This window comes from Schistocerca americana, chromosome 2, assembly GCF_021461395.2.
Source record: "Schistocerca americana isolate TAMUIC-IGC-003095 chromosome 2, iqSchAmer2.1, whole genome shotgun sequence".
NCBI lineage: Eukaryota > Metazoa > Arthropoda > Insecta > Orthoptera > Acrididae > Schistocerca > Schistocerca americana.
The window spans coordinates 710,872,863-711,161,220 of NC_060120.1; the positions used below are offsets into that span (position 1 = coordinate 710,872,863).

A 288,358-nucleotide genomic window follows, 5' to 3' on the forward strand; every position below is an offset into this window, starting at 1 on the left:
CTGACCTCTTTGAGATGTCCACACTGAAATTCATATCAGTGATCACGACGTTGTTGTGGCGACGATGATTAGCAAGTACAAAGGACAACTAAAATTAACAGAAAGATTTACATGTTCAGTAAACTACATAAAAAAAGTCAGTACTTAATGAGGAACTTGAAACTTTCAGCACAGGTCAGGAGCATGGAGAGAAATTCTGACTCAGGTTTAAAAGAATAGTTGACCACACACTGGATAGATATGTATCCAGTAGAGCAGTTCATAATCGGAGGGAAACTCCATGGTATACAGTCAGCGTAAAGAAACTTCTAAAGAAATAGAGATTACTGCATAATAGATGTAAAACAAAGCGTAGGGCTATTGATAGATGGATGCCAAATGAAACGTGTTTGGCAGTCGAGAGAGCAATGTGTGATGCCTTTAATGACTACTGTAGCAGAATATTGTCAAATGACATTCCACAAAATCCAAACAAATACTGGTCATATGTAAAGGCTGCTAGTGACACCAAAGTTAGTGTCCAGTCCCTAGCAAATGAGACAGGAACTGAAATTGAGGGGAGCAAAGCAAAAATTGAAATGCTTAACTCCATTTTCAAATGTTTCTTTAGGAAGGAAAATCCAGGAGAATTGCCCCAATTTAATCCTCGTACCACTCACAAGATGAATGAAACAAGTGTCAGTGGTGTTGAGAAACGGCTGAAATTGTTAAAATTGGACAAAGCTCCAGTGTCTGATGTAATCCCTGTCAGATTCTATGCTGAATTTGTGGCTGAGCTAGCCCCTCTTAAAACTATAATCTATTGTACAGGGTGTTCCAAAAACTACTTTACAACTTTAAAAAGTCATGTATATTAAAAGAAGATACAGAGCTGGGTTTTGTTTTATTTTGTAGGGAAACATAATTTTTTTTTTAATCTTAAACTAAAGATGGTATATGTGGTTTCAGTTGGTTATCCTGCACACATCTCATTGGAAGTCAATTTCCTCCCAAACTCGCTGTAACACTGCAGGTGAAACTTGCTCAGTGGCGGCATAAATTCTTGCTTGTAGTTCAAGTAGAGAAGCTAGCTGGCACAGGAGGTACAAACACAATATCCTTGATGAATCCCCATTAAAAAAAATAAAAAAATTTGAGTGGTGTCAGGGCCGGACAATGTTGGGGGCCACGCAATTGGCACATCGCGGCCAGTCCATGAAGTAAACATTTCGTACTCAGTCATCCTCATCGATCTGTGGTATCAAAATTTTTTGTATCATATCCAGGTACATTATCCCATTGATGGTTCTCTTATGGGGAAAAAAGGGGCCATACGCCTTTTCTCGCTCAATGCACAAAAAACGTTCAGTTTAGGGCTATCACGAACATGTTGCAATGTCTGATGTGGATTTTCACTGCCCCAAATCCTACAGTTATGTGTGTTAACCTTGCCACTTGAGCGAAAAGTCGACTAATCAGGAAAGATGATTTTGTCCAAGAAATGTTCGTCTTCATGTAATCGATATAACATATCCACACAGAAGTTCTTGCGAGCAATTTTATCAGTTTCTTTTATTGCTTGTACAATTGTCAATCTATGGTTTCAAATGCAAACGGTTTCTCAACACACACCATACAGTCATATGTGGTATTTGCAGCTCACCAAGTCAATTTTGTAGGGCTGTTGACAAAACATTGTCTCACTCACTCAACGATTTTATTGATGTGCTTGGATGACCGCATGATTTCCCATGTCTTACTGAGCACCCTGTTTCAACAAAACATTTATGCCACTCATAAATTGTAGGCCTACTAGGAGGATCTTTAGCATACTTGGTATGGAAATTATGCTGAACTGTTGTCGCCGACTTCGATTGTTCAAAGCAAAATACACAGCCAGTGAAGGCATCCATCTTTAACACAACTGCTGTTAGCAGTCCTAACAGTGCGATTCAGCACTAGCGAACTACACAAGACAAAACTTGATATATTTCCCTACAAATTGACACTAAGGTCACTTTTGTAGGTACCTATGAATTAATTTATACGAATTTCCAAAGTTGTAAAGTCCTTTTTGAAACATCTTGTAGATCCCTCAAACAAAAAACTGTGCCCAATTCTTGGAAAAAGGCACAGGTCACACCTGCCTACAAGAAGAGTAGTAGAAGTGATCCACAAAACCACCATCCAATATCCTTGACATTGGTTTATTGTAGAATCTTACAACATATTCTGAGCTCGAACATAATGAGGTCTCTTGAACAGAATGAACTCCTCAATGCCAACCAGCATGGATTTCGAAAACATCGATCACGTGAAACCCAACTCGCACTTTTTTCACATGATGTACTGAAAGCTTTGGATGAAGGCAGCCCGGTAGATGCACTATTTCTTGATTTCCACAAAGCATTTGGCTTAGTACTGCTCGTAGACTTCTTGTCAAAAGTATGATCATATGGGTATCAAGTGAAATTCGTGATTGGGTTGAGGACTTTTTGGTAGGGAGAACACAGCATGTTATCTTGGATGCAGAGTCATCATCAAAAGTAGAAGTAACTTTGGTGTGCCCCAGGGAAATGTGTTGGAACCTTTGCTGTATATTAATGACCTTGCACATGCAGTGTTTCTTGATGTCTGAAAAGCATTTGACTCAGTACCACACCTACATTTATCATCAAAAGTACGACCATAAGGGGTATCAAGTGAAATTCATAACTGGACTGAGGACTTTTTGACAGGGGGGGACAGCATGTTATCTTGGATAGAGAGTCATCTGATGTAGAAGTAACTTTGATTTGCCCTAGGGAAATGTGTTGGGACTCTTGCTGCTCATGTTGTATATTAACGACCTTGCAGAAAATAATAATAATAAAATCAGGCCTTTTGCAGATGATGCAGTTATCTATAATGAAGTACCATCTGAAAGAAGCTGCATAAATATTCAGTTAGACCTTGATAAGATTTCAACATTGTGCAGAGATTGGCAAATTGCCCTAAACATTCAGAAATGTAAAATTTTGCACTTCACAAAACGAAACAATGTAGTATCCTATGACTGTAATGTCAATGAGTCATTGTTGGAATCGGCCAACTCATACAAATACTTGGGTGTAACACTTTGTAGGGATGTGAAACGGTATGATCACGTTTGTTCAGTCGTGGTTAAAGCAGGTGGTAGACTTCGGATTATTGGTAGATTACTGGAGAAGTGCTATCAGTCTACAAAAAGAGATTGCTTACAAATCAGTTGTGCGACCAGTTCTAGAATACTGCTCAAGTGTATAGAGTCCGTACCACATAGGACTGACGAGATATTGAACGTATACAGAGAAGGGCAGCATGAATGGTCACAGGTTTGTTTAATCTGGAAAGTGTCACAGAGCTACTGAAGGAACTGAACTGGCAGACTCTTGAAGAAAGACATAAACTATCCTGAGAAAGTCTACTAACAAAGTTTCAGGAACCAGCTTTTAATTATTACTCTAGGGATATATTACAACCTCCTATGTGTTACTCACATAAGAGAATAATTACTGCATGCAGAAAGGCATACAGACAACCATTCTTCCTGCGCTCCATACGTGAATGGAACAGGACGAAACCCTAATAACTGGTACAATGAGATGTACCCTCTGCCACGCACCTCATTGTGGTTTGGAGAGTATGGATGTAGATGCAGGAAAAAAAAACATACCTTGTCTAAATTGTAGCACAAATATAGTGTTATAAATGTCAGCTTGCTTTGTACTCTTTCAACACTGTTATGCTTTTCATAACATAATATTTCTGTGTATTCAATATATTTCGATGTATATACAATCAAGGTTCATGTGAAGTTCTCTCTTTCTTGGGCCACTTTACATTTATTAATTGACTGAACAAGCTGACCATCTGTTCATGTTTTGTGATTCTCCAAGCACTCAGGAAAAAAATTACAAAATCACTCATTACCAAGTGCACATGATGTTGCTGCAGTGGTCTTTAAAGACAGCTCTTCATGCTAGTCTATTCTGGGCAAAAAGCTGCATCTCTGAGTAACTACTGCAACCTACATCCATATGGACCTGTTAACTGTAGTCAGCCCAGGGTCTCCCCTCCAACTACCAAATTGATAGTTTACTGATGCCTCTTGTTGTATCATGTCACTTCTTTTAGCCAAATTGTGCCATACATTTCTTTTCTCCCAAATTCAATTCAGTATATCTTATATCAACTCAGCATATCTTATTTACCCATTTAGTATCTGAGATTCTTCTGTTCTCTATTCTCTTCTTCTCTGCACTGTTTAGACCCATGTTCCACTTAAGTACACTCAAACAAATACTTTTAAAATTTAAATCTAAAATCTTCTTACTCAGAAATTATTTTTTCACTGTTGCCAGATAGCATTTTATATCCTTCTTGCTTCTGCCATCATCAGTTTTGCCGCCCCAATAACAAACAACATTTACATCTACAGCTACATGGATACTCTGCAAATCACACCTAAGTGCCTGGCAGAGGGCTCATCAAACCACCTTCATAATATTTCTCTGTTGTTCCACTCCTGAACAGCATGCAGAAAAAACAAACACCTATATCTTTCCATGTGAAATCTAATTTACCTTATATTATTGTGATGATTGTTTCTCGCTATGTAGGTTACCGTCAACAAAATATTTTTTCATTTGAAGGAAAATGATGTCCATCCCAAATCCTGTATCATGTCCATGCTACACTCTCCCCTATTTCTCAATAATACAAAATGTGCTGCCCTTCTTGGAACTTTCTTGATATACTCCGTGAATCCTAACTGGTAAGGATCCCACACCATGTAGCAGTACTCCAAAAGAGGATGGACAAGTGTAGTGAAAGCAGTCTTTTAGCAGATCTGTTGCATCTCCTAAGTGTCATGCCAATAAACTGCTGTCTTCGGTTTGCCTTCCCCGCAACATTTTCTGTGTGTTCTTTAAAATTTAAGTTCTTCATAATTGTAATTCCTAGGTATTTAGTTGAATTTACGGCCTTTAGATTTGACTGATTTACCGTGTAACCGAAGTTTAACAGATTCCCTGTAGCACTCATGTGTATGATCTCACACTTTTCATAATTTAGGGTCGACCGCCAATTTTAGCACCATACAGATATCTTCTCTAAATCATTTTGTAATTAGTTTTGATCTTCTGATGACTTTACTAGATGATAAACAACAGCATCATCTGCAAATGACCAAAGACGGCTGCTTTAATTGTCTCCTAAATCGTTTATGTAGGTCAGGAACAACAGAGTGCCTACAACACTACATTGTGGAACACCAGCAATAACTTCTTGTTTACTCGACGACGTTCCGTCAATTACTACGAACTGTGACCTCTATAACAGGAAATCACAAATCCAGTTGTATAGCTGACAAGGTATTCCATAAGCATGCAATTTGATTACAAGCTGATTGTGAGGTACAGTGTCAAAAGCCTTCTGGAAATATGGAATCAATTCGAAATCCCTTATCGACAGCACTGAACACTTCATACGAGTAAAGAGCTAGTTGTGTTTCACAAGAACGATGTTTTCTAAATCCGTGTTGACTGTGTGTCAACAGACTGTTCTCTTCTAAGTAATTCATAATGTTCTAACATTTATGTTCCAAAATCCTGCTGCATACTTATGTTAATGATATTTAGTGGAGTGACAAATGTAAGGATGTAGAGGCCTATCTCACTAGGGGTAAGATAGATACTGCCTACAGGAAAATTAAAGAGACCTTTGGAGATACGAGAACGACTTGTATGAATATCAAGAGCTCAGATGGAAACCCAGTTCTAAGCAAAAAAGGGAGAGCAGAAAGGTGGAAGGAGTATATAGAGGATCTATACAAGGGCGATGTACTTGAGGACAATATTATGGAAATGGAAGAGGATGTAGATGAAGATGAAATGGGAGATATGATGCTGCGTGAAGAGTTTGACAGTGCACTGAAAGACCGAGTCGAAACAAGGCCCCCGGAGAAGACAACATTCCATTGGAACTACTGACGGCCTTGGGAGAGCCAGTCCTGACAAAACTCTACCATCTGGTGAGCAAGATGTATGAAACAGGCGAAATACCCTCAGACTTCAAGAAGAATATAATAATTCCAATCCCAAAGAAAGCAGGCGTTGACAGATGTGAAAATTACCGAACTATCAGTTTAATAAGTCACAGCTGCAAAATACTAACACGAATTCTTTACAGACGAATGGAAAAACTAGTAGAAGCCAACCTCGGGGAAGATCAGTTTGGATTCCGTAGAAACACTGGAACACGTGAGGCAATACTGACCTTACGACTTATCTTAGAAGAAAGATTAAGGAAAGGCAAACCTACATTTCTAGCATTTGTAGACTTAGAGAAAGCTTTTGACAATGTTGACTGGAATACTCTCTTTCAAATTCTAAAGGTGGCAGGGGTAAAATACAGGGAGCGAAAGGCTATTTACAATTTGTACAGAAACCAGATGGCAGTTATAAGAGTCGAGGGACATGACAGGGAAGCAGTGGTTGGGAAGGGAGTAAGACAGGGTTGTAGCCTCTCCCAGATGTTGTTCAATCTGTATATTGAGCAAGCAGTAAAGGAAACAAAAGAAAAATTCGGAGTAGGTATTAAAATTCATGGAGAAGAAATAAAAACTTTGAGGTTCACCGATGACATTGTAATTCTGTCAGAGACAGCAAAGGACTTGGAAGAGCAGTTGAATGGAATTGACAGTGTCTTGAAAGGAGGATATAAGATGAACATCAACAAAAGCAAAACAAGGATAATCGAAAGTAGTCTAATTAAGTCGGGTGATGCTGAGGGAATTAGATTAGGAAATGAGACACTTAAAGTAGTAAAGGAGTTTTGCTATTTGGGGAGCAAAATAACTGATGATGGTCGAAGTAGAGAGGATATAAAATGTAGACTGGCAATGGCAAGGAAATCGTTTCTGAAGAAGAGAAATTTGTTAACATCGAGTATAGATTTAAGTGTCAGGAAGTCATTTCTGAAAGTATTTGTATGGAGTGTAGCCATGTATGGAAGTGAAACATGGACGATAAATAGTTTGGACAAGAAGAGAATAGAAGCTTTCGAAATGTGGGGCTACAGAAGAATGCTGAATATTAGATGGGTAGATCACATAACTAATGAGGAAGTATTGAATAGGATTGGGGAGAAGAGAAGTTTGTGGCGCAACTTGACCAAAAGAAGGGATCGGTTGGTAGGACATGTTTTGAGGCATCAAGGGATCACCAATTTAGTATTGGAGGGCAGAGCGGAGGGTAAAAATCGTAGAGGGAGACCAAGAGAAGAATACACTAAGCAGATTCAGAAGGATGTAGGTTGCAGTAGGTACTGGGAGATGAAAAAGCTTGCACAGAATAGAGTAGCATGGAGAGCTGCATCAAACCAGTCTCAGGACTGAAGACCACAACAACAACAACATTTAGTGGGGTACTCCTATTGCCTTTCTTGTATATTGGTGTGACCTGTGCAACTTTCCAAACTTTGGGTACGGATCTTTCATCAAGCAAGTTGTTGCATTTAATTGTTAAGTATGGAGTTACCGTATCAGCATACTCTTAAAGGAAGCTACGTGGCATACTGTCTGAGCAGGAAGACTTGCTTCACTACTACTAGGATATCCACTCCCAAGTTACTCAAGTTAGCAGCCGTTTTCGATTTTAATTTTGGAATACCTACTTTGGTGAAGTGTGTTTACTAACTATGCTTTAGAAGCACTGTCATCAATAGGATTTTGATTGCTATTGCGCAGAGAAAGCATTGATTGTATCTTGCATCTAGCATATTTTACGTATGACCAGAATCTCTTTGGACATTCTGGCAGGTTTCGAGACATTCGTTGTCTAAACTGTTGTAAGCATCTCACATTTGAAATCCGCACTAAATTTCGAGCTCCTGTAAAATATCGCCTATATTGGAGATTTTGCATTCGTTAAATTTGGCATGCTTTTCTCATTGTTTCTGCAGCAGTGTTCTGACCTGTTTTGTGTACCACAGGGGATCAGCTTCATCGTTTGTCGATTTATTTAGTATCACTCTCTCAATTGCTGTTTTGTGCTACTTCTTTTTTCAAGCTGCATCTGGTCCACACTTACATTGTTAATTTAGAAAGAGTGGAGATTGTTTCTCAGGCAAGTGTCAAGTGAATTTTATGTGCTTTTTTGAGTAGCTGGTTTTTTGTTTAATTTTGAAGGACAACCCTGTTCTCACTAATCACTGTAACCATTTTGATGCTCATTATTAGCTCAGGATTATTTGTTGCCAAGAGGTAAAGTATGCTTTCACAACTGTTTACTATTCGAGTGGGCTCATGGACTAACTGCTCGAAATAATTTTCAGAGAATGCGTTTAGCACAATTTTGGATGATTTACCCTACGACAGCATTTAAACACTTTTCACCAAGATATCAAGAATGAATTGAAGCTATCACCAACTATAATTGTAGGAGTCTCATACATGTCTGAAATTAAGAGTCAGGTTTTCTTTGAACCTTCCAGCAACTGATTCATCTGAGTTGGAAAGTTGGTAAAAGGATTCAATTATTATCACCCATACTAACTCTCAGGAACTATCTACTTCAATTTCACAACAAGATAAACTACTACTAACAGTAACAAACATTCAGCATCACCCAATTTGATTCAACTACACACCATTATTATTGTTTCACTTTGATTAATATTAATCTCACTATTTCTTTTCGAGTCATCATCCGTTCTGTTCAGCTAATTGTCCAGGTCTTTTGCCGTCTCATAGTTACTAAGCGTGGAAAGTAAATAATCTGACTGGTGCTACAAAACATTTTCTTGGCCATCAGTTAGATTACACAGTTTATTACCATCAATGTACAGTCCTTGTAAATCCCTACAACACTCGACATGAATTTTACACTGTTCAAAGCAGTGCTGAAGTTCACTTCTAGTAGCATGTTGAGAACATTAGTCACTTTCCCTTTCACCTGTTCCACACACAAATCGTGTCCCTTTGATCTTAGGAAATATAAAAGGTCACAAGGGGCCAGACTGGGTGAATATAGTGGGAGGTCCAACACAGTGATGCCGTGTTTTGTGAACACCTTTACAAACTACGCAGAATGAGCTGATGTTCCATACATCGGATCTTTGTCTCCTCACTCTTTCATTAGCAACGATTGGAGCCTCGACGTAATAATGTTTATGTGATCTTAGAAAATTCCTCACTTCTGAGACGGAAACCATAAGAGCTTTGAATTTTGGTTTGCTCCTTTTCACTCTTTTTTTTCCATGGTGAGGTTCAGCAGCTGTTCCAGAGCATCAACCAGTGCTTTATTTTCAGAATTGTAGGTAAAAAAAATTCATCACAAGAAATCACCATCTAAAAACTCTGCACCATTACAAATTTCATTTAAAATGACAGGAAAAATGTTCATTCTCAATTCCTTCTGCTCTGGAGTGAAGTTTTAGCACCATTTTTGTATAAACCTTGTGCACCTTGAAAGATCCATCCAAAATATGATGTACACTTTGTACGTTTAGCAAGGGTTCCGACAATCAGATGACAATTTTCACTTATCAGCTTACCAATTTTCTCAATGCTGTCGTCTGTTATTAATGTCACGGGTTAGAATTCTCACAGTAATTTCATGTCCCTCCCTAAACATCCAGAACCACTCACTCACAAACTTGCGTTTGCAATAAACATTCACTTCCGCACACTTCCTTTAACTTGGCATGAACTTCCGTAACAACTTTCCCCAGTTTAACACAAAACCTGAACTTGACTCTCTGCTCCATCTTATTGGCAGACAGGCTGTTTGCTGGTAGCAGTACCAGTCAAGTTAATGGTTTGTTGACTGGCCGCTTCTTTGAAGAATATTGAGCATAGGAAACCAGCCATTTATGTCGTTATTCAAAACTTTACTGGGATGTATGTAATTGATGTATCTTAAGGAGCAATACGTAGTAAAAAAGGACCAAATTCCAAGACTTATTTTTCACATTTACTTTAGTTCTTCAATAGATCACAATTTTTAAAATAATGTCAACGAAGTGTAATAATTACCCTCCCAAGAAAAAAGTGCGATGTGAGTTACTGAGCAATTTCTTCCTCTCCAGCTTCCAAAATTTCTAGCTCACTCAGTGTCACATATTTGTAGCATAATTACAGGAAAATACAAAAGCTAATGAGTACACACACGAAGTTACATCGATATGATCACATTAGCTCAGCCACTCAAGAGAGCAGCTGTTACATTTGCTGATCTTTCTTTCTACATGATTCTAGAAATTGAACGGAAGACAGCACCAGTCAAGGGGCAGGTCACAAGAAATCCATACATTCTTCTCATATGAAATAAGTCCATTCTTCCTGCGATAGGTGGCTCATGCATCAAGAAAATCACAACTCAGGTGCTGTCTTTTTAACACAAAGTTGCAGGCTACATCAAGTGTTAATACTCACACCTCATACAATGTTACTGGCAAACCTCAAGGGTTGTTTTTTTTATGTCTGCTCCCTTTCCTGTTTGAATTTCTACTTTGTTTCCTTTACTGCTTGCTCACTCAATGTAAAGATTGTAAACGTCTGGAACCCGTTCTCAAATATTGCTCACTTTCAACATGTCCAATTTTTATAACAGGAGTCTGGTTTTTAACTTTTCTGCTCCTGGATAGAATTTTAGCCCAGCTACCAACGATGCTATATCGGTTAACACTATTAAATGCTTTTACAATTGCTTTAAATGTGAGTCTACCTTTCTCTGTCTGTCTTCTAGAAATAGTTTTAAGTGTCAGTATTGCCTTGTGTTTTCCAACATTTCTCCAGGACCCAGGCTGATCTCAAAGATCATCATCTACGTCTTTCCATTCTTCTATAAATAATTGGACTCTGCATTTCACGAACTGAAGGTTCAGTATTTCTTACACCTCTGATTTTGCATGAGCATTATTACATTTTTCTTTAGGTCTGAGATCATTTCACCTGTATCTTGCATAACAGGTAGAATAGTGATAATACATTCTCCCAAGGATCTCATCAATCCTAGGGGTACTCCCATATCATCATCTTCTTACTCTTTCCTTTCTGTAATAACTTTTAAGTTTGTCTTCATTGTACAGCCCTTCTTCACATTTCTTACACCTTTCAGCATTCCCTTCCTTGCTTAGTACTAGCATCAGAGCTCTTTAACATTCATACACGTACTTCTTTGTTCACCCAAGGGTTCTTAATTTTTCTACTGTCATGCATGCTTTAATAGCTTTGCATTTGCCCTCTACCTACACCTACTTTGCCAGCTGTCAAATTCAGTATCTCATTTGTTACGCAAAGACTTCTCCAGGGCGTTGTCTTTTGCCTATTCGTCTTCTGTTGCTTTCACCTCTCAAAGCTATCCAATCATCAATCATCATCTACTGTATTCATTCCCCCGTTTCAGTCAATTGTTGCTTCATGTTCCCTTTGAAACTCTCAACTTCTGATTCTTTGAATTTATGCAAGTCCTGTCTCCTTAATTTTCTGCCTTTCTTCAGTTTTAATCTCCAGTTCATAATCAATAAATTATAGTCGAAGTCCACCTCTCTTCGTGGACATTTGATACTAAAAATCTCCGTTTTACTATCATAAACTTTAATACATCTCCATTTCTCTTCCACAAATACATTCTTCATGACTCTTAAATAAAGAGATAGCACTGATTAAATTGTGTTCTGATTGAAGTTCCATATGCCTACCAAACCCATAGATGATGCATTTGAAATAATGTATGATGTGGTGAAGCAAATTATTCAGACTGTTAAGAGAAACAAAAGTTTAGTCATTACTGGTAACTCAAATTCAACAGTAGGAAGAGAGAATGAGAAACAGTTGGGAGTATATGGTCTGATGGAAAGGTATGAAATGACTATGGGTAGCATGCTCCTCATTTCGAGCCCTAAACCCTCCTCCCTCCTACTGTAGTATTCCGCCACCCACTCAGTCTATTCAGTTTCCTAGTCTATTCCACACCCACTCAACCCCTTCTCAAATGGGTCATAACCCTTAGAAGACATAAGGTTCGTATGAGCAGTTGCCAGCGGGCTCGTGCGCATGCGCAGAGCTGAATTCGCGTATGAGCAGTGCCTTCCTCCCACTTCTGGCTACTTGGAGAGTGGCTGTTTGGTGTACGAGCAGTAGCAGCAAGTAGCCAGAAGCTACCCGGAAAAATTTTCCTGGCGCGCCCAAGCTGTCAGATTCGCGCATGCGCAGAGCAAGCTGAGTTACAGTGGGGGGTCCTTCCTCACGTGACCCGTGGCCGTGTCTTTGTTTACAGCTCCCACGTCAAATGAAAACAAAACAGATTTCTGTGGCCGGGAGCCATCAAGTGAATTAATATACATTCTCATAACCATGAAAGACCAAAATAAGTTAGTAGTTTCAATTTTCTGATTTTATATTATTTCCAGGTTATTAGTAATCAACCATTAATGTCTTAATGAAGCTATTTCTGTCTGTGTTATAGAGAAATTTGCTTCAGTTAATTTTTTTTTTTACGCTGAGGCAGTTAGTGTATTTGAAACGAAACAAAGTGTTTCATTCCGCGCTATTGGCTACTTTCAACCTCGTTCAATTTAAAGTGCAAATTTTCATTTTCTGGGACGAATGATGTTATACCATAACAAAGAACCAAATATGAAAATACAGATTTTCTTGGAGGTCCAGTACTGTATCACGAGAACCACATGAAAAGCTGAATATCAGGAACTTCAGAGTCCATCTGGACATAGAAATGTGCAATTAGAGCGGAATGAAGCATTTAGTATGGTTTATGGAATTCCGATGCTGCTGGAGTAGTCTCTGATGTCCTGTTCCTTGTATGACACTGTAAGATCTCTTAATGCTATATACGTACAAACATATGTAAACATTGACTTGAAGCTAAGTAGGCAAATTTGGTCAATGGCTTTGAACTAAATATTTTGTTTCAAATATGATGACAGCTGTAGCAGAATTTTATAGATCTGCCTTCTGTGAAAGTGTTTTTCAATCACAATCCACTTGTCTCGTACTTCCTCTGGGCCTGAAGTGATTTCTTAATTCGTGTTTACGTCTTAAATTTATAGAATGCCATTCTATGCTAAATTTTAGACTGGCAGCATACCATGTTTTATCGTTTTAACTCCCCACATGGCTTCATATTTATTCCTAGAGTAGAATATAAACTGTCAGTTGTACAGTTTCTTTGCCTCATAGACAACCATGTTAATTTTTTCACATTTTGAAATAGTCATGAAATTTATTGTCCTTTATTCCGGTGTAAGCTACACAAGAAACTTTCTCTTTTTTTTGTTGGAAGTAATTTGTATTCCATCCTAGTAGCTTTTTGCAGTGATGTGTAGATGTAAACGTGTTGGAAATGCTACACAACAACATTGCAGAGCACGAATTAAAAAAAAAAAAAAAAAAAAAAAAAATCTGTCAAAAATTTTATGGTACTTCGAGCTGGGGAGTCTAATTTTGAAATGACTCAAAAGCCAAGAACTGCTTCCTTATTTGCATCCTTTATCTGTGTGGGATATGATAAAACAATTGCTCTAAGTACAATTCAGTATGTCCTCTCAACAACATGCCTCACGGGTGGCACGGCTACACACAGTCACGTGATGCCCCACCAGAAATACGACGAAAAGCGTATGAGCAGAGCAAGCACCAAGCAGGGGCTGCCTACGTCATCGTAGCTGCACATGCGCAGTACAGCCTGTTGTCTGGCGCATTCTGGTAACTGCTCAAACGAACCTATAGGTGCAAGGCCTGTCTGATAAATCCACACAGTGCACATTACTACACTACCATCACAGCTCATCTGATCTTACCGGACACCAGGGCCACCTGAGAAAGCAACAGTGTCATATACCAGGTCTGCTGTAACAGGTGCACATCATTTTCTGTGAGGTTGACCACCACCAAGTTGTCCACTCAGATGAATAGCCACTACCAAACTTTGGCCAGATGCAGAGTTGATCACTCTCTATGGCCGAACATCCTGGTGAGATGATACGCTCTATTTCAATGTGCACTTAAAAACCAGAGCCATATGTATGGTTCCCACCAATAGCAGTTTCCCTGAATTATGCAGATGCAAATTGTCATGCAACCTGCCTTTTGATCACATTGTCCACCTGATCTTGTCTCACTAGCCCCTGCCTCCAACCCACCTCCACATCTGCCCCCACGACTCCAGCCTCCTAATGTCTTGCAGTCACACCTAGCTCTCTAGTGTCCCCCCTCCACCTTTCACTATCTCCTCCATGCCATGGCACAGCTCTTTATGCTAGCAGCCAGAATAAGCTCAGCAGAGCCAAATTTCCGTCTCCTTTGCCCACTGCCTCCCCGTCCCACCCATCAATGAGATTCCACCACCCCTTGTTTTCTGCACCTTGCCTGCCTATTCTCCCTCAATCCATCCCAGATGTCACAACCCCTCACCCAGGTCAAGCTGCAGTGTTGGAAGATGTAATAAGCTGGGACAGTGTAGTAGTAAAGGTTACATGTATCTTCTAGCTCTGAAGGATTCGTCTGAAATACAGGAAGTCTCGGTCTTATTTATGAGCCTATTGAAAACTCACTGCCTAAACTATTTGATGACTTGTTTGCCTTACTTCTTAAGTGATTTAATAATTCTTTTTAGATAACCAGACAACACTGGGAAATAAATTCACAATAAAGTGTGTGATTATTTGTGAGTTGGCTGTCAAGAATATTCCTCAAGCACACTTTGTAGAAACAACAAAATATGCTGAAATTATTTCTAGGTAATACTTACATTTGAAGGAAATAAATCACAATTGAGACTATGAAATAAAAACTTGCTTTTCATACAACTGTTTTATTGTGACATGTAAGAATTCATTACATCAGGTCAATTCACAGAAATCTGATTATTTCCTGGCCCAAAAAAATAACTATCAACAGTTCTTACAATTTTTAAATCTACAGCTTACTAAATAATTTGCAGGCAGTCAAATATTGTGACAAAAATAAAAAAATAGCTGAAAATTTGAAATCAAGCAAAGCATATCATCTGTAATAAAAAATAGACAACATAATTTCAAAACAGATGTACTGTTAGTTTGGTAGGAGCAGCAAACTCCACACAAAAGAAAACGAAGGGACATCTGTGTCTCCTACCAATTAACTGCTAAAATAATTACATTTTGTAGCAGTAGTAATACAATATATATTCATATATATTAAAAAAATTGTCCTGAACCGAGAGTAACATACCCTCGACTCAGGCACGTAAAGACACAATCTCTTCATACGAACATGAACAAACTCCACGCGATCACTTAGTGAGGTCTCGAAGGTATAGCACTGACAACAGCACCCTAACAAACAAGCCAACAGCCTGTAGAGTTCATCACAGTTTGTAACAACTATAGATCTTTTAATTAACTACAAAACTGTGCCATACCTTCAAAACACAGGCACAGCAAAACGCAGTCATACGCGCAGAGATCGAGAGATTTCAGGCGTTCTCTCTAATCAAAAAACCCACTCATCATCCGTCATTATGTTGTCATAAATACTCATTTTAAAATAGCTTTCTCTTTTTTCACACTGTCCAACTTTGCTCACACATTCTGAGAAAGATGTTCAATTTATTGGTCATAACATTCTACAGTAGTACATAATTTTCAACTGACATTTAAAAGTAATAAAACAAACTAAAAATTAATTACAGGTTCCTTGAAATTTTAGAAGAAACCCAAGTCTAGACCACAAACCAAAATTTTTAACGTTTATCCCAAGAGTCCATCAACCACGCCTTGCTCGTTCCAAAATGACAAAAGCCGGGTCAAAAACGAAGACGAGGGCCCACACGGAGTGGGGTTCTGTAGCAGCGGATTTAGAAGCCCCCCTCGGTGATGTAATGTCTCCAGAACTAGGGGGTGGGGCACTGACGGGGGTCAAAATCTTATGTCAATGGAGAAATATGACGCATATAATGCCAAATTTTGTAGTGTTCTCTACTTTACACAGTTAAGACAAATCGAATTGCAAGGTGTTAGGTAATGGAATTTGGCTATGGAGTACTAACCAAAAATTCTTAAACACTATTAAACAAATGTAGAAATAGTTTAAAATAAAGGGGGGCAAAATTACCAAAACAGTAAAGGGAGACCACTTTTATCTTCTGCGTGTAAGTGGGTTTTCGCAATTGTATCTGAGCAACAAATCAATTCCACACCACTTCTCTTCTTCGCTTCCTGATTGCAATAAATCAGCTCGCTGCCGCCTCAGCCGCCCCTCAGGGCGGCAGGCACTTAGCTCCAAGTCGGATAGGTGTCTTGGTACCACTGTTGATCCGCAGCTGGACCATAGCCGCCACCATTCATGCCCGCCATGCCCCCATACGCATTGCCCAGTGGTTGCTGGGCAAGGGGCTGGTTGCCCCAGCTGCTCTGGTAGCGCCGCTTCGACTCCCCCTGGTTCTGGTGACCCCCGTCAAATTTGCGCTTACCTGCATACAAGAATTTATAATCAGCCAGTATACTACATAAAGAATTGAAAGACAGGGAAAAACAGATGCTTTAATGGAGAATTCTTGGCACTAAGATATTGACTTCAAAACTGTATTACTTTTTACTCTTGCAGTAACTGTAGAAAGAGGAAGTAAGTTAATTAAGCAACTTGATTATTTTGTAATGGTCCAAACTCTTTGGCACACCAGTTGCCTTCTCCCAAATTGACCTCATTATCAGCATTACAGGTTGAACTCAAAATTATCTTCCATCCAATATTTATTTCCCTTGTGAACCAAGATTCTAAGCAACTTGCCCTTTCCCTTATATTACCCAATTAATACCAGTCACTTTCTCAGAATCAACTCCAAAAACAAGATTATTATGGGTCTATTAATTTTTTCCATTTTATTTCCTGAATACTACTACACCATATGACACTCACTTCCTTCTCATTGACTAACAGGATACACTGCATTTCCAATTTTCTCGATTTTCATTATATTTCACAATAAAGTTCAAATATTTTCAAGCAAGGTATCAGAGTCAGGGCCAGTTTAAGCCCCAAGCAACCGAAGTGGCCACTTGAGGCACAGAACTGATAGGTGCCACCAGGGGCACCCAACTACAAGATTTGTATACTGGGTTCAAAATATTAGTAGCAAAAGCCGATGTGGATACTTGACGCAAGAAAGTTGCAGTAAATGTGAGACTGCAAACAAGTTGTTTGCAAGACAGCTTCAAATGTGTGGTTATGCTACCACTTACTTCAAAACTACTTCCAGCTGTCTCTGAATAGATAAATACAGGTCCCACACGGTGTTCAAGGGAATCTCCTACCATTTTTTCAGAAAATAGTTACAAGTACAGGTAACAAAGATAAAAGTGGACAGCGATCACTCACCCTTCTCTAGACCACCTCTTACTCCCAAAACCAGTCCTGGATTATTGAGCTGTATGAAATCCTTGGGTAACAGAAGAAATATTGAATTTAATTGATGAAAGGAGAAAATATAAAAATGCAGTAAATGAAGCAGGCAAAAAGGAATACAAACGTCTCAAAAATGAGATCGACAGGAAGTGCAAAATGGCTAAGCAGGGATGGCTAGAGGACAAATGTAAGGATGTAGAGGCTTATCTCACTAGGGGTAAGATAGATACTGCCTACAGGAAAATTAAAGAGACCTTTGGAGATAAGAGAACCACATGTATGAACATCAAGAGCTCAGATGGAAACCCAGTTCTAAGCAAAGAAGGGATAGCAGAAAGGTGGAAGGAGTATATAGAGGAGTATATAGAGGGTCTATACAAGGGCGATGCACTTGAGGACAATATTATGGAAATGGAAGAGGATGTAGATGAAGATGAAATGGGAGATACGATACTGCGTGAAGAGTTTGACAGAGCACTGAAGGACCTGAGTCGAAACAAGGCCCCCGGAGTAGACAAAATTCCATTGGAACTACTGACGGCCTTGGGAAAGCCAGTCCTGACAAAACTCTACCATCTGGTGAGCAAGATGTATGAAACAGGCGAAATACCCTCAGACTTCAAGAAGAATATAATAATTCCAATCCCAAAGAAAGCAGGTGTTGACAGATGTGAAAATTACCGAACAATCAGTTTAATAAGTCACAGCTGCAAAATACTAACACGAATTCTTTACAGACGAATGGAAAAACTAGTAGAAGCCGACCTCGGGGAAGATCAGTTTGGATTCCGTAGAAATACTGGAACACGTGAGGCAATACTGACCTTACGACTTATCTTAGAAGAAAGATTAAGGAAAGGCAAACCTACGTTTCTAGCATTTGTAGACTTAGAGAAAGCTTTTGACAATGTTGACTGGAATACTCTCTTTCAAATTCTAAAGGTGGCAGGGGTAAAATACAGGGAGCGAAAGGCTATTTACAACTTGTACAGAAACCAGATGGCAGTTATAAGAGTTGAGGGACATGAAAGGGAAGCAGTGGTTGGGAAGGGAGTAAGACAGGGTTGTAGCCTCTCCCCGATGTTATTCAATCTCTATATTGAGCAAGCAGTAAAGGAAACAAAAGAAAAATTTGGAGTAGGTATTAAAATCCATGGAGAAGAAATAAAAACTTTGAGGTTCGCCGATGACATTGTAATTCTGGCAGAGACAGCAAAGGATTTGGAAGAGCAGTTGAACGGAATGGATGGTGTCTTGAAGGGAGGATATAACATGAACATCAACAAAAGCAAAACGAGGATAATGGAATGTAGTCGAGTTAAGTCGGGTGATGCTGAGGGTATTAGATTAGGAAATGAGACACTTAAAGTAGTAAAGGAGTTTTGCTATTTGGGGAGCAAAATAACTGATGATGGACGAAGTAGAGAGGATATAAAATGTAGACTGGCAATGGCAAGGAAAGCGTTTCTGAAGAAGAGAAATTTGTTAACATCGAGTATAGATTTAAGTGTCAGGAAGTTATTTCTGAAAGTATTTGTATGGAGTGTAGCCATGTATGGAAGTGAAACATGGACGGTAAACAGTTTGGACAAGAAGAGAATAGAAGCTTTTGAAATGTGGTGCTACAGAAGAATGCTGAAGATTAGATGGGTAGATCACATAACTAATGAGGAGGTATTGAATAGGACTGGGGAGAAGAGAACTTTGTGGCACAACTTGACCAGAAGAAGGGATCGGTTGGTAGGACATGTTCTGAGGCATCAAGGGATCACCAATTTAGTATTGGAGGGCAGCGTGGAGGGTAAAAATCATAGGGGGAGACCAAGAGATGAATACACTAAGCAGATTCAGAAGGATGTAGGTTGCAGTAGGTACTGGGAGATGAAGCAGCTTGCACAGGATAGAGTAGCATGGAGAGCTGCATCAAACCAGTCTCAGGACTGAAGACCACAACAACAACAATGAAATGGAATCTTGTCTTTGAACACAGCATCATCACTGGGGTACAAACGTACCATGGGATGAAACTGATCAGCCAAAATGGTCCCATAATAACAATGAACCTGTGGTCTAGGGATAGCGTCTTTGATTAGTAGTCGAAATGTCCTTGGTCCTGGGTTCAAATCCTGCCACCGCTTAAATTTTGAATAAAAAATCATCAGCTGAAGTCTTCCGGCATAAGAAGTCACCACTTACTCAGCCAACGGCCTTATCAAAGAGGGCAGAGGAGCAGTTTCACAGCATTCTCTTGTCTTTCGGGTGGGAAATTGCCCCTACGGGAGTAAGAATCTGCAATGATCAACGGGATGAGGATGCAGAAAGCAATGGAAACCATACATTAAAGACACAATTTGTGTCCACAGGATATGTGGCCTGTAATTGAAAAGAGTCATGACGATATCTCCGTTGGCACAAGATTCCAGATTAGTACTCCATTCAGATGTCTGGAGGGCACGGCTAAGGGTGTGGTAACTATGGGAAAAAGACTGAATCACCAATGAAACGATAACATTCTACGAGTCATTGCACGGAATGCCAAAAGTGGTAGGGAAGTTAGAAATGCTAAGGCTCATTCTAGTTATAGTAGGGGTCAGTGATATGAAATGGAAAATAGAGAAAGATTTCTGGTCAGATGAGTACAGATTAATATCCAGCGGCAGAAAATGGTGTAATGGGAGTAGGATTTGTTATGAATAGGATGGTCGGGCAGAGGGCAAGTTACTGTGAACAGTTCAGTGACAGGGTGGTTCCAATTAGAATCCTCAGCGAACCAACACGACAATGATAGTGCAAGTATACATGCGACGTCACAAGCCAAAGATAACGAGACAGAGAAAGTACTGGGAATTGAAAATGTAAGTCATGGGGGACTGGAATGTGGTTGTAGGGGAAAGAGCAGAAGAAAGTTACGGGAGAATATGGGCCTGCTACTAGGAATGAGAGAGGAGAAAGAATAATTGAGTTCTGCAATGAATTTCAGCTATTAATAGTGAATACGCTATTAAAAAATCACACGAGGAGGAGATGTACTTGGATTTTAGTTAATTACATTGTGATCAGGCAGAGATTCCGAAATCATATTCTGCATTGTAACGTGTATCCAGGAGCAGATATAGACTTAGATCACAATTTAGTAGTGACAAAAAGTAGGCTGAAATTTTAAGAGACTAGTCAAGAGGAAACAATGTGCAAAGAAGTGGGATACGGAAATTCTAAGGAAACTTGGGGAGTTCGTTGAGGCTCTAAATATTGTGACAAGGAATAGCTCATTAGGCAGTTCAGCTAAAGAGGAATGGGCACCCCCTAAGAAAAACCATCACAGAAGTTGGGAAGAAAACAGTTGGTGCAAAGAAGATTACTGCGAAGAAATCACTCTTAACAGAAGAAATACTTCAGTCAATCGATGAAAGTAGGCAGTACAAAAACGTTCGGGGAAATTGAGGAATACAGAAATACAAGTGACTGAGGAATGCAATAAATAGGAAATGCATGGAAGCTAAGGTGAAATGGCTACCTGAAAAATGTGAAGAAATCGATGAAGAAATGACTGTCAGAAGGATTGACTCAGCACATAGAAAAGTCGAAACAAACTTCGTTGAAACTAAAAATAAGGGCACAAACATTGCGATGCAATGGGAAATACCAATGTTAAATGCAGAGCAGAGAGTGCATAGATGGGAAGAATACACTGAAGGTCTCTGTGAGGGGGAGGACTTGTCTGATGACATGTTAGAAGAAAAAAACAGTCGATATAGAAGAGACAGGTGATCCAGAATTAGAATAAGAATTTGAAATAGCTCTGGAAGGCTTAAAATCAATTATGAAAGAAGGGATAGATAACATTCCATAAGAATTTCTAAAATCATTGGGGGAAGTGGCAACAACGATTATTCACATTGCTGTGTAAAATGTATGAGTCTGGCGATAAACCACCCGACTTGTAAAAATATCATCCACATAATTCCAAAGATTGAAAGAGCCCACAAGTGTGAGAATTATTGCACAATGAGCTTAACAACCCATGCTTCCAAGTTGCTGACAAAAATGATATACAGAAGAATGGCAAAGAGAACTGAGGATTTTTAGATGATGATCAGTTTGGCTTAGAAAAGGTAAAGGGGCCATAGAGGCAGCTCTGATGCTGCAGCTGTTAATGGAAGCAAGACTAAAGAAAAATTAGGACAGATTCATAGGATTTGTCGACAGAGAAAAAGCGTTTGAAAGTGTCAAATGGTGCAAGATGTTTGAAATTCTGAGGAAAATAGGTGTAAACTATAGGGAGGGGCAGGTAATATACGATATGTACCAAGAGACAAGAGGGAATAATATGAGTGGACAACCAAGTACGAAACGCTGGGGTTAAAAAGGGTATAAACCAGGGATGTAGTCTTTGGCCCCTACTGTTAAATCTATACATTGAAGAAGCAATGACGGAAATAAAAGTAAGGTTCATGAGTGGAATTAAAATTCAAGGTGGAAGAACATCAATGATAAGATTCACTGATGACACTGCTATCATCAGTAGAAGAGTAACAATTATAGGATTTTCTGAATGGAATGGACAGTCTAATGTGCAAAAATGCATTGAGAATAAATGAAAAGTAATTAGAAGCAGCATAAATGAGAACAGTAAGAAACTAAACATTGGGATTGATTATCATGAAGTAGATGAAGTTATTCTGCTACCTAGGCAGCAAAATAACCCATGATGGATGGAGCAAGGACAACATAAAAAGCAGACTAGCACTGGCAAAAAGGGCTCTCTGGACCAAGAGATGCCTACTAGTGTCAAACACACACACCTTAATCTGATGAAGGAATTTCTGAGAATGTACGTTTAAAGCACAGTATTGTATGGTAGTAACACATGGGCTCTGGGAAAACTGGAAAAGAAGAGAGGCTTAAGCATTTCAGATGTGGTGCTACAGAAGGATATTGCAAATTAGGTGGACTGATATGGTAAGGAATGAGGAGGTTCTCTGCATAATATGGAAAACACTGATAAGAAGGAACAGGATGGTAGGACATCCATTACGACAACAGGGAGTAACTTCCATTACAGGGTATTACAGGGTAACAGATGTAAAATTGAAGAGGAAGACAGATACAGGAATACATCCAGCACACAATTGGAGATGTGGGTTGCAAGTGTGACTTAAAAAATTTCATCATCATTATTATTATTATTATTAATCCTTGACAGTAACGTGACCTTGCAGGGTAACCATGGAGGCCCATGGACCACCACTATATGGCTGCCAAATCACTGTCAAAACCCCACCATCGTTCTCTCTTGACAGCAAGCAGTCTGCATCACAGGTTTGGGACAGCATAAGCCAGACGTGAAGTCACCCAGAGATGGAAGCAGAGTGAGACAGGACTCATCTGACCAGATGAGTTTCTCCCATTGCTCTTTAGCCCAGGGTTCATGACTTCAGCACCATGTTTTAGCATAGTTTAGGAATTTTAGCTCATCCTGGAATTCCCAGCTTATAGAGCTCCTTTCATGTTGTTCAGGTGCAGACAAAGTTCATAAGTGACACTCAGTTCTGTAGTGACTTCGGCAACCGTTTTCCTGTCCTCTTCTCTTGTATCTCAATGACCGCCTATCACAATTATTCAATATACACTTTTGTCCATGTTGTTACTTGGTAGATTATCTTTTCCTCTTTCTGTGTAAGCAGTATTTATCTTTGATATGTCAGCGCTTGAAACACGAAACATTTCAGCTACCTTGTTTAGGGAACCACTCACCATATGAGCACCAACAATTTGTCCACATTTGTATTCACTTAGCTCTAAAATTATGCACTCTGAACTACACAGAACACTGTTCTGAAAACAGAACACTGTTCTGAAAACAGAACACTGTTCTGAAAACAGAACACTGTTCTGAAAACAGAACACTGTTCTGAAAACAGAACACTGTTCTGAAAACAGAACACTGTTCTGAAAACAGAACACTGTTCTGAAAACAGAACACTGTTCTGAAAACAGAACACTGTTCTGAAAACAGAACACTGTTCTGAAAACGAACACTGTTCTGAAAACGAACACTGTTCTGAAAACGAACACTGTTCTGAAAACGAACACTGTTCTGAAAACGAACACTGTTCTGAAAATGACTGACACTTGCAACTTGTTGACAGCATTGCACACACGCCATCTGTGGTCAAATAACAGCACCACTTGCGAAGGCGGCTAGCATCTGTATTTTTGTTCAAGCATGCATTTCTTCTGGTGTTTCCATATTTTTGTCCATCCCCGGTAGTTTGTACAATCACATTCAGGATATAAACTCTGATTAAGCCTACATCTATATGGGCTAACCGCTGCTCGTGGTCTCGCGGTAGCGTTCTCGTTTCCCGAGCACGGGGTTCCGGGTTCGATTCCCGGCGGGATCAAGGATTTTTGTCTCGAGATTACTGGGTGTTGTTGTGTCGTCATCATCATCATCATCATCATCATCATCATCATCATCATCATCATTCATCCCCATTATGGTCGGAGGAAGGCAATGGCAAACCACCTCCGCTAGGACCTTGCCTAGTACGGCGGTGCTGGTCTCCTGCATCGTTCCCCTACGCTCCGTCACGGAGTATGGGACTTCATCATCATCATCATCATCACTTCAATGCAGTTGATCAAAATACAACTTAGGGCCTTGGGATGTATGCAGAACAAGAAGCACTAGCAGTAAGAAATATGTTATTTCTGATAACACGAGTGTAGCATGTGCAATTATATTTCCTTGATATTAATAACATTTTGGAACCAAGTGTACCTGCAGTGCTCCTCCTATCTTTGGCTATGGCACAACTTCCATGTCAACACCAGCACCTTTGATGCCCAGTAAGTTGCATCAGACAAGTGATACATGGTCTTTCTTTTTCAATCCATTCCTTGTGAAAAATTTAACAAATGTCAGTGCATATATGCTGATTATAGACTGAAGCATGCAACATTTCTAGTTCGCATAAAAAATTATCTACAGCATAATCCAATGTTCTTATAGCACCTCAACCACTAGTTACTCAAAAAGGGAGTACATCGGAGCAATTGATTCCAAATTCTCAAATGATTAAATGAAACTAACTGTAATTAAATCAAGTTTATAATGTCACTCTTAATACTGTCTGCTCTAGATGTGTAAGACGTGATGTAGCCACCAATCCCTAGTATTCTTAACATGTTTATGCAAGCCATTATTCCTCCTATCAGGCACTCCAGTGTGGTGACGCATGTCGCCTAGGCGGCCCCTGTGTGCTCTCGACATATGTCCTGCCACTTGGTTACCCACATGCTCCAGACGCGTAACGTGCAAGGCACTTCGTTGCCAGGTAGCCAAATTGCGGTTCCGAGTCCTTAGTGGCTATCCCACGTCCAACCTGTGTATGTGTGCCGCTGTGATCTTATTAATGTTGTTGTTATGATCTTCATTTTAGACTGAGAAAATGGCATGCCATTGTGATTGTACACAGGAAAAAAATAATGCAGATCCAACAAGAAGCAACAGCGAGAATGAACTCTCTGATGGGGATGATAGTGGTGTGTCTGACAGAATCTCTAAGTGTGTCTAAGTGTATCTAAGAAAGAGTCCTGAACCATGTAGAGAATCTGGAGAACATGTCCGGCTGTCTAGTTCAGAAGCTAAAATTTGTGACAGTGAGAGTGAAATCTTTGAAAAAAGAATATGCTTCAGTGACACGTTTGACTGAAAGGAAAATTATTTTTTGTGTCTTGTTTGAAGATTCAACTTTGGGACACGAGTGTGGATTGAGACAAAACTCCAGTGTTCTGTTACTTTTCCTGTTTAACAGGAGATGCAATGAGATCTATTGCAGATAAAACCAGATGTAATGAATCACAGATGAAACCAGCAGATTTTATTTATACACCACTACAAATACACCAGAACCAGTGCATTCTAGGTCGTCAAGATTACAAAAAAAGGGATCTGAGGAATTTACTCTTTCACTGCTGTTTACCTGTTTATGGCTCTCGTGAAGAAGCTGAAAAATGACTCACTACTTCTCCAGGGACATATTCTTTAATACACCGGTGCCCTGAGCCATACTTTATGTCTCCCACCATCATGACAGCAGGAGTACCACCACTGTGGCTCTCCGAAACACTGGAAGAATGGGACTCCTACCTAGGTTGGCAATACTCACCAACAATGGCCATCCAGGGCAGTGAAGAACTGTGACACTCTGTCATTCACAATCATGTCCATGCTTCCTGATCATGGCACCACTCGAACCATTGTGGTGTCTTATTTAAACACAGCCTACGGGTGGGACAATAATTCATAAGTCCAGCTGTTGCTGCTGCTGGTGCCCGTCTTCGATCAATAGTGCGTGGTGACAAAATGTTATATGTAGTCCATATTTGTCCTCTGACAGCAGGCGCTGATTTGTAGGGATTAGGTTGTGCTTGGTGCACAATATAGTAATCTGCCCTTGTCGTGGCCAGATGTAGTTGTCATATCTGAATTCCCCGCAAACCTGGACACTGCACGACTCACCAGCCAGCCACATGGATACTCATAATGAAACCACTTACCAACACTGTCAGGTGCTGGTAATGCTAATGCACTTCAATAGGCCTGGTATCAACACTAAACACAATCTACACTAATGCACTCTGGTGGCTGTTCTGCCTGTCAAAGAGAATTGCAAGTATCAATTACACACCTACTGCTTGAATGTATCTGTACAAGGTTACATTGTTATCTGACCAAGTCTTGTGGCTACGTCTTTTTTTTTTTCTTTTTTGTCATGTAATGTATATTTTTGCCTATTCCCGACACATAATTACTATTCGGACACCATCACAAATTATTCGAAAAACCTCGGTTTCAGAGGTTGCCTAGAGAACTTATTGCATTCATACTCTTGAAGTACAATCAGCAACTTTCAAAGAGTTCTCCAGTTCACTGATATCTTTCCCTGAAAGTAGTTTACAGGAGCTCTATCGTACTAGCACACAAAACAACCAGGAAAGGTTCAAATTTTCCACTTCTATAACATTTATTTCAAAACTTCCATTCAAAAACCTAAGACTTAACATATCATTGCATCAAAGCTCAATTGCAGTCATCCATTTTCGATGCCCAAGAAGTAAATAGAATTTTAAAAAAAATTGACTTGCTGTTAAACTGGACAGTGGTACAAGTGCCAAAGTCCACGCTCTTTATGTAGCATATGTACTAAAAACAGTCAATTCTGTCATGTGACAAATCACTTAGTTTCCTATCACATACAAAACAAGTCCATCGTGAAATTATGTAAGACGTCTCATGAAATGAAATGAAGAAATGTGTAGCGATGGTTCCCAATGATTATCGATGTATTAGAATGATATCAGATAGATTCATTATTTCCTAGAGATATTACAGTGACAAATATATGGAGGACGGCAAGTACTATGAGAGTAACTACGAAAGAACACTAAGTTACTGAGGTGAATTCAAAGTGACAAGTCACTTTTGTCATAGGCTGCTAAAATCCTACTAATATGCCAAATTCTGTCATGCCAAATATAAGATTGTGTACCAAACTTTTAAAGAAATAGCTGTGAAAGTGTTGATACTTACCGTCCTCACCTGGTAAACTTCCCTTGGCGCGCGCCGCCCCACGTACGGCTGCCCGTGACCCCCCACGTGTTGCCACCCCGGATACCGCGTTGCGAGAAGCCCCACGGGTTCCCCCACGTCCCGGGGGCCCACCTGCCCGGCCACGCGCCACGACTCCACGCCCACGACCAGCCTGCTGAAACACCATACGTCAGATTCCGAAACCAAGAGGTCATGCCAGCCACCTGAAATCAATATAATGTTCGAATAATTGAATTTCATACTGCGAATATAGAAACAAAGTACTTACACAATAAAACCAGTACTAAAACCAACATAATCTAAAGAAATCTTTCTTAAATGTGTTGCTCCTAAAAATATCGAGATGGATAAGCAAGTTTTGCTGTTATGAAAAGTGCTGCCAATAATAAAAACTGATCTATAAAGAAAAGTACACCGTGCACAGATTCCCGCTCAACAACTTTGTAACTCACCTTAATGGCAGCTATGGAACTTGAGAAATTTTTATAGACATATAAATATCTCTACTCAAATTATGAACTGTTGAATATCATCAACTGGTGAAAACTAACAATCACTGAGCAGTTCAGAGCAGTACTCAAAATAAATATTCTCGTGTTTTCTAATAATAAATGTTAATTCATGAGTAAGTGAAACACTGTGATATGTGGGCGCACCCGTGTGCGCACACACACGCATGCACGCGGAGAGGGACGGAGAAATTTAGTGACAGTTGCAGCTGTGATTTGGTAAAAGAGGTACAGAAAAGAATGTAAGGCAACAGTGAATTATTTATAATGGATCTCTCTATGTTGCAACACAGAATTATTTACTCATTGTTAATTAATAGTCATCCAGGAATTGATCAAGTGTAATAATCTAACACAATGGAATATGGAGGAAAGAGATTTTCAATAAACGTATTTTTAAAGTAAGATTTTTCAATAAACACATTTTTGAAGTAAGACAATCATCATTAGCAAGAGTCTGGAAGCTTCAAGACTAAGAGCATTGACAACAATGTTCCAGGTTTCTGCAGCACAGAAATGAAAATGCTTTAACAGAAGGCCACATTCTAACTGAAAATTCTGACAAGTAAAACATCCATTGAAATGTTACTGGATAATGTACTTTAAATGTTGGAAATACATGAAAGTCGTAAATAAAAACCAAAATCTGAGCCAAATCTAAGTGAATAGTTAATATCATCCACAACAGGAACAATTGTGTTAAAACATGCAAATTGAGAAACACAAAAGGCCCTTTAATGGGAGAAATTAAAAGATGGAACTTGTATTAGCTTATGTACATCACATCCTTTGTTATTCAGCAAATTTATTTATTTGTGAGTTGCTACTAAATGGCCCTTCCTTTACTGTCCAAAATACTTTTAATTTATAATTCAAACACACCCAGGGTTATCTCACTTCAATTCAACTGATGAACTTAAAAATTCGCACCATAGAAGTAACTGATGTTCACTATCAGATTGTGATAACCACATAAGTGGAAGCTTGGGGACACACTTGGATGAACAGGAGTGGTGACATGAAATAGTATAGTGAGAGGGTAGGAAGGACTAGGAAAAAATGGTTTAAATTAGGGAAGTTGCAGACTAAAGATTACTCACCAATGAATTAGCACAGAAGAATACTGGCTACCAGCACAAGATGGAAGCAAATGACATGAAACAGCTGGGTACAGTAGAGGATCAGGTTCAGTGACAGTGGGGCAGCAGTTTGCTGGAACTGACAAAGGAGGGAGGGGGCAGCCCATGTTGGCAGTAAGGGTTGGGGTTCAGGTGGCAAGCAGCGAGGCTCACTGACAGCAAGAGGAGCAGGGCTAGAGGGCTTGCTGGCAGCAAAACGAGGATTACTGGCAGTAAGGGGCAGGTGGAAAAATAATATTGACTGTTAATGAAGGCAAGATTGAAAGAGGAAAAAGGGGGGGGGGGGAGGGAGAAACAGAAATTTTAGTTAGTATTATAAGGAAAGCTTTTCTCATAAAAAACCAATCTTAAAGAAATCACTGTTAATAAATACAGGAACTTACTGGGTAAAAAATTTGAACTTAGATACAGCTGTTTAATAAGAATTTCTAGGATATAAATTTTCTGCCCCTTCCCCTTCCCTCTTGAGCTACACAATGCAAAGACTGACACTAATTGAAAAGCACGTATGGAATGTCAGTCAGTGCCAATCATTTAATCTGCAATATTTAGAAACAATGAACTGGTCATTTTAATACTGTACATTTGACGTTAAAGGGGTTTTTCAATTGAGTAATGTCCCCACTATTCTAAAGGAACTGTGCACGTAACTTCCAGATATTATAAACTGACATGTTCATCCGTAATTCACACTCTTCAAATCACCATCTGTCAACATTTTCAACACACACCAACCATACGTTTACAAATTACTGTTACAATTGAGTCCAAGGCATTTAAATTTCACTGTTCCAGTAAGTTGTACACTAGTTCAATACAATTGCTTAAGTGGTATGTGCTGCCAGTATTTGGCTGATAAATTTTACGATATGTGAAATATCTTAATTTATGAGCAAATAGCAGGGTTATCCAAAATGAGAGACTTAGAAGTTTAGGGAATAGGAAGGGAAGCCAAAGCATCTACTGCCACTTAACTAAATGCTGAAGCATCTAAAAGCAGCAAAAAGCAGAAAGCACATCAACTAAAGCTGAAAGCCAGAGAAATGTATGGAACTTTGTCAACATTATGCATTTTGTGTATGTGCACAAGGTAAGTAGCTACAAATCTGCAAAAAGTAATCTAACCTTTCCTCAACAGCCCAAATAAGCAACAATAATATACTTTTCATTAAGAATCTGCGTAATTTTCTTGTTTATGAACCAGAGAGGGAATATGGAGACAATGTAATATCTGCAGACAATTCAGCCTGCAACTAAGTTAATCGTTGACTTATCCTGAAAAAATTACCACGAATTTCAGTACCTTTTCACAGAACAGAAACAAAGTGCGTAATTAAGTGAGGAAAAGTTAGTTGTCCATTTACAGCTGTCATGTGCCCCGGAACCCATCCCTTGACCTTTTGGATAACCCTGCAACTAAACAGCAAGAAAATGAGATTACCATATCTGAGCCAATACAGGCACACACATACCGCTCTTCATAACTACAATACGTATTTCCCTACAAAGCCTCAGGTATCAAGAGCATCCTTTTCCCGGCTAAATTTAAATATTGGAAAGAAATTTTTGAAGCCTATATCAGTGGCTCAGATATGATAAGCTACTTGAAAGTGATACTGTGTCTTTGGTAGGGAAGTCAGCTTTTTATCTGAGACTGTACTCATCGTAAATAGCGAAAAAGGACATGGTTCTGGACTCAAATTATGGACTCGGTTTTCAGGGAGGAGGGAAAAAAATGAAACAACAGACAAAAGACACAGTGCCACAGTCAGAGCTAGCTAGCAACGTTAACGAATCAAACGGTTCGACCCACCGGCTGAGGCGGTCTGCCCCTCCCTCTGGCAGGTGGTGGCGGCGGCGGGTAATCGAAATAGTAATCCTCATAACGATAATAGTCATCGTAATACGGATCACTGTAGCCGCCTCGATAATCCGAATAACCGTAATACTCGTAATCGTAATCTATAAACACACAACAAAGACCCAATTTCAGCCACGACGAGCTACCTTTCCTTCCGAAAATTGCAGTAATTTAACAAAAAGGCATGCCGGGAAAAGAGAAAAGTAAATTAAAATTTTCAGGCCAAAATCAAGAGCTAACTACATAAAACATCTTTTCTGAACTTCTAATCTTCAACTGAGGTGCTAACTGATCACAACATTGCTACAACAATAGTCAAATAAATACAGATAACGAAGTAAAACTACCACCACACACACTACACCAGATAAACTCATAATTCACACTTACCTCTCTACCATAGGTAACTTCAACCTGGTACCAAACAAAAATAAGTCAGCTTATACCAGGTGAAAGTTCCTTTAATACAAGTTTAACCATATGAAACACAATTTTATACGAAACAGAACAATTAAATACCTCAAAGTAAGGTTACCATATCATGCAATTCTGGCAACCATACTCGTCTATAAGACAACACTCGTGCAGTAATTATCAGTTCCTAAGGGAAAGCACAATGTCTGTCAAATCCTACTGAGTGCCTTGAATGTAGAAAAAAATTGAAAATATTTGATAGTTTTGGCTTATATTCTACAAATAGTTTAAAACTGGGTGAAACTGCAAGCACTCAGGATTCAATGACAATATAATATTCATACATGCACAAGGAATAATAATGAACTCTCCACTTCACCACGTAGCCACCAATAATAGTGATAAATTGCTGAATAGCGCGCCACACAATTACCCAAAGCAAACACACATATTTACTATTCTGCCAAAAAGGCATCGTTTTCACTGAGTGACTCCCTTTGTTTGGCAGAAAAGACATTGACACATACTTTCTGAAGAGCACTTCAGTTTTCAATCTAATGATGTGCCTAAAATCATATTTTTAGCAAACTTGCTACCATTAAAGGCTTTCGTACAGGTAGATACCTTTTTAATACCACATTATTTTTTCACTTCAACTTCGTCTTATTCACAATACATCACAAACTGAACATATCCTAGAGAGTGTAATCCTTGAACTGAACCCCAAGCAAACAAGTTATGAATACTATTTTATAAAAAAATAAAATAAAAAAAATGGTGTATTATTCAGAAGCTGTAATGCAACTGCTTTAAGTAGATTACAGCACTGTCACAGGCTCAGTATCCATGACAATGGAGTCAAGTGCACTTCCAAAGAGTCTTCCACTCACTCAAGTTCAAAGAACAAAAACTTTCTTAAAGTATCCGTCTGAAGTCGATGCCAATAACTGAACAAATCTCCTAACTAAACCAGTCTCATTCTCATTCTCATTACTCAAGACAATTCAGGAAGTAGTACCTTCCACCATACTACCATCTGACAAGCGTGTGAAACTACTAATTCACTAACCTGTGACCACGTATGTTACTTATAATTTATTAATTTTACATTTTTCATTGAAATTATATAGGAACTGCACTATTTCCCTTGGACGTTTCTCTAAAATATTGTTCTTACCGTTCATACACCAGATTTTGATCAACAGTAGGAAAACAGTTTATAAACTAAAACATTAGTCAATCCTCCCCAATTGAAACTATTATTTCTCTTCAATACTATTGTGCCGTTTTCCATTATCTTCATTTCTAGGTTGACTAAATGTATGATTAGTGCACCATCCTCGAACCCTTTCTTTCATTTTGGCAGATTAAAGAGTCTGGTACCAAAAGTTTATGATTACATAACTGTATGTGTGAGTGGTGAAGGAGAAGTTGGAGGGGATAGAGGTGGGGGCATGCTTTGTCATATAGTCAAAACCAGTTTTTCTCGAGTTGTTCGACTACAGAGCCTGACAATTTGCATAATGCTACATTTTAGAGTCCTTTTTCTTACTCAGTCTTTTCCTAATTTATCTAAAAGACGCAGCTTCTGGGAAACAGCAAAGAAGATAAAATCAATGTGGGTACGAAGCAAAAAACTACAGCTGACAGTAAAACTTCTTCAGGAGAAGGTTTTGAATACCAGCTCATTAATTTCAATTTTCTATGGTTTCTTTAGATTGTTTCAGACAGACTGTTTCCAATGACAAGGCCACCACAGATTTCCTTCTCATTGACCTCCTTTTGCTTTGAAAAAAATCATTGAACACCTCCTAGCCCCTCTTCACACTTTAAAAAGATATCTAGACAGCACTTGCCAGAATTCAGAATTTTAATAGTCCAGCTATTTAACTCTGCCCCCAAAGTTCAATTACAGGCAACATTTAATGGTGTGACAAGATGACAGGAAGAACCTCTTTGGCAACCCATTTCTTCTCAGGAATCGATTTCTTTAGTACTTCATATTACTTTGGAATATTGCATTCTTACTTTGTATAGAAAAATATTCTTACTAAGTTTGACAAGACCTCAAATTTTAAGTACAAAAATTTCAGAAACAACTATTACTAGTAAGCAAAGTATATTAGCCTTTGCAGCATTTTACCAGACATACAAAACGTGCGTTTTGATACGATTAATGTCATTTACTCAATTTTGTAGTTTTCAAAATAAAGTGATAAAATGTTCTCTCTCTCTCTCTCTCTCTCTCTCTCTCTCTCTCTCTCTCTCTCTCTCTAAATAGTACTGGTTGCAGAGCAACACGTGATGCATGATGCACCTTCTGAAGTGCTTCCAACATGAAGAATTCTAGAAATACACTCGAAAGTCAAAGAAGCTGGTACACCTGCCTATCATGTAAGGCCCCTGCAAGCATGAAGAAGTGCTGCAACACGACATGGCATGGCATGGACTCAACGGGGGAGGGGGGGGGGGTTATCCGTAAATCCATAAGACAACAAAGGGGTGGACATATCTTCTGAAAAGCACGTTGCAAGGCATCCCAGATATGCTCAATGATGATCATGATTGGGAATTTGGTGGCCAGCAGAAGTGTTTAAACTCAGAAGAGTGTTCCAGGAGCCACCATGTAGCAATTCTGGACGAGTGGGGTGTCCCATTGTCCCGCCGAAATTGTCCTGTCCCATTGTCCCGCCAAAATTGTCCAAGTCCTTCAGAATGCACAATGGACATGAATGGATGCAGGTGATCAGACAGGATGCTTACATAAATGTCACCAGTCAGACTTGTACCTAGGTGTATCAGAGGTCCCATATCTCTCTAACTCCACACACCCCACACCATTACAGGGCATCCACCAGCTCGAACAATCCCCTGCAGACAGGCAGGGCCCATGGATTCATGATGATGTCTCCATACCCATACACGTCCATCCACTCGATACAATTTGACACAAGACTCGTTCGACCAGTAACATGTTTCCAGTCATCGACAGTCCAATGTTGGAGCCAATGGACCCAGGCAAGGCAGCCATCAAATGTACAGAGTGGGTCTTCAGCACCAAAGCCCATACTGAGGCCGTTTTGTTGAATGGTTTGCATGCTGACACTTGATGGCCCAGCATTGAAATCTGCAGCAGTTTGCAGAAGGGTTGCACTTCTGTCACATTGAACTATTCTCTTTAGTTGTCGTTGGTCCCATTCTTGCATGATCCTTTTCCAGCTGCAGCGATGTTAGTGTGTTTACGTTTTACCAGATTCTCGATATTCACAATACACTCGTGAAATGGTCATAAGGGAAAATCACTACCTCGGGGATGCTGTGTCCCATCACTCATGCACCAACTACAACACCACATTCAAACTCACTCAAATCTTGACAACCTGCCTTTGTAGAAGCAGCAATCGATCGCAGAACTGCGCCAGACACGTGTTGTCTGATAAAGGCGTTGCCGTCAGCAGTGCCGTATTCTGCTTGTTTACATGTATCTGTACTTCGATAAGCATGCCTGTACCAGTTTCTTTGGCGCATCAAGGTAGTTATGACACTGAAGACTCATCTGGAAGTCTACCACATAATTTTAACACAGAACCAATTCATGATGAAAGTGCAACGGTACTCAGCCCCTGATGTTTATGGAAGATCAGCAACAAACATATTTTAAGATAGTAAACTACCAGCGAGATACCAACAAATGAGTCCTAACTTTGTGAGATTTTAGATCGTGGGCATGTCCCACAAACGTTTATGGACACAATTTCAAAACAAAAACAGTTGCCATCACGGCAGCATTCCATTTCCTAAGACTAAAGGAAAATAAAAAACAATCTATCAACTTCCATTTAACAATTAAATCACTGCTTTCTCCCAATCACCTCTAAAGGACATATGACATACAAAGGGACACTATCAACAGTACTGTATCAGTTTCCATGATGTCATGTAAACATCAGACCTGTTGACAACTACATTAAAAAATAGGCACAATTATTTTGTGAATGAGACAAAGATCTTAATTAAAACTACATTCTGTGTTGCCACAATCCTTAGTTGCTAAATCAGAGTTGTGTTGTTTCTTAAAAATGGAAACTTCTTTCCATACAAATGTTACCGAACTACATGCCACTCTTAAATTGAACTTCTGATACAGCTTTAACCACTGCAAGAACCACTGATTATGTGCAACTGAAGCTGTAAGTGTCCCGATTTAAAGGCTATGGCCAAGTCAAACTGCACAACTTAAGTGAGGCCCTATTTTTAACTATTCTGTGAATTGTTTCCCCTACTGGTACAGGTAACATTTTATTACTTTTCTAGAGTTGTCTACTATTTTCAATGTATTTCTTACTTAACAATCCACATTTAAGTAATGGTCCATTCCTAATTTTTATCCTTTGCAACCCATCACATTTCTATTTAAGATACAGTAACACAAACTGCCAAAAAATAGGGGAAAAGACAGTATTATTTACTTACAATGAAAATAGGAACAGTGTTTTTCAAAGGTTTGGCAAGAGCTCACCCTTTTCACTTACCTCTCACAGATCTCACTGAACGAATTTCTGCAGTTCAGTTCTCTCATAGATCACATTAAGATGTCCAGTAACCCCCAAGAGAAATTAAGCTGCATGAAATTAGTAAAAAGAGACTAAATTCAAACCCAATATAATATCAGATACTTATCTTGATCAAAAATTTCCTTCACTTCACCCCAGTTATATCAAACCACGACTGTAGTATCATGTCTCATTTGTTACAATTGTGTGTTTATTTACCTCTTACATGTTTAAAAATGGCAAGACTGGTAGCGATGTCAATAGAATATGAATTCATATACACTATAACCTCGTTAGCACAAAATCTTTTGACTGTATCATAGGGCTTTTTAAAGATATGTTAGGTGCACGCATGTGGTTGAATCATTCTAGCAATAACATAATGATTTCTTCGTACTTAAGCCCTATGAAGTTGTTCTGCTGGTTGGCTGTATCAGCTGCAAAAAAGGCATTCAATTTCATCTGGACAAATTTGTGGATAAAGTTGATGAAGAAATTGTGAACAGCTGTTTGCATGAATTAGCCCGAGAGAGGGAAAAGTATGCATCGTGTGATGTGTTCAACACAGATGAAACTACTTCTCTACATTTTTTTTTCCTTCCTAGCTGCAAGCTGGAGACGAAAGGTGGTAAGTGTCATACTTGAGCATGAAGCAAACAATGGGTAACTGTTGCCCTGCTATGTAATGCTGACGGCAGTGAAATGTTTTGTTGCCGGGTTATATGAGAGAAACCACATCGTTTTAAAAACATAAATATATTTAACCAACATAAAGGTTGCACTTTTTCCAAACAACGTGACAAGCCACTTTCAGCTCTTGAGTCAAGGCATCACTTCTCTCATGGAGAGAGCTTATTGCAAGTAACTTCTTCTTGTTGTTGTGGTCTTCAGTCCTGAGACTGGTTTGATGCAGCTCTCCATGCTACTCTATCCTGTGCAAGCTTCATCATCTCCCAGTACCTACTGCAACCAACATCCTTCTGAATCTGCTTAGTGTATTCATCTCTTGGTCTCCCTCTACCATTTTTACCCTCCACGCTGCCCTCCAATGCTAAATTTGGGATCCCTTGATGCCTCAAAACATGTCCTACCAACCGATCCCTTCTTCTAGTCAAGTTGTGCCACAAACTTCTCTTCTCCCCAATCCTATTCAATACCTCCTCATTAGTTACGTGATCTATCCACCTTATCTTCAGCGTTCTTCTGTAGCACCACATTTCGAAAGCTTCTATTCTCTTCTTGTCCAAACTATTTATCGTCCATGTTTCACTTCCATACATGGCTACACTCCATACAAATACTTTCAGAAATGACTTCCTGACACTTAAATCTATACTCGATGTTAACAAATTTCTCTTCTTCAGAAACGATTTCCTTGCCATTGCCAGTCTACATTTTATATCCTCTCTACTTCGACCATCATCAGTTATTTTGCTCCCCAAATAGCAAAACTCCTTTACTACTTTAAGTGTCTCATTTCCTAATCTAATTCCCTCAGCATCACCCGACTTAATTAGACTACTTTCGATTATCCTTGTTTTGCTTTTGTTGATGTTCATCTTATATCCTCCTTTCAAGACACTGTCCATTCCATTCAACTGCTCTTCCAAGTCCTTTGCTGTCTCTGACAGAATTACAATGTCATCGGTGAACCTCAAAGTTTTTATTTCTTCTCCATGAATTTTAATACCTACTCCGAATTTTTCTTTTGTTTCCTTTACTGCTTGCTCAATATACAGATTGAACAACATCTGGGAGAGGCTACAACCCTGTCTTACTCCCTTCCCAACCACTGCTTCCCTGTCATGTCCCTCGACTCTTATAACTGCCATCTGGTTTCTGTACAAATTGTAAATAGCCTTTCGCTCCCTGTATTTTACCCCTGCCACCTTCAGAATTTGAAAGAGAGTATTCCAGTTAACGTTGTCAAAAGCTTTCTCTAAGTCTACAAATGCTAGAAATGTAGGTTTGCCTTTTCTTAATCTTTCTTCTAAGATAAGTCGTAAGGTTAGTATTGCCTCACGTGTTCCAACATTTCTACGGAATCCAAACTGATCTTCCCCGAAGTCCGCTTGTAAGAGCTGCAATTCGTGCTGCTGGAAACAACACTGCAACCCCAAATTGGAGTCTGCACGACATAATAAAAGCCATCACAGCAGCCTGGAACTCCATGTCGCCACATTATATACAGAAGTTCTTTAACAGAGCCTGGAGATATAACACTACTAAAAGTGGCCACGAGCTAGATGATGCCACTTCAGTTAATGAATGGGTAGTTCTGCAAGACGTTGTGAATCCTGGGGTTAGTTTTGAGGAATTCATTAACATAAACAGTGTTGTTGTATGTGCTTTGTAGAATCTGATGTGCCAAAAGCTGTGACTGAGGTGCAAGAAGAGTAATCAGAAGAAACTGATGAGATGGAGAATACAAATACCATTCCACCTACCCATCAGGAGATATTTACAGTCCTTGACAAATAGGTTCCACACACAGGTCTCGCTACTGAGTTTGCAAACACAATAGTTACAACAACTGGTTGTGAAATTACAAGATATTTTCCTTCCTGTTAACGTCAGTGAACTTTAATTCAATTTTTTTCCAAGAAAATAGTGTAATTTGTAAGTAGTTGCACTTTTGCAGTCACATTATAGTGTTTTAACTCTACAGTAATGTAAAGTGACTGATACTGTAGTGTATTACTGCATTTCCGTATACATACACGTAATAACATCGGTTTTTCACTTAACACAAAGTTTTCTTAACATGAACACTCTATTTTTTGGTCCCTTCAGATTTAGATTTGTGTTAACGAAGTTAGAGTGTATACAATATCGAGCCTGGTGGTGCAGTGTACTACGTTCCCTATTAAAGAAAGCAACACGTGTTAATAGACGCTCAGTGGCGTACGAAGAGGCATAACACTGTCCTACGCCATTACATTTTCTGAACATAAATATTGGCAAAGATGAAGTTTGTCAAGGTATGTATAATTTTTAAAACTAAGCCTGACAGTTGAAATCGCTCTTAACACGTTCTCACAATGAACTGGTTACATTCATCAGTGGATGGCAGGCATTAGACTATGACACTAACACTCCCACAGTTTTCTTCCTCCTACACTAAATATGCAAACATGCAGCAACATCTATCCACAATAATAAAAATGTGTGCTTTCCCTTATTAGAAGAGAGAAAATATCGACTTTATGTAGCCTATGTGAATTGTTTTATCAATGGTGCTGAAGGTCAACAATAGCTTCATGCAATTTGTTAGTGCACTCTGCATCTACATTCCATCCATCTCAAAACATTTTCATCATTAACACTGCAGACACGTTACCCCCAAAAAAGTGTAGTTCGAATACTAGCTAAGAAAAATTACATTCTTCCCGACAGTGCCAACAGACAATATTAGAAGCTGTCAGTGAGTATGTAACAGGATTTTGGGGCAATATACTTAGCAGATAGTAAATGAATTCTATTCCAAAGTCCACAAAGGCTCTTCTGCTATGCATCTTGGAATTGTCTATCAGAACAGCACAAGAGCCATTATGGAGTTAGGGAGCAACAAGCTGAAACTTTGGGTCACGCTGCAAGTTGTACTTTCAAAGTGCAATTCATAGCATACTGCAAGAGAACAACTGTGACATGTTACGCTACACAGTGTTAACTTATCACAAACATTCAACTTAACTTTTCACTATCTCTTATATGGCAAGTCTTTGTCAGCATCCACAAATTTCACAAGCTCCAACAACAATGTCACTCAACAAATTACAATCTCTTAAGCTTCCAATGTCACATGTGATTCAAAACCAGGAATGCTTGCATACTTAGTGAAGTGTATGTACGATGTGCTGACGCTAAAGTAGTATATGTTCATTAATTCCAATGTATTTTTACTCTGACTATGCAGTGAAAGTGGTTTTTGTTCGAAGTGAGAAAAAACAAACACATAACTAGTTGCATAACAAAAGAGTAACACACACACACACACACTAGCAAATATACTCTACGGCAGAACAATGTAATTCCACATTAAAAATAAAGGACATCAAAAACAAAAATACCATAATACAGCAAAATAACACCTCTGCAGCAGCCAAGCTGAATTACCTTCAAGCCCCCATGTGTGAAGTGTTATTAAAATGGAGGCTTCCTTCCAGAACTAGACATCCGTGCCCAGATTGCTACAGCAAATACTTCTTAACCATTTGAAACAGAAGCCCAAGCACATACTCATGTAGTTTAGGCATTAGACAGGAGTCTAGTAACAATGATAAAATCTCAACAAAATGTTTGCCACACCTGTTGAACATTAAAGATCCTACACCCTTGGGTGTGAGGGGATAAATTCACTCATAAATGAGTGAATTTCTATCAGCAGCACCTCGAATCAAAAATAAACTTGTTCTCTCTCTCTCTCTCTCTCTCTCTCTCTCTCTCTCTCTCACTGGGGCACAGCACATAGCAGTCATTATACAACTTCACATTGGAGCAAATTACTCCGGTTTTCAACAAACTTGACCACAAAATTACTCAAGTATTTGAAAGTTGCAGTGAACAAGATAACAATGACCAAATAGCAAAGAAATAACAGCAAGAGACAGTGGAAGTGGACTTATTTTCTTACTAGAAAACTTGCAAAAACAAATAGGATGTGAGAAGAAACCCATTTTATTTTATCACGTGTATTTTACATTTAACATTTCCTATAATTAAAAAAAATAAAAAAAAATTGTTGAATTTGCTTCAATGACTCCAGCAGAAGAGCAATATGGAAACAGTTCTGCTTTCCTAAAACAAGTAGCTATTTAAATTAAAAATGAACACGTTTCAAACAATTAAAAAGTAACTCAGATGATGAGCTCAATGTAGTGGTTAGCTTTAGTAATAACATTTGAGAGCCCACACATAACTAGCAACTTGTTTATGAGTCAGGGCAGTTCCTATGTCAAACTAAAAATGTAGACAATACAGAGTAAATATTATGGATGTAATAGAGGTGGTTTGATAAGAATCAGTCACGCAGAGGCAGCACAATTGATTTGCTGGTTTTTCTTAACCCATTTGCCACTACGATGTGCTCTCCGCATTTAATGCTGACTGCAGCTTTGTTGTGGCTTTACTACTCACCAAATGCTGTGCTGAGACTGTGTTCCGCCCAAAATGAAATACTTGTAAACTGACTTTAAGGAAACAGGTGGAAACAAACTGATTTTCACACATGTTACAGCCCGAGATCTCCGTTCAATAAATAACTAATTTTCTTTTCATTATTCATCATGGTTGTCTCGCTGCATCAAATTACATAAAACATTGCATGAAATTTTAGAGAGATTGCAAAGGTAAAAACACACTGCAGAAACTTTGCATATGGTTGATTTTAGCTCATACATTGCTGTGGATGAAATATAGATACAACATCCAAATTTTCTTTAAAACGACAAGCAGAATGATCTCTTATTTTGTACTTGAGTTATTGGTTTTTTTATATCTGGCAAAAGTTTGCACACATTGCATCCAGTCAATTTCTGCACATCAGGAATCATTGGTCATAACAATCTTTATATTTCAAACACGGCTCATGATATCGAAACGAGGCCCCCCCCCCCCTCCCCCCCAAATGATAAAATGTAAAAAGGCATATACGTTGTGTGATAAATATTATAAACTTTTTTTATTTGTCGAGACACCGAAGTTAAACCCAATTTCTTGAAGTGCTATCATTCCACAAATCAACTTTTCAGCTTCTTTTGATTTAGGGTTCAACATATGAAATCTTAAAATTTCAAGTTGCCTGCTTCTTGGTTTCCAGCAGCATGGCTTACGTGGAGAGTGGGGAAGTAACTCTTGTTATGCCTGAGAGTTCTACATTTTACATATTTAACAGTAAATGTTTTTTTTGGTTTTGTTTTTTTTTCTTTTTTTAAGATTTTAATGTCCTTTTAAAATAGTTGTTTTGACATCTTTTCTTGAGTAGCTGTTCTCAAAAATTTTAAGTTCTGGAGTAATTGTGTAGACATCACTTAAGTAAATACTTGTCATGATTTCTTTTCAGCATCGTAATCAGTTGATAAATGTGGCTTGCTTAGCGCACTGAGTAACTGAACATTACGTGAAAGATTCAGTTTAAAGATTGTCCAAACCTCCAACAATTACTTGAAAAGTAGTTCTGGGATGTTTCCAGCTGCCACATCCTGAATACTCTTCGCTGTTACACAGTGTTCCTAGGAAACTGCACTAACCCTCCTCACAGAAGACATACCTCATACAATTCCTTCACAGTAAGCAGAGAAAGTGCCTGAGGCAACAAATACTCTTGACTGTCTGGCTAACATTGTCACTTCTATTCAACATCTTGGTTTTTGAATTTTCTACTTCAAACTTACGCCTTTTGTAAAATTCCCATTTCAAAACTATTGCAGCCAGGCATGCAATGTCAACTGGAAGTTCTGACTTCTGGAGTCGAGGGGAAGCTTGGGCACATCCCTTGCAGAAGCAATCATTATGGTGAAGATTTGCATTTTTTATTCTACCAAAATCATTTCTTTGATAACTGAAGACATGCAACTACTGCAAACAAAGTAATTTTGCTTTTGAGAGCACTGTACCTTGAAGAAACAAGACTATGTATTTCAACTGTTCAGGTCACCTATAAGCCATCTCATTGGTATTTAGAAATCTGTATTTTATTTTTCATTTTAATATTCTCCTGTGATGTTGGAGTACAATTTATTGTGCCCTATATTATCAGAAGGAAAGGTTGTTTGTTCATGTGGAACATGATCTGCTGAGAACATGTCCACCATGCACACATTCTTGGTAGCCAACAAGGAACATTGGAGCGAAATCATGTGGTAAATGCTGACTACCACCTGAAGTGTCAGTTTCAGGCCAGACACTCACTCCAACAGATTTACAGCCAGCAATGACATAATTCCTTTCCTAGTCTTTCTTTCTTGAACTTTGTTTCAATACGGAAATTAACATCTTCTTACGAGTGCCATAACTGGATAAGACTTCACAAACCAATGTTTATCCTGAACAAGGAATACACTTCTTTTTCGTTCAAAAAATCTGTGCCTTTCCTTTTTGTTCATAAAAATGTAAGCCTTATCATTCAATGGCCCGTAAATGATGCCAACACAATGCCTATACCGACCAGTTCCCTCAAGCATCTGTACAAACTGGTGAAACAGAAAAGCACATTAGATTGAGAAAATGTCACAGTTGCATCATCATCTTAGGGTCAAGCCGTATGAAGTGGTCCAGTGATGGTTGCTTATTTTATTTTATTTTTTTTAAATATGTGAATGCCCTATATTAGACAAGTTCAAAACAGGTTTAAAAATAATAATTTATCTTGCACCTTTACTGGATGGCGGCCATTTTTATTGTAGGCGCGTGACAATTTTTCAGTCTGGAGACATTAGCAAAAGTTTAAATATCTCTGCAATGGGTTAAGTTACAACATTGCAATTGGCATGATTGTTTTTAGAAAAGTGTCCTCTAGAATATTGTGTATTACACAAAATACCCTAAATTCAAAAATAACCAATCAAAATGACCTCCAAAGTTTGGTATCCAAATTTTCAAAAATCCATTTTTAGGCCCAAAAATAACAGACAAGGAGTGATTGATGAGTGTCTATTTTTTCCTATAGTTAGATATCATACACTACTAGCCACATATAGAGCAAGAACACTTACAAACGTTTCCTTAATTTGTAAAAATTTCAACATTGATATTTAACTGAACAAAGATATAAATTTTTGAAAATGAGGAAATAGTTCACATTATTCTACAACTCATCTTATGGCTGTTGCCTAATTAAATGGTTTATTGTAATAAAATTTAATTGTGACATATTACCAATAGGAGCTTTCACTTTTGTTCTATGGTAATAAAAATGCCCATTTATGTTTAGGTTTATTGTCAATAAAGATGGACATTATTCCTGTGTGTGGCATTGTCGTCGTCAGTCTGTTCTGAAACCTCTAATAGAGTGGATGTACATACTTCGAGAGTCTAGAATGTGTTATGTGCTTCGTTCTGTGTGTAATTTGTAATTAATTCTGAGAGATTAACTGGAATGCAATAACATGGATGAACAGTGCTCTGTTGGACAGATAGCACGTGAAGTGTGTCACAAAACAATACGGTTGAGTTCCAAAAAACTTGAAAAATGTCAATGACTTTGATCTAGTTAGACAAACTTTGTTTAAATTTCAAGTAATTTCTTCTTTAACATCAGTGTGAGAGTATCATGAGAAGAATTTTTGGAAGAAAGTGCTGTGATCCACTTAAAGCTCATAAATAGCCTATTACTAAGGGTTTGAGGGAACTGAACTTAACATTTGTCCTTGTTATGTGAGAGTGAAACACCTTCTCAAGTGAAACGTAATGTGATTCCTGGAAATTCCCTGTGCCCAAATGGTTACTCCAAAATATTTGTTGTGAATCCAGAACCAGAGTCATGTAACCTTGTTAATGACATTTATATTCCTAATGAGGAAACTGTTAGCATATTGGATTTTGCTTGTTCTAAGTTAGATGTACCTCCTGCTTCAAAAATAATAAAATTAAGTAGCAGAAAAAGAAAAGCAGCTATTGAAAATAAGGTACAACAAATTTCAGACAAAATTAGAAAAGACTTGGAATCATGCTATAATAATACAGATAGGCTACCAACATTATTTCTAAAAAAGAAGAAAACGTACCACCAGCGTCATCTGACACTGAAAATTTGAGCTTAATAGAAAAATTAAATGTTTATTGACATCTAAGGAAGATAAAAGTTAAAATTTTAAGTTTGTTCCCTGATTCATGGGCAAAAGAAAAACATAGTTCATGAATTCAACGTTTCTCATTGTTTGGTTAAACTAACCCAAAAATTAGTGGAAGAGCAAGGCATTCTTAGAGTTTTAGGAAAGAAGAAAGGAGTAGGTATAAGTGAAGAAACAACTAAAAAGATCCAGCAGTTTTTTGAAGATTATGAAAACAGTAGAACGTGCTCAGGTTGCAAAGATAGGAAAAGAATTGTTATAAATAAAGTTAAAGCAACAAAGCAGAAACAACTAGAGCTGTCAAATTTAAATGAACTTTATGTAGCTTTCAAAAACTCTCATCCTGAATGCAAATTTGGAAGGTCAAAATTTTGTGACCTCCACCCTAAGTAGTCTATTTTGGCTGGATCTTCAGGGACACACTCCAAATGTGTTTGTTTATACAGGGTGTTTCAAAAATGACCGGTATATTTGAAACGGCAATAAAAACTAAACGAGCAGCGATAGAAATACACCGTTTGTTGCAATATGCTTGGGACAACAGTACATTTTCAGACGGACAAACTTTCGAAATTACAGTAGTTACAATTTTCAACAACAGATGGAGCTGCAAGTGATGTGAAAGATCGCAGTCTGTGGGTGCGCCATTCTGAACGTCGTCTTTCTGCTGTCAGCGTGTGCTGTTCACAACGTGCAAGTGTGCTGTGGACAACATGGTTTATTCCTTAGAACAGAGGATTTTTCTGGTGTTGGAATTCCACCGCCTAGAACACAGTGTTGTTGCAACAAGACGAAGTTTTCAACGGAGTTTTAATGTAACCAAAGGACCGAAAAGCGATACAATAAAGGATCTGTTTGAAAAATTTCAACGGACTGGGAACGTGACGGATGAACGTGCTGGAAAGGTAGGGCGACCGCGTACGGCAACCACAGAGGGCAACGCGCAGCTAGTGCAGCAGGTGATCCAACAGCGGCCTCGGGTTTCCGTTCGCCGTGTTGCAGCTGCGGTCCAAATGACGCCAACGTCCACGTATCGTCTCATGCGCCGGAGTTTACACCTCTATCCATACAAAATTCAAACGCGGCAACCCCTCAGCGCCGCTACCATTGCTGCACGAGAGACATTCGCTAACGATATAGTGCACAGGATTGATGACGGCGATATGCATGTGGGCAGCATTTGGTTTACTGACGAAGCTTATTTTTACCTGGACGGCTTTGTCAATAAACAGAACTGGTGCATATGGGGAACCGAAAAGCCCCATGTTGCAGTCCTATCGTCCCTGCATCCTCAAAAAGTACTGGTCTGGGGCGCCATTTCTTCCAAAGGAATCATTGGCCCATTTTTCAGATCCGAAGCGATTACTGCATCTCGCTATCTGGACATTCTTCGTGAATTTGTGGCAGTACAAACTGCCTTAGACGACACTGCGAACACCTCGTGGTTTATGCAAGATGGTGCCCGGCCACATCGCACGGCCGACGTCTTTAATTTCCTGAATGAATATTTCGATGATCGTGTGATTGCTTTGGGCTATCCGAAACATACAGGAGGCGGCGTGGATTGGCCTCCCTATTTGCCACACATAAACCCCTGTGACTTCTTTCTGTGGGGACACTTGAAAGACCAGGTGTACCGCCAGAATCCAGAAACAATTGAACAGCTGAAGCAGTACATCTCATGTGCATGTGAAGCCATTCCGCCAGACACGTTGTCGAAGGTTTCGGGTAATTTCATTCAGAGACTACGCCATATTATTGCTACGCATGGTGGATATGTGGAAAATATCGTACTATAGAGTTTCCCAGACCGCAGTGCCATCTGTTGTTGAAAATTGTAACTACTGTAATTTCGAAAGTTTGTCTGCCTGAAAATGTACTGTTGTCCCAAGCATATTGCAACAAACGGTGTATTTCTATCGCTGCTCATTTAGTTTGTATTGCCGTTTCAAATATACCGGTCATTTTTGAAACACCCTGTATCATCAAAACGTCAAACTGATGATTGCGGGTGAAAAACTCAGTGACCTTAACTACAAGGAGTTACTACATTTCATGGTCTGTAACACTAACAGTTATGACTGCATGATGAGTTTGTGTAATAAATGCCCTGGTAAGGAAACCGTTATTGAATTGTTTCACGAATATGATGAAGAAATGCCAGACAGTATTACCTTCAAACGGTGGGTCACAACTGACAGGGCAAAAATGATAACAATGGTTAAATCTCAGGAAGAGTAATTGGAATCTTTAATCGATAACTTACAAAAACTGGAAAGTCACCACTATGTTTCTAAAATCCAAAGTAAGTTTCTGAAGGACAAAAAAAAACACAACTTCATGAAACTGAATACATAGTGCTAGCTGATTTACTCTCTACTTTAAAGATGCGAAATATGAAGTTTGCAGTTCTTCAATTTGCATTATTAGCGACTACTTGGAGTACAACACTTTGGCTGTACACGTGTTTCCAAAGTATGTAATAAATTACATAAAAGAAAATTTTCCCAAGGTTCAGAAGCCGATATATTATTCAGATGGAAGTGGTAGTCAGTATAAGAAGTACAGGACATTTATGTCTTTTGCAAGGATAATATTAACGGGATTACCCAATTTCTGATCAAGAAAGAAGAAGTGGTTCTGCATATGAAAAGAACACTTCAAATCAGATTTGAAAACTGTATAGCAATAAAAGGAACCAGGCATTTCCACAAATTCCTTGGCAGTGCAGAAAACTTGGTTCAATGTTATGTAACATCAGAAACTGAAATTTATGAGGATCATTGTGTCAGTAAAACTACATCTCTGTCTTTAATGTTGAATGACATAGTGGCATGTATGAATGATGGACAGTGGTGGCTTACAGAGGTTGGAAGAATAAGTTTGGAAAACAATGGTGTTTTTGTGCATTTTTAGCACCCTGTGGCCCAAGAACATCATTCAAGAAATCTGCTAGTGACAAAGTTCGGATATCAATGAAAATTGTTTTAAGCAAACTTTCAGTTCTTGAACTTAACCACAACAACTGGGAGGTCTTATTCTATACTGCAGAATCTGTCTGAAGAAATAAGTGTACTTAACATTCACCACCAGATTTAGGAACAGACGCATCTCTAAGGATGTTAATTGAAAATATTTATTTTAAGTATGTCAAAATAATATAAATGTTAATTTCAGTGATGTTACCACTTTTTGTGTAAAATTCATTACCTTACTTCAATAATAATTGATTATATTACACCAATATCACACATGGATAGGCTACAGCCATAAGATCAGTTGTAGAGTAATGTGAATTATCTCATTTTCAAAAATTCATACCTTTGTTCACAGTCAGATATCAATGTTGAAATTTTTACAATACAATGCTATTATATAGGTGTACAAACTGTGCAAAAATCAGATTTTTATTTTCAGTCCCACCTGAGATAATTAACCCCAAACTTGACAAAAAATTAAAATTTTCTAATTTCAAAAATTCATAAAAAATTAAGGAAACATTTGTAAATGTTCTTGCTCTATATGAGGCTAGCAGTGTATGATATCTAACTATAATTTTTTGTTTTTACATCTGCTTCAACTTTCGGATTGGTGACCATTTCCCATCTTGTGTCTATTTGTAATGTACGTAACAATTTAAGATTTCCTGCGAATGTGCTCAAATTAATATGCACTCACTCACGGCCTGGTTGTTTAAATGGTGTAATTTATATGAAATCTAAGTCACAGTAATCCTCTGGCACACACCGCCCCGAAGGTAGTTTCATATATTTTATATCTGAGACTAAAGAACAATGTCACAGAGAAAATGGAGAATCAGTTCAGTTCTCTCCGAGTCATCTGCCAAAATGAGATGCAAAGAATTTGAGCACCTGCCAGTAAAACTCCACAACCAAAATGTGGGGGTGGCTCATTATACAAAATAAAACTATGGAGCAGTCTAGTATGACCAATGCGGAGGCGAAATACAACAATGGATTGCCACACAGCACTTGTCTTGATAGAGCGGTGTTTATTTGAGGGACAGCAGCCCACCATACATTCTACTTCCAAGTGAGCAGAGACCTTGGTTGCAGGTGCACCTGGAATCGCCAAAGCGAATGGGGAGGAAGGGGGGGGGGGTAATCACTTCTCTATCCAATTAATTGGGCAGTTCATTTCTTGGGATAACCCACATGCCCTGCGACCCAGAGAAAAACAAGCAGGCAGAATGATTATGTTCATCAAGAGGGTCATGAATAGCACGTATCCCTGGGTGACAACAGTAACATCCATAAAAGCATGGCGATAGCCCACTGTGTCACTATACACTGTTCAGCCAGAGCATTATGACCACCTATCTAATAGCCAATATGTCCATGATTGGCATGAATAACAGTGGCAACACTTCATGGCATGGAAGAAATGAGGCCTTGGCAGGTTGCTGGAGGGAGTTAGCAACACACCTGCACACACCAAGTCACCTAATCCCCATAAATTCAGATAGTGTGTGTGTGTCCGGGGGGAGGGGGGGGAGGGGGGGGGGGCAATGAGCTCTGACACTGCATTCAATCACATCCCAGCTGGCAAGCTGCAGAGCCAGCACACCAATTGGAACTCGCCACTGTGCTTCTCGAACCACTCTATCACAATCCTGGCCCTGCAACATGGCGCATTATGTTGTTGAACTATGTCACTCCCAGACAGAAATGCAAGTGTGATAAATTGGTGTACAAAGTCTGCAACCATTGTACGATACTCCTTGGCCGCCATGGTGCCGTGTATGAGCTCCACTGGACCCATGGGTGGTCACGTGAATCTTCCCCAGAGTACAATGGCGCCGCCGACAGCTCGCCTCCATTCCGCAGTACATGTGTCAATGAGAACTGTTCTACTGGAAGGCGACAAGATTCGCTCCCAGCCATCAGTATGATGAAGAAGCTATCAAGATTCATCAGATAATGCAATGCTCTGCCACTGCACCAACGTCTAGTACCAATGGTCGTGTGCCCATTTCACTCGTAGTAGTCAATGTCATGGTGTTGACATTGGCACAAGCTGTGGAGGCCTATCGTTACAAGTGTTCAGTGCACTGTGTTTTCAGACATGCTTGAACTCTGCTCAACATTAAACTCTAATGTTAGTTCTGCCGCAGTTCACCACTTGTCCTGTCTTATCAGTCTCCTCGCCTATGTGGCCGATACGTGTAATGAGCCAGTGGCCCCACAACATCTGGACATGGCTTCACCTTGGTTTTGCCATCTGTTGAAGACACTCACCACAGTACTCCTTGAACACCTGACAAGCCGTGCAGTTTCCAAAATGCTGGTGCCGAGCTTCTGGGCCATCACTATCTGCCCCCAGTCAAACTCAGATAATTTGTGTGCCCTGCCCATTCTACATACGGACAGCACGCTCAATGATACTAAATGCACCATGCGTGTGTCTGACTAGCAGTCATTCCGGGCCAGGTGATCCTTCTATCGCCTGGAATGGTTCGTATCTATAGCAGGTTGGTGGTCATAATGTACTTTTTAATCATGGTATGTTGGTTGGTCAGTTGACGTGGGGTAGGGACCAAACAGCAATGTCATCGGTCCCATCAGATTTGGGGGAGGAAGCCAGCCGTGCCCTTACAAAGGATCCATCCCAGCATTTGCCTGAAGCGATTAAGGGAAATCACAAAAAACCTATATCAAGATGGCCAGACACGAGTTTGAACTGCCGTCGTCCTAAATGCGAGTCCAGTATGCTAATCACTGCACCACCTCGCTCGGTTGTTATATATTAAAACCCAGTCAAGGTATGTCTGTTAATGGCCATCAGCTACACCATAAAAACACTGCATGTTCCTGGCTGACAGGAGATGTAAAAGCTAAATCCATCCTATCCATGATTTTAGAGCCACTGAGGTAAATGATGGTAGCATCCTGACACTCCTGAAAAACTGAAACGAACAGATGGTGAACTGTCATGGGGACAACTGAGACTTTAAATTCAACAAAGATGAGGAGTGGTGTTGCAAGGAAACACGAGTAGTACTCAGTGATGAGGCACTGTGGAGGTCATGGCAAAGGGCTGCGAGGCACATATCAACTGGTTATCCCATCCAGAGGTTGTCGTCAAGGGGTTCATGCCCCTAGTATGCAAAACGAATAGGATATAATGGAATATTAAGGAACTGTCGAAAGGTGATCACACAGGTGTGCAAGGGTTGGCACTGTTGTAACTAAAGACAAAAGATCGCACTTTGACAAGGAGACTAAAGAATTAATCCAGAAGACACCAATGGCTAGTCCAACTCCATGATGATTGACTGGGTCTAATAATAGCAAAGCTGAGGTGCCACTGAGTAATAAACCTGGTAACCACAGTCCAAGTAAGGGTGGACCACAGCCCAGTAGATGCGAATGACGAGCAGCATAACAACACCCTAAGAGATGTGGGCAAGAAAGAAGAAATCTTGTAAGTTTTTGCATGCACTGGTCTTTAGTTGTTGAATATGGATCAGCTTCTTGTCAAAGAGGAGTCCCAAAAATGGGATTGTGTAACAATGTCCAAGTGCTCAGACCCAAGCAGAGATCTGGACCAGGATGGACTGTGGTACAATGATCTGCATTTTTCCAGGAGAGAAGCAGAAACCTTGGGAAGGGTTCCAAGCAGAAGCCCATTGGATAGTAACTTGGAGATGGTGTTCAGCCAAGGCTAGAGAGTGGGAGCTATATCAAATGCAGAAGTCATCAACATAGCTCTGCGGAGGTGATCAGTGGCAAGAAAAAAGTCACTAACCCATTGATAGCAATGAGGAAAAGTGTGACACTCGGCACAGAGTCTTGCATGGCATCGTTCTCTTGGACCTATAAAGTACCATCTTGGACCTGGAACAACCAGTGGAATAAAAAGTGACAAAAACTGGTATGAAGCCTGAAAGGTCCCAGTCATGGAGGGTAACTAAAATATGATAGTGCCTGGCAGTGTCATATGCCTCATGTAGGTCAAAAAAGACTGCAATGAGGTGCTGGCATTTGGAGAAAGCATACCACAATCTATTTCCATACTAATCCCAGTCATGGAGGGTAACTAAAATATGATAGTGCCTGGCAGTGTCATATGCCTCATGTAGGTCAAAAAAGACTGCAATGAGGTGCTGGCATTTGGAGAAAGCATACCACAATCTATTTCCATACTAATCACATGGTCAGCTGTGACTAATCGGCCCAAACTGTTGGTGGATGTTGAGGTTTTGCCTGAAGTGTTGGAACTATGATACTGTCTCACCATTGTGAAGGGAAGATCCTGGGTAGATGGAGCCAATGGTGAAAGTAAGATGATAATATATCTGAATATGAATTTAATAAGGGCTCAAGACCATGAGACTAGAAAAGAGACTGAATCCATCCCCAGTCACTGAAAGGTTCATTATATGATCCAAGAGGGGGAAGGGGGGGGGGGGATGTCTTCAACTCGTCACTTGTGCATCCAGAAGGCAGCCGCACAAGACTCCACCAATGCCTTTGCAACGTGGGTTGCCAGCTAGTCAGCAAGAGCCGACACATATTTCCAGAGAGAAGACATTATCATTCCCAGCATTCCTTCCTAATGTGTTAAATCAGATAGCGAGCCTTAGTATGAAGCCACTTAAAAGTGATGAGGTTGGTCTGCAAAGGATGTTGCTTAAAACATTGCAAGGCTCTTCAGCTGTCTGTAAGATCTATGCAGTGTCTTTGGTCCACCATGGCACAATCCAGTGATGGAGAGGGACCTGTAGAAAGGGGAAACTGCACTGGAGACATCTTGCACACTTTCAACAATGCAATCTGACAGTGGGGGATGAAGGTAACAGCCGAAGCATACAAATGCCATCCGACTCTTCAAAGCACACAATGTGGTAGACAGCCCATCTGACAATGGCGATGAAGCTACAGGATTACCGGAATGGGGTCTGCTCACTGTTACAAAGATTGTTATGTGGTGACCAATGTAGGAAAGCCGTGATACTGGGAGAATAGACTGTTAATCAGTAGCTGGAAAGGTGGGTAGGAGTACAATCATTGAGGAGAGACAAATCATGGCCAGTAAGAAGTTGGTCAAGTAGAAAACCCAACAAGACAAAGTGGTATTCCACTACTGGGGGTTGGGAGGAGTTATTGGATGAAGATGGTCCACTCTATGTAAGAGACCTGACTGGAGGTACATAAATGTTGCAAATGCTGATCACTGAGGTCATTTGCGTCCACACCATTATTGCTTCCGATGTGGCACGAAGGGAAAACCACTCACTGAAAACACCTTTGGGAACCAATGTGCAGATCACTCCAGATTCCCTCTGGGGTCAGCACAGTTCCAACAGAATGCCCACAACCAAGGAGCATTGTGGAACAATCAGTGGAGTGTGTTCCTTGTACAGCAATGCCAGTTGCAGAGGGATGAGGAAATAAGGTGGTGGTGTTCTGGCAGAAAACAGTAATATCCATTAGAATTTGACTGAATAATTACCTGTTCCTTGCCTGTTGTCAATATGTGGCTATTCTCGACAAGTGCTGTTAGAGATGTCTGGCAGTTCTTGGACATATGCAGCAAATTCTCATACTGTGATATGCCACATAAGAAAATACATTTTTAATTTTTTAATACCGGTTGGAAAATGATACATTCTTCTCTTTCTTCTATATGATATGATTTCTGCTGTAGCTATAGCTAAACTTTGGAACTCTTTCCTTGGTGTGTAAGCCAACTTCAGGTGATTGAACATCTGCTTCATTTTACATTTGTCTCTTAACACTTACATTATATTTACATTAATCTGTTTTTCTCTATGATAGAGTTAAAGAGTTAATTCCTTTAGACTTTTAATTTTATCATAGCATGAATTTAAGTGTGCAGCCTCCAGGGAGCAAGTTTCCAATACTACCACGAGCAAGGCAATCACACCTACAATTTAAGACTTGAAACAAAAAAAGGCTCCAAGTACCTTAATAGTAAGAGTTTTGAATTTTTGTGTGAAATGAGATCTCCCTGCAAAATTCAAAAAGGCTCAAACTGTCACAAATACAATGTAGTACCCAATCCAATGAACAGATGGCATGTTGTTTAACATGCCACTGCTGTTAACATATTTAAGGCTCTACGTTCCGCATGATTACTCTTCTATGTTAGATAAAATAGCAGAGGCGACAGATGTTTTTAACAGTTTGAGCAAAAAGGGGGGTGGGGGGAACAACAACAACAATGAATTAAAGGAGAAGGTGTTGTGGCAGAAACGAGGAAAAAACTGAAAATAGAGGGAATAAATATGGAAGTTCAAGTAATAAATGTATTCCTGCAAGAGCTCATCCAGCACAGGAGGTTAGTCTCATTACTGATTGCTAACTTACACCATAATTGGACAGACTACTTATTCTTCAGTTACCAAATGTGTCGTTCCAGAACATGTGGAGGATGTGATACAGCAATCAAGACAAATAAAGCCATTTACTGTCAAAATCAAACAATGGAAACTCCCGGTAGGAGCATCAACAATGTAGGAAGAAGACGGATTCTTACTCATCACACATTAAGTTGCAGACATGCACTATTAAAAGATACTTATATAAAGTTTTCGGCCACCGCCTTCATCAGCAAAAGAGAAACATACAAGCAAGCACAACTCATGCACAAATCACGGCGTAAGTTAGCGATCAGTAAAGCGATTTACCTCCTTTGCTGGATGAGCTTTCGCAGGAAAGATATTACTTGAATTTACGTATTCATTCCCTCATTTACTGTCAGTAACATGAATGCATCTGACTACTTACATTTCAAGACATCATCAGATTCTAATATAGGCACAGCAAATCTAAACATATCTAGAGCACAGTGGCTATAGTTCGACAAACGTAAGCCTCATGTAGTTAAGACCAGGAGATGCTTAAATGAAATTGAGGCCTGGGAAGGTATCCCTGTTTAGAGAAAAGGCTGTGCAAGTACAGGGCATAAAGAAGAGAAAGTACCTGCCCTGAATGTTATAAGCCACTTTTGTGAAGAAGAGAAGAAAGATTTGATTGAAATGATGCAATAGCTTATGAATAATGACCACAAACACTTTTACAACAGCAGAATGAACTTTTACTATCTTCTTCCTCAGTATTGAACTATGGCACTTAGAGCTTTTCATCACATTTCCACTTTCAGTACATTTTCACGAATATTACAACAGATCTACACTATGCTTAACTTTCAAATAAAATACATTAATAGTGCAATTTTGACCATTAATATCTAGCATAATTAAAACTCATTTTCCTCATATCCATGTTTTGTCGCTTAGAACCTTTCCTATCTCAAGTCTTCAATTGTCAATAGTTATACAATATTTTGCACATTTTGGTTATCTGGCAACCCCTTGAATGTAACTAGTAGTTAAGGCAACATTGTAACTTGCTGCTGCTATAATTAAGTCTAATATTTTATCAGGAACACAATTATTATACTACATTGTATGTATTACATATATTTTTGTATTTACAATTTCTTTTAATCTTCATTGGTTCATGAATGGTTTTTCTTTTATTTGTCAGCTTTAAAATAATGCCGGTACAATCCAATGATGAATATTACACTGCATTTTTTTGTATTTTATATCTTGTTCAACTTTTAATGACTCAGGGTAACTGAGTGGTTTAGCTTCAAGGAAAGTTTAATTTTGACTTTGAATAACTGCCCGACACTGCACGAACTGTAACACCTATACTAGTTGATATTCAGTCTAGAAATATCTCTAGGACTTAATGATGAGGTTTCCAGGTTATTTTATAAATAATTTTGTTGATTTACACTTACTATGAGTGATTAGGGAACTTACATGTTGCTTTTATGGGACCTGTGACTTCATTTTATTAGTATTTAACAGGTTCAGTTAGCTATGAGCTTTTAAATATTCTGTTCATTGGCACTTACCAAGTTTGCTTATTAAAGCTGGATATCGGGGCATCGTTAGTAGAAAATGGTGTATGGGGAGCTGTTACCCATTCTAGCTGACCATCTCGCACCCGCAGCAGTGCCATCCACAGCAGAACTGTCACAGTGCCTACAGCAACTCCAAGACCAAATGGCAAGATCTGTCAACTGGCTGCTTTGTGGCAAGGCGAACACCCTATTTTGATCCACAAAGTTTTTGAGAACTGTACTCACATCATATTCCGCATAAATCTCATCAAATCAGCGCTCCAACCACCTTACTCTAGACCCTTCTGGCATTGTGACGATGTCACATGATCAAGAAACTCAAAACAGCAACACCACAAAGGTCTCTATTGAGCAGGTCAAGCCAATGTGGGCCCTACCTTCACTCCCTACAAGAAAACACTGACATCACAAGTCTCACTACATTTGGAGACATCCATGCAGGCATCACCTGAAGTTACCACCCCCTCCCCAACCAACAGCCATACCATCATCTTGTCCAGCAGCTGAACCAACACAGTGGACAGCAGCCCACCTACCCCCCACATTCTGGTGCTCTGTGTTATTGGGTGAAGTGGGGAGATTAAGGGACCAACTGTAGTGTATGTTACTCAGGTAGAAGGAGTAACTTTGAAGTTACTCTCAGTATCAAGTTGTGTGCATTAATATACATATGTATTTGCATTTTTAGAAACAATAAGTAAGTCTATAGGCTTCAGTTGTATGTACGTTAGTTTATGTGGTGTATAAGCCTTACCTATGAGTATGTCCAATAATGTATTAATCGTTCCAACATTTTTACTGTTTTAGTAAATGAATATAAAAGAAAGCTAACAGCAAAATAATCCAATCAAAACTGGACCTCCAAAAAGAACAAGTGCTACCTGTCATTAAAGTGAACACTAATGACTCAACAGCCTATTTTAGAAGCAAGAACAATTATTTGAGAGGGAAACTGCGAAGACTTGTCTGCCAGAAGGTACAATAATACAAACTCCATTTTCAACTGGATGCTACAATTTTCTGAAAGCTTCAGACACAAAAGAAGGCCCAAATGTTATCAGCAGGTATAGAGAAAATGCCTTCCACTTCCAAAAAATGTGTGCTTTAGTCATAACATTCTTAAACTTGTCACATGGTCTCCTTCTTACCTTTCAAGTGAAGATGGATTATCCAAACAGTACCCTCCTTCCCTCAAAAATTAAATGGAAATGATTTTTTTTTTTTTTTGGGGGGGGGGGGGGGGGGGGGGGGGGATGATGTTGATGGCATTGTGAATGCAAATTTACTCGGTTAAGTGTTGAAATCTTGTTTGTCACTGGTGAAACCTTTATCGAAACCAGCAATACCTAAAAGCAAAATGCTTCACAATGACTTGTTCTATCCAAAATTGAACAACCCAACAGCATTGAAGAAATTAGTACCTAGTCTGTTAAAGTGCTTGAACTTCGAAGACTGAGTCATATTATGCACTTTAGAAGCTTTTCAACCGTACTTAAATATATTATACAACAGATCACAAGGTCCTGTTGTGTGTTCTCCAACACATGTGGCGAGGTATGTGACCACTAAACCTCTGACCTAAAATGATATTTTAAATATGAAGTAACAGCCTGTTAATTATTCGCCCACTGCTGCAAAGGCATGATCTAGCTGCAGGAACAGAAACAAAATGACAAGGTATGTGTGCTAACTTACCGTAATCCCCACGGCCCATAGGACCACGCAAGGATGCAGCTGCTGCCCCCCCTTGCCCTCTCGGTCCTCCAGGGCCCCTCATGGGCATCACACCTGGAGGTAACATGGACGGGTGTGATGGTGAGCATCCACCACGGACTTGCATCATCTGCATCATGCGACGTTCTCTGGCCCGTAGAATTTCTTCTTTCTTTTTCTTATCCGATGGGGGTTTGGCCAATGAAACTTCAATTGCAGAACCCCCCATTTCTTTTCCATTCAGTTCCTCCATGGCCTTAAAAATGTATAAAAAGATAACACTCAAAAGTGAACAGAAGAACCACACAACAAGATCTAAAAATGTGTAAAATGAAATATACTCTCGAAAATACATGTCATTTGTGTTCTCTGCAAAGAGTTATGAAAGTGCTTATTTTTAAACTAACAGAACTTCTATACAAAAAATGGGGGGGGGGGGGGTAAAAACCACACATCACAAGACAATTTCAGCACTCCAAGAAAGGCAAACATTTTTTCGAATATTAATGTCGATTTTACTGAGACATCCAAATTACAGTTTCAATCAAGCTGACTACAGCTTACTAAATGGAAGCTTAATTAGTAAGGGAGCCACAATATAAATCAACAAAGACACAGAAGCTTCATTATAATGAGTTGTCATATGAACTTTCCATTTGGTTACGATGCGTTACAGTGAGAACTTCCCACAAGCACTACAGCTCAGATTCAGATTTTAGTTGGAATTCTTAAAGTGTCATAATTTGCTTGCTTTAATTGTTAGTAACTGAATTCTGGCATATGCAGCCAGAGATAGCAGTCAAATATGTGTGTGTGTGTGTGTGTGTGTGTGTGTGTGTGTGTGTGTGTTTTTTTCATGTCTGAAAAAGGCTTTGGCTGAAAGCTAAATGAGTAACAGTACTTTGTTGTGCCCCATCAGCTACTCAACATGTCATCTTTAAGGTGGGTAGCAATCAGTCCTTTTCAATATTTATGATATTCCAACATGGACTTTCCAGTGTTTGACAATGTTATCTGGCAAAGAGGCTCAGATGATTTTCTTCCCCCCTCCATAAGAAAACTGTGTATGAATACACAGACTGATTAAAACAAGAAAGATATACATAAAGCAGATACAGAGGCAAATGGTATAAATACTTTCTATTCTGATTCCCCGTAGAAATGAAAAAAATATTGCTCAATGGTAACTTTATCCATCACATTTATCCGTAACACAACAAATTAGTTATGAAGTATAAATGTACAAATCAGTTGTTGGACAGAGCAAATATTTTGCGGCTTTTTCCACAACTGAAGTTTCAGGTTCCATTGTTACAGTAGCAAATTTGCTAGGACCGACACAAACATGCACGAAATTAACTGGATGAGAGATTGATTTTTATTGGACAGTTTAATGCATCAGTGGATCAATGGACACCGTCATAAATAATACAGAGTTAGTACCAAATGGTATGATAAGAGCAGATCATCTCTAGGGAAATGGCCAATACATACATATTTACACAAGGATTTCAAAAGCGTTCCTTCAGTTTACCTGGGTCAACTGCAGTGGTACCTCAATCTCTCAAAACTTTTTGAAAATATCCCTTACTGTATCATGATTTTAGCACATAAGTAACACATTTTCTACATACGCAAACACTCTACACACAGTAATTTGAGGACTACAGGGTTACCGCAAGTTTCCCCATGTGAAATACCCTGCTTTCCAGACTAGTAATAGGATTTTTCCCTGACCAATTCTGAGATAAGGGCAAGTTAAGACATAAGTTGACAATCTGTCTTTTCAGCTATGGTACAAGAAAGATCAGTGCAAATGAGGGGAAAAAAGAAAGAAAAAAGAAACTTGCAAGCAGACGATGTTTTTTGATATGAGCAAAATATTTTAAGTATTAACATCAACATCTTTTGTAATGAACTGTTTTTAGATGGAGAAAGCAAGCCAAATGGCCTATGTATTTCATTAAGACCACTGACGTTATTTTATTTCAATAAAACAACATATTTGGCGACAAAAATACAAATTTCCTTGGAGTCACAGGACAGGTTTAAAATACCTTCACTGATTTCAGAAATAACCTCAAAAAAGTAGGCCTCTTGAAGTAAGTGTATAAGCCAGGAAAGAATTGTGTAAACCAACACTGTAGGTGACCGCCAATAAAATGTTGGTTCTATTATCAACACTACTGTCGGTTATTGCCCACTGTGTAATATTTATATCTTACAGGTATTGTGTGATTTTTCTTTTGAGAAATGTGTGAGTACATAATGTACAAACCACTAGCAAATGACAAAATTTTCTTCTTATCGTCCATGCATTCTAACATAGAAACTACTTTTGAAGTGCCTAAAGTTGCTAGAACAAATAAAATGCCTTTAAAAACACCACACTGCACAATGTACTTGCAATGAGATAGTCGCAATTCCTGAAATCCATCACCCCTGGCCTCTGGCCTATTGAGTTCTGGGTCCATGGATAAACCATAAAAATCTGCTGCAATAAGTCATGCACAAGCAGACCCAGCCCGTAACGAGATTGGTGAGACTAGATACAACGGGCAGGGCCTGCACGTTAGTGGGAATCGAATGGCTTCAGATTGGCAGGCCCAATCCATTACAGATACCAGCAAAAACAGCCTGCAGTTTTGGCCCATCGCAGAAAGCACTTCTGTGGCTAGCTATTCATGAGCCACAGACAGCATGTCAATGAAATGAACTGTGGTGATCAATCCATGCAACAGATAACTTGTTCAAATACTCTGAGAATCAATAATAATGAGGATAGGTAGCAACTCACCATAAAGACGATTGCTGAGCCACAGACAGAAACGTAGAAAAGACCATTTTCGGCCACAGCTTTTGCTCTACAGTCTCTGAGAAACAGATCTACACTAACCATTCATCATGCATCTCATTGGCAGCTGCTAGACTAGCGACAAGAAGTGGTGGCAATACTGCCTGCCCGCTGAGGGGAGTGGTAGGAAGGGGGCTAAGCAGCAGTAATGAGGGAGTAGGGAAGCCGCACACATACTCAGCTGCACCCAGCCAGCGACAGTGCACGACACCTCAGTAAACAAGTCATTTCATTTACTGAGACAAAAATGTGATTTTCCAGTGTTTTTTTTTTCCTTCAAATTTTCTTGAAGTTTCCCTCATATTTCCCTGATATTCCCTGTTACCAGAATATGCGGCAACCCCGAACTAGATATTTTAGATTCTAGATTCAGAAACATACAAAACTTGCTGTTTATAGAGAGCACAGATCAAGGAAACTGGAAAGATAGGACTGAACTTTTGCAAAATAGCATCCGTTACTGGCATGAAGTAATTTAACACAGGCACTAACTATGTCTCAAACAATGCTGCATACCGCAAATGTGAAGTACTGATCAACTGAAAGGTTGTTCAATTATTACTGCTCATATATATTTATGGCACTCACCTTTATTGCATTTTCCCGGTCTTCAAAATGGATAAAAGCGTAGTCTTTTATTTTCTTCACTCTTTCCACTTTTCCATAAGCTTCAAATGATTCTTTCAGTTTTTCTTCAGAACAGTCTTGCGTGAGATTCCTTACATACAGCACCTTTACCTACAACAGAAGAAAATTGATGAAAAATCATCTAGTAGATAGCTACCAGATTAATTTCAGATGCACTAGTCAATTTGGTACCTGCGTCTCAGTTCACCATAACAATTCCTATGCTGGTACTCGAAGAGTATACTATCAACTTAACTACACAACCATCCCATCCCCCCCCCCCCCCCCTGAACAAAACATATCTCATAAATCAGTCAACGAGTACAGCTTTTAACATACCTATACATCCCACAATACGACCTTACAGTAAGTACCATTTTCATTTACTGGGGTTCGGTAAGTTATAACTGTGTTGAAAATAAACATAACAGGACAAATAGTTCATCGTTGCATATCAAATATGTCAACTGGTTTACGAAGTTTTCTAAATTTTTACTTGTACAAGGTCTGTTCAAAAAAATTCCGGAACAATTGTCATTTCACGTCACTGGTGTGTTGGAGCGGAATGTGACTGACATCCTTCACACACACCTGTATTTAATGTGCAACTGCAGGAAGACCTATTGCTGTATATCTGTTAGTTACCATTCAGTGCTGTATTGAGTAGAATGTTGTGTCACGCTGTTCAGGAATTTTGAGATGGCAGGGTTCGAGGAGCAACACGTCTGCATTAAAATTTTCGTGAAACTCAAGAAAACCTTTGCAGAGACACACACCAAATGATGCAGGTGATAATGGTGATACGAACTTAAACCATACTTGGTGTTACAAAAGGCTCACGTGGTTTAAAAATGATCAATTGAAAGTTAAGATGACCCTCATTCAGGGCGTCCTTAACATTTACTGACAATGTTCACGTCAGGAATGTCAACGAATTGTGTGTGCCAATCAAAAATTGACTGTCCAAGAGAAGAATGTAACATTTCAGTTGGATCATGTCATGAAATCCTGACACAGTATCTTGGAAAGCTTTGAGTAGCCACCAAGTTCGTCCTACAGCTCTTGAGTCAAGACCACAATGACCTTAGCCTTGCAATCTGTGAAGAGCTTATCAATTGCGCACATGAGAAGGAAATGTTGCATTTGACACGGTGTCCCATTGCAGGCTGTTAACAAAAGTAAGAGCATACAGAATAATTTCATAGATATGCAAGTGGCTGGAAAACTTCTTAAATAATAGAACCCAATATGTTGTCCTAATGGCAAGCATTTATCAGCGACAAGGGTATCGTCAGGAGTGCCCCAGGGAAGTGTGATACAACCCCTGTTGTTCTCTGACAGGGTGGGGAGCAATCTGTGGTTGTTTACTGATGACGTCTCGGTGTACAGTAAGGTGTCGAAGTTGAGTGACTGTAGGAAGATACAGCACAACTTCGACAAAATTTCCAGTTGGTGTGATGACTGGCAGCTAGCCTTAAATGTGGAAAAATGTAAGTTAATGGGGACAAGTAGGAAGAACAAATCTGTAATGTTTGAATACAGTATCACTATTGTTCCACTTGACACAGTCATCATCGAGATATCTGGGGATAACACTGCAAAGTGATACGAGGTGAGAACAGCGTGTGAGAACTGCGGTAGGAAAGGCGAATGGTCGTCTTTGATTTATTGGGAGAATTTTCGGAAAGAGTGGTTCACCTGTAAGGGAGACTGCACATAGAACACTGGCGCGACCTATTCTTGAGTACTGCTGAGTGTTTGGGATCCATAACTGGTCGGATCGAAGGAAAACATTGATGCAATTCAAAGGCGGGGTGCTAGATTGGTTACCGGTAGGTTCGAACAAAAGTAAGTGTTAGAGAGATGTTGTAGAACATCAAATGGGAATCCCTGGATGGAACATGACATTCTTTTTGAATAACACCATTGAGAAAATTTAGAGCGCCGGCATTAGGAGCTGACTGCCGAACGATTCTACTGCCGCCAACATACATTGCGCGCAAGGACCACGAAGATAATATAAGAGAAATCAGGGCTCATACGGAGGCATGCAGACAGTCTGTTTTCCCTCACTCTTATTTGCTAGTGGAACAGAAAAGGAAATAACGAGTAGTGCAGTGTACCCTCCACCTCACACCATACTATGGCTTGCGGAGTATCTGTGTAAATGTAGATATCCCTTAAGAGAATCATAACTGGTGATAAGATGGTCTATGGTCATGATGTTGACGCTAAGTTCAATCTTTGCAATAGGTCAAGAAAGCTTTTATATATATATATATATATATATATATATATATATATATATATATATATATATATATATATCAAATAGATCAAATGTCAATGCCATACTGATAGTTCATCACGAATTTATCCCACAGGGACAAACTGTTAACTAATGGAACTACCAGAATGTGTTGCGATGTCTGGGAGAAAATGTGACAAGGATATGGCATGAAACGCGGCGAGACCATCCATGGCTCTTGCATTATGATAGAGCACCCACATATTCATCTTTGTTGGTGCATGACTACTGCACAAAGAACAACACTGCTGCTTCATTCTCCGTACTGTCCAGAAATGACCACTCCATTCCAAAGTTAAAAAGCTAGTTGATAAGACAAAGATTTGCAATGACAGACAAGATAAAAGAAAATTCACACATGGCAAGTGGCCTGCCACGACTGCTTCCAGGAGTGGAAATGGTGTTGGGAGTGACGTGACGTACCAATTGTGGAGGAGATTATTTCAATAGAGGCCATGCATAGTAAGTAAAAGGCAAGTACATAAAAATTTTGTGGACAAAGTTCTGGAATTTTTTAAACAGACCTCATATACTCTATTTGTCTCACAAAAATAAAATAAACAACTTTTCATTACTGCAAAAACAAAGGAGCCACCTCAGATAAGAGGTAAATGTTTATTACAATGGTTATTGCCACTTCAGCAAACTGAACACTTCACTTCATTATAATACACATGTGGTGGAAAACTATCACTGCAGAGCAATAACACTAAATCACAGCACTGTTATTTTCCTAATTAATTTCCATACATATGTCCAACTAGTATGAAGCAACTAATATGATCACGCCTCCTGCACCAAACATACCTTTGACATTGTAGCCTCATCAGGCTCTTCTTGGGGATCTGCCCAATCAACAATGATATCACATCCCCACACCTTTATACGGCCAGTACCTAGCCGTCTCTTAGCCAAGGATGCTGCTTTGTGGGATTCATATTCCAAAAAACAAAAGCCACGATTCTTCTTCTTGTCATCAGGTGAGCTGTATATAATCACTTCTGTCAGACCAGCTGGAGGAAGAATCAATCATGGCAGCACATTAGCATAAGAATCAAGGCATTCCTATGTAAATTCAATTCTTAAACCTATATCCATTGCTCTTTTTACCATTTAAAAGTTCCTCAGCAGCAAGAGTTGCGGACTGAGCACGCCTGCTTACAACACATGACTATATATAAAAACTAAAAATCATGCAACTTGATACAATTCACATTAATAATTACGAAAATTAAGTCAATTATGATTTACATGGAAAAAAGTCGTGTATGTATCAAAGATAATTCTTTTACACCATCCATCATTCCCACCCACCGTGCTCAAATCAGTGAATGGAGCACAACTTAGAAAGGCAAATGTTAGCATAATGCAGTTCTCTATCCAGCCAATCTTTTAGTTCAAGCCAATCAAACTTTCAAACAAAATGACTTATCGGCTTAAGCGATAATCTCAACTTACGTGCGTGTTTTGAAAATTCTTCAAACAACTCGTCACGATCTCGATTCTTGGGTATATTCCCAACGAATAAGCGATGATTGTTATATGATACTGTAACACCAATCTTTTTGCCTTTCCGAATTTCGTAATCGTTCAGCTGTAAGAACAATGGGGAAGGAAGTGCGCCAATTAAGCTTGCCTCGCCTGTGGGGTGCTCTTATGCCTGCTTTATTGGCTGGTCTGCTTTGACAGTGAGGGTGGGAATGGGACAGAGCCTCAGGAAGCTCTGCCCGTCTGAATGTTAGCAAGCCGCACCCATCCTCACAAATTAAATTGTGCAAGGCAGGTACCTCAGTAGGTAATTTCTCTGCCACCTGGCTTGAATATTTGGCAATTTCATACATTCATCAAATGGATGGGGCAACTAACTAACAAGCTGAGAGGCACAGCTGTGATGTGGGCCCAATCCAACCCCTGCTGTCTCTAAACTACATCAATTTTTGTCTCTTTCTTTACACATTACCTGTTAATTTACCAAACTCGTCCAGAATCTCCTCTTTGCCTTTAGACTTTGGAATGTTGCCCACAAAAAGTCGCAGATTTGGAACACTAATGTTAACTTTCAGACTCTTGCCAGGTTTGATTTCATGATTATCAAGCTGTGGGATGAAGAGAAACACACACATGCCAAATTTTGGTGAGTGAGCAACAACAAGTTCAAAAAAGACGATCAGTAAATTTAGGGACTAATAAGAGCTAACTTCACAATTCTGTACCAATATTCTACTGAAACAGGCATGCTCTCTCCTTAAAATTTTAATGGATTCAAATTTTGAATGAGAGAAGTACAACCAGTAACAAATCTTACACTTTTTTATTATTTATTTTCAGAACTACTGAACTTCAACAAACTACCATGTAAGATATTATAGTAGCTACTGCACGGAAACTATAACTCAGAAAGAAGGAGTGACTTCTCCAGCCATCACCTAAGAGCACTACTGTATGAGTTTGAATTTGGGAACACTGATCAACTGTTTGTCCAGTCCCAATTTTGCCCACAGAGCAAAGAGGAGATCTGGAAGCAAAACTTATTCTACTACTGACAGACATCCAATATAGCAAGTACAACAAGCGAACATTGTATGTTCTCAGAGTATTCAAACTCACTCAGTTTTTGAGCCAAACTTCAATACTGATTCACAAGTACAAATATATGCCAAATCAAATGGTCAAGGATAATTTTCCAATGTTTAAACTAACAAGTGAGTTTGTTACCAGAGATAATTATTTGTAGACATATTAAAAAAAATTAATTATGTAACTCAAACAATACATAACTTTATAGACAAGTATTGACACCTACAAACAGTTCAGTCTCACAATTACCTCCTTGACTGCTTGCTGTGCTGCCTCCCTAGCGGTGAAAGTAATAAAAGCATATCCCCTATTAAGGCCTGTCATGGGATCCATCATTAACCTTAGATCCCAAATAGTGCCACATTTTTCAAACAGAGGAATGAGCTCATCTTCATACATGTCTTTTGGTATCTTGCCACAAAAAACCTGAAACAGCAACGAACAGCATTGTATCCAAATATACAAAACAAGTAAAAGAATTTTCATAAACAATTACCTAGAAATTATCTATTTATTACACACCTCACAGCCATTACCAGGAGCTGGTCCCTCCCAGTCAGGTGGAGGTCCACCATACTTCCGCTGCCCTGTAGTTACGTCCAATGTATATCCAGTGCGTTCCAAAATTGATTTAATTTTGTCCTCATCTGGTGCTTTTGCAACAGTACCAGAGCCTGAACCCTGGCCTGCACGGCTTTTCTGGCGATAAGTTTTCATTACACCACACAAATATGCTGACTTATTTGAAACATGTTCCAAATTTGAATCAAGAAACTGTGTCAGAACGTTCAGTGCACCATCTACCGGAAATTCTTTCAGAGCATCCAAAGCACGTTCATCCAAATCAACGTGAGCAAGTTTACCTACGAAAATAATGACAACAAATCAATTTTATTTCAACATTAAAAGAATGCAGTGGTCCACGTTTAGAAACTTTTACAGATTACAAACTGACAATTTTATACTGCATCCAAATAAATTATTTAACAGACTCAGTAAACTCTTATTCTCACTTTGCACCTACTGCTCACGTCCCCCTTCAATAAAAGTATACTTTTTTTTAGTAGACCTACATAAAAAGTGAAGCTAACAACCCAAAGGTTGGTTTGAACAAGACAGCACTATTTAGCAAGGTCCTAGTGGTGATGGCATACTCTTGCCATGGAACTGGCATATCCTGCCGTGGGACTGGCTTATCCATGGGGTATATCATGGACACCATGGTGAAACTTGGCATTTTGCTAACAAATCATTCCCACATGTGAGAGCCACACTTACCTGAAAACAGGGTCACTTAATTGAAGCTCAAAGATCATTACACTGTTAATAGCCGTGTTGTAAAACGTATAAAAGCCACGAGAAAACACTACCCTTTAATCACTTCAAGCAATAAAAATGATTAAGCACGATCAGGCCTATGTTGTAAATAAACTTTGCAGCACTTAAAGAGGCACTCCTTCAGCAACACAAAGTGTATTATTCTAATGGAAAATTCAATTATCTTTCACAAATTTCCAAGTCATGGTAGACTCAAAAGTTCAGCAGCAGACACAGCATCAATGAGGACAGACTCTGCAGATTTGAGGTATAACAGTTTTGAGACATTAGATCTCTTCAATCACAACATAATATGCTTTTAACATCAAGCCACCTCTAGCTAACAGAAAATCTACAATCTAAGATCTTGACACAAATCCATTTTCAAAATATTAGGTACATTGCACAACACTGAAAAAGCTTTTCATACAAGCCCACAACCTATCAGTTGAACAATCAAAAAATTAATGATACACAGTTGCATCTTCAATTGTATTCAGCTCTGCAAATACCAGTTGCAACCAGAACCCAGATCACAATTCAATTTAAATAATGTATTTTCACCACGATGTGTGGTGAACATACAAAGCGAGAACCATGTCAATAATCCCCAGAGTTGCCACAGACACTCCTTCACACATTTGCTATTACATAATACTCAATGCGGTAAAACTACTACTAACTCAGGAAAACAATAATTATGAATACAACTTTAAATATGCCTGTTTAGCATGTTTAAAAATTAAAATACTAATTGATGGAACACACTGCTGTCAACTGTTTTGGATGTAATTTTTACTCTTGTTTCCAAGAAATAATCTGACGTACTTCAAGTAATGAAACAATTAGCAAGTCACTCTACTGCAACAAAAAGGATTTTGGCAGCTGATTGCTCCACTTCTCAATAAATCTGACGTAGACAATAACATCTAGCACATGTAGCCTAGCTGCAGTAATTCAAATAATTGTCTACATGTTGCTTTGTGCTTAAAAGTAACCTAAGAAGCATTTAAATGAAAACGTGTTAAGTGCACAGATTTAGCATACAAAATTGGTAAAACTGCTGTCTAATACTGATGGTACTTATTAATTATTCTCTTTAAGAAGAGCCTGAATGGTGACTGCCAAGAGCAAGTCTATCGATAGAAGTCGAATGCTGTGTTTTATTACCAACAGCTCTCTGTTAAACCCAACCTAGACAATCTTAGTTGTCAGACAACCATGTTCTCAACGAGTCTATGTACCCGTAAATTAAGATACAATACATGAAATTAAAAATCACAGAACTGTTGTGTGTAAATTGAGTTTGAAACAGTTAAATTTACTTATAAGTTCAACAAAGACACTTTGCACCTGGTATTGAAAGCAACATAGGTAGCAACTGGAAACAAACGAATATGGGTCTGAAGCCATATACTGACTTCTACCTTAGTAGCTTCTCCTGTCAACCATCATGCTGAGAGTCTTCTCAGAGTGAACAATAAGTAAGTGCATGTAAATAATACAGTAACAGTAGCTTGCATATGCTCATCTGTTAAGTGATCTTTAAGTCTATCCAGCTGGCTTATAGCATTTAAAGAGGGATACCAGAAACCATGACCAAACCATCTTCACAAACTTTACCATGACTGCTATTCTGAGTCAAAGACTGAACGGTAAATTCATCAACAGAAAAAGCCGGATTCTTCAATACCGATGAGGTCTACACACGCATTAGAAACACACTGCTTCATAAATTCTTTTGCACAGAATCAACATACAAAGGATGATTAGCTACGAAAGTTATTGAGAACATGAGCACCAGAAGCCTATAAAGTATTAGGAACGGACAATAATTTCATTTCGTTGCCAACATTCACACCATCCAATCTTACTGTGTTTACACTGACTGAGAATGAAATTCCACTTCAATTCTCTGCTGTGTTAGTTTCTAGAGATTAAGGGCAATAGCTATTTGCTTTACAAATCAGCGAACTACCAGTAATAAGAATTAACAAGTTCGAGAAAGGAGGATTGGGTGAATCATGTAAATTAGCAATGCTTGCGAAGGAGAGGCACCTCTTTTTGGGAAGATGCAATACGTCTTTAATTATACACATATTATTCCTAAGGAGCTATATGCCGCCCTTGTAGCAACATATCTGATTCAAGGTAGTAAATCATTCCATCTACAAGCTCTGAAAGGTCAGGAGTCCACTATAAATCTATTTGTGGCTGCAAATTACTGCTGTGGTAATCAGAAGGTACAAATTTTGATGATATCATTTGACTTGCTGAAAATTACTCTTCCATTTACTTTCACATCTAACCAGTTGTTTTATTTAATTCTTTCACTACAAAATCTCTTATAACTGGTTCCACGACTTCATAACTGGAAAAAATTTCTATTTGGTGTGTTTATTATTTTAGTCTTAATGTAATTGATTTACAGTCCTGCACTGAGCAAGGGGGTGCAGCGGTTAGCACAATGAACTCTCATTCGGGAGGGTGACGGTTGAAATCTGCGATTGGACATCCATATTTGGGTTTTCCGTTATTTCCCTAAATCACTACAGGCAAATGTCTGGCTGATTTCCTTCCCCATCCTCGACAAAATCTGAGCTCATGCTCCCTTCTCAATGTCGACAGGATGTTAAACACAATCTTCCTCCGTTCCTTCCTTCTTTCACAGTCCTGCTTTCAAACTTGTTCTATTAATTTCTTCCACTTGTTGCTTAAATTAATCAAAGCTAGAGGCAAACATCACAAAGCTACCTGTAATATGTATGTTGTTCAGCCACAAAATGTACCTGGTTCCCAGTTTGGAGATTCCGGAATGTCCTTTAAGAGATGCCAAGATATTACAAGTGCAAACAAAGTTGACACCCAGCGCACTGGCTGATGGAAGCGGCTGTATGAGAAATGCCTTCGCAGTCGCTCGCATCAGCCACTGCGCCCAGTGTCAACTTCTGGTGATGGCACATCTCCCAATGTACTGACTGGGCTTGATAATGAGTGTACTAAGTATCTTCTACATTACAGTTACGAGACACCTAAGTCTTCCTGTCTCTTTCCTTCTTAGTGTTGTGCAATTGCAGCAGAGTCCCAGTTTTGGGGGATTGTCCTCCTTCCAGACATTTTGCAGCTCAGTTTAATGCTACATTTCCCCTAGTTTTACTTATTCATACTGAAATGCCATCAAATCCCGGTACATTCCTCTAGTTTCTTCAAATTACTTTATCACAATATCTAGCTTTAATTACCAAAAAATCATTGTTTACATTATAACTACCTGCCTTTCCTTTCCAGCTCATCTCTGGAACTACAGACACTTAAAAGTGTCCCTATATAGCCCTCTCTTTGTTATTAGTTACTGTACCTTGCGCAACTTTAAATGTTATGTCTACCAAACATTCTCTTTTCACTATACATACTGTTTTTGGTTTTTTCCTTTGCCATTTGCCATTTTTTCTTGAGGGCATTTCTAAAGAGCTTTGCTTGATTCAGTATACACAATCAATTTCCTATCATCACATCTCTAAACACTTTTATTGTTGCCTTGCTATAGTTTAGACTTTCTGTTGTTTAATTTAATGATACCTCCTGCAATATCTTTTCAAGTTTGTATAGAACCTAAGTTAGATAATCATAATTTTTTTCTTTTTCAATATATTCTTCATTTTCTAAGACGTCGAACTTCTTGCTTCAATTTAATTTGTTACATACCATGATTTTGAACTACATTCTCATATTCCTACATTTTTGATTTCCTGCTTGTTGAGTACTTTTTCTGACTGCTGTATTTTTAGGCTATATCCTACAAGCCTATGGAACACTCAAAATTTTGTAGTGGTTGTCACATTCTGCACATTTTCCTTATCACTAGTTAAAAATATAGTGATAAACATAATGTTCATCATAACAAATCCTAACAAAGAAACACCATTATCATTTCTAGTATTTTACCCATTTTCCCACTGAAATCCCAAATATGAGATCAACAGGAAGTGCAAAATGGCTAAGCAGGAATGACTAGTGAACAAATGTAAGGATGTAGAGGCATATAGCACTAGGGGCAAGATAGATACTGCCTACAGGAAAATTAGAGAGACCTTTGGAGAGAAGAGAACCACCCCTATGAATATCAAGATCTCGGATGGAAAACCAGTTCTAAGCAAAGAAGGGAAAGCAGAAAGGTGGAAGAGTATGTAGAGGGTCTATACAAGGGCAATGTACTTAAGGGCAATAATATGGCAATGGTAGAGGACATAGATGAAGTGGGAGATATGATACTGTGTGAAGAATTTGACAGAGCACTGAAAGACCCAAGTCGAAACAATGCCCCTGGAGAACTACTGATAGCCTTGGGAGAGCCAGCCCTGACAAAACTCTACCATTTGGTGAGCAAGATGTATGAGACAGGTGAAATCCCTTCAACTTCAAGAAGAATAAAATAATCCCAAAGTGTTGACATGTGTGAAAATTACTGAACTATGAGTTTAATAAGTCCCAGCTACAAAATACTAAGACTCATTATTTACAAACAAATGGAAAAAGCTGGTAGAAGCCGACCTTGAGGAAGAGCTGACTGGATTCCGTAGAAATGCTGGAACACATGAGGCAATTCTGACCCTACAAATTCTCTTAGAAGATAGGTTAAGGAAAGACAAACCTTATGTTTCCAGCATTTCTACACTTAGAGAAAGCTTTTGATAATATTGACTGGAATACTCTTTCAATTTCTGAAGGTGGCAGGGGTAAAACACAGGGAGGGAAAGGCTATTTACAATTTGAACAGAAATCAGATTGCAGTTATAAGAGTTGAGGGGCATGAAAAGGAAGCAGTGGTTGGGAAGGGAGTGAGACAGGGTTGTAGCCTATCTCCGAGATGTTACTCAATCTGTATATTGAGCAACCAGTAAGGGAAACAAAAGAAAAATTTGGAGTAGGAATTAAAATCCACGAAGAAGAAATATAAACTTTGAGGTTTGCCGATGACATTGTAATTCTGTCGGAGACAGCAAAGGAGCTGGAAGAGCAGTTGAGTGGAATGGACAGTGTCTTGACAGGAGGATATAAGATGAACATCAACAGAAGCAAAACGAGGATAATGGAATGTAGTCACATTAAATCAGGTGATGCTGAGGGAGTTAGATTAGGAAATGAGACACTTAAAGTAGTAAAGGAGTTTTGCTATTTGGGGAGCAAAATAACTGATGATGGTCGAAGTAGAGAGGACATAAAATGTAGACTGGCAATGGCAAGGAAAGTGTTTCTAAAGAAGAGAAATTAGTTAACACCGAGTATAGATTTAAGTGTCAGGAAGCTTTTTCTGGAAGTATTAGCATGGAGTGTAGCCATGTATGGAAGTGAAACACGGACGATAAATTGTTTGGACAAGAAGAGAATAGAACTTTCGAAATGTGGAGCTACAGAAGGATGCTGAAGATTAGATGGGTAGGTCATGTAACTAATGAGGAGGTACTGAACAGAATTGGTGAAAAGAGGAATTTGTGGCACAACTTGACTAGAAGAAGGGATCAGTTGGTAGGACATGTTCTGAGGCATCAAGGGATCACCAATTTAGTATTGGAGGGCAGCGTGGAGGGTAAAAATCATAGAGGGAGACTAAGAGAGGAAAACACTAAGCAGATTCAGTAGGATGTAGGGTGCAGTAGTTACTTGGAGATGAAGAAGCTTGCACAGGATAGAGTAGCATGGAGAGCTGCATCAAACAAGTCTCTGGACTGGAGACAACAACAACATGGTAAGTAATTTAAAGAGAACTTTCTTGAACACCGGGAACAGGAAACATTTGTATTAGCAGTTTCTATTGGAAACGAACAGATATGAAAGGTCTTCCTCTTTCACTCTTAAAATTCTTGAACTCATGGTCCTCCAAAGCCACTTATGATGAAGAATATTTTGAATAAAAGATTGAATTCTTCCACAATGATGACATGTGGAAGTTGTCTAATGCAAGCATTGGGTGTCAATTAACTGTAAAGAACATGCCATAGACTTAATATGACTGTCTTCTTGGACGCATCTCACTTCACACGAATGACCTGGAATGACGTCTCTGTAGTGCTGATGCTCTGAAGCTGTGTAAGAATCTTTAGAATATTTCTGCAAAGCTAATGTCCACAGAATTGGAAAATGTTAACATAATCAAATGTCTGCAACCAACAAGGGTTGATGATCAGCAGTTTGCAGCCGTGGTACAGAATGCTATTTGGATTCTGAGTTCCAACTTAGTGACAGTGAGAAGTTATTTTCCAACATTTTCTAACAACAGTGAAGTGCTGACATGTGGCACAATCTCTCAGAAGGTAACCTAAAAATCATGACACTGCTGTCATTTAAAAAAACTTCTCTGCAGTGTGTCTGAAGCTTACCTGCCTTGAAGTGCTATAAAATAAATGTTTTTAATTTTTCTTTGCAAGTCAGTGCAACATAAATGTGATGTGTCTGATGTAGGGACCTGAAAATGTAGCAGCTATTTTTTGCAAAGTTAGATTTTTTGGCATAAATGTTAGACATTTAAATTTAAGAGTTTCGCAAGCCACTTGCCTGAAGATGAAGTTTGTTTCCCAAGAAAGAAAAAAGAACAAAACAGATACAAAAACTAAAATAATAATAATAATAATAATAATAATAATAATAATAATAATAATAATAACAACAGGGGTAATTAAGATAGTAAGCAATTTTTATTCTCATTACTAAAAACTTTTGAGATGAATATTTGCTTCTGCAAAAATTTAAAGTTTTTTTCCAAAACTGCCTTGGCTTGTATTCTCCTCTTGGCTCTATTGAAACTTCCAACAAATAATTGTTTCTGTTCAGAAGGGGCTCTCACTGGTGAACAAACTGTTTCTCTGATTTAAGGAGTTTTTCGACGTTCTCTCTTTTTCCACACAGTTCAATAACAACAAAATCCGCAGTACACAGAGTTCAAATCTAAAGCATACAAGCCCTGATCTGTATACAGCAGAGCCTTTTCGTGCACCTTGAGACCCATGGCCAACAACACCACAAACAGGACAGACAAGGTGCTTAAAGAGTGGACAGAGAACTGAACATAGCTCTATCCATAATTTACAGGAAGACTATCTGCATCGTCGCGCTGCGACTATCTACATCGTTGCACTACAGCAGCCACCACAACTTAGTAAGCAGCCCGAAGTGTGAACAAACGAGAACTTCGAATGCTCAAAAGCTGAGGAGCAGTCCGGGAGAACAAGCCCTGCCATCTACATCTACATTGATACTCCGCAAGCCACCCAACGGTGTGTGGCGGAGGGCACTTTACGTGCCACTGTCATTACCTCCCTTTCCTGTTCCAGTCGCGTATGGTTCGCGGGAAGAACGACTGTCTGAAAGCCTCCGTGCGCGCTCTAATCTCTCTAATTTTACATTCGTGATCTCCTCGGGAAGTATAAGTAGGGGGAAGCAATATATTCGATACCTCATCCAGAAACGCACCCTCTCGAAACCTGGCGAGCAAGCTACACCGCGATGCAGAGCGCCTCTCTTGCAGAGTCTGCCACTTGAGTTTATTAAACATCTCCGTAACGCTATCACGGTTACCAAATAACCCAGTGACGAAACGCGCCGCTCTTCTTTGGATCTTCTCTATCTCCTCCGTCAACCCGACCTGGTACGGATCCCACACTGATGAGCAATACTCAAGTATAGGTCGAACGAGTGTTTTGTAAGCCACCTCCTTTGTTGATGGACTACATTTTCTAAGCACTCTCCCAATGAATCTCAACCTGGTACCCGCCTTACCAACAATTAGTTTTATATGATCATTCCACTTCAAATCGTTCCGTACGCATACTCCCAGATATTTTACAGAAGTAACTGCTACCAGTGTTTGTTCCGCTATCATATAATCATACAATAAAGGATCCTTCTTTCTATGTATTCGCAATACATTACATTTGTCTATGTTAAGGGTCAGTTGCCACTCCCTGCACCAAGTGCCTATCCGCTGCAGATCTTCCTGCATTTCGCTACAATTTTCTAATGCTGCAACTTCTCTGTATACTACAGCATCATCCGCGAAAAGCCGCATGGAACTTCCGACACTATCTACTAGGTCATTTATATATATTGTGAAAAGCAATGGTCCCATAACACTCCCCTGTGGCACGCCAGAGGTTACTTTAACGACTTCCTGTCACAAGTCTCCCTGCCTATGCCCGTGTTCTTTTTTTCTGTGAAACCAGGATCACAAATCCTTCTGGTGCCACAAGAGTTGTACTTAAACCCTATGACAAACAGGATTAGACTCTTCACTCATTTCAAAATAAGAAAAGAAAATAATGAGCTAAATGGCTAACTTAGATTAAAATACATAACCTAAAGGAGAGAAAAGCCATCAAATTACCAAAATGTGTAAAAAGTAATACCAAAATTGACCACAAAATGTAACAATATTTTCTGTCCCTAATTATGACTTTTCCATTGCTTTTCAAAATGAATTCCGGTATTTACATTAACATGCTGAGCTATAAACCTGGAGTAACTTACACTTTGTAGGAGTGTTTTGATGCCTGTAATACTTATAAAGTTGTTAACATTCACTGCAAAATTGGTGCTGCACACATATCTAGGATGACGGAAGTGACTGTCCACTGTAGTCAGTAATGAACAGATAACTTTCTGCATATTACTCAAAGTGTCAGAACTGTTTCTGTGCTTGGTGGATTTCATTCCTGAAAACCATACAACTCAACAACAACTTACTTTCCCATTACAATGTGGAGGGAGAAAGTCTACTACATAGAATCACGACTGGAGATTCAACATGACTCTTCTATGCTCTCACAGAGACAAACAGCAGTCAATGGTGTGAAGTCATACTGCCTTATGGAAGAACTGCAAAGAAGCACACCAAAATCTCTCAGGCAGAAACGCTGTGGCTGCAATACTTAAAACTGTTGTGAGAACTTGAGAAAATTGGCACAGGCCATTTATCACAGATGACGCCATGTTTTGTATCAAGTATGCTCTGCCAGGTAAACAAGAATTATTGGATCATTTCAAATTGGTTATTTCTGAACATCCATCTTATGTCCTAGACTTGTGTCAAATTAATTTCCACCTGTTCATGGGCATGAAAGTGTCATTGGATTACAAACACTGACACCAACACATGCTGTGGCAGGCTGACTGCAGCCTCAGCAGCAGATCCCCCCCCCCCTCACCCCCCAGTAATAAGTCAACTCATTAAGAGGTATGAAAACTGCTTGAGCTGGAATGATGATTGTGTAGAGTTAGTGTACAAAGGTGTCATTAAGATTTTCTAATATATTTTCTTTGTGTACATTACTTGTAGCCTAACAAATTTGTTTCCAAAGGCACAAGGTGTCTTCAGTGTGCAATGTCACAGTGATTTTTCAGCATACTTTCTACCTTGTCTCCAACTTAGCAGTCGCAGTTACATTCAAACTGATACCACTTGTGGTTAAACAATGAGCTCATTTTGGTCGTTATATGTAACAGTCATCAACTCGCGGTTCAAATACAATGCCCTTGCAGCCACCATCTAATTAGATCATACTTTTTTTCAGACAAACCAGGGTATTTTCAAAGCATATGCACATACTGACATGCTTATTTGATGGTCGTCATCATCAATTCTTGTACACACCACTCCAAGCCAAAAAATATATTGCATTCATGGTAAAATACCTTTCATTAATCAAGCAGTTACTAATAGCCTGAAATCTGGGAACATACTGGGTCATCTTCTGCTAAAGAAATCAGGATAATAATCTTCATATCCACTCAAGAAGTTTACTACTCCAACAAAATGAGGCTTCATGGTCAAAAGTCCCTACATCACACCCATATGTCAATCAATCTTTAAGGAGTTCCTAGCTAATTCGGAAAATAGGTAGCTTACTTTAGATATCACTCAATTAGTTCTTCTAGAACCAAATTCACGTCAGAAAAAAATTTATAAAATCTGTACACCAAGAATTAAGAATGAATCTAACAGGACAATTAGCAATTGTGATTAGCTTCCTTTGTGTGCTTAGTGTGTGTGTTTAGGGTTCCTTTCACACAACACAACCAACTGTCACTAACACTGATGTAATGTCTACATGGTGTATCTGCATACCAACAATATTGCCACCTCCCATGTTCAGCTGTATTTTACTATCTCCCTGTTATTCAGATCCAGTGCCCCACTAAAGTGCATTGGCTGTCATTTCTCTGGTGTTTCTGAAGCCTTTTCAACTGTTTCTGTGATGAGTTTGTACTGCCAGACCAACTAAAACTGCCTTTTTTTTTTTATCCAACATTTAGTGTCAAAGGCAAAAGCAACAAAATATTGCTTAAATTATAATTTTACATGCTCAGTTGATAGAATAACCTAATAGTGACAGAAAACATGGAGGGGGAAAAGTCCGAATCTGCTTGTGCCTCAAAACTGCTATGCCAAGCCACACAGACTTCATGTTTCTCTCACGCAGCAGCACAACCATACTTAAATCCCTACACTCAGCATCAAACATTCTGGAAGTGAATATTAATTACAGTTGCTCTACTGATTGTGTACATAAAATTAAATTAATTGGTTGTTTTATTTATAATGAGAACAGAATAAATTTTTCCACCGACACTACAAAAACACCCTATGAGTAATTTCTGTCTGTGTGAGTGCGTGCAGTGGGATGGGGGAGCACACACATAGGGGAGTGCACACACATGTTCACTCATATTTTACACAAGAAGACTCCTCAGGAGGGGGAACCTATTCAACAAAAATTCTGAGTATGTTTTTATAGCACTCTCCAGTACGTAGCACACACATTGAGGATAGATAGGAAAATTAACGAGAAATGTGAAAGAGCCCGGGATATCAAATTGTGAGAGAATCAATGCACCTATGTGCCTTATGGGTGTAGCAGTGTATCTCAACAACAAAAGTCTACGATTCACGTGTACTATATTTTGCTTATACTGAATATTTGAATTTCTGACAAGTTCATGGGGACACAACTTGCAACCCCATAAAATAAAACAGTTGCCAAGGTACAATTCGATGAAGCACTGGCCCTCTGTTAACACAGCACAAGGCTTCCTTCCTGCCAACAGACAGCTGCTGACTCAACGATAATCTTTCTGAATGGATTTGTTGAGTTCAAGGCAACAATGAACACTAACTAAGAAAAACAAATTACCATGTCATTCCTCATTCTAAAAGAATGACATTTCTTTCCTGATCTTAGCAATCTAAGACAGCAAAAATTTTAAACATTTGTATGGACTGGAGTTTACTGCAACTTATAGGGTGAGTCAAAAAGGACTTTCCAGGAAGCTTACTGGCAGATTAAAACTGTGTACCAGACCGATACTTTAACTCAGGACCTTTGCTTTTTGCAGGCAAATGCTCTACCAACTGAGCAACCCAAGCAGGACTCATGACCCTTCCTCACAGCTTTTCTTCCAACAGTACTTCATCTCCTTCCTTCCAAACTTCACTGAAGCATGCCTCCACAATACCCTTTCTTTCAGAGTGTTGGTTCTGCAAGTTCCGCAGAAGAGCTTCTGTGAAGTTTGGAAGGTAGGAGCCTAAGTACTGGCAGAAGTAAAGCTGTGAGGACGGGTCATGAGTCATGCTTGGGTAGCTCAGTTGGTAGAGAACTTGCCCACAAAAGGCAAAGGTCCTGAGTTCGAGTCTCAGTCCAATACACAGTTTTAATCTGCCAGGAAGTTTCAGGACTTTCCAACTTTGAAATGTTACACACATTTAGTGAGGTAAGTTACAGAATCGATAAAAGTGCCATTTTATAGCAAACAACCTCAAGTTGTATTCACATATTGGAGCAGTACACCATTCTGCTATCAGAAGTGTCAGCATGTAAAACAGCTACTTTCACTAGTGTACATAATACTTGCTGTGTGTTTTGATTTCATGAAATAAAGTCTGCAACAACTGCTCAGCGGAAACTGGCACCAAACATGCTAAAGAACCTGCAAGCCTACAATTTAATCCCGGCACAAGAACTTTATCGAGACAGGTCGTTCACTGCAACATTATGAAACACCAGCTCACCCACGTGTTGTTGATTACGTTGAACAGGTTAGAGAGAGCTTTACCAGGGTGTATAAATGGAGAAGGAAAAAAAATTCCCGGTTGAAAATACACTTTCTCCCGGGTGAAAATATATTTTTTCCGCGCTAAGTGACAATATACTTTTCCTCGGCACTGTAAAACTTATCAGTCCTTTGATGGTTTATGGTTTTATACACCGGCACTTTAGAAAATGAAACTCAGGGGAAAAAAACACATTTTGGAAGGATCTTTAATGTGCAGCAACATGTACACTACATATTTTCATGTTATGAAGGTATAAATTCGAATTCCACCAAACACCGCATGTTACTTTCCGAAGCACTGAATTTGAGATTGCGGCGTCCTTTTGTAAACCAGGCACAACTCATGTCACGTGATCTCGCCAGCTTATGACAGCATAACACACATGATGTACTCAGCCAACAGCAAGATCACTCTTAAGTAGCGCGAACACAAATAAGAAAAGTTAATGCTTTAAATTAATATACATATTGTTGCTACAAGAAAAGCAAAGCTTTCACAGATAATATTGGTCTCTAACATTAATAAGCTGCAACAGAAGGTAAGCTTCCACATATAATGTTGACCTTTTTTGCGCGTGTAACACTTTAAGATACATCACATAACTGTGACAGTAAAATTTTTAATAATGACATAAATGTCTGATACCGGTTCGAAATTCTTCTACATGGTCGTTCCCAAAGAGTTGATTTTTAAATGAGAGTCATACGCTTTGTGATTTAAGAAATTCATCGTACATTCTCGCACATATTTCATCTTGCATAAAAGGAAATTTACTTTGTTAGAAGTAAGTTCATTTCAGCAGTTGCCGAGAGCGCCAGATAACAGGCGTCACTGTGCTTGCTCAGCTACGATGACGCAGGAAGCCCGTATTTTCGTACGTGTAAAACATCAAAAGATCTTGCATTAAAACGAATCTAATATAAACATCTGTCTCATCATTCTCGTCGGAGGCAATTTGCTGTTAAGAAACACTGCATAGTCTTCCTAAAGCCTTTGACATACTTTACTGTTGGCAGACGCCTGTATGAGCACTGTGTTTTGTTGTCGTACATGGCATATTTCCTTCGGGACTTAAGTTTTATTTCTTTTTTTTCCGTTCATGTTTTGTTGCTGCAGTATTATTCTGCAGAAGCAGGATACAGTAATATTCTTTGTTAGAGTATTGGTTCTTACCAGTCAAAAATCATAAAAATTTAACTGAAAACTAAAACAATGAAAAATTTCCGGAATTCTAAAAAATTCCCGGGTTTTTCCCGGATCTCCCGGGTCATATACACCCTGTTTACCAGAAATCCACAAACATCAATGCTATGTGCATCTTGCGAGACTGGCATTCCATAAAAGACTGTTTGCAAGTACTGCGTAAACATTTACACTTGAAACCACACAGATTCACAATGGCATAGTAGATGAGTGATAAGGTTGCTCATAGGGAATACTGTGTGGAAATGTTGTCCTGGATGGAGGGCAACGAGATATTCATGAACACAATAATCTTCAGTGATGAGCCAACATTTCATGTCGGATGCATGGTGAATACCAACTACTGCAGAATACGAGGCAGTGAAAATCAGCATGCAACCATGGAACACATTCATGACATGCCCAAACTTAATTTGCATTGTGTCCTTAGCAAACAAAGTGTATGGCCCTTTCTTCTTCATGGAGATAACTGCCACTGGTACAGCGTACCTGGACACGCTTGAAAACTTTTTCAATTACACAAATCATTGAACGTAACAGAGATGGGACAGCTTACTACAAGCAAGATGGTGCACCACCTCTTTTCACACACAGTTCAAGGTTTCCTCGATAATCGCTTCCCAGGTCAGTGCAATGGCCATGAAAGGCCAATTGCATGGTCACCCTATTCCCCAGACTAGACAACAATGCAATTCTTTCTCTGGAGTTTCATTAAAGGCCATGTCTATGTTCCTCACCTACCATACAATTTAGCTGATCTGAAAAATCTAATCTAAGCTGCCGTTGCACAAGTTATGCATGATTTGCTGCAATGAGTGTGGGAAGAAATTGATTATCTGTGGGATGTTTGCCGCATCACAAATGGTAGTCACTTCGAACCAAAATGACACACCTACAGATTCTATAAGTTATCTCAATAAATTTCTGCAACATACCACTGTTTTAAAATCCTTTTTGGACTCACCCTGTATCAGCATTTATACAAGGTTAATTCTCTTTGTAAGCTAAAGTTTGAGAGGTCACACAGTCAGATAGTTATTCAGGATTTTAATTACATTACTCATGTTCAAATCACATCACTAGTTCAGAATTCTGAGTTAGTGTGCCTTTATTGTAACATTTTCTATCTCAAGAGTGGATCTCCCAAAGACTTAGAGGTTGGATTTCTAAATTTCCTTGAACCAATTTTTGTAGTACATGAGCGAGATTTACTTACAAGTTTTTAAGGCCAAAAATGGATTCTTTTTTACTGTAACATCAGTTAACGCCAATTATTACACAAGTTTAGCTAGGATTTACAGTATTCTAAACAATTCCCATGTTACTGTTGTCCATCACCATTCTGTGTCACTGTGCAACGACCTTAAATAAATGACAACTTCACAGGAACACACTTATGTCACTGGAATGTAATATCAGTAGCAACACCTCTAGTTTCAAACTGCCTGCTCTTCACATTAGGGGTCATTGTTACTTGAAGTATGACAACACGAAAAAACTAGGAAGGTACAGCTTTGTAATGAAATTGGTAAAAAGGAACTGAAGCCAGAATATTCAATGGTGATCTACAAATCATGTTCAAAATATGGAACTATATTTATATTTTCTTACAATATTATGAAACCCAATTTTACATTTATGCTTAAGACGAACCAACAGCCACGTGAAGAATTCAAATGTACACAATACACTGCATAGGAGTTGCAATTGTGCAATGGGAAGTGGACCTGGAGCCCAAGAACCCATGGACAATAAACAAACTCCCTGAGGTCCTCAAGTGTGCAGGATGAAACCACAATCAAGCAATGAACATTAAAATAATTCAATGCGCTTCTTCATCATTCATTATGTGACCTCGCAATTTGTTGTTTCTGAAGCACACTCTCTAGAGCCAATGGCAGTACATTGCTTCCATCAACAAACATTTCAACTCACCTCACAATCTTCTTCCAAAATTCCCTTCCAAAGCCCTCAAAAACTCCCCGTCCTCTCCCACACACCACCTGAATTTTGCAGATGGCACCCCACCCCACTAAATATTTCAGAATTACCCATTGAGAGTCTCTTAATTCCCTCAAACTTCTGCTCCCATTTTTTGCAATTCCATCCCCATTCCCCACAACCTCAAAGTTTTTCAGAATCCCCCCCCTTCCCCCTAACCTCTCAGGATTATTACCTAACATTTGATTTTTCCAGGTTCCTCACTCCAATCACTGCCCTCATCAAATACTGCATTCAATATACAATAATATATAGTGTTGTTCATCAAGGAACTTTTTTATATTCCCTACAGCACAAAATCTAAGCACAAAATTCAGTCATACCTGTCTAAATAGACTGAATGCTTTTAAGAAGATTGAGTTTTATTAATTTACAGTTCCATCAAGAATATTTTTAAATAATGACATCATCTGCACACAAAGTGCAAAGCCACTCCCCTCCTCCTTAAGACTGCTTAACTATAAAAATGTAAGGATTGTGCTAGTTAAATTACTCTCTAATGAGCATCTCAATAAGATAAAATGAAAATGTCATGGCAACATCTACTGCGCCACGGCATAGATCTTAGAAAGTTTAACGAAGTGCACTTTAACCTCAACTAGAAAGCGTATCAATACAACTCAGCATAAGCCAAAACATTAAAGTGAACTGTTAGCAATGTGTATGAAAAACAGGAATGAAAAACAAAAAACCTCATATAATTATTTCACATTGAATGATACAAGCAAACATTCAAATAAATGCAATTATGTAGATTTAACAGAACCATTCAGAGAGAGAGAGAGAGAGAGAGAGAGAGAGAGAGAGAGAAATAAAGGTTTTGGAAATATCTTTGACGTGCAGCAACATGTATGTCAGATATTTTCATATTATGATATGCTGCATAATCTCATATTCCAAAAGTATAATTTTGAATTTGACCAAACACAGCACATTAGTTTCCGAAGTATTAAATTCGAAATTGCGACGCCTTTGGTAAGCCAATCCAAAGGATTAAAATCGAAATCGCGATGCCTTTTGTATGGCAATCACAGCTCATGTCGCGTGACCTCACCAGCCGATGACAGCAGATATTCAGAGCTTAGGACACATTATGTAGTCAGGCTTTCCTGTACAACATTGGTCTCTCAAGATTAATGAGCTACAAGAGAAGCTAAGTTTTTACACATAATACTGTCATTTTTTTCCTTTTTTTGTGTATGCTGTACTTTAAGGTACATCACACAAATGTGCCAGTAAAATTTAAAATAGTGACGTAAATGTATGGATTTCTGGCTGGAGATTCTTCTAAGTGGCTGGTCCTCAAAGTGATAAGTTTTAAACGAGAGTCAAATGCTCTGTGATTCAAGGAATTAATCACACATTCTGACAAGTAACATAACTCATCTTGTGTGACAGGACATTTACTATTGAAGGTAACGCTTTTCAAACCATCATTCACAATATTTTCCTGAGACCTGTTACAAATAGGTTCGTTTCAGCAGTTTCCAGAGAGCACCAGAAAACAACCGTTACTGCGCAAGCGCAGCTATGACGACAAAGGAGGCGCGTTTGTTCATACATATAAGGCATTAAAAGATCTTACATGTCATATAAAAACAGGACACCACAGGATATTCCAAAAGCATCAGAATTTAGTAAACCATACTAAAATGCTTAATTCGGCTTGAAATGCACATTCGGGTATGTCCAGATTCACAATGAATTAGGCCCCAACCTGATTTTAAGCTTTTCAGTGTGGTTTTCAGGATGTAAATTCTCTTGGAGTACCAATACTGTACTAGCTCACGTTTGGATCTTTATTGAGGCATAATGCCATCCCACTAGATGAAAACATTTACTTCAAATTCAGCGAACAGTTGGAATTAGCCAGTACTTTGGAATGCAACACTTCATTTCAAATAAATTGACAGCCTGAGCAGAAAAAATTAATAAAAGCCAAATTTCTGTAGCAAACAGTCCAAAATAACTTTATTGGTCTGCAACACAATTAATGCTTGACTGCCAAAAACACGAAAACAAAATAAATCTGGCAGCTTTGGCACGCCAGATAATTTTTTTCTGGTTAGCATCTGGCTGCATGCTGATACACCTAACAGCTAGTAAACAGAAGCCGTTGCGGGTACTGCTCATACGCTACTCAACTGTGCAAGTGCATATGCCCTCTGGCAATTGCTAAAACGAACCTAATGTAAACAGTTGTGACGTCACGTCACGCTCATCGGTAGCAGTTTGTTGTTACAAAGTATTGCATAGTCTTAGTCCTGAAGCCTTTGAAATATTTTCCTGTTGGCAGAAGCTTGTGTGCAGTGTTTTGTTGTTGCATTTCCTTTGCAACTGAAGATTATTTTTGTTTTTTCTCTTGGTTATGTTTCATTGCTGCAATATTATTCTGCAGTGGCACGATACACCAATATTCTTTGTTAGAGCATCAGTTCTTGCGAATCAAAACTATAGAAATTTAACTGAAAACTAAAACAATGAAAATTTCCTGGAATTCCAAAAAATTTCCGGCTATTTCCCCGTTTTCTCATGGATGAAAAAATTCCCAGGTTTTCCCTGGTTGTTCCAGGGCGTATACATACTGCTGGTGCAAGTTTTCAGATCTGATAGCACTTCGGTGGCGAGTGTGTATCAATTCCTCTGCTCTTTTATTCACGTAGCTCACATTTAACATCACACAACTAATTGCAACTTTGTTCCAAAGCCTTGGTTGGTTGGTTGGTTGGTTTGGGGGATTAAAGGGACCAGACTGCTACGGTCATCGGTCCCTTGTTCCAAACACAAAGAACACCCACAGAGAATAAAAACGAGGAACAGAAGAGATCACAGATGATACAGAACAAGAGATATGAGACAAAGACAAGACAAAACGAACTAAAACCACACACAGTGTGACGGTGGTTGGCCGACCATAGAAATAAAAAAAGGAAAAGCCAACCACTTAGAAACACATTAAAAAATCAGTGTAAAATCTTAGGCCAAAGGCCAGAATCAACACAAAACAATAAAATAAAACAGAAACACTCAGAGTAAATGATAAAATCCCCCTGCCCGAATAAAACGTAAAACCAAGTCAGCCATAGTGGAGTCGTCTGTTGAAAGGGCAGGGAGCGTAGCAGGCAGCGCAAATGTCTGCCTGACCACAGCTAAAAGGGGGCAGGCCAGCAAAATGTGGGCCACTGTCAAAGCTGCCCCATAGCGACATGGAGGAGGGTCCTCCCGGCGCAGTAAATAACTGTGTGTCAGCCGGGAGTGGCCAACGCGGAGCCGGCAAAGAACTACTGAGTCCCTGCGAGTGGCTCGCAGGGATGACCGCCACACAGCCGTCGTCTCCTTGACAGCACGGAGTTTATTGCGCATTGTCAGTTCGCGCCATTCATCGTCCCATAGCGCCAAGATTTTGCGGCGGAAGACTGCCCGCAAATCACTCTCTGGGAGGCCAACGTCCAGAGATGGCTCACTGGTGGCCTCTTTCGCCAGGCGGTCAACATGTTCGTTACCCGGGATACCGACATGACCGGGGGTCCACACAAAGACCACAGAGCAGCCGCAACAGGCAGGAGTATGCAGAGACTCGTGGATAGCCATCACCAGACGAGAAAGAGGGAAACACTGGTCGAGAGCTCGTAAACCGCTCAGGGAATCGCTACAGATAACGAAGGACTCACCTGAGCAGGAGCGGATATACTCTAGGGCACGAAAGATGGCGACCAGTTCAGCAGTGTAAACACTGCAGCCATCCTGCAAGGAACGTTGTTCGGAACGGTCCCCTAGAGTGAGCGCATACCCGACACGACCAGCAACCATCGAACCGTCAGTGTAAACAATACCAGAGCCCTGATACGTGGCCAAGATAGAATAAAAGCGGCGGCGGAAGGCCTCTGGAGGGACGGAGTCCTTCGGGCCCTGTGCCAAGTCGAGCCGAAGGCAAGGGCGACGAACACACCATGGGGGTGTATGCAAAGTAGCCCGGAAAGGAGGTGGAACAGTGGAAACCTGAAGCCCAGAGAGAAGCTCTTTGACGCGGACCGCTATTGTACAACCAGACCGGGGCCGACGTTCTGGCAGACGGACGACCGATGCGGGAACAGGAGACGATAGTTTGGATGCCCGGACGAGCTTAGAACATAGGCAGCATAAGCGGCCAGCAAACGTTGGCGTCGGAACCGCAGTGGAGGTACACCTGCCTCCACTAGGACGCTGTCCACAGGGCTGGTGCGGAAAGCACCAGTGGCAAGGCGTATCCCGCTGTGGAGAATTGGGTCCAGCACCCGTAACGCAGATGGGGATGCTGAGCCATAAGCCAGGCTCCCATAATCCAGACGGGACTGGATTAACGCCTGGTAGAGCCGCAACAGGGTAGAGCGGTCGGCGCCCCAGCAGGTGTGGCTCACGCATCTCAGAGCGTTTAGATGCCGCCAACACGTCTGTTTAAGCTGCCGGATATGAGGCAGCCAAGTCAACCGGGCATCGAAAACCACCCCCAAAAACCTGTGGGTCTCCACCACAGCAAGGAGTTCGTCGGCAAGATAAAGCCGCGGCTCAGGATGGACTGTTCGGCGCCGGCAGAAATGCATAACGCGGGTCTTGGCTGCCGAAAACTGAAACCCATGCGCTACAGCCCAAGACTGCGCCTTACGGATAGCGCCCTGTAGCTGACGTTCAACAGCTGCAACGCCAGTAGAGCTGTAGTAAAGGCAGAAGTCGTCAGCATACAGGGATGCGGAGACAGAATTACCCACGGCCGCAGCAAGCCCGTTAATGGCTATTAAAAACAGACAGACACTTAAAACAGAGCCCTGTGGCACACCGTTCTCCTGGACGTGGGAGGAACTATACGAGGCCGCAACTTGCACGCGGAAGGTACGACACGACAGAAAATTGCGGATAAAAATCGACAGAGGACCCCGAAGACCCCATCCATGAAGTGTTGAAAGGATGTGATGACGCCATGTCGTATCGTACGCCTTCCGCATGTCGAAAAAGACAGCGACCAGGTGCTGACGGCGGGCAAAGGCAGTACGGATGGCCGACTCCAGGCTCACCAGATTGTCGGTGGCGGAGAGGCCTTTACGGAACCCACCCTGAGACGGAGCCAGAAGGCCCCGAGACTCCAGTACCCAATGCAAGCGCTGGCTCACCATCCGTTCGAGAAGCTTGCAAAGAACGTTGGTGAGGCTAATGGGACGGTAGCTGTCCACCTCCAGGGGGGTCTTTCCAGGTTTCAAAACGGGGATGACAATGCCTTCCCGCCATTGCGACGGAAACTCCCCCTCGACCCAAAGACGGTTGTAAAGATCGAGAAGGCGCCGCTGGCAGTCCACTGAAAGGTGTTTCAGCATCTGACAGTGGATGCCATCTGGCCCAGGAGCGGTATCAGAGCAAGCAACTAGGGCACTGCGAAATTCCCACTCACTGAATGGAGCATTGTAGGATTCTGGGTGGGTGGTGCGAAACGAAAGGCTCCGACGTTCCATCCGCTCTTTAATGGAGCGGAAGGCCTGGGGGTAATTCGCAGAAGCGGAACTCATAGCAAAATGCTCTGCTAAGCGATTTGCAATGACGTCTGAGTCAGTACAAACTGCTCCATTCAGTGAGAGCGCAGCGACGCTGGCAGGGGTCCGATAGCCATAGACGTGTCGAATCTTGGCCCAGACCTGCGATGGAGGGACATGGAGGCCAATGGTGGACACATACCGCTCCCAGCACTCCTTCTTGCCTTGGCGGATAAGGAGGCGGGCCCGCGCACGCAGCCGTCTGAAGGCGATAAGGTGGTCTACGGAGGGATGTCGCTTGTGACGCTGGAGCGCCCGCCGGCGATCTTTAATCGCTTCAGCGATCTCAGGCGACCACGAAGGCACAGCCTTCTGCCGAGGGGACCCAGAAGACCGGGGAATGGCAGATTCGGCGGCAGTAACGATGCCGGTGGTGACCGATTGAACCACCGCATCAATGTCATCAGTAGAGAGAGGCTCAAAAGCGGCAGTGGAGGAGAACAAATCCCAGTCAGCCTTATTCATAGCCCATCTGCTAGGGCGCCCAGAAGAGTGACGCTGTGGTAGTGACAAAAAGAGCGGAAAGTGGTCACTACCACACAGGTCGTCATGCACACTCCATTGGACAGACGGTAAGAGGCTATGGCTACAGATGGAAAGGTCAATGGCGGAGTAGGTGCCATGCGCCACACTGAAGTGTGTGTGAAGGCACCATCATTTAACAGCGAGAGATCGAGCTGCGACAATAAATGCTCAACGATGGCGCCTCGACCTGTGGCCACTGACCCACCCCACAGAGGGTTATGGGCGTTGAAGTCGCCCAATAGCAAGAAAGGTGGCAGCAATTGGGCGACCAGTGCAGCCAGGACATGCTGCGAGACATCACCATCCGGTGGAATGTAAAGACTGCAGACGGTAACAGCCTGTGGCGTCCACACGCGTACAGCGACAGCCTCTAAAGGCGTCTGGAGAGGGACAGACTCGCTGTGCAGAGTGTGAAGGACATATATGCAGACGCCACCAGACACCCTTTCATAAGCTGCTCGGTTCTTATAATAACCCCGATAGCCACGGAGGGCGGGGGTTCGCATTGCCGGAAACCAAGTTTCCTGCAAAGCAATGCAAAGGAAAGGATGAAGGCTGATAAGCTGGCGGAGCTCAGCTAGATGGTGGAAGAAACCGCTGCAGTTCCACTGGAGGATGGTATTGTCCATGGCAGAGAAAGGCGTGACGGGACTGGGAAGGCAGATTACGCCGCTGGGTCACCTGCTGCCTCCAATTGAGCACCCGTGCTAGTGCTATCCATGGCGTCTGATGGACCGGCGAGATCGAGGTCCTCAGCGGACGCCAGGATCTCCACCTCGTCCTCAGACGCAGAGCTGGAAGGTGGCGGTGGGGCGGCTGCCACCGCGAGTTCCTTGGGCTTAGAGCCCTTCTTCTTTGATTTCTCACGCTGCTCCTTGGGTTTAACTGGCTGGGAGGGCTTCACCGATTCAGTCTCCGGGACTGAGGAGGATCGTGAAGCCCGTCGACCAGCTGATTGCGGGCACTTACGCCACTGTCGGTCGTCAGCCTTCCCACTGGTGGAAACCTGGGAAGGGAGGGACCCGAGGGACCCCTTGCGAGCGTGAGAAGCCGAAGAAGTTGGACACTTCTCCGGCTTAGAAGCAGGGACAGATGTCCCTGATGGGGGGATGGTGTTGCCCCTGAGGTAGGTGGCGCAGGAGCAACCCGGTGGGTAGAGCCCCCCACTGGCAAGGGGGCAGGAGGAGTTGTACCACTCAGCGATCCGGCCGGAAGTCGCGAAACTGATGGGGCGAGCACAGGTTTTGTAGCAGCGGCGTAGGATGATGTCATTCTCACGGGATGTAATCCCCAGAGAGGGGAACGTTTTCGGATTGTACTTTTCAGCATTAAATTGAGCCCGAGAACACTTAGAGACTGCTGGCGGCTGGCCGCCAGCGAGGGATGATGTACCACGCTTCATTGCGGGTCATCCGGCCTGATGCCACCTACTCTGACCAAGGGCCCTCCCCACGGGCACCACCCAGCCGCAGCAATAGCCACCTGGCAGGACGGCCATTGCCGGGAGTCCTGATGCCCCAAGGAGATGGGCATCTACTCCTTGGCATACATGGGGAGTTAACGGCGCAGGCATCAGTAGAGCAATCCCTGTGTTGTCAGGGGGCTACAACCAAGAGGGTACATGGCGGCCCCACCACAACGGGCTGGCTACCGTGCTGGATCTTAGGTGCAAAACTGGCCAAGGTCGTCGTCGCAGTTAAAAGAAACACTGCAGATTGCAGCGTGGGAATCGCACCCAGGGACGGATCCTCGCCCAAGAGATGGAAAACGAGCGGGACCCCAGTGCAACGACGAAAAAGCCGGCTAAAGGTCTCAACGCACGACGGATACAGTGCACCATGTAAGGCGCCCTTCCCCAATTGGCTCGTTCTTCGGAATAATTTAGAAAGATGGAGGTCAAACCCGAGAGGGGACCATCACATGAGGCCGAAACATTTGAGACTCCTTTTAGTCGCCTCGTAAGACAGGCAGGAATACCGTGGGCCTATTCTTATCCCCGAACCCGCAGGGGGGTCCAAAGCCTTCCATCACATTAAAAATCTGTGTGTGTCAGTAAACAAACCATGACCTCTAGTCACTAGCCAATAATGATGACCACTATACTACAGAGGCAGCTATTCTAAAAAGTTTGTGTGTGTGTGTGTGTGTGTGTGTGTGTGTGTGTGTGTGTGTGTGTGTGTGAGAGAGAGAGAGAGAGAGAGAGAGAGAGAGAGAGAGAGAGAGAGAGAGAGAGAATTTATATACTGGGTCAGAAACAGTCCGAATATCTTTTAAGTGTGTTGCAGGGCAGGATGTATTTAAATATAATTGTTAAGAAAAAGTACAATATGCTGTGCAGTTATTCAGTTAATTACCACTGAAGTTAGCCAATCAGGCATTTGCACATGCAAATTGGAGCAGCCCGTCAGATACATTTGGTGTCAATTGTTCTCTCAGCATAAAGGTTAGCACCTTTGGTTTCAGTTCAATCCTTACTACAGTTCTGAATCCAGTTTTTTTATCACACACTTAATGGTTTTAGGAAACCGAATGAAGAACACAATGGCCTGACTGGATAACTTCATTGCTAATTAACTTGTAAATGGAGCAGAGTATCAAGAATTTTCATAACAATTATTTCTCAGCACAAACTACCCTGCAACACTCTTACAAGCTTTTCAGACTGTTTCTGACCACCATGTGTATGTTCACAACTTTGTGTAATTTCTTCACAATTCTCCATGAAATGATTCGAGTTTTAAGAATTTTTTGGGGTAAAAACATTCACAATACACATAACTTATTGAACAGTATATATTTGTGCTGCAAATTATTCTAAACACAATTTTATATTAAGATATATCAAAAATCAGTCTTTTCTTTAACACCTGTTCATTAATTAATCAATACAGTACAATACAATGGCTCAATAAAAAACTGATCATCACATATTGGCATTAAAATTGCGCGCGCACACGCACACACACACACACACACACACACACACACACAGTACTAAACAACAATGCTCACAAATATGTATCATCCAGCTTGTTAATAAAATAAGATTAAAATATGGAAGACACTGACATGTTTAAAATAATAATAATAATAATTACTTGCTTGTTTTAAAACTAAGAAACCTCATGTAAATTCCCACTCAACCCTAAGTCCTTTGAATCCCTTTATCTACATCTCCCCCCCCCCCCCCCAAAAACACACACACACACACACACACACACACACACACACACACACAAACAACAACAACAACAACAAAAATTCTTTGTTAGGTCCCAAATATTGCCTCAATCATTTCAAGCACTTTGTATGCCCATCACAACTATTTTTGTTTAACTAACCAGTACCCATCATTTTCAGGCTTCTCAATTTTTCTACATTCCCTATCACCATATTTCTTACTACTGATTCACCATTCTGTAAGGGTACAAAATTTATTGTATGTCTTACACCTCCTCACTTATTCCATCAGATGACAATTTTACACTATTTTAAACAGATTTTTGTTGGTTCATAAACATTTTTTGTTGGTTTTTACAAAGTGCACACTACTGCAATTCACTTTTCCCACTTTTCAACAGGAACTCTTTTTCTTCTAACTGTAATTTCCTCCTACACCAACCAAAGCACTTTTTTTTTACTTATAACATTATTTGCTGGAAGACTATCTTGCCTTATTACCCTGTTAGCCACATAGCATCATTCTCAAATAAGGAATTGGGTGCCAATTATTAAAGCCCAAAACTCTGCAACCATTAACGAAACCACTACACAAGAGAATGAAGACAAATACAACAATATAACTAACGCATTAAATCATAAACAACATCAGTGATAACTCCAGTAACTTAATCAAAAACACAACAATCGTATCACAAACAAATGAGAGACACTGGAATTATATCCAACAAGAAGACTTGTAACAAACAATGAACAAACACTATCCTTCTCATTTGTAAACTACGACACTATATCATATTCACTATTTTTTATGCACTGAGAAAAGTCTTCCACATACTGCTACAACAAAAAAGAAATATTTACTATTTACCACCACCAAGAAAACTGTAAGGCACATTTCAGAGTAAGAGTCAACTGGTTATAAAAGTGATGATCATCAACCTTTCAAATCAAATTTGAACAAATGTTACACTGTCAAGTTCACTATCTGATTTGAACGCGAAAAAATAGATTTTGAGGCAAATACTGTGTAATCATGCTATCATTATGCAACAGTTATTCATTGGCAAATCTAGGGCCAGTGATGTGAGAAAGGAGAAAACATTGTTGAATTGTAAATGATGGAATATAAATTGAATGAATATTACACAACTGCACACAAAAAATATTGCTTTCAGTTACAGGAAATAACTGCTTCAAATTAGTGACTGGGCTACAGCAACTAAATATGAGATGTGATGCAGAAAAAGAAACTGAGAAGCTACAGTAGGTGCATTTCCACATAAAAGTAATAAATAAATTTCTCTCTCAGTATTTGGTGACTTGCTTCCAAGTTCAAATCAATATGAAACTCAAGGCATACATTTCAGCACTAACTTCAGGCAAACACAATATGCCTTACAGGGCTCTTTTCAACCACTGAGAGAAAATTCTCATTAACAAGGCTACATAAAAGTGTGAAATGTTATTTACAATTCATGCTACAAAAAATGAAAATGATATTATTCAAAGATTCACACATGAGAAAATTTAATAGAACAGCTACAACTGAGAGTTCAACTTGTTACACGAGACTTGACAGAAGGAAATACTTGCAGTGGATTTTGAGGAAGTTCTGAACGTTTCACAAGGCAGGTTGTACAAGGAACATTCGAAAGTGCCACAAGCAAAAGCAAGGTGGAGGACCTGTGGGGGTGGAAACAACAGTGTTAGATTAACTTCGCTAATGAAATGTCATATGCAGATTAAGAAATACTAGTTTCATATTGATGCTGGAACCATGGGAAAACATTGTTGTCACAGTGATAAAATGTGTGTGGCACATGCATGAGTATATCCTTTTGAAACATTTTGCTGTGTTATAAACAGTGTGTCTTACTTCTGAAAAGCACCCTATATCAAACGAACCATCACTGACACCCAAGACACACCTGTTTTGTATATTTCATCCAGCTTTGCTGCAACCTTTTCGTCAAGACCATAAGCAACAAGTTTTTGATAGTCTTCAGTCACTTCAGTTTTTACTTCTTCTTTGACAGACTTTTCTTCCATTGTCACTTCGCCGTTCCCCTCCGCCATAACTAAAAGAAAATAATTAGATATTAAATATGTGACACAACATTAACTGAAATTTTCACATCGCCAATTTATTGAACTACATAACTATGAAGTACTCAAACATATTGAACAACAATACGATCATATGTGGTACGAAATTAAATTTGTGACTGGATTGAGGACTTTTTGGTAGTTAAGATATTGCCTTGGATGGAGAGCCTCGGCGCGTGGTCTAAAGAAGTGTGTTGAAGCCCAAACTGTTGATCTGTATTAATGAGCTGGCAGAAAATATTAATAGTATCTGTTTTAGCCTATAGTCACTCTTTTTCTTATTTTGCTTGCTGGCTACCAACTTTGGTATGCAGTACAATCCTCAGGCCAACTCACAATCAAAAATCTCATAGTACATAGTTGAAATAATAACATATAATACAGTTCTCACATTACTACTTTAAATACATACTGTAATTTTTTGATCATAGGTGACCTGAAGAGGCTCCTGTGCACTGAAAGGGGTAGCCAATAGCCAAAATATAGAAAAAATGCGACTATAGACTAAAACAGAATTTCATCGGTTGCTGTTCCAACCGGCAGTCTGTCGGGAATATGTAATATGAATACTAATCTGAGACATTCTGTGGATGAATCTATTATATATAATTAAGTTATGTCTGAAAAATGCTGCAAAAATACTAAGTCAGATCTTGATAAGATTTCAAAGTGGCACAAAGAGTGGCTACTTGCTTTAAATATTCAGAAATTTTAAATTCTGCACCTCTTAAACATGAATTCTCAGCACCCCATGCCTGAAATTTCACTATGTCACAACTGGAAACAGTCAATTCCTATGAACATCTGGTGTAACAATTTTTAAGGATATGAAAATAGCATGATCACATGCAGTTTACAATGGAGACTGTGTACAAGCTACAGGTGACCATTTGAGAACACTGATCAAGTCTGAACAACCATATCAAATAGGACTAACATGGGATAGTAATGTTTAAAAACAGGGGCAACAGGAATTGTCACAGTATGTTGACCTGATCATGACAGTAACACTAAGGTGCTGAAAAACCTGATCTGCTTGCAGCCACAATGTCAACTATCCTTCAGAAATGGGCTTTCAAGATTTAAGAAACCTGTTAAATGAGGGCTCTAGAAATATGCTTAGCCGCCGCCCCCCCTCCCCTCCCCAAATGGACCGCTCTCATAGGGACTGTGATGACAATTAGGATATTCCCTTTCTCACACACTTCACAATGGTTTTCAGAGTATAGATACAAAATATTTTCAGTATAGCAAAGTTAATAAAATTACAGCTCTGTGCTGGCCAGTGACGTCATCAGCACTAATTTCTTTTTTAATTAATGGGAGGCAACAGATTAACCGCAACTGTAGACTAAAGTCCATATGTGGAGCAGAATACAGTGAATCACAGCTACATATTTAAACAGCTACCACACCTAATCACAGAAGGATATTATCGAACAAAACTTTAGGCCAATAATGTAACAGCGCAAGTCATTTTTGTGTTCTCCAAGAGGTGTGTATTTCATGTGAAAGAATGTGAAACTACATGCAAGAGTGTGCAGAAAATTGATAAGACAGTTATCATACCGCTAAGCAAACCCAATACGGCTAGCTGACGGGGAGTGTGTGAATGTATCCACTAGTGCAGAGCACATTTGTTGCTGGTGCAGCTATATTGAGCCGATTGCCCACGAATTGCCATGGTAGACTGTCAATCACTTTGTTATTTTGATGAAGGGGTAGTCATGTTGGAAGTCACATTTCAATTGTGAATTGGCAAAACAATTGCCATGTCCCTGTCCATACGTCCTTCGCTTTTTGGGCATTTTGTAGTTAATACTTACGTCCCCACTCAGAACCTAAACTTTCCTGAATGTTTCTGATAGTTGAAAGGTGTTTCTGATAGTTGAAAGGTGTTTCTGATAGTTGAAAGGTGTTGATAACAAGAACATCTACAGCTGAAATGGCCTTAATCTTATATTGGGGGCCAATACTACACTAGTTAAAATATGTGAATGCAAAATGTCTTGTTGCCAAACTTGTCCCAAGTACTGACTAATAGTAGCTTGTTGGTAGCATCACTGGTCAAAGCTGATAATGTACCAAAATCTCTTCTCTTTCCAATATTTAAATCCACAGTAACTCTTATCATTAAGAAATGTGGCATGGCTTCCAAGTGGAAGAGTAGCAAGTAACTCAACACTTTTTTTAAAGTACAATGAAAGTTCAAAGCTGGATCTTAAGTGTATAAGCTACTCTGCCGAAGTGTAAAAACATATAATTGCTTTTAAAAAAAAAAGAGCCTGTAATTCTCTAACAATCATCACTTGGAAAGGCAAAACACAGTTTGCTATCATCACGAAGACTGTCATTGGCATGTAACATAAATCTTTAAATACTAGTTCTAGGAACAAAGACTAGTCCACATTCTTGGACAGTTCTACAAAACTATCAGGAAGTCTAAGCACACTCCTGAGAAAAATGTTTGTGGGACATCTAGATACAGTAAAGGACAATGTCACTTATCTATGACCAATTCCTTTTCGCTACGCGCCACTAACTGGAAAGCATAACATCTCTTCAAGGTCAATGGGGACTAACACTGAATTTCAAGTGGAAGAGTGAAACAAATGGCCATGATTTTTCAATATGAAGTGAGTCAGAAATCATTTTAAATGAGCTGGGTAAGCCACCAACAACCTAACACTAAAACTGGATGAACACAAATTTCACTCATAAATGATTTCTGCTTCTCTGTACCAATGTTCCATCTGGTTCTTAGTATTTCTACTTGCTTCACATATAGTAAACACAGATTATTTTCATAGTGGCAGCATAATATTACCTGAATGTGGCTTATTTAAAAACGAATTTTCATTTTATCCCAAGATTATCATTTCTTCTCAATGTAGATAGCGTATGCCCTACTATATTATGTTCTCTAACAGCTAATTCCTTACCAAAAATATGAGAAAATCTTAAACTTACTTAAAAAGAACAATTATTTGCTATCAAAATAAGGAGGGGGAAGGATAAAGAATCACTGCACTTCATATATCCATGCACTATGATTTGTTGTAAAACAAAAAGAGTTGTCAGTGCCAAAGAGTTAACATTTCATTGTAACTAACAACCTATACCATATGTCCTACACACGACAGAAAAGAAGTTGTGTATCAAAGTGTAACTGGTAATTCAACCTAGTTTAAGTAATTATCAGCATAGCATAAACCACACAGTATAAAAATATACTGTAATAAATAATTTGCACTTCTAAGCAAAATGTAAATGTCATTACTCCTTTACCATTAAATATTACAACCAGAATAAACATGAGATATGATGCACACATTTTCCACCTAAGCTATTCGGCATGGTGAACTAACATAATTCATTCGAATCAAAATTTCTGGATAGGTAATTTACTATATGGTTTGCTATTATCTCATTACAAAACCCTATGCACTATTAACCAGAATAACTTCAAGCATTTCCGATTGAATCGCAATACATACTGTCATGTACTTTCAGGAAGTGTGGACGTAACTGGAAAGGAATGATATCACGAATACTAAATACGCAAACAAAACTTGTGGTGGTGATCACAGTGGCGATTCAGTGGATTTCATATTAACATACAGTACTCATATCACAACCTACATTCTGAACTCAATGTTTTACACAACAGCTATAAATGCTTAAGTACTCTAAAAGCACAAAAAGTGATGGCTTGCATAAATAAATCTAAATTCCCTCTTGGCTAATGCGTCCCCTTCACTCTCCACAAACACTGAGGGAACTCCATGTTCTCAGCTTTCTTTTGTGAAAGGGAGCATTTGACCAAATGCAGGTGCTTAATTGACTATTTTTGTAACTTCGAAATATCTCAACACTCCCTTTGTTTTCAGTTTCGATGGTTTATTTCCTGATTCTGATAAACAGAGGCACCTGTACAAGACACTGCAGCACACGGAAGTCCTACTTCCAAGTAAACCATTTTCTCCAGTATAAGCGCACCCACGTGTTGATATCACCACAGTAAACACAATTTCATCATTCCATCTTTACTATTAACTGGTGGAGCCACTAAAATTATTGTATAAAAATGCACTCCCAAAACGTGCTTTTTGTTTTGTTTCAGTTATTCACGTGCTACACAACTGGCCATGTGTTTTTAGAACGTGTTGTCTTTTTGTCTTTACCATCAAACACACTTAATAATTTTGACTAATTTAAACGATTAACAACACGATCAGCATGTTTCCAATTCTTAGGCACATTAGGTAAACAAATAGTTCAACGCGCCAAGGCCTCACCACCATTTGTTTTGAAGACCTACAAAACAAAGTATTTCAGATATCGCAATGCCCTACATAATATCACAACACACAATAATTTAAATATCTATTACGTCACGCTTACTAAAAATATTTATTACTTGCGCTTCATGACTGCCGCATCTCACGAACGTTTTGAAACACTCGTTCACTTCATACCGGCCGGCTATACGGTGCTATGGTTCTGTGTAACCGTTTACAAAAATATCCAGCGTTGTTTGCAGTTTAGAAGTATGACGCCATAAAGTAAACACGACTACATTTCACTAAAATTGCGAATTTTATATACTGATTCCTGTTACGTACAACGTTCGTCTCAAACAAAACCTGCACTGCATTACCTCCAAAATACAGTAAACGAATTCCTCCGAGAGGGAAATGGCGGCAGACAACGTCAACGTGATCGCGTACAAACGGGGTCTACACGACGACGCGCAAGGATAATCTCAAACCCAGCGCCATTCACACAGGGCTTGCCTTCAAATCATTGTACTGCTTTTCTCATTGGTCGAAGAAAATAGTGGCGGTAATAAGAAACACCAACATGCTAAACGTTAGCGGTCAGTCAAGACAAAAACTGATGCATTTTATTTGCGCCTCTTTAGGACGCCCTTAGTCGATGGAATGTAAAAATGTCTATAATCTGAATAAGTTGCGCTAAATATTGTACAAATGTTTTACGTAACAGACTGTTTACACAAGTGCCTCCCTAATGCGTGCGTTTCAGCGTTCCTTGGGACTTGGAAATATTTTACGGAGAGCTGAACTTGTACAGCGTAATTATGAAAACTGCGTTTTCAAAGTAGTGTATGGCTCACAAACATCATTAGTGGTTTACGTTGGTGCATATAATGTAGCTCCTTGTGCTACAGCGCCAGTGGTGGTTATTTTCTTGTTGTCAGACACTCCAAACTGAAGAATGTCGTAAAACAAGCACTGAAACGCTTCTCGACACTGCACTCTTTGTATGTTGCTCCTACTGTCTCCCACCAATATTGCAATACTAATCCAACAAATGTCAAAACTCTGTTTATTGATAGTTATTTCAAATCTGCCTTTTGCTCTCAGAAACTGATAGCAGTTTCCTCCATCTCACCTAAATATGCATTCCGGCACTGTGACGCCCATACTCGTGGGTAAGGGGGAGGAGGAGGTGTCACTCCCCCGCCTCAACGGCTCTCAAGGAAAGGAAAAACGTGTTATTCGGTGTTGTTCTTTAAAAGAAATTATTTAGAAGTCGGTATTACGCACATTTTTAACAGGGTCGGAACTTTTTATTCAAGTCGACATTCATCTCCCAAACTATTAAAAGTACTTCATACCTCAGTCTCCCCCCCCCCCCCCCCAAACAATCTAATGTATATGCGACCTTGTATCGGTAAAATTTTGGCATATGCCAAGAGGAACCTCAAGGAAACCAACTGAACGTTACACAGCGTAGTAAACGTACGTTAACAAAAACATAGTTGCAGTAGTGATAAATAAAAGTACAGTAAATCACAATTACGTGTTATACGTAAAGTAACTTTCATCGTGCTTCATTTGATATTTTAAGGTTTCGTTTTCCGTCATCAGCTATCAATCTGTTTAAATAAAATGTACGTATGGTCCCTGCATACTTGTAATAGCAAGTTGCATTTTTTTCAGTGTCTGATTCTGAGTGAGATCATTAACTGCAATAATCAAAATCTAGCAACTGCCTATATAATCGTTTTGCGTGTATGTCTTGCTGTACTATAAACAGTTTGTACCGTCAACGTGCTGAGAAAAACTGACTAGAACGCTGCACAGCTAAACACTTGCGCTCCTGAAGACAATGCTATCCCGAAACGCTTCAATATAACACCGTACATGGTTTCTCCACATGTTAATCTAACTTACTTCATTTATGTAGTGACTCGAAGTCTACGGCAGACTTCGGTTGAACATGTATTGAAATCGGCCTTTGTAATAAATGGGCAAGACCATCATGTGACAAAGGTGTGTCGACTCCAATGAGCTCAATGGTCGACTCCCGATCGTCGCGTAGTCGTAGAGCATATCTCTGAATGTAATGGTGGAGTGAGTCTGTTGTTGTGTATGCAGGGGAGGTCAGCAAATGTTACAAAACACTAGTGATGAGTTTGATTTATGATATACCTTGACAAATTTAACACTACCAAACGATCTTCAAAGTAGCGAAATTATTTTAATTGGGCGGTGAAAATGCATACATTCCTTGTACTTTGGGTTCTCACTGTTTTGGGCGTGAACGGGCAGTATGAATGGCAAACGCGCGATGCTTTCGACGAGATACGTCAAAAAATGGACAAAGTTACGTCTGATAATTGCCCAATCCAGCGTGTGGAGGACTTACGACTACCAGAAGATTCAGTGTCACATATTCCAGACATAAAGGACATAAATATTAATCCAGTGTTCCCGAATAGAACTGCGTTGTTACATCTTCATAATATGGCAATGAGCAGGTCTTTCTTTTGGAGTTACATATTGCAGTCACGTTTCATTAGACCAGCAATAAATGATACATACGATCCTGGAATGATGTATTATTTCCTTTCAACGGTCGCAGATGTCTCGGCAAACCGATACATCAACGCTAGTGCCATATATTTTGCTCCGAATTCTTCATACACTCCGTCGTATAGAGGATTCTTCAACAAGACCATGCCACTTTTTGCACCCAGAACTTTCAGGTAGGTAATGCGTACACAAGTGTTGATTAGTCGGACTAGCCACAAAACATAAAGAAATACAGAGTGCTGCTTTACGCTTCAAAGAGCATAAATTGTAGTTCAGGTGGTCCACAATTTCTTGACAGTTCGATCAAAACTGCCTTAGTCTGAATAGACTCAACACTATATGATTAATACCTGGTAAAAAAATAAAAAGGAGTTAGTACCATATCATCTGTGCACATCAATAAACTGGATCTTAGTGGTCATTTTCCAGAGTGCCTAAAAAGAAATGGTTTTCCCTTCAAACAAAAAGTGACAAGTCCTCTACTGATAGTTGTCACTTTCCTCTGGTTCATATACGTTTCAAAATAATTTATTGTTGCAAACAACAGCAAAAATGTTTGCATTGGCCAAATATTAATATCTTCACAGTGTCGGTATGGTTTCCTGTCCAAATTCAGTCAAAGCTGTTCAAATCGGTACTTCTTTTGTGCAAGCTTGTTTCAGATCAAAACACTGTGCTGAAGATACACTAATTGATTTTCCTGTAGACTTAAAGCAATTAATGAAGAAACTACAGTATTATGGCACCCTGGGCTTGGAATTGTTCCTCATTAAAGAAAACTAATTGTAAAATACAAAAGTGAAAAGTTTCAGTTTGCTCAGTGCTACTAAGGGAGTTCTTGAAGAATCATTGCTAATAACAATGCTGTTTACAACTTATCGAATATTTGGTTTAAAGCTAATACGTATTTATTAATTATGAAGAGATTATTAGGCCTAATATTATTTTCAGTTGATCCGATGTTGCCATTGACTGCACATCTGTTAAACTTGACAATATACATCTGGATTTGAAATCAGCTTGGAACAGTCAAGACCACAGTTGGGCCTTAGCCTAGAGATGGCAGTAGGCAGCATGTGTGGGAGAGTGTGTGTGTTTTTTATTATTGAGTAAACTGCACATGTTTTTATGAAAAACTTACATAGTTCGTGTTATGATTTCTTTCACTTTCATGTGGGATATGGCATTCTTTTCTGAGAAATTCTTATACAAAAAACACATTATCTGTCCAGGGTACCATAATACTGTAGTTTCTTCATTAATACTGAATTAATTGCCTTACAGGAAAATCAAGGCCATAAGGTGCTTGTCTGAAATTTTCATAACCAAAATATCTTGTAGCCCTTATTACTAACTTAAATACACTATCAGTCCCATTTCTCTCTTTCATTGTCTTTCCCTTCTATTTTTCACCGACCCCTCCAACCTCTGTTATGTACAATGCACTTAGCTTCTTACTCTTATTAACTCGTGCATGATGTTTCAGTAGTAATCTTGTGTCTTGCATGTGACCCTCTCTTCCACCTTCAAGTTCTCAGGTTTTCAAATCTAAATCTCGTCCAATGCTGTCCTAACAGTCTTTCCTTCTCATCCCATACGGCAAGTCTCCCTTGACCTGTGGTTCCGGTGACTTTCTCAAAATCTACCCCTTTTCCTAGACCTGTCCAGTCCTTTTCCTTCATACTTCATTCCCCTTCAGCCCTTCTACATGAAGAAGGGGTCATTGGCTCTGAAAGCTTGCCAATCACAACTGAATTTATATGTGGTAAGACAAGTACTGAAGAAGCATACTCCAGCTATCCAGTTGAGGTCACAACACGGAAACCGTTTTAAATACCACAATATGGTAATGCAGGATTCCCGAAAAAAAATTTGTGAGATTGCTGAGACTGTGGACATCTCAGCTGAGCAAGTGCATAATATCCTGCACAGAGAATTGGCTATGAAGAAGCTGTGTGCAAAGTGGGTGCCATGATTGGTCACTGTTGACCAAACGCGCATTGGACGCAACATTTATGGTGGTGTTTAATAGCAGTCCACAAGATTTTTTGCAGTGATTTGTGACGGCTGATGAACCCATGCTTCACCTTTACACCCATTTGTCAAAATGGCAGTAGAATAATGGACAAAGGCTGGTGAAAGTGTACAAAAGAAGTCGAAGGCCATTTTGTCACCTGGTAAGGTAATGGCTACTGCTTTTTAGTTTTTCCAAGCGATAATACTCATAGATTACTTGGAAAAAGGCAGAACCATAACTGGACCGTATTATGCTTCAGTATTGGATCATTAGAAACTTGCGTTGGCTGAAAACGTACCAGGTTTGGCACGCAAAAACGTGCTCTGTCATCAGCATAATGCACCATTCCACACATCAGCGATAACAATAGCAAAAGTGCATGAAATGGACTTTGAATTAGTTCCCCATCCAGCCTATTCACCAGACTGAGCCCCAGTGGTTTCTTTCTGTTCCATAATTTTAAACTTTGGCTTACTGGGAAGAAATTTTCACAAATGAAGAAATGATAGTTACAGTCAACAAGTATTTTGGAGAAAAAAATATTTTTTTTTGTGGGATGAAAAGGCTAGAATGTATATCCCTTAAAGGAGATAATGTTGAGAAATAAGGTGAATTGTTTATGAAACACAGAATTTCTTGCTTTTTTACAAGATTTATCAGATCACCATCTTATGTTCACCATTACATCAACTAATTTTACCAAAAATTCCAATGACGTGGTTACAGTCTAACCTAAGAGAACAAAAGACCAGGTAGCTTTATTTATAAACCATATGAAATTAAGGATGAGAAGTCAGATTGGCTACTGACAACTGAATTGTGATTCATTGTACTCGGTTCCTGTCATTAATCGTGTGAGCTGTTACCAACATCAGAATGTGACCCCACAGTCAAGGACACAATAAGTGCATTCTGCTCATCATTCTAATTAAGTTGCTGATCCTTGAAATTATTGGTATCTATTATTATGCTATATTAACCTCCATTTGGTTTAATTTCTTAAGACATGAAACATTCAATGAGTTGATAGTATTCCTATACAAATTTTTTTAGGGTTAACAGTGGAATGCATTTACTGTTGCTTTCTCAAACCACACCCCACAGGAAGAAATTAGTTCCTTGGATACCAACAGTTTTACAGCTTGCAATACATGAATTTCTAGTAGGAAAGCATTTTTCTATTGGGCAATGAAGTGGAACATTATGATGACCAAGGTAGATACCAGTTAAATTTTACATGCCACAACTGTGACACCACCTCCCATGAACCATGGATATTGCTAGGGTATGGTGTCTTCCGTGCCTCCCTATACCACAGATACGACGACAACAACTACTACTATGGAGGGGTATCTGTGGAGAGGCCAGACTAAGCTGTAGCTCCTGAATAGGGGTAGCAACCTTTTCAGCAGTTGCAGGAGCAACAATCTGGATAATTGCCCGATCTGGCTGTGTAACATTATCCAGCATGGCCTTGCAGTGCTTGTACCACCAAAAGATAATTTAAAGGTGAAACTACTACCACCATATATTTCCAAGGGCATACAGCTCTGCTGTTTGGCTTAATAATGATGGCACCCTCTGGGGTACAATATTCCCGAGGTACTCTGCTCCCCCATTCAGATCTGTAGGTGGGTTAGAAAATTTAACTGGGGAAATGTGTGGGTTTAAGTTTGATATAGTGTGAATTAGTGAACTACAGTGGTAGGAAGAAGAGGACTTTCGGGCAGATCAGCAGCTATCAACACAAGTCATATAGGGGGAATGGAAGAGTAGGCTTAATAATGAATAGGAAAAAAGGAATTTGGATAAGTTACTATGAACAGCACAGCGAATGTATTATCGTAGCCAAGATAGGCAGGAATTTAAATGCCACAGTAGTACAAGATTGAGTGTCAGCTAGCTCTGCAGATGATGAAGAGATTGAAGGAAAGCATGATGAGATAAAAGAAAACAATTGAGATAGTTACAGCAGATGAAAATTATTATGGTTTACTGGAATTTGATATTGGGAAAAGGTAGAGAAGGAAAAATAGCAGGAAACATGGCCTGAGGGAGGGAAAGAAATGCAGGAGCAAGACACCTGGTAGACTTTCGCACAGAGCATTATTTAATCACTGCTAACACTAAGATTAAGAATGATGAAAGAAAGTGTACACATGGAATTGGCCTGAGGACACTGAAAGATTCTTTATTGATTGATACCTGTAAGACGGAGGTTTCGAAATCAGATTTTAAACTTTAAGAAATTTATATGGCCAGATGTGGAGACTGACAAATTTTGTGGACTAAAACTGAAGAAATTGCAGAAAGATAGGAAATTAAGGAGGTGGGACCTGAGATTGAGGGTTTCAGAGGGAACATCAGACAACATTAAACTGAAATGGGACGGGTCTATAATAGAAGACGAATGGGTAAATTTTGGAGACTGAAATACAGAATGCAGCAGAGGATTACATAGGTGCAAAGACAAGGCCTAGTAGAAATCCCTGAATACGGAAAGGAGAAAACATAAAAATGCAACAAGTGAAGCAGGTGAAAGGGAATACAGACATCCAAAAAATGACACTGACAGTATTTTCTGTATGTGGTACCCCCTGTAAACTTGTCAGTACTGCAATACAACCATACTGCCGCTGACTCAGCCACCACAGCTGGCTCCATCACTGCCCATTGACACATTCACACCGTAGGCCTCTCCGACAGCTTCTCTTCTTCAGTTGCTCCGGCAGTTTCGCTTCTTCAGTTGCTGTCTTTCTGCCTTCTGCTTTGCTCTTTTCCAGCACCACATCTCTGAGTCCACTTCTTCATCTATTTACTCAAAGGGTTAGAACTCTGATCATCATATCCGCTCATTTGAAGGCCCACCGGTCTGCCTCCTGTGCTTTGCATCCGTTTCTCGGGGTTCATTCGTTTCCTAATCAGTCACTGCTGACGTTCAGAAACCCTGTGCGGCACCTGCCATTGGTCAGTCCCTGTTCCCATCAGCCTCCAATGCCCAACATACTGTAGGTACTGTACTTCACGAGGTCATGTCACTTTGCCAGTGGGCCTGCGCTTGTCTACGTCCCACAGCCTCGTGCCTGCTTCTGGCCTTGAACCTACAGGTAGTGCAGCATGGCCATACACTAATGTCTCAAGTACTTGCAGTGTTTTCAGGGAGAATGCCCTGCACGACAGACAACTATCTGTTGGTCCCTGCCCAGTGACACCTCTTCATGACACCCTCTCATGTAACTCCTGCAGCCATCCCTGCATTGCCCAGCACACCCTGTCCATATTGTTGCATCTGAGGTGGCTGCGGTTGATTCAGCTGTCTCTCCCAGCGGCCACTAGTGCCACCGTTGGTGGTCACTGGCTTCTCCACACTAGAGCCACATTGCCTCACCTTCGAGACACGCCTCCTCCCCTCTGATCTTTAGGGTCTCAAGATGGCTCCAAGTATTGTATCTGTATACCTGTATGTTGTATATCCCAGAAACTAAGCTGTACCGAAATACTATCAGATTGCTGGCAGTGGTAACAAACACCAAATCAGCGGAAGATTACTTTCACTGCTGATAAACAAAAATTTTTACCAGCAGTCTTACAGGAAGCTCCGCACAACAACTAGGTGCTAGGCAGCACCACAATTATAGAATTATTTTCCTACACCAGTCACGTGGCACGTAGAAAAGACCATGTAAGCTTTCACTGGGTGTATATACAACTAGTTGCCCAACACACAGCCAGCCTGTTCCAACAGAGCTCCAGTCCTGCCCAACACACAGCCAGCCTGTTCCAACAGAGCTCCAGTCCTAGACATTAGCTGTCACTCTGAGCAGTTAGTCTGCAACTGCATACAACCACAGCGTTGCCGACCATAGCGTTGTGGGACTCTACCTGCAGCACACTTCCCAAAGCACCTCACTGTCACCTTGTGCAGTTGCCACTTGCCACCATAGCCTCATTCAATTTAGCTTCACTGTATGCTCCACGAGCCACTACGCTGCCACTGTGTGCAGGTGTTGTCGGCCATAGCCTTTTTGGATGCCACCTGCCATACACTCTTCGAGCCACCTAGCTGTCACCAAGTGCAGCTACTGCTCATCACTGACCGCTGCCTTGTTGAGACTCGTCCTTTATAAACACTGTGAGAAACTTCCTTTTTATGTGATTAAACTTAGCTGTGAGAACTTCTTATGGGTGAGATGCAGTGTTACCCTTACAGCAGTTATTCTCATTTTCTTGTTCTCAAGCAGTGACTTATTTTGTTGTGAAGAAAGGTTTCCATTTTACATGTTGGTAGTGTTTGATTTTCAATAGCATAATAAAAACCTGGTTCATTGCTACTGGTTGAATTGTAATTAAAGTGTGTTGTATCATTGCACCACAAGTACAAAAGACAGGAAGTGTAAATGGCTAAACAGGAATAGCTAGAGTACAGATGCAAGACTGTAGAAGCATGCAAACTAAGGGAAAGATAATGTCACAAAGAACAAAATTAAATACACCTCTGGAGAAAAGAGAAGCAACTATATGAATATAGAGATCTCAGCTGTCAAGCCAGTACTAAGCAAAGAAGAGAAAGTTGAAAGGTGGGGGGAATATGGGATAGACAAAAAGGAATCAGTCAAACTTTAGGTATATGATAAATCAATCAAATCTAAAGGCCATACATTCAATTAAATACATAGAAATTACAATTACAAACAACTTAAGTTGGAAAGAACAAGCAGAAAATGTTGTGAGGAAGGTGAACCAGACTTTTGTTTTATTGGCAGAATACTTCAAAGATGCAACAGATCTGCTAAAGAGACTGCCTACACTACACTTGTCGATCCTCTTTTGGAGTACTGCTATGTGGTGTGGGATCCTTACCAGATAAGAATTAATAGAATACATTGAAAAAGTTCAAAGAAGAGCAGCGCATTTTGTATTATCGACAAATAGGGGAGAGAGTGCCATGGATGTGATACAAGATTTGGGATAAATATCATTAAAACAAATGATTTTGTGTTACGGGCAATCTTCTCAGAAATTTCAATCACCAAGTTTCTCCTCCGAAGTGTAAATATTTTGTCGGCGCTGACCTACTTAAGGAGATACAATCATCATCATAAAATAAAGTAAATTAGAGCTTGCACGGAAACAAAAGGTGTTCATTTTTTCCACACTCTGTTCGAGATTGGAATAATAGAGAATTAGTCTGAAGCTGATTCAATAAACCCTCTGCCAGGCACTTAAGTGTGATTTGTAGAGCAGCCATGTAGATGTCGATACAGATAGAAACACAGCAACCATAACGCATACCTTGCTTAATATGGTGCAGGTAAACCAATGGCACTCGAAACAGCTTCCATTCATCTTCGAATGGTTAAATACAGGTCCGGTATGGTTTTCAAGGCAATATCACATCATTCATCCTGCAAAATAGTAATAAGTTCAGGTAATGCTGGGGAAGGTGGATAGCGATCATGCACCCTTCTCTCCAAAGTAGATTACAAAGTCTCAATAATATTAAGATCTGGTGACTGGTGGTCAGGATAGATGTCAGATTTCATCCCCATGCTTACAAAATCAGTCCTGGATGATGCAAACTGAGTGAACACTGGCCCTGTCATCATGCAGCACAGAATCACCACTGAGAACAAACATTGTTCCATGTGATGGACAAATGATCTCACAATTCATGGCAGTATTGCGATCTTCCAGAGTAACCATGTGACCCATGGAATACCAATGTTGCTGCCCAAGTAATCACCGAACCCAGCTATGTTTCACTCTGAATGTAAACTCGGCTGGAAGTTTGAAACAGTGTAGAACAAGACTCATTCGACCAAATTACTTTCTTCCAGTGCTCCTCAGTCCAGTTTTTGTAGCTTTGGTGCCATGTTTTGCTGTTAGGGGAATTTGCATCACTGGTGGGTGGTTCTGGTGTTCCTGCTAGCCCTGCAATTCCCTACTCGTGAAGCTCTCTTCCTATTATTTGGTGCCGACAGGGTTCACGAGTATAACATCCAGTTCTGCAGTGACTATTGTAGCTTTTGTGCTCTTAATGTTCCATAACAAAGCTCTTCAATGACTGTCACAGTTGCTCAACACAAACTTTTGTCCACATTATGACTTAGCAGATGATGTCTTTCTGGTTTCCGTGTATGCGGTATATATCTTCAATGTGGTACCTCTTGAAACACCTAACACTTGTCCTACCTTGGTTATGGAAGCACACACTATATAAGCATCAACCATTTGCTCATGTTCAAATTTACTTAGCTCCAACATAATGCCCTCACAACTAAATACAAAACTTTTCTGACTACTACTGACACTTGCAACATACTGATGGCATTGTGTCAGAGTTACTGAAAAACCTTGGTTGAGCTAGACATGACAAAATTATTCCATCTTCTGTGCAAGATGTATCAGACAGGCAAAATACCCTCAGACTTCGGGAAGAATGTAATAATTCCAATTTCAAAGAAGCCAAGTGCTGACAAATGTTAATACTACCCAACCATCAGTTTATTAATTCATGTTTGCAAAATATTGACACAAATTATTTACAGAAGAATGAAAAAACTGGGTGGAGGATAACCTTGGGGTTACACAGAAATGTAGGAATGACACAAATTATTTACAGAATGAAAAAAACTGAGTATAGGGTAACCTTGAGGTTGCAGAGAAATGTAAGAATACACAAGACCCTACAACTTAGAAAACTGGTTGAAGACGGGCAAACCAATGGTTACAGGCTTTATAAAGTTACAGAAATTCTTGACACAGTGGACTGGATGTCACTTTTTGAAATTTTGAAGGTTGCAGAAATAAAATACAGCAATCAAAAGGTTTTAGAAACTTAAACAGTGACCAGACTGCAGTGATAAATAGTCAGAGGTGTGAAAGAAAAGCCATAGTTGAAAAATGAATGAGACGGTGTTGTAGCCCAAATCCAGTGTTCAGTATGTATATTGAGCAAGCTGTGGAGGAAACCAAGGACAATTCTGGAAGGGGAATTAAAGTTCAGGGGTGACGTAATTCCCTCTGAAATGTTTAAGAACTTGGAAGAGCAGTGGAACAAACTGAGTAGTGTCCTGAAAAGAGATTATAAGGAGAACATTAATAAAAGTAAAACATTGTAATATAGTTGAATTAAATCAGCTGTCCTCAGGAAATTAGATTAGGAAATGAGACACTAAGAGTAGTAGATACTTTTTGTGTTTGGGCAGCAAAATAACAGGATGCTTCAAGTAGGGAAGATACAAAATGCAGATTGGCCCAAAAAAAAAAAAAAAAAAAAAAAAGGAACTTGTTAATTTCTAATTCAAATATTAGTGATAGGCAAAAACATCCAGAAAAGACTTCCTATCATTTAGCCTTGTATAGAACTGAAATGGATGATAAGCAGTTCAGACAAGAAGAAATAGAAACTTTTGAAATGTGGTGCTGTAGAAGAAGGCTGAAGACATGTGGATCCATCAAATAACAAATTAGGAGATACTGAATCGAATTGGGGAAAAAAGAAATTTATGTCACAAGTTGATTAAAATAAGAAATTTCTTAATAGAACACATCCTGAGGCATCAAGGAATTGTCAGTTTGGTAATAGAAACTGGGAAGAAGTATAAAATTTTAGAGGGAACCCAAGGCTTAAATATAGTAAGCAGTTTGAAATTGGTGTAGATGGTGGTAGTTATTCAAGATGATGAGAACTAGATAAACTAGCAAGGAGAGCTGCAGCAAACCAGTTTCTGGACTGAAGACCACATCAACAATTACTATGTAAAACATTAAGGTCTGATGAATATATCAGCTTAAGCAACAATTGTAATTGCCTTCACTCAGTGATAGTGAAGCATATATGCATGTGATCTCAGACCCATTTCCTGTTGAACTATGAATGTGTACCTAAAACATACTTCCATCGCCTTCAATTTGATGCACATGCAGAAATTGCCTTTGCCATTATAGCACATTTGTCAATACCTACTGTGAGACTAGTGGTGCTAGTGATAAGTATATCATATTGTTACTAGACCCATTAAAAGAACTCAGGAGAGTAAAGAGATAGTGGTTTTAGTCGTCTGTTTAGCATACTTACGAAATGAAAAAGAAAACCTGATTGCATATTATATGTGTAAGGAGAAGTCAGTAAAATTAATCTGCAAAGGAAAGCTGTCAGTTTAGATCGTCTGATTTAATATGCACCAGAGGCACTCTTATAAAGTATTTCCTGATGTAATTGTGATAAAAAGCTCTGCTTTTGAGAGTTGTATCCGTGTTGGTTTCTTTGTGGGATCGGCAAAATTTAATTTGTAGGAGTGGGTGGTCCTTTTGATAATTGGAGGAAGATTTTGCTGCAGGAAATTTAGGTCAACTAAATGTACAGGCTCAAATACAAAGGGAACAGAACACTTTTTTTTCTGTATTGGTTTTTGGAATGTAAGGTGTGGTGACAGACTGATCTGTAGTGTGGTCGAGGCATGGATTAAGTTGGATAGTGTCAGTTTGGGTATGAGTCAGTGAAAGCAATTATTGTGAATATAAAATCTTAGGTGTGGTAACATGCTGATCTGTAAGATAGCCCAAGGTCTAGTTTAGATTGAGACGTTGAAGGTTGGTGTAGCAGTGTCAAACACTTCAAATAATTTGAAAATTTTTCCTTAATATTTAGGCAGTTGTGGACACTCTTAGCTCAGAAGGGCTACCTCTAATACAGATCTCTCAATATTTGCTAGAAGTGGCACACTCCTCTCCACAAGACACCTTAATTTTGTTTTTGTATGTTTTCAGATATGCACAAAATTATCCAAAATTTATTCATACAAAATTTCATAAATGAAATGCTCAATTGTTTCATATGAGCTCTTGCTCAAAACTATAGTAAAACTGTGCATTTTAAGTTGCACTGAAAAAAATTCAGTTTCTAACATTGGTGCCAAACAGTCCACCAGAAAGACAAGTGTAGCATTAGGCATTTCTAAAATAATGGCAAGAAAAGCCAGAAAATTGAAAACTGGTGATAGTATTTTGGTTATGACGGGGGCAAATGCATCAGATGCTGTAAATTGTCATTGTGGTGGTATTTTTGTAAAGAATGAGGAATTTGGCAGACTTTGTCCAGGGATAAAAGACTACGTGATTGTTCTAATTGATGGGGGTAAAAGTTTAAAAGCAACAGTTGCTAAGTATTTTGAAAAAAAAAGTATTTGTTATTTATTGGAATAAGTTTGGTCCTGTAATTATCATTTCCAAATTCTGTGCATTCAGACCTAAGTGGTGTATAGCTGTGGGTCATCGGGAATGCACTCTGAGTTTGTACCATTCATCAGAATTTAAAACTAATGCATTTTACAAAATAATTAAACAAGTTTTAACTGACACAACAATATGCAGTGCATAGTCACCAGGTTGCATACTTCATCAGTGTGACCTTTGTCAAGATAAAATGACATTGGACTCATATCTTCCTTAACATGATAAAATTAAACACCTGCAGCTATTGTTTATATGACTACCAGTTTCAGTGACTTAGTACACCATCTTCAGGCCTTAGCTGACACTAGGGTGTGAACTCTGATTGTATATGCAATCCCATCAGTGACCAACGTCTATCATTTGGCTTCGATGGAGTGATGTAACAATGCCATCAACTAGTTGATGGTTGCAGACACAACTTTGCTGTTACAGTATTCTACTGAAGCCAGTTCAGAGATATTGACCACTGATGGAATTGTGTATGGGATCAGAGTTCACCCCATTAAGCATCAGCTATGGTCTAAATATGGTGTATTGAGTCATTGAAACTGGTTTCCATAAAATTAAATAACTTCTAAATGATGGCTGTAGGTGTTTCATTTCATAATGTAAGTGAACAGCCTAAGACCCACGGGCCATCAACACAAGAATGGATGTACAGCAATCATATTTTCCTGGCTTCTACAAAGATGTTGACCCAGAAGACGATGATGATGAGTGGTTCCTTCCCCATCTACAGTCTGTGGCTTCAGACAGATCATGCATCATAAGATCTTCCAGGTATCATTATAGTGAAATAATCCAAAAGAATTTTATTGAGATGGTTTATCACTTGATAACAAGCTCCTTCTTGTTGGAGCTTTCATGCTGAAGGTTTCATATATAACTTTACGAGCCACCACTTCCAGACATGATATCTTAAAACTGTGAAAGAGAACTTGAAGTGCGGTAAACTGATAGCTCTGCTATTCAGTTGCTCAGAATTCTGTGAAATGAAATGTTTTCGTTGAGAAAACTGTCAAACTATTATGCGTTGAGAAAACTGCCAAACTATTATGCATCCCATCATGATTGTTTTGTTCTAAGTGAAACACTCTAATGTAATACTATACCAGTTCATGTTTTTAAGACAGAAATGGTCACCTTCATGAAACAGTTACTAAACTGCAGAAAATTATGTACATCAGCAATGGATGTGCTCAAAGGACAGCAAAAATTGCCACCCTCATGGAGATTTCATTTGCTACCAGGTTCTTTAAAGCTGTGTGTGATGGGGTTGGAGGACCTTTCAAATGACTAATTACAAGTGTTAACTTACAGTGCCCAAAAGAATATCAGATCTAACGCCATTTGATTTTCGCAAAGTTGTCACAAAAACATAACAAAAATGGAATTACTTTTTGTTGACAAGGGTTAGTTAGAATTGTCTAGGACAGGCCAAGAATATACTACTTCTGCATTCACTGTTGTCAAAACAAGAGAAAACCACCAGTTTGACACAACTTACTTGCAAAAAGTTCAAGTGAATCAAGTTTTTGGAATCAACCAGAATTCTGAGTTTCAATTTTGCAGCCATGGCTTTATGTTTTCTTCATTTATGGCTACAGGATATGAGTTGCCAGAATTTGTGAGAGTAATTCAAGGAACACAATGCTCTGATTATTTACATGCACCTTTGTGACCCTTAAGATTGTTTTACTGACTACCCAGGAGGGATACTAACTGGATCCTTGATCGGCATATTCTTGAGAAGCTGGCAGTTCCTGAGGAATTATGTTTAGGCAGACATTAGTATTCCCCAGGTAGGAACATTCAGAAAACTGGTGCAAAATTTAAACATTGCACCATTGACAAATAGATGATTTTATTTTATAGAATTCCAACTTAGGATCCATTAGGCAGCTGACTTGAGGTTTGGGAATATTAGCTCAGCAGCCCACTCTGAGGCATGGGAACCTCAGAAAAATAACCACTCATGGTTTGACTTCACTGGCTGTCAAGCATAGCACATTGGTGATAGGGATACTATTTCTTTCAGAGGGGTAGTGTCAAAAACCACTGTGGATCAACACCAGTTAGTGTTCAGTAAGAACTCCAGAATAAGTAGCAAATTCTCACTTTAAATAGACTTGGTTCAAGTTATTCATTAACCAAAAGTGAATTGTTAATCTCCAAGACAAGGATTGTAAAAGTGTACTTTGCCATTGTGTTTACTTAGCAGAATAAGATTTCTCTTCCCTTCAAATTACGTTGTACAGCACAGACCATATTATAAAATTGAGGTATCTTTTAGATGAAAGAAGACATTTAGTTTCCTATGCAAGTTGAAAGAACTGCATCAGAGGTGATTTTTCTGAGCTGTAAGGTGTGAAAATTGCCTATGTTCTGGAGCAAAATATGCCTTCAGTTATCTCAAGAACCATCCACCCTGAATGCTTCGCAACTCCCATAAAGCAATGAAAAGAGAACAAATTCCCTAATGTATCCAGAAAGTTATTAGTTGATTGAAAGGTCACTGAAATTATTTCTTGAGACTTTTCCCCCGTTCGGTTAATATATTCACTGTAAGGGCCATCCCACATTTACAAAACAATTCCTTTAGCATGTTTACTAACAGAAATGCTCTTGATTTTCATCCATGCAATTATTTTTTATGGGACAAAGGCATGTCTTCTTTTCCATGTAGGTACATAGTGTAGGTAATGGCTACATGGTAATGAATGTGATTTGCTTTGCCTTTTTGAAGGGGTGACGACTTCAATGATCCGATACATTTGGAGCGGACATCTACACTCCGAACATTCATTGTGCAGGACTTAGGTGCTATCCCCAATGATAGTCTAAGTTTGGACTACACTTCTGAGTACTACAAGATCAATGAATGGTAAGCAAAACTTAATTTATTTTCTTTATTTCCACTTGTTCTTAAGAACAGTAATGAAGAATCACACTCCAATCATTTGAACATACAGTGCATTGTATAAATTAGAGATGTTTATGCAAAATTGAAATAAAATTCAGGATACTATGAAACCGAAAAGTAATAGTAAAAGTGAAAAATTAGTAATTCAACATGTATTGCCATTATAGTCAAAGACTAACAGTACAATGAGTAAAGATAATTACCAGTCATATAGTGGAGCTGTTGAGTGGTGGATACGCGCATATACAAGAACAAGAACATGGTAACTCAGATTACAATATGTAGTTTTTCTTCACAGTACATAGTTATAAATACAACTACAGTGTCCCCCACTGTAGCAGGACAGTCTTAACTGTGTATGCCTGTGCATGTAGAAGAAGATTATAAACTGAGATACCATGACCCAGTGTCTGTTTTGAGGTACCATGACCCAGTGTCTGTTTATGTGCACACCTGCCATTCAATACTTCCACAATACAGTGAGATATCACCTTTACTCATTTCATATTTTTGTATTCCACCCAGGGTTTTCCACTATTGTATTAATGTTGCCACTACAATGATTTTGTTTTATGGCAAGAAGCCCCCCCCCCCCTCTTATTAATGATGCTAAAACTTTGCCAGAATAGTTACTTTTTCATCTAATGGTAACACCGCTTTAGTTTTGTAGCTGCTGCTGGATTCTACAGATTTTGTGTAATTGTAACTGTTAACCAGAATTTGTTTTGGTAGATGTCGATTATCAGTTGCAGTAGTATGTAAGTTAAACATTCTGCATCTAATTTTTATCACTAAGTTAAACTTAATATGGTGGGGCATGTTATGTATGTGACATAAAACTTATTGTGAAACAAAAATGACATACGAACAAGAGCAGAATTGGTAAGCATTTAGCAAAGCAATACAATCCATCAGCTTTGACCAGTGATTATATTAACTGGTATAGTGATTGGATGCCACTCAAGCACATGTATTTTTGACTATCAAAGTACCAGGACCCCAAGTTATCACCTTCCAAAGCCAACCTAGATCTCAGGCGACACTACAGATTAGTCGGAAACCAAAGTCTCTATTTTGTGGTCAAAGAAGAACTGCTGAATCATTAACTTTGGTATACCTCAGATTTTCATTCCTTCCATTCAGTGTGATATATTGGTAACAGAAAAAGGACTAACATCTTGTTCTTCACAAACAACAGCACAGTAGAGGAGTTTGGAGAGGCCAGCTTATTTGAAATGGCATGAAAGAAAAATCTCATAAAATTGTGCATGATGTTGAATGTGAGGATAACAAGAGAGTACACTTCTATAAATAAAGATGCAGTGCATGTGAAATAACAAAACAAAGTACACTACTGGCCATTAAAATTGCTACACCAAGAAGAAATGCAGATGATAAATGGGTATTCATTGGACAAATATATTATTCTAGACTGACATGTGATTACATTTTCACGCAATTTGGGTGCATGGATCCTGAGAAATCAGTACCCAGAACAACCACCTGTGACCATAATAACGGCCTTGATACGCCTGGGCATTGAGTCAAACAGAACTTGGATGGCGTGTACAGGTACAGCTGCCCATGCAGCTTCAACACGATACCACAGTTCATCAAGAGTAGTGACTGGCGTATTGTGACGAGACAATTGCTCGGCCACCATTAACAAGATGTTTTCAATTGGTGAGAGATCTGGAGAATGTGCTAGCCAGGGCAGCAGTCGAACATTTCTGTATCCAGAAAGGCCTGTACGGACCTGCAACATGCGGTTGTGCATTATCCAGCTGAAGTGTAGGTTTTCACAGGGATCGAATGAAGGGTAGAGCCACGGGTCGTAAAACATCAGAAATGTAACGTCCAAGATGCTGCAAATGTCATCGAACTGTTCATGCAGATGGTTGTTGTCTTGCAAACGTTTCCATCTGTTGACTCAGGGATCGAGACGTGGCTGCACGATCCGTTACAGCCATGTGGATAAGATGCCTGTCATCTCGACTGTTAGTGGTATGAGGCCGTTGGGATCCAGCACGGCGTTCCGTATTACCCTCCTGAACCCACCGATTCCATATTCTTCTAACAGTCATTGGATCTTGACCAACGCGAGCATCAATGTCACGATATGATAACCGCAATCGCAATAGGCTACAATCCGACCTTTATCAAAGTCGGAAACGTGATGGTACGCATTTCTCCTTACACGAGGCATCACGACGTTTCACCAGGCAAAGCCGGTCAACTGCTGTTTGTGTATGAGAAATTGGTTGGAAACTTTCCTCATGTCAGCATGTTGTAGGTGTCGCCACCAGCGGCGCCAACCTTGTGGGAATGCTCTGAAAAGCTAATCATTTGCATATCACAGCGTCTTCTTCCTGTCAGTTAAATTTCGCGTCTGTAGCACGTCATCTTCGTGGTGTAGCAATGTTAATGGACAGTAGTGTAGTATTCCATTTGAGACTGTGTGAACAATCACCTGAGATCGTTCTCAAGAGGTACTGTTACAAACATTAACACAGAAAGTGAAACTAACCAATTCTGAGAAATGACAAAGTGTCTAGAAATCACAGTGTAGATCGTTGAAAACTGTTTCCGTCAGTTGTGAATTGTATACAGCTCCTAAATCACTCTATGCAAGACTTTTTTCCACACTGTTGTATAACATTAATGCAGAAGGACATGTTGGACATTCTTTTCACCAACTGCTATGGTTGACCTTTGACAATATCTCACCCTACAGTCATTTTGTATTTGTGTTATATCTATAATGGACTTAACAGTCTTCCACATTTATACATTTATCTTATTATTTGCTGACAAAAAGAATAAGAAGGCGAAGAAACGGTTACCTGTTCTTAGTTTGTTTCTTTGTTTACCCCAAGGTCATTTAACATAACAGCTAAGGTGGAGCTGTGATAAAATATATGACTTACTTTAGGAAGAGCCATGTTTAAATTGTTATATGGCCATGCATTATATTCTTTGCCATTTTGTTAATTTATTCTTTACTCATCTTTAATCTTTTTAGTAACCCTTATGTGACTAAGATATGAAGGACAATATTTAAGAAGGAAAATTAGAAAACATTAGTAAACATAGTCCTTACTACTAACCAATTTAGAAATGATGCTTTTGGGTTTATACCAATTGAAAATGTGTGTTAGGTTCCAAAGCTCTCACTAATTTATGTCAACTATACCATTGCTTAAATGTAATTTTCTTAAAAAGAAGATGGCTTATTACATATCTCATCAATTAGAACAATTACCAAAACTAGTTTATGAAGAGAACCATACCTCAGTTTTCAGAATGTGAATAAATGCTTTTTGAATTCTCATAAGAGTCAAGGTGACACACGTTACACGATGGCTTGTTTTATTTATTGGCCATTATCAAGTGTATGTCTTCGCTGATGTGATGTAGTCCATATGGCATCTTGGAGTGTAAATGTCTTTTGTCTTTTTATCATGATACAATCACATTATTTATATTTTTACTTTTTATTTGTGTTATCTTATAAAGTTATCTTTTGATAACATCACTTTAGTTTAAGTGGTCAAAAAATAACTTTGAGATCACACAAATAAAAAGTAATGTGATCATATCATAACAAAAAGACAAATGACATTTATGATCCAAGATGCCAATAGACCAAGTCACGCCAGCTAAGACATTCACTTAATAATCTGGTAAGAGTATTTATTTATTTGAATTTTACTTAGTTGAATATCACCTGTAAAGCAATGCTGTAAAATACATGAAAAAGTTTACAGAACTCACTGGAGGGGGTTGGGGGTGGGAGTGGAATGGGATTGTGAAATGTAAGAATAAAAATAATGTAGTAATAATAAACATGTTAAAGAATTGATTGACTTTTGTTTTAGAAGCATTAATTGGAGGGAAAGAAAGTAGATTTAGAAAGTTTGAAATAAAACTCTACAGTCACCTACATTTTTGGCATTCATGGGATAATTACCTCAACGTAAAAGGAAGACACAGCTTAAACTGCTGAGGAACTTTTTGTTATTGATATTAGCGTGCAACTGATTTTCAACCCTAAACTGTGTCCAATCATGAGACAAGTTTAATCAAAATAAGTGGTAGTGGACAAGCGCTGTACAGTATTGTGTTCGTGCATTCTGGTGAGACACAAAAGATGAACACAGCACTCCTATGGGGCCTCACAGAAAATGACATACAGGAATGTTTTGAATGGTGGAAGAAAAGAACACAGCACTCCTATGGGGCCTCACAGAAAATGACATACAGGAATGTTTTGAATGGTGGAAGAAAAGACTGTGCACTAAAATGGGCCCTGCTTTGTAAGTGATCAACAAAAATTTGCAACATCAGTTTCTTTTGTGTCAAATGTTTCACATAATAATCTCCATAAAATAAAAATAAAAAAACATGGCCATAATAAGGTACTTGTACAGTGCTGCCGTGTAAATTGATTTTCCTAGTGTGCTTTACATTATTAATGGCACAGTTCAATGTGAAAATACAATTGTGCTCTAATAGTTCTTTAATATTGCGAACAGTCTCATTTTGTGTGTGTCAGTGTAGGATTTCTCTTCTGAAACTTATCCATAACTTGAATATAGCACCAGCTTTACCACTGTGTTCACTTATCACAAGCACCACACCAGGCACTTTTCCTATGCCATCTTAACCAGCCATATGCTTATCTGATGATTCAAATGACAGGAGGTCTTAAAGTGGATCCACTCAGCTCTGTGAGGCCAAATGATAAGTTATTATTATAAATAAGCCACAACATTGACTCACAAGCTACTGAAATGTAATCAAATAGAAAGGCTTTTCATCAGGCTCGAAGCCAAATGGCATTATTGTTATTATTATTAATATTAGTTTTATATGAAAGGGCACAGAAAGTCTATGGAGGTACTACAGTACAGCACATTTCAGAACACATTTGGCAACAGAATGTCTATAATGTAGGTATCAGTTTTGATCCTTCTCAGCACCAGCATCTTTGAACCTTTGCCAATAGAAATTGCTATGTGGCTTGTGTTTGGTTTCTGTCATCCAGCTGACCCCGGCATGTACTAATCATTGCTACAGCTCCAGTAAAAAATTTGTAATTGATTTGTAATGATAAACTGCAGTCTTCTTTGGGAGGGGGAGGGAGTACTACTGACATGTAGCCAACTATGTTTTCACAAGGCACTGCATGTACCTACAGAACAGGCAACACTGTGAGCACTTTGCCCTTCAAGAAAGAACTACAGTTGCCAAGCAGCTGGCCAGTACCACTTGACTTACTGAAACTTCAATAAGAAAGCTATTTTAATTCAAGCATCTCATTGTATTTTTGTCTAACTTTTGTTTGTATTTCTAATTTGTACTTTACTTACCTCTGATTTGCTGATGATACTTCAGCCAGTTTTACATCATCATGTTTTCAAAGACCCTCACATCATGTCTTATCTGGAATTTACTTTCTTCCCCACTTATTCTTTAATGACATTACAAATAGTATCTTATAAATTACCAGTATCTTAATCTACACATTACTTATTTGCTGTATGTTACTTACATGTGCCTAGGTCCTTTACTGACCATATGCTTGTTCTACAATCCTCTTCTGTTTTTTATGAAGAGTTCCTTGCTTGTCCATTCTGAATTATTGTTCATCTTATCTGTGTCATAGCAAATGTTGTCTCACCAACTACTTCTGCTTCTTTCTCTTCCTCTCGTTTCGACTATTGTCCTATAGAACGCTATTTATGCAAGCTGTTTTCTGACATTGTTACTATGTGACCATCCCAGATCAACCTTCTCTTTTTTAGCTCTTTGTCAAATGGTATTTGTACAGCTCACGTAATTCTTCTTTTTCCACACTTCTCCTTTCCATCAGTAACATGTCCAGAAAAATTATTAATATTTTTCTTTCAAATATTAATAATTTTTCTTCCTGCTTTTTTTTTTATAAATTAAAGCTCCATTCCATATATCACTGATAACATAGCTAACTGATAAAGGCAAATTTTGAAATTAGTGCTAAGTAATCTTTTCCTTAACATACTGATATAACTATAAAGTGTTCTGCTAGCTGTTGCTAAATGGACATAATTTCTATAGCTGTCATCTTGTCTTTGCTAAAATACTACCTAAATAAGTGAAGTGGTTGATTGACTTGAAAATGAATTCATCGACAGTCAAAGGAATATCACTTCGCATTTTCAGACTTCAAGAAGAATATAATAATTCCAATCCCAAAGAAAGCAGGTGTTGACAGATGTGAAAATTACCGAACTATCAGCTTAATAAGTCACAGCTGCAAAATACTAACACGAATTCTTTACAGACGAATGGAAAAACTAGTAGAAGCCAACCTCGGGGAAGATCAGTTTGGATTCCGTAGAAACACTGGAACACGTGAGGCAATACTGACCTTACGACTTATCTTAGAAGAAAGATTAAGGAAAGGCAAACCTACGTTTCTAGCATTTGTAGACTTAGAGAAAGCTTTTGACAATGTTGACTGGAATACTCTCTTTCAAATTCTAAAGGTGGCAGGGGTAAAATACAGGGAGCGAAAGGCTATTTACAATTTGTACAGAAACCAGATGGCAGTTATAAGAGTCGAGGGGCATGAAAGGGAAGCAGTGGTTGGGAAGGGAGTAAGACAGGGTTGTAGCCTCTCCCCGATGTTGTTCAATCTGTATATTGAGCAAGCAGTAAAGGAAACAAAAGAAAAATTCGGAGTAGGTATTAAAATTCATGGAGAAGAAATAAAAACTTTGAGGTTCGCCGATGACATTGTAATTCTGTCAGAGACAGCAAAGGACTTGGAAGAGCAGTTGAATGGAATGGACAGTGTCTTGAAAGGAGGATATAAGATGAACATCAACAAAAGCAAAACAAGGATAATGGAATGTAGTCTAATTAAGTCGGGTGATGCTGAGGGAATTAGATTAGGAAATGAGGCACTTAAAGTAGTAAAGGAGTTTTGCTATTTGGGGAGCAAAATAACTAATGATGGTCGAAGTAGAGAGGATATAAAATGTAGGCTGGCAATGGCAAGGAAAGCGTTTCTAAAGAAGAGAAATTTGTTAACATCGAGTATTGATTTAAGTGTCAGGAAGTCATTTCTGAAAGTATTCGTATGGAGTGTAGCCATGTATGGAAGTGAAACATGGACGATAAATAGTTTGGGCAAGAAGAGAATAGAAGCTTTCGAAATGTGGTGCTACAGAAGAATGCTGAAGATTAGATGGGTAGATCACATAACTAATGAGGAAGTATTGAATAGGATTGGGGAGAAGAGAAGTTTGTGGCACAACTTGACCAGAAGAAGGGATCGGTTGGTAGGACATGTTCTGAGGCATCAAGGGATCACCAATTTAGTATTTGAGGGCAGCGTGGAGGGTAAAAATCGTAGAGGGAGGCCAAGAGATGAATACACTAAGCAGATTCAGAAGGATGTAGGTTGCAGTAGGTACTGGGAGATGAAAAAGCTTGCACAGGATAGAGTAGCATGGAGAGCTGCATCAAACCAGTCTCAGGACTGAAGACCACAACAACAACATTTTCAGACTTATGACCAGATATTGTCTTGCCCCCCCCCCTCTCACCACACACACACACACACACACACACACACACCATTTCATAGTAGTTCCGTGTCATTCTGATTAAAATAGTTTTGGAACTACTTACCAATGCTACATCAGCAGGGTATACGCAAATCTAGTATTGTTCACACCCTGCAGCTGAATGTCTTGTGGATTAGTTTTAGTAAATTCCCTATCACTCTTCTCTAAGATAAGATTAACTAATATAGGTGAAATATCATCCCCTTGTCTTAATCCAGTATACATCTTAAAATTTTCAGTGTCTTTAGATGGCATAAAGTTTTGTTTGTACACGTTTTAACTAATCTGATAATTAAAAGGATATTTCAGTTTCCCTCACTAAGCTCAGCAGTGTCATGACAGTATATGCTACCATAGGCCTTTTTTAAATAAGGATTACAGTAAGGAACATCTGCGTTGAATTCCCATGCCATCTCAGTAGTTTGTCAGAGTGAATAAACAATCCAATTTGGATCTGTTTCTGCAGAAACTATGTTGGTAGTTCCCAGTTTGTTTTTCGTTTATGGGATGAGAGCCTTACTAACAGGCGAATCAGTAGCATTTATAAAGTTGTGTTTACACCTGTGCGCATTGCGGCTAGTCGCTGTAGTTTACCCCACACGGAAGCAAGGGTACCCAACGTGAACACAGGTGTGAATGGAATCACTCGCATGCATGTGTTCAGGAAGAGCCAAGCAACCCTACACACATACCTCTACTTGCATGTGGGGCATTTACAGTAGAACAGCAACTAGGCGCAAGATGCACAGGTGTAAACTGAGTTCACATGACAGAATGAGCCAAAAATGGGCAAGGATAGCATTTTTACTCCCTAATAATTTGTATAAGATCCAGATTGATGCAGCCTTTTCAGTTATTCCATCAGAGACATACCCAGCTTGTCTAGTTATGCTGCCAAACGTGTTGAAACCCATATCTTTTGAAGTTACCTTTGGTATTGCCGCTATCTTTGGGAGCAGGACATTTGATGCTTAATGAAAGTTGTCCCACAGCACACATTTTAAATGAAGTAATTGTGTAAGGGGACATGAGCCAAGTTATGAGTTATACGTACACCACAGTAGAGGTCTGGAAATTGAGAGTATTGCTCCCTTTGTACTTGCTCAGGCAGACTCAAATAGGGCGTGACATTCTCGAGGTTCAAGTGTGGATGCTCAAAGTGAGGTTACTGTGGTTGAAGAGAAATCATAGGGAGGACAAGGGCCACTAGATTTGGCATGCTTGCTGCTCTATTGCTGTGACATGTTTTGCTTTATTAATTCAGATTTACCTAAGAATATCTGTCAGCACTGATGTTAATGTTATTGCTTAAGAAATTATAACTCTAACAGCAACAAAAATTTCAAAAGCCCTTAAATCAAACATTATCTCAGTAATCCAAGTCTCAGTAAAACCTCCAGATGTTTTCCTTCTAAGAGAAGGGAATTGTCGCCAACACATATTTCTGTGTCCAGTTGAGGTCAGCAAATTGTCCATTTATATATACATAACTCTTTTGTGGATCAGTCCATGTATCTGCTCTTTATGAACAAGTACTCACACCCGTGGCCTCACCAATGCTGTATTTCATCAGCTTGGCTTTGAATGTTGAACTCGTATAAGATGAAAACCATCTGGATTGCGCTCGTGTAAGATGAAAACCATCTGGATTGCGAACTGCGTACAAGTGCCGAACATAAAATACGAACTTCTTCACCTCATAGGTCTTTCACTGAAAATGGAAGTGCTTCATAACTTATGTGTTGGAGTTTTCTGCAGAAATATGCCTTCACATTCCTCGTAGTGTAGATGAAGGAAAGGAGAGCAAAACATTTGCTATGGGAAACATAAACAACATAATTTCCATCCTGTTTAGAAAACTGACATCTACTGAACTTTTGCCGAGTTATCTGCACCGAACAATTCGAATGACCATAAATTTGTTTGTAGGCTACTACGCAATATGTCAATTTTTGTTTTTGGCCAAATACACTACTGGCCATTAAATTGTTACACCATGAAGATGATGTGCTACAGACGTGAAATTTAACTGACAGAAATAAGATGCTGTGATATGCAAATGATTAGCTTTTCAGAGCATTCACACAAGGTTGGCGCCGGTGGCGACACCTAGTTGACCGGCGTTGCCTGGTGAAATGTTGTTGTGATGCCTCGTGTAAGGAGGAGAAATGTGTACCATCACATTTCCGACTTTGATAAAGGTCGGATTGTAGCCTATCGCGATTGCAGAATATCGTATCGCGACATTGATGCTCGCATTGGTTGAGATCCAATGACTGTTAGCAGAGTATGGAATCGGTGGGTTCAGTAGGGTAATACGGAATGCCGTGCTGGATCCTAACGGCCTTCTCAGTCGAGATGACAGGCATCTTATCCGCATGGCTGTAACGGATTGTGCAGCCACATCTTGATCCCTGAGTCAACAGATGGGGACATTTGCAAGACAACAACCATCTGCACGAACAGTTCGACGATGTTTGCAGCAGCATGGACTATCAGCTCGGAGACCATGACTGCAGTTACCCTTGACTCTGCATCACAGACAGGAACGACTGCTTTGGTGTACTCAATGTCGAATCTGGGTGCATGAATGGCAAAATGTCATTTTTTCGGATGAATCCATTTTTTCGGATGAATCCAGGTTCTGTTTACAGCATCATGATGGTCGCATCCGTGTTTGGCGACATCGCAGTGAACGCACATTGGAAGCATATATTCGTCATCGCCATACTGGCGTATCAGCCAGCATGATGGTATGGGGTGCCATTGGTTACAGGTCTAGGCCACCTCTTGCTCGCATTGACGGTACTTTGAACAGTGGACATTACTTTTCAAATGTGTTACGATCCGTGGCTCTACCCTTCATTCAATCCCTGTGAAAACCTACATTTCAGCAGGATAATGCACGACCGCATGTTGCAGGTCCTGTACGGGCCTTTCTGCATACAGAAAATGTTCGACTGCTGCCCTGACCAGCACATTCTCCAGATCTCTCACCAATTGAAAACATCTGCTCAATGGTGACCAAGCAACTGGCTTGTCACAATACACCAGTCACTCTCTTGATGAACTGTGGTATCGCGTTGAAGCTGCATGGGCAGCTGTACCTGTACATGCCATCCAAGCTCTGTTTGACTCAATGCCCCAGGCGTATCAAGGCCATTATTATGGTCACAGGTGGTTGTTCTGGGTACTGATTTCTCAGGATCTATGCACCCAAATTGCGTGAAAATGTAATCACATGTCAGTCTAGAATAATATATTTGTCCAATGAATACCCATTTATCATCTGCATTTCTTCTTGGTGTAGCAATTTTAATGGCCAGTAGTGTATTTGATAACACCTCCAGTAACATAAAATGTTCATTGTAGTGTGAAGCACAAATGGATGTAATTCAGAACGTTTTTGTTAGCTGTGTTCTATTCATCTAGAAATTTCAAAATTAGTATGTAAATATGATTTGGCAATTGAACATAAAACATGAGAGTGGAGCAATTCTGGTTTGTGAACCTTTTTCAACAGTTCAACACCAATCGGAGAAATAAGATACCTTGTTTTTGCACTGAATAACATTGTCTTCTTCACTGTTTGTGAACCAAATGTTTTTAACACTGTTCTACAGTGTTTGTATTTGTGGTTGTAGTAATAAAGTCAGTTTTTGTAAACACTAACCATGGAGTGTCCTGCTTGATATTATGGTATTATGCAAAGTCTCACGTGTATCCACTGCAAAAATCCATGCATACCTCATAGTGGGCAGTATACGGGACCAATTGTGATATAGTACATCGCTAATGAGCAAGGAAAAGTTTATTTGTGGACTCGAATCAATTCTCATCACCCTTACACTTCTAACATCATTTTGATTCTGATTTACACACAAGGCAAAGTTTTAAAAAAGTCATTACACTTACTCCAAAGAGATATGCATTGTGGCTATCTAATTGCTCTCAGAAAGATTCTGAGGCCAATAGATGGACTAGAAGATATACATGTCCAACAATCAGTGCATCAACTCTATCTCATTCATAGTTACCTCCACAGGAATATCAGACAAAACAAAAAACAGCTAATCCAGCCCAAAGCTACGTAGTTTGAGAGTTACACTAAGGGAAAAACCACTTTATATTTACATGGCAACATTTGTAGTCTCCTTTTCACTGAAACAAAACTTTCAGTTTTTCCATTAGCAACTACTCCATCTGACTAAGAGCTCCTCGATGTAATACAGTACACCGTTCAAAGGAGCTTGTTCTTAGTCCCAACACAGCATACAAAATTGGGAAAAACTGGCCCATTTTCAACACTCAAGAATGCCTTATTTTGAATAAGCTCAATGTATTCAAAGAATAATTTTATCAGCCACTAACTTCCAGCATCAGAAATCAGTAGAAATGTCAATCGACCTACATCCAGGAGGGTGGCTTTTGGCCAACTTGCAGATTTCAAAAGTTTCAAGCTATTCCCTAAATATTTCAAACGTTGGCCTTTCACCCAATTAAACATGTGTTGTAGAGTGAAATTTTTGGACATAAGTAGGGGCATTTCATTGATTCTTTGTACTACTAAATATTAGCAGTTTCTGGTAAGTACTGCACCCTGGCATTACGAGAAAGTTTGTAAGTACTGAATGAGTGTAGCAGATCTTGATCACAGCATTCAGCATTTTGAATCTCATAATCATCCAACTTCATATGTATTAGTGAAGACCAACCCATCTACTGCACATTAAAGTAAACCACATAAAACAGTGGGTACTTAAACATCTTGTCAAAGTCTGTAAGGTGCTGATTTTTGCCTTACAGCAGTGAAGAACTTGCCACAAGGAACAGCTGTTTATTGGATCTAACTCTAATGAACCAAAAACCTCTGTTACAACTAAAATCCAAATTGGATAATTGATCAGTTCATTGTTAATTGTGTGTGTGTGTGTGTGTGTGTGTGTGTGTGTGTGTGTGTGTGTTTGTTGGGTGGGTGGTGGGTGGGTGGGTGGGTGTGGGGAGTGGGCGCAAATTATCTTTTTAGTGTTACCTGTCTGCACTGGCCAAAATCCATAGACTTCTGCAGCTAGTGAGGATTTTATTAAATTCCTTCTGAGTTTACTGCCGTATCATTGCATAACATATTTAAAAAGCCAAAAATTTGATATTTCCGCTGTGTTACAGTGGACAGACTGGTTTAGGTGTGGAGTGGATCTTTTCATTATAGAAAACGCTTATTTTGTCATATGTATTGGCATAATGTGATTTTCTCTAGGTACAAAAAATGGCTGCCAGACACTGTTGACCGACGGCATGACACCAAGACAACATACCAGGTGGAAATTCGCTATGCCAACAATACCAACGAGACGTTTACATTCCATGGACCTCCAGGTAAAGTGTCTAGTGAATTATAAATGAAACAACATAGAAAAATGAATATTAATTAATTTAATTAAACCTTCCAGTAACTTGATTAGATCATTAGACTTGTGACTTAGAGCCCTTAGAGAGACAGTTCATTTCAACATTAATAATACAATACATTTTAATATTAGAAATCCTTTATAATATGTGATGGAAAAATGAGCACCTGCATTAAAGCATGTGCCAACACAGAGGTAATGAACCATGCTTGTTGTACAAAGTGTCACACCACAGATTAGATCTCACATTTATCAGCAACAACACAGCACTATCAGCTGTGTCTCTGGCAAGAATTACTATAAAATGTTGGAGTACAGATGGTGGCCTGGTAAAATATAATCAGGCAAGAATTACTATAAAATGCTGGAGTACAGATGGTGACCTGGTAAAATATAATCATTCACCTTATACTGAAGTCACTGAAGAGTGAAATGAATATGCAGGGCTGGAACATGGCTACAGCTGACAAATTTGCATTTTTCTTTAGAGAACGCACACGTATATTTGTTCTAGCACCACAACCAACATCTTCAATAGACGGTAGGTTAGGCCTTTACTATTTCCATTTTTCACATTCAATCTAGGATTTTCCAGAATCATTATATTGCAGATGATGATTCATAATTGCCTTGTTAACCTACTCAAGTGCAACCAATATTGTTGCTCCAGATATTGCTGCTATAACAAAAATTTAGTTATGCTTTATTTGTCTTAATCTTATCTTTTTTACAAATGAATCTCATGATGAAGCTGCATCCAACACAATTTTCTGAGATTTGTTTGGAGGACACGAGACAATTTACTACAAGGAAAGCAGGAAAGCAATAAACTGGTATTGCCCTGGAATGAGATTTTCACTCTGCAACGGAGTTGTGCTGATATGAAACTTTCTGGCAGATTAAAACTGTGTGCCGGACCGAGACTCAAATGTGGGACCTTCGCCTTTCGCGGGCAAGTGCTCTACCAACTGAGTTACCAAAGCACGACTCACGCCCTGTCCTCACAGCTTTACTTCTGCCAGTATCTCATCTCCTACCTTCCAAACTTTACAGAAGCTCTCCTGCAAGAAGCAGGAGAGCTTCTGGCAGAAGTAAAGCTGTGAGGACGGGGCGTGAGTCGTGCTTGGGTAGCTCAGTTAGTAGAGCACTTGCCTGCGTAAGGCAAAGGTCCCGAGTTCGAGACTTGGTTTGGCACACATGGGAGCTTGGTATTGCCCTGATTGCAGTGTACCTCTCTACATGCGAGAATACTTGAGACTTCTCCATATATACATTTTTTTTTTTTTTTTTTTTCATGAAGGAACCACTTTGTGGCATTCGCTTCAGAACTGTTCCAGGGATTCGACCACTCCATTCGCACCGTCAACAGAACATGCTCTGCTAACGATATCCTACACCTTCCACATTGCTGGCAATGCGTTCTACACAATGCTGGTGACTTCTTTGAAGGACAGTAACAGGTGCAAATAAATAACTCTTTTGTATTGGTTGTGAATAAATAGTTGCCACTATTTAAGTTCCAACCCTCGTATATGTCAACCAAAAATGTGGCAGTAATATTTTAGATAATAGCATAAATAGCTAATTTTGTGGGCCCAAATTTCTTTTGAGTCTTTTGAGTGAACGGACTTCCAAGTGTGAAGGTTTGTGCTTAGGAACTCATGCTTACTGGACTTTTTCCATGTTTTGGTCCTTGCTACTGCTACCACCACAATACAGAAAGCGAAGATACTGTTGGAGAAGATTTGTTTCATATTATCGAAGATGAAAAAGTGCTCACGGCTCTTAGGGTAGGCATTTTAGAGTCCATGTTTACTACACTTTTTTGATTCAAATGATCATTCCTGTAAAATTCCTGAATATTGACCGTTCCTTCTGGGACACCGTGTATAGTGTGGGAGGACAAAGAATCCTTGAAGTCTGAATTAAATCAGTCCTTTACATAACACTGTGCGATATTAAAAGGGATAATTGTACAAAAACATCTTTCGACAGCATAAAATGTGCTGAGTGTGGATGTTTTCTGTTGTGAAGGCAGCTATATTCAGATTATGTAGAAGATTGTGAATGTATAGCTTTAATTCATTTCTGTCTTTTAGTGATTGCAAATGGGAAAACTTCTTTAAAAAATTTCTCAACAAAAATAAACTGTACCAGGTTATGTTTAATTATAATGGTGGCTCAGCCATTTAACTTACATATTTATTAAATTAAATCATGGAAATAAATTTGTTGCAGTTATGTTTAAGCATACGCAAGTAGTATGCAATGAAAATGCGAAGGTCGAAAGGGAAGATCAGCCTAGAAGTTCCGGGGGTCCTGAACAGTCATAATGAGCTAAATGCAGTAATGGGCTTTACACTACTGCAGGTCACCTGGTCTGATGCTGCAGATCTGTTAGGAGAAGCTCAAAGGTATAAAATGAGCACACTCGCAGTCATCAGCTCCTCCACATGTCGGAGAACCACAGTTCAGTTTGTTACTCAAAGATTGTGTGTGTCTACCGTGACATCTGAACATACTCCTGTGAATTTGTCATACAGGATATGTGCCAGAAAAAGTTCAAGAATCATATCGCTAATTGTCTGATTTTCTGAACAAAACACTTACCTCCAACTCTTAAAATATTTTTCAACACAAGTAATAATTGCTATTGCAACAGCCTTCTAAATAGCTTTTTATTGATTGAGCTTAAGAATTTGGATCCATCAACTATTGAATTGCTATAGGTATCTTCCAATAAACACATGTAGTACAGAGGTACTTTACAATAAACACATATGGTACCACTGTGTCCAAATCTCTTTCCCTGCTGTAAGTACTAGGCCATTGTATCATCAAATCATTTGCTAGCAGTTTCAGATTACCTCTTATTACTATGATTTGACTGAGAAATTTATGTGCTATCATCTACAAGTTCACTTTTCAGCATTTAGGCAGATTGATGACCACTAGAAGTTACTAGCTACAATCTTTGGACCTCCTTCAATGCTTACGCTTACTTTCATCAAGTTCATTATGCATTCCAAATCAATGCCATTTCATTGAATTCGACAGTGTTCTTGAAAACTGTGACTATTTGGCATCCAAAAGCATCCAAGTATACTACTGTTAATAACTGATAATGCAAGCATAAATCTAACTGGTCACAGATTTTGATCGCCTTTTGCATCGTTATAACACGTATATAAAGTCCGGGAACAACTTCAATTATTTATTGCTCAAGAACCAAACATTGTACAGATGTCATACATTATGTCATATTGAAGAGTACCCCTGAAAGTCCAATAGTCAGTGCTAATCGCAAACATGGCAAGTTCAGATATGGAGCGAGCTTTCTGTATATTGGAGTTTGACAAAAACACCAGATCTCACTCCATGTATCTTTTTCTGTGGGAACAGATTAAAGATCTGATTTATGTGCTGCCTCTACCATGTGATGTAACAGAGTTCCGGGAGAGAATACGGGAAGTGGCTGCCACAGTCAACGATGTCATGCTGGGATGGGTATGGCAAGAATTCGATTACCGTATTGACATCTGCCGCGTCACTCATGGTTCGCATATCGAATGTTTGTAAGAAAAACTTTCAGAGTTTCTCTTCAAAATGCAATATGGTTGACATCTGTACAATGTTTATTTCTTGTGCAATAAATAACTAAAAGGGACTTTATGTACACCCTTTACTTAGATGTAAATATTCATATAAAGTATGAAGTGCTTCTCAAGCATTTTCAAGAAACTAATGTTTAAAGTCTTATGAGCTTCTTGAATACCGTAGAAGAGCACAAGCTGTCTACAGTGGCGTTAGTGTTACCAACTAAGGTAGCAGAATAGAAATAAAAAAATTTCTAAAGTAGCTGCAGAATACTTCTACATTGCTGCAGGGCTAGAGAGAAATATCATCTCTTGAAGATTCCATTATTCTTCAGTCTCCAGTACTGTGTCAGTTGACAGCTCCTATGTTGAAATTCACATGGTTTCCATCAAAAAGTATTTTGAACTGCCATTCCTTGTAAATAGTAATGCAATATGTTATCTGGTATTTTTATTAAGAATTTGAAAGTGTATATCAGAAGGTGTCACTTATAAAATGAATGCTGTCTGCCTACCAGTAACATTGAAGAATCACTGACTTTAGTAACTTTTTTAAATGCATGTGAATGTATCAATAAATAAATGTTTATTTCATCACTTTTCCTAATTATACCTCACCACAAATGTCCCACTATAATTATCATTGTTGTTCCTTTCTGAAGAATCATGGTTTGTTGTAGCAATATAAGTGTTTCATAGAAGATTAGAAACAAAATATTGAGACTTGTATTCAGTACATACTGTACAGACAGACTTGTAGGTTGGTTGCAGTAGTGTTGCTGCTCAACAGCTGGTGTTTTTGTATGGTATTCAACAGGCTCATAAAACTATGGCTCTAGATTTCTTGAAAACTATAGAGAACCACTTCATACTAGTGCAGCATTTGTTACATCTAAGTATATACTGCAACTATGTGTATAATTAACAAAATTGGTGACCCATTGGGTGTGTTTCTGTTGTGATACGAATCTCGAACTGCTGCAGTCTGCTAGTTATCTGTTTCACCTTTTCTCCCATCTGAGTCACTTGAATATTTACATCCTTTTCTGAGGTTAGTCTACAACAGAGACTTTCCTTTTTGGGAGGTATAACCAGGTGGAACAAAATACATCTGTGACGAGAAGTATAAAATAAAATTTAAAACGTTCATATACATGTGACACCTACTTTACTAGCTAAGTTGTTGCTCCTTGCAACTAGTGCACACTTGAGTGTCCAAGAGATCCCTAAAGTTCTGCAGGTGGCACAGATTAATATAAATGTGCATCTGTGAATATTACATTGTCAAGACTGCCTCTGGTTTAAATTCCCCATCTGACCTGAAATCAGAAATCCCTGTTTGGCCTATGGTAACAGATTGTACGAAATACGTGAAATGTATTTGCAGCTGCAAATATTGAGAGCAGTCAGCTATATAACAGACTGACACCAATTTGTACCAGACCGGGACTTGAACCCGGATTTTCCACTTATCGCAAGCTATCCAAGAATGCCTCACAGCCAGACCCAAACTTCCATGTCATCAACCACGTGTCTACAACTTGCACATTACTGTTGGTGGTTGTCCATATTCACAACTGCAAATACATTTCATGTATTTCATACAGCTATAGTCACTGCAGTGCCTGCTCCTTCAGACATATATGCATGCCCAAAGCAACACTGCATCATGCTTCTGGACAACACAGGCACTGCAGTATCCCACAAACTGTATGAGGTCCTTGTTTGGTGGAGTTGATTGACAGATTCTAAAGATGGAAGTGTTTACTTTCAAATAAGATGCCTTTTAAGGCACAGTGTTGTTTGTTACAAGATTCCAGTTGTTTTACATTTTGTATTCCACTGCATAATTGGTAATCACCATTTACATCTACATACATACTCTGAAAGCCGCGTTGCGTAGCAGAGGATATGCAGTACCGCTACCAATCATTTCCTTTTCTGTTTAACTCACAGATAAAGCAGGGGAAAAACGCGTGTCTCTATGCCTGCAAATGAGCCCTAATTTCTCATATCTAATCTTCATAATCCCTACACAAAATGTATGTTGGCGGCAGCAGGATCATTCTGCAGTCAACTTCAAATGCTGGCTCTCTAAACTTTCTCAGTAGTGTTCTTCAAATGAATGATTTTTTTCCCCACTCCAAGGATCCTAACTTGAGTTTCCTGAAGCATATACATAAGACTTGCATGCTGATCAAACCCACTGGTAGCAACTCTAGCAGCTCACTTCTGAATTGCTTTGATGTCTTCTTTCGATCTGACCTGGTGTGGATTCCACCACTCAAGCAGTACTCAAGAATAGATCACTCCAATAAACCAAAGTCAACCATTCGTCTTCCCCTGCACAATCCTCACATGCTCGTTCCATGTGATATCGCTTCACAACATTACGCCCAGATATTTAAGCAATGTGACTGTGTCAAGCAGTACACTATTAATGCTGTAACCAGACATTATGGTTTTGTTTTTCCTACTGATCCACATTCACTTACATTTTTCTACATCTAAAGCTAGCTGTCATTCATTGCACAACTGCAGATTGCTGCTCTTCCTGTCCGCCAGATAATCTCCAAATGTTGTGTTGGTATTTTTATATGTTGTTCCTTCGCTGGAAACATTTAATAATTTGAAATTTTGTGCATTCTAGCTTTAATCTTTGGTGTCCTTGATATGGGAAACACCACTTTTGTTGTAGTTGATGCTTTGGCATTGAATCCAGTGTATCTTGCCCTTGCTGATTTCTGCTAAATTTTTGACCTTTCCCTTTCTCCCACAAATCAATGTGTAGTTATGTGGTATTAACTGTGAGACACATTTGGTTTTCACATACGACAAAGGAAAATTTTAAGATTTTTTATTGAACATACTTCGTAAACAAAAGAAAAAACCATATAAGTGTCTTACCCTTTCACCACGCTGATGGATGAAAACTCAGGTCGAGATCACAGTTGTAAGTTTCAGCATTAGCAGGCATATAATTTTCATTCATGAAGATCAGAAATAGATGACAAGATGCAGTTCACCAGTGTCAGTTGACCAGAAGTCAGTGACCTGTAACATATTTCATATATATGTATGCTACTGTACATGGTGCAAATAGCATGAATGTGATTGTTAAAGTGCATGGTATACTTGATATGGATTTAAAATACGATGATAAATTCACTGTGAAGTAAGAAATATCGAAACTAAAGAAGGACTAAAGAAATGAAGGGAGTCGCAGAAGAGAAAGGAGAAATAACTGACAGGTTGAAACTTTGCTCATCTTATCCAGGTGCCATTGAGTAATAATTCCATACGTGCACACTATTTTGACACCAGTAAGTGAAAAGCAGTGTGACACTTGAGTCTTCTGAAAGTCTACTTCTAGCAAACACCTCTGAAAGTCTAATTCATAGCAGCTGTGAATGGTGACTAGAAGAGACATCTAAATAGTATGAAAAAAATTGAAGTGACAACTCTTTGGGCTCATGGAAATGTATCTTTACTCACAAATATGTTTTAAAATACCATACCACAAACTGACTTTATGAAATTTAGATGTTACACAATAAAATTTATTTAATTTGTTATGACTGTAAAGTTGAGCTCTAATGATTTTAATGTGCATAAATCCTACATCTGGAAATCACATCAGCAGAACATCATGTTACACACTGCTGAGAGTGATCATTATGTTTTCACGTATTGTCCTCATGGTGATTCACAAAATTATCAAATACTGCAGGTATGTTATCTGTGCCGGTCTGGACAAGAACCTTACGGTAAGCATTGTGACATCAATAAAAATGGCTGAAGAACTGTAATGTTCTGTGGAACAATGTTTGGAAAGTATTACTTAACAGTTATTAATTAATTCTTGCCTCAAAATTAATGCATATTTATACTTTGAAATCGCTGTTTAGCCCAGCATAGAAATCTAGCCATTTTCTTGTTGACCACTTGTCTAAATTTCTAGTGTATCTTACAAAAATTTTATGCAAAAATAAGCTTTTAAGAGTATCCTCATAAATTTTAACTGTGTGCAAGAACTAGACTCAGAGGAGAATTCATCTCTTTCATTTGTTGTGATTTTATCATTTGATTTATCTGTGTGCATCTCAGAACCCTGCTCTTCGTTCTCCAGTTCTGCAAAGGCTGTCCTGGAGACTAGCATCCTTGGGATGAACAATACGGCAGAGAATTCTTTGCCCACTTTCTCAGGGTTGCTTCTGGAATGAATAATTAATTCTGCAGTAACATGTATTCTGTTATGAAACTTCCTGCAGATTACAGCTTAATGCAAGCTCAAACTTGAAGCTGAGCTTTCATCTTTCATAGTAGTAGTACTAGTAGCTTTTGTAGTTGTAGTTGTTGTTTTTCCCTACATTCAGATATTCTTCAATGCCCAGTATTTCCTCACTGAACATCTTTTGGATTTTCAGTGTCTTCTTGTGACACACAACATTGTCCTATGATGATAAAAAAAACGGAGTGGAATTTGGTGTGATATTCAGCAACTCAATGCTGTTTGTAAGTTTCATTGCAGTCAGGTTGCATTAAGCGCCATTTCAGATCAATTTTGAGCAAGAGATGATATGACCATCACTGATGTAAGTTGCTCATGTGCAACCTCTCCTCAATCTTTTTCTAATACCTCTCGTTATTTGAAAGGGGATCAAGATTTGTGAAATTACATCTTGGAGTACTCCAATGACTAAGTCATGCAGCCACTGATGACCAGCTTCTATACCTTGCTTCCTGTGCTACAGATTCTAGTAAATAATTACAGCGTCTTTTTCACTAGCACTGAACACTGGCAACTTCAGGGGTCTCGGCACATGTCCAGCGTCACACATTTTAGCCATGTGTCTAGTAGATATTCTGAAGAGAGTGGAACAGACTGTTCCTCTTCTAAAAGCAAGCAGTTCATCCCTGTCTGTCTTAAAAACAACATTCTCCTTAGGAAGACTTGATCCCGTAACTGATTTGACTAGTGTATTGCATAATTAGTTCATAGACATATGTTTTATGCTCTCAGTTGTATAATAAATGAATTGTGTAATTTTTAATTGTGTAGACTTGATGTTTGCTCTTTTCTGCATTTGTATAGGAGCTGATGAGTATCCTGGACCTGTAAACTGGACAAGACCTTATTTCGACTGTGGTCGCTCTAATAAATGGTTAGTGGCAGCTGTTGTGCCCATCGCAGATATATACCCTCGACATACAGGCTTCAGGCACATTGAATACCCTAAGTAAGTACTAGACAGTGTTGCTCCCCCCCCACCCCCCCCCCCCACACCCCCCCAAAAAAAAAAAAAAAAAATCACTGTTATTTCAAACATACAGTGCTCAATATTTATATCTCACATTTATTCCTTGCAAGGTACACAGCTGCTGCTGTTCTGGAACTGGATTTTGACAGAATAGATATCAACCAGTGCCCAAAGGGAAAAGGAAACGATGGTCCAAATCGTTTTGCAGACACAGCCCGCTGCAAGAAGGACACCACTGAGGTATGCTACTTCACTGTTTGTTCATCTGCGAATTTTTTAGCTTCTGATGACAAAGCTAAATTTTTTTTGTAACATAAAAAATTAACTAATAAATCCTCACGCTCTTTTATAACAATGTTTTTTTCTTTACTAAGGTTTCCTTCTCCTATAACGTAGTTTTCCATTTAATGATGAGAACCATCAGGTAATAAGAAATAATAATGTCAGGATTCATGTATATTATGAATTATGGTTTTTTTTTTAAATTTGTGTAAGTGTAGTTCGTAGGTGGAGTGACGCAAGCAAGGCGAGAGTACTTGAGGAAATGCACAAGTATGCAAGTGGCTTTTTGCTTTTTGTGGCGAGTCGGTTTGTGGAGTAGGGCTTGTGTACAAATCACTCACAATTTTGATACATGTGCTTGACAGTAAGAAAGAATGCATTGAGCATAGGTGGAATTTCCTTTTCTTATATGATATGGGGTACAAAGTAGAACTTGGTTTGTGTCATTTGTTTCTGTCCTAGTGGAATTTTGAAATGGCATGTCTCCATACATGGCATGTGACTGCTTTGAGTCCATGGTTTGTTAAAATGGGACTTTAATTTGTGCATTATCACATGATGATTAGGTTTTAGAGACAAGCCACATAGAACTTCTAGGAGTGAAACTTCCCTCATGTGAGATTATAGTACAGAAGGAGAATTTGATATAACAGGAAATTCTGTGAGTTACAACTAGGTGGAATTCTTGAGAACATGTGTTTATTTCTGAGCAGTTTTTTATTGTTGAACACTAAAGTGATGCAATTTGATACTTTGGAGGCTTGAGCCAAGTGATTTGCCAATCTACAGTTTTATGGATGAAGCAAAATAAAAAGTGTTGTCTTTTTTAAATAGCACCCTACACTTTTTATTTGGTAAACCACTTCCATTCCTCGAGACCTGTTCAGAAATATACCACAGTGTACATTTCGTGTAAGCGTGACATTATTAAAAACACAATACAAAATCGACTATTAACTCCGCTGTAGCAGCACACAGTACAGGTACCCAAGGTAATGTAACTCACCCACTTGCTGGTGTTTACAGTAAAAACTGGAAACACAAGGAAAAAGCACACCAGTCATCCATTCAACCTTCTTCAGTTGAGGGTTTGTGGGAGTAAAATATATACCAATGGAGACTGTAAGTTAGCAGAACAGTAAAACAATAACTTTGTTTCCACTTGTGTACTTCAACTGCAGCAAATGAACAAGTGAGCCCAGGTAGCTGTATTATGTGCTAGTAAGGAAGAGTTTGTCAATTTTGTGCCTTTTTGTTTACATGTATGACACTGTCTGTATGTGTGGATGGATATGTGCGCGTCTTTCCTGATGAGGCAACAGTTTGTTGCGAAAGCTTGAATTTTGTGTGTGTGTTTGTGTTTGTTTGTGTGTCTATCGACCTGCCAGCGCTTTTGTTCGGTAAGTCACCTCATCTTTGTTTTTATATATAACAGTATGATATGTTTCATACCAGACCTTGAGGAGAGGAAGTGGATTGCCAAATAAAAAAAATTAAAAATGCGGGGAGCTATTTAAAAAAAGGCATATTGCTGTTCATATCTCTATAATGAACAAATGTACAAGAAAATCAAACAATGGAAACTCCAGGTAGGAATAGCAACAATGTAGAAAAAGATAGATTGCTACTTAGCATAAAGACGACACTTTTAAGTTGTAGACAGGCACAATTAAAAGAGACTTACACGAAGCTTTCAGCCACAGCCTTCATCAAGCAAAAGAGAAACATACACTGTTCATACACACAAGCAAGCACACCTCACACACACGACCGCCAACTCCGGCAGCTCGGACCAGAATACCACTGGTGTGTGTTTCGCATTTTCTGGTGAAGGCTGTGACTGGATTTCTGTATGTTCAAAAGCGATATGATAATCTCATTTAAGACGTATTGCAACTTTAGGAATACATTTTTGCAGCAAGTCTTTTGTATTGGATTTTATTTATTTATTTTTTGAAATAGAGTGTGTTGTTGCAACAGATAAATGATAATGTAAGGGCAGATCATAAGTCTCTCTCTCTCTCTCTCACACACACACACACACACACACACACATGTTCTAAAGATTAGAATACCAATGTTTGTTGACACCTTCAAGAGAGAATTTCAAAAGGTGAATGACACCATATTTGTGTACACGTTCAGTCAATGCTTCATCAAATACACTTAGTGACAGTACCCAATCATTCCATAATTTATCAAAAAAGATGTCAGCCAGCTCCAGTTGCAAATCATTGTCTATAGTAGCAGGTGTAATGAGGTCAAGAAAATTATGTTATTTATTGTTAAATAGGTTTTGCATGGATTTTCACATCTATCTAAATGTTGTAAGTGATTTTTCATTAATGTCTGTGACATGCTTTTTTTTCCCCCACCAAGTACTTGAAAGTATACAGAAACAAGAAACTATCATGTCTGTAATGTAGATTCAACACAAATGTAGTGTATATTTACAACAATGGAAATATGATAGAAACAAGTTGTATTGCAAAAGCTCGCATTACTACATTCCTATATTTATTAAAATATTAAATGTTATTAATTTTTCATTTTCATTGTTTTGCTGTGTTTCAGAGTAATTTTTTCTTACATTCCATTAATTTCATTTTTCCACCCCCAGTGTGAACCAATTCATGGCTGGGGCTTCAGGCGTGGGGGCTATCAGTGCAGATGCCGACCAGGATTTCGCTTGCCCAATGTTGTACGTCGACCATATTTAGGTGAAATCGTGGAGCGTGCCTCTGATGAGCAGTACAGTAATGAATTTGATTGCCTCAAGATTGGATGTAAGTATTTCGTAATTTGTTTGTTTCACAGTGTAACTATAAATATATTCATATGAAGTAAGAATTTAATGAAACAGCATTCTCACTCTTGTATTATCAAATTCCAACTGCTTTGTATTCTTGTGAGACAGGCTTATCTTTCACAAATGAAACTGGTGTTAAAATGCCATAGATTGTAAGTGTTTTTAGTTAATATACTGGTCTGCTTTATTGTATTTAACTGTAGTCACACAGGGCATTGAATGAATCATAACTGTCAAAGCATCCTCACTGCTCAGACTACCAGGTCCAAAGAGTGTGGAGCATAATCAGTACCTTGGCAGAGTTTAGGCTCTCTTTTTTTAATTACTTCTAAATGTGGAACTGGACATCTGCATATTCATTATTAAACCTGTTCCTGCATTACCCATATTTGATTTTGTACTTATAACCCTGGATTCACCTGACCATAAGCCTTGTTCCTCCTGCCACCGAACTTCATTAATTCCCACTGTATCTAACTTTAACCAATCCATTTCCCTTTTTAAATTTTCTAACCTATCTGTCCGATTAAGGGATCTGCACGCTCCATTCCCTAGAATGCCAATTTTGTTTCTCCTGATAACGACATTGTGACATTACTGACTTATAATTCATAGCTTCAGCTTGGTAACAGCTCCTCTTGGTCACCTTGAAGCTGGAAGTTCCCATCAGTATGTACTGGTGGCGTTCAAAAATGTACTTGACACCAACAATTTAGTTGATATTAATGTGTACTTTATTCCCTGTGGAGTTCACCGATTTACTACAGTGATCAGTTTTTACACTACAAAAAATATTTAGAGCAAGTTTACAGATCACTTTGTGCAATCACAGTGATAAAGTTATCAATGGGGCAGAAAATAGACAGTTCACATTTATCTACAAAACGACACAGTTCACATTTAGCACAGTCCTTTTTCAGTTTATAAAATATAATTACTCTTTGAGATGGTTCATTTAAATGAATCCATGAATTGATTTACTGAGCCCAACAATAGCTAGTTTCAATGACAATAACATTACACCCTCCTGACAAGTGCAACACAGTCCAATCACAGTGTTCATTAATTAGAGGTACTGTAATCAGAGCAAATGCTTTTTCACTTTAAAGTTCTTGAATTTTGCTGTGAACATTCCATGAATTGATTTACTGAGCCCAACAATAGCTAGTTTCAATGACAATAACATTACACCCTCCTGACAAGTGCAACACAGTCCAATCACAGTGTTCATTAATTAGAGGTACTGTAATCAGAGCAAATGCTTTTTCACTTTAAAGTTCTTGAATTTTGCTGTGAACATATTGTGTATTCTCATGTGCAGAATCTATGTAATTATGGTTTTAGTAAAACACAGAGAGCACCTCCAAGATACGTGTTAACTATTCACTTTCAAACTGCAGACTGACTTTCGGCTGATGCACAACTACTTATAGACAGGTGTAAGAACAAATTGATATTTTGATAGGTATACAATGCTTTGAAAATTTTCGAGGTTGGAATCCACTGTTTTTGAGTATCTACAAGTACAGATGGAATTCTGCATTACAGAAGATGATGCTGGTTACAAATTTATAAAAGTACATTGACCCTATTTTTCTTCTGTATTGTGAATCCCCACATTTAATTGAATAGGTGCCATATTCCAAAACAAAATCAATTACATGATATTGTTAATTAGTGAGTTAATCAATTAATGCTGTATGTTAAACTTAACAGAAAATTTAAAATAGCATAAGTAAGAGTCAGTGTCCAGAATCTAGCAGATTTTAACAAAATCTGCAGTGGCAAATGGTACTGGTGCTGAATTTCAGTTTTAATTGTTCTGAAGATAATTAATTAATTTAAAATACTTTACAGGAAAGTGGAAATGCTTAATTTTCAAATGGTGTAGATCACTCCTGAGTTTTTGTTTGTAGTGAACTATTGTGCTAACTTCAGTTATCTGTAACTTTTAATTAACAGTGCCTTAATGAAAACTAATTTTACAAATGGATCAAAGCTCTTCAAATAGGAACCTGAATAATAAATAAAAGTGAAAATAAGTCTAAATAGGATTTTAAGAATTTTAAGGAAGCACTGTGTGTGACTTGGTAAATGTATTGGAAGATAAAACTTTGCAAAAAAAAATTGGTAATTTTTATGGATGGAGAAACAACCACTGGAAACAATCCACTTGTTTGTCACAATGTTTTTCAAAAACTTGAAATGCATGTAAAGCATGAAGTTCTGTTGTGAGGGTGTTTGGCACTCATGTATTCTTTTGTATATTTCATGGTATTTCTGCGAGTATCAGACTGCTGTAAGTTACAGTTTGGCTCATCTGCTGACATGTAAAGCGTGGGGTGTTGCACCGGTTGACGCAGACAAAACTTTTTCAGTCTAGCAGTATCTTGCCCAGTGGGTTACTATTTATGGATTCCGGATTCTGAAACACTGATTTACTATTATTTATGCCCATGAGTTGACGTTTCTTTGTTTCTGTTCTTACTTTATAACCCACCTAGTGTTTTTAAATGATAATTAATGATGCTGTATTCTTTCCTTAATCGAAGCTTAAGTGAACTTCAGACATGCAAATATTTTTGGTTTCTGTATAATGTTTTATATTGTAGGGGTCCATAAGATGCCTGTGCAGTGGGAACGTGCAGACCCTAATACACGTGAGATGTACTTAGAACGTTTTTATGAATACCGTAATTTTTCCACTGGACCGGCTGCAATACATACTAACAAGATGAACATTGATGAGGCACTTCGTTTCATACATGGTGTTAATCCAAAAACTTGTTCACGGTAATCATGCATAAAAGTACATTTAAATACTTACAAGATATTTGAATTTGTGTTTTCTCTTTACATTGTTCTGCTAATTAGATGAAGTGCATTAAATTACATAATTATGATCAATAATAGTAATCCCTGTGTGATTGTATCTTTTATAGATATACAAAACAAGAATTGACGTTACCTGGGGATTTTGCTAGCGGAGCAGAGGAGCAGTTTGTTAATGAAGCTAAAATGGCTGTCCGTTTGGCAAATTTCATTAGTGCTTTCCTGCAGGTTAGTTATTTGAAGATTACATTTGAAAAGATATTTCATCGTACAAAATTTTTCCAGACTGACAAAGAGATATTTCATCGTACAAAATTTTTCCAAACTGACAAAGCTCTTATATAAGGGAAGTTTGAAAAGTTTTTGGAATGGAATGGAAAGAAATGAAGTATCTCAATGAAACTTAATTTTTCAGTGTAGTTTCCCTGTACACTAATGCACTTGGTTCAGTGATGTTCCAATGCCTTGATCCCATCTCAAAAATTAGATCCATCCTAGCAAGCAAAATACCCATCAACTTTGGCTGTCAGTTCTTTGTTTGAAGAGAATCTTCACCCACCAAGGAAAATGTTGAGCTCGGGGAAGAGGTGAAAGTCTGATGGAGTCAAATCAGCTGATGTGTCAACAAGAAGATGATCTATCAGAATAATCCTTTTGTATCTCAAAAGACTTACACCAGACCTTCCAGGCTGATATTACCATTGCTTTCTTTGATAGTGGTAAGTCAACATTATTCCAATGCTTTGACCTTTTTTGTCTCTTGGGTATAGCAGTTCACTCAAATTTCATCTGTGGTTGCAGACCACTTCAAAAAAATCTTGTTGGTTGCCGTGAAAATGCATCAAACATTGTTTGGTTGTTTTCATTCTGATTCGTTTCTAATCCTGTGTTACGATTTATGGCATCCACCTAGCAGATAATTTTCTCAGATCCATTTCCACTGTCTGATGTGATATGCCCAATCAGATGACATCCCTACAGCTTCAGCTTCATAAATTTTTCGCACTTTCAGTCAGCAATCCTCCATGACCATTTTATGCAGTTTTGCAATAATTTCTGGTGTAGTGGCACATCTTGGTTGACCACTACACATGTGATCATCTGAGCTGCCCCAAACAAATTCAAACTCATTTGTCCGTTTGGCAACAGTTGAATATGGAGGAGCAGAGTCTGTCTGTGTGTTCTAAAAATTGGCATGAATCTACATTGCTTTCATAACTTTCTTTACAAAGTACTTAATCACTGCTCCGAATATCAGTTTTTTCCATTCTAACAAATCATGACACAGGAACAATGCCAGAGACACATCCACACCACAGATCTCTACCCAGAGCACTAACACATCACGAGCTTATTCATAAAGGACACTCGGTTCTTATGCAGGAACCTAGTTGCATTAGAGCTGATGTCTGGTGGTGGTTCTTTAAACTTCTCAAACTTGTCTTGTACATTTCCACTGTTTCCTACCTCCTTACTGTCTCTGAGCAAGTCACTCTATTTCTCTAGATCAGGGTCAGCCACAGTGTCCAAAACTGTGTGGGTGCACATGTACTGCATACTTGAAGACCGAGGCTCAGCCTTTCTGGGCACTACTCAGTATATCTTAGCTTTGCTTGGTCATTCTTGGAAGTACTTGGTACAGCACAACATTTCATTTAGCAGTATGGCAAGACAGTTTTCTGTTGGCAAGACTTCTTCAGTTTGACAGAGTTGTGGAGTCAGCTCCATTCATCTATCACTGTTTGTCTGTGCTATACATGAAGTTCATGGGTCCAGTGGCTGTTTGCACAGAAAGAAACAGTCTAGGAATCTATCATGAGAAGAGTAGTTTGAGAATTCTCAGAACCTATTATGCAGTCATATAATCAACGTGTACCATAGACTTGCTCTGGAGTGACATTACAACACCATTCAGAAAGAATTAAAGCTTTAGTGGATGGTGCTTGAGCAAAACATTACAGCAATCGACAGGTGATTTGTACAGGATTCTTTGTTCTGTTGATCAAGAAGGACTTTGTGCTAACTTTTCTGGCACAGAGCACTTGATAAAATTGGTGGTACGAATACAAAGTTTTCGGAAGTCATACACAGTATTATGCTGCCTGTTGCAAAAGCTCTTGATGGAATTAAACGAAGAGTATGAACACTGCATGTATTACTGAAAAGTACATTGGTTAACTTTAGGGGCATGCATGGGAATGAATTTTCAACTAACTCCTGCTAAATTATTGAATTTCTGAAGGTAAAAAGAAAGCAGGAATGAAAATTAAGAGCTTCCAGAATGGATTGCAGACCTTACATTTTACATGGACTTTACTGCACGCTGCCCACAGTAAGACGTTGCAGTGTGAGAAACAGCATATTTCTGATTTTGCTGGGATGCATTTAAAAAGGAAAATAGCATTACAGAAGGACAAATTCCAAAAAAAGCACCATATGTTTCACTAAGCTCACTGGTGTTAAAGAATACATGAGTTTTTGAGAATTCATTGTGACATTAAAAAAATTAAAGGATAGTCTTCTAAACATTTTGAGGACACTGCCAATTGCGCCATCTGTTTTTGGAACCATTTGCTTTCTTAGTTGAAAGCACCCATGAGCATGTGTAGATGGAACTCATCAACCTGCAATAAAATTCCTGTTTATAAGACAAATTGTTTTGCGTTAAAACTGCCCAGGAGTTCCTAAAATTTTTCCTCGGGAAGAGTTTTCACATCTCCATGATGACATTGCAAGTGTGATATATTATTTCAGTCAACATACGTGCATGAAAGGCTTCTTTAGATCATGAAACTAAATATGTCATGATTATATAGCAGTCTGAATGACCAAAAAATGCAAAATTGTGCACATCTGTCAGTGTCCCAAGCGTTTGCATCAGCTAAAAATTTTATTTCTTCAGTGGGACAAAAATAGTTAAATAACACTGAAAATTTGTTTTGTTTATGATCTTTGTTGTCTCTCTTTCATTTTGGCCTTTTGAATTCCCTTCTTTCTAACACTTCTCCATAACCCATTTTTCACTTTTACCTCAGTTTGTCCATTAGTGCCTGTGGAATCCCAACTCCCTCTTTTTCCCTTTCCATTCTGACCATTATTTAAATTAAATTGTCATACAGGTAAATTTCACAATCTCTGTGTGATATACACAATATTGCAATTATTGTGTGTACCCGAGTAGAAGATGACTATGTCCCCCCCCCCCCCCCCCCCCATCCCCCTTTTTTTAAGGTGCTCCACAAGAAAAATTTATTTTTAAACATATTCTGATTAATCAAAATTACAAACTGTTTTTATTGACATAAAGTACCTGCCAAAAAGTTAACATTATACCTATTCCAAACTTACGCCATTTATAGATTGTCTACATTTTTATAATACTTGGAGAAGTTAAATAAACAAAAAGGAATAGTTTACATTAATTTTCAAAACATTTTCTTTTCTAGCTTTTTTGCTTACGAACCCTATAGTCTGTGGTATCACTATTTTTAATCATCATCTGTACTACAGCTGTGAAATTTGTATCTTCGAATCTATTGCTATTTCTGAGGTTGCCGTTATGGTGGATCCTGAGAACACAGCTGTTTTCTTCTGAGTACACATTGGATTTCACTTCTATAGTGATGTAAGAATGTTCAGTGTCTCTTGTTTCCAAACATATCGCGTGCCCACTGCTCTATCATTGGCTGTGTAGAATCGGCAGCTGAGACATCTCCACTCATTCCTCTCATACATCACAGTGACAACAACATTGCACCAAGAAACACATAAGAACGCCACTGGCCTCTATCAAGACTTTTACTATCTCCTGCATAAAGGAATACTACTGTCTAATATTTGTCCAGTTTTAAAGGAAGTTCAGTTGCGACTATAAATGGTTTCAGGCAGGCTGCAGCATAGATACGGCAGAGGTTCATAAAAAGCGAAGTACATGGTACAGGGTCCCATGGTTGGCAACACAATGAAATTTGCTGCTTGCCTCCCCCCCCCCCTCCCTCCCCACCAGCATCCTATTTCGCAGCCAAGCTGATGTCACTGTTCCCCCCTCTAACCCTTCCATAGTACTGAGCTTGAGCAACTGTGAAAAGCAGACTGCAATATCTTCTGGTGTGCAAGTCATATGTAACAACACTACATTATACTTTAATAAAAAATCGCAGTTACGATTCAGTCCCATTCTAGACGTTCTGCTCATCCCACAATCTAGTGGTGTTGTTGGTACTATCGCCATGATGGGTGTTGCCATTGTAATTTATTCTCACAATAACAATTGCAGTCAGTTTAATATGTTTCCTTTCCTTTGTTAGAGATTTCGTTTGGGATTAATTTTCCTTCATGTTTTAATTGAATGTCACCATGTTCTAAAGCTGATTTAAAGCTGGTATCAATACATGAACAGTGACTGAATTTCTTTTCACAATCTACTAAGTTTAATTCATTGTAATCTCTCATAATCATGTAAAACACTAGTCTGGGTTCTGAATCAACAAACTTAATTTCCGTTTTTGAGGATCACCTTTACTTAAAAATCAGCATTATTGTTTGTAAACAGTACCCATACGTGTATGAGAATGTTTGTTGCAAACTTGTTCAACAATTTAATAATAGTTCCTCCTGCATTTCACAAAATTGTCAAATTTTAATCAGAGCAATAGACTGTTGAAGTGGCTAGTTTATAGATTCTCACGTATCTCTTGCACTAGTGCTGTGCGAGTCCGTGTCATGTGCTTATTTGAGCAACATCGATACTGTGTCAAGCACTTTGGCATATCAGGAAATCTTGAGCATGATGGAACATGAGTATTGTTTAACAAGCCCTGTCCTTCCAAATTCATCACATTAATACTGCCTGTGACCTCAACAGTGAAAGTTTTATATCTAAATGCAAGACAACCTCTATAAATGTAAGACTACCCGATATACTCTACAAAACAATGTAAAAATGTTGACCTGCAATAGTTTAATCTGCAAATAGAAGACGACAGTTTATCTTTCAAATGACAAATTTGGGGAAAAACCTCGTTTTATAATGGGGTAAATACAGCAACTAGTAGACTCCAAAGATTCAAATGATCATTGCCACTTTGTTCTTTCTCTTGTCTTCCTCATTCCAACATAGGAATCTGTATTTCAGTTATTTAAATGTTTCTGAACACTTGCTTGGAGTTAGTGTAACCTTTTCATCTTTGGTTAATAAAATTAAATCTTCAGAAAGATTGAATGAAGACAAATTCTGTTGTCACTCACACCCACAATAGTGTTAACACACTGTTGAGACAAAATGTTGCACGTGATGTGTAAGGAAATTCTCTTACAGTATAAGAGATTTGGGCATGCAATTTAAAAAAGACAGCATGAACTAATACAACAACTGTGAGCTCACAACATGGTTTTTATGAGTGTAAACATAATACGTAAGAAAAGACAAGTTAGAATAGGGAAGCAAAAACATGATTTAGGATAGTGTAACATGAAAATATTTGATATGAATGTCAAAGTTTGATTTCATTTCAAGAAAATTTAACAAATTCAGAATGGTGGTTGATGCTGTATTTGAAAATTTACATCGTTTTCTGAAAATGAAAGACAGAGAGAAAAGGTAAAACACAGTAATGTTTCAGAACATAATTTACTTTAAAGAAACACATCGCATGGTGGGGATGGAAGAAGCTCAGTAATGGACATTCTGTTTACCCATACAAAGTTCTTAAGATATGTAATTAACTTGTTGTTCTGTAATTTAATGAGCTTTTTATTGCAAACTAATAAATCGATTCCCTGAGTGCAAGAGAGTGTCTTTCACTCTCTTTTGCAGTACATTCTTCCTTGAATTATGTCTGATATTTCAGTGCTAAAATTATCTGTCCTGCTGGAACAAGTGGAATTTTGGCACTAGCAAATATTGGAGATTGCGTCTTCCCAAAATGCCTATAACTAATTAATTAATTTAGAATACTACAGAAAAATTGTATTATTTTTATGAGTACACACTTTTGGGCTCTACATAATTAGTGTCTCAAAGCTATAAAACAAAAAGTAAAAAGCACTACTTTCAGTTTTCTGTAATTAACTAATGTTGATTACTTTCTACATTTATTTAGGTTTCTGATCCTAAGGAAGTATATTCAGGAAAGCGAGTAGCAGATAAGGAGCTGACAGAAGACCAGATGATTGCAGAGACACTTGCTCTTGTCATGGGTGATAGCCGTATCTGGTCTGCTGGAACATACTGGGAACGCAACAAATTCACAAACAGAACATTTTTTGCACCATTTGCATACAAGACGCAGCTGAACACAAGAAAATACAAAGTGGAAGACCTTGCAAGGCTTAAACAACCAGGCATGTTTTCTTATATTCAATCTAGTAGCACATGTTATATAAATATTAGGCTGACCAAATGAGATATGTGTGACACCTTTTTTATTTTTGTGGCTGTTTGTAACCATTATTGTTAAGTCATACTGAAAAGCTTTAGTTCTTTATATGCTACTACTGACTATTTGCATGCCATCATAGTTTTTTCCTTCCCTGATACTTTTATCATTTATGCAGGACAAAGACTAGCACTTGTACCTGTCAATAAAATTCTTCTGGGTATGGGACCACATTGCAAAATGTAGAATTCAGCAACGTTTGGCCACTGTTGCAAACTCCCTTTCTCATAGTATTTGTTGACTCAACATTGGAGAATTTTACATATTGACAATGTGATCACATAACTTGAAAAATTTTATTAGCACTGACAACAGCCATGGAAGCCAACACTACACGTCGTGTATCTATTTGTCATTAGCTCCCTGTCAGGTAGGTCTTATTTTTTAGACATTGGTTTTTTCATGCAGTATGTGTTTTTGCTTCACTACTGTTACTGACATATTTCTTCTGTCTTTAGTAACTTCTTGTCGGATAATTAATGTATCTCAAAGGATAACTAACATATCTTCTGAACAGTACACTACTATTTGATTTTTCTGTTGATCCGATTTCTTTCTTTCAAATATTTAGCAATACCATACAAAAATGTGAAAACTTCATTCGCTTTTCAACTGTCAGATATTTACAGCTAAGAAAACCGAAGCTTTCTCAGGGGGCATTTTATAAGTTACTACAATGAATAAGGGTAAATTAATTACTCTCTTTTTTTGTATCAGCATAGTTTATTTGGCATCTATTTCAATATATGCATTGCTGCTCTTAAATTTAATGGTTTAACTGTTTAAAAGTTGAATGTATTTAGAACCAATTTTTAGGTGATGCTAATGGGAGATCCTACTCCATATGTATTAGTTGACTTGTATACTGAAAGATGATCATTAGAAAATGTAGTTAACTATTTGGTAGGTGTAGCTTGCGTTTCACCAGAATGGAATATCAAATTATGGTGCATCATACATTGATAACATAATGCAAGTGGAAGGGTTGTGTGTTGACAGACACGAGAAACTATTTATACCGTATTTCTTGTGAATTTAGATTGGTAGAAATATATCATAGATCTGTTCCAACATTGACTATTCGCCAAACATTAGCTAAATTTTGAATTATTACTTTCTGTGTGTTTTGTCACTGACAGTTTAACATAGCTGTTTAATCTTCACAAATAAAGTTTCCAGGCAGTAAGTGTATATTCTCGAATTTCTTAAGTACAGTGTTTTTTGTTTACATAAAGAATATGTTACATAGCAGTCTTATTTCACATCACCTGTGCTCTGAAATATGTAGTGTGGTGATTCATTTTCAGTATGTAATGTAAGATTAATTGGACACCTTCACATGTGTTAATTTAATATGAACATATCTTAAATTAACATAAATGATAATCTTCAAGTATTAAAATGTCTTATTAAGTGATATGAAGTATATGTTTTAAATACTCTAAGAGTTAACATCATTTCATATATCCTGAATTACAAATGAGTTTCTTCATCACTCAGGTTTGTGTAACAACGCCCACAATAAAAAATCTGTTATTGTTACCCATGACATTTTTATTTTGTGAAATCTTGCTTTTACCATTTATTGATTGATGTCTATTTTCAGATGAAGTTTATACAAACAATGAGTGGTTCAGATTCTTGAAACAGCGGTGGTCCACAAATTTTGACTCTCTCGAAAAATTCAATCTGAAAATTAAGATTCGCTTCAATGAAATGGGAGAATATTTGAAGAAACACGAACGCTTCCCAACTTTCTACAGGTAATGCTGTTCGCACATACAAAACTGCTAGGTTGTTCTGCCTCCCGTAAATCAAATTCAAATTATCTTGGAGATACCTGTAAATCTAGAGCTGCCATTCACAGTTCGTAGTAGTTAGCATATTTAGAAGGAGCTATCTTTTGTGTGATATATGATGATATTCAACCATGTCAGAGTTTTCAACTTATTGTACTAGCGGCATGTCATCAATGTACGTACCATTTCTTGTACTAGTCATGAAAGAAAGTAAGAGAATTATTGTTTAATTAAAAATCTTCAAGGCATGTATGATATGATGTGGTGGCTCAATACATAAGTGTCAGACTACAAATTCTAAGATTGGGGGTTCGATCATCAGTTCTCGTAGTTCTTTCTGTTACTTGTCACTTCTGGTAATGATTTAAATATGTGAAAAATGCAAAGTTGCACCATGGTTCAGAGTTTTCATTAAAGTGTAGGTCCCACTGTTAACTGGCTGGATAAAATAGCTCATAGGTCAGAAGAAGGGCACCTCCAACAGCACATCACCAGGTAAAGCTCTCCAATGTTCAAACATCATTTGGGTTGAAGAGAGCCTACGTTATTTAGATGCAAAAATTTGTCTTGTAAGTTACTTATTTCTATGAGTGTGCTTCATCTGCTAAACGACAGTTTTGTACACAAAATAGCAAACCAGATATTAGCACCAATAAGGGGCTAAACCAGATTGTTAGAGCTCATTCACATTTGATAATTTTGTGTGGTAAAATAGCAAAATTTGGGAGAATCCAGACTTAAAGAGGCCACTTGTTATACAAAACTACAGCTATAGACAGCATAGATCATATTTACGATATTCTACAAGAAATTATTGTTTCAGAGCCGCCAATTTGGACCACGGATACTGGACATCACCATTCTTTGATTGTGAAGGCAAAGTGCCAAAATGGATAATTACCTATGCAGCACCATTCTTTGGTTGGGACAGTATTAAGAACAAACTGGAATTCAAGTATGTACTGCTAAGGAGGTGTGTGTGTGTGTGTGTGTGTGTGTGTGTGTGTGTGTGTGAGACCCTCAACAATAGCACCTCTCCTTCACCAGTCACAATTTTCCTTCATTATATGTTTTTTCAGATTAGGTGTAATTTATAAATTTTTAGCTGCTTGCACTCTTCATACCCCCTTCCTCTAGCATAAAACAGGTTTCTAGTAATAAAGCTTGTGAGGGGTGGTGTCAAGACACATGAATAAGGTTTAGTGCCACAAGAGTAGCAAAGAGCCATGACTTCCTTTCAGATGCATACAACAAACACTCTTCATTTATAAATTATTACCACCAAGTGAGATAGTAAAATGTAGAGACAATAGGGTAATACTGTATTTACCTGAGTATAAGATGATCCTGAATATAAGACAACCCTCCTTGTTTTAAGATGTTTCTCATGAACATTTCACAGATTCTAAATTAAGGTCATTTATTCCTTGTTAATTTTGATAATATGAGGAGTAATAAAATAGATGAAAGTAATTGTTTGCATTATTTTTATCTATAGTGCCTATTTTTATTTTAGCCTGTCATATGTCATATCACTATTTTTCATTATCACCATCATCATCATAACAGGACAGTAGTGCCACAAATATCTGGCTATTTCTCCTAAAGATGTTACAATTACTGGGGTTGTGGTTGGGTGGGATTTGAGAAAAACAGAGCAGATTTTGTGTATATATTGATGAGATAATGTTCCTCTGTGTGCTGCTATCACACATATCGTCTGCCTGTCACTTTCTCATTGGCTTTGTATCCACAATATTTCTGCATGGAATAGGTAAGTATGCCAGTGGCCCCAGTCTAGACTTTTAGCATCTCCTGCAGATTTGTATGCTATGTTGAGTAATTTTCCAGTTTTAAAGTCAATTCGATTCTAAGGACAAATGGATTAACTGCAGTTTAAACATGATACATGATCTTAACAGCCAAAGTACACAGAATAGATTCCCATGGTTATCAACATGAAATTTGCTGTCTGCTAGTCACTCCCCACCCTCCAGTTATCGTAGTCCTCAGCCAAACTGATGTCAGTGTCCCCTCTCCAACCCTTCCATAGTGATATGCTTTAGCAATAGTGAAATATAGATGGCAATATCCTCTGGGGTACAGGTCATATGTAACAACAGAAACGAATACATAAATAAAAGGCTGCAATCATGATTCACTGCAGTTCTCGAACTTTTGCTCATCCAGTGATCTAGAGCCGTCTGGTTTTACTATCTCTATGATGAGCCTTTCTTGTGATAACAATTGCAGGCAGTTCAGTGTCATTTATTTTGTCTGTTACACTTTTAATTCTGGATTAATTTTCTTTCTCGTTTCATCTTAATTTCACCATCTTGCTGTAAAGCTGCTGATGTTTTTCCCCGATATTCTAATATGCAAAAGCAACTGAATTTCTTATTTTCAACTCACTTGGTAAATCATTACAGTTTCTCACAAGCAGATAAAAGTATTGACTTGGGTTCAGAATCAAGTAATGGTTTTTGAAGGACTAGATTTTTGCCTTTGAATGTTAACTTTACTTAAAAGCAGCAGAAATGTATGGTATATGTATGGTATGCATACATGTAGGACGACTTTCATTACAAACCTGTTCAAATACAACAAAAGTTTGTAAGTTGACAGAATCACTGTGTTCCACAAAATTGTCAATTTTTCAGCAGAGCTTTAGATTGTTGTACCGGCTAGTTTATAGTTTCCTATGTATCCCTTGCAAATTGCAGTGGTGCCAGATGTCAAATATCACGTGACTGTTCAATCCAGGTCAGTACTGTATTGAGTGCTTCGGTGTATTGGGAAATCTCTAGCCTATTCAAATGTAAGCATTGTTTACTAATCCCCACACTTTGGAATTCCTTGAAATAATTTGTATGCAACACCATTAGCTAAAGCTTCATCTGTAACCGTAAGATGGCCCATATATTCGTCTATTAAACTATATAAAAATATAATAGAGGGAAACATTCCACGTGGGAAACATATATTTAAAAACAAAGATGATGTGACTTACCATACAAAAGTGCTGGCAGGTCGATAGAAACACAAAAAAACACATACATACACTCAAAATTCTAGCTTTCGCAACCAATGGTTGCTTCGTCAGGAAAGAGGGAAGGAGAGGGAAAGACGAAAGGATGTGGGTTTTAAGGTAGAGGGTAAGGAGTCATTCCAATCCTGGGAGTGGAAAGACTTACCCTAGGGGGAAAAAAGGGCAGGTATACACTCGCACACACACACATATCCATCCACACATACACAGACACAAGCAGACATTTGTAAACGCAAAGAGTTTGGGCAGAGATGTCAGTCGAGGCGGAAGTGCAGAGGCAAAGATGTTGTTGAAAGACAGGTGAGGTATGAGCGGCGGCAACTTGAAATTATCGGAGGTTGAGGCCTGGCGGATAACGAGAAGAGAGGATATACTGAAGGGCAAGTTCCCATCTCCGGAGTTCTGACAGGTTGGTGTTAGTGGGAAGTATCCAGATAACCTGGACGGTGTAACACTGTGCCAAGATGTGCTGGCCGTGCACCAAGGCATGTTTAGCCACAGGGTGATCCTCATTACCAACAAACACTGTCTGCCTGTGTCCATTCATGCGAATGGACAGTTTGTTGCTGGTCATTCCCACATAGAAAGCTTCACAGTGTAGGCAGGTCAGTTGGTAAATCACGTGGGTGCTTTCACACGTGGCTCTGCCTTTGATCGTGTACACCTTCCGGGTTACAGGACTGGAGTAGGTGGTGGTGGGAGGGTGCATTGGTCAGGCTTTACACCGGGGGCGGTTACAAGGGTAGGAGACAGAGGGTAAGGAAGGTGGTTTGGGGATTTCATAGGGATGAACTAAGAGGTTACGAAGGTTAGGTGGACGGCAGAAAGACACTCTTGGTGGAGTGGGGAGGATTTCATGAAGGATGGATCTCATTTCAGGGCAGGATTTGAGGAAATCGTATCCCTGCTGGAGAGCCACATTCAGAGTCTGGTCCAGTCCCGGAAAGTACCCTGTCACAAGTGGGGCACTTTTGTGGTTCTTCTGTGGGAGGTTATGGGTTTGAGGGGATGAGGAAGTGGCTCTGGTTATTTGCTTCTGTACTAGGTCGGGAGGGTAGTTGCGGGATGTGAAAGCTGTTTTCAGGTTGTTGGTGTAATTGTTCAGGGATTCCGGACTGGAGCAGATTCGTTTGCCACGAAGACCTAGGCTGTAGGGAAGGGACCGTTTGATGTGGAATGGGTGGCAGCTGTCATAATGGAGGTACTGTTGCTTGTTGGTGGGTTTGATGTGGACGGACGTGTGAAGCTGGCCATTGGACAGATGGAGGTCAACGTCAAGGAAAGTGGCATGGGATTTGGAGTAGGACCAGGTGAATCTGATGGAACCAAAGGAGTTGAGGTTGGAGAGGAAATTCTGGAGTTCATCTTCACTGTGAGTCCAGATCATGAAGATGTCATCAATAAATCTGTACCAAACTTTGGGTTGGCAGGCCTGGGTAACCAAGAAGGCTTCCTCTAAGCGACCCATGCATTTCGAAATCTATTCTGTTGTCTTATTTTCTCTTTCTGTTTTTGCCAGTAGGTTCACTTGATTCACCTGGTCCTACTCCAAATCCCATGCCACTTTCCTTGACGTTGACCTCCATCTGTCCAATGGCCAGCTTCACACGTCCGTCCACATCAAACCCACCAACAAGCAACAGTACCTCCATTATGACAGCTGCCACCCATTCCACATCAAACGGTCCCTTCCCTACAGCCTAGGTCTTCGTGGCAAACGAATCTGCTCCAGTCCGGAATCCCTGAACAATTACACCAACAACCTGAAAACAGCTTTCATATCCCGCAACTACCCTCCCGACCTAGTACAGAAGCAAATAACCAGAGCCACTTCCTCATCCCCTCAAACCCATAACCTCCCACAGAAGAACCACAAAAGTGCCCCACTTGTGACAGGGTACTTTCCGGGACTGGACCAGACTCTGAATGTGGCTCTCCAGCAGGGATACGATTTCCTCAAATCCTGCCCTGAAATGAGATCCATCCTTCATGAAATCCTCCCCACTCCACCAAGAGTGTCTTTCTGCCGTCCACCTAACCTTCGTAACCTCTTAGTTCATCCCTATGAAATCCCCAAACCACCTTCCTTACCCTCTGTCTCCTACCCTTGTAACCGCCCCCGGTGTAAAACCTGTCCAATGCACCCTCCCACCACCACCTACTCCAGTCCTGTAACCCGGAAGGTGTACACGATCAAAGGCAGAGCCACGTGTGAAAGCACCCACGTGATTTACCAACTGACCTGCCTACACTGTGAAGCTTTCTATGTGGGAATGACCAGCAACAAACTGTCCATTCGCATGAATGGACACAGGCAGACAGTGTTTGTTGGTAATGAGGATCACCCTGTGGCTAAACATGCCTTGGTGCACGGCCAGCACATCTTGGCACAGTGTTACACCGTCCAGGTTATCTGGATACTTCCCAGTAACACCAACCTGTCAGAACTCCGGAGATGGGAACTTGCCCTTCAGTATATCCTCTCTTCTCGTTATCCTCCAGGCCTCAACCTCCGCTAATTTCAAGTTGCCGCCGCTCATACCTCACCTGTCTTTCAACAACATTTTTGCCTCTGTACTTCCGCTTCGACTGACATCTCTGCCCACACTCTTTGCGTTTACAAATGTCTGCTTGTGTCTGTGTATGTGTGGATGGATATGTGTGTGTGTGCGAGTGTATACCTGTCCTTTTTTTCCCCCTAGGGTAAGTCTTTCTGCTCCCGGGATTGGAATGACTCCTTACCCTCTCCCTTAAAACCCACATCCTTTCGTCTTTCCCTCTCCTTCCCTCTTTCCTGATGAAGCAACCATTGGTTGCGAAAGCTAGAATTTTGAGTGTATGTATGTGTTTTTTTGTGTTTCTATCGACCTGCCAGCGCTTTTGTATGGTAAGTCACATCATCTTTGTTTTTAAATATATAAACTACATAAAAACATTGATCTGAGCAGGAATAGTTTAATCTGTGAATATAAGATGACCCCGTATTCCTCGAATGACAAATCTGGGAAATAACTGCATCTTAATCAGCTAAATACGGTATACGGGAGAAGTGGGAGTCAAAACATATCTTCTGACCCTGGTTTATATTTTCCATTATTTTTGTAAACAGCTTAAGACAAGTGCCATAAAACCCCCTTTCAGTTACTTTCTCCAGCCTTGTCCAGTCTAAACTTAGTGCTGCAGGATCACTGGAGGCCAATTTGAATATACTGTATGGTGATAAATACTTGAAGTCAAATTGCAAATGGTAATACATTCTTTTTAAGGTGGCAAGTCATGAATAAAAGTAAAATTATTCTACCACTCATTACTCCATGGCTGCCGTAAATTAATAGAGAACACCCACCAACAAAATTGAAAGAAATAAAATAGCAAAAGTTGATAAATTCTGTTGGAGTACCTTAATTACTGAAAACAACAGATGCAGCTTGTAAATAAATAAAAACTACAACAGCAAAATTTTCATTCAGAAAGAGAACAACTGTTAGAAAACAAGTCATTTAATACAGAAAAGAAAACTTTTTTTTCCCAAAGACATTCATCAGCATTTTGCTTCTATGTGGTTTTGAAACTTGAACACTGTTGAAGACAGGGATGGAAGTGTGGCTTTAGATAAGGTTGACAAGGGCCAGCTGGGCAGAAAGAAAATCCAATGAAGATGCTTTGAAAGGAATCAAGGAGCAAATAAATTTAATAGCAACTATCCAAAGAAGGAAAATGAAGCATTTTGGACTTTAATATGGACAAAACAAGTTTGTAAAATATCCAAAAACCAAGGTGAGGCCAAGGGAAAATTAGTAAAAGATTTTTTGCAAGTAAAGAAGTTGTAAAGAAGGCAGCATTAAATAGAGAAGACTTTGCACTGACAAGGTATAGCCTTTAGAAGCTGATGATGCTTTACACCTTAGTTTAGTGTTTGTTTGACTGGATTTATTATAGTGTAAATATGAACAACAGCACCCCATTAACAGAACTAAAGTATGTACATTGTTAGTTGTTTTCACGTAATAGAAGTTCTGACTCAGCAGCCATAGTGTGTCTGTCTTCCTAATTTTACATTTTTGGGATTGTTTAAGGGGTGTTGTGGCAGTAACAATGGACTTGATGCAGCTGGATGTCAACCAATGTCCTGACAAGTATTATGCACCAAATGCATTCAAGGGAACTCATAAATGTGACAGGAAAACATCCTATGTAAGTGTTTACATATTGTTGTTTCTTACTTAAATACAATTTATTATGAGTACTGACACAGTTGTATTATTTTTAGTGTGTCCCAATTCTTGGCCGTGGATATGAAACTGGAAACTACAAGTGTGAATGCCGTCAAGGTTACGAATACCCATTTGAAGATCAGATTACGTACTTTGATGGTCAGCTAGTAGAAGCTGAATTTGGGAACATAGTTGTTGACAAACCAACCAGGTAAGAATGCAGTTCACACAAGTGTATTTCATTTATGATTATCCAATGCAAATATGTACACAATTCTTGTGTGAAACACGTGGCATCTTAACCCACAAAACCACAGCATAATTCATATTATTCCATTTAAATCGTATAGGTATGCTCTGCTTCTTTTATATATCCACACATACATACTGAAGACTTTTGGCACACACACACAAAATTTTTCTTAGAATTGTATTCGCTCGCTTTATGATGTCTGTGTCAGCAAGTCTTTCCTTCCCTTCCTCCGTCTGTCTACATGTTATGGTCCATGCAGATCCTGTCTCCAGCCACAGTCTTATTTACCTGATATGTAAAATCCAAGTTCTGGCTGTTTTTTAACTTTCCGTGACTGTTATCAGTATGTTAGGACTATGTGAGGAAATAGACTTCCTTTACACCAATTGTCACAAGCCACTTTTGATAACTCCAAGTGGAACTAATAGTTTCCATAAAGTAGTTAGACCACATGTCAAACCTGATAGGGACAGCTTCACAAAGTAGATGAACAGCGTTTTGTTGGCAGGACACTTAGAAGATGCAACAGATCTACTAAAGAGTCTGCCTACACTACACTTGTCCATCCTCTTTTGGAGTACTGCTGTGTGGTGTGGGATCCTTACCAAATAGAATTAACAGAGTACATCGAGAAAGTTTAAAGAAGAGCAGCACATTTTGTATTATCCAGAAATAGAGGAGAGAGTCACTGACATGATGCAGGATTTGGGGTGTCCATCATTTAAACAAAGGCAGGCATTTCTCGTTGCGGCAGAATCTTCTCACAGAATTTCATTCACCAACTTTCTCCTCTGAATGTGAAAATATTTTTTTGATACCAACCTACATAGGGAGAAACAATCATTAAATAAAATAAGGGAAACCAGAGCTCACAGGGAAAGGTATAAGCATTCTTTTTTCTGTGTGCTGTTCAAGATTGGAATAATAGAGAATTATTGTGAAGGTGGTTCAGTGAAACCTCTGCCAGGCACTTACATGTGATTTGCAGAGTAGCCATGGAGATGTAGACATAGAACACACACACACACACACACACACACACACACATTCTGTGTTCAAATACAATGGATATTCTCCACAAGGGATTAGCACAGCTTTAAAGAGGAAGAAATGTAACCACTCACAAGATCAAGGGGAGAAGGGCTGCTAAACTCAAAGGCATTCTTCCCATATGTCAGCAGTATTTTGTTGAAATTAGGCAGAACCCTAAAGAAATATGTTAAAATTTTCTGACCATCTACAAAGACCAGTTTTCTTCTCAGCTCAATAAGTATGATCTAGGTTTTCGGAAGGCTAGAGTCAATGGAACACCATGCCAATGTGGCAAAACTTGCATTGGTCATACTACACGCACAGTATGTGAAAGGTGCTTGGGAAATGATTGCTGAACTCATTACTCACAGCCCAGTAAGAAAATCACCAATTATTTGTATAAACTTAACACTGTGCACCAGCGATCGTGAGATTAAAACACTCATCTGAAGATGATTGCATGCTTGTCTACAAAAATATCATTGCAAGATGTTGAAGTTATTTGGCTGCAATTCTGAAACCTCATGGAATACTCTTTATACCAGGAAAACTAAGAATCACATAGCCTCACCTTAATGTTTTATTGGTACCTGTGCATATGGGGTATTGTGCATTCACTGGTCCTTGCCTAATGTGCATAAAGGTTTTACTTTTTCTGCTACAGCATATTACAGAATATCAGAAGAGAAATTTTATCCTCTGCTTAGATTTTAATTTATGAGAAAGTTTATTCTGAAATAATTGTCTTCCAGTTCACCAAACTCCTGTAATGCCTTTTCTTCCAAAGACTCTTTCATTTTGGAAACTGAACAAAAGTCATAATATTCTGGCCACCATTCAGTCAAAAGTCTTCTCTTTCAGTAGAAGAAATATAACTATACCACAGTACTGTCAACCACCTCAGGTGTTTTATTCATATTATACACATATTGTTTGTTAAGCAAATTATTTTGAAGTTTCTTAACAGTTTGATATTCAGGGCATATAGTTGAATATTATGAATGTTCTATACTGAATCACTGTGGGCATGATTAACATACTACCTATATTCTTGTTTTATTCGAAAATTGTTCAGGACAAACCCTGGCAGCTCTTATCACACAGCATTTGGCAGCAGGCATACATATCCAGTCTAAGCTGTAACCTTATGTTGACTGTTCATTACTTTTTTTTTTTTCACGTTACTGTTCATATTGATGTTTTGTGGCACAGGTATGACATGTTTAACTGTCGTTTGGCTGGTGCAGCAGCTTTGAGCGTCAGCATATCTGTCCTCCTTTTGATGGTGGTGTTGCCACACATTGTCCAGCGATAGCCCATAGTTTACACCAGTGTACCACTGAAGGAAGATTTACACTAGGGATCAAGAACCTTACTGTACAAAATTGAAAAAAAAGATACATATGTTATTTGTTGTATAATATGAAAAGTAGTATTTTATATGTTAACATGTATGTGCAAACGTTCCCATCACTTTTCCTTTACCTACTTAAATATGAATTTCATTGAATTTTTAATGAATGCACATTCCATAACTATATTTCTGCAGTGTGATGTGTTGAGTTCATACATGAAATTTGCTAGTTTTAATTGTAGTTTTTTTTACCATTTTATGTATTTTATGCCTTGGCTTTAAGAAATCAGTTATATTATTTTGTGTACCTTTACAATGACATTTCTGTTATATTATTTGGGGAATCTATGTTTGCTTTTTCCCCCAAAAAACAAGTGAAGAAAATACTGTGAGCTGAACATTGTACTTTCACCTATCTCAGGTTATTAGTATGGAGGGACTGAACTATAATAAAAGACAAATGTTGGCAATTTTTATTCATAAGCCATCACAGAGTGATCAATGATCTGAAGTTTTACTAATTAAAAGCAAAAAGAAGACTTGGTTGTAAGGTATTTTTAACCCAAAGAGTATTCCAAGGTTATGTAACTGGCAGCTATTATTTTTTTTATTAGTTGGTTAATTAGATTGCGAAAAAGCATTTTAGAATGTACAAAATACTTTGTGAAATATCTGTATGTGTTGAAAGTGAAATGTTATTATTATTATTGTATGCTATTGTTTTTATATGAATTTACTGATTTTTAATTATGATATTACATTAAATCCGTCCATTACATCACTTCTGCAACTGCTGAAGTAATAGTATTACTTCCTAAAGGAAGATAATTATATTTTGACATTTATAATTGATTTACAGTGTTTGTAATTCTGTAGATTCAGTTAGAATATTTGCATTACTGAATTTATCCAGTTACATTATGATCTTTATTGTGAAATATTTCTGTCCTGTAATCAGCAATGATAAAGCATATTTTTGATGTAACCATTTGTTATAACAAGATAAAATTATATCTATACTTTTTATAAGAAATTCTATTGACTTCTTTTGATGATTTATATTGGTGAAGGGAAGCCTATGAAATATTTTCCAAATAATTTAAAACATTGATAAATAAAACAAATAGCATAAAGCTTTTCTATGGAAAAACCACTTTGGATCACTTGACTTTCATAATATGACAGGCATCTGCCCAGCTTGTGTTCTTTGTGTTGGATAGAATATTCCATCATATTTTGGGTGTACATCTGGAAAATATATCTGTTCCAGATGTTCACCTGAAAGAATATGGAGTACTTGCCTAAATAAAGCCAGGGATGATATATCACAGTTTCTTCACTTTGTAACTAGGTAAAGGTGGATGCCAGTATCAACACATACAGCATTGCCTGTGTGCCTTTTGTAGGTCTATTCCTTGAAAATTGATGTCCAAATGTGAATTACTCATGACACACATCCTACCTTGGTAGAATTGTCCTGTGTGTTATTTTCTCATAGCAGTTAATTAAAGGTAGAATGTCTCTTCATCCCCACCTCCCTTTTGAGGTGATAGAGCAAATTAACACTGTAACTTCAGAATGTAATCAGTCCTCAGATTTTAATTTCAGAAAAGCCTCATCCATTTGGAATTTCTGCTATAGTACAAGTAACAGTTGTATCCTCAAAGTCACTGTTTCATTAAAAATTAATATAATAAATTATGCAAGTTTCTGGTATAAATTCCCATATTGGGACTGTATTGATACTCACAGCGTAACATTTACAAACCATACTCAAATCAAGATAACAATTTCCAGGGACAGCATCTTCCAAATGTTGAGCATCATGTAGAGTGTTGAGCCACATAACGGTGAACATCAAGACAGTAATGTTAAATATCTCCACAGTCCACTGGTAACACAGACTTTTTATCATTAACGTTGTTGTTGTTTGCTGCTGCTGTTATTCAGCAAATGTGTTAATTTCTGTCCTCCGTTGTGATACTAATGAATAGGGATGAATGTGTTTTCAAAGCACAGAACATCTAACAAAATAAACCAACTCAATAAATGTTTGTTAATAGTTTGGTGGGTACTTCAGTAAAGAAAAATGAAGAAGTATTTTGAAGATTTTGTCACAGGGCATATGAGAAATGAAGGTTTGGAAGGTGACTGAAGTCTACTGTAGAGGATAGTATTTCAATCTGGTGACGTTAGCTCGCCCGAAATTTGTAATTATACGAGTGACAAATTGATTTTAGTATGGTATAAAGTGATTGACCATCAACTTCTATAGGAAAAGAAAGTCATACAAGGAAAAAGTATTTATATGCCAACAAATTTTGAAGGACATATCAGGAAACTTTTCCACTGCTCTAGTTGTGTGTGTTTCCATTTGAATCATGAAATATACTGCATGATGTTCAAATGTGTGTGAATTCCTAAGGGACCAAATTGCTGAGGTCATCAATTCCCAGACTTACACACTACTTAAACTAACTTATGCTAAGAACAACACACACAGCCATGCTCAAGGAAGGACTCGAACCTCTGGCAGGAGGGGCCGCACAATCTGTGACATGGCGCCTCAAACTGCATTGCTATATATGATCATATGTGATGAACCTACTTGTGGACAATAGATTTCTCATACGATTTTACATGAAATAATGAAGACATGTTGCCTTCAGCTCAATTCACAATTTTTATGTGAAGTACTGAAAATAGCAATGTTAAGACACATACAGTGTTTCTTTAATGCTTTGATGTTACACTTCTTTTGTCAAGTGATCTTTCTCTCCCCACGACTTCACATCAGGTGGATCTTTCTCATCCTGGAGTCTGAGTAATCTGCCACTAATTCCCAACCTTCCGAAATGTATCCCTCCTTCCTTAATGAAGGAACTTACAGTGTTGATAACTAGGAACATATTTTTCCCCACTTTTGCTGTGTCTTACCATCAATACAAGATTTTTGTCTTTCTGGAGAGAAAACTAAGGTCACTGGCTCCCTTTGTCCTCACAACAGATGTGTTCTTCTCATTCTGAAGCCCAAGGAACTGGCCTTCCCTTTCTTAGCTTCTCCAATATATTCCTCTCTCTTCCTCAAAGATGGCACTATTAATACCAAAAGCTTTTATAGTGTACGTACTTCTATGTGTGCCTCACTGGCAGAACTGAAAGTTTTCCTCCTGTAGGTAAGTACTGGCCAGCAATCCAGTCTCACTAATAGTGTTATGACAAACATCAATGCCCTACCCTGCCCGAGTGATAGTTGTCTACAGTACAGTATTTTATTTTAGCCATTATGAAATGTAAGTTTATGTATGACAGACATCTAAAATTCCTTATGTAAAGTAGATTTTCATATTTCTATTTCTGAGCATATACAAGGCACAAAATAGCAGTAAAGACAAAATTTCCACATGTTTGCATTGAAATGAATTTTCTAGAACATTGCAGGAGCTCTCTTACACACAAAATTATTTAAAAAATTGTATTGTCCCTAAGTAACTATTATTTTGTCATCTTAAATACACTAGTGAAAATTTGTCATTTACAAAGACATGATGTAGCAAACCCATACCCTACAAGGGTGAAGTCTTGATTCAATGTGACATGCTACAGTGTAGAAACCAAGTACTCAAAATGAGAAAGCTGACCCCATGATAACTCTGACTGATTAGGTGAAAGAGTGAGCAGTTTTGTGCTATAAATTAAATTTTAATTGTTATAAATTTTCATTAAATGACATAGTACACCTAGAAGCAGTTCATGGGCAGCTTTAAAGCCATATGTAGGGTACAAAATGGTGTGTCATCACTTGGCAGATATTATAAACCATTTTAATTCTTCTTGCATTGTTAACATTAAAAAAAAAATTTTCACAAACTTTTTCTGGTTGTGTCAGACAAAATTACTGGAGGCAGTAACAACACTGGAGGAATGTGGCATGATTCATGTTATGTTGGAGCATAGAAATTATTATAAAACATAAATTTAAATATAAAATTTGGAACAAACAACTACCCAGTGAGGGATAACAGAAACTGCATTTTTTGATCACTGAAATTCTGCCACCAAAATAAAAATGTGGAGCATGAGGCAAAATGTTTTTAGTAAGAAGTCCAGTATACAGGAGCAAAAAGGAAGAGAAGTGCTGCTGATGATAAAAATATTCAGTTTGCTCTTAAGTCAACTTGAGGCAGCCAGATCAAACATAGCAGAGAAAAAAGTGCAAACAAAGGTCAGAATTCAGTACATACAAAATATAGTTATTGGATAGAGGAGAGAAAACATTAGGTTTCTCAAAGAATTCCTGAATTAAATTTTTGCCCATATCACTATGCTGTTCTGTTTTTACATTTTAAGCTGTTAATCGGTACAAATAAATAGACCTTTACAACCTCCTAATCATCTAAGCTTTCCCTGGCACAATCTAGTATATTTTGTATAAGTCTAATAATTTGAAATTGATACTCTCACCTCCTCTAAAAAAAGGAGCTTATTATAAATAGTCTTCATGGGTTTGCCGCCAGATGACATTGTGCAAAATCCACAATATTTCCTCGGAGCAACTGTTCGACATCTTCACATGGTTCAACCTTGCTGGTGGCTAGGTAACAGTCATACCTAGCCACCAGCAAGATTGAACCACAGTTGCTCCGAGGAAATATTGTGGAATTTGCACATCATCACCCGGCAACAAACCTGTGAAGACTATTTACAACATACCCACTGGGAAAGCTTGAAGAGTCACAGGAGATTATTACTTTGTAAATGTCTTCTATATATTTCCTGTGACTGATTTTAGTTATTTATGAAAATTCTCATAAAATGTTCATGGACAATAATACTATGTAAATATGCATTCACAAGCTGAAACTATATGTCATATTTGGCCAGTTCCACTAGTGGCATTTTTGTAACTTGAACACAAAGTGACATTACTTTCATCTATATGAATTCAGTTACTGAATCATTGGTTATATAATCTGGAACCAGTTCTGACCCCCAACAAAATCAGTTATCAAGAAGTATTTTGCCTTTGGTTCTCTTGACAGATGTGTTGCAGTCTTTTTGCTCACTATCTCATTGTAGCATTCTGTAAACAAACTGGAAGGTGATGTTAGTGAAATAACACACACCCACTGTGATTGTCTTTGGGCTTCACGTACTATGATAAAGATACAGCAGTTCTGAAAAACTATTTATGTGTAATTCAAACAAACGAGTATTTGTTGGCTAGTACCTTGTGAATGTACACACACTTGGCAGTTTTTGACCTTTGTGGTAAAAGCAAATACATCAGTTTTCCATGCCATGCAAGCTACTAATTTCCAGTTTAAATTTGTTCTACGAAGTAGGAGTTGATAAGAAAAAGAAGTTCTTATTTATTTTCAAAAAACAATTAGGTTTTGTTTTCCAATGGTCAAGACTCTTGTGTGTATGAGCAAGTAATGAGATTTTGTAGCAGCAAAACCAACTGTTTCCACCCAAAAACAAAACAGAATAAAATGAAGAATTTTAAGATCTTTTAAACCTATCAAATGTCATTTTATGACTTGATGAATCTGTTACAAAGCTCTCAAAAACCCAAATGTCACAATAGAATGTACAATGATTGTCAAGAGGAATCATTTGTAATTGCTACCAATGCAGCAGAGTCTTCCTGGTTATCCAAAATGGTGTGTCAATGATAGTAATGACTGAGTATTGGCAATACTTATTAGTGAATCAATTTTTTTTTTGTTTTCAAAACTGGGACTGCTGTCAAGTGTACAATGTGCGAAAGCCCCAATCATGGTTCTAACTTTTTTTCAGTGTGAAGACACTGTGTATTTAAAGTAATGTGATCTTGATGGGTGCTATTCACACAATAGATTTGTCATTCACATCACAATTTTTATTCAACATGACCATAGCTGTTAAGTCCCATAGTGCTCAGAGCCATTTTTTATTCAACAGAAGTTGTTTGCATTCTTCCAAACTTATAGTTGATGTCCCCTGTGTTGGACCACTAAATTACTAAAAAAAGGTTTTTGAAGTTTTCCCTAAGTGTACAACCTGTCATCAGCAGTTGTATCATTGAGGTGTTAACAGTGCTTATCTACACAATGGCACATTACCAAGAACAGTGTGAAACCCAAGATTAAACATAGTAGAATGCTGTTAATGAATTGTCCTAAAAGGAAAATTGTATGATCCATTCACATTGTTGCAGTGAATTAACAAAAGTTTCTGGATTAATTTCAAAAAATAATGAAATCAATGACTGGTTGATGTTTTAGACAGATGGCTAAAAATAGCGCATGGCAATATTTGACGAGCGAATATTACAAGGGACAGCTTGTGGTAATTGCATAAGTTTGCCTTTGAGATATACTGATCAGAAAATCACTGAGGTGCTGTAAAGGTGTCGATGGAAGTCGTTCCTCTGACGGAACTGCCTTTCTATCGTGGACGCACACGGCATAAATGACATTAAAAACACATGACCTTTAGAACATTGTTGATATTTCGTTTTCCCCTTCAGTCGCACATAATCTGAAAGGTTTGGAGGTGCCTGCTATTGCGACGACTTACCGTGGATGTCGTCGGCGGGATGGTAGCCTGCGCAAGGTAGTCGCGCTGTTAGGTGGATGTTGCGCCTACGCACAGCATCTTCACTTGTACACGGCGCGGCGTTTCGCCAACGAGTGTTCCACATGCACCGCCGGCAGCAGTTGCAGAAAAACCGGTCCGCGTGTGCAAACTGAACGCACCCTCTTTCGCGAATTCTGCCCGCGCCCCCTCCGAGCTGCTTCTGAGCGCGCGATTCGCCTTCGGCCCGTGGGAAGGGCGCACTGGCCGGAAGTCGGTGCACTGGGCCCAGGGGGAGGAAAGACGCGGGAAGCGGCCACCGACCCGCTGCCTCACATCCCACCGGACCCCCGCCCCCCGCCAAGTGCACGTCAAACAGGCCAATCTCTGCTGCGCTGTTCACACTCTCGCTTCGAGCAGGATTACACATCTCTCGTAGGACAGTGTTTCGTTTTTAACAAACTACTTCTATGACATTTTTAGACACTGAGAATGGCATTACGTATGGATCCAGCATCTACATCTACAGTCTGCGAATTAATGGAAAGTGCTTGACAGGTGGTACTTTCTACATGATACACAAGGAGCGTGGGAAAAATGATTGCTAGTATGCTCCTATTGACATCTTCTCCATATGTACGCATATGAAAACTTAGGAGCTCCAAAATATAGATTTTATCCTGTAACTCTTTCGGATTTTGTGACTAGATTACCACGAGACGTTAACATGCTTCTTTCGAGTGTCTGCTGCAAGCTGAGATATTTCTGCGCTACTGTTCTTCTCGCGCGAGGAAAACAATCGTGCGGCCATCCGTGCTCCCCACTGAACACACTCATATTTCTATCTTTGTCTCACCTGATAAAAATCCCTCACAAGTATTTTAGTATAGACGGAGCAAGTATTTTATAAATGATCTCCTCCGGAGCAAAATGACAGTTTTCCAATGCTCTGTGTCCCACCAATAAAATGGAAATGGAAATGCCGTGTGGCTAGGGCCTCCCGTCGGGTAGATCGTTCACCTGGTGCGAATCTTTCGAGTTGACGCCACTTCGGCGAGTTGCGTGTCGATGGGGATGAAATGATGATGATACGGACAACACAACACCCAGTCCCTGAACGGAGAAAATCTCCGACCCAGCCGGGAATCGAACCCGGGCGGTTAGGTATGACAGTCCGTCGGACTGAACACACTCAGCTACCAGGGGCGGACACCAGTAAAATTAATCCTGACATTTGTTTCATGAACAACTCATCCTGATTCCTGTATGATCGTTGCAATTTATATCCCCCCATACTGTTCAAAATGGTTCAAATGGCTCTGAGCACTATGGGACTTTACATCTGAGGTCATCAGTCCCCTAGAACTTAGAACTACTTAAACCTAACAAACCTAAGGACATCACACAAATCCATGCCCGAGGCAGGATTCGAACCTGCGACCGTAGCGGTCGCGCGGTTCCAGACTGAAGCGCCTAGAACCGCCTTTTTTTAATCTCATTTTGTTCTATATTGATCGTTGAATTTGTTCGTGGCGGACGTCCAATGACACTCGTTCAGGTTGTTCGTTGATCCGTTCACTCAGTTTTTTTTTTATTACAGAGGGTATCTAAACCCTCTGACCGAACACGCCGAGCTACCGTGCCGGCTACAACCGCTCGGCTACAACGGCCGGCCCCATACTGTTGCCCCAGGTATTTGTGATGGGGTAAGCGACAATAAAGTCACATTTTTTCGCTCGTTTTTACATCCAACACCGATCGTTTATATGTAGCATCGAAAAATTGTTATAAAAGTCTGGAATTTAGCTTCTTCCCTTCCCCATCCAGAACTGCTTCAACAAAGAAATAACTGATGACGCCACTTTTATTAAACTTGGGTGCGCTATTCGCCCAAATAACTCTGGTCGGATTTGTGTGTTCCTAAATGAGAAACTCAGTACATCATTTGAAATTCCTATAACAGCAACTGAAGTGCTACGGTTTGCACGATTTGTTGAATGTGAAACGCGATTACCTAGCAGCGACGTCACAAACGGTTCATCCAGTTAAACCAAACAACGCTGCATTTTCGCCATACCAAAATCCGTTTCAGATGTTAAAGTATCGCAAGTACCTGACATATGTCGATGCCTTAGCGACTAGTATATGTTGCAAAGTTAGATTTCGTGGATTACTGTTCAAAATGGTTCAAATGGCTCTGAGCACTATGGGACTCAACTGCTGTGGTCATCAGTCCCCTAGAACTACTTAAACCTAACTAACCTAAGGACATCACACACATCCATGCCCGAGGCAGGATTCGAACCTGCGACCGTAGCAGTCGCACGGTTCCGGACTGCGCGCCTAGACTTGGATTACGCACCACGCATGTTAACCGACATAACACAACAATACCCAGTGAGATATGGAGGAAATATCGGTGTGGCGCAAAGCTGGACACTGGCTCTCAAAGTAGAAAAATGAGAAGACGTTGTGCATTCGCAAAATGTACGTCTTTGTAGTTCTGACTACACGTTTAATGAGGCGCAACTACAGTCAGTCATGTACTACAGTAAATGGCATGCTTCGATTTACTTTTATTACTGGTAGCATAGTGGGAAAATGTAGCTAGTGTACTAAGAAGAGATTTTTTACAAAACGCATTACCTATATTACAGCGATGTTCAAATGTGTGGGATACGTATCACGTTGGACTAACGGAGGACATCCTGTGTACACAAAGAAGCATGAATGAGCACAGACCGGTTGGTCTCACGAGGTACTACAGAAACTATACGCTATGTCAGTTGGAAGACAGTTCAAAGAAATACGTGGAATATGGTGAGAAAAACCTTATTATCAAATTCTAAGAATGTATATTCACGCGGAAACGACGAATATTAGCTTCAACACATGCAACATGTTGTCTGTGGCTCTCCGCGCTTATAGCATTTTTGTTGATTAAAACAAGGCAACACAAATTCTAAACAAAACCATGTGACAAGCATCTCCATCTGCTTACACAACTGGAGAAAGGGGCACCTGTGACGAAGTAACGGTCGGTCATGTATTCCTTTCTTCTGGCTGTCAATTAACGATATTTTGCTTCGATAACAAACTAACGGATCTCTGTCGGACGGATAATTCGGGCAAAATACGTTGTTGACACGTTAATTTGGCTGCATGGACGAAACGTGAATCAATACTCACTCCCATATAGTACGATAAGCGACCAAAAAGAAGGTAGTCCACAAGAAACGGGAAGGTGAAAATTAATCACTTGCTGACAATAAGCCATTAGAGAAGTGGCGTAGCACAGTAAGAAGTGGCTGTAATGTACTAAGCATGGGTTTGTCTAAAGAACAATCCTAGCATTCGAGTGAAACAATTTAGAGAAACAAAGGAAAAACTGAATCTAAATGGCCTGGTCGGGGTTTCAAACCATAATCTAAGCCACTGTGTCACCTTGTTCGTTTGAGGGAGAAATACTATCTCAGATGTAGGAGAGGAATCAAGAACAGCCTTTTGGAACATAACAACAGCGAACGGGTAAATAATTGAAAAGAAACTGAGTTCAGTATGATCAGATAAATGTCTGAAGCTCGATATTTTACCAGGCATAATTCGAACCTTTCTATAATTCAGATGTTTCGTTTAAGGGGGGGTAGGACGTCAAACGGGCCGACTTCGAGAAGGAGAGATACCACAGGACATTTTAATTTGCACTGTCTATACTTTTACAAATAAATTCATAAAACTTTGTCAGCATGACCAGGAAGGATTCAGGATTCACACTCATAGCAGTGGAAGTTCAAAAACACGAAAAAATAATATTTTTAAATGTGAAATTTCATGATTTTTTCACTTACTGTTGGCTGCATTTGTTGCTATAGGTACACTTTTCTTCGTAAGTAACAGAGATTCTTCGATGAATTTTGCACAGCTTACAAACCATACTTACAGGTGTATGAAAATCTAGAATTTATTTAATCTATGGAAAAATGAATGGGCTGTTACGTTTTAAACTTCGTGTTTAGAGAAAACTCGAATTTTATAGTTAATTATCTCAGTTTTTACCACAGTTTTTAACAGATTTGGGAAATTCTAGAGTTTCATACACCTGTAAGTATGGTTTGTATGCTGTGCAAAATTCATCGAAGAATCTCTCTTACTCATGAAGAAAAGTGTACCTACAGCAACAAATGCAGCCAATATCAAGTGAAAAAATGATGAAATTTCACATGTAAAAAAAATTGTTTTGTTATGTTTTTGAACTTCCTCTGCTATGAGTGTGAATCCTGAATCCTTCCTGGTCTAGCTAACAAAGTTTTATGAATTTATTTGTAAAAGTATAGACAATGTAAATTAAAATGTCCTGCGGTGCCTCTCCTGCTGCAAGTCGGCCTGTTTCACGTCCTAACCCCCGTAAAGAATTCTCACATGCTGCTCTTGTTGAACCTTTTCACAGACCTGGCAATAATCATACATAACGTCTGCACATCCCGATTACCACTCGAACTTGTCTTCACCATGGTGTAAACCGGAAATGAGAACTTTCTTGTGTCTTAATCCGTCATACACTCGTTCTCACATGTTGCATTACACAATGACTTGAAAGGCTAATTCATGGGCATCAGTACTGAGCTAATCATTATAAATTACTTGGCAGAAGGTACGTTTTGCTGCAATCTACTTTGCCTGGCAAAACGTGAAGCACCCAGATGGGGAGGAGAAAATGAAATCAAACTTCACAGGTTCAGTGAGATGTGCGATGTTTTTTCAGTGATTACAAAATCTAGTCAAAGTTACAAAGAACTTTGCAGTATGAACCAATTTATCAGTATGATGTTGTACCTCCTCTCCGGCCGGGATGGCTGTTTCAAATGGCTCTGAGCACTATGGGACTTAACTGCTGCGGTCATCAGTCCTCTGGAACTTAGAACTACTTAAACCCAACTAACCCAAGGACGTCCCATCACCCATGCCCGAGGCAGGATTCAAACCTGCGACCACAGCGGTCGCGCGGTTCCAGACTGTAGCGCCTAGAACCGCTTGGCCACTCCGGCCGGCGGCCAGGATGCATGCACTGATTCTGTTAGGAAGAGTGTCGTAAACCGACAGTACCCACCCATGAAGCAAGCTGGTCCACGACAGTTGCAAGTGGTTCTTGACGCCTTGGACAGTGGCAATGGGACGGAGTTGACGTTCGACCAGGTCACATACATGTTCTATCGGAGACAGATCTAGGGCTCTTGCTGGCCACAGAAGTACCTCAAACATCACGCTGACAGTTCACGTGGACATGTGCAACGTGTGGACAAGCATTTTCATGTTGAAAAATGGCACTACGAAACCGTCGCAAGACAGCAAGACATGGGGATGCAGGATGCACGTGAAGTACTATTGTGCCAGTAGAGTCCTCTCAATCACTACCAGCTGTAACCTGGTCATACCCGACGGCTCCCGACACCATGTCGTCAAGTCTAATACCGCTGTATGTAAGACCTGACATCGTCTTCTGAAGGAGATATAGCAGTCTGTATGTTGTTTTTTTTTTAATTTTGGTAGCCTTGATCGCAATAAGAAATAAAACTACAATTTGCTGATATAACCGGTTTCAGATGATTAACAAGAACCATCCACCTTCACATCACGCGAACTACAGAATCAGTACCTACGTACAATGCCGATACTAACGTGTAACCCTCAGAAACATGGCATCCGGAGTATTTTGCTCCCTTAAACTAGGATAAAAAGGCTCGTTTGTAATGTTGAAGAAGATTTAGGTTCTCGAAAGCTGGGTGCATGCCGCCATGCATGCGAAGGTGGCATGTCTTACGTTGAGCAGACTGTCGAGACCAGCGGCGGATCCGGGGTGGGAGGGGGGGGGGGGGGCAATTGCCCCCCCCCCCTCCCCCTGGTGCGTGACCGATCTTTTCTTATTGTTAATATTTACATTCATGAAGAAAAACAGCTTATTATGAGCATAAAATGACGTAATTAACAATATAAGATCATTTCCTGAACACAGTCAAATACCCTATTATAACTTTTCGCAGTCGTATCATCATTGCTGCGTATAAACACATGCGCGAATTCGATGGCAACGTTCTGTCAAATGAAAGCAATTGGTGAACTAATTTCGAAGATTTAAGAATGGAAACAAATGAACATTAGCATTTTTATAGATTATTTTACATTAGCAGACAATCACAGAGTTTTTCAAGTGCACGTGTCGTATTTGAAGAATATTTTTTAGGTAATGCAGTAAGTTATTTCATTAAACGCACTTAACACATAGCGATACACAATTAAACTAAAAACAGAATATATATATATATATATATATATATATATATATATATATATATATATATGTGTGTGTGTGTGTGTGTGTGTGTGTGTGTGTGTGTGTGCGCGCTCGCGTACAGAGTATTAATGGTTTTATTTGGAATTAATTCTTTGGAAGGCAGGTACCAAAAACTTTGCCCCTCCCCCCCTGACCGAGATCCTGGATCCGCCCCTGGTCGAGACAGTCGAGGGAAGATGCGGGGAACATCTGTGACGCACCCGACTAAAAGAGTCAAGTAAATCAGCTGTCGCCGAGTGTGGTGCAGATGCGCAGTTTCTCAGACAGCGTAATCCAGAAGTCTATCGAAATAGGGATGTCATAAAACCTAATAAACAAGGACGGAGGTTTCAGTTTAAACGAGGCTTGGAGTCCGGCAGTCAGTTTATTATAATCTTCACCAGAGTTAGAAAACGATAAGAGAATTTGCGTTTCAAGGAATATCAGTGAGGGCTCTGAAAAACTAAAGACCAGGGCGAAGTGGGCATCGGGAATCGAATTCAGCTATAAACATAGGCGTGAGACCAACAACACTTCACAATTTGGTTGGAGTCCTGGAAGCTAGTGCACATAACAGCAAAACTCGTAGCGCCTAAAGAAGACGGATGGGTCGGTAGTCGAAATATTGTGCATAAAATGGAAAAAATAACTCGGCAGAACACCCCGAAACACATTATTATATGTAGCTATTTTTTTAACTAACTAGGGCAATATGTTGCAGCCATGGCAGGATTTGCCTCGAACGTACCAGTATATTTATCTTCTCGCCGATTCGCCAAGGCCCCGAATAGAAGAGGTCGAATGAGATGACGCAGTGGTTAAAGCACTTAACTTGCATTCCAGAGGAACTCATTTGTTCCTCGGAGTTAGGTTTTTGCGGTTTCTCTAAATCACTGGAGGTTGATGCCGGTATGATACACTATGTAGTCAAAAGTATCCGGACACCCCAAAAACATACGTTTTTCATATAAGATGCATTGTACTGCCACCTACTGCCAGGTACTCCATATCAGCGACCTCAGTAGTCATTAGACATCGTGAGAGAGCAGAATGGGGCGCTCCACGGAACTCACGGACTTCGAACGTGGTTAGGTGATTGGGTGCCACTTGTGTCATACGTCTGTACGCGAGATTTCCACACTCCTGAACATACCTAGCTCCACTGTTTCCGATGTGATAGTGAAGCGGAATCGTGAAGGGACACGTATAGGATACAAGCGTACAGGCCGACCTCGTCTGTTGTCTGACAAGAGACCGCCGACAGTTGAAGAGGGTCGTAATGTGTAATAGGCAGACATCTATCCAGACCATCACACAGGAATTCCAAACTGCATCAGGATCCGCTGCAAGTACTACGACAGTCAGGCGGGAGGTGAGAAAACTTGGATTTCATGGTCGAGTGGCTGCTCATAAGCCACACCACGCCGGTAAATGCCAAACGACGCCTCGCTTGCTGTAAAGAGCGTGAATATTGGACAATTGAACAGTGGAAAAACGTTGTGTGCAGTGACGAATCACAGTACACAATGTAGCGATCCGATGTTAGGGTGTGGGTATGGAGAATGCCCGCTGAACGTCATCTACCAGCAAGTGTAGTGCCAACAGTAAAATTCGGAGGCGGTGGTGTTATGGTGTGGTCGTGTTTTTCACGGAGGAGGCTTGCACCCCTTGTTGTTCTGCGTGGCACTATCACAGCACAGGCCTACACTGATGTTTTAAGCACCTTCTTGCTTCCCACTGTTGAAGAGCAATTCGGGAGTGGCGATTGCATCTTTCAACACGATCGAGCACCTGTTCATAATGCACGGCCTGTGGCGGAGTGGTTACAGGGCAATAACATCCCTGTAATGGACTGGCCTGCATCGAGTCCTGACCTGAATCCTATAGAACACCTTTGGGATGTTTTAGAACGCCGATTTCGTGCCAGGCCTCACCGACCTACATCGATACCCCTCCTCAGTGCAGCTCTCCGTGAAAACTGGGCTGCCATTCCCCAAGAAACCTTCCAGCACCAGATTGAACGTATGCCTGTGAGAGTGGAAGCTGTCGTCAAGGGCCAACACCATACTTAATTCCAGCACTACCGATGGAGGGCGCCACGAACTTGTAAGTCATTTTCAACCAGGTGTTCGCATACTTTTGATCACATAGGGTACCTTAAACAACGCCAAGTTCCGTTTCTTTCTCATCTTCGACCAAACGGAGTTAGTACAGAGTTTCTATTGGCGTCAGCGTGCCAAGTGACGTAGTTGTTAATGCAGTGCTTTGGCATTCAAGAGAAGTCAGATTCGAATATCTGTCTGCCTCCCTAGATTTCCAGTAGTTTTTTGAAGCCGTTTGAGGGAGTGCCGGAATGATTTATTTGAATAGGAAACTGCTCCATTTGCTTCCCCCTCTTTGTGTAGTCTGAGTTTGTGCTGCATATATGATTATGTAAATGGGACGTTAGGTTCTAACATTTCTTTCCTAGAGGGAGAGATGTACGAGTACATCATAATGCAACGCCCCATCTATATCGCCATTATCAGAGACAAAAATACTGGCTCAATTGATCGATGATTGAAGAAGACACCTGTCATACCGTCGTTTAGAAAATTCGATCGGTATCATTTTGGAAAACAACTGAAACCGTCACACCGAAATGTGAAAACCAGCGAGCGTTCAGTGACAATGCGTTGTACTGACTGCCACAGTGTTTCTGTCGATCCATTACATGACGATAATAAGTTGTTTTGTTTGCATTGTCACATAAAAAGACTACACGGGTGAAGAGCCATCGTTATCTGAATATTGTGGATATCTGTATAGAACATTCAAACCAAATTCGTGTAGAATATAAAAATACTTTGTCACGTTCCCCATGCATTTTTAAAAATTCTATGTGGTTTCTTTTTGGGCTGCGTCAAAAGCTAGTTTCTACTTACGTTGTGGTCGTCCTTTTGCAAACCTACTTTCTCTCCAAGCTGCTCTATTTTGAAGGTCTAGTTTTTAAAATATATTTGCCGCCCTAGGTGGCCGAACGGTTCTAGGCGCTACAGTCTGGCACCGCGCAACCGGTTCGAATCCTGCCTCGGGCATGGATGTTTGTGTTGTCCTTAGATTAGTTAGGTTTAAGTAGTTCTAAGTTCTAGGGGACTGATGACCTCATAGTGCTCAGAGCCATTTGAACCATTTTTAAAATATGTTTACTACGTTAACGGCACACACGTCGTGGATTATAGTAGTTTATTTTAGATAGACTTTCTAAGACTTTCCAGTGTCGGCCGCACAGATTTTACTTCACTTTAGAAAGCACATTAAAGTGTGGTGTTTGATGTTTGTCTCTATGTTTCGTGTGACATCTAGTTTATCAAAGTATATTCTGATTCTCATGTAATCCTAGCTGTTTCGTCAAATTCACATTCAGCAGTCAAAACAAATTTCTCATAGGGTAGACTTCATTTTCTTTTCACTGAGATATATCGCTGTATTTCACTGCGTGGTTTCATTCGTCGATGTCTTAAATGGAATAGTCAGAAGTTTAATGTTGACAAGAAACAATCGAACCGTGTAGACATAATAATGGCAATATTCAACAATACTGAATAACATTGATACAACGAAGAAACAAATGCTATAGCCGCCCGAAGGATTATACCAGGCCGTGCTGAAAAGCAATGTCTCCGAATTTTTTATGTTAAAACTCTTAAAGATTTCTAAATAAAATAAACGTTGTTAACATCTACGTTAACATCTACGTCAACTCCGAATTGCAGCGTGTAACATGGTGTGTAACGTAACTACGTCGGTGCATGCGAAACGACGTGCTGTAATCGAGCTTCGAATTCGAAGAGTACGCCCACACATAGAGCGCCGTATCCTTCAGCATGACAATGCCGGACCACACACAAGCGATGCGACATTTGCAATAATCCGATGCTTAGTGTTCACTGTCATTGATCATCCTCCATACGGTCCCGACTTGGCCATGTCAGATTTTCATCTGTTTCCAAAACTTAAATAACGTCTTCGAGGACTTCACATTGATAGCGAGGAAGCGGTGCGAGCAGAGGTGAGGTGACTCCGTCACCAGTCATACATTCTACAGTGACGGTATCGATAAACTGGTCTCTCGGGAAAAATGCGTTCATCGCCGGGGCGACTATGTTGAGAAATAAGTATATAGATTCGAAGAATAAAGATGCAGAATGTTAATAGTTTGTTTGACTTAAAAACCTTTAAGACTTTACACTTAAATAATTAGGAAACGTTATTTTTCATCACGCCTTCGTAATTTCATGTCTGCCATTAGTTAAATTATGGTCCACAGGAGAAAGGGTGCATCATCAAGGGTATAGTCTTTTTGAAAATTATGATTCTTTGTCGACGTAAGTCCATAAGTTAGTGTAGTTCTGTTTAGAACCTAAGGTATTTATCCGTAATAGGCATGAAATACACTGCGCACTGAAAGACCAGCTTTAAGTACCCGACATGCACAAATTAAGGGCTGTTTCTTCTGTATATTATATGGTGGCAAAGAAAAGCGTACTAGTTGGATGAAGTTGACCGAATAAAAACTGCCACAACAAACTGCTTCTTACACCACTTAGAACATTTCACTACACAGAGGCTGTCACGAAATATTAGATTCTTGCCATATAACACCCGAGAATGGTGATGATACTGTCCCATGTAAGTGTTAATAATTGCTTGTAGGGAAATGTACCTTTATTGTCGCCAGTTACAGACAACTTTGTTCAGTATACAAATCAACACACGAATTTTATATTTTCAACATTTCTTGACTGTCTTATCACAGTGACACTACAACTGACAATACCTTCCATTTTCTAATCACTCCTCAGCATCCCGAAAATGCAGTGTGAATTCTGTGGTTTTTACGTTGGTAGGATACAATTTCCATCCAATCCAGCAACTGGTTTCTCTTATTTGTAGGATGTGTACCATGAACTGATGGCATTATCATTTCACTAAATCATATTGTTTCATATCAGTGGCATGTGGATTGTTCAGCACATCTTCAAAGCATCACTAAAATATCGATTTTTTAACAATCGAGCAATATTTTGATATCAAAAATTGCGTTAGAGATGTTCGACATCGTAAGCGCGATCTCATGACACTTCCATCATGGTATTAAAGCACGTTTCTTTCCACAAAACGCCAAATCCTGAACATTGCTTCCAAGCCATCCGTGTATTATATACACAGTTTGCAACTCAGTAGGTAATGCTAAGTTCAGGACCAAAAAATTGTACCTTAAGATCTTCCGTACTCTGCCAGAGATTTGCTTGGCATTCGACATATGCAAAATACATACTACTTAATGAGTCACACAGGACCAGTATAAGCTATTACCTTCTAACTATAGATTCGTTACCTTTTGTGTCTCTTTGACGAGCGCTCTAACGACAGTTCTTTTTGCTTCACAAAGAAACAAATTACTGAGGAGAAGAGGTGAGATTTAACAATAATCAGCAAATATTATCACCAGTTTAATAATGTCACGAATGGTGCCGATCTTTTTTGTTTTATTCTACATTACTTAATATTCGAATTCACCCAACAGTGTTTCGTAGACTGCATCACGAAGAAGACTTACCATAGACGTAGAATGTGCCAGACAGAGAGAAATGTTACTTTATCCGTGTTAATGGTGGCTAAGCTCCGTGGCATGGACTGAATTGCTTAAGGAATGCAGCAACCAGCCACTTTCTATAATTTTGGTTTCTTTTCTCGATTTTACATGCATAACACAAACACTAGGTGCACTGATAACAGCACAGCATTCGCTATGTAGCCGATTTAAAAGAAATCATTGGTCTGTCACATGGCGGAAACAGTGCATTAATTAGTGCACAAGTGAACATAAAAGTGTTAATGTTATGCATTAAAGGCGGGAAAAGGAGCCACAAAGTACAGAGCGAAACGTAGCTGTTGCATTGAAAATGCAATTGATAAAAACATTACACTAACGAAGATACAAACATATTACCCCAGTTGAAGGTGGATGAAAGGCCAAAATCCATTTTGGCGTAAACGAAAGCTACAACAGAAAAAGTGGAAATAATTATCAGCAACTAGAAATTTAGACTAAAGTAACAACTGCTTATAATTCTGCAAATCAAATAACGAAGGAGGACCGCCGACGAGGTGGAAAGATTCAGATTATAAATGAACAGAGTGAAATATCTGTCAAAGACTACTTCTATATGCTGTATCCACAACGGACAATTGTTACAGCGTTATCACAACGGACTATTGTTACAGCGTTACGCTGTATGAGCGGTTATACCGCCGTGTATCAACATAACAAATTTAGCAGAAAAGCAGCTAATTTTAAAAACGCTGTTAGTCGTGTAATTAGTAGCTACTGTTTATCTATTGCTACTTGCTTAATATGTACACGGGTCGGAGCTCTTTAATGACGGATGGCTATTCCAGAAGCGGGTTCATATTTCCGTACGAGAACGCAAGTTTTAAATTCCAGAGATAGCAAGCGAACTTGAGAAATAGTGCCTAACACTCAATATTTTAAGAGTCGATAGTAATGATAGGTTCCAGCAGAAGTACGCCCGCTCTTCAATAGGGTTACAAGCGTATTTGATTGTGGCGGAATGTTCACCGTGTTTCTTAGCAGTATGCATTTCCAGCCATTCAGTCTTTTGTCATTTTAAATACAATAGTCATGAAACGTTACCAAGAAGATCCCGTCTGGAATTTGGTAAGGAAAGAAATAGGAAAACTGAAGGTTAATGTTTGACGTCCCATCCAGGTCATGAGATCGAGCACAAAGCGTGTTGTTTTCAAAATAATCGTCTTGACATTTGCTTTACTCGTTTGTAGGAAACCAAGGAAAATCTGTATAACTTGATAGGAATCTGAACCGCTGTCCTACCATTCGAGTCCACAATGTCTTATCGACTAGGTTATATCGTTCCGTAAAATAAATCAGTAATAGCAGGCTGAGTGCACTGAAGCCAACTCGCAAGGATCACTGCTAGCGAAGATCAAGTGTAGGTCTCAGAAAAGTTTCTGGTGAGACTTTCGAAAATTCAATCATTATTACAAAATATTCGATGTTTTTGGACACTAAGCGAGCTAGTATGCCGTTTGTCAGCAACTGGTCGTTCTGGAAATAATATAGTTTCTAACACACTGGGCTCAAATTTGAATCCCCGTCACATCCTAATTTCCTTGGTTCTCGCAAATAAGTTTAGGCGAATATCGGAATATTTAATTCCACATTGCAAACTCATTTAGAGAATATCCACTCCATATAAGGACAAGAGTGGAGTCATCCACATAAGTACTAAAAGAAACCGCTAGATTTCGCGTACACGATAAATTACACAAATCTAAAGACAGTAAATTTAACTAAATTGGCTACTTACGGATTGCAGTTATGAATAACTTAAAATTGGAACGATCACGTAGGTAATGATGTGGGGAAAGCGAAGAAAAGACAGATTTATTGGCAGAACACTTAGAAGATGCAACAGGTCTACCAAAGAGACTGCCCTCACTACGCTTTTTCGTTCTCTTGCGAAGTACTGGTGTATGGTGTGGGATCCTTACCAGATAGGATTAACGGAGAACATCGAAAAAGTTTAAAAGGCAGCTCCTTTTGTAGTATCACAAAACAGGGGAAAGAGTGTCACGGGTATGATACGCGTGTTGGGAGTGGCATGTATTAAAAACAAAGGCGCTTTTCGTTGCGGTAGGATCTTTTAGCGAAATTTCAATCGCCAACTTTTTCCTCAGAATGAGAAAATATTTTTTTGCGCCCACATACATAGGGAGATATGATCATTTCAATAAAATACGAGAAATCAGAGTTCGCACTGGAAGATTTAAATGTTCGTCTTTTCCGTGCGCTGTTCGAGAGTGGAACGGTACAGAAACAGCTTGAAGACGGTTCGATTAACCCTCTATCAGCCACTTAACTGCGAATTGCAGAAGAGTCATGCAAATGTGAATACAGAATAATATCGTCACCGATTCGCTTCTCCATCCATTTCTATTACCTCCGATCTCGGCGAGACATCAAATTACTTTCAGTTTTGGAGATTTTTAAAATGAGTAACACTAATATTACTGCCGGCCGCGGTGGCCGTGCGGTTCTAGGCGCTCCAGTCCGGAGCCGCGCTGCTGCTACGGTCGCAGGTTCGAATCCTGCCTCGGACATGGGTGTGTGTGATGTCCTTAGGTTAGTTAGGTTTAAGTAGTTCTCAGTTCTAGGGGACTAATGACCACAGCAGTTGAGTCCCATAGTGCTCAGAGCCATTTGAACCAACTAATATTACTATTAACGTCGTATCTGCTGGAATAAGGATTTATACGATGAAGCTCAAAGTCTCCGGATTCGCCAGTGAATGCGTTACGTGCGACGTAAGATTACATTAGTACAGAGAGGTGAGGACAACACAAGCTAAACAAGCAATCAACAAACTGATTTCCATCGTTTGGTCAGAAAAAGAAACAGATAGGGTTATATGAATCAACAGTACAAAGCATATGGAGCGGAATCCGGGGAAACGACAAAACCAGGCAGAAGAAGACTTGAAGCCGTGCAAATTGATTTCGTGAGAAGAAGATGTAGAGTTTCAGGATAAGAGAAGATCCCAAATAAAGAAATCAGAAAGCGAATGAAAACTGCCTTGTACATAACCGAAGGGATGGAATAAACGGCGTTTAAAATGGTATAGGCTTGTGATGAGATGAGGCTGGAAAACATACTTTTAGGCTGAAAAAAATTAGTAAGTTGGCGGCCTCCATAAAAGAGAAAAAAAGGAAGACCTGTGCACAATGGAAAAACCATGTGGAGGAGGATATGCAATGAAGAAATTTGAAAGACGATTTATACAAGAATCAAGAGGGACGGATACGAATTTGCGAGAAAGGATCTCAAGATCTGTAAACACCTCGCAAAATAAATAAATAATTAAATAAAAATAAAAACATCATCGACAGGATCTCCATCAGAATATATCTACCGAGAGAAATGATTCCGACAGAATTGTAAGAATCCGCTGCATCAGATATTACGGCATGGATATTTCACATAAGTTGTATGCAGCCAGAGCACTGTGCGTAAGCACTGACCGGAAAGATTTAAAATGTTTACTCATAGGGACCGCTGAACTGTAAAGTGTACTGTGCGAAACATTTGTTAGGGAAATACTAACCTTAATCATTGGTCTTGTGTACCAAAGAGAGTAACTGCTTTTTATCATTCCCCGAACTTCAAGGCGTGCTATATGAACCAATTTTCAGACATCCTTGGCTACTGCAGAAGACAACTAAGGTACAGAAGTTACGGACAGAACGGTACTTTGGGAAGCTACGGCACTCGGTTTCGTGGTGATACTGCAGCCGAGAAACCACTGATCGCGACATCTGCCGGAATAGATCCACCTCCGTAACTACTCAGTCAGTGTGTCTGACTGTTAGTGGAGAACACGACTTCGATTCCCTGTACTACCAGGGATTTTCCTCGGTGGCAAGACAAAAAATAGGTGCACTCAACTTCGTGAGGTAAACAGTGGAGTTGATTAAATAAGAAGTTGCGATTCCAAGACCGGAAAGCCGTGAGAACAGAGAGTTGACTATATGCCCCTCTAAATCGCGTCTAACCAGCAGCTGATGACACGGCGGCGAGGCGCCAGTGCGTGGTCTCACGGACTGATCGCCAAGTTACTTTCGTCATCTCAGAGTTGTGCAAAAACCGTAGCGCTATGTGATATTTCATGAAATAGCAAGTCTCTCACAAACATTTTGCTCTGTAACAATAGCAAAGAATGCCCAACGTAAGTCTTTAGTATCAGCAAACATCATACTTTATCTATGGTGGCGCATTAACTGCAAAAAGATGCAGAAATATTCAGAAAAGTTTTTATAATTTTTGAAAGTAATTCAAAGACTGGGAATTTGCATTCATTGGGTCACAACTGGAATCAGTAAAATCATACGAATACCTGGGTGTAACAATCTGTAGGGATAAGTATGGTCGAAGTAGAGAGGATATAAAATGTAGACTGGCAATGGCAAGGAAAGCGTTTCTGAAGAAGAAAAATTTTTTGACATAGAGTATAGATTTAAGTGTCAGGAAGTCGCTTCTGAAAGTATTTGTATGGAGTATAGGCATGTATGGAAGTGAAACATGGATGATAAATAGTTTAGACAAGAAGAGAATAGAAGCTTTCGAAATGTGGTGCTACATAAAAATGCTGAAGATTAGATGGGTAGATCACATAACTAATGAGGAGGTATTGAATAGAATTGGGGAGAACAGGAGCTTGTGGCACAACTTGACTAGAAGGGATCGGTTGGTAGGACATGTTCTGAGACATCGAGGGATCACCAAATTAGTATTGGGGGGCAGCGTGGAGGGTAAAAATGGTAGAGGGAGACCAAGAGATGAATACACTAAGCAGATTCAGAAGGATGTTGGTTGCAGTAGGTACTGGGAGATGAAGAAGCTTGCACTGGATAGAGTAGCATGGAGAGCTGCATCAAACCAGTCTCAGGACTGAAGACCATAACAATAACAAGAAATAAAATGATCACCTAGGCTCAGTCATAGCTAAAGCTGGTTCATTGGTTGGATACTGGGAAAATGCAACGAGTCTTTGCTTAACGCACGAAGCATTAGCGCGTTCCATCCTTGATTGTTGCTAAAGCGTGTGGAACCCAAACGAAATAAAACTAACAGAGAATATGAAGGTATAGAACGAAGGCAGCACGCGTTTTCTACAGAGATCACGAAGACAAGAATAGGCTATCACAGCGCGCGCAGAAGGATTTCAGCCATATTCTTCCTGCACACCATACGCGAATGGACTGAGGAATTCCCTAATAGATGGTAGACTGGAGCAGTACCCTCTGGTAAGCAATTTACAGTGGTTTGCAGAGTACAGACGTAAATGTTCATGTAATAATTTTTAACATGGCTGCCGCCATTGGGCCGAAGTTCAGTGGGTGGCTATTGACTTTTGGTTCCAGTGCATAGTTATCTGAACTTCTGTGCTCACATCCGTCCTCATCACCTCCCGATAAAACGGTTACCGTTCTTCTTGAAACGCTCTATATTGCCAATAAAGCGTTTATTGTTTGCCTGTTATAGATAATACGCCTCACTCCCATGTATCAGAGTCGTAAATTTTGCAAATGAGGTAGGTGAATAACCGAGCTGAATTAAATCGCTATGGTGGAAAGCGGCCGGCACCATTTTGCGAATCTGACGGTGACGCTGGGGGAGGTAGGGGAGAGGTTTGATAGTGGGGGGGGGGGGAGGAGGGGAAGCACTTCTTTGCGGACCGCCCCTCGCTCCTCAGCCACTCGAGAACCTCCCCCTGCATCGCAATATTTTGCAGACCCTGCGGCTCGCGGCAGGAGTTGGAGAACTCGTTCTTGCCTTTTCTTGTACGCAATCAGCAATCTTGCAACGCTGCCGAAAGTCTGCAATTACGGCAACAGCTGTGAGCATCGCGAAAATCTTCAATGTGCATAAATTGCTACTGGAATTTTTCAGAGCCGGATATGATGTAAGGGGGGTTTTCTTTCGCAGATCCTGTCCGAGGTGCATCATTCGTTTCTGTCTTACAGTTACTTCCTTGTAACTGTTTACTATGTTGACAAGAGGTGCATTCAGAATTATTGAAGTTCGGTGTTAAATGATGACCACTGTGGTCCACATATCGCGCGTAAATATGGATTCATACGTTGTTCCTCTAACAGCATATACTGTTCAGGTGTCAATGGGAACTGCAGTGTAATGGAAAACGAATAATACAAGTTGCTTGACGCTCACAGTTTTACCGAGCATTCGGTATGAGGCAGTTTAAATTCCCGTCCGATTCTCGCGGTTTAGTTTCTCCGTGATTTCCTGGACTCGATTAAGGCAAATACTGGAGTAATTCCTTTGAAAAGGATATGGTGAACTTCCTCGCCCATCCTTCCATAACCCCAGCTTTTGTTCCGTCTCTAAAGACCTTGTCGTAGGCGTGACGTTAAGCCTCAGTATTCCCTTTCCTCCTTTTTGCAAATTGAGCAGTCTGGTGTTCTGATCAGTGGTTATTATTTTTGTTGCAGCACGTAAGTTCCGTGGAGTTTACTCCGTCAGTCTTACTTCACAGAGGTTTTTTTTACGCTATATTATGAGGGGCATCTAATGCAGTTGCAATAATCTCTGAGCCGAGAATAACACATCAGATTACACGACGTACGATGGTAGAATGCGTAGAAACCTCGACGAAAAGTGAAGATCCAGAAAAAACAAGTACCTATTCAAGCAACCTTTTATGACCAAAGGAGACAAATAGTAACTCATTTCCAGCACCATTCTAATGAGACGTATGTATCTGTAGATTGTTAGTTGTTGTACTCATACTAATCAAGCATCCGTGCAAACCCAATGTTTCTCCACACCCTGAGTTAATGAATTCTCAGTTTTGAGTTAGCACGGACGGATACAAGTCCAAAGCCATGCCAATGATCCCAATGAAACACAGCGCTAATTTTAAAACCCATAGTTATCACTGTTTGGTGCTAAGTGCAGTAAGATTTTCGTTCATCTTGAAGCTGTTGCGAACTTCCATAAACAGTCAATACCGCTGTATGCACCCTAAATAACTGTCATGCGAGAGTTTTCGTGACGTAAAGAAATGACTGCAACTGGGGAAGTTAAAGGAAAACAAGGAGCAGGAGTAAGGAAAAGAGAAAACGGTTCGGAAACCACTACCACAGATTGGAAAGTTAATTCTAGAAGTGAGCAGTTCACTTTTGGTTATGCCATTAACATTAAGAAATGTGAGTACTGAAATAGACGAGAGTTGCCATACGGAATTTCGTTTATACTTTGAAACACAAGTCTGTAATTTACATTACACACACATGTGTGCAAAACTTAACCCTATTTTATTAAACCCTCGTAAAATTTACGGTTACAGTTGGTACCAATTGGTACCAATTCGCTGTTCCTTCCAATCCATCAGTATAAGATGTAAAACAGGACATTTTGTACTTATTTAGTATGTGACATGTCATTCGAACTTTATAGTTGTAATTAACTACTACATAAGCTGTAATTTACGACTTCCTTCCAATAAAATATGGAGTTTTCAAATCTTCGATGGTATAGTAACAATGTAGCATTTCCCCCATTAGTGTTCCAGGGTTAAGGACGAGCTAGATAGAGTAGCATAACCTTTTATCTATTCGATTGAAATGAATGAAAATGCGGGAGTATTTTGCCAGAGGTATCCTAGTCGTGCAAAGAAAGTTGGATCACATGGCGTGACGTCAACGTGACTAGTGCCAAACAACATGAAGCTGTTGAAGAAAAAGAAAAAGGCTGTGTGTAAATCAGCGTGCAGTTACGGTGTAGTGTGGTGGTGATGTTTACAACGATATGCCACGGTGACAACATTTGCATGACTTCATACTGGGAAGATTCATCGGCAAACTGGAACAATGAAGTGTGACAGCGTAGCCGAATAGCTTGGTATTGTTCATAGCATTGCTTAACGTGCGTGTGGAGCGGCAGATAAGGGGCGATCAAAAAGTTTCCATTTGAGGGCGTTGCTGTAGCGTATATTCAACGCAGAACTACTCCAATGCGGATATATATAGGCATCGACATATAGGCAAAGCATTAGTGTGACATTCGTGTCTTTCCGACGTGCGTGCGGTAAATGTGGAAACTTGAACCGCGGCGACGTTATGCGTCCAAACAGAACCAACACGCTGTTATTCTTTTCTCGACTGCCGAAGGACTAACACCGATAGACATCCATCGGAGAATGAAGAATGTGCACGGGGCAGCGTGTCTGTCGAAAACCACCGTTCTGGAATGATGCATCATATTCCGTGCTGAAAACGCACGTCCCCACATCGCAAATGTAACGGACAGGTTACGCCAACACAAGTGGGAGACACTCGGGCACCCGCCCTACAGTCTTCATCTTTCCCCATGCGGTTGCCACGCCTCCGGGCCTTTAAAAAGGGCCTTAAAGGATCTACGATTGCTGTCGGGCGAGGATGTGCAGAAGGCAGTTACGGTTACGGACTTCGTAGCAGGACACCGTCTTTTACCAAACGATAATCTTCAACCTGGAGCGGCGGTGGGATGATTGCCTCGATGCTCACGGTGATTTAACCTGGTTATCATACCGATTCGAACGGAAAATTTTTGATACTTCCTTTTAAAACACTCCTTTGATCAACTTTTTAAGGGGCTCCGGAAAGGCTCAAAATCATAAAGAGTTCAATTTGTACTTTTTTGCGTTTTCTGAATCTGCAGACTATTACCTTTTAATAGATATATAATTCATTCAATTCCGAAGACTACAACTATTTTTAAATTTTTTTTGAAATGTGTTCTACATGGGCGTGACCCACTATGGCGCTGTTAAACTGCTGTCAAATGGTGTTATTATTAACGTCCGTGTTTATGAGGTACATTTTAGTGATGTGAGATAAAGTATGTGTTGTGGCTAACCTGTGATGGTTCAATATTATATCGCTGGTGTGATTGTCGATTGTTTCATGTTTATTTACTCTGTCGTTATCTCGAAAATATTCGTAATTAATTCTGTTTCTTGAGTCTCTGTTTTCTTGAAGTATAATAATAAGTAAAAGTAAAGTTATTAGAAATCCTCTGAAGGCTTTTAAGAAAAGGAGAAATGTTGGAAAGCCAAAGGTATGTGTTATTACTGTAAACAACAAAGACGATAACCAAGTGAGTGAACCTAATCTCTCAAGTACACCTGCCCATAGCAGTCAAAGTGGGAAAGAAAATACTTCACAGAAGAAGCTTGGTTCAATGAGTGAAAACTATGAATGTTTTATGGGTGAATCGGATGTGAATGAAATATTTGATATGTCGGTTCTCAAAGGAATTTTTTCAAACTGTGTAAGATGTATTCATTGTAGTGAAGTTGGTCTGGAACTCTCCATAATAAAGCACGTAGGACTTGCTAGTGAAATACAACTGAAATGTGATAAGTGTTCATACATGACCACCTTTTGGAACAGTGTTGCAGTAACTGCAACTGAAGAAAATGGTAGCAAAATCTACGAACACAAAATTAGATTTGTTTATTCCTTGCGTTCAGTTGATAAGGGTGCTACTGCAGGTGCAATTTTCTGTGGCATCATGAATCTTCCAAATCCCCCAACCAAGTTTACGACCTATAATAAATTAATAGGGTCTAAAGTAGAAGATGTCTGTATAGAATCTATGAAGAACGCTGTGGAAGAGGCAGTAATGGAAAATAATGGTAACAGAGATTTGACTGCAGCGTTCGATGGTACCTGGCATAAACGGGGACACACATCTCTTCATGGTGTAGTATCTGCCACCAGTATGTATACAGGGAAAGTTTTAGATGTAGCAGTAATATCAAAGTATTGTAGATGTCCACAAAAATATAAAAGTACACATGAAAATAATTGCAAAGCTCACTATAGTGGCAGTAGTGGAGGAATGGAAGTGGCTGGTGTTGCCAGTATATTCCAGCGTTCTGAGGCGTGTGATAAAGTGCGATATGTTAATTACCTTGGTGATGGTGATTCTAAAAGTTTCAAACATGTTCAAGGACTGAAGCCCTATGGTGACGATGTTGTAGTGCAGAAATTTGAGTGTGTTGGACACGTACAGAAGCGAATGGGAACAAGACTTCGGCGACTGAAAGCATCGTACAAAAAACAAAAACTCAGTGATGGTAAAGGGTTGGATGGGAAGGGAAGGTTAACTGACAGTGTAACTGACAAAACACAGAACTATTATGGAATGGCTATTAGGCAAAATACACAAAGTGTCGACGAAATGAAGAAGGCTGTTTGGGCTCTATTTTTTTCATACTTCTTCAACCGATGAAAATCCCCAACATAGCTTGTGTCCCAAATAAGAAGACAGTTGGTGTAAATATAACAAAGGATTGCTAACTGGTGAAGTGTACACTCATAAGCATAGTCTGCCTCATGCAATAATGGAGGTGATAAAACCTATTTTCAGAGACTTAGCAGCACCTGAACTGTTGAAAAAGTGTATTCACGGAAAAACTCAAAACCCCAATGAAAGTGTAAATAGTGTTATATGGTCGAGAATCCCCAAGACTGTATTTGTTGGAATAGAAACACTTCACTTTGGTGTGTATGATGCTGTTGCGACTTTCAATGATGGCAACATTGTAAGGTGCAAGGTATTTAGAAATATGGGAATGAAGATAGGTTCTAACATGGTACGAGCGATGCTTGCTTTAGACAAGGAACGCCTTCGGGCTGCAGACAGGGCTGTAAAGAGTCTAGAAATACAAGCAAGAGTAAACAGGAGGAGGAACAAGAGGAAGCTGGAGGAGGAGTTTGCAGAGGATGAAGATAATCCATCCTATGGACCTGGAATGCACTAAAAAGTTAATCCAATCTTTGTCGCTCGATTCCCAAAACTTTTATTTTCTCATACTAATTACATGTTTTCTAAGGATCTTCCAAACATATTTGTTTCAAACTTTCAGTAAATGTTACACAGTACCTTCTGCATAATTTAACACAGCCTTTTTCCAAAAAACTGTATATTTTTGAATATATAAATAAAAAATTGCAAAAAAATGTTGTGAATTTTCATTACAATTGAAAAAAAATCATCTTTAATAAGTGAACTAAAATTTTGTAAAATCCCTGTGTTAAGTTGTAGCCCATATTCCAATAAATAATCTGTAAAAAGTTCAACTTCCTACCTCAAATACTTTGTGAGGAAAGATGTAATTTATAAGCGTTATTTTAACATAGCAAGTATAGGGCGTTCCGGAGCCCCTTAATACTGTAGGAACCCTTATGAGGTAGCATTAATAGGGGGATAGAGGGAACATCTAAAAACGAGAGGCTCGTTTCGTCACGGAATCGTTCATTAAATCTGAGACAGTTGCGGAAATGATAATCCAAACTCCTCTGGCACATTGGCAGACGCTATAAGATTAAGCGTTGTGCATTATGAAGTAGATTACTATTAAAATTCCGAGAGCGTATATTCCAAGAATACATGCACATCTACTTCCTCCCCCTACCCCTTCCACACACACACACACACACACACACACACACACACACAGAGAGAGAGAGAGAGAGAGAGAGAGAGAGAGAGAGAGAGAGAGAGAGAGAGAGAGAGGTATCTCACGAAATGACCATGGTGTAAAATCAGAGAAACTGTCCATCTTCCCGTGCACCATTCGCTAATGAAGGTAGGAAATGGTAGTGGTACCAGAAGTAGCCTCCTCCACACACTGTAAGGTGGCATGCGGAATATAAAGCAGTTTTAGATGTGGATTTTTAGCTCAGATTCCTCGCCTTGTTTACAGTCACATAATTACGTCCGGCCTTGTTTACAGTCACATAATTACGTCCGAAGTCTCGCGAATTATGCTTCAATTTCCCCCAAACCGTTTTTGAATTTATTTCCTCATTCATTTTTGATCAGGATGTAACAAAAGCAGCGACATAGGGAACATAGCCTCTACATACATAGAACTTAATTCAGCACTTCGTGCACCCATTTATATGAAATGGCTATCTTCTCTGTAATCTCTCTCTTCTACCACAATATGACAGGTGTTACCGAACTTTTCTTGAGAGTCACATGTAAAACTGCTGTCAACGTGACCGTGATCCTGACTCCATTTTTGTTCATTTGTTCATTTCGAGCAGTCACTCTCCATGGCTATCCGAAATAGCCGGCCGATGTGGCCGAGCGGTTCTAGGAGCTACAGTCTGGATCCACGCGACCGCTACGGCCGCAGGTTCGAATCCTGCCACGGGCATGGATGTGTGTGATGTCCTTAGATTAGTTAGGTTTAAGTAGTTCTAAGTTCTAGGGGACTGATGACCTCAGAAGTTAAGTCCCATAGTGCTCAGAGCCATTTGCACCGTATCAGAAATAACATATAAATGTTATTTTCTCAAATAACTACATTTCTTGCGAACCGTGGCTGTTACGTCATACAGACCATTTTTTTTCTAGAAATAACGGCCAGTTATAAATTTATTTTAAATCGTTATACTTAAAAGACACCATTATAACTTCCGAATTAAAAAAAAATTCTCCAGACGCGTAAGGACACTCGCGGTACATCGTTTCACAGATGTGTTGTCCTACTATAAATTCAGTCATTTAAAACGTATAAAACTCACGACGAACAACTGAATTGCATTTCAAAACTCGCGCCACAGTGCAACGTACTTCAGATGGCTACCCGGTTTATTTTGGACTCAAAAGTTATAGCTTACGTCCGTAATTTCGCGTGTTTCAAACTGTTAACCTTTTTTTTACTGCAAGATAACTAGTCTGTAAAAAACGCGCGATGAAATTTCAACTAAAAATCCACCTAATATCACTCATCTTAGAAAGATAAATTTGTCAATACTCTAAGCAGATAACAATGTTTCTTAAATTTAGTGATTCGACACAAAAGTGTGACTAGTCTCCGCGTTCTATTTAAAATACTCGGAACTCTGGGGTTTTAAATCCAGTACACACATCTTGTGGCATGTTTCTTGTGACGACAGACCGCACCAAAACTCTTCAGTAAGAAGGAACAGAGAAACACTCGCAAAGGTAAGAAAGCATTTTTTACCGTTATCACAAATAGTCATATTAGAAATCATTACGAGTGTAGCGATTAGGCAGCGTTTCTAAGATACTATCATTAACGAGCAACAATAGAACTAACAATGAATGGCGTTAGTTAGCTTCTCTCGTAAACTGGGTGCGAACCATAAACGTACAGCTTGAGGTTGTGATGTCCACAGTCGCGAATGTGACGTAGCGATGCTATCTAGACTGCCATGCCTAATCTATGTACGACATTTTGCAAAGTGAAATTAGAATACTTGAACGAGAATTATTTCGTGTGTTACAGCTTACCTCTCTGGCGACTGACGGCACATGATGAACAAGCTCCGCCCACCACACAGAGTTCTGGGATGCTATTGCAGACATGAGTTTATTCCACCTCCAGATAGCCACGCAAACGCCACGAGCGTCCAGCACAGAGACGCAGCGATAACTGAGGGCCCAGATATCGATAACGCGGGCACGTGACTGCTGAACACACATCTACGAAAGGTTGATTGTCGAATGGCCAGCACTCACTCGCGGTGGATCACTATGGAGACGAAACGAAGGGAAAATGTCCAGTTGCGGATCAACACAAAGCCCTTTTGGTTATAGGAATTTTGTATTTTCTATATTGTATCCTCCCGTAGCAATGATCACATTTCCCTAAAACTCCATCTGCAAGTCACGCATTTATATCACCATTATCGACCATCAGCAATAAACTTTTTCGCCACACTGTAGATAGTGATAATTAATCGTTTCCGGGTCGATATTTGTTTCAAAATGCAGTATACGTTCCCTTTTTCTTTCTACTCTTACTTCAGGCTGTCGAGAAGACGTACTTTACGAATAGCTTCATTAACACACAATGCAACCTGGTTTGTTTGGAAAAAATAGTGTTAAACGCAGGGCATTTGTTCAAATCGCACTTTTTATGAAGTAAAGTAAGCGGCAACTGCCAAAGTCATCATTGACATTTGTGCAAATGGGCACCTTTCCGCCTGCTGGTTTTTCAGGGGAGGACCACAGAACAATGTGCGGACTGTCTGAAAAATTTCCAGATCTCTCCAACTGAAACAGAAGTGGGAAGGACGCGAATAACGGAATGTGTATTTCTCATTGTACACCCAAGATTATGTTAAGAATTGTTTGCAAGGGCGTACCCAGGATCTGAACTAGGGAGGGGGGGCAGGTCATACTAGTCTCAGGAAACAAGAATTCGAGACAACATACAGCACTTCTTATTAAATAAAACAGTAAACCAGTGAAAAACTGCTTTTAATAAACATTTTAAATACAAGAATGCACTTGTACAATCCGAGAAAACAGGCAGCATTTCTTATTAAATAAAAGAGTGAACTAGTAAAAAACTGCGAATATCTTCTAGGGGGGGCAAGACTGTTAAGAACTTAACTGCCTTTAATTCATTTGCTTTGAAAGTAAATAACATTTTATAGCGTGATGGCATCACAATTTAAGCTTCGGCCTGAAACACAACGACAGGGTTTGATTTGGGCAGTGGCTGAGGGCGATGTAAAATCTTAAATTGCTCTAGGCGAGTAAAATCTTTCGCGAGTGTAATAAATACGCCGAGTTGCCCGGCAGAGATTAATAGGGAAACAAAGCTTTTACAGTACCACTGTTGCCTCGCAAAATTCTTATGTTAGAACGTGTAGTAAATAAACGAACTTGTATGCTCTAAAAATTCTAACAGTATTCAATTACGAACTACACAATATATCACGCTGCATTAGGTCTGCCTCTGATATTTAGCTTAGTAAAAAAGGTGCGTTAAAGAGATCGTCCAGCTTTTAAATCTTGTTTCCCCCCCCCCCCCCCCCCCCCCAAACGTATCAGCTACGTATTGTGTGTTAAGACAGCAATTTGAAATGTAAGTCTTCTCGAAAGTGTGAAGTAATAGTACGTCTTAAAAGCAACTTTTCTGAGAGAGACGCTTTTCATCACGCGTAGAAACACCGGCTTGGTTTGAGCCATGGTCACTACTTCAAAAATGTTCCCGAATTCCTTTCTTTTTAACAAATAGTAGCAATAGGTACACCCCTTCGCAGATTAGCTGTTAAGTAATGATCTTGGCGTTTGAACATAAACTTGTCATTCCAATTCCCCGTGACAGAAAGAAATAACCCACTCGAATGGAGCCATCAAGGAGCATGTGGAAGTAAATATATTATAACGATTATAATGATCCTCCTTTAAATTCTGGAACTTCCTGCAGTGCCCCATCTTGAGAAACAAACTAAATGTAGCACTCGTGTTTCCTCCACTTCTCATTTCCCTTCTAATTTGTGAGATGCAAACAAAACGATCACTTACAGTTTTATGCATTGAAAATATACATGTAGAAAACGTAGAGGAAAGAGCGGAGGAGAGCGACGAGAAACCTTTGCAGCAGGACAGCTTTGTACAAGACATCTACATCTACATGACTAATCTACAGCCGGCCGGAGTGGCCGAGCGGTTCGAGGCGCTACAGTCTGGAGCCGCGCGATCGCTGCGGTCGCAGGTTCGGGTCGTGCCTCGGGTATGGATGTGTGTGATGTCCTTAGGTTAGTTAGGTTTAAGTAGTTCTAAGTTCTAGGGGACTGATGACCTCAGAAGTTAAGTCCCATAGTGCTCAGAGCCATTTGAACTATCTATAATTCGCACTTTAGCGCTTGGCAACGGATCCACAGAACCACTTTCAGACTATTTCTCGACCGTTTCACTCTCGAATAGCACGTAGGAAAAAATGAACACCTAAATCTTGGCGTGCGAGTTCTACTCTTCCTTATTTTATGACGATGGTCATTTCACCCTATACAGGTGGGAATCAACAACATATTTTCGCATTCGGAGCACAAAGTTGGAAATCGAAATTTCTTAAAAATATTTCGCACAACGAAAACCGCGTTTGTTTTAATGTTAGCCAGACCAACTCGCATATCATATCTGCCACACTCTCTCCCGCAATAATACAAACCGAGCTGACCTTCGTTGATCTTTTTTTAGGTCCCCCATCAGTCCCGTCTGGTAAGGATTCAATACCGCGCAGCGATACTCCAGAAGAGGGCGACAAGGGTAATCTACACAGTCTGTTCAGTAGACTTGGTGCATATTTCAAGATCTAAGTGTTCTACAATAAAAGGCAATCTTTGGTTCGCCTCCTCACATTTTCTACGTGATAGTTCCAATTTGTTTGTGGTTGTAATAAGCAGCCCTTATATTCCTGTGACTTATCGTGTAACCAAAAATTAACGGATTTTTTTAGTACTCATCTGGAGGACCTCAAACTTATTATTTAGGGTTAGTTTCTACTTTTCGCATCATCCCGATATTCCGTCTAAATTATTTTGTAAAATTAGTTTTAGTATCCCGATGACTTAACTAGATGGTAAACGACAGCATCATCTGCAAACAACCCAAGAGGGCTCCTCAGATTGTCTACTAATTCGCTTATATAGATTAGGAACAGCAGCGGGCATATAACATTTCCTTGGGGAATTCCAGGATGACTTCCCGTCAGATACTGCAAATTGTGTCATTTCTAACAGGAAGTTACCAACCCAGTGGCACAAGTGAGACGATGCTCCATAGGTACATAAGCTGATTAGAAACTGCTCTGTTAGAAGCGGTGTCGAAAACCTTCTGCAAATCTAGAATTATAGAATCAATTTGATATCTGTCGATAGCACCAGTGCTTCGTGTCCAATAAAGTGCCAGTTGTGTTTCACGAGAACATTATTTTCAGAGTCCTTGCTGACTTTGTGTCAATAGATTGTGTTCTTTCGGATAATTCATGATGTTCGAATACAGTATATGCTCCAAACTCCTACTGCGGTAGCTATACTTAGCATCTCCTATATTCTTCCATGGAGTTGTACTATATTTCATTGCCATTGGTCCAGTATTTCGATGTTTACTACAGTAAAGGAGATGGAGGAAGCTAGGTGAAATGATAGATAGCGATCCAATGGTGAATTTAAAACACGTCATACTTGCGGTTACCATTTTTCTTGTGTCAACTACTCGAATTCAGAACGAATTTCGTCCTTAGTTACCTTGCGTTCACGTAAACGAAAAGAAAAAAACAACAACTCTTCATGTTCGACCGTATTTTTTCCCACTTCAGCGGTGTTCGCTATTTTTGGTCTTTCTAAGACACATCTCCGATCTCTTGTGTCCTCTGGTGAGGTGGACGATTTTCTCCCGCGTACAGTTTCCGTTTGAGAACACCAGAGGGTCCTTCAAGTCATTTTTTGCTAACTTAATAACACGCTGTTTATCTGCTTAGATCACAGTTAACAAGGTACTGTCATCGCATATATAGCTTCCTTTCTGATCTAAACGGAAGGAGAGAGTGCAAGGGAATGGGAGAGAGGCAGGATGATTTGTGCCCGGTTTGAAATTTTCATAATAACCATTCCTAAACTACATCAGGCTGAACATCTGCATTTCGTGAAATCCAGTTGCGAGTCCACACGAAAAGATTAATGTTTGGATTGAAAATTAATTACTGCAATGTAACTAAGTTTTAAATCAATGAAAGAAGGAAGTATGGTCTTCTTTGTACTGAGAAATCGTAAGTTTTCCAGGTACATGTAACGACACCTCAGTTATGTATAGGACATATGTAAAAGATACTCGATTACCGTTAATGCTGATGGTGTAATGTCCATAAAACAAAAATCATCAAGCACGGAAGTGCCGGCCGTGAAACCTTGCATTGCACGATAGGCCCTATATCTAATTTATATCACTAGAGGCGAAAAGAAGATGATCTTGGGGCGCACAACCGCATAGCCCGGCGTTGCATATCGATGGTAAGCAATGAAAACCTTGTACTCCATTTTGTTAAATTGTACAGGAGAAGCAAAAATGGTTTCTAAAACAATATATAAATTGCTGCACACAAAGTTGCTACATGTGGAACTATGTTGTATAAACCTAGTTATTGACACATTAGAAAATTCTATGCACTATAAAATCTCTCTTTGATAACGGAATTACTAATTACTGGGCCTGTTTTGACAGACAGATGGAGTTACGAGTTTTCATTGCCTACCATCAATATACGTAATTTTCCGAAAAGAACGAAGGGTGCCTCTCGTATCGCAGGAAGCTACTATTGCAACAGTCAGTATCGAATCTGCTGCCTGAAAACATTACTATTGCAAATTAAAAAGGCCAACGTATGGAAGAAAATACGGCAAAAGAGACGGTACCAGGCATATTATGAATATCTGGGAAGTAATTCAGTTATTGCTTCTATTAGTGTAATGCCAAAAAATATCAAACTGTACAGAAAAGTTAGTTTTCTGAAAATTTAGCTAGAGACAGTCAGTCTGACGAAGACAATCCATCTGAATAGAATATATGGTCCGGAAGTATGTTATAAACTAAATACCGATATGAAACACGAAAGGAAGAGGCTCTAAATGATGGAAGAGAATATGTGTCTCTGGAGACATTTCCGCCAGGGAAGTGAATAAAACATTGTAAACTTCCTGCACAAAGGAAGGATAACTAGGCATATCACAGAGGCTTCCTAGATTTAAGTCTGGTTTGTGGAAGACAAGACAGAACATTTGTTGATTAAGAGGTTCCACGAATTAATCCGTTTCATATCTTGTCCCAGCCTCGGTCCATTGTTGTCGTCTGACATCTGGTGGTGCTATATTACATAAGACATGAAGCTAGAAAACTGGTCTTGCTTTTTGTATGCCAGTGACAGTTCTCCCTCTGCCGTTGAGTTTCAGCTAGACACCAATTTTGCTGACAAGAGTACTTCCAGCCCCCACAGGAGCGCACAATTCGGCAACAGGATACACAGTCGATTGTGTTGCTATAAATTCAATGTTTGCTTGTGGCCCCAGCCTATTCCAGTCAGCTTTGTGATAATGTTGCTAATAGTTTAAATCTTCTGTCTGATTATTTCAACATATTTCTTAACTGTCGAAGAACAATCAAGTATTACGCCTATATATTTAGGAAGCGCTCTGCAGAAGTCGATATTATGTTTTATGTGGACAAACTTGTTACTTTGGCGAAACACCCACACCTTGTTACGCCGGGGTTTACGTAGGGGTATATAAACCACACAAACATACATATCTCCACTAATCCCTTGGTGCCGGCCGGGGTGGCCGTGCGGTTCTAGGCGCTACAGTCTGGAACCGCGTGACCGCTGCGGTCGCAGGTTCGAATCCTGGCCTCGGGCATGGATGTGTGTGATGTCTTTAGGTTAGTTAGGTTTAAGTAGTTCTAAGTTCTAGGGGACTGATGACCTTAGAAGTTAAGTCCCATAGTGCTCAGAGCTATTTGAACCATTTTTTGAATCCCTTGGTATAGTCATCTTGGTTGAACGGTGTCGCTAGGACGGCGACCGTTTCCATTGAAATTCGACCAAATCTGAACTAAAGATAAGGAAGACACGGTAAGTCATAAGGCTGGAGAGTACTATATAGAATAGGAAACATGGAAAGTAAATTACCCATTAACTAACCGCCGTTAGATACTATAACAATTAACATGTCAATATAGCGCGGAATACAGCTATTCAAAATGAAACAAAATCACCAAAGATAAACAAAAACGTACACGGTACGCAAAAATTGGCAACAATTTCCTAAAAGATTAGCCAAGACGAAAAGCAAGAAAGTAATTGACGTAAAGCTTGCTTATGTTTAATATTTATCATTACCAAGCAAAACATCTTTATTGCCCACGATATGCTGCGCATAGTATTTACTCAACAGCAAACGTGACTTCAGAATTTGAAGTGTGCTGCAGAAAATACAAAAAACCGGGTCGTGGAAAGGAACTAACAGGGAGATACTGAAAATACTGGAAGCCGTTACAGTAGTGAAGTAAATGAACAAAAAACTCTAATAATGACAGAGTTGACGACTTAGCAAAGAAACCTTTAATGAAGACCAGTTCCAGCTGTGCCTGTCCCACACAACGCTATAAAAAATTAAATTCAGATATCTGGTTATTGCGGAATTTGAAAATACGGTACCTCAGGGGCACGAAAGCAGACACCGAGCAGTACTACAGCTTGAAGACCACCGAGAGGATGGTCTGTGAGTGTTACACTCAACAAGCGTCAAGTCACACCAATAAAACGCATGAAGTTGGAGAAAAGATGCTACCTAGCGCATTTGCGCCGTGGAAACATTTTGGAAATTGTTACCAAGGTACCAAAGACGAGGGAGCATTGAATATATAATTATATGAATATACAGATAACGCAACGAGATTAATCTGGGATCGCTCTATCGAATGTGCACGTGAAATTACATTTTATAAATCAGTTTGTTTGTAACGGGAAACAAATCGACGCTTCCCGTCGACACTGTGGGCCGCATGCGTATATCTGCCGAAACACCAGAATATCAGAGGCTGATGAGCCCTAGGGCGGACATTCTGTAATGACAAAAGGCAATGAATCAGAAGTGGAGGAGCCGGCAGGAGTGGCCGTGCGGTTCTAGGCGCTACAGTCTGGAACTGCGCGACCGCTACGGTCGCAGGTTCGAATCCTGCCTCGGGCATGGGTGTGTGTGATGTCCTTAAGTTAGTTAGGTTTAAGTAGTTCTAAGTTCTAAGGGACTGATGACCTCAGAAGTTAAGTCCCATAGTGCTCAGAGCCATTTGAACCAGAAGTGGAGGAGGAAGCGAAATGATACTTCGCGGGCTGTAATTTGATTTTCACTGATACAGTTAAACTTACAAAGAATTTGGCAGCATGATCTCACTTATCAGTATGATGTTGTACTCCCTCTAGGCTGGATGCTTACACCGATAGGATTGGAAAGTGTGTCTTGAAGCCATTGTATCCTCCCATGAGGCAAGCTGGCCCACAACTGTCGTAACTGCACTTCGATGTCCTGGATACTGGTATTGGGACGAAGTAGAGGTCTGAGCTGGTCCCATACAAGTTCTATCGGAGACATATCTGTGGACCTTGCTGGCTATAGGACTACCTCAACACCACGCAGACAATTCACAGAAACATATGAAATGTCCAGAGGAGCATTGTCCTGTTAAGAAATCGCCCCACTGTATTGTCATACGGCAGGTAATACATGGAGATAGAGAATTCCCATGGCGTGCCCTGTCGGAGTTCCCTCTTTTACCACAAGCCGCGACTTGAAGTCAGATCCCATGGCTCCTCACATCTTGTCGCCAGAAGTAACGCCAAGGTGCCTCTTCGCAACATTTAAAGAGTGGGACCGCTGCCGAGGTCGCTGGCCGAAAGGTTCTAGGAGCTTCAGTCCTGAGCTGCGCTGCTGCAACGGTCGCAGGTTCGAATCCTACCCCGAGCATGGATGTGTATGATGTCCTTAGGTTAGTTAGGTTTAAGTACTTCTAAGTCTAGGGGACTGATGACATCAGATGTTAAGTCCCATAGTGCTTGGGGCCATTTGAACCCGAGGTCGCCACCTTCCTCACCGATGATGGCCGTCTTCGGTAGTCTAGAGCCATAATGCATCGCTCAGCACAATGCGACGCCATTCGCCAGCAGCCAATGCTTCCCGATTACGGCACCACTCCAAACGTAGCCGTTTATGTTGTCTTGTTAACGGCAGACTACGCATGGGGCAGCAATTCCCTAGCCTGCCTGCTGCTGCTCTCCACTAATAGTATGTGATATACAGGATATTTCAAGGAGTTCATTACTTGTCCTCGGATGGTAGATGTAGAAGTGACTGCGTTAGATGTGCTTTGTGTACAGTATCGCGATCCTCCCCTGTGGTGCCCCACAACGAGTCTTATTTCGAATTTCTTCAGCTGGTGAATAATCTCACATGAGTATGCGGCATCTTCACGTGCTCCACAGTGATCACACAACATCAGTTGTTATTCGAGCCCCTTATATACCCTACAGGCCCTCATAACAACCATAAACATGACCCCCCCCCTGTCTCTTACATTTCTCTGTCTGCCTCATCCTCCAATCCCTCACACTATCTGCCTCCTCCCCTCCCTCTCTCTGCCCCTGCAGGGCATGCCAGTATAATGGCACAACTTGCCTGTCATCATGGCAGCCTACATCTCAGGAGATGAAAACCTTTCTTGTATGTATCTCCACTCCTATGAGTGCATACCAATTTTGGTTGAATTCAGTTAAGTAGTTTAGGAGTAATGTTGGACATACAGACATACATCCTATTTTATAAATGTGCAAGCCATTTCCCTGTGAGATTTGCTCACATAATTGTTCAAAACATATATTACACGGATCTCTTCTTCCCCTGTCTCTGTATCTATCTCTTTCTCCCCCAGGTCTCTCTGTCCACTTCATCCAACCCCCATTCTCTGTCCATCTCCTTCTCCCCACTCTCTTTGTCTCTCCATTTATTTCACCCCATTTATCTGTCCATCTCCTCCCCCCTTCTTTCTGACCATCTCCTTCTCCTCCCTGTCTTTGTACATCTCCTCCTCCCCTTTCTCTATCATTCCCCTCCTTTCTCTTCTCTCTGTCCATCTCCTCATCTCCTCTATCCTCCTCTCTCTATCCATCTAACTCTCCCCACTCTGTTCATTTCCTCTTCCCTCTCTCTGCTCAATGGGGCCGATCAGCATGTGGAGGCCCTGCAAGGCAAGCAAATGCTAACTGCATAACATGCCTCCTCCCCTCTCTCCCTGTTTCTCTCATCCTCTCCACTCTTTCTGCCTGTGCCATATTCCTCCTCTCTCTGTCCATCACACCCTTCCCCCATATCTGTGCATTACAACATACCTTTAGTAAGGCCAGCCTACATATTAAGAGTGGAAGCCACATTTATGCCCATATCTCTTGTCCTGCGGGAGTTAGGATGCTATAACTCTGTTCTCTGCTCACGTCCTCCTCGCACCTCTCTGTCTATCCATCTCCTCATCTTCCACTCCTCTGTCAGCGTTATTTTTGCAGGTACTCCTTCCCCGTATGCATCTTTTCAGAATGGCGTAATTTTCATGGATCACAACCACTGACCAGACCGAACAGCGCAGGTGGAGGAGCTCTTGGAACGAGCAGATATTTTGTGATTGAACTAGCCTTCCTATTTTCCCGAGTTAAGCTCCATCAAACATGTGTGTGATGTGCTGGAGAGACGTATGGTAGCACACTTACATGCACCAACGACCATCCAGCAGTTGTCCACTACACTGGTGGAGGAATGAAACACCCTACCACAAGAACTTCTTACCAACATTGTGATCGGTATGGGAGCATATATCCTCAGCACGCACTGCCATGTGTGGTGATCACACAAGCTACTAAGAACCATGTCCTGTCGTTTATAATGTTCCGGGAACCATCATAAAATGTGGTGACCGCAGTGTAATCATTTTCTTTGAAGAATAATGTCATTTCTGTTCGTCGCATTGTGTATTACATTCTGTTACCTTCTGCACAATATTGTAGAAGTTCTTTCTATGTACTGTCCAACTTTCATCGAGCTATTGTTACTTAGCTGTGACACATCTTGCGAAAATTACATTCGTCATTAAGTTTTGCACACCAGTAAACATACACACATCAAAAAAAGTTTTGCATCACCCCAGTTCCCAGAACCCCTGAAAATAGACGTAGACTGTGGATATTGTATCACAGACACAGTCCCTTTGACTTCTCAGAGATGTCACTAAACCTGCCCAAAGATGTAGACAACCATGCATGAGCAGCACCTATTAGATGGAGGGGGTCCGACAGCCGATCAGTTCCAGTCATCCCACCAAGAAGGACGTACGCGCCTCGCGTTGTCTGTAGTTCAACCAAGCCTAGACGGCCAAATACCGCAGTTCGTTCGCGTCCGCCTTCTTACTTTATGCCAGGAAGGGCTCTCAACAAGGGTTGTGTCCAGGCGTCTCGGAGTGAACCAAAGCGATGTTGTTCGGGCATGGAGGAGATACGCCCAAGGGCTACTACTGCAGTGGATGACCGCTATCTACGGATTATGGCTCGGAGGAACCCTGACAGCAACGCCACCATGTTGAATAATGCTTTTCGTGCAGCCACAGGACTTCGTGTTACGACTCAAACTGTGCGCAGTAGGCTGCATGATGCGCAACTTCACTCCCGACGCCCGGGGCGAGGTCCATCTTTGCAACCACGACACCATGCAACGCGGTACAGATGGGCCCAACAACATGCCGAACGGACCGCTCAGGTTTGGCATCATGTTCTCTTTACAAATGATGAACGTCGCATATGCCTTCAACCAGTCGGAGACGTGTTTGGAGGCAACCCGGTCAAGCTGAACGCCTTAGACACACTGTCCAGCGATTGCAGCTAGATGGAGGTTCCCTGCTGTTTTGGGGTGGCATTATGTGGGGCTAACGTACGCCGCTGGTGGTCGAAGGCGCCGTAACGGCTGTACGATGCGTGAATGCCATAATCCGGCCGATGGTGCAACCATTTCGGCAGCATATGGGCGAGGCATTCGTCTCCATGGACGACAATTTGCGAATTTGCGCCCCATCGTGTACGTCTTGTGAATGACGTCCTTCAAGATAACGACATCGCTCGACTAGAGTGGCCAGCATGTTCTCCAGACATGAACCCCATCCAACATGCCTGGGATGGATTGAAAAGGGCTGTTTATGGACGACGCGACCCGCCAACCACGCTGAGGGATCTACGCCGAATCACCATTGACGAGTGGAACAATCTGGACTAACAGTGCCTTGATGAACTTGCGGATAGTATGCCACGACGAATACAGGCATGCATCAATGTAAGAGGACGTGCTACTGCGTATTAGAAGTACCGGTGTGTACAGCAATCTGGACCAGCACCTCTGAAGGTGTCGCTGTATGGTGGTACAACATGCCATGTGTGGTTTTCATGAGCAATAAAAAGGGCGGAAATGATGATCTCTATTTCCTGCACAGGTTCCGGAACTCTCGGAACCGAGGTGATGCAGAACTTTTTTTGATGTGAGTATATCAGTGATAAATAAAAGAAAAACAAGTACGAGCTACATTGTATTCTAGATACGCTTTTGTCAACCTTTTTTTTCCTTTGGGGCACTCCAAAGTACGTTACAATCTTTCGCGACTTCCTTACACGTGATTCTTTTTCCTAGATGCAACAAAGCAAACACGTACTCGTAAAGTAAACAGAATACCTTTTTTTAATTATGGAACGTCAGTGAGACACAAATTTTGCAAATTTATTAAGAAAGACTTTTGAGTAGGTAGATGTGAACATAAATATAAAGCATGCAGTAAAAGAAACTTGTTAGTCTTAAGTAAGAACGTAAAATCTCGCCCCATACCTGACACATATTCGCGACACTCCAATGTGTCGCGACGCAGCGGTTGAGAAACGTAAAGTCGCCATGAGCATTGTTGAAATCATCCCACGGGTGCAGCAGGTTGAAGATACCCGTTTGGTAAAACACTATGTCCTGCTGCGTGAAAAAGTCAGTAACTGCCTTCTGCACATCCTCGTCCGACAAGAATCGTTGACCTTTCAAGATCTTTTTTAAGGGACCGAAGGCTTGCTAATAGCATGGCGACTACATGGCGGGTGCTTGAGTGTCTTCCACTTGAGTTGGTATAACTTCTGCGTTGCGACACTTGTGACATGGGGACGCACGTTATTAAGGAGCAGCAGCACCCCTTTGTGCACCCTTCCAGAACGGTGGTTTTGCTGCCCCATACATAGTTCACGTTTCCGAATTTACCACATGAACGTCGGAAAGACACGAATGCCACCCTAACCTCTTGTGCACATGTCGATGCTTGTATACCTGCATCGAAATCGCGCTATATACGCTGCAGCAACGCCAGCAAACGGAAACTTTTTGATCACCCCTTACACACTGGAGGAGGCCTGGCTCAGCTGCCTCAGCATATGTGCCAGTCGCGCACAAAAGCAAAGCACGCGCGAGCTGTTCGGTGCATGATATTGGTTTAAAAGGGGATTCTTCTTGCTACAAGTGCTGATGATTTGCTGCGCTCTTTAGTTTCGCAAATGTCATATGATTGCTAAATTCTTGACAGAGGCCGATATACAAAGTTAGAATATCAACCCAAGTAGCATTTAATCGAGACCGTGGAGAGAGGGAAATCATCATACAGTAGGACCTATCTGTTCTGCCGCAATCGTATCTCTTTTCTTACTGTACTTTATCTTTATACGATATTTTAATATTTATACATAATTTAATGACGTTCTTATAGTTACACTTTTGTATCTCTATAAAAAAAGACCTGTACTGTATATAGTTCATCAATGTATATCAACTACTGCCTAACATTCGTAAAGCCAAGAATGAGGCTGCGACACATGAACCTTTATGAAATGTATAGTTTAAATATTATTTACTTGATGTGGTGCAATTAATTCGCATACGAACAGTAAAAAAAAAAAAAAAAAAAAAAAAAAAAAAAAAAAAAAAAAAAACTGTACATGCATCAATATAATGCGGGAATAGGTAAGACTTTATGTCATTCTATAGACTAGGTTAGCGTTGTAGGCAACTAACGTCTGCATAATTACATTTAATGTATGTGTTAACAGCTGATGTCTAATTTTGGTTGAAAGGATGATGCAGCCTAAAGCTATTTAAACAATATACAAGAGAGACTAACACGCTGGAATATTATGCAGATGGAAAATAAAATAGAAAGACAGTAATTACCACAACGTTGTAATTCACCGTTACAACAATATAAATAATCCTGACTGCAATATTTCACAGTGAAAAAATTAACTGTGGGTAACAAAGACATTGTGCCATAGCATATTCGGGTAACGACTTCAGAATTTTACAGCTCCTGTTTACTTTATTGCTCTCCAGAAGTTTGAAACAGGAAATGTAATAGTTCGTAATGTTTATAAACCGTTATTATTGGTGCAATGAATGTTGTTATCCGCGAGCAGCTACACTATATCGAAGTATTTTTCACTAGGAAGCAAGAGTAATCTTCGTTTACTATTCAGAGTCCGTCCATAATCTGTGTCATGCACTTTGACTCCGTTTTCAAATTTACCCTTCCTCGATAAAAATAGAAGTATTAACCACATTAACGCAAACACTAAATTGAAATACTTTCAGCTAAGGGAACACGTCAAAACCATATCGGAAAATTGTCATAAGAAAACAGATTACTTTATCTATGGATGTTTCGCTCCACTTGCAATGCAAAGTTTTCCTACTTGTCACATTGTTTCAGTTACAGTCTAATTATCTTCACATAGCTTCAAGTAGTTCTATATTCGCAACAAGCAATACAAAAAAACGGTATGTATCCGATGCTATTTGCATGTTTTCGTACAGAAATACGATGTTTATACGTAGTGGTTCTCAAATTTAAGGCGGTTCACGGGTGACGCACCAGTAGATAACAAAGATTAAAAACGTGATGGAAGAGACGATAGTTCAGTTTAGAGTAGTGGAAAAACCTGAACATATTGCGTTACAAACAGCCTGTACTGATTGTTGTTAAAAAACATAAGCGGTGCAATATTAGTACTTCATACATTCATATATATACTTGGAAGAGCAGTTGAACTGAATGGACAACGTTTTGAAAGGAGGATATACTATGAACATCAACAAAAAATATGGAATATGAAATGAAGCAGAACTAAATCACACGATGATTGGGGGGACTATTTTAGAGATATGAAACACTAAAAGTAGTAGATGAGTTTTGGTACTTGGCGGAAAAATAACTCACGATGCCGAATTAGAGAGAATATAAATTGCAGACTGGCTGTAGCAAGCCAAGCGTTTCTGAAAAGAGGAATTTGTTAACTTCTAACACACATTTAAGTGTTAGAAAGTCTTCTCTGAAGGCATTTGTCAGGAGTGTAGCCTTTTACTGAAGCGTACGTTAAGCACTTCACACAAAAGAGCAAAGGAGCCTTTGAAATGTGGTGCTATAGAAGAGTGCTGAAGATTAGATGGGTAGATCGCGTAACTGATAAGGAGGTGCTAAATAGAAGTGGGCAGAAAGAAATTTATGGCACAATTTGACTAAAAGACGGGATTGTTTGATAGAATGCATTCTAAGACACCAAGAAATCATCAATGGAAAGTGGGGCAGAGGATAAAAATTGTAGAGGGAGACCAAGAGATGAATACAGTAAGTTCAAATGTAAGTAGGTTGCAGTAGTTTTCGAAGACGGAGAGTCTTAACACAGCATAAGAGTAGTGCGCAGAGCTGCATCAAACCAGTCTTGGGACGACCACAACAACAACAACAACAACAACAACATTCGAACATGTAATTCTGAACTTATCAGGAATAAAATATATGGAGCGAAACCTTTTCCTCCACTTGCACAAAAACCAGATGGCAGTTATAAGAACTGAAGAGTTTATCAGGGATACAGTGAATGAGAAGGGAATGGGATAGGTTTGTAGCATTAAATCCATTTGTGTGTAGAAAGTAAAAGAAAAAAACGATGACAAATTCGTAAAGTGAAATAAAGTTCAAAGAGAAGACCTAAAAACTTTAGGGTTTTCCGATGACATTGCGACTCTGTCAGCCATGGCAAAAGACTTCAAATCAAATGGTTCACAATGGCTCTGAGCACTATGGGACTTAACAGCTGAGGTCATCAGTCCCCTAGAACTTAGACCTACTTAAACCTAACTAACCTAAGGACATCATCACACACACCCATGCCCAAGGCAGGATTCGAACCTGCGACAGTAGCGGTCACGCGGTTCCAGACTGAAGCGCCTAGAACCGCTCGGCCACAGCGGTCGGCACAAAAGACTTGGAAGATCAATTGAAAAGAACAGATAGTGTCTGGAAAAGAGATTATAATCTGAATATGAATAAAAGTATGATAAGGAAAGTGAATAATAGTATACAAATGCTCTGATTGAAAACGATGAAAGTTGCGTGAGGCTGTGCGTGTTGTATTGGGTTGGTGCGTAAGTCCGTAGCGTTTTTCCATAAGTTTAATAAACAGAACAGATACGCACAACAGAGATTTTAGTCATCAGTAATATATTCTCCTCCACTATTCACAGCAGTGTGCCAACGCTGGAGTAACTTTTCGATTCCGCGATTATAGAAATCACGTGATTTTGAGGTGAAGAATTCATCGAGTCATGTTCAGAGCACTTTATCATGCAGAAAGTAAGTTCCTTGAACTCTGTTCGATAGAAAGCCGAAAAGGTGAAAATCTGAGGGCGCAAGATAAGGTGAATAACGTGGGTACGGGATGACTTCCCAATCAACTCGTATGTAGTGTTTTTTGTCATTCTAGCAGAATGCGGAGGACGTCTCAGTTGTTGATAATAAATTTCAGCAGTGATGGTTACACCTCAGAGAAGCAATTCATAGTACACCACCCCGTCATTGTTTCACCAGATGCGTAACATTATGTTTTGTGGATGCGCGCAGGTATGGCGAGTTGCTGCTTTGTGTAGGCTCAACTATTCCTTTCTTTTCCTTATGTTAGCACAAAGACACCATTTCACATCACCATACAGGATAGGAACGGACGGTGTTATTCACGAGCCAAGTGATAACGGGCAGAGCAGAGATGCACATATGGCCGCAACCGATTTCTGTGATTTTGGCTTAAGAGCGTGCGGTACCCATGCACCCGATTTTCGAAGCTTCCTCATAGCATGCAAACGTTGCATGATGGTGGAATGATTACAGTTCATCAGATTTTCCAATTCAGAGTACAATGACGTAGATCATTGTAGATTAATGCGTTTAAGCGATCTTCATTAAAACCCGAAGGTCTCCCTGAACGTGAAAAATCACTAATGTCAAATCGGTTCTCCTTAAAACGAAAAAAACATTTTCTTGCTGTGCTTCGTCCAATATCATTATTCCCATACAAGGCGCAAATATTACTGGCTGCCACCAATGCTGTCACCCATATACTGAATTCAAACAGAAGAATATCTCGGAAACCTTCCGATTTCTCCACTTGGCACTCCATTTTCAAGGGTCCACAGCTCCATTCACTACCTCCACTTGGAAAAAAAAATGACAGTATGTAGAATCAAACAGCAACAGTGAACTACAAATAAAAAATGACATGGATAAATAACCCCTTAGCAATCGAAATACCAACACGAAAAACAAAAACACTCTGAACATGTATACCAAATTTATATCAGGCAAGTTACAGCACTAGAAGACTGTAACGAAATGCAGGAAAACCGGCAGAAGATTGACGACTGGTGCAGCGACTGACAGTTCATTGTAGCTTATTGCTCATAGGTAAACGGAAGTGCAATTTATTGTTCGATTATACTATTGGTGATGCCCAATGGAGACTATACGCAGCTATAAAATATACGGGAGTAACTGTCCAAAACGTTCAAAAGTAGAGCAACCACATAAATCTGTATGTAGGAAAATCAGAAGCGAATCTGAGACACATTGGAAGTTCTAAGAACATATAACACATGCACGATAGTAGCAACTTACAAAACTTTCGTCCGACAGATTCTTGGCCATACCTTGTCATTCTGGGACGATTACAAGGAAGGATTCGATTGGTCAACAAAGTCTTTAGGTTACAAGCACAACATACTATGGCCTGCCGAAAAGTAATGCCACCGAATTTTTTATGTAAAAACTCTTAAAGCTTTTTAAATAAAATAAGTACTTGTAACATTCTATGTCTTTATTCTTCATGTTGACTTATTTGCAGCCCTCTGTCGCTGGAGGGTTCCGAATTGTAACGCGTAACATGGCGGTGTGTAACGTAACTAATGTCGGTGCGTGACAAACAGAGTGCTGTAATCGAGTTTAGAATTCGAGGAGTTAGTTCACACATGGAGTACCCTCATGGATGTTCAACATGAGAATGCCAGACCACACACGGGAGCGCTGCGACATCTACTACTGTCCGACGCCTTGGGTTCACTGCCATCGATCATACTCCATACAGTCCCCGACCTGGCCGCATCCGATTTTAATCTGTTTACAAAACTTAAAGCACACCTCCGAGGACTTTACTTTGATAGTGATGAAGCGGTGCAAACAGAAGTGAGGTTGTGGCTCCGCCAACAAACATTCTACAGTGAAGATATCAACAAACCGGTCTGTTTTTGGGAGAAATGTGTTCGCCGCCAGGGTGACTGTGTTGAGAAATAGATATGAAACATGAGCAAAAATATGTAGAATGTTAATGAAGTTTGTTTTGTTCAAAAAGCATTAAGAGTTTTCACATAGAACAATTCGGAGGCATTACTTTCCAGCACGCCCTTGTACACAGTACCTGGAAGATAATTAGCTCCTTAAACTAGATCTAATTGTCTCAGTGCTCATGTGATAATTGTTTTTGTAAATGATTATGACAGCTTACGATGAGTGAAACTATTAAGATTCCTTATTAAGAGCGTATTGGACCACGTCTGGAACACAACACAGTAGCAAGACTTCGACAAGTGTTTGACACGTTTCCGGAGGTATAAGCCACCAGATGCCTACGCACAGGTCACGCAATTATCGCAAATTTTGGGCTGTGGATTGTGAGTGCAGAACTAGCGTCCGATAGCTTCCCAGAAGTGTTCACTCGTATTCAGATCAGGAGGCTTGTTGGCTAAACATCAACGTCAGTTCTCTATCATAGCCCTCAAATCATTGTAGCACAACTGTGGCCTTATGGGACGAATAATATCTTGCTAAAAGAGGCCATCGCTGGGAGAAGACAGCAAGCATAAAGGGATGCAAGTGGTTCACGTTGTTCACAGCAGTCATAGTGCCTTCAAATTCACAACATGTCCCATGGAAGTCCAGGCACATGTCGCCCACAGCATAATACTGCCCCCACCAGCCTGCGCTCATGGTGCGGTGCTCGTTTCGAGCATCCGTTCGCCTGCATAGTGGCATGTCTGGACACGTAGTGTAGCAAGAGCCATGATTCAACGGACGACACGCAACCGTTGATCCACGGTTCACTCCCAATGAAACCGTGCGCACTGCAGTTGTAATTGATAGTGTCGTGTCACCATTAGGAGTGCTGGTTTTTAAAAAAAGTCGGATATCCGATATATCGATTATTGAAAGAAATCTCATCATGGCCTCTCGACATATCGACACAATGTATCGATGTAAGGAAGTAGAAAATATTGACGTACAGGCATATAAAAATATCGGCTAGACATTGTAAAATATTGCCAGTTTTAGAGTTTTATATGTAAGTATTGATTTATTGGCTTGGCACTGAACACTATGGGACTCAACTGCTGTGGTCATAAGTCCCCTAGAACTTAGCACTACTTAAACCTAACTAACCTAAGGACATCACACACATCCATGCCCGAGGCAGGATTCGAACCTGCGACCGTAGCGGTCGTGCGGTTCCAGACTGTAGCGCCTTTAACCGCTCGGCCACCCTGGCCGGCATTGATTTATTATCAGATATTCTGTACATCAACAAGCTAGCAGTCTGCCTATCGTCTGTAGAGTAAGAATTGAAAGAAAAACTCTTAATCTGAAAATCTGTAAGTTAATGATGGCACGTTGAGCTGTTGAAAAGTTTGTGTAACAATATTTTTTCTGCCGACTGTTGTTTCATTCCAGTTAACCTCTCATACCTTATTTTCTTAACTTGTCATTGGCTACATGTCGAAATGAGCCTTATTTCACGCTGATGTGGGGAAACTGCGTGGTCAAGCTAAACATTACAGTTTCTGTAGGTAGCGCCGAGTGCCGATTACTTCAGCATTTTCCCTCACAGGGCTCCACCCACCGCAAAGACCAGTGGTGTCATTTAGATTTTTGTTCATAATTTTCAGCAGTTGTTAACGTTGTTGTGATGCTTCGTGTAAGGAGGAGAAATGCGTACCATCACGTTTCCGACTTTGATAAAGGTCGGATTGTAGCCTATCGCGATTGCTGTTTATCGTATCGCGACATTGATGCTCGCGTTGGTCGAGATCCAGTGACTGTTAGCAGAATATGGAATCGCTGGGTTCAGGAGGGTAATACGGAACGCCATGCTGGATCCCAACGGCCTCGTATCACTAGCAGTCAAGATAAGAGGCATCTTATCCGCACGGCTGTAACGGATTCTGCAGCCACGTCTCGATCCCTGAGTCAACAGATGGGGACGTTTGCAAGACAACAACCATCTGCACGAAAAGTTCGACGACGTTTGCAGCAGCACGGACTATCAGCTCAGAGAACAGGGTTTCGGTTACCCTTGACGCTGCACCTCAGACAGGAGCGCCTGCGATGGTGTACTCAACGACGAACCTGGGTGCACGAATGGCAAAACGTCATTTTTTCGGATGAATCCCGGTTCTGTTTACAGCATCATGATGGTCGCATCCGTGTTTGCCGACATCGCGGTGAACGTACATTGAAAGCGTGTATTCGTCATCGCCATACTGGCGTATCACCTGGCGTGATGGTTTGGGGTGCCATTGGTTACACGTCTAGGTCACTTCTTGTTCGCATTGACGCGCACTTTGAACAGTGGACGTTGCATTTCAGATGTGTTACGACCCGTGGCTCTACCCTTCATTCGATCCTTACCAAACCCTACATTTCGGCAGGATAATGTACGAGCGCATGTTGCAGGCACTGTACGGGCCTTTCTGTATACAGAAAATGTTCGGCTGCTGCCCTGGCCAGCACATTCTCCAGATTTCTCACCAATTGAAAACGTCTGGTCGAGGTGGCCGAGCAACTGGCTCGTCACAATACGCCAGTCACTACTCTTGGATGAACTGTGGTATCGTGTTGAAGCTGCATGGAAAGCTGTACCTGTACACGCCATCCAAGCTCTGTTTGACTCAATGCCTAGGCGTATCAAGGCCGTTATTACGGCCAGAGGTGGTTGTCCTGGGTACTGATTTCTCAGGAATTATGCACCCAAATTGCGTGAAACTGTAATCATATGTCAGTTGTAGTATAATATATTTGTCCAATGAATTCCCATTTATCATCTGCATTTCTTCTTGGTGTAGCAATTTTAATGGCCAGTAGTGTAGTAAGACTTCTTCACACAATGAAAGTAAAATTATGTTCTACTACAATTTCAAAAGGACAGTTTCAAATATTTACCGAAAGTTGCGGAAAAATATAATATAAAATAAAAATAGTAGCACTCGATATTGCCAGTTTTATATCACCAGATCGATATATGGGAGAAGAATATATACTGATATATATCGATATTTTCTTGTGGAATTATCAAAAAAAATGGTTCAAATGGCTCTGAGCACTATGGGACTCAACTGCTGAGGTCATTAGTCCCCTAGAACTTAGAACTAGTTAAACCTAACTAACCTAAGGACATCACACACATCCATGCCCGAGGCAGGATTCGAACCTGCGACCGTAGCGGTCTCGCGGTTCCAGACTGCAGCGCCAGAACCGCGCGGCCACTTCGGCCGGCGGAATTATCCTTATATCATTATTTCATCAACAGCCCTAGTCAACATAGGAAGATGTTGGAATCGTCTGTTGCGGAGCCCCATTATCAACAATGTACGCTGAACAACGTGCTCCGAAATATTTGAATGGGTATTTGCAAAAACAACACAAATCCATTTTTTGGCAAAACTGAGTTATGTGCAGGGTAACCTTCATGAAACATAGATTCATCTTCTGTACAAAAATCACACATGTCCTACAAATATGAATGCTCTCACAAGCATAATGTTCTTCGTGTTCTTTGCAGTAACAACGAGCGGGACTCGTGTTATTATTGTAAAGAATGGCAGAAAAAACATCAGCCCTGGATTCATGTGGTAAATGCAATTTCTATAAGATGTTTCAGATGCAAGATACTGTGTTTCAAGAGGATTTCTGAACATGAAAAGAGAGACTTTTCAGTAAATTTTATGCGATTAAAAGTACGAACACACAATATCGATATCTTGCAGGGTGTGTTGCGCTGAAGACCCCGGAAAAAGCGATGGCCATTCTAAGCCAAGACCACTAGATTATGGTATCACATGTTAACTGGAAATGCTGAGCTGATCGAAGTGTGCAAACAGATTTTTGCAGCCTTTTTGACATTACAAATGAACAAGTGTGACAAATTTATAACTCTGTGAAAAAATAATTCCCAACCATATAATAGAAGGTTATGTGCTACTTCAAGCAATGAAACACCACAGATGGACTTATCGATAACTGAGGAGCATATTAGAACATTCTCTACGAGGACCTTACATTACCCTAGCGAAGAACTGTATTGTTTAGCTGTGGAATTGTATGTAAAAATTATGAATGAACTGTTCCCTAAGTGACGTCTATATACCAAAATGTCAGGTGGAGTATGCTTCAGTGTTTTCTATGAGTGTTCTAATTTACGCTTTGGGTGGCCGAAAATCGAAGTTTGCTGCTAGTATGAGTCACTTATAGAAAATTGAGAGTCCACCATTGAACGGTAATGCAAGAGGTGTATTTGTAGCAGAACTAATGGTGCATAAAATAAGAAGGAAGAAATACCAGAAAGAGATTTTCACTCCGCTGCAGAGTGAAAATCTCATTCTAGAAACATCCCCCAGGCTGTGACTAAGCCATGTCTCCAGAATATCCTATCTTCCAGGAGTACTAGTTCCTGCTAGGTTGGCAGCAGAGCTTCTGTGAAGTTTGGAAGGTAGGAGACGAGAGAAATGAATCTGAGGACGGGTCGTCAGTGGTGCTTGGGTAGCTCAGTTGGTACAGTCTGCTTTCCGCAGCGCTGCGGCGAGGACGTCCTGTTTACGTCCCGTTCGCGCGGTCGCGAGCGTCCGTAGTTGTTTACAACTTCGTCGCCGCTAGTTTAGAGTCCATCACTACCGACGTAATATGGCACATTCATACAGGCAAACCACCATCAAGATCAATTTCAACCCGATCATGCACGGCCGCGAGTTTTTGAAGTGGAACGTTTTCTACGTGACGACGTTAAAATTGATCCGCAGGAGATAAATGGTATTCATCTCTCTATCACGAGCAGTGTTGTCTACGCCAAGCTAATAAGAGACGAAGTGTGCAACAGAATAACGCGCGCATATGCAAACGATCTTAAATTCAAACATTCTGAAAAACTGATGCATCATGCATGACGTTTAAATGTATTATTTCTGTGCTCCTATTAGATTAGATTAGATTTACTTTCATTCCAATTGATCCGTAGTGAGGAGGTCCTCCAGGATGTGGAACATGTCAGAAAATCAACAATACATGACAAATATTTACAACTAAAACAAATAAGCTAATGTACCATTCCACAGGTCCCAAGTGGAATGCATTAGTATTTGTAAAATGACTCTTAGTGTTCATTAAAAAATGACGATTTTTTTAATGAACACTAAGAGTCATTTTACAAATACTAATGCACTGAATTTAAAATAAAAAAGTTTTTTATTTATTTATAAGGTAATAAACATGTAATATAACTACTGTAATACTTATTTAGAATGAACACATTACTGCACTGAAATTGTGCAGAAGTTATGTTGTACTTATATACAAATCAGTTGGTTTTACTAAGAAATTCATCAATGAAGTAGAAGGAGTTGGCCACCAATAAATCCTTTAGGCTTCTCTTAAACTGAATTTCATTGGTTGTTAAGCTTTTTATGGCTGCTGGCAAGTTACTGAAAATGTGTGTTCCTGAATAATGCACACCTTTTTGTACAAGACTAAGTGACTATCAGTATTCCCAATAAATTTTTCAAACAGTACCCATATATGCCGTTAAATGCACCTACGAAAATGCGCTGTTGACCATTAAAATTGCTACACCAAGAAGAAATGGAGATGATAAACGGGTATTCATTGGACAAATATACAGGGTGATTCAAAAAGAATACCACAACTTTAAAAATGTGTATTTAATGAAAGAAACATAATATAACCTTCTGTTATACATCATTACAAAGAGTATTTAAAAAGGTTTTTTTTCACCCAAAAACAAGTTCAGAGATGTTCAATATGGCCCCCTCCAGACACACGAGCAATATCAACCCGATACTCCAACTCGTTCCACACTCTCTGTAGCATATCAGGCGTAACAGTTTGGATAGCTGCTGTTATTTCTCGTTTCAAATCATCAATGGTGGCTGGGAGAGGTGGCCAAAACACCATATCCTTAACATACCCCCATAAGAAAAAATCGCAGGGGGTAAGATCAGGGCTTCTTGGAGGCCAGTGATGAAGTGCTCTGTCACGGGCTGCCTGGCGGCCGATCCATCGCCTCGGGTAGTTGACGTTCAGGTAGTTACGGACAGATAAGTGCCAATGTGGTGGCGCTCCATCATGCTGACATATGAATTGTTGTGCTTCTTGTTCGAGCTGAGGGAACAGCCAATTCTGTAACATCTCCAGATACTGTAGTCCAGTTACAGTAGCACCTTCGAAGAAAAAGGGATCAAAAACTTTATTGGCTGAAATGGCACAGAAAACGTTCACCTTAGGCGAGTCACGTTCATACTGAGTTGTTTCCCGCGGATTCTCAGTGCCCCATATACAGACATTGTGACGGTTGACTTTCCCGTTAGTGTGGAAAGTTGCTTCATCACTAAACACAATCTTTGAAACGAAAGATTCATCTGTTTCCATTTGAGCAAGGATAAAATCACAGAAATCGATTCTTTTAATCTTATCAGCTGCAGACAGTGCTTGAACCAATTTCAGACGATAAGGTTTCATAACTAACCTTTTTCGTAGGACTCTCCATACAGTTGATTGTGGAATTTGCAGCTCTCTGCTAGCTCTGCGAGTCGATTTTCCTGGGCTGCAAACAAATGCTTGCTGGATGCGTGCTACATTTTCATCACTCGTTCTCGGCCGTCCAGAACTTTTCCCTTTGCACAAACACCCATTTTCTGTAAACTGTTTATACCAACGTTTAATACACCACCTATCAGGAGGTTTAACACCATACTTCGTTCGAAATGCACGCTGAACGACTGTCGTCGATTCACTTCTGCCGTACTCAATAACACAAAAAGCTTTCTGTTGAGCGGTCGCCATCTTAGCATCAACTGACGCTGACGCCTAGTCAACAGCGCCTCAAGCGAACAAATGTACAACTAAATGAAACTTTATAGCTCCCTTAATTCGCCGACAGATAGTGCTTAGCTCTGCCTTTTGTCGTTGCAGAGTTTTAAATTCCTAAAGTTGTGGTATTCTTTTTGAATCACCCTGTATTATACTAGAACTGACATGTGATTACATTTTCACGCAATTTGGGTGCATAGATCCTGAGGAATCAGTACCCAGAACAACCACCTCTGACCGTAATAATGGCCTTGATATACCTGGGCATTGAGTCAAACAGAGCTTGGATGGCGTGTACAGGTACAGCTGACCATGCAGCTTCAACACGATACCACAGTTCATCAAGAGTAGTGACTGGCGTATTGTGACGAGGCAGTTGCTCCGCCACCATTGACCAGACGTTTTCATTTGGTGGGAGATCTGGAGAATGTGCTGGACAGGGCAGCAGTCGAACATTTTCTGTATCCAGAAAGGCCCGTACAAGCTGATATGTAGGGTTTCGCAGGGATCGAATGAAGGGTAGAGCCACGGGTCGTAACACATATGAAATGAACGTCCACTGTTCAAAGTTCCGTCAACGCGAACAAGAGGTGACCGAGACGTGTAACCAATGGCTTCCCATACCATCACGCCAGGTGATACGCCAGCCAGTATGGCGATGACGAATACACGCTTCCAATGTGCGTTCACCGCGATGTCGCCAAACACGGATGCGACCATCATGATGCTGTAAACGGAACCTGGATTCATCCGAAAAAATGACATTTTGCAATTCGTGAACCAAGGTTCGTCATTGAGTACACCATCGCAGTCTGCCTGTGATGCAGCGTCAAGGGTAACCGCAGCCATGGTCTCCGGGCTGATAGTCCATGCTGCTGCAAACGTCGTCGAACTGTTCGTGCAGATGGTTGTTGTCTTGCAAACGTCCCCGTCTGTTGACTCAGGGATCGAGACGTGGCTGCACGATCCGTTACAGCCATGTGCATAAGATGCCTGTCATCTCGACTGCTAGCGATACGAGGCCGTTGGGATCCAGCACGGCGTTCCGTATTACCCTCCCGAACCCTACGATTTCATATTCTGCTAACAGTCATTGGATCTCGACCAACGCGACAAGCAATGTCGCGATACGATAAACCGCAATCGCGATAGGCTACAATCCGACCTTTATCTTAGTGGGAAACGTGATGGTACGCATTTTTCCTCCTTACACGAGGCATCACAGCAACGTTTCACCTGGCAACGCCGGTCAACTGCTGTTTGTGTATGAGAAATCGGTTGCAAACTTTCCTCATGTCAGCTCGTTGTAGGTGTCGCCATAGGCGCCAACCTTTTGTGAATGCTCTGAAAAGCTACTCATTTGCATGTCACAGCATCTTCTTCCTGTCGGTTTTAATTTCGCATCTGTAGCACGTCATCTTCGTGGTGTAACAATTTTAATGGCCAGTAGTGTATATGACGGTATCACACATAGTTCGGGAGATACGACGTTGTAAACACTGCCGAATCACACATGAAGTTTTAATACATTTATTCTTAACTACTTTGACTCTCGTACTGCCTACACTCGTACAGTTTAGCTGAAGAGCATAATGATAACGGACTGAGGCTGAGTAATTTTGCATGTCCGAAGGGACATTGCATCGTTCTTCCTAATAACGCTGACACTGCAATATCGTACTCATCCACCGATACCAGGCAGCTGTTCGGGACCCTAATAATATGTGTACGAGCACAGGTTGTGACGCAGGAACGACAACGTATGGGAGCTTGGGTCTGGCCGTGAGCCGTACACGGATAACCAAAGCGGTTAAGGCGACCCCTCGCGCAAAGTGGGAAATCTGGGTTCGAGTTCCGGGCCGGCACAAATTTTCAATGTCGTCGTTCCCTTATACAGCTGATGGTTGTTGACATTCGCAACTGCGAATGCATTTCGTGTACTTCATAACGGCTGTAGTAGCTGCAGTTCCTGTTCCTTCGGACAGGAATACATGCCCGAAGGAACACTGGTTTGTTCTTCTTAAAGACATAGGCACTGCAATATCGTTCGTTTGTTGTAACGTCTTGCGCCAGAACGACCCCAAAGCAATAAATTTAAAAAAATTCGCGATGTTCTTCAATATTTTCCATTGTTTCTTCGAAAACTGTATTATTCATTAACTTCACACGTTGCGAGAGCCCTCTCTTCGGTCTTTACAGCAAGGTACTCCTTCAACAACGACGCTGCTTGAAGGAGATGATGCGGATGATACTAACAAGTTCCATCCGCAAGCTGAGACACCGCTGGAGGTTTATGTAGTGCAGAATACCGCTTCTAGTTCCCCAACGTTGCCAACAGCTATGGGACGGAACCATGACGTGGGACTAGGCACTCCGAATACAGCGGAAAATTGCTGTGCGCATCATACAAATAGGTGGGATATGTCAGTTCTACCCCCAGAACCTACCCCTCACCAGCACCCGTAGTCAAATCATGGATCTTTTCCTTCATTCTGACGATTTCTCCTGTGGACATCCATCGGTAGTCTCCAAATGGCAGATTCTGTTGCATAGCATACCCGTCTGCCTATCTCTGTCTGTAATTACTTAATGCGGACATCGATCACACGGACTCGTAAAGTTTGTATACTCATATAAAATAATGTACTCTTATACGTTTACTATAGAGAATGTACAAACCTGGGTTGGGTAAAGAGTTTGTCAAAATACTCGCCTTAGTTCTATTTAGAACGACATAAAAGTCATCCATCTATACATTATGACAATCATCCATGCTAGGGTAATTTCCAGCGTTAACATTACCTTGTTCTTCACGTATTGCTCTCTTTGCTGGATGTCCTCTATCCGGATACTTGACCCCCAAAATTTCGCGAATTTCCTTAATCGAATCTGTTTTTAGATATGGCTCCATAATTTCAATTGTTTCTTCTATCGATAAAGTCATTTTACAGACCGCAAAGAGAAATGTCTAACTTCATTGAAAAAGTAAACTGAAACGCTGACAGAAGAATGCTAACAATCGATTACTGCATAAAACTGCCCACTGTTGCAACTGTTTACTCCATTTCAAAAGTCGAAATATTGCATTCGCATTCAAACACGAGGAGGGCTACTTTTAACTGCGCCACCCTGTATAAATATTTCCAGAAGTGTAATTATTCTCAAGAAGGGCTGTGAAGGATCCATAGATACAGAAAACTTCAAGAGGTTTAAGGACTGGATGGAGACTGAGTTGCTCACACGTATGAAAAATACACACTAAACCAAGGAAACTTTTTTATGATAAAAACAATACTAAAACTGTGGAAAAATCTAATAAAGGTCATTGTCTCTGTGACAGCAAGTCTGAGAATGTAAAGAACAGCTATATATCTCTAAACATCAAGATATTAAAATATACATTGAATGTCAAAACGCTTCCAGCACCATATTCGCTGTGAATACTAAAGACTGCATGAAAGTATCTCGCCATAAAGAAAAGTTACGAATTGATGCCTGCAACTCTATGTTGAGCCTTACAAATCGCATTGTATGTATTGTAAGTTGTCACGTGATCATGACGCCACTTACGGTCACTGCTTATCGAATTAGAATACATATTGACCTATGGATAGAAATCCCATAACGAGATTGGTTGGCTCGTGATGTTTTTGAATTGTGTTGGGTGTTCCTAGCCTACTGGCCTAACGCGACAACAGACAAGGATTACAGACGCCTTCCTAGTGTACTGCGCTAACGCTACACGCTATATGTGGAAATATGTTACAGTTCCGCCAAGCTGCCGGCCGCTATGACCGCGCGGTTCCAGGCTCTTCAGTTCGGAACCGCGCTCCTGCTACGGTCGCAGATTCGAATCCTGCCTCGGGCATGGATGTGTGTGATGTCATTAGGTTAGTTAGGTTTAAGTAGTTCTAAGTCTAGGGGACTGATGACCTCAGATATCAAGTCCTATAGCGCTTAGAGCCATTTGAACCATTTTTTTCCGCCACGCTGTGCTAATATCAATATGCTGTCGTAAAATACCTACGATTATCCCTCATGATAGATAGAATCTATAATCATTTACCACTTGCATAGCATGTTTCGGAAAGTGATTCAGGTTCTCAAGTGTTGTGTGTAAAAACATGGGACTTGCTCGTCAGCCTGAGATCTTACCAGATTGGATTAATAGATATGATTGTATGGCGTACAATTACAACAACCTATCTTAAACGTATGTATCCTAAAAATTATCCAGCAAAGTGCGAACTACTAGGTGTTCAGAAAGGAACTATGCAGTGCCACGTTGTGGTGAGCTAAGTAATGACTGATATGTTTGTCAATTATTAATACATTTTCCACTGTTTAATATGTTTGAATTATATTTGACCAAATATTTGTATTTGCTCGCAGGACAGATTGAAGAGCAACGTCTTGTGTGACATCATTGTGATCCAGGTCATCATGCTGACGATTGAACAAAGAGTGTTTCTTGTGGAGCATGTGTTCTGGAATGGAGACAAATTTATCTAGACAAATTTATCTCAGCAGTAGAAGCTGCGTTTGCAGCAAAGTTCGCAGGAGTGAAGATGCCTAACGCAATTCTGTACGGATCCTCATCACGAAGTTTCGAAAGACCGGAAGCGTTCATAATGCTCCAAAATCAGGCAGGCCATCCACATCCAAAGAGAAGGTGGCGGAGGAGCAAGACATGATGCTGGAAAGTCCAAAGAAATCGATTAGACGACTAGCTCAACAGGCTCACGTATCTGTGAGCTCCACTCACAAGATTCTTCGAAAGTCACTGTCCATGCATCCGTACAAAATGTCGGACGTGAGTGAACTGAGAGGCACCAATCGCCCGGCGCGTGTGAACTTTTGCAACTGGTTTCTGTCCTTCCTGCAGGACAATGGTGAAGGAATTCTTGACACAACGTTTTTCACGGATGAGGCATGGTTTCATCTGTCCGGTTACGTGCATAGCCAGAATAGTCCTGTGTGGACTGCGGAGAATCCGCATGAATTTAAGGTGTCCCCACTGCATGATAAAAGGTTGGTGTTTGGTGCGCCCGCCGTGACTCGTAAACGCCTCAGTGGGCCGATCTTCCTTCAGGACACCATAAACGGTTCTGCACCTGCCTTCTGGAGCCCTTCCTAGGTGAACTGAATGAAAACGAAATCGAGAGTGCCCGGTTCCAATAGGGTGGGGCGACTGCACATACCCCCCACAAGACGATGAACTTTTTAAAGGGCATCTTCGGTGACCGCATCATCTCTCCGCGTTCACCCGACTTGGCTCCACCGGATTACTTTCTATAGGGTATGTTGAAGGGAAAGGCCAATGAAGGCAATCCGTACACTACACAAGAACTCCAAGCTGCACTGACGCGTCACATTCGGAACATCGTTCCCGGTGTTCTCCACAACACCTTCAAGAACATGCAGAAACGTTTGCAACTGTGTCTTCAAGTTCAAGGGGATCACCCATGCATTAGCTGTTGTAATAAAAGTGGGATATGGTGAGGTGGTCCATCCTCGGTAGCAGAATGGTGCCGGCACGGTAGCCAGCGTGTTCAGTCAGAGGGTTGCTCGCCCTCTGTAATAAAAAAACTGTGTAAAGATGTCTTCTGACGTCCGCCCAGACCAAACGCAACGAACAATACCGAACAAAATGCAAAAAAAAAGAGTGGTCAGCGCGACAGAATCCTAAACGCCCTGGTTCAATTCCCGTCTGAGGATGAGATTTTTCTCCGCTCAGGGACTGGGTGTTGAGTTGTCCTAATAGTCATTATTTCATCCTCATCCCCGAGGTGGCGTCAAATCGAAAGACTTGCACCCGGTGAACGGTCTACCCGACGGGAGGCCCTAGTCACACGTCATTTACATTTTTTTTATGGTGAGAGGAGGGGGACCTTGATTCTCATTGGTCCAGTGAGAAAGGTGGAGTTGGGTGAATTCCCCTGGGTGGTAGGGACCTGATAGGGTGTTTCATTTCGTGGCAGTGTCTCGTCAGCCATCCAAGATCCCAATAAACAGAAATGAAGGGATGTGATCGTTCATCGATGAGCTTGCAGGGGGTACAAGCATGGATGTACTTGTCATTAAATTATTTTCCAGTATGCCTATTACTGTTAAGGTATTGCCCACATGTATAGGAATATGGTAGTTACGTCTCTAGAATCGCCAGGCTAATCTTATCGGGATGATGGACACAGAAGGATTGGCAGAGGCAGTGTTGAACTTGAGGAGAGCACGGAAACGTGTTTCCTCATAGCAGTGGCTTATTTCTTGCACTAGTCATGTACTCAGAGCAGTTATCTGTGGAAAATTCCGCGAAATTTATAGCAATTTACAGAGAATACCCAATACTTTGCTGCTAATTGCGTCAATTGAGGTACTTAACGTGAAGGTGGACATTTTGGACTATTAGATAATTTTGGTAATAGTTGGCTACCTTTTTTAAGTAGGATAGCAACCATGCAAACACATTTCACCTCGAGGAGTGGATGCACTAACATTTTTCACATTTTTGCGGAATTTGAAATGCAGTAGCAAACTCATAAGCATCAAATTTAGAAACAATGACAAGTTTTGTAATGAATATACTGACGTCTTCCATCCTTGCGGATAAATTTTTCAAGACTTTCGGCTACTTTGTAGAAATGCTGTGACGTCATCACATTACAGTGACTCAGCCGCACAGCGGTCACACACTGCACTGTCAAAGCGTCTTATACTGTACATCTCTATGTATAAAGGCAATGTCCTGGCTGACCGACTGACTTATCATACCCAGCCCAAACCCCTAAGGACAGACACTTGAAATTTGGAGAAGGTGTGGATCATATACTGTAGGCGTCGTGTAATAGGGAGTTTTTCGAAATTCCAGCCTTAAGGGAGTGAAGTAGGGATGGAGAGTTTGAAAAAAGTCATTATTAAGGCAATTATGAAACTAGACGTACGAAAATTAGTATGTGGTTACTCGGTCAGAAATAAAGAAATAGGCGTTTTAGAATTTTTGAAAATTTAATCCTATGGGGGTGAAATAATGGATGAAAGCTTTCTTCGAAAATATATCATTATTAAAGAACTACTAACGTATTTTTAAAGCTACATCTATGAACATTGGTATTTGACTTTTCGGTTAAAAACAAAAAAATATGTTTTTTTCGAAATTGAGCCCCTGAGGGAGTGAAATAAGGGGCGAGATTTTTTATGAAGATATTTTATAATGGAAACATTTTTAAAGCTTAATCTATGAAAATTTAAATTTGGATTCTCAGTTGGAAACAAAAATCTACTTGTTTCACTGATTTTGGAAATTCAACTCCTAAGGTGGGAAATAGCGTCAGACTGATTCACTGACTCATTATCGCCCAGCCCAAACCGCTACAGATAGAAACTTGAAGTTTGGAGATGGTATGGATCTTATACAGTAGGCATCATTTAAGAAGGAATTGTAAGAAATTCCACTCCTAATGGGATGAAAAGGAAGATCAAAGGCTTTTCGAAAGTATGTCGCTATTAATGGAATGTTGAAGGTAGAACTACGAAAACTGGTATTTGATTTCTTAGTCGGAAAAAAATAGGTGGTTCAGCATTTTTGGAAATTCAACACTAAAAGTGTAAAACAGAGGGTAAAAGTTTTATGTTAAATAAATAATTACTGAAGAACTACTAAAGGATTTGTAAGGCTACATCTGCGACAACTGATATTTGACTTCTCGGTTAGAAATTAAAATATACGTGTTTCAGTGTTACTGGAAATTCAACCCCTAAGGCAGTGCAATAGTGGATGAAAATACTTAAGAAAATATTTCATTAAATTAAAAAATGTTAAGCTAAATTTATGAAAATTGGTATTTCATTTCTCGGTTAGATGTAAAGAAATGTTTTGTAGGGGATGGAAGTTGCTGCTAACCAAAACTTTGGACTTCAGCTGCCAGAACCGCTTTTTGGTCAGAAGCACAGTAGGAAAAGACCATGCTTATATGGTCTTAATTAGCGTGAAAAAGCCTAGAAGGACTTGCAGTTTGTGAACAACATAAAAATTCGATTAAATAAAAACAAATATTCTCTGCGGGCCATACAGCCTACACGAGCGAAGCAGTGTGCAGTAAGCTAGTTCTGTTAATATTTACCGAGATTTTGCAGAATGTTTCGTGACGTCATTATATTGCTGTATTTCAGCCTGTAGGACAACTCACTGGTGTTAACAGATACACTGTGACACCACAATAGTAATGCAGCGATGACAGATTTGTTTACATATTACGTTCTACACCTACATCTACATCCATACTCCGGAAGCCACCTGACGGTGTGTGGCGGAGGGTACCCTGAGTACCTCTATCGGTTCTCCCTTCTATTCCAGTCTCGTATTGTTCGTGGAAAGAAGGATTGTCGGTATGCTTCTGTGTGGGCTCTAATCTCTCTGATTTTATCCTCATGGTCTCTTCGCGAGATATATGTAGGAGGGAGCAATATACTGCTTGACTCTTCGGTGAAAGCATGTTCTCGAAACTTCAACAAAAGCCCGTACCGAGCTGCTGAGCGTCTCTCCTGCAGAGTCTTCCACTGGAGTTTATCTGTCATCTCCGTAACGCTTTCGCGATTACTAAATGATCCTGTAACGAAGCGTGCTGTTCTCCGTTGGATCTTCTCTATCTCTTCTATCAACCCTATCTGGTACGGATCCCACACTGCTGAGCAGTATTCAAGCAGTGGGCGAACAAGCGTACTGTAACCTACTTCCTTTGTTTTCGGATTGCATTTCCTTAGGATTCTTCCAATGAATCTCAGTCTGGCATCTGCTTTACCGACGATCAACTTTATATGATCATTCCATTTTAAATCACTCCTAATGCGTACTCCCAGATAATTTATGGAATTAACTGCTTCCAGTTGCTGACCTGCTATTTTGTAGCTAAATGATAACGGATCTATCTTTCTATGTATTCGCAGCACATTACACTTGTCTACATTGAGATTCAATTGCCATTCCCTGCACCGTGCGTCAATTTGTTGCAGATCCTCCTGCATTTCAGTACAATTTTCCATTGTTACAACCTCTCGATACACCACAGCATCATCTGCAAAAAGCCTCAGTGAACTTCCGATGTCATCCACAATGTCATTTATGTATATTGTGAATAGCAACGGTCCTATGACACTCCCCTGCGGCACACCTGAAATCACTCTTACTTCGGAAGACTTATCTCCATTGAGAACGACATGCTGCGTTCTGTTATCTAGGAACTCTTCAATCCAATCACACAATTGGTCTGATAGTCCATATGCTCTTAATTTGTTCATTAAACGACTGTGGGGAACTGTATCGAACGCCTTGCGGAAGTCAAGAAACACGGCATTTACCTGTGAACCCGTGTCTATGGCCCTCTGAGTCTCGTGGACGAATAGCGCGAGCTGGGTTTCACACGACCGTCTTTTTCGAAACCCACGCTGATTCCTACAGAGTGGATTTCTAGTCTCCAGAAAAGTCATTATACTCGAACATAATACGTGCTCCAAAATTCTACAACTGATCGACGTTAGAGATATAGGTCTATAGTTCTGCACATCTGTTCGTCGTCCCTTCTTGAAAACGGGGATGACCTGTGCCATTTTCCAATCCTTTGGAACGCTACGCTCTTCTAGAGACCTACGGTACACCGCTGCAAGAAGGGGAGCAAGTTCCTTCGCGTACTCTGTGTAAAATCGAACTGGTATCCCATCAGGTCCAGCGGCCTTTCCTCTTTTGAGCGATTTTGTTTCTCTATCCCTCTGTCGTCTATTTCGGTATCTACCATTTTGTCATCTGTGCGACAATCTAGAGAAGGAACAACAGTGCAGTCTTCCTCCGTGAAACAGCTTTGGAAAAAGACATTTAGTATTTCGGCCTTTAGTCTGTCATCCTCTGTTTCAGTACCATTTTGGTCACAGAGTGTCTGGACATTATGTTTTGATCCACCTACTGCTTTGACATAAGACCAAAATTTCTTAGGATTTTCTGCCAAGTCAATACATAGAACTTTACTTTCGAATTCATTGAACGCCTCTCGCATAGCCCTCCTCACACTACATTTCGCTTCGCGTAATTTTTGTTTGTCTGCAAGGCTTTGGCTATGTTTATGTTTGCTGTGAAGTTCCCTTTGCTTCCGCAGCAGTTTTCTAACTCAGTTGTTGTACCACGGTGGCTCTTTTCCATCTCTTACGATCTTGCTTGACACATACTTATCTAACGCACATTGTACGAGGGTTGTTTTTTAAGTAAGGGCCGTTCGCGCACATAGTCCTGTAGTTCGCGCGGACGCCGCAACAAGCCACCGCACCACTTTCCGGCATCCTTCCCGTTCACACTGATGCAAGTTGCAGCTCTGTAGCTGACGTGTACGCATCGCTGTGCTACTTTATAATGTTTACGATTATTGAATCGCCCGCCGCGTGTGAGATACGGTCAGTGATACGTTTTTTGACCGCGAGAAGCCTATCAGCTGCAGAAATTCATCGTCAGTTAACAGAAGTTTATGGCTTGAATGCAATGAGTGAAGGTAAAGTGCGTCAATGGGTTAGAGAGTTTAAAAATGGCCGTCAAAACGTCCATGACGAAGAACGCTCAGGCCGGCCCTCTGTGATCACTGATGATTTGGTGGCTGCAGTCGAAACAAAGATTCGTGAGGACAGAAGATTCACAATTTCCACTCTTTCTTTGGAATTTCCACAAGTTTCAAGATCGGTTTTGTACAAAATTGTGTCTGAAAACCCAAACTTTAAGAAACTGTGTTCTCGGTGGGTACCTAGACTCCTCACAGAGGACCACAAAGGGCAGAGATTTGCCACTTCATTGGACTTTTTGATTCGTTACGAGGAAGAAGGGGATGACATGTTAAGTCAAATTGTCACTGGAGATGAAACATGGGTATCTCATATCACTCCCGAAAGCATCACCCGTCAAGGTCAAAGCCAAACAGACGCTTTCAAAGCGCAAGATTATGGCAACTGTGTTCTGGGACCGGCGCGGTGTTTTGCTAGTGGACTTTATGCCACGAGGAACGACAATCAACTCAGATGCCTACTGTACAACTCTAAAGAAGCTCCGCAGAGCAATTCAAAACAAAAGGCGCGGCATGCTGACAAAAGGAGTTTTGCTCCTGCACGATAACGCTAGGCCTCACACCTCTCAAAAGACTCGGGATTTGATTGATTCTTTTGGCTGGGAAGTTTTAGACCATGCACCATACATCCCCGACCTTGCTCCTAGCGATTTTCACCTTTTCCAGTACCTGAAACACCATCTTGGCGGGCAGCGCTTCAATGACGACGATGAAGTGAAAGCGGCCATGAACTCTTGGCTGTCGGAGCAGGCGGCCGAATTCTTTGAAGAGGGAATTAAAAACTTAGTTGTACGGTATGACAAGTGCTTAAATAAACAAGGCAACTATGTAGAAAAATAGGTAAAAGTGTGTAGAATCAGAAAATAAGTTTTTTTACAAAAGTATTTGTATCTTTTTTTAAAAATAAAAACGGCCCTTACTTAAAAAACAACCCTCGTACGATGGTTTTGAACTTTGTCCACTGATCCTCAACGCTATCTGTACTTGAGACAAAACTTTTGTGTTGAGCCATCAGGTACTCTGTAATCTGCTTTTTGTCACTTTTGCTAAACAGAAAAATCTTCCTACCTTTTTTAATATTTCTATTTACGGTTGAAATCATCGATGCAGTAACCACTTTATGATTGCTGATTCCCTGTTCTGCGTTAACTATTTCAAATAGTTCGGGTCTGTTTGTCACCAGAAGGTCTAATATGTTATCGTCACGAGTCGGTTCTCTGTTTAACTGCTCAAGGTAGTTTTCAGATAAAGCACTTTAAAAAATTTCACTGGATTCTTTGTCCCTGCCACCCGTTATGAACGTTTGAGTCTCCCAGTCTATATCCGGCAAATTAAAATCTCCACCCAGAACTATAACATGGTGGGGAAATCTACTCGAAATATTTTCCAAATTATCCTTCAGGTGCTCAGCCACAACAGCTGCTGAACCGGGGGGCATATAGAGACATCCAATTATCATGTCTGAGCCTGCTTTAACCGTGACCTTCACCCAAATTATTTCACATTTCGGATCTCTGTTAATTTCCTTCGATACTATTGCACTTCTTATCACTATAAACACGCCTCCCCCTTCACTGTCCAGCCTGTCTCTGCGGTATACATTCCAATCTGAGTTTATGATTTCATTACTGTTTACGTCTGGTTTCAGCCAACTTTCTGTCCCTAGTACTATATGGGCGTTGTGACCGTTTATTAATGAGAGCAGTTCTGGGACCTTTCTATAGACGCTCCTGCAGTTTACTATTAGCACATTAATATTGTTATTCACTGTTGCATTTTGCCTACTCCTACCTTGCCGCGTCTCAGGAGGCGTCTTGTCGGGCCTAGGGAGGGAATTCTCTAACCTGAAAAACCCACATGTGCACTCCACACGTACTCCGCTACCCTTGTAGCCGCTTCCGGCGTGTAGCGCACGCCTGACCTATTCAGGGGGACCCTACGTTTCTCCATCCGATAGCGGAGGTCGAGAAATTTGCACCCCAGGTCTCCGCAGAATTGTCTGAGCCTCTGGTTTAAGCCTTCCACTCGGCCAAACCAGAGGACCGCGATCGGTTCTGGGAACGATACTACAAATAGTTAGCTCTGATTCCACCCCGCGAGCGTGGCTTTCCGCCTTCACCAATTCCGCCAACCGCCTGTACGACATGAGCAACAATTTGCAGTCGGGTGCACCCAGTGCTCTCTATCGCCGCCGGCAGAGCCTCCTCCACATCTCGGATGAGACCCCCCGGCAAGCAGACAGAGTGAACACTGGCCTTCTTCCCCGACCTTTCCGCTATTTCCCTAAGGGGCTCCATCACCCGCCTAACGTTGGAGCTCCCAGTAACTAATAAACCCCTCCCCCCGTGTGCCTGCTCGGACCTTGCTGAAGGAGCGGCCACATGCCCACTCACAGGCAGAGCGGGCGATGCCACACGGCCAGCCTCCACATTGACCCTCCGCCTCGTGCGCCGCGAACGCCGCTGAACCCGCCACTCCCCTTGGGGAGAGGGTGGCCCAACCGCGCCCGGTACCCGCGAAGATGTCTCGACAGCAGGGACAGTGGGTGAAGAATGTAACAGCTGGGGTGTACCATGCGACGCACCAGAGTCCCCACTGCCGCTACACTCCGAGGCAGCAGCCTGAAGACGGCTGACCGCGGCCATCAACACGTTCAGTTGTCCGCGCACAGTGGCCAGCTCCTCCTGCGTCCGTACACAGCAGTCACGCATCCTATCCATCCTAAGAAATCAATTTACTGTAGAGAGTTAATCAACTTTTAACTAGACTGCTAATTCACTAAAGGCGGCTGATTGTTGACTAAACTGTGGTTGCTAGCCACTTCTTGTAGAAAACAATGAAAATAGCACTACCTGTCTCTGGACTGTATTGAAAACAAACACTAGCACTACCGTCACTATGGATGACTAAAGGGACTCTCTCTGACTGCATTCAAAACAAACACGAAATCTATGGAACACTATTAGTAGCACTCGACAATTAAAGCTTCTTAAAAGCAAAAACACACAGAAGAAGAAGTGAGAAGTAAGAAAAATACAGTTAATACTTAAATTAAGGTAGCTCTCTGCGCAGCAGACGTGAAGCAGACGGCAGTTACGACGACACTGTAGTATTGGTTTAGCATTTAATTTCTCAGCACTAGTGTATTTGTTGTTAATAAGGCATTTTGGAAATAGTTTAACTCAGGATACCAACGTAATTTGTTAAATAATGAGTTGTAGTAATTTATATCTTAGGATGGAGATGTAGGTATTCGAAAAATCCGTAAAATTGTAATAAATTATCTGAAAGCTGTAAAATAACGTTTAATTATGAGACGAAGGGGTTAACAGTACTTACATGTCTTGTTATTTCGCCTAGGAGCGATAGTTGGAATCTGCTAGCACTTCGTGACAGCCCTTTCACTATAATCTATAGACATCAAATGATGAAACTCACACAGTTGCTCTAATTATACAGGATTAGGAGGAACTTGAAACTTGCTGGTCCAGGGGGTAAGAGAGGAGGAAGGGTGCGTGGACAGGATGGAGTGTCCCCAGAGGGAAGGGAATTGGGGGGGGGGGGGCGGACCTTGAATAAATTTCACACAATTTGCCTCAGAAGTACCATGGTACCCTTGACCGATGCAGTAGCGATGCGCAGAACCAAGACTTTCAAGGTATCGAAGAAATCGGTTCTCGAGAACCAACATGAGTCGAATAAACATTTGTGAACCGAGAATTTCTACGATTTCAGCCTAGCTGTTAGAACCACCGTACCCTTCGGCTAAACTGACTTGTAAAGCTCTCCGTTTTACACTCTTTGAAATGTATCTAGCGTGCCTCCGCTCATGATGTGGAATTTCATGCGACCTACAATGTTTCTAAAAAAAAAAAAATAGTTTTATGTAATGAAACAAAGCTACATTGATTTCCGAACTTAGGTTTTCGAATTTCAAGTGAAATTTTATAGGGTTATTTTAATGCAAATAGAAATTAAGCTTGAATTAATGTTATCGTTTGAATTGCTTTTAATGCAATATCATTTTTTGCTTATCAAGTGAATGAGTGAAGATCCAAGCCCAAATTCCAATAGTACGAGACAGCTGTAAAAAATGAAAACGAATAGACATAAAAAATCCGAGAAAATTTACACGAATAATCAATAACAGACATCATTCTATTCCTAGTTAAGAGTGCTACAGACACGGTCCGATGCCTATTGTGAAACGGGAGGTTTTGTTCTCGGATGTGGTACTGAATACACGACGTTCTCATGAACGTTGGAGTAGATAACCTACCAGTCCTATGTTCTCGGATTACTCAACACAACTTGGCCCTGCTATACTCACAGCACACACCACCACTTGTATAAGAGTTTCTCTGAGTCACCGAAACACGATTTGTCGGGAATCCGTATCTTGTATGACAGTCGTACAACTGTCTTGCAGAAAACTTCGGATTTCCTCATCCAACTGAAGACCTGTTATTACTTCTGTTACCGCTACTTTTGGCTGTCTTGGTGTTGGCATACAACGGACGTTCCCTGAGTTTGTAACCGTCGCCAGTATCTTGAAATGGCAAATTCAAACGCTGCTTATACTCCTATGTGTGTCTGGCTTACTTAATTAGTGCTCTAACGCCGACGATAGACGCATGTTGTAGCCTCACTTGGTAAGTAATCGTCCCCGAGACTGAACTGTGCTGTACTTGGAAATAATGTGTCGGTGAACGGAAGGACGACACAGGACTAGACGGGACAAAATAATAAAGTACAGCGAACTAATTAGAACCTCGAAAAATCGAATTTCTCGTTAAATTGAAATAGTTGTCCAATACCTCGAAAAACCTTCTTAATCGGAAGAAATCGTTTCTCGTTAAATTGAAATAGTTGTCCAATACCTCGAAAAACCTTCTTAATCGGAAGAAATCGTTGATGATTTGGCACAGTCGAAAAATCAAAATGCCTGTCATAAAAGGCCGCCCACAAACATTCTTCTTCCCGCACTTCTTCCTTCACTCAACTCTTCGCGACACTCCTTTGTTTACTCAACGATGCATGATGCAGCAAAGTACATAAATCAGTTGTAAAACGATCTTGATCATATTGAGCTGCACAACTGATTGACACTAATATTAATGATAAATGAAAACCATCACAGCTGTAAATGTACACATTTACTGTATCGGTCGCTGTCTCATTTGTTTACATCATCATCATCAGGTTCCCTGCAGTTAAACGAAACAAGAAATTAGGCCAAATGCTATAGTGTCTTAACGAATAAAATTGGGAACTCACACTGCCAACAGACGCATCATAAATCCTCGTCGAGATGTGCAAATATCATCATATAAACGACCTGGTTGTCATATGTAGCGTTAGAGACAATATTTGGAAAAGACAGTCAAACAAACACCTGCTAACCGAATGCGAAATAGCAGTGCCTGCAGACGTTAAGAAATACAGGAAACTTATTCTCAATTACGAATATGAAACACTACCGGCTGTATATTGGAAAGACGATAATTAAAATTTGTGACGGGTCGGCACTCGAACCCGAATTCTCCACTTATCCTAACCGCATTTTTTTGTGGTCACATTTTGTTCGTTGCGGACGTCCCATGACACCCGTTCAAGTTCCTCGTCGATCGATTCACTTTTTTTTTTTTTTTTTTTTTTTTTTTTTTTTTTTTTTTTTTTTTTTTTTTTTTTTTAAAATCCTCTGCCGAACACGCTGAGCTACAGTACCGGCCTCACTTCGGCTGTCCATGCACGAACCACGACCATTCCCAAACTTCATATGTTGTCGTCATGCGTCACAACGTGCGCTCGTACGTTACGTATATTCTCGTCCAGGAAGGACATATTTATTGAGAGTCGACAGCCAATAAGCATGTCCATAGAAACATTGTATCGTACTTCTTAATAACACAATCACTGCGATTTCGTATTTATTCGCCAGTACTAGGCCCTCAACTCTCAATAAATATGTCCTTCGTGGACGGGAATATACGTAATATATGAGTGCAGGTTGTGACAGAAGGACGAGGACATACGGAAGCTTAGGTCTGACGTTGATTCATGCACTTTGGTCTGAGGGTTAGCTGCACTCTGTAATAATAAAATAAAAAAATAAAAAACTGAGTTAATGATCAATGATGAACTTGAACAAGCGTCATGGGATGTCCGCCCCGAACAAATACAACGAACATTAACGGACATAATCAGATCAACCAAAAATAAAAAAAAGGAAAAAAGGAGAAAAAGGACGCGGATAACTGAAGCAGTTAAGGTGACCGCTCTCATAAAACGGAAAATCAGAGTTCGAGTCCCGTTCCAGTACATATTTTCACTGTCGTCATTTCAATACGGAGCCGATGGTGGTTCATATTTGCAACAGCGAATAAATTTCCTGTATCCTGCTGACCGCCTGTCGGAAGCACGGCGAGCAGCAATTCGATCCGACATGGCATGCTGTGTACGCTAGACGTCTAGACAGGGTCGATCCAAAAGAAAGGTAAACACGTAAACATAATACAAGCCTCCGTCCAGTTCGGTATAGCGATTGTGGAATCATAGTCATTACATGTAACGACAAAACATTAAATACAGAAATGACATTTAAGTGAAAACTACAGTAAACAGTTATACAAAACAATTGCAAAAGTAAATACAAACAAAAGATTAACAAAATAATTATGTACAAATAATTATATACAATAACAAAAAAAATGGCTCTGAGCACTATGGGACTCAACTGCTGAGGTCATTAGCCCCTAGAACTTAGAACTAGTTAAACCTAACTAACCTAAGGACATCACAAACATCCATGCCCGAGGCAGGATTCGAACCTGCGACCGTAGCGGTCTTGCGGTTCCAGACTGCAGCGCCTTTAACCGCACGGCCACTTCGGCCGGCTATACAATAACAAGAGAATAGATGGCAGTGCTTACACAAAGACACGCCGTTTCGACAGATGTGACAGTAAGTGATTAATTGTACAAATCTTGTTAAGTAATTACATTGAATATAACAAACAGTAATTGTGAACTCGCAGAATGATCATAACTCATGAATGAGATTGTTACAATAGATGCATTGTCACTGAACACGTAAAAGAACTAAAAACAACTGAACTGGATGATTCCAGTCGTTTATGTTTTTAGGAAATTAAAAGCAAGTTGTGTGGAAATTGCTAAAACTCTGTACAATAATTCATTTCTATAAACTTTTATAATCATAATGTGTTTTATTTTTAATTCTTTCCCGTGTTTGCCGGCCGGTGTAGCCGAGCGGTTTTAGGCGCTTCAGTCTGGAACCGCGCGACCGCTACGGGCCCAGGTTCGAATCCTGCCTCGGGCATGGATGTGTGTGATGTCCTTAGGTTAATTAGGTTTAAGTGGTTCTAAGTTCTAGGGGGCTGATGACCTCAGATGTTAAGTCCCATAGTGCTCAGAGCCATTTGAACCATTTTTTCCCGTGGTTAATGAAAAAACGATATTTGTAAGTACTTTTTTTCATTACTCATAATCATTCTGCATGATCACAAATACTGTTTCTATTAAAATGTATGTAATTACTTCACCACCGTGTCTGTAATCAGTCACTAAGTGTTTTATCTAATTAATGACGATACAGCTTTGTACAAGCACTGCCATTTCTTTCTCTTCTATTGTAACTAGTTGTAGTAAGTTTAACACAATTTTAACTGTGTTAACTACACACAGTGGCTACAACCTAGTTCGTCAATTTTAGCTTGTTCATGTCCGATAGCAACACGCCTTTTGTAACAACGTTATGGATGAGTTATCATCATTCTGCGAGTTCATAATTACTGTTTCTGTAATACACTGAAGAAAAAAGAAACAGGTACACCTGCCTAATACCGTGTAGGGCCCCAGCGAGCACGCAGGAGTGTCGCAACACGACGTGGCATGGATTCGACCAATGTTTGAAGTAGTACTGGAGGCAATTGACACCATGAATACTGCAGAGCTGTCCATAAATCCGTACGAGTGCGAGAGGGTGGCGATCTCTTTTGAACAGCTCGTTGCAAGGCATCCGGGATATGCTCAATAATGTTCATGTCTGGGGAGTTTGGTGGCCAACTGAAGTGTTTAAAGTCAGAAGAGTGTTCCTAGAGCCACTCTGTACCAATTCTGGACGTGTGGGATGTCGCATTGTCCTGCTGGAATCGCCCAAGTCCGTCGGAATGCACAATGGACGTGAATGGATGCAAGTGATCAAACAGGATGCTTATATACGTGTCACCTGTCAGAGTCGTGTCTACACGTATCAGGAGTCCCGTATCTCTCCAACTGTACACGCACACACTTTTACAGAGCCTCCACCATTCTGAGCAGTCTGCTGCTGGCATGCAAGATCCATGGATTCATGAGGTTGTCTCCGTACCCGTCCATCAGCTCCACACAATTTGAAACGAGACTCGTCCGACCAGGCAGGGAACATGTTTCCAGTCATCAACAGTCCGATGTCGGTGTTGGCGGGCCCAGGCGAGGCGTAAAGCTTTGTGTCATGCAGCCATCAGTTGTTCCGAAAGCCCATATCGATGATGTTTCGTGGAATGGCTCGTATGCTGAAGCTTGTCGATGGCCCAGCATTGAAATCTGCAGCAATTTCCAGAAAGGCTGCACTTTTGTCACGTTGAACGTTCTCTTCAGTCGTCACTGGTCCCCTTCTTGCAGGATCTTTTTCCGGCCGCAGCGACGTCGAAGACTGATGTTTTGCCGGAGTCCTGATATTCACGGTACACTTGTGAAATGGTCGTACGGGAAGATCCCCACTTCATCGCTACCTCGGAGATGATGTGTCCCATCGCTCGTGCGCCGACTATAACACCATGTTGAAACTCATTTAATCTTGATAACCTGACATTGTAGCAGCAGTAACCGATCTAACAATTGCGTGCGTGCGTGCGTTTGCATGATTGGGTTTGTGCTCATTTAGTATCTGAAGGTCCGGTGGACTTTTCCAATTGCCTTCTGTGTATGGTAGGGCCAGACACTTGTTGCCTTATATAGGCATCGCCGACCGCAGCGCCGTATTCTGTCTGTTTGCATATCTCTGTATTTGAATACGCATGCCTATTTCAGTTCTTTGGCGCTTCAGTGTATTAATATAATTACTTGACGAGTTATGTACAATTGGTCACTTACTGTCATATCTGTCGAACGTCGATGCATCTTTGTGTAAGCACTGCCATCTGTTCCCTTGCTATTCTGTCTAAATGCTTTGTTAATCTTCGCTTATATTCATTTTTGCAATAGTTTCGGATAATTCTGTAGTATTTTGAACACTTTAATGTTATTTCTGTGTTTAAGGTTTTATCGTGTAATGATTACAATTCAACAATCTACATATAACATTCAACAGAGGCCATGAAGTATGTTTACGTGTTTACCTCTCTTGGAACAGCCGCGTCTGGGCAGAAGTCACTAGCGCTTATTTCTCGCCGTATCTCCGTCAATTGGTCAGCAGTATGTTCATGTGAGGGTTGTTTCCATATTTTGTCTCTAATGTTACACACGACAACTATTTCTTTCATATAAAGGTATTGGCATAACTCGGTGAGGATTTATTACAAGGCTGTTGGAATTGTGAGTTGCCTATTTTAGTCGTTAACACACTGTAGCTTTAGCCTAATTCCTCGTTTTGTTTAACTACAGGCAACATGATGATGTTCTCAAAAAATGAAGCCGGTCGTGACACAATAGATGTGCATTAATACAGCTGTGGTGGTTTTCATTAATCATTAATATTAACTGTAAAATAAGTCTAATGAACTACAAGTGTTTGACTCTCGCAGAAAGCAAGTTATCGAGGCCCTAGGATATTTATTTATTTAACTTTTCCTGATTAGGGCTATCAGGCCTACTCTTACATTTGATCAAGGTTTCACACATTCAGAACATTTTTTATATCATAGTTAAACAACAGCTTTAATATGAAAAACAGTATTAAAATGATTTGAGTGTCGAAGTGGCAGTGTGAGTAAACCATACTGACCATGAACTAATAAACTTAATACTGTCAGTAGTTGCACTAATGCAGTTGCAGTAACAATACTAGGAATGACAGTAGTAATGACAATAATATCAATAATGATAGTGATAGATACAAGAAAATTTTATAGGTGTTCAAACTAAGATGTTTTGTGGTTTTGCTAGAGCTGGGGAACGGAAATTTATGAAGACTGCATTGGGTAAGAATACATCTACATTTACAACTAAACTCTGCAAACCACCGTGAGGTGCATGGCAGAGTGTACGTCCCATTGTACCTGTTATTAGGATTACTTCCTGTCCCATTCCCGTATGGAGCGCAGGGAGAATGATTGTTTGAATTCCTCTGTGCGTGCTGTAATTATTCTAACCTTATATTAACGATCGCTATGTGAGCGATACGTAGTAATCATTTAAGCTGGGTCTAGAAACTTTGTTAATAGACTTTCTTTGACAGCTTTAGTCTGTCTTCAAAAGTCTTCCAGTTCAGTTCCTTCAGAATCACCGTGACAAGAACAAGTGTTTGACTCTCGCAGAAGGCAAGTTATCGAGGCTCTGGAATATTTATTTATATATTTAATTCCGCGGATTAAACACACCTGTGACCATTCTTCTCTGTATACGTTCAATATCCCCTAATAGTCCTATATGGTATGGAGCCCACACATTTCTGCAATATTCTAGAACTGGTCGCACGAGTGATTTGTCAGCAATCTCCTTTGTAGACTGACTGCACTTCCCCCAATAGTCCACCAGTAAACCGAAGTCTATCGCCTACTTTACCCACGACTGCACCTATGTGGTCATTCCATTTCCTATCCCTATAAAGTGTTACAGCCAAGTATTCGTATCAGTTAGCTGATTCCAGCAGTGATTCATTCATACTATAGTTATAGGTTGCTACGTTTTTTCTTTCCGTGAAGTGCAAAATTGTACGTTTCTGAACACTTAGAGCACGCTGCCAATCTCTGCACTAAGTTGAAATCTTATCAAGATCTGATCGAATATTTATGCAGGTTCTTTCAGTTAGTACTTCATTACAGATAACTGTATTATCTGCAAAAAGCCTGATTTTACTATTAATATTGTCTGCAAGGTCGTTAATATACAACATGAACAGCAAGAGGCCGAACACGCTTCCCTGACGCACACCCGAAGTTACTTCTACAACTTACAATGACTCTCCATCCAAGATAACTTGTTGCGTCCTCCCTACCAAAAACTCCTCAATTCAGATACATATTTCACTTGATACTCCCATACGAGGATAGTTTTGACAATAAGCGTAGGTTTGGTACAGAGTCAAATGCTTTTGGGGACTCAAGAACTACAACATCTACCTGGCTATGTCATGTGAGAAAAGTGCCAGTTGGATTTCACGTGATCGATGTTTTCGAAACCCATGCTGATTGGCATTGAGGATGTCATTCTGTTCAAGATACCTCATTATATTTGAGCTCAGAATATGTCCTAAGATTCTACAACAAAGCGATGTCAAAGATATTTCATGGTAGTTTTGTGGATCACTTCTACTACCCTTCTTGTAAAGGGGTGTGACCTGTGCCTTTTCCCAAGAAATGGGCACGGTTTTTTTGTTCATGTGTTCTACAATATATTGTAGTTAGAAGAGGGGCTAACTCAGCCACAAATTTAGTATAAACCATTATAGGGTTTTCATCAGGCCCTGGAGCTAGTAGTGGGATAAGGGTGACACTGATGATATCAAATTGATATGCAAATTAATTAAGGGGCTCCGGAAAGGCTCAAAATCATGAAAAGTTCAATTTTCACTTTTTTGCGTTTTCTGAATCTGCAGACTATTACCTTTTAATAGATATATAATTTATTCAATCCGAAGACTACAACTATTTTTAAATTTTTTTTTGGAATGTGTTCTGCATGGGCGTGACCCACTGTGGCGCTGTTAAACTGCTGTCAAATGGTGTTATTATTAACGTCCGTGTTCATCAGGTACATTTTGGTGATGTGAGATAAAGTATGTGTTGTGGCTAACCTGTGATGGTTCAATATATATCGCTGGTGTGATTGTCGATTGTTTCATGTTTATTTACTCTGTCGTTATCTCGAAAATATTCGTAATTAATTCTGTTTCTTGAGTCTCTGTTTCGTTGAAGTATAATAATGAGTAAAAGTAAAGTTATTAGAAATCCTCTGAAGGCTTTTAAGAAAAGGAGAAATGTTGGAAAGCCAAAGGTATGTGTGATTACTGTAAACAATAAAGACGATAACCAAGTGAGTGAACCTAACCTCTCAAGTACACCTGCCCATAGCAGTCAAAGTGGGAAAGAAAATACTTCACAGAAGAAGCTTGGTTCAATGAATGAAGACTATGAATGTTTTATGGGCGAATCGGATGTGAATGAAATATTTGATATGTCGGTTCTCAAAGGAATTTTTTCAAACTGTGTAAGATGTATTCATTATAGTGAAGTTGGTCTGGAACTCTCCTTAATAAACCACGTAGGACTTGCTAGTGAAATACAACTGAAATGTGATAAGTGTTCATACATGACCACCTTTTGGAACAGTGTTGCAGTAACTGCAACTGAAGAAAATGGTAGCAAAATCTACGAACACAACAACGAGCGATGCTTGCTTTAGACAAGGAACGCCTTCGGGCTGCAGACAGGGCTGTAAAGAGTCTAGAAATACAAGCAAGAGTAAACAGGAGGAGGAACAAGAGGAAGCTGGAGGAGGAGTTTGCAGAGGATGAAGATAATCCATCCTATGGACCTGGAATGCACTAAAAAGTTAATCCAATCTTTGTCGCTCGATTCCCAAAACTTTTATTTTCTCATACTAATTACATGTTTTCTAAGGATCTTCCGAACATATTTGTTTCAAACCTTCAGTAAATGTTACACAGTACCTTCTGCATAATTTAAGACAGCCTTTTTCCAAAAAAACTGTATATTTTTGAATATATAAATAAAAAATTGCAAAAAAATGTTGTGAATTTTCATTACAATTGAAAAAAAATCATCTTTAATAACTGAACCAAAATTTTGTAAAATCCCTGTGTTAAGTTGTAGCCCATATTCCAATAAATAATCTGTAAAAAGTTCAACTTCCTACCTCAAATACTTTGTGAGGAAAGATGTAATTTATAAGCGTTATTTTAACATTGCAAGTATAGGGCGTTCCGGAGCCACTTAAGCTGACCACCGCATCCGCTCTGGCGTCCATGGGAGGTTCAGTCAGAGCAATGATCTCCCATCCCCCAGGCTAGCGGTGGTGAAGGCTCCAGCAAGCAGAAGCATCAACAAGCACCCTCTCCACAGTCTGGCTGCTCCCACAGGGGCTCACCACTGCTCCTACTGCAGTTCCGACTGTTCGCCCTCACCGGCAGTGAAAGGTATGTGTGCTCGGTGCATCTCCCTCACCCATAAGGCCCCTTCTCCCCAACACCGTCATCCACCAGGTGGACACAGTCGTCTCCTATGTGAAGTGCTAATGGTAATGAGCCTGTGGCTAGCGGTAGTGCTCTCTCGCATCCTAATAGTGAAGGAATCAGATCAGCAGCGTCATGACCCCTCTAGAACACACGGAGGTTGCTAGGGCCTTTGAGGGGTGTATCTCGGTCACTAAAACTGAGGATCTGGCCAGGGGTTATCGCAACCCTGACAGGTTTATAGAAGTGTGCCTCCCGGTGCTGGAGATAGAGCTCCTCAATGCCCTAGATGATCTGAGATTTAATGTCATTCAATATAACGCAGTACTCTGCTGCGAGTTGACTAACCCTCCAAACAGCAGGGTGTGGCTGAGGAGAAAAGCCTGCACTACACCTGGAGTGATAACGGCGTTATATCTCGGAGTACATCAATCACCAAGTGGTATAGAAAATCCACGTTGGGTGTTATATGAGTCAGTTTTCCGAGATGGAAATAAGAGGGTCAGCTAAAGCACTCAGCCAAATACAACATCTTGACAGCAATATTCATGTCTACGATTCGTTAAACAGAGGGTTCAGTTATATCAAACTCCCCAATGATATATCTGATAAGAAGGCATGCATTAATCTCCCAAACTGGAAAGGATAATGCTTGTTTTGGATGGTCAGTCAGGCTTGCAAAAGAAAAATTAAACAGAATCCAGAGTGCACATCTCGATACACATAAGACCTTAACATTCGTGGATGTTATAACTTCGACGGTATCGAGTTCCCCGTAATGATTCAGGACATACAAAATTTGGGCACAAAATCCTGGAATATCGGTTCACGTTTACAGCCTAAAGAAGCAGAAAAGCAAGCCACATGAGCAGGATGAGCATAAGGTAGTTGGATCATTTCCTTTTTCAAAATATGCAGGTGAGGGTGATCTTCATATAAACATGCAGCTCTTCTCTGAAAGTGATAATCAGCATTACGTTTGGATCAAAGACATGTCCCGCCTCCTTTACATACAATTGTCGAAAAAACAACATAAAAAACACATTTGCTTCAGGTGTATAAATACCTTTTTAGAAGAAAAAGTATTTAAAAAGTCATCTGAAGGACTGTGAATCCAAGGACCCAGTACGCGTTGTTATTCCTACAGAAGAAAACAAGTTCATCAAATTCAAGAACGCTCAGTACCAGGAACGATGTCCGTTTGTTGTATACACTAACTTCGAATACCTCCTTGCGTCTATCACCTATTGTAGAGGTGACCCCTTAGCCTCACATACCAACTTCACGCAAAAACACGTACTGTACACGACAGTGTACCAAATTGCGTGCTCATATTATTCAAATCGTAACTGCTATGAATCTTATGTCGCGAATAATCCTGCAGTCTGGTAGTTCACTGAGCTTGAAAATCTTTCACAGGTTGTTGATAGGCTTTACAATACCAACATTCCCATGAACAAATCGGGGGACGATAAAAAATTATACAATGGCGCAGTTAACTGTCATATTTGTGGGGTGCCGTCAGATAGAAAAGCTGAACCCACCGAAGAGATCATTATGAGCTTATGGAGAAGTTCCGTGGTGCAGCGCACGTCACATGTACAATTTGAAGTTACCACGACACATACCCATCTTCTTCCATAATTTAAGCGGATATGACGCTCAGTCTCTAATTGAGCAATTGGTTAATTTTGGTTCGAAGAAAGATCAGGTCAGCGTTCAGCCTGAGAGAAGTACATCTCTTTCTCGAGGAGAATGACGCCTAAAATTATGCTCTGCTTCCTTGACTCTTTACGTTTCATGCAGACTTCACTACAGAAACTTATTGACACTCCATCTCAGGAGGATATGCACATCACCCAATCGGCATACCACGACGAGGACAAGTTACAGCTTGTGACTAGGAAAGAAGTGTTCCCTTATGAGTATCAGGATAGTAAGGCAAAACTCTACGAAACCAGGCTACCTGATATATCTACATTTACCAGTATGCTCACAGGCGGTGCCATAAATAGTGCAGATTATGAGCATCTCGTGAATGTCCGGCGGGAATTCAACATTCCTAATTTGGGTGGACACACAAGACTATACATGTGTGTGATGTATGGTGTGCCTACATGTGTGATTGCTTATTTGTCTGTGTGTGGGCTGGTGGGTGTGTTTGAGTGTGTATCCCCATGTTAATATGTATGCTTGTGTGTCAATACATTCCGTTTATTTTATTTCATAATAAGTAGCATACTATGTTTGCATGAATATATAAGCACAATGTGATGGTAAAAATATTACACAAATTATTAAAAAAATTAAATGTGCAATATATATATATATATATATATATATATATATATGTATATATGTTTAAAATCATCAAAGAAGTTAAAAAAATGGAAATGGACAAAAGATAGTTTTACCATATTTTCTCTCTTTTGCACTACATGTGCAAGTGCGAGTGCATGTGTAAACAGAATAGTTTTTAAGTTTCACCTACCGTTAGCTGTCCAAGCCATACTAGTTTTAAGTGTCAGTTCCGCCTACTTCATTTTAGTGCAGCTGTTCGGGCTGAGCATTATAGGGCCAGCCGCTTCATTGTATTATTAAATTATTTCAGCTACTTGAGGCAGAAAATGTTTAGAGCCAGCCAGTTCAACGTATAAATTAAGTATTCTGTTTGAATAGAATTTCGCTAGTAACGGTATTAATGTAAGAGAAACTGTCCCTCGCAATAGCTGTAATCAGTACTGCAATGTAAAATAATTTTTTTCAATCAATATTATTATTTGTAAAACCAAGGACTGCAAATAAAAAAATTCAAACAGTAATATAGAGGCTGTGCAATATACACAAGGTATTAGTTTGAAACATAAGGGAGGTAACGCTTAAGATGGAGGAAAACGAAATATATGTCACCATTGCATGGGATTTTACCTATCGTGCTGCACATACATGTTTTTGGGAAGAGGTAGCGCATGCTCGTGTCCGCTTCCAAAGACATACAGCAACATGTCTGAAATTATATTACCTGTGTTTGGACGAAGCCACAGACGTAGGACCTGGGCACATTTACATACTATCTAAGTGGGAACTGGGTAGAAAGATAGAAAAACACAGAATGCGAGGTAAAAAAAATCCATTTCTTTTCATTAATCGAACTTAAAAGTAATTTTATATTTTCATAAGCAGACGCAACACTATTTTCACACATCTTCCTCTTGAGCCGACAGGTAGCAGGGCATCCGTAGAATTCCAGGTCTTGAATAGATGCACACTTGAAGATTCGTTGCATCCATGCGATCTTCTCCTCGTCCATGACGTAGATGATGGTATCAGGATAATCGAATGTTGGAAGTGGCGTTATCATATATAAGATATACAAGGTTCGTCCTAGTGGAGTCTGCGGAAGAAACGTCTTAGCCACTTTGCACTCCTCTATGTTTTAGTACAATTCACATCCTTGAAGGGCCTTGGTGCGATGCTTGTTGAGAATGTCTCTATTATACAAGCATCTTCTGATTATGCTGTGAACACATATTTAAATATGAATTGTCTGCATTCATCATTATAGAAACCTTGAATGTCAGCAATGACGTTCACACTCCAAGTCGTCATTGTGAAATGCTCTGGGTATGACACAGCACTTGGTCATTTATAAAGCACACTGCACAACACCAGTAAGTAAGGAATAGTTAATTACACGACATGTCGAACTAGAGCATACGCTGCAATGTGTTGTGGGAAATTTGATGAGAATACAAATTCGATTCGTACATCCATTGGTGATGATTTAATCATATCATTTTGTTTACAACAGTCCATTACGATGATCCGTGCCAGTTATCTGAATTCAAGTAGAATATGGCATTAGTTACAGTTGTCATATACGGCTAAATTCCCCCTTCTATTGATCTGAAATGCAAATATAATGAAATTCGCTGTTTCCAACTGCATAGAGGTTTTAATAGCTCATATTAATCTGTTCACTATCGGTAGCACTAGATGCTCAAAAACCTCCCATGAGCAGAAAGTTAATCGGAGATACGTATCGGTATTCAGAACTTTTGAAAGCTTCAAACGGTCCTCGTCCGCCACAGTGATGTGTGGCATTTTCCATATAATTTTATTGATGGTGACCTGATTCTCCTCTTGAGCTCCTTGAATGTATGAATTTCTAGCATTCATAATAATTCGCTGCATGTTCTCAAAGTACCCCATAATCATTTTTAGAGGTACGCATCCAGTAAATGGGTGGTAATCTTCTGTTGTTCTACCCAAAGGTTCATCTGTGAACCATCCTGCATTTTCTAAATCATTCAGATCCGAGCGTGATGATGAGACATATGTTTTAATAGTTGATGCTATGCCAACATTAGGTGTGTGATCAATCTCTATCCCATCAAGTTCATATCGTATTTTCTGGAACAGGAACGCCAAAGCATTACGTGTAAGCTTTGAGCTCATAGTATGACTAGCATCCGTTTTCTTAAATGATCAATCCAAATATATGAAACTCTTGCATGAAAGTGTTAAAGCGTCTTGGTGCTGGATGACAATACTAACTTCATCGTTCTTGTTAAATGTCGTTGAAGCATAAGGTTTAGGTGAGAATATTGCTGGCGTATGATTCGCTCATCATATTCCACGGATGACATATATTGAGCGACGACGTCATTGCGAGGTTTCAAGCTTACTGATTTAAGAAACTCATTGTCCGCAAGTGTTATCACCTAGCGGTTCTGCTGCGAAGTTCTATGTGGTGTGCCGTGGGTTTTATACCTTACGCCCATCCTGTCTTAAATGTAGCCGTACAATGATTTCCTCTCCACGAAAGTCAACAAGTTGATTATTCTGGTCCACAATACACAGCTCTAGGTATTCTAATGTCTGAACTGTCACTGGAAGGTATAAAGCGTTGATAGCAGTCTCAACAATCTTATCCACTGTTCCAACTGATGGGAAGAATCCGCAAATTGAATGAATCGAGGTATCGTTGAGATATGAGTTCGTTGCAATGTACACTCAATACGGATTGTACTGACAGGGAGAATATCCACTGTCTGATCAGATTTGTAAAATTTACTCAGATCCGTCTTCAAAACCTGTCCCTTTGTGAAACACAGTAGTGGGCCTATAGAACCTTTCTGCTTAAAGTCAATCGATGCATTCACCGTCCTTATTTCAGATTTCAGCGTACTGATGTTTGCACGGAGCTCATCCGTTTTCCAGACTGTTTTAAAACGTCGTTTAAATCGTCGATATCGTATGCATCATGTTCAATTCCCACAATTTTGTTTTTAACACTACTTTCCAGATACCTCTCTGATATTTGGTATGATGTTGTATGACTCCAGTCCAATCAGCGTGATACTTCAATCTCCAATGCTTAAATCAGTTGGCGCGAAGTAATTCGCTCGTAGTACAGACGATCATTCTTTTAAAGTCAGAGTGTACCACATTGCATCTAGACATCAACTAGTGAATGGATGTTTAATACCCGTCCTTACATATCATTCGTAAATGTCAGGAGGAACATGACGCATAGATGATCACACAGAAATGTTTCTGTATTAAAGTCTTGGTAGCGTTTAAAGTTGCAGAACACTTGTCTTCTGCATGTGAAGTATCGTTGGAATAATTCTGGAGGTTGCACGTCGCTGAATGAGTCGAAATGGTAGACGTTACGTGTATATCTTTTTTTAACATATGCTACCCAGTGAGTTCCATGTCCTCCTGCTATATCTAGATTCACAATTCTACATTTTCCTGATTTCCACATGGTCTTCGGTAACCACGAAATGTTCAATTTCTTCTTAACATACTTAAGCAAATTGTATTTGTAAGCGCCCTGTCTGGTAGGACTCTAGGGTTTTTTTTGTTTGCTTATGAAGAGACCTAGTACTTTCTTATATGGTTTCAAGTACACTCCTGGAAATGGAAAAAAGAACACATTGACACCGGTGTGTCAGACCCACCATACTTGCTCCTGACACTGCGAGAGGGCTGTACAAGCAATGATCACACGCACGGCACAGCGGACACACCAGGAACCGCGGTGTTGGCCGTCGAATGGCGCTAGCTGCGCAGCATTTGTGCACCGCCGCCGTCAGTGTCAGCCAGTTTGCCGTGGCATACGGAGCTCCATCGCAGTCTTTAACACTGGTAGCATGCCGCGACAGCGTGGACGTGAACCGTATGTGCAGTTGACGGACTTTGAGCGAGGGCGTATAGTGGGCATGCGGGAGGCCGGGTGGACGTACCGCCGAATTGCTCAACACGTGGGGCGTGAGGTCTCCACAGTACATCGATGTTGTTGCCAGTGGTCGGCGGAAGGTGCGCGTGCCCGTCGACCTGGGACCGGACCGCAGCGACGCACGGATGCACGCCAAGACCGTAGGATCCTACCGCACCGCCACTTCCCAGCAAATTAGGGACACTGTTGCTCCTGGGGTATCGGCGAGGACCATTCGCAACCGTCTCCATGAAGCTGGGCTACGGTCCCGCACACCGTTAGGCCGTCTTCCGCTCACGCCCCAACATCGTGCAGCCCGCCTCCAGTGGTGTCGCGACAGGCGTGAATGGAGGGACGAATGGAGACGTGTCGTCTTCAGCGATGAGAGTCGCTTCTGCCTTGGTGCCAATGATGGTCGTATGCGTGTTTGGCGCCGTGCAGGTGAGCGCCACAATCAGGACTGCATACGACCGAGGCACACAGGGCCAACAGCCGGCATCATGGTGTGGGGAGCGATCTCCTACACTGGCCGTACACCACTGGTGATCGTCGAGGGGACACTGAATAGTGCACGGTACATCCAAACCGTCATCTAACCCATCGTTCTACCATTCCTAGACCGGGAAGGGAACTTGCTGTTCCAACAGGACAATGCACGTCCGCATGTATCCCGTGCCACCCAACGTGCTCTACAAGGTGTAAGTCAACTACCCTGGCCAGCAAGATCTACGGATCTGCCCCCCATTGAGCATGTTTGGGACTGGATGAAGCGTCGTCTCACGCGGTCTGCACGTCCAGCACGAACGCTGGTCCAACTGAGGCGCCAGGTGGAAATGGCATGGCAAGCCGTTCCACAGGACTACATCCAGCATCTCTACGATCGTCTCCATGGGAGAATAGCAGCCTGCATTGCTGCGAAAGGTGGATATACACTGTACTAGTGCCGACATTGTGCATGCTCTGTTGCCTGTGTCTATGTGCCTGTGGTTCTGTCAGTGTGATCATGTGATGTATCTGACCCCAGGAATGTGTCAATAAAGTTTCCCCTTCCTGGGACAATGAATTCACGGTGTTCTTATTTCAATTTCCAGGAGTGTATTTAAAATTTAAAAAAATGGTTCAAATGACTCTCAGCACTATGGGACTTAACATCTGTGGTCATCAGTCCCCTAGAACTTAGAACAACTTAAACCTAACTAACCAAGGACATCACACACATCCATGCCCGAGGCAGGATTCGAACCTGCGACCGTAGCAGTCGCGCGGTTCCGGACTGAGCGCCTAGAACCGCGAGACCACCGCGGCCATTTAAAATTCGATCGGCGGTTTGACGATCTTTATTTGCTGCATATCCGATGTCGTGATCCACACACGCTTCGTCAAACGGATTTAACCCCTTATCACCACGTCCCAATCGTCTTAGGAGTTTTGTTCCGGATCCACAGTACTTATATCCAGGAATGCGTAAGTCGACTGGTAGTTTCTCGAGAATACCACCTCCTCCTCTAATGCGTCTCCTATCACGCGTGTTAGCCTACTGAAGTGGTTGTGGTCTGCACATCCTGTTATATAGCAAGTCGCCAGCGTCGATCCAGCTGTTTTATGATGCAGGAAAACCAAGCCGTTTAACTAACGCTCTATTTCCTCGACGCCATATGATCCTCTTACGAGATACACATCTAGTTCCGAGCCCCTCTGTAGCTCTTCTGTGTAAAAGTATCCTGCAATTTCAGTACCAGCCCTTTAAGAGGTAGGTTCTAGAATCGTTCTCTGCTCTGTGGAATCTAAATACCTCGGTTAATCGGTTTGGCATGTATGACTTCTCAAATGCTGTCATGTGTTTTGAAATACGAGCTAAATCACCTATGAAGGTTAACTGGCCTTCGATTCGTCTCCATCTGCAGAAATCACACAAACAAATGCATGACTCCTTCCCTGTTTTCGCTTTCATAGGTAATGTCCAGGCAAATTGAGAAGAAGTTTCAAAGACCATTAAAATATAATACAATCCGTTATTCGCATGTGAATATTCCCTCATGTCGACTAGATCTACCGGCCGAAGATCGTTCAAACCAACCACGTTGTAGGTCACTGACTCAGGAAAAGATCATTGATTTCATTGCAGAATAGAGCTGAAGTTTCCACTAGTATTTCTCGAAATTTGTATGTGCTTTTCCCTTCAAATTTTAAAACAAATAAAAATTAATAAAAATAGTAAAAGAACTTTTCTTAGAGCTACATTTGGTGCTTGTAAAGAAATAGGGATGTTAATGAAACTATAGTCATAATTTTTACCTCTGTTTTGGAAGGGGATACACTTACTTCGTCTTTTCTTGATTACTCCCTGATCAGTCAAACATTCGTTAAATCGATTAATTATTTGATCGTTTTTTGAGGTTCTTTGGGCTTCAGATTAGCCATACTCCGTTATACATATTTTCTTGTTTTCGACTCACACTTTGGACTGGCATTGGCTAATTAGACTTACGTATTTCTGCTAACTACTGTGTTTTAAGTTAGGATTACTGTAGATTATATCTTTCACATGAATTGTTATTTAACAAAGACGAGCATTTCATTTTGGAAAGGACCATTCAGCTACAATCATCAGAAAGAAATTCTTTCACTCTCATTGTAAATGAAATATTGTGAACTGTCTTTGCAGTACCAGATTAAGAAAATGGTGCTATGTTGATGACTATTGTTTTGATTTTGTACTCAACAGCGCGACGATGTTGAGAGCTGTCCGAAGCGTTCCTCACTGTGAGAATTTACCGTCCTTACATTGTATCGCCTACTGGGAGGGGGCGGGGTCTCGTCGCTACGGTACATCTATATATCCACGGTATATTTAATACATGTACCATGCATCTGTCCTTCTCCTTCTAGTCATTTTCTCTGTCATATCCGCCTCCACCGTCTCTCTATGTCCTCCTCCTCAACTCTCTGTGCCCATCTCCCCTATCTCTGTCTATCTCATTCTTCCCCTCTCTACAAACATCTCATTCTCACTCCTCTCTATCCATCTCTTCCTCCCCCATCTCTCTACCCATATTCTTCTTCTCTTCCCCCCACTATCTCTGTCCTTCCTTCCACCATATCTCTCTGTCTCCTCCTTCTTCCTCTCTCTGTCCAACTCCATCTTCCCCCTCTCTCTACCCCACTCTCCTCCCCTCTTTCTATGACCATCTCCTCCTTCTTACTCCATCTGCCAAACATTTTCTCCAGTCTCCCAGGCCAACCACTCCTCCCCTCTCTCTCTGTCCATCTTCTCCTGTTTTATCTTCCCCTCTGTCCTCTCATCTGCCCTCTCACTATCTGTCCCCTCCTCCCCTCTTTTTCTGCACAGCTGTGGCCATCCACGCAGGTCGTCCCTACAACACATACTGGTACGATGCACAAAATATGCCTGTCATGCAGGGCAGTGTAAATGTCAGAGGTTGAAAAATCCTTTTCACCCACATCTCTGCTACTATGGGAACTAGGAGATTCTACCCTCACAGTGCTGGTTCCCATAACTGTTGTAACTGATCTTTGACATCTTAGATACTGGCACTGGGACAGAGTTGGCAACCATGACAGTCTTATAGAAGCTCCATCAGAAACAGATCTGTGAATCATGCTGACCATTTGAATATGCCAAACATCAAACAGACAGTTCATAGAGATATGTGGCATGTGTTGACGAGCATTGTCCCATTGGAAAAGAGTATCCCAATACTGCCACATGAGAGGTAAAGTCTGAGGATGTGGGATGCCCATGGCACATTCTTGTGCTATAAGAGATCACTCTATCACTACCAGCTGGGACTTGCCATGGTCACTGACAGTGGTCATCTGACGTACAGGAGAACTGTGATTCACCGCTGAACATATTGTGATGCCATTCATCATCAGTTCGTGCCTCCAGGTCATGTAGACATGACGACTTTAAAAACTGAAAAATCAGGAGAATTTTAGCGGTGTACTATTGTGAATTACAACACATCCCTGACGATTAAAGTTGGAATAATTCAATAATTGTAACAATTCAGTTACATTTGCTTTATTATTTACATGTAAATACTAAATAATGGACATACCTGAGCCTTTTCACTGTATAATTTATCATTCAACATTCTGAACAATACGAATGATGAGCTCTGCAGGTTTCTTTGGATTCACACACATTCAAATGAAGCCCTCTCGAGAGAACTACAGTTCGAAATTACGATCCGAGGAAACAAATTACCGCATATTAGATTTCTATTTTGACATTAGCACAGTTTTTGCACGAATAAATCACTGTTAAATGATCACACGTTTTCATTCCATAATGAAACCCATATTTGCATGGCATATGACATATCCGGAATTGATCAGTTCAATAAAGATGTATATATTACTTCACTCGGAACATGACGTCGGAAAAACATCAAATGAAAGAACGGGATTGAAACTTTGATTTACTGAGTTATGTTGTATCGCAAGCTGAAAAGGCGAATATGCTCCTCTTTAAAAGACCGTGACAGAAAAGTGGAGAACCAGCTGCCTCAATCACATTCCGCCTTCCTCACCAACAATTTTGACATGCGGACATATTCTCGCTCTTTTAACACAGCACATTCTAAATCCTTTTGCATAGTCTCTCATATTAGTGAAGCCTTCATACCAGCATTTCCCTCTCACTGACACTCTATACATGTCTCTCCTACTGTCTCTTTTTTCTCCTATTGGCACTTTCTCTCCTGTCTGTTTCTCACCCTGTCACTGTCTAATCAATTTATCTTGCTCTCCTTTATCACTGTCACCTTCTCTGCCACTTCCACTGTCTCTCTGTCCCACTGCCATTGTCTTTGTCCCATTCTTCTTTTCTCCCATTGCCACTGTCTCTTTCTTTCTCCCTTTCAGTCTGCTGTCTTTCTATTCAACCACCTATGTTTCCTCTCCACGCATATCCTTGAGCTTGGTTTGCTTGGATATTTGACCCCTAGATTGAGAATCCGTAGGGGAATGGGAGAAAGTGGGAAATTTTTTTCGTGTTAAAGTTCATCTGTCTGAGAGGTCCAGACTCTACCAAGCCAATGTATGGTCTCCACTCATTTAGACTGTATTCTCTCTCTCTCTTTTGCTCCCACTGCTACTACCTCCATCTCTCTCTCTCTTTTATTGCCACTGTCTCTCACTGACCGTCACTATCTCCTCTCTCTTTGACTCCAACTCCTGTGTCTTCATCCATCTCTGTCTCTCCCTCTCTGTTTGGTTCTTACTTCTCCCTCTCACTGTTACTGTATCCTCTGTCTTTCTCTCACACTGGCACTGTCGCTTCTCTCTTCCACAGCCACTGTCTCTCTGATATTCTCTTCCAGCGCATAAAAGTACGAATATGTTTGTATAAAAAAAGTTTTGGTGAGAATGCGAAATGAGGTTTGAAGTAGCTGGTTCCCCGCTTTTCGGAAAGTGTCCTTTTAAAGAGTAGCATAATCACCTTTTTGTACTCTGAAAGGAGTATTTTTAATCTGGTTCCCTTTTTTCCCCTGTTACAGGGGGTGTGCTGCTTATGTATAACGAACTCTGTAGGTAAGTAAAGTTTTGGCAGTTTATTTATATACTTCGACACATTTACATACAGTATATAACGAACTCCGTAAGTTAGTAAAATTTTGGCAGTTTATTTATATATTCGACACATTTACTTACTTGTACACACATAAACAAGAAATAAGTAAGCATAACATAAGGTTAACGCAGAATCGTCTCCCATCCAACGCAAGTTCACTTTACAGTACTTTACATAAAAATGCACAACATTTTTAGGCGAGACATGCAGTATTCCAAAATAATGCGGTTTTTGATTTGCAGGTACAAAGAATTTTGTACCACCTTTTTTGATAGATGCTAAGCTGGTAGGTGGCACTATCGAATAATTTCCACGATAAGACAGCCTGTATAGACGCGAATTGCCCATCATACAGAGACTGTGTCATGAAGTTTTATTGGTGAAAAAATGGCGGCTAAGAACACAGTTTGGTGACATCAGCACCCTTGCATTGACCCCATAACCCTTACCATGTATTCACTACGTCAGTTAAAACTGCAGTTACGCCTCAGACCGAATACTGCCTGAGTACTTTACGTGACTAAGTACGGTAACTTTGAACTTCTGAATCTCGGTAACGATAGTGATATCGAAAATAGTTTCAAGTTTCCCCGAGAACATCATCTTAAGAACACATTGTAAAAATTTGAACGATTTGTCATGAATATGATTATAGAAGTGGCCATCCCACAACCGAAATTTGTCGTACCAGAAATCATGGTTTATCGGGGTTTTCTCAGGAGCGGCCTATGAACGAATGGTGCTTTTACAAGCCGCTTAAGACCTGCCCTAGACCATACCTAATGCGAAAGAACCAACCACTTTGCTCAGTTTGCGTGGAGTGCCGGAAGTGTGACATGTTTGAATTTTCCCCCGATACTGTTGATGGCTACAGTTTGCCAGTTGTTACGGCAGTACAGAAATGATCGTCAGACTAAGGGCTATCCAAAACACGTGATCCCTTATCTCTGTGATCAATAGAAGCCGAGATATGAGACCTGAAAAACCGTATTTTCGCGTGCGGCTTTTTGGGACATATTGGTACCGTCCGCTGTCGTGCACGGACCAGTTCTGTGCTGATAATACTGAAGAGCTTAATTTCTTTCCGTCTCGTAGTGAAAGAATGCTCTCAATGATACGTCATGTGGTAGCTCCCGCAGCGAGGGCACGTTCTTCTTGTCTTATAAATGACAGGTCTCGGCGTTAAAGAATTAACCGGGTTTGTGAATGCTAGGCAGAAAAAGAGGGTCCAAAAAACCTACATAGTACTAATTTCAGCAAGAGAATACACTCTGCTCAGAGAAAGTGCAACTACGTTCGAGACATAATGGGTCTAATGTATTACTTTTACTTGTTTAGGATCGGTTGCCAATTCGAATCAAGGAGCAAACCATTCCTGTAGGGATCCCACGATTTGTGTAGGATATCGACAGTCATCATGATGATTGCTCACAGTTCCTCTTTCCATGTTCTTCTTTCCCGACTTACACGTCACTGGTGGAGAAAGTACACTACTGGCCATTAAAGTTGCTACACCAAGAAGAAATGCAGATGATAAACGGGTATTCATTGGACAAATATATTATACTAGAACTGACATGTGATTACATTTTCACGAAATTTGGGTGCATAAATCCTGAGAAATCAGTACCCAGAACAACCACCTTTGGCCGTAATAACGACCTTGATACGCCTGGGCATTGAGTCAAACAGAGCTTGGATGGCGTGTACAGCTACAGCGGCCCATGCAGCTTCAACACGATACCACAGTTCATCAAGAGTAGTGACTGGCGTATTGTGACGAGCCAGCTGACCAGACGTTTACAATTGGTGAGAGATCTGGAGAATGTGCTGGCGAGGGCAGCAGTCGAACATTTTCTGTATACAGAAAGGCCCGTACAGGGCCTGCAACATGCAGTCGTGCATTATCCTGCTGAAATGTAGGGTTTCGCAGGGATCGTGTGAAGGGTAGAGCCACGGGTCGTAACTCATCTGAAATGTAGCGTCCACTGTTCAAAGTGCCGTCAATGCGAACAAGAGGTGACCGAGACGTGTAACCAATGGCACCCCATACCATCACGCCGGGTGATACGCCAGTATGGCGATGACGAATACACACTTCCAATGTGCGTTCACAGCGATGTCACCAAACACGGATGCGACCATCAAGATGCTGTAAACAGAACCAGGATTCATCCGAAAAAATTACGTTTTGCCATTCGTGCAGCCAGTTTCGTCGTTGAGTACACCATCGCAGCGCTTCTGTCTGTGATGCAGCGGCAAGGGTAAGTGCAGCCATGGTTTCCGAGATGATAGTCCATACTGCTGGAAACGTCGTCGAACTGTTCGTACAGATCGTTGTTGTCTTGCAAAACGTGCCCATCTGTTGACTCAGGGATCGAGACGCGGATGCTCGATCCGTTACAGCCATGGGATAAGATGCCTGTCATCTCGACTGCTAGTGATACGAGGCCGTTGGGATCCAGCACGGCGTTCCATATTACCCGCCTGAACCCACCGAGTCCATATTCTGCTAACAGTTATTGGATCTCGACCAATGCGAGCAGCAATGTCGCGATACTATAAACCGCAATCGCGATAGGCTACAATCCGACGTTTATCAAGGTCGGAAACGTGATGGTACGCATTTCTCCTCCTTACACGAGGCATCACAACAACGTTTCACCAGGCAAAGCCGGTCAACTGTTGTTGGTGTATGAGAAATCGGTTGGAAACTTTCCTCATGTCAGTACGTTGTAGGTGTCGCCACCGCCGTCAACCTTGTGTGAATGCTCTGGAAAGCTGATCATTTGCATATCACAGCATCTTCTCCTGTCGGTTAAATTTCGCGTCAGTAGCTTGTCATCTTCGTGGTGTAGCAATTTTAACGGCCAGTAGTGTAATATACTGGACATTATAGTCGCCGCTGAGGTACAAGGATGTGTGTGAGCGCGATTTAGGGACCTTCGCAGCGGGGGCGGGTATAACGCAAATTAGGAAGGGCGAACGGGGAATCTAGAGAGCAGGCGCACGTGTGGGTCTGCGGCAGCTGCGAGCGGGCGCAGCTGGTAGGCCACCAGCACCTGCTGACTGCTGGCGACGCGGCACGTGCCGCACTAACCTTTGTTCCTTCCGGGTCGCGCGCGCCATTGCGCACAGCACACCGCTGCACTGAAGTCCGCGGCGTACATTCGATCATGTTTGGTAAGGAGCACATACAGAGGGTGGACCAAAATATGCACTGTAAGAAAAAAAAGGCGCACCACGAAGGAATTATCCAAATGGGACGGAAATCGGTGGATATGATGTAGATCTACAGACTAATAAATGATCACAATTGCAGAAAAACTGAATGACTTAATCAAGAGAAATAGCTTCACAAATTTAGCAAATCAATAACACGTTGGTCCACCTCTGGCCCTTATGGAAGCAGTTATTCGGCTTGGCATTGACTGATAGAGTTACTGGACGTACTCCTGAGGGATGTTTGTTGTTGTGGTCTTCAGTCCTGAGACTGGTTTGATGCAGCTCTCCATGCTGCTCTATCCTGTGCAAGCTTCTTCATCTCTCAGTACCTACTGCAGCCTACCTCCTTCTGAATCTGCTTAGTGTATTTATCTCTTGGTCTCCCTCTACGATTTTTACCCTCCACACTGCCCTCCAATACTAAATTGTTGATCCCTCGATGTCTCAGAACATGTCCTACCAACCGATCACTTCTTCTAGTCAAGTTGTGCCACAAACTCCTCTTTTACCCAATTCTCTGAGGGATACCGCGACAAATTCTGTCCAGTTGGCACGTCAGAGTGTCAAAATCCCGAGCTGGTTGGAGGGCTCTGCCCATTATGCTCCAAACGTTCTCAACTCAGGAGAGACCTTGCTGGTTTTGGGTTTGGTAAGCATGAAGACAAGAAGTAGAAACTCTCGCTGCGTACGGGCGGGCATTATCTTGCTGAAATGCAATCGCACGATGGCTTGCCCCAAGTGCAACAAAACGTCGTCTAAGTACCGTTGCGCTGTAAAGGTGCCGCGGATGACAACCAAAGGGTCCCTCCTTATGGCGGGCATCAGTTAAGCTGGTACTCCATCACCTACTCAGGGCGTCTCCAGACACGTCTTCTTTCCGGAATCTCGTTGACTGGAATTGTCTTTAGCGATGAGTTCCGCTTCGAAATGAACCGATTTGACCAGCGAAGGCGTGTCTGGAGGTGCCTCGGACAGCGGTAGGGTACCAGCTAGACTGTCGCGCGTCATACGGCCCGACAGCCAGGAGTAACGATCTGGGGTGCCATTCCTTTTCGTAGCAGTACCCTTTTGGTTGTCATCCGCGGCACCCTTACAGCACAACGGTACGTCAACGATATTCTACGTCCAGTTTTGTTGCCCTTCATGGCAAGCCATCCTGGGCTAACATTTCAGCAAGATAATGCACGCCCGCACACGGCAATAGTTTCTACTGCTTGTCGTCTTGTTTGCCAAACCCTATCCTGGCCAATATCACCCGATCTCTCCCCAACGGAGTACGCGTGGAGCATAATGGCAGGACGGTCTAACCATTTCCAGATTTTGATGATCTAACGCACCAATTGGACATAACTTCGCACGATATTGCTCAGGAGGACATCCAACAACTCTGTCAATCAATGTCAATCTGAATAACTGCTTCCATAAGGGCGAGAGACAGACCAACGCGTTATTGACTTGCTCAACTTATGAAGCTTTTTCTCTTGAAAATATCAGACATTTTTTTTTTATTTTGGACTGTACATGTACTTCACGCCTACAAATTTCCGTCCCATTCAGATAATTCCTTCCAGGTGCGTCTTTTTTTGCCGGTCGCTGTGGGCGAGCGGTTCTAGGCGCTTCAGTCTGGAACCGCGCTGCTGCTACGGTCGCAGGTTTGAATCCTGCCTCGGGCAGGACGTGATGTCCTTAGGTTAGTTAGATTTAAGTAGTTCTAAGTCTAGGGGACTGATGACCTCAGATGTTAAGTCCCAAAGTGCTTAGAGCCATTTGAACCATTTTTGAGTCTTTTTTTGTCTTAGAATGTAGAAATAACAAAAAGACAACACAGTACCGTGTCTGATATGGTAAAGGAAGCCCTTTCAGTTGTCTCAGAATGCAGAACAGTGCTCCTGTATGGTTTTCAAGGGAATCTTATAGCATTATTCCAGCAAAATAGTAGCAAGTTCAGGTTACGATGATGGAGGTGGATAGTGATCATGCACCCTTCTCTCCGGAGTAAAGCACAGAAGATAAATAATATTGAGATCTGGTGACTGTGGTGACCAGGGAAATTGCGACAGTTTATCCTCATGCTCACCAATGCTGGACGATGCGCGCTATGTGAACGTGTCCTTGTCGTCTTGGAATACTGCATTTCCATTGGGGATGAAACATTGTACCGAGGGATGGTTCTGATCAGCCAAAATGGTCGCACAATCTCTGACAGCAGGACGGCCTTGTAGAGTAACCATTGGCTCATGGAATAGCGCCATATGGCTGCCCAAATCATCACGAACCTTCGCCATGTTTCACTTTTGGGACGTATACTCGGCCAGAAGGTGGACACGATGTGAAACAAGATCCATCCGACCAAGTGACCTTCTCCCCACTGTTCCATCGTCCAGGTTTCATGGCTCCGGCACCATGTTTTTTGTTTTGTTTTGTTATAGGTATTTGCATGACTGATGAGTGGTTTTGGAATTCTAGCTCGCCTTGCAATTTCCTGCTTATGTTGCTCTTTTCGTGTTGTTTTGAGGCTGACAGGGTTCTCGAGTGAGATACTGAGTTCTGCAGAAAATTTTGAAGCTGTCGCCCTCCTATTTTTCGTCACAGTCCTCTTCAACAAACGTCTGTCGCGATCACTGAACACACACTTTCGTTAGTTAATATTCATTCCACTTTCCGTGTATGCGGTATCAATCTTCGACACGATGAGTCTTGAAACATCAAACACTTTGCCTGCCTGGGTTATCCAAAAGTCACTTTATGTTTGACCTTTGCTTAAGACAGTATTACTACTCAGGGGACATATTGGTTGAAAGCACCGATGATGGCTGTTAATCAGTTGATATAGATTTGCAAAAGTGAACAAATAAAACATGATTTTTCGACTGGTTGCTACATAATTGGTAATTTTATAAACAAAATTGATCTGGTTCACCGACGTATGGCGGTGTAACTGTTCCTAGTTTGTCTTGTGGTACGGCAGCTTAAATCACTTGGTGTCTACAAAGAGCAAACACTTATACAAGAGCATGTCGAAAAGTAATGTCTCAGAATTTTTTATTCTGTTCTCAGTATCAATGAAGGTATTCCATGTCTTGCATATTACTCGATCGACTGCCCGCTTAGCTGAGGCTAGTTGCAACCTTCTGCCTCGGTGTCGACAACTGAAAGCACGAATTTGAAGAGATCGTCCACACATGGAGCAGCCTTTTCTTCAGGATGACAATCCCAGACCACCCACGAGCTCTGTGACATCTGCAACAATCTTTTTTTTCATGTTTATCCTTCCGATTGATGGTCTGCTGGACTTCGGCAGTTCAGTTACGTAACAAAATGAAACATCTACAGCAGTCGTGTTGGTGTTATTTTATTCTCCAGAATGAAATTTTCACTCTGCAGCGGAGTGTGCGCTGACATGAAACTTCCTGGCAGATTAAAATTGTGTGCCGGATCGAGACTTGAGCTCGGGACCTTTGCCTTTCGCGGGTAAGTGCTCTACCATCTGAGCTACCCACGCGTGACTCAGAACGTCCTCACAGCCCCAAATCCGCCACTACCTCGTCTCCTACCTTCCAAACTTCACAGAAGCTCTCCTGCAGACCTTGCAAAACTAGCACTGCCAGGAGAAAGGATATTGCGGAGACATGACTTAGCCACAGCCTGGGGAATGTTTCCAGAATGAAACTTTCACTCTGCAAAGGAGTGTGCGCTGACATGAAACTTCCTGGTAGATTTATTCTACTGTAACTAGTTTCGGTGACTCAGTACACCGTCTTCAGGCCTTAATTGACACTGAGGGGGCGAACTTCAACCGTATACACGATTCCATCAGTGGCCAACGTCTATGAACTGACTTTCGCAGAACACTGTAAAAACGATGTTGTGTATCCAACCATTAAGACACAATTTCGCTTTTACTGTATTCTACGGAAGTCAGTTCATTGTAATTGGCCATTGATGGGGTAGTGTATACGATTGGAGTTCACTACCAGAGCGTCAGTTAAACTGACTGCAATATAATACCAAAACGACGACCTCAGGTGTTTCACTTCATTACGTCTTCAACGATTCGATGCTTTGGGTTCACTGTCATCGATCATCCTCTATGCAGTCCCGGCTTGGCCTCATCCGAGCCGGCCGGAGTGGCCGTGCGGTTCTAGGCGCTACAGTCTGGAACCGCGGGACCGCCACGGTCGCAGTTTCGAATCCTGCCTCGGGCGTGGATGTGTGTGATGTACTTAGGTTAGTTAGGTTTAAGTAGTTCTACGTTCTAGGGGACTGATGACCACAGCAGTTAAGTCCCATAGTGCTCAGAACCATTTGAACCATTTTGAGCCTCATCCGATTTTCATCTGTTTTGAAACCTCAAAAGAACACCTTCGAGGACTTCACTTTGATAGCGATGAAGCGGTGCAAGCAGAGGTGATGTTGCGGCTCCATCAATGAAGTCAAACATTCTACCGTGACGGTATAAACATACTGGTCTCTTTTCAGAGAAATGTGTTCGTTGCCAGGATGACTCTGCTAAGAAAAAAAATGTAGACATGAAGAATAAAGCTGTAGAATGTTAATAAATTTGATTTTATTTAAATAGCTTTAAGAGCTTTCACATAAAAAATTCGGATGCATTACTTTTCAGCAAGCCCTCGTACAATAGACTCTCTTGTTGTTTTTCTGATGAGAAGATTCAAAACAACTTTTTACTATTTCGTTTTTTAAATATAATTAATTTCCTTCGACCGCTTTTGCACGTTTCTCAAATCTGTGTGCGGAGGTTACACATTCATTTGTACTAACGGTATGCTATGAAATAGGAGCCTTGAAATTACTTGATCACACGTCACCCCAGCTTCTTCAACCTTTTTTGTCGAGGTCGCTGTGGAATTCGTAATCTCACCGGAGAAAATGTTTGTCACCCCTTAAGAAAATCTGATCGCTTTCGAGACCTGCTGATGATGTACAGCTGGTACCAGCAGTCGAATGACCCTACACTCCCGATTTAAGTTATGACAGTGAAGTGAAGCGTCAGTTGGTTGCATGGACGATGCCCATGACCACACCTTGAATGAAGCTGCCTGATCTGCTCGTGTATCAACGTGAACTCTCCAACATTTCTACGAGGAATTGTGCACGGCCCAAGAACAATGCTCATAAGAAGATCTTAACCAACACGAACTGGAGAAGAATGTAACTCCTTATCAAAGACAATCGGATCCAAACCCGACAGGAATTGCTGCTGTCGGTGAATGCAGGTCCTCCTCAAGCAGTTTCTGAGTGAAGACCATGAAGAGAACTGCATGCAATGGACGTTTAGAGTCGGGTGCTTCTCAAAGGGCCGTTGTCCACAGCGCCACACAAAGGTGTACTTCAGTGGACCAGACAACACACAAAGAGAGTGGCAGCTGACTGGCGGCGCGCTGAGTGGTCCAGTGAGAAATGATTTTGCCTCTTTTAAAGTGCTGCACGGCGTCAAATGCAGCAACAGCCTCATGAGTTGTTTAACACGCAATGCGTGGAGGGTGTAGTTCAGGCGGGAGATGATTGTACGATATTCTGGGGGAAATTTTTGTTCCATGACTTGTGTTCATTCTTTCAGGTTATCGTAAAAATGAACGAGGAGGTTTATTTTAACATTCTCGGTGGCCGGATGATGCTGACATTTACCGTCCTGTGAAGTCATCAGATGATCAAAACCAATTGCAAAATGATTTATACAATATATCTGTATGGTGCGAAAAGTGACAATTGACTCTAAGTAATGAAATGTGCGAAGTCATCCACATGAGTACTAAAAGAAATCCACTAAATTTCGGTTACACGATAAACGACTAATCACACAAACCTAAAGGCTGTGAATTCGACTAAACATTTAGGGATTACAGTTAAGAATAATTTAATTTGGAACGGCCACATAGATAACGTTGTGGGGAAAGCGAACTAAAAACTGCAACTTTTTGGCTGCACACTTAGAAGATGCAACATGTCTACTATTAAGAGACAGCTTTCACTAGGCTTGTCCATCCTCTTCTGGAATGTTGCTGCGCGATGTTGGTTCCGCATCAGATAGAATTGACAGAGGACATCGAAAAAATGTAAAGAAGGGCAGCTCATTTCGTATCATCGCGAAACTGGGGAGAGAGTGTCGTGGATATGATACACGAGTTGGAGTGGCAGTCATTGTAACAACGGCGTTTTTTATTGCGCCAGGATCTTCTCATGAAATTTCAATCACCAACTTCCTCCTCAGAGTGTGAAAATATTTTGTTGGCGTCCACATAGATAGGGAGAATTAATCACATAATAAAATAAGAGAAATCAGAGCTCGCTCAGAAAGGTTCAAGTATTCGTTTTTCCCGCACGCTGTTCAAGAGTGGAACGGTAGACTTATCTTGAAGGTGGTTCGATCAGCCTTCTGCCAGGCACTTAATTATGATTTGTAGCGTTATCATGTAGATTTTTAGAATAGACCACGTGTTGTCCTTTCTTGTACGTCTTCGTAATGTGTACGAACAATTCCATCTCCTAATAAGACAACAGGTGAAAAACAGAAATCAATCTGACATTGTCGACGTACGTGATAACTGTCGACAAATATCGATCAAATCCTTTGTGTTAAAATCGATTATAACCACCGTTTCCAGTTCGTCGCGTGTCCTATTCTTTATTTGATACTTTATTTCACTTTAGACTTTTAAATTATGTATGCGTTAAGATATGAATTCCGATAAGCAAACTGGAGTTTCAACGAAGGAGAGCAAACATCGTGGCCTTTATTTACTCTGTATAGTATTGAACTAAATAAATGATCATTTTCTGAAAATATACGTGAAAACATTGGAAACACCTCGAGGGAAACAAAGTTAATTTCAAAAATTGAAGTAGAGACTGAGTGCTTGCAAATCCTCTTATCAGTGCCCGAGAATACGTTATGGAGAAAAGTTAGATTTTTTCTAACGTAGTTACTCCTTCCTGGACACCCGCTGATGAAAACAACGCACAGTATCTCAATCTTCACATAAGGCTACCAGAATAACGAATTTCCAATCCCACTTCCGGTTGTTTATGTAAAAACTCCAATATCGATTCTGGAAATGAAGTTCAACGTGCCAAATTTCCACTTCCACAGTCGATGTTCGCTCTCAGGTTAACGCACAACCATTTTTGGAACGTGCTTGCTTTGTCATGTTACGTCTTGTTTTTAAAAATGTTCCGTTAATCTGGGTGGAGTGACTTTTTGTGCAGTAATGGAGAAATAGAAAAAATTAGACGAGCGTGAAGTTGTCTACCTCTAATATTTAATGGAAGAGAAACAGTGATTTTACTGACTAAATCAGAAACAGGAACAGCTATCGACAGGGGGTGTCAAGTTGATTCCGTATTTCTAGTCTTCCGGAAAGCTTTTGACACCGTTCCTCACAAGCGACTTCTAATCAAGCTGCGGGCCTATGGGGTATCGTCTCAGTTGTGCCACTGGATTCGTGATTTCCTGTCAGGAAGGTCGCAGGTGTTCCCCAGGGAACCGTCCTGGGACCTCTGCTGTTCCTGATCTATATAAATGACCTGGGTGACAATCTGAGTAGTTCTCTTAGGTTGTTCGCAGATGATGCTGTAATTTACCGTCTAGTAAGGTCATCCGAAGACCAGTATCAATTGCAAAGCGATTTAGAAAAGATTGCTGTACGGTGTGGCAGGTGGCAGTTGACGCTAAATAACGAAAAGTGTGAGGTGATCCACATGAGTTCCAAAAGAAATCCGTTGGAATTCGATTACTCGATAAATAGTACAATTCTCAAGGCTGTCAATTCAACTAAGTACCTGGGTGTTAAAATTACGAACAACTTCAGTTGGAAAGACCACATAGATAATATTGTGGGGAAGGCGAGCCAAAGGTTGCGTTTCATTGGCAGGACACTTAGAAGATGCAACAAGTCTACTAAAGAGACAGCTTACACTACACTCGTTCGTCCTCTGTTAGAATATTGCTGCGCGGTGTGGGATCCTTACCAGGTGGGATTGACGGAGGACATCGAAAGGGTGCAAAAAGGGCAGCTCGTTTTGTATTATCAGGTAATAGGGGAGAGAGTGTGGCAGATATGATACGCGATTTGGGATGGAAGTCATTAAAACAAAGACGTTTTTCGTCGCGGCAAGATCTATTTACGAAATTTCAGTCACCAACTTTCTCTTCCGAATGCGAAAATATTTTGTTGAGCCCAACCTACATAGGTAGGAATGATCATCAAAATAAAATAAGAGAAATCAGAGCTCTAACAGAAAGGTTTAGGTGTTCGTTTTTCCCGCGCGCTGTTCGGGAGTGGAATGGTAGAGAGATAGTATGATTGTGGTTCGATGAACCCTCTGCCAAGCACTTAAATGTGAATTGCAGAGTAGACATGTAGATGTAGATGTAGATTCCTAGGGGGCATTTGTGTAGAAGCAACTAACGATCGGAAAACGACTGCAAAAAACTTTTTCCTCCTCTCAGAAGTTGAGCCGCATGTAAACGTAGTGATAGTGCGTTTCGGTGTCGCGGCGCGCTTGGCGGCAGAGAAGTTGATGACCTGCGCCGGCTGCACGTGCCGCGCTTGAAAGCCGTCGGCGAACAGTATGCGCGCCTCGCCGGAAATGCAGCTGCAAGCCACGTGTCCACATTGAATCGGCGGCCGTTGGGAGGGCAGCGTCTCAGGACGGGGTCACCCCTGCCGCGCAGTGCCTCAGCCACAGGAAACAGGAAACTAATCTCCGTCGTTACGCGACAACCGCCTCTTTACTCATTACTCCGCCTAGCTAAGATGTCAATTTCCTGGTTTCTATGTCTGCGGCTGTTTTCTGTCTTACTTAAATAATCGTCTTCACGCATCTGCGGGTTTAATAATGGTAAATGTTTCCGACAGTTCTTCGCAAAATAATAAAATAAAACCACAATCAACCTACAGAGGAGATACCAACAAATCACTTGTGCGTCCCGTCTTCGAATATTGTTCAAATGTGCGGAATCCATATGACGTATAGCACTCGCAGGGGCTACTGGATGTATACAAAGAAGGGCAGCAGGAATGGACACGCGTTTGTCTGAACAGCGGGAGAGAATCACGGACTGTTGAAGAACCTGAATTGGCAGACGCCTGGAGATAGATGCAAACTATAAATCAGTGCCGTTTTTCTGGGGGAACGCTGGGGGATGCGTACTCCTAAACGCTTTCGTCAACAAAGTAATTTTTTACGATGTTGAGAACTTGGAAGAGTGCCAAAAATTTATTTCACGGACGTGATGTTTTTGGTGGGAAAAGCGATGTCATTGACTGTTTCAAGCATTTCGAAGCTGTGGCAACCGTTCTCAACAACTGAATCGCTGGCAGCCAGTTCGACAAGCATGCAGTGGCCTCGTCCGCTAATAATGGGCGATGGTAGTGCTAAACGGATATGCGTACGCTCAAACGCCGAGCTACTGATAGATGTCTCTACGGTCCCGCTACCATGATCCTTTGCGATTCATTGTGGAAAAACTTTAAAGCTTTGGTTGCTCACTTCACAGCTGCAAAAGATGATCAAAGCAGGGAAACAACTGACAGAGGTATGTACGGTGGTTTGCTGAAGTACATTACAAAAGTTGACTTCATTCTCGACTTGGCTCTAATGTGTGATGCCCTTCAAGCATTATCAGAATTAAGTCTTGAGTTACAGTCAAGAGACATCACACTGTATTCTGCCCTATAGAATATCAGGAATCAGCTGTTGGTGTTTGAAGAGAGAAAACTGAGCTGTGGTCCTCATTACTGTGAAGCCCACAAAGCAGTCCAAGAGCTGAACTTCAGAGAATTCCACTGGAAAAGGAGGCAACTGTCAGACATCTTGAGCCCAGCATATTTTACGATTGTCTGAAACAGCGGATGGCGAATCGTCTTTTGCAGACAGAGGACGTTGCTATCTCTGAATGTGCGAAAGTTTTGGACTCGTCAAATTGGCCTGAGACTCCTGGAATGACGAATTGTAAAACAAATATCGAAACTTTATGTTGTCGTTTTGCTCTTCCAGAGAGAGAAATATGTAGATGTCGAGAGTATTTGATAGACAAAGTTAACTGAAGAGTCCGATACTTTTTTTTTTTTTTTTTTTTTTTTTTTTTTTTTTTTAGTTCGACATGTTGTTGACGTCATGGCTAAAAGCAGACGGGTGGTATCCCATGTTCCAGTTATAAGTAATTTTTGCTGCATTATATCCAATGTCGGAGTACCCTCAAACTTTTTTCAGAAAAAAAGCGCTGCTACAAATGATCTGGAGGACAGGGTGAGCAGCATTCTGCGGCTGTTTACTGGTGATTCTGTGGTTTATGGGAGGGTGTAGGGGGATACAAGATGAATTAGTCAAAATTTCCAGTCAATGCAGATGAGTAGAAAACAAACCCTTAATGTTCAAATACAGCGTTAGCAGTGTGTTGCTTGACATAGCTACGTCGATTAAATACGTAAGGGTAACGTTGCAAAGCGATATGAAATGGAGCGAGGATGTAAGAACTGTAGTAGGAATGGCGAATGGTCGACTTTTGTTTATTTGGAGAATTTTAGGAAAGCGTGGGTAATCTTTAAAGGAGACGGCATACAGAACACCAGTGCGACCCATTCTTGACTATTGCTTGAGTGTTTAGGATCCGCACCAGGTAGGATTAAAGGAAAACATCGAAGCAGTGCAGGAGCGAGACGTTAGATTTATTACCGGTAGGTCAGAACAATACACAAGTGTTACAGAGATGCTTCGGGAACTCAAATGGGAATCCTTCTTTCCGATAAGAAAATTTAGAGATCCGGCATTTGAAACTGACTGCTGAACTATTCTACTGCAGCCAACGCACATTTCGCTTAAGCATTACGATGATACGAGAAATCAGGGTTCGTACAGAGGCACATAGACAGTCGTTTTCCCCTAGTACTATTTGTCAATGGAACAGGAAGCGAAATGACTAGTAGTGGTACAGGCTATCTTCCGCCACCCACCGCACTGCGGCTTGCGGAGTATAGATGTAGATGTAGCCCGCCAAAGTCTTCGGCCTCCTACGTATCGCTCTCATAGGGACCGTGAAGACAAGATTAGACTAATTACAGCGCACCAGAGGCATTTAAGCAGCCATTCTCCCAGGGATCCGTACGTGAATGGAACGGGAAGAAACGCTAACATGTGGCACAATGCTAAGTACCCCCTGCTACACACTTCACAGTGGTTTGCAGAGTGTGTACGTAGAGAAACGTGAGGGGTTGAATAGCCTAGACCCTACGTAGACTGAACAATGCCAGTTATCATAACAAAGAGAGAAAGTGGTCTGAAGAGTACCGCGGTAGATCCGTTTGTAAAAATTCTACCAAGGAAATGCTTGTGTTGAAATCAAATGATATCCCTTTGTGCAATTTCGAACAAAATATGTGTGTAGTTAGCATTGTCTAGATACATTTCCGCAAATACAGGGTCTCCATTACCGTCATCATTTGAAAAACTGTTGCCAGTCCAATCGTGGTTTGTTGTAAAATGTTTTGAAGCTCTCGAAGCTTTTTCCTTTGTCCTTTGTTGCAGACTGAATTTGGAGTGTATCAAAGTGGCGGCAGACCAGTAGATGGCGCAATGTGTCATCTGGCATACAGAAACAATATCTATGACAACAGTACTGCGGAATTATCAACGTCAGGCAATAAAAAGAATAATGAGTTGGTTTAAAAGTTTTTAAGAGACGGGCTGTACCAACGGTTTCTGGTAACACAGATCGAAGATCTACAGCTGTGCATCATATTCCAGCATGATAATGCACCCCCACATTATTTTAGGAAGAGGAGATAAGTGTGTAACGTCCCGTCGAGAACGGGATCATTAGAGACGGTGCTCAAACTCGGATTAGGGAAGGATATCGGCCGTACCCTTTCAAGAGAACCATCCCGGCATTTACCATCCCGGCATTTCCCTGAATTTAGGGAAATCACGGAAAACCTAAATGAGGATGGTCGGACGCGGGTTTGAACCGTCGTCCTCCCGAATGCCAGTCCAGTGTCTAACCAATCAGTCGGTCCCACATTAGAGTTTGAACGTTCGGGATGTGCTGAATACACATTTCCTGAGAGACAGCCACCGCGCTCTCCCTGTGTCACGCCATTAGACATTATGTGTAAGGTTCTGATAAGTGTGGATGGTTGGTTTAAAGAGAAAGGGGGGGGGGGGGGAGGGGAGCGGGGAAGGACCAAACTGCTGCCGGCCGAAGTGGCCGAGCGGTTCTAGACGCTACAGTCTGGAACCGCGCGACCGCTACGGTCGCAGGTTCGAATCCTGCCTCGGTCATGGATGTGTGTGATGTCCTTAGGTTAGTTAGGTTTAAGTAGTTCTAAGTTCTAGGGGACTGATGACCTCAGAAGTTAAGTCCCATAGTGCTCAGAGCCATTTTTCTTTTTTTTAACCAAACTGCTAGGTCATCGGTTCCTAAGATAAGGATCGCGTGTGCTCAGCACTAGTCATTGACGCTGCTACCCTTCGTGCACGAATCAGTGAAGCAATCAGATCTGTTGATGCTACAATCCTGACCCATAAACGGGGAGAACTCGAATGTTGCCTCGATGTTCCGCAAACGGCGAGTGGGCACACATTGAAATTCCGGCATAACAGAAAATAACTTTGAGAGCTGATAAATTTTTTCCAGCAAACTAAGGTCTCTGTCTCTAATAGTTTCCAAGTTATGATTTTTTTAAAAATTATACCGGGAATTGATGGACACTCTATATTTTATTTACCATACGTAACACAATTCTCGCACCGAAGACAACTACTTAACAGAAACAGTTTTTTCAGATGACTAAGTGGAAGCAACAACGGATGGGAATATATGTTGGATTAATCAAATAGGCTTCGCTATACATTTCTCCAAGTATTTACAACCACTTCTCGCGCCACACACTAGTCCTCAACAGAGAAAGCAAGGCGTACCCAGGATCTGAAATGTGGGGGGGGGGGGGTCAGGTCATACTAGTCTTAGGAAACAAGGACTCGAGACAACATACAGCACTTCTTAATAAATAAAACAGTAAACCAGTGAAAAACTGCTTTTAATAAACATTTTAAATACAAGAGTGCACTTGTACAATCCGAGAAAACATGCAGCATTTCTTATTAAATAAAACAGTAAACTAGTAAGAAACTGCGAATATCTTCTAGGGGGGGAGGGGGGCGCTGCCCCCTCCCGCCCCTCGCTGGGTACGCCCATGAGAGAAAGTCTTGTCATATAAATACTTGCAAGATAGAATGCTTGGAGATGTATGGTACGAAGATCATAGAGGACCAGGTGTAGGTACAAATTGCTTCAATTTATGGTACAATACTAAGTAATTGTGGCTCGTCTACGAATCGTAATGCCTATAAAACACATGTATGGCCCATAACGAAATACTTGGCTCTATAGAGACATCGAGCGTGTGCAGAAAACGGCACCGTAATTGGTTACAGGTTTGTTTCCTTTGCAGATAGTCTGAAGGGAGTTCTGACAATTTCCCACTGGAAAAAGACGTCCGATCTCTCTTAAAAATCTGCTTAGAAAACTCGAAGGACCGTGTAAAATACCTTGAGTATAAAATTACAAACATACCGTCGTTTGTTCATCGCACAGACTCCCGTATGGAGGACAAAGTAATAAGCATCCCGGGCGCAGAAAACAACAGGAAGAGTTGAAAGCACTTAAGTCGGCAGGCCCGGATGGAATCCCACTTCGGTCTTACAAAGAGTATTCTACGGCATTTGCCCCTTACCTAGCTTGCATTCATCGCGGATCTCTCACACAGCGCAAGGTGCCAAGCGACTGGAGAAGAGGAGGTGATGGTTGGTTGGTTGATTCGGGGGAGGGGACCAAACAGCGAGGTCATCGGTCCCACCGGATTAGGGGAGGATGGCGAAGGAAGTCGGCCGTGCCCTTTCACAGGAACTATCTCGGCCTGAAGCGATTTAGGGAAATCACGGAGAACCTAAATCAGGATGGCTGGACGCTGGTTTGAAACGTTGTCCCCCCGAATGCGAGTCCAGTATGTTAACCACTGCGCCACCTCGCTCGGTGGAGCAGGTGACTCTAAGACGGGTATAAGAAAAGACCCGCATAATTACAGACCAATATCCTTAACATGGGCTTGATGCAGAATCCTTGAACATATTCGCAGTTCGAATATAATAAACCTTCTTGAGACTGAGAGGCATATGTGCACGAATCAACATGGTTTTAGAAAGCACCGCCCGTGCGAAACTCAGCTTCCCTATTTCTCCCACGATATTCTGCGAACCCTGATGAAGGGCAAAAGGCAGATTCCATACTCGTGGATTTCCGAAAAGCATTTGACACGACGATGCCCCACTGCAGATTGTTAACGAAGGTACGAGCACGCGGAATACGTTCCCAGATATGTGAGTGGCTCGAAGAATTCTCAAGTAACTGAACCTAGCACTTTGCCCTCAGCGGCGAGTGTTCATCAGAGACAAGGATATCGTTAGGAGTGCCCAAGGGTATGTAGATGTAGATGCAGACAGTAATAACAGCAAGGGCAACCATCTCTACTGCGCTCTATCAGTGAATGTAACGGGAAGAAAAGTGATTACAGCACAATTAAAAGTACTATCCCCTATAATTTTCTACGGGGTTTGGAGAGCCAAGCGAGAAAAACGATTTTAGAGTTGGTTAGCCGCGAATACGAGTGTATTTGATAGTCGGTCATGTTCCAGGATGCTGGGTCCAGACGGCTTGCCGTTCGTCTTGCTTCCCCGCTTTTCATTTCGCGTCGGTAGACTGCAGGGGAGGGAAGACGTCACTCACAACAGCGCATGCGCAGACGCAGGCGGCGGTTGGTGTCGCCTCGTAACGTCGGCGTCGACGCTTATAGGCCTCTCCTCTTGTGCGAGAGGCCGGTTTGTCCGGTGGGGGAAAAGCTCGTACCCGTGTCGTTAGAAATGCAAGGCGCGAGAATAAGCGGATGTGTCACATGTGCTGGGATCGAGACCCGTGCATATCTCTTCCAAAGATTCAGGTCTCTGCCTCTTTCTCCAATGAAATACAACCAATCGTTATCGTTGTGTTGGCTCTGAAGAAATGTAACAGGAAAAGAAATCCGAATCTCCAGAAGATAATTGTAGTAACAGTAGAAAGAGAGAGAGAGAGAGACCGTTAAATAGATATATATTATTCTTTTATCTTGTAAATGAATTCTTCCGTCGTTCGATGTTAAGGCAATTTCACACTGTTGGAGTTGACAGCTGACGGTCAATAAAAACAAGTACAATTGGTTAAAATGGCACTAAACACTATAGGACTTAACATCTGTGGTCATCAGTCCTCTAGACTTAGAACTACTTAAACCCAACTAACCTAAGGACATCACACACATCCATGCCCGAGGCAGGATTCGAACCTGCGACCGAAGTAGCAGCCCGGTTCCGGACTGAAGCGCCTAGAGCCGCTCGGCCACATGGGCCGGCAAAAACAAGTACAACATATAGTAAGTAAATACGACAGAAATACGAAATAGTTTTTCACTAAACCACTGGCGATCGACTACTGGAGCAACCATAATCATAAGATATCTAGATCTATCCGTCTGGAATCATTTAAACGCAAACTACCGCATAAAACTAGTTGTAGGAAAGGTCAATGCCAGACCGCGATCCATTCGTTGACGGAATGCTGAACTATAATCTTCCTTCCTTGACATCCATTAGAATAGTCGGAAGGACATTTAATTCATCAATGAAAGAGGCAGAGTTGGAGGAGCACTGTAATAGAGGGTCAGAAAACATTCAAATACGAGCTGAGTATTTCGTCACAGCAAGGGCGTCATGAAGTCACTCTGCATCATACAGTGTCTTATTATCAAAATTTGTAGTGTCTGTTCCAGCATGAGCTAAGAAATAAATTATCCCCATCCCCAACAGTACATCTCACGTCATGACTATATTGGTAAAAATCAGAGAAATTTGAGGTTATGAATATGGTTGCCGACAGTCACTCATTCATCACACCATTCACGAAGGAAACAGAAGAGGGTAAGGGTCAATGACGGGAAGGGTTTCCAGATTTCCATAAAGCATTTGGCACAGTGCCACACCGCCGACTGTTAACGACGACATGAGCATGCGGAATGGGTTCCCAGGTATGGGAGTGACTCTGACTTTTTAAGTGACAGATCCCAGTACGTTGTCATCGACGGAGAGTGTTCATCAGAGACAAGGTATCGTCAGAAGTGCTACAGTACAGGTGTGATAGGACATCTGTTGTTTTCCACATACATAAACGACCTGGCGGAGAGGGCAAGTAGCAGTTTGCAGCTGTTTGCTAATGATGCTGTCGTATGTGGGAAATTGTCGTAGCTGAGGGACTGGAGGATGACACCAGATGACTAAGGCAAAATTTATAGTTGTTATGTTGAATGGCAGCTAGCTCTAAATGTAGAAAAATATAATTTAATGCGGATGAGTAGGAAAAACATTCCCATAAATTTGATAAAGAGCATTAGTAGTTTGCTGCTCGACTAAGTCACTTAGATTAAATATCTAGGCGTAACGTTGCAAAGCAATATGAAATGAAATGATCGTGTTGGGATTATAGTAGGGAAGCCGAATGATCGACTTCGGTTTACTGGGAGAATTGTAGGCAAGTGTGGATCGTCTGTAAAGAAGACCGCATATAGGAGACTGGTGAGACCCATTGTTGAGTACTGTTCGAGTATTTGGGACCCACACCAGGCCGCATTAAAGGAAGATACAGAAGCAATTCACAGGCGAGCTGCTAGATTTGTTACCGGTAGGTTCGAACAACACGCATATATTACGGAGATGCTTCCGCCTACTTCCGCCGGAGGTCGCGATTGGCGTTCTTGAAAGCCATGGGCATCTAGTGAACAATCAGAACCTCAAAGTGGTTGAGATGTTACGGAAAAGTGCGGAGTGCAACCGAAGAGCCGTGGTTATCGAGTCTTCCGCTGGGCGTTCGCCCACTGAAATAGTTCGCTTCTTCGGTTACTCGAGGTCAACTGTTTACGATATTGTGGCCAAGTATAAGGCTTCGGAGAAGTCTAGGGAAGGTTCTGCTAACCCGACGAGGAAACCTCATTCGAGGAAACGCGTGTCACGAACAGTCGTCGAAAAGGTTCAGCAGCTAATTTCGAAGGATCTGGGGCAATCGCTGAAGAAACTGACTTCAGTATTGAATGTCAGCGAGCGAACAATGCGTCGGATGGCAGAGGAGGACCTTATACGAGCCATTTAGTCCAAAACTGGCTCTCGGATAACGTTCACATGTTCTGTTCAAAGGAGTTCTGGCCTACAAATAGCCCGGATTTGAACCCCCTCGACTACTATGTTCGAAGCGCAGTCGAAAGAGTTACCAATTAGACGAGGCGTCCTAATGTGGCATCTCTACACCCCATTATTCCACTATCCAAGCAGCATTCGCGAATATGTACAGCGCGGTTTTAAAAGTGCGTGCTATCGCTTCAGGACAAGACTGCTGGCGGTCAATGCTACAGAAAGGGGTTACATCGAATAATGTTACACTTGAAAGATACCACTACTTATATGTAAAATGATTTTCATTTTCATTTGTATTTTGTTTTAATAAATTTGCTTTTTAAAAAAAAGTTTCATTTTTCCGGATTTAAGGGCCGCACCCTGTAGATGTAGATGTAGATGCAGATGTAGACGTAGGTATGTTAGTGTTTCTCGATGTACCTTGCAGTACGTCGTATGATGGCTTACCGAGCATAAATGTAAATGCATAAATGTTTATGTATTCCTGAAATGCACTCGGGTATTCCATTATATAGTGGATGACAGAATGAGAACCACCAGAGGGCAGTAATAAGCCGTTTTGCTGAAATATTATAGAGCGTGAAAGACGCAGACGGTGTAATACCTAAGAATATATAAAGGATAAACCTAACATGTAGATTTACTGTGAAAAGTATACATTGCGGTTAAACTACTAATATTTATTTTGTTACGTAGGTGTTAATGTTTTTTAAGTTCACTGACTAGCGCCTACTAAAGTGTCAGTAATTAATTGAAACGAACCACGAAAATACAAGTTTCTTTACGAACACAGGGTTTTTGATCATAGTACTAGACAATACCTCCTCGATTTGGCGTAATGACTAATGACACTTTTAACTTAGCAGTATCTGTATTTTAATGTTTTAGTTTATACTGGGTGGATGGATAGATCTGAGTTTCGAGCGCACGAGATCTGGGCGTTAGGTTCCATAATGTTTTCACTATGATACCAGCATGGTTAAATAATATGACATGGAAGAAACATGTTCAGTTCGTCATGCGTATCCTCAAACGAATATAAAAACTGTCTCTTGCTTAAAACTCTTACAAAAGTAAGGAAAAAATCCTCAAAAGTTTATCAAAGTGCTTCTGAGAAACACGGGCAAAGGACTAACTAGTAACTAATAGTTTGGGTACGAGCCCCGACATCGTAAAAAACTGTTTTGCACATTCAGCTCATTGCTCCGTAAAGTAGATGGTAGGTACTATCCATGTAAATTTCTATTCTCTTTTGTGAGTACAGGCATGGCATACTACTAGCTCCACAAACCGACTCGTCTTCTTCCTATGGGAGATGGCTGTGTTTTATAGGATATTACCATTACATATTGGCATCTTTGTGGACGTCAGCTGATATGTGATGATGATTCTACATGCCAGATATAGGTTCCTAACAAAATAAACACTAATAGGTTACTCTGTGTATGATTTTCAGCCTTAAATATTCTTTTTATCTGATATTATCTCTCCTTATCAGCGACTTGTGGCTGATATTCATGAAATTTGGATGGCAATGGAAGTCAGAGTATATCTGTCAGAGTGACGTACATTCTCCTCCCATGGCAACTGTTTGGCGTGGTGACTCCAACACCCGTAGTGTGTCAGGCACCGTGCTGTGCATCTTTGGTCTGCCATTCAGATATCACCCTCGTTCACATGGGTGTGAAGAAAACGGGAGGAGGTAACGATGTGGTTGAGCCAGTTTTCGAGCGAGGGACAGCTACCGTATGCGTATACCAGTTGGAAATCCAGATTAGCATCATCTCCCCGCTAACTTGTTGGCTCCCTTATTGGCACGGTGCCTCAGATGAAAGAGCTATGATATGCATATGCTCCTCCTCACCCGCATCCGTTACTCTTCCCGATATGGTTCTGATGCAAAAACTTACCTTTCATAAGTGAATTGCAGAAAACCTCCTAAAATTAAAAGAGGTGCCATGTAGCTGCAGGCATCGTTAATGAGAGAAGGAAGAACGTATGCTCACTACCATTGACATTTTAGCAAAGTAGGGAAGTTGGGAGTAGCATCTAGCAAGGAAACTGAGGAGAGTAGCACGAGGAAACAATAACGAGAGAGAGCGTTTAGGGGGGACAGTATTTATCACTAAATTAGGATGGTCAAAGATTAATTATAACAGATTGTGTCTAATCCTTAAACTGCAGTGCAGAAGCAACAGGGGAGAAGGAACAAAGAAATATTATGGCTAAACTATGGAGGTGGATTATTAAATGCGGTTCATTTATACGAAACAGTGGATATTGTTAATGCTGTGGCGATTTTGTTCTAATTAATAAGCAGATGCAACGTGCATCTGTTAGTTGACACCTGTATAAAGTGATCGATGTCAAGTTTATCGTATAAAACGAGTGTTGTGTAGTGCAAAAACTTATACTGTGATCCAGATAGAAACTGGGCTGAGGAAGGTTCAAAGAGTCTTCAAAGAAGTACTGACTCCATGAATTTAAACGTGGTCATACCAACATTGAACATACGGCACGTCCTGGGTACACGATTGTGGATTCTTTTGAAGAAAAAGTAAATAAGGATAGAAGTCAGCGATCACGAGGTTATTATACCATTATTTATCACGGGTATTGAGAAAGGTAAAAAGACTATTCTGCTTTACAAGTGTGTCACAGAAATACTCATCAATGAAATTCCGATAGCGTAGTTTTCATAAACAATCCATCTACGTGTCGTAACCTGAAAATCAGGGAAATTGCAGCTCATACGCTGGCATATCAACAATCGTTTTTCCCGCGAACCAATCACAATTTGATCAGGAAAGGAGAAAATTGAAAGTGGTACCAGAAGTCCTCTCGACCACACATCGCAAGGTAGCTTTCAGAGTATAGCTGAAGATGTAACAGTCAGCCGTAAACTCTGACTTCCTGAGAGGAGAATCCGTTCCCAGGCCACGGACGAACGTCTATTGCAATATCTTCGCAATGTTCAGTGACGTGACAAATGGTTCAAATGGCTCTGAGCACTATGGGACTCAACTTCTGAGGTCATTAGTCCCCTAGAACTTAGAACTAGTTGAACCTAACTAACCTAAGCACATCACACACATCCATGCCCGAGGCAGGATTCGAACCTGCGACCGTAGGGGTCTCGCGGTTCCAAACTGCAGCGCCCAGAACCGCGCGGCCACTTCGGCCGGCAGTGACGTGTCACGAACGGTAGAAACTATAGCTGTTCTGCATACAAATTAATGCTTGCACATAGTAATACATTTGTGAACAAAACCGTTCGATTTGTTGGAGGTAGAGTTTGTCTCACGGAGAACAGAACGGTTCGGCGTGTACATCTGAGATGCCGCCTGAGAGGCAACTGGGCACAGGATGGTTCAAAATGATTCAAATGGCTCTAAGCACTGTGGGACTTAACATCTGAGGTCATCAGTCCCCTAACTTAGAACTAATTAAACCTAACTAACCTAAGGACATCACACACATCCATGCGCGAGCCAGGATTCGAACGTGCGACCGTAGCAGTAGCGCGGTTCCGGACTGAAGCGCCTAGAATCGCTCGGACACAGCGGCCGGCGCACAGGATAGGCAAGGCGCTGTTCGGCCATCTGATCGGGGCTATTTATTTATTTACGTCCAAGTTCAAATCATCCAGTCCGTCTCTTCTATTTGGTGTAAATCACTATGAAGTAGTACGTTCAGGTGTTCTTATTTCTATGCATTCGCTTAGAGCTGTTGTCCTCTCCCTTTCTGTGCAGGAGGTTGGTTCAGATGGCTCTGAGCACTATGGAACTTAATATCTGAGTCATCAGTCCTAGACTTAGAACTACTTGAACATAAATAACCTAAGGACCGTAGCGGTCGCGCGGTTCCAGACTGTAGCGCCTAGAACCGCTCGACCACTCCGGCCGGCTGCAGGAGGTTGGGGTGATAATCATGTCCACTAATCAAATGCACCTTTCCTGTAGCTGTGCTATTGCAGGTGCGATCGCAGTCTGTTTTTGAATCTTGAGAAAATGTTATACAAACGCCTAACAGTATTTACCCGTTTAATCACTTGCATTCGGTCGAATCTGCCTCGAATTAACCGGTAGCACGCTGTTCTTTATCGTACTTGAATGTAGATGGGGCAGATCCCCAGACGGCCGCTGTGGCCGAGCGGTTCTAGGCGCTTCAGTCCGGAACCGAGATGCTGCTACGGTCGTAGGTTCGAATCCCGCCTCGGGCATGGATGTGTGTGATATCCTTAGGTAAATTAGCTTTAAGTAGTTCTAAGTCTAGGGGACTGATGACCTCAAATGTTAAGTCCCATAGTGCTTAGAGCCATTTGCACCATTTTTGAGCAGATTTTATAGTTGAGGTAGATGAGTCACATTTTGAAAAGAGAAAGTACGAAAGGGGGCACTAGGTTGTTGGGCTTTGGGTTTTTGGATTAGTAGTTTCTGGACGAGATTCTGCTGATGATGTATTTATGGCTATACCAAATCAAAGGAAGTCTTGACATCTTTAATAGAAGAATACGTATAAGAAGGTTCTGCAGTCATGTCGGATAGGTTTGCTTCGTACATGGGGTTGGGTGAAAGGGGTTATCATCATTTGGTCGTGAATCACTATCTTCAGTTTAAAGATTAGAAGACGGGGGCATGTACCAGTACTATCGAGGGGTATTTGGGGGCTGTAAAATCTGTTGTCAGGCGGGGAAAGAAAAGCATTTATGTATTGCAAGGCCATTTAGACGAATACTGTTGGAGGAAGAGTATTCCTAAAAGTTATTGTTTATTTCTTGCATTTATGAAAGTAGTCAGCAAAATGTACAGTCTCGTTTTGTTAGTTAGGTGTTGGTGGGCCTGATACTTTTTGTATTGTTTTACGTTGCGTTTTTTTATGTTACTGTTTTGTGCCAGTGTTACTTTTTTAGTTTCTCTGGAGGGAGGTTTTTCTGTCGTTTTAATATTTTCTGATTACAATGGTGGGCCGAGGGGTATTTCTGTGTCTTTGCCTTAGCGTTTATGTTATTGACTCGTGGTTTCATTTTTTTTTTACTATTTTACAGTTTTGCGTCTGACTGAGGGCGGGTGGTAGGGAAGAGCTGATTAGGGTGGCACCTCATTCGTTCCTGGCAGTTTGTGTTTCTTATTATTTTTTTCATTAGTTATTCTGGATTTTGCTTCTTTCGTTACAGTTTGACCTTCTAACATTATTATTTCTTGTTATGTCCTTTCGATCTTGTCAGCCTCGATCTTTGACTCCTTTGGAAGTTCATATGCGGTAAGTTTCTTTTTATGTAGAACTTTTACGTTTTCCTTTTCGATGTTTCTGCTACACTCCTCTTATTTTTGCTGTCGCTTCTGGTGTATCGATTTTACTGAGTGTTATTTGGAGCTACTGTAGCTGGTGTGACTTTCGTGTAGTATAGTTATGGGTTGCATGGTTTGATCATTTTTGCGTTTTATTTCTTTGAGTGAGCAGTGGTGTATGTAAATATTTTCATTTTTTGAAATTCTAGTCGTATTCTGTAGTTCACTAACAAGATCATTTTTAAAGCACGTTTTTGATATGTTATAAGATTTTTGAGCAACAAACAGTAATATTGGAATCGGTAACTAGAAACGACCTCCTACATAGGTTCATCTAGTTACCGATTACAACTATTCGACGGTTCATTATTTACATATTTTTTGCAGTACGTGTGTAAAATATAATACATGCTCTCGTACTTGCTCTCGTGTTCTTATTTATTTCCGTCATCTTCAACTCGTTTTAATGAAATTCGCGCGTAAATAATAGCCCCTTTAAATGTACTATTTTACGGCATGCTGCATTCGTTTGTTTAAGAGTATGATCCGTTCCATTCATAGATTGTCCTTTGCAGCATCTTTGCCTTGCTTATGACGTCATTGGTCAAAGCAGACGGGTGGTATCGGACACTAGATTTTATCCCCCTAATGCACAACCGTCGAATGCATACAGACTGTTCGTGATCAGGATTCGTTGCAGTTAACACGTCCAGGCCTCTACATTTCCTTTTACTATCGTTGGTCGGGTTTTCCATAGCAATTGTCGGTTGTTCCGTAGCAACTGACCGTTGTTCCTCAGCAAGAGTCAGTTGTTCCTTAGCAACTATCAAGCAGTGTATGTCATACAATTTCTCCTTTCGTCTTGATGGACTCCCAAATATACCGCAGATGCTCGACACATCGGAAACTACTGTACTCATATCGATTAAACATTGCTTTTGACATACCGTTAGTACACGAAGCTTGGTTCTGGGATAGCAGCCGCGTCAAAGTCAGTTGCTATGGACAACAAAGTGCTGACGGCACCTTTGCTCAAAAATATCGTGGGCTATCGAGATTAGCATTGGCACAAGGACACCGCCGTTGAACACTTGAAGCATGAAAAACGTCGCCTGGACTAATGAGAGGCAGTACACGCTAGTACACCTCGAAGGTATTGTACGGCCATGACAGCAACTACATGAAGCGATACATTCTGCTCGCTGAAAAGGTACCATTCACGTAGATGATGGACGTATTATTCTGTAGTAGGATTTTACAGGGGCAAAAGGGGTTTTCAAGTCTCTCACCAGCGAACTATTCTCAATGGACAAAAACGACCTGATAGTAGGGTAAGAGCAGCGAGGGGACGTCGAACTGAGCATTTTGCGTGTAACCATAGTTTAGAAATGCAGGGTTTCGGGGCTATGCCATGAAGCGACACCCAATCAGCAACAAGCACGAGAAAGCTTGTGCGTTAAGTGAATGTGCCTCGTTGTGTCTAGCGGTCTAGTAACATGCCAAGAATTTTCTAGATTGCGTCAATAATTTCCTTAACGATGCCAACTTTTTATTGATATTGGAGAAAGGAATTTCGAGCAATTGATGTAAAACGCGTTATATGGAATAATGACGGTTTAAAATTTGATTTGTTTATCACCATTATCTTAGCTCACAGTTGCTGATATGCTGTTCTGCTAGTATAAAATTTCATTCTTGGTTTCCGTGTATCAGCAGAAATATGACCATATGGCCTAAGATTTATTATTAACTAGCTGCTGCCCACAGCTGCACTCACATAAGATAAAAGCGTGACAGATGACGCGGAGGACTGACCCACACTCCCAAGAAATTCCTTAGTAGACGTTTTTGTGCGTGCGACGCTCGTTGTTATAACCGTTGGGAGATCAGTTTACTCGCAAGTTTTTGTACTTCAGGAATGGAAAATAGATGAGAAATTTAAGAAATCAGAATTTCGAAACAAAGGTAAATCAGGTAAATCTGACCCTTTGAAAACGGACAGACGACGCACCCTTACTGTGGAACAGATGCCGCGATGCTTGCAACCCTAACAGGAGTCCATACGATTTTGTTTTACAGAAAAATGCCAAAGAACGCATTAGGACAACAGACAGGAGAAAGTGGACTGCAGAGGATCTAATAGAGGCAGCAAGAGGAAAGTAATGCTTTTAGCTTTACTTTCCTCTTCGACTAGTCTCACGGCCTCTCTCGAATGAAACATATACCACAATGAACAAAGACTTGCCACGTGCAATGTCAAGAAAACATGGTGTGGACCACAATCATACTTGGGTGAATATGCAGAAACGAAATCAGTTGCCCACGTAAAGAAATTGCTGTCGGGCGTGGCCAGCACTTAGGTGGGTGACCATACAGCCCTCATGCGCTGTTGCCATGTTTCGGGGTGCACTCAGCCTCGTGATGCCAATTGAGGAGCTACTTGACCAAATAGTAGCGGCTCCGGTCAAATAAAACCATCGTAACGACCGGGAGAGCGGTGTGCTGACCACACGCCCCTCCTATCCGCATCCTTAACTGAGGATGACGCGGCAGTCGGATGGTCCCGATGGGCCGCTTGTGGCCTGAGACGGAGTGCTTTCTCTAGCACAACAGGTGTTAGCTGGTGCAAGTTAGTTTACATATCCACATTTCAGTACGCTCGTCGCTGATTAGCTGTCGTTTTATGTTCTTAACTTAACAACAGTGCATTTCCTATCTAGAGCTAACTATAAACTTTTGCTCAATTCGACGTCTTCTACACTGCCCTGACCTAATTATCAGGCTTTTTTCCCTTAATTCGGTATAGGAACGTACTGTATCACCGTATCCTCATGTGGATTCAGTTGTTCCCTCACAGGACGCCGTAGGCGAACTGTATCTTCATCAAGCCGATGCGCCGCCCTATCGTTCTCGCATTGAGCCAGGACGGTATGAGGAACATGCAGGTGTTCATGCGGCAATCATACGGAGTAGCCTGTATGAGGGACGCCACCGAGTGTGGCGTGGGCGTTTTGTTCCCAGCCTTAACTTATCTCTGTAGGTTCAACAGTCATGGACCAGCATGGCACCCCAGCGGTTGTGTCTCACGACGTGTCGCCATTGTCAACATGGTGAAACGGGGGGTACACAGTACTAGACAGCTGTCACTAATCCAGTATGTCATGCTAATTAGAAGACGAGGATCATTCCTTTTAGGAATTAAAGGCCAGTGGTTGGTGTTTCACTTTCATGCTTGACAGTCATGAAGCAAGTAGCAAGTTGTTAAATTGCCCGTTACATTGAGCTTGCTGTTTCACAGTAGCTTTTTCATTAATCTCCTTCCCTGTGTGTGGTTTTGTATTGTATGGAACTGGGGACCTAAAAACGACGGAGAGGCTTCGTCCCCACCGTAGCCCTCAGTGATACACAACCCCACATCAGGCCACAACAGACCACCCACCCTGCCGCCGCCCCACACCGAAACCATGAACTCAGGGTTATTGTGCGGTTCGTCCCCCAGTGGAGCCCCCCCCCCCCCCCCCCCTACCGGGAACGTCTCACACCGGACGAGTGTAACCCCAATGTCTGCGTGGTAGAGTATGGTGCACACGTACGTGGAGAAACTGTTTGCGCAGAAATCGCCGACATAGTGTAACTGAGGCGGAATAAAGGGAACCAGCCCGCATTCGCCAAAGCACATGGAAAACCGCCTTAAAAACCATCCACAGACTGGCCAGCACACCGGACCTCGACACTAATCCACCGGGCGGATTCATGCCGGGGACCGACACATCTTCCCGCCCGGAAAGCAGTGCGTTAGATTGCACGGCTAACCGGGCGGGCAGATGACTGTATTACTTGTTATTCCTGAGGCTGGGCTAATTTCGGTTTGTAGTGTGAACGACACGTCGACATTAATCCATTTTGTTGAACGCACCCCGTTCTGATGAGGCACTTAAGAACGGAATACTTTTGCATCTTCTCTTGGGATGATAGATAATTACGTCTTTGTTTCATAAAGTATCTCGCCTTTATATCACTCGTAAGGCACGTAGAACCATCCTCATTCATTTGCGTCGCAGCAGCTGACTTGAAAGAGATACATGTAATTCCTTGTAAGTCACAAAACAACCTATTGTTTACAAAAGAATTCCTATTGCACAAAATGCCCTCCACAAGTGATTCCGCCTAGACTGCATTCTGTTGTACGTATGCAACACATATACATACACTAGGATGACATATTTTGATTGAGACCATGCTAACTCAGTAATAAATCAAAACCATTTCACCGAGCCAGCTGGCGCAGTGGCTAGCACACTGGACTCGATTTCGGGAGGACGATGGTCAATCCCGCGTCCGACCATCCTGATTTAGGTTTTCCGTGATTTCCCTAAATCACTCCAGGCAAATGCCGGGATGATTCCTTTGAAAGGGCACGGCCGACTTCCTTCTCCGTCCTTCCCTAATCCGATGAGACCGATGACCTCGCTGTTTGGTCTCTTCCCCCAAACCAACCAACCAAAACCAGTTCCATTCCTTTGCCTTCCTCTTCCTCCCCCCCCCCCCCCCCCCCGTTGAATCTTCCTGAATGTGAACCACATGAGTTCGATCACCGACATTGGCAGCGAATAGACCTGTAGCTCTACACAGTTTAGATCTTTATTTTTGCAAATAACATAACAATGTGTATAGCTCGGTCTCGGACCACACGTCGAAAGGTCTAAGTTTCAAACATTAGTCTGTCCTAGGATGTTTACTGTCGCTTGTCGCTTTTTTCCTTTTTGACAATGAATTATATACAGGGCGTACCCTAACTGTAAAAGCAAAATTTCCGAGTTGTTCAAGGATATTTTCTGAGTATTACTGCATAACAGACCTTTGATATACAGTAAGTAGTTCGTTATTGAGTAATAACGTAATTATGTCCTATTCGATATGTTACCCCAGCAACGTTTGTTTCTGTAAAAACATCTTCATCACAGTGAAAAAGTCTGTAAGCAATCACCCAAACGTACAACACAAAACATTAAATAATGCAGTATCCCTCAGATGCAAACGTGCGCCTACTGTGATTTGGTTGGCGTCGCTGTGTGAACAGTTCCGCATAGCGTCGTTATATTGCTCTTCCATTTCATTTAGTTAACCACTACTGTGGTACGTACCGACCAACTCGCGACTGTGTATCACTGTTAAAGTACAGCACTGCCGGAAAACACACCCGAGACACAATTGAGTGGTACTGAATGCAAGATTTATAGCGAAGAGTACAATGAGTGATTGGAACAAGTTGGTTTCGGAAGATGACACAGAGTATACCGTCCACATTTGCCCTATCGTACAGATAGTTTCAGTACCATCAGGTGGAAAGATAAATGTGACTAATGATTCAAACGAAGTGGAGTTAATCTGTAACGGACGACGAGATACCACGGGTCTCTTCTATATCTACATCTATACTCTGCTAGCCATCTCACGGTGTGTAACGGACGGTACTGTGTGTACCAGTACCACATCCCCATTTTCCTGTTCCAGTCGTGAATGATTCGCGGGTAAACAATTGTATGGACTCGAATCTTTCTGATTTTATCTTTATGCTCTTTTCACACGATAAACATAGGAGGAAGCAATATGTTGGTTGTCTCTTCCAGCAAATATATATTGGTTGATTCTTCCAGGAATATACGCTCTCGGAACTTTTACAGAAAACCGCACCTTGATGCAGAAAGCCTCTCTTGCAGCGTCTGCTGCAGGAGTTGGCGCAGCGTCTCCGTGATCCTTTCACGCTTCGTAAATGAAATTGTAATGAAAAGTGCTATTCTTTTTTGGACAGTCTCTGTTTTCTCTATCAGTCTTATCTGGTACGGATCCCAGGCTGACGAGCAATTATCAAGTATAGGTCGAATTAGTGTTTTGTAAGGTTCCTTCTTTATTGATGGATTACGTTGCATGAGGATTCTTCAAACGATTACCAGTCTGATATCTGCCTCACCCGCGACTTCTTTTTTGTGTAGTCGTTTCACTTCTGACCGTCCCGTGCGTATGGCTATAGATATTTTATGGAAGTAACTACTTCCAGTGTTTGGGCTATAATCGTGTATTCATACAGCATCGTATCTTTCTATCTATGTATTCGCAATACTTTACATATGTTTATGTTTAGGGTCAATTGCCACTCCCTACACCCTTATACCAAAATACAAGATAATATTCCTGAACAGCTTCCGAAGTTTTCTCAGTGGAGTTTGTGTTTCCATGTATAAGGAAATAGCAGAATCGCTCAGTGGCTCGAAGTCCATGATGAACTACAAACAGTAGTTCCTCCCATATTTGGACATATCACCACCATAGCACTAGGCCTGGCAAGGACCAGCAGTGTTTAGACATCCTTTGGGTCGAGGACAATTCTATCTCGTCTCCGATAAAACAGTGAATTTCACCACGCTGTACTCCTATTGCTAGAGTCAGAAGCAGACGACAGTGTGGCCTTTGGGGCCAAAGCGAAATCAAAATATATTCACTGTGAACTAAAATATGTTAAAAACAGAATTAACATAAAGTAGGGAATATACTAGAAAATGAAAACTGCACAAATGGCGTAAAACTGTCTATAAAAAAAGGAGCTCCTGGTGTAGACCCTGAATGTTCTAAGATGTCGACCGACCGCCGTGTCATCCTTTGTCATGTGGCGACATGTGGATCATGTGGATGCCGTTTGGAGGGGCACGTGGTCAGCACATCGTTTCCCCTGCCGTCTTGAAGATTTTCCAGACCTTGTAGCCGCTACTTCTCTATGAAGTAGCTCTTAAATTGGCACCGCGAGGCTGAGTACGCCCAGTGCCAGTCCTCCCGCCAAGGAAACATCCTTGGCAGTACCAGCAGTAGAACCTGGAACCCTCCGCGTGGCAGCAATCTATGCTGACCACTTCTTTAAATCGTTCCATCTATCTGTTTCTTCGCAATTTTTCGTAATTTCATCTTCGGAAACTTCATTCAGCTTCTTTTTTTTTTTTTTTGTACTACAGAGGGTGGCTAACCCTCTGAGGTTTAATGCCGGGAAACACTTAGCTACAGAGGTGGACTTAAAAATGTCTGTAGACTTCCAGAACTGAAGGAGCCGCATGGTTAAAAACAGCTTGAACTCGGTACAATAGCTGCGAAGTTCACATACATTTACTTGGGCGTTTTTCATACTTGGTACTCCCTCCGCCCCCCCCCCCCCCCGCCCCCAGTAAGATTATGGACTCCCTTCACCAAAGTAAACCGAATGCATTCTTACACAATGAAGTGCACAAGTTGTTGTACACCACAATAATATATGTAGGCCTTCTGATGGGAAGGAAAAGAAGGAAGAGATGAGTTTAGTATCCCGTCGGTGACTAGATTATAAGAGGACAAACTCGGGTTTAAATGGGATGAGGAAGGAAATTGGCCTTTCGTACATATGCAAACGTCCTTGCTTTTTAAGAGGGTATGAAGATGCAGAGACCATTTCATCTAGTGATAACTAAACCACACATCAGAAAAAATAAATTATGACAATGAAGGCTAAAGGCAAATTTGACATCCTAATTGCCGGAACGAGTGAGGTAGCACAGTGATCGAAATATAGAATTCACATTTAGGGGGACGGCAGTTCATATCCCGTTCTGGTAATTCAAATTTGGGTTTTCAATGGATTCCCTAAGTAGTTTAACGGAAATGCCGAGAGGGATCCTTTGAAAACAACACAGCCGAGTTCCTTCCACATTCTTCCCCAATCTGCGTTCCTGCCCTATCTGTAATGCCAGTGTAATCGACGGAACGTTAAACCCACGCCATCCTCCCTTCTTTCAAAGTAACCAGAATGAATGTAACGAGTAGAATTTACAGATCAAAGGACGTATGTATACACATATACAGGTCTCCAAAACTTGGAAGTCCATCGAACCATCCATTCCTGTACTCTGTATGCAACCAATTATTATGATGGAATCGCCGCCCCCAAATGCAATTTAAGGCTACTGCCAGCTCCCTACCAGGTAAGAATCCGTGTACCCCTTCTGTCTACATCTGTTGTACATCGTGTGGTTAGCCATGATGACGGTTTCCAGTGTTTTTGCGAATCGCGTAACTGAGGCGAGACTGAGAATCAGCTCGGTGTTTATCCCTGTCGATATGGAAAACCACATAAAAACCACTTCCAGGCTGGCCGGCACACCGGACCCCGTCGCTAGTTCGCCGGGCTCTGCCAGGCGGTTTCGATCCGCAGCCGACCCACCTCCCCGTGGTTCAAATGGCTCTGAACACTATGGCACTTAACTTCTGAAGTCATCAGTCTCCTAGAACTTAGAACTTCTTAAACCTAACTAACCTAAAGACATCACACAATTCCATGCCCGAGGCAGGATTCGAACCTGCGACCGTAGCGGTCACGCGGTTCCAGACTGTAGCGCCTAGAATCGCTCGGCCACTCCGGCCGGCACCTCCCCGCGTCCCGCAAGCGGGCCCTTTAACGCGCTTGGCTATCCGGGCGAGTTCCAAAGCTTGAACTAACCTAAGTTTAGCAACACGGGTGGCCACTGAGGATTAATGCTCGCAACTGTTCATTTTCAGAGTTTCCTCGGATTATGGTAAAGCAAATGGCAGGTTTCATTGGGTGCTTCAGATACTGGGGATTTGTGGAGTGTCTACGAAAAAGATATGTTTGTTAAATACTTGAACCCACCAAATAATAAATCTGCCTTAGTGTGTGTGGCCCATGTTTAGAGCTGACCAACAGGGAAAAGAGAAGAAGTAAGTTCAGGGTGGAAACGTGCTGTCGGCAATGTGTACATTAAAGGTGGCGCACTAGCACAGTATGGACGGACCTGGGGCAGGGCATAGCAAGGGTGTTTTGCCTTTCCATCGAAATAATACTGCTAATCGCTGCAGGTGATCTAAAACCCTCGTAAAACCGGAACGTGTATATCCAGAAGGAGATAGGAAGCCCGCTCCTACTGAACACAAGCACTGTGCGTTAACCACTGCGCCATTTCGATGGTTCCTAAAGGAAGGAAGTTTGGGTTTAATGTCTCGTCGACATCGAGGTCATTAGAAACGGAGCACAAGCTCGGATGGTGTAAAGGAAGGGGAAGGAAATGGGTCGTGCCCTTTCAGAGGAACCATCTCGGCATTTGCCTGGAGCAATGTAAGAAAATCACGGAAAACCTAAATCTGGATGGCCGGGCGCGGGTTTGAATCGACATCCTGCCCAGTGCGAGTCCAGTGTGCTACTCACTGCGGCACCTCGCTCTGTTCGATCGGTATTGGCTCTGAGCACTATGGGACTTAACTTCTGAAGTCATCAGTCCCCTAGAACTTAGAACTACTTAAACCTAACTAACCTAAGGACATCACACACAACCATGCCCGAGGCAGGATTCGAACCTGCGCCCGTAGCGGTCGCGCGGTTCCAGACTGTAGCGCCTAGAACCGCTCGGCCACACCGGCCGGATCGGTATTCACCCGTTTGTTGTTGACAAATAAAAGCCGAACGAGCGTAGGGAAACAGTATAGGAAGCATTCAGTAGATTCGAAAGCACAGTTATGTTGGTGTGTAACGAAGTTTTGGTCTTACATAGAGTTAGTAAACAGATCAAAGTCGTCCATGTGTTTGCTCGGTAGAATTGAAACTGAGTATGAACAGAGAAGCCCGAAATACTGTTTTCTGTCTTCTGAATATGAGCATGACCGTACTGCGACCTTTTCTTTCAATCGTTGCTCGGGTGCGAAATGGCAGACGTTCAGAAAAGTGATCGCGTAAGGAAACCACCTAAAATTACTCAACCGAGGAATGGGGACTGGGCCTATTGGGGTAGCTTTGTGATTCTATAGGGTAGGGTGGTGAAGCACCTAAAGGAAGCCACCCCAAATATGCCCAGAGCGAGTAAATATTTCGAGGTGCGAGCTTCGCTAAGTCACAGAGGACAACTGACGAAATTTCTGACATACGCAAGTAACTTTCCACGTTTTCAGCTGCGAATTATGACAAAGCTTTTATTTTTTAATGGAACTACATACTTTCTTACGCGGCGCAGGAAA

At 40.6% G+C, this 288,358-nt stretch overlaps 2 protein-coding genes across 10 annotated transcripts; one reads left to right on the forward strand and one right to left on the reverse strand.

Moving 5' to 3' along the window:
- Positions 1-14,818: 14,818 nt before the first annotated feature.
- On the reverse strand, positions 14,819-133,955 carry LOC124593724 (heterogeneous nuclear ribonucleoprotein R). Of its 9 annotated transcripts, none has more exons than XM_047132043.1 (11): positions 133,833-133,955; positions 93,109-93,258; positions 65,813-66,153; positions 65,540-65,716; positions 64,674-64,809; positions 63,521-63,726; positions 60,367-60,516; positions 56,907-57,180; positions 30,485-30,633; positions 27,003-27,174; positions 14,819-16,472 (listed from the first exon to the last, which is right to left on the reverse strand). In XM_047132043.1, exons 2-11 carry the CDS (start codon positions 93,254-93,256, stop codon positions 16,276-16,278), a joined length of 1,950 nt encoding a protein of 649 aa, XP_046987999.1. In that variant the 5' UTR covers positions 93,257-93,258; positions 133,833-133,955; the 3' UTR covers positions 14,819-16,275. The 9 variants fall into 9 exon arrangements, with proteins under 9 accessions (XP_046987999.1, XP_046987996.1, XP_046987995.1 ...); XM_047132040.1 differs by lacking the exons at positions 64,674-64,809; positions 133,833-133,955 and adding exons at positions 64,172-64,307; positions 97,947-98,073; XM_047132039.1 differs by lacking the exon at positions 133,833-133,955 and adding an exon at positions 97,947-98,073.
- On the forward strand, positions 99,641-161,280 carry LOC124593723. Its single transcript, XM_047132038.1, has 14 exons — positions 99,641-100,301; positions 114,129-114,266; positions 127,179-127,297; positions 136,021-136,165; positions 136,297-136,426; positions 139,089-139,254; positions 141,890-142,070; positions 142,220-142,337; positions 148,211-148,451; positions 150,153-150,309; positions 151,169-151,300; positions 157,471-157,588; positions 157,665-157,819; positions 160,106-161,280. The coding sequence occupies exons 1-14, from the start codon at positions 99,811-99,813 to the stop codon at positions 160,206-160,208; spliced, it is 2,394 nt and encodes a 797-aa protein (XP_046987994.1). The 5' UTR covers positions 99,641-99,810; the 3' UTR covers positions 160,209-161,280.
- The last annotated feature ends 127,078 nt before the right edge of the window (positions 161,281-288,358 follow it).

Bases quoted from the DNA above. Each gene is read 5' to 3' on its own strand.
- LOC124593724 (XM_047132043.1), bottom strand. From the start codon at position 93,256: ATGGCGGAGGGGAACGGCGAAGTGACAATGGAAGAAAAGTCTGTCAAA. The intron at 60,517-63,520 runs GTATGTTTGGTG...CTTCTGTTGTAG, and splicing joins ATGAGGCTACAATGTCAAAG to GTAAAGGTGCTGTATGTAAG. The intron at 30,634-56,906 runs GTAAGTTAGCAC...GTGTGTTTATAG, and splicing joins TATGGGCCGTGGGGATTACG to ATTACGATTACGAGTATTAC.
- LOC124593723 (XM_047132038.1), top strand. From the start codon at position 99,811: ATGCATACATTCCTTGTACTTTGGGTTCTCACTGTTTTGGGCGTGAAC. The intron at 142,071-142,219 runs GTAATCATGCAT...TATCTTTTATAG, and splicing joins AATCCAAAAACTTGTTCACG to ATATACAAAACAAGAATTGA. The intron at 142,338-148,210 runs GTTAGTTATTTG...ACATTTATTTAG, and splicing joins TCATTAGTGCTTTCCTGCAG to GTTTCTGATCCTAAGGAAGT.